The sequence below is a fragment of the Muntiacus reevesi genome, chromosome X (genome assembly GCF_963930625.1).
Source record: "Muntiacus reevesi chromosome X, mMunRee1.1, whole genome shotgun sequence".
Lineage (NCBI taxonomy): Eukaryota > Metazoa > Chordata > Mammalia > Artiodactyla > Cervidae > Muntiacus > Muntiacus reevesi.
The window spans coordinates 91,421,936-91,710,293 of NC_089271.1; the positions used below are offsets into that span (position 1 = coordinate 91,421,936).

The following is a 288,358-nucleotide window of genomic DNA, read 5'->3' on the forward strand; positions in this document are numbered from 1 at the left end:
CATCCCGTTCTGAGAGCGTTCCCTTACACCTAGAATGAACTATTTCTAGTACACCAAAGGGAAAGGTTTTTTAAAAAGCAGTTGCATTTCCTTGTTAAGAAGACCAATCACTGGGCTTCCATGGTGGCTTAGTGGTTAAGAATCCACTTGCCAATGCAAGAGATGAGGGTTTGTTCCCTGATCCAGGAAGATCCCACATGCCTTGGAGCAACTAAACCTGCGCACTATAACCACAATTGAGCTGTGCTCTACAGCTAGGTAACTGCAACTACTGAGCCTATGTGCCACAGCTACTGAAGTCTGAGAGCCCTAGAGCCCATGTTCCACAATAGAAGCCACCACAAAGAGAAGCCCGAACACCACAACTAGAGAGTAGCCCCTGATCGCTGAAACTAGAGAAAAGCCCACACAGAAGCAAAAACCCAACACAGCCAAAAATAAATAAAATCATATATATGTTGACTACTGGGCTGCAGCTCTCATTTTGGCCCAAATAAAACAATTCACAACTCTCAAGCTGTGCATCTATTTTTAGTTGATGTATATTAAAAAGACCAATTATTAACATCTTTGCTTTACTTGCAAACAAAACAGTTCTAGCTCATCTACCCCACAGCACATGTTAATTTTTGAGACTATAGACTATTAACTTTTAGCTCTGAAAACTTAGGCTTTATTTTCTTCCTCAGGCAGAGTAGAAAGTTCAGAGCCAGTGAATACAGTCACAGGAATGTCATTTCTTGCCATCTGTATTAGCTTCTTATTGTTACTGTAACATAGTACTACAAACTTGGTGGCTAAAAACAACACAAATTTATTATCTTACATTTTTAGATGTTAGAAATCTGTAATGGGCCCCAATAGGCTAAAATCAAGGTTTTGGCAGGACTGCATTCCTTTCTGTAGGTTCTAGTGTGCCTGGTGAATTTAAGGTTCTTTCTTCATCGTGAAAGAATTCAGAGACAAGCAGAGAGGTTAAGAGAATAAAGTGAAAGTTTATTTAAGGAAGGATAGGCTCTCAGGAGGGAGAGAGGTCAGACAGGTGAGGACCTGCTGCCTTGGGTTTCTTTGACAACCGGGAAATGAGGGGATTACAACTGAAGGGGTGAAATATTCACTGGGGAAGGAGGAGTTTGGGGGGTTTTGTCCTGGCTTTTCATCCCAGCTCCATTTCCCTGAAGGGAGGAGGGATTTTTTTTCCTTGTTTAGCTTAGATCAGAAATACATCTTATCTGCAAGGCTAATCTTATTGTAATAAGAGCATAAGGAGCAAAACTGTTCGATTCAGACTCAGGAGACTCCTGCCTTTCTCCACTTTTCGCTGTCTGCTACTGGAACTCTTATCACCCAAAACATGTGGTTTCCTGTCAGTCTGAAGATTCCTGCTTTCCTCTGTCTGCCTGTGGATCCTCACTGTTTACAAGATGTGTGATTTCCTGCCACCTGCCCCTGCCCTCATTTCTCTGCTCATACTTAGCTACCTGCCTGCTGTAACACTAGGAGAGAACCCATTTCCTTGCCTTTTACCAGCTTCTAGAGGCTACTGATATTTCTTGGCTCCTGGCCTTTTTTCTTCACCTACAAAGCCAGCAGTAGAGAGCTGTGTTCTCGTATCACATCACTCTGACCTCTTTTACCTCCCTCTTCCCCTTTTAAGGATCCTTGTGATTACATCATTACCATTTGCATAATCCAGACTAAGTCCAGTTCAGTCACTCAGTTGTGTCTGATTCTTTGCAATCCCATGCACTGCATCACCCCAGGACTCCCTGTCCATCACCAACTCCTGGAGCTTACTCAAACTCATGTCCATTGAGTCGGTGATGCCATCCAACCATCTCATCCTCTATCCTCCCCTTCTCTTCCCACCTTCAATCTTTCCCAGCATCAGAATCTTTTCAAATAAGGCCTTTAAACTAATCAGACTAGATCTGATAGAGTGCCTGATGATCTATGGACAGAGGTTCGTGACATCGTACAGGAGACAGGGATCAAGACCATCCCGAAGAAAAAGAGGAGGCCTTACCAATAGCTGTGAAAAGAGGAGAAGTGAAAACCAAAGGAGAAAAGGAAAGAAATACCCATTTGAATGCAGAGTTCCAAAGAATAGCAAGAAGAGATAAGAAAGCCTTTCTCAGTGATCAATGCAAAGAAATAGATGAAAACAATAGAAAAGGAAAGACTAGAGATCTCTTCAAGAAAATTAGAGATGCCAAGGGAACATTTCATGCAAAGATGGGCTCAGTAAAGAACAGAAATGGTATGGACTAACAGAAGCAGAAGATATTGAGAAGAGGTGACAAGAATTCACAGAAGAGCTACACAAAGAAGATCTTCATGACCCAGATAATCACAATGGTGTGATCCCTCATCTAGAGCCAGACATCCTGGAATGTGAAGTCAAGTAGGCCTTAGGAAACATCACTACAAACAAAGCTAGTGGAGGTGATGGAATTCCAGTTGAGCTATTTCAAATCATAAAAGATGATGCTGTGAAAGTGCTGCACTCAATATGTCAGCAAATTTGGAAAACTCAGCACTGACCACAGGACTGGAAAAGGTCCGTTTTCATTCCAATCCCAAAGAAAGCCAATGCCAAAGAATGCTTAAACTACCACACAATTGCACTCATCTCACTCGCTAGCAAAGTAATGCTCAAAATTCCCCAAGCCAGACTTCAGCAACTGTGTGAACTTCCAGATGTTTAAGCTGGTTTTAGGAAAGGCAGAGGAACCAGAGAGCAAGTTGCCAACATCTGCTGGATCATCACAAAAGCAAGAGAGTTCCAGAAAAACATCTATTTCTGCTTTATTGACTATGCCAAAGCCTGTGACTGTGTGGATCACAATAAACTGTGGAAAATTCTGAAAGAGATGGGAATACCAGACCACCTGACCTGCCTCTAGAGAAACCTGTATGCAGGTCACGAAGCAACAGCTAGAACTGGACATGGAACAACAGACTGGTTCCAAATAGGAAAATGTGTACATCAAGGCTGTCTATTGTCACCCTGCTTATTTAACTTATATGCAGAGTACATCATGAGAAACACTGGGCTGGAGGAAGCACAGGCTGGAATCAAGATTGCTGGGAGAAATATCAATAACCTCAGATATGCAGATGACACCACCCTTATGGCAGAAAGTGAAGAAGAACTAAAGAGCCTCTTGATGAAAGTGAAAGAGGAGAGGGGGAAAGTTGGCTTAAAACTCAACACTCAGAAAACTAAGATCATGGCATCTGGTCCCATCACTTCATGGCAAATAGATGGGGAAACAGTGGAAACAGTGACAGACTTTATTTTGGGGGTCTCCAAAATCACTGCAGATGGTGATTGCAGCCATGAAATTAAAAGACGCTTACTCCTTGGAAGGAAAGTTATGAGCAACCTAGACAGCATATTAAAAAGCAGAGACATTACTTTGTCAACAAAGGTCCATCTAGTCAAGGCTATGGTTTTTTCAGTGGTCATGTATGGATGTGAGAGTTGGACTATAAAGAGGACTGAGTGCTGAAGAATTGATGCTTTTGAACTGTGGTGTTGGAGATGACTCTTGAGAGTCCTTTGGACTGCAAGGAGATCCAACCAGTCCATCCTAGGGGAAATCAGTCCTGGGTGTTCATTGGAAGAATTGATGTTGAAGCTGAAACTCCAATATTTTGGCCACCTGATATGAAGAGCTGACTCATTTGAAAAGACCCTGATGTTGGGAAAGATTGAAGGCGGGAGGAGAAGGGGACAACAGAGGATGAGATGGTTGGATGGCATCACTGACTCAATGGACATAGGTTTGGGTAAACTCTGGGAGTTCGTGATAGACAGGGAGGTCTGGTGTGCTGCGGTTCATGGGGTCACAAAGAGTTGGACACAACTGAGTAACTGAACAGAACCGAACTGAACTGAAGCTAATCGAGACTAATCTTCCTATTTTAAGATCAACTGATTAGCAACCTTAATTCCACCTGCAAACTTAACTCCTCTTTTACATTTTCCATGTAAAATATTAACAGGTTCCAGTGATTAGAATGTGAATGTCTTGGGGGGAACATGATACCACCTACCACACCATCACTTGACAAGGTCTATTGAACACTTACTGTGCATAGAGAGTTTCATACTCTGCCTTAAGGAGTCATTTGGGTGCGGCAGGATTTATTTAGAAAAGATTAAATAAGGAAGGTTTCACAGGCTACAGGAGAGGTAAGAAAATAAGAGGAACTTCTGCTATGAAAATTAGAACACAGTGTAATGTGATTGTTGAGGTATTCATAGAAGACTTCCTGGAAGAAGCAGAACTTGCGTAATCAGTTTTAAAGAAAAGGCAAGACTGAAATATTGTTTAAATGACATTTAACCATTGAACTGAGTTCAACGAGTTGAACGTGTTATATACTGTTAAATTAATTAAACAAGCAGGCCATTAAACTGAGGTGGCTCTAATTCTTTCGTGACTTAGGTGAGCAAATCAAAACCTATACCTGTACATACTTCAATGTTAAGAAATAGAAACTTAAGGATAACCAGCCACAGACAATGAGGCTTTAAGCTGTGGCCAAATAATATCCTTTCTTTGCTTCCTTACCTCTTCTATATACGTCATTCCCTTAGTTCCTGTTGGTGGTGTGCTCCTAACCACTTCTGGTTTGGTGCTGCTCTACATAAATCATTTTTTTGCTCAAATAAACTCTTAATATTTTTAATATGCCTGTTTGTCTGTAAATAAAACACACTCTGAGTTCAGCTTTCCAATGCAACAGTTGTAAAAGTGAAAGTACTCACTGCTATTAAAGAGATGTCTCTGTAGCACTTACCAGCTTAAAAACAATGTTACAAGGTCACTTGGTGCTTACCACAGACCTCTGAGGGAAGTAGAGAGGACAAGAAAACACAAGGGCCTTGCCATAATTAAGTCCTCAGACCCGTTCCCAGGCCTAGGTCAGTTCCCCATCCTTGTAGCCACAGGAACACACCTGTTTTCTATTATTTTGCTATTGTCTTCCTAAACCTAGCTGCAGAATGATACATGGTTTCTTTACCTCCCCTACTTGTTTGCTGACATTGAAGTCAAGCATAGGGCTCATTTAATTTTAAGGTTTATCTGCTAACTACCCTGGAGAAACAGGGAATAAAGTTAACAGACTTAAGGGAGTGGCAAAGCTTCTATAATCTTACAAAGTTCATATAATTATGGCCTTTAAACTATAATTTCTGTTCCCCTTTTCAAAAGTAAAAGGAAGTACCATTGGGTTCAGGGCATCTGCTTATATTTTCTTATGGATCATCATCATCAGAGTAGTAAGCAACTATGGAGTGCATTGTTCTAAATGCTTTGTATATTTTAACTCATAATCTTACAACAAGCCATTTTATGGAAAAGTAAAATGAGGCAGACTTCAAACCCAGGTAGACTGGCTCTGGAGTCTGTGTTTCCAACCATTTTACCATACTGCTTCACTGTCTCTTTCTACTGCCACCCACCTTCTGCCTGTCAATGTAGGTTACTGCTTGGACAGTTGCTTCATGAGGAACCAGAGCACTTAAGTTATAGATGAACAAACTGAATCCTATAAAAGTTAGACTTTCCAAGGCAGCATTGGTTGTGACTGGGGAGTGGGGAGTTAAATCCAGTTCCATCACAACATGCTATCTTTTTAAAAATAATATTTATGTATTTATTTATTTTTGGTTGTGCTGGGTCTTTGTGGCTGCATGTGGACTTTTTCTAGTTGTGGTATATGGGCTTCTCATTTCAGTGGTTTCTCTTGTTGCAGAGCACAGGCTCTAGGTTGTGTGGACTCAATAGTTGTGGCTCTAGGGCTTAGTTGCCCCAAGGCGTATGGGATCTTCCTGGGCCAGGAATTGAACCTGTGTCCCTTGCATTGGAAGGCAGATTCTTAACCACAGCAGGGAAGTCCTATACCATGCTATCTTTATGTTCCCTTTGTGAAGTCTTGTTCTCATCCAACATAGTGAAAATAATTGATTTCAAATGATTCCATGTGCATCAACTCCTTTTACCATTATGGGATGTTTCATTTTTGCACACTTCAGTCAAGGCCAAATTAATACCATTAGACTCTAAGCTCTAAAAGAGAAGGATTCCAACACCATTCTCTATGGATTCGAATTAAAAACCTTTATAAACAGTAAAACAAATATAACAAAGTACCAATTTTCCCCATCATGACTACTTATTTTTTTTTCTTTTTGAAACACCAACAATCAAATTGTTAGAAGAATTCTTGAAAACATTTTTCTGGATGTCCCAAGTACATGTTTAAACTGTTAAGTAATTCAGCACTGACTGTTACATATTAATTCCTGGAAATTGTATACAATAGTTAGAACTGTAAAAGTAAGTTTAGGACAAGCAATGACAGAGACAAGTGATAAAAAAGAGAGCAAGCAAGTCAGAGAAGGGCTCTGTGTTTGCAGTTTACAAAATCCACCTACAATGGGTGGAATCAGTTGTCTACAGGAAATCCTTCAAAAAGACTGAAGCCTATTTACATCAATAGCATAACTATGGATAAGTTACTGATGACATTTGAACACTCCCTAGAGGTCTCCAGGAAGCAGCCAACTGTCACACTTAAGTAATGTCAGTCTATAAACCTGGGAAATGCAAACATTAAAATAATCTCGTGAAACAAAGAGGGAGGGAAAGCATTATAATATGTAGAACCAAAAGAAGGAAAAATATTCTTAGAGAATTTACAAGAAAGGGAATTTGATGCTAAAAAAGTTTTTAGTATGTTCAGCATTGCCTACGGAAGAGGGACTTCAGTTTTGGGTCATGAATGTTTTAGTTGGATTAGCTGATATAATCTTATTTTCAAAGGGCCCAACTGATCCTGCTGCTATAGCTTAATAATATTCCATTAAGATTTGTTCAGATTCTGTGCTCACCAACTTATCAATTGACTTCTTAGCACATTGGGAATGGAGTTCCTCCAGCATGGCCTATATAATCCCTTGGGTAGTATATAAATTATCATCTAAATTATGTCATTTTCCAGTGAATCACAAGATCTCAGGATTGGAGGATACTTCAAAGACATTTAATTAACTATCCATCTGCTGCTGAAATTCCTCCTATAATGGCAAGAGGGTCATTAATTTTTCCTTGAGCATCTCAAACAACAGGAAATTCACTATCTCTTTACTTCTTTGAACACCTGTGATAGGAAATTCTGTTTTATATTGAACAAAAGTGTATCATTTTAGAGGCTCCAGTCCTAGGTTGACTCCTTGTATCCAGATACAAAACAAACTAAGCCTCCAAAAACAAGAAACCATAGATAAGCTCATGTCCCTGACAAACCTCTCTTCCAGGCCAAACTCTCCATATTTTTAAAAGTTCCTAATATAGGGCAGTTTCAAATCATTGCAGCATCCTGGTCACCCTCCCCTGGACAGGCTTTAATTATTCTTTTAAGCTGTGGTCTTAGACAGGGTCAAGTGTATTTGTACAATTTGTGAAAGTTAAAATATCTTCATCACAAATAGCTAATATGAGTGTCTCTTTCCACTCCTTTTTCTCCTCTGTCACAATTCCCCTCCTGTCAGGCAATACTGGAGTGGCCATGTGAATTCTGGAATAGAGCAAAGGGGAAGTTGCATTGGTAATGTATTTAGTTTGGATTTAAGATAATTTACTTTATGTCATTCACTGATCTTTCGTGTAAGTTAACTGATTGTCTTAGTGTAGGAATGGCTTCCAGGAATACTCCTACCACTAACTGTGCTAATTTCACACAGCATTGCGACACTAGGTTGCAGGTGTGTTAGACAGCTAAAGAAAGTGTTATATTATTTTATCAGCTTTGTGGTATTGAAGAAATTTTACAACTTTTTAAAATATAAAATGTGGTATGCATTGAGCTGTACCCTTACAGTGGGGAAATTTTATGGTATGTAAATTATATCTCAAAAAAGTTGTTAAAATGTGCTGTAACTTCTTTTTTTATTTTAAAATAAATATTCACTTTTGTGCCTAAAGTGAAGTAAAATAAGAATATATAGCCAGGTATCTATAAAAAGCTACACCAAACATCATACCTAAGGGTGAAATGTTGAAAGAATCCCCTTTGAGACTGGGGACTAGACAAAGGAATTGATGTTACTACTTTTGTTCAACATTTTCTTAGAAGTTCTAGTGAGTAAGATAAGCTAGGGAAAAAAATACAGTGGACTTTTGAACAACATGGGAGTTAGGAATACCGACCCTCCACCCAGTTGAAAATCTGCATATAGTCAGCCCTCTGTTTAGGGTCTGTGGTACTTCCATATCTGTGGTTCTGCATCTTCAGATTCAACCAACTGGGGATCAAGTAGTACTGTAATATTTACTATTTAAAAAAACCATGTTTAAGTGGACTCATACAGTTCAAACCCATGTTGTTCAAGGGTCAACTCTAAAAGATTTAAAAATCAGAAAGAAAGAAGTAAAATTGTTATTATACCAAAAAATATGACTGTTTATAGAAAATGTGAAAGACTAAATACAGGGATATTATTAGAATTAACAAGTGCATTTAACAACATTGTTGGACACAAAAATCAATATGTCACAGTTTTATATAATAACCACAATGTCAACTAAAAGATATAATTTACATTCCTAGAAAAATGTAAAGTATTTAGCAATAAATGTAGCAAAAAGGTGCAAGAAAGAAGTTGAATCTAAAATTGACATTAAAGTACAAAAGACCAAAAAAACCCCCAAAAAACAAAAAAACAAACAAACCAAAAAAAAGTGCAAAAGACCAAGAATAGCCAAATCACTCTTGAAAAACAAGGTGGGGAATTTTGCCCTATCAAATGTCAAGACATATTATGAAGTCATAAAAATTCAGGCTGTGGTGTGGGGAAAACTAAATAGAGACTTCAAGAACAAATCCATCTGCATATAGATATTTAATGTATGATAGAACTGATATTTTAGATCAGTGAAGAAAGTGTACTTTTCAAAAATGGTGCTGGAACAGTTAGTTTTTCATATGGAAAAATAATTAATTGGACCCCTACTTCACACCATACACACACACACACACAAAAACAACTCCAGATGGATTCAAAGCACAAATGTGAAAAGCAAAAATATAAAACTTTTAGAAGAAAATATAAAAGAATACCTTAACAATCTCTGAGTAAGTGAAGGATTTCTAAAAGGATACATAAAATGTATATATCATAAAGGAAAAGATGGTAAATCAGACTATATCAAAATTAAGAACATCTACTTATCAGAAAATGCTATTAGGAGAGTGAAAACACATGCTATAAGCATAACCAATTAAGGATTGATATCCAATTATAAACAGAACTCTAAGAATCTTTAAGCCATAGAAAAACAAACCAACGGAAATACAGGCCAGAGGGCAAAGTGGCCAAGATGGCAGAGTAGGAATACTCTGAGCTCATCTCCTCCCATGGACACAAGAAAATTACAATTATTTACAGGGAAAGTATTGATGAGAAAAACAAAAGACTAGCAGAAAAGATCTTCTATTAATACAAATAAAGATATAAAGATAGAATCTTAATGAGATGGAACAAAATATGAAACATTAAGAAAAAAGAAAGAGAAGAAAAAATGAAGAAACAAGTTCATGTATCACCTTCCCAAGAGGGGCCGAAGACAGGTTGAACCTTTTGATTTCCACAACAGTCATGTGGTGTAAGGCGGCCAAACAAGGATGCAGAGCCAAGCACTGTGAATCCTACAGAAACAATGAAGAGCTCAGGGAATACAATATCTTTCCCACCACATCAAAACTCCTGAAATCAGTGACCACATCCTCTGTAACCACACAATAAAGACTTGGGAATTTACACAGAGAAAAAAGGAAGGAAGGAAGGAAAGAAAAGAAAAGAAAGGTCAAAAAGTAGAATAGGCAATTTCTCAAAGAAGAAAACTCAAATGGCCAACTTGAATTAAAAGATGCTCATCTGGGAGTTCCCTGGTGACTTAGTGGTTAGGATTCCAAGCTTTCAATGATGTGGCCTGGGTTCAACCCCTGTTCGGGGAACTGAGATACCACATATCATGGGAACTACATGTGCCAACATGTATGAATCTCAGAAACAATGTTGAGTGAAAGAAGCAAATCATAGGAGCATACATACATACAAACAGCTAGATTCCATTTATTTAAAAGTTCAAAAACAGAGAAAATCTAAACAATATGTTGTTTAGAAATGCATTTAGTTAGTAAAACTATAAAGAAAAACAGGGCAATGATTACTCCAAATTTCAGGATAGTAGTTACATCTGATTTGAGGGAGAAACTGGGGAAGAAGGGAGACTGTGATCACAGAGGGACACACAGAGGACTTTAAGATACTGGAAATGAATATTCAATTTTTTAAACCTGGGTACTGAATACATAGATATTCACTCCTTAAAATTATTTTTAAATTGCATATATATGTTTTGCACGTCCTTCTGCATATATTTCATCATTTTAGAAAAGGATAAATAACAGTGCCCAGAACTAAACACACAACTCTAGCTAATCCATCATACTAGAAGACAATCACCTCCCTTGTTTTAAATACTTTTTTTTGTTTAAATGCTGTAAAAATTGTAAAAATTTTGTAAAAAATGCTGTTTTTGTTTAGTAACTCAATCGTGTCCAACTCTTTCTGACACCATGGACTGTAGCCCAACAGCCTCCTCTGTCCATGGGATTTTTCCGGGCAAGAATATTGGAGTGGGTTGCCATTTCCTTCTCCAAGGGATCTTCCCAACCCAAGTGTCAAACCTGAGTCTCCACACCTCCTGCATTGGATGTGCATTCTTAACCCCTCAGCCACCAGAGAAGCTCATAAAACCCAGTATTTACTTATGAAAATTAGTTGCATTCATGGAGAAAAATTCAAACTTTATAAACTAGATGTTAAATGTTACTAGTTACTTCTTATTTGAGAAAAATTTATTAAACCAAAAAGGTCTCATTTTCACAATACCCCCTTACATAACAAATTATCAGACACATTTGTACATACAGGTGTACTATCTTATTAGAATATTTTTGTAAGTAACCTAAAATCTGATTTGACAAATCATAGAACTGAAAAGTATTGTACTGATTTTATTATACAGTCTTGACTCAACAGTGTCTTTCAGCTTTGTCTATCTATATAACATAAAAATTCCCAAATATTTTGAGACAAATATTTTGCTTCTATTTTCTTCTGAGCTGAGGTGTACATTTATACCTGATAAATTTTCTTTTATTCTATGTGGCCATTCTTTTCATTTGTCCTTCCAACCAGTCGAGAGCTCTCCAGAACCAGGTCATCTTCTAGGAGAACTGGTAAACTAAGTTTCTGAGCTAGCCAACCTGAGGTCCAAATTACAGCCAGCAGAGGCAACAACTCTTCTGAAAACCCACCTCAAAGCAGCTTCCTTAACATGCTTGTGTTCTGCCCTACTTTTCCAGAGGTCATCTGTTTATAGCTTTAGCCTAAACTCTTCCTTCTGAGAAACCTTAGCAAATGAATGTCTTATCAAGGAAGACATTGCCTCACATTAAGTCATGTTGGTAAGTTAATAGGAGAGAATATTCTCACCTAAGAAGATTGTTATTTCCTGAAGGGATAAAACTCCACCAGGGAAAACCCCTGTGGTACTTATAGGTAGGGCCAGTCTACCAAGGCTGATAACATAGTTCTGACCAGAGGAGGAATATAGAGTGCATTTATTAATTCCTGAAAGCTTTGTGGGTAGATGTACATCTTTCTGTAATCTGCAATCTTAAAGTTTCACAGACTCTGAGCTGTACAGAGGTGCTAACCCTGAAGAACCTCTCCAGAATCCAAGTTGCTGAATCTTCCTTGCTGCCTGCAGAGGCTCCAAACCACCTTTTGACAATGGGAAACTGGGTGGTTAATTATTGGTTTTCAGGTTTGTTTCTGGTAAGTGATTTTTCACTTTCTATAAATTACTCTTAGAGTAAGGAGATGTTACGTTTGTTAATATGTGTACAGTTACTGGAAAGGGAAAGATTCCATGACAATATTGAGCTCTTCAAGGTCAGTTATCACTGAAAGGTCCAATCCTAGGATTGCAAATATATGTTTAATATACTTTTCTGTGTATGATGTATTTCAGTATTTTAGAAACCAGTCCAACTCCAGAAATTGACTGATAAAGAGACAAGGCTATAAACCACAAGTATTTGGAATTTCAATCTGTTTTCTTTTTTTTTTTTATCCTCTTTTTCTTTTCCATTTCACTTCTAACTACTGCTATGGAGCACTCATTTCTCTCCATTCTTTCTATCCTGCTCACACCAAGAAATCATAAAATCATTGAATGTTTGAGGTAGAAGTGATCTTAGAGATCATGGCCTAGCACTGTCCACTAGAAATATAATGTGAAGTCACATATGTAATTTTAAAATTGTCTAATACCTATGTTTGGATGTAAGAGTTGGACTGTAAAGAGGGCTGAGCTTAGAAGAATTGATGCTTTTGAACTGTGGTATTAGAGAAGATTCTTGAGAGTCCCTTGGACTACAAGGAGATCCAACCAGTCCATTCTAGGGGAAATCGATCCTGGGTGTTCATTGGAAGGACTGATGTTGAAGCTGAAACTCCAGTATTTTGGCCACCTGATATGAAGAGCTGACTCATTTGAAAAGACCCTGATGTTGGGAAAGATTGAAGGCAGGAGGAGAAGGGGATGACAGAGGATGAGATGGTTGGATGGCATCACCGACTCAATGGACATGGGTTTGGGTAAACTCTGGGAGTTGGTGATGGACAGGGAGGCCTGGCATGCTGCGGTTCATGGGGTCACAAAGAGTCGGACATTACTGAGCGACTGAACTGAACTGAATACCTATGTTGAAAAAGGTAAGAAGAAAATGGTGAAATGAATGTCTAGTAATATATCTTGTTTAACCCAGTATATTTAAAATGTTATCCTTTAAACATGTAATCAATATAAAAATATTAATGAGATAATTTGTATTATTTTATTTTTACTGTTTTTGAAATCCAATGTGTATTTTATACTTACAGCACGTCTCAATTAAAACTAGACATATTTTGTGTACTTAGTTGCCGAATGTGGTTAGTGGCTATGGCTTTAGGTAGTGTAGAAAGAAACCAATTCTTTGATTTTACAAGGGAAAATAAGATCCAGATGTTACACAGTGAATTGATTGCAGAGCCATCACTCAAATCCAGCTCCCCAGTGTTCAAGCCAGAACTCCTTTACCACACTACATGTATAAAATCCCCTTCTCCTAACACACTCTCTAACTGAACTCTAGCTTCATTTCTGCTATTAACTGAGTGGCCAAGATAAAATTATTTATCTTCGTATTAATGAAAACTAGATTACATATAAATATGAGTGTTTCTAGCTCTAAAATCCTCTTTTTAAAATCCCTTTCTTAGGTGATGATGATTTAAGTAGCTTTCCACCTTGTACCAATCTCTCCAGAGGGCTCAGACTTCTTGTTATCTCTGACATGTACTCCTTTGCTATTTTTTAAATTAAAAATGAATTACCCCCAAAATACTTTTACTCCTCCTTCCTGTCAGGTCTTCTACTTGACTTTCTTTTCCATTCATAGTGGAGGAAATTATAGTCAAGGTGGGGAAGGGAGTGGAATTCCTTACAGATGTCACTGTATTTCATCATTCATCTTACCTGCAGTTGATTATTTGGCTGACACAGTGTTCTTTGCCTCTGTGTCCCTGTCAGATTCTGAAATATTTTTGCTCTCTCTAAATAAGGTTCTCTACCTTATCTTCTAAACTCTTGAATTATCTGTGGCTTTCACCTCTCTTTTTCCATTAGGGTCAAAGATCTCTGGAAGACACACAACTCTGGAAAGGGTGTGTGGGCAAAGAATGCAGAAAGAAATTGAGTGGAAAAGTCAGTCTGGTGATGACACAGCCAGAATTTATTGTGCTTGTACAATGCACCAATCATTGTATTAATCACTTCACATGTATTATCTCATGTAACATTCACAGCATTGCTGTGGTGTAGATATTGTTATTATCTTCATTTTATAAGTGAAGAAATTGAGGTTCAGAAAAGTTAAATCACAGATGTAAGATTACAGAGCTAGAAAGTGGTGGAGCTAGAATTTGAGCCCAGGGAGTTTGACTCCAACATTATGCTTCAAATCACTATGTTATGATGCTACAGGTGTGAGTGGTCCAGATCTAGGGAATCTGAATGGGCCATATTCTAGACTAAAGGCCCTCTACCCATAGGGCTGAGATGGTTCTGGACCATCCTAGGGCCACAGATATATATTAGAGGTATGTATTCCAGTGCCCCCAAAGTCCTGATCAATTACACTTTGTTCTCCAAAGCAATAGAGAGTAGATTCCAAATTTCTCTCTTTGCCAATGGAGACAGATCTTGGAACAAACAAAGTCTTAAGGGCTCAAATGAGTCCACAGCAATGATAGGTTAATTTGAAGAAAAGAATAACAACCTAAAAACAGGGAAGTGTATGTCAGGGTATAATTAAAGAGACAGGCCCATCTGGAATGGTTTATTCTCCTCAGATGGGTATTGTTATAGATGTTGAATTTATTTTTTGTTTCTTTAGAAATCCATTTATTCACTCATTGTCATCTTTTAGGAGCAATAGTTTGAATGCTCTAGTCCAGAAGTTGGCAAATGTTTTCTGTAAAAGGCTAGATTGTACATATTTTAGGCTTTGAGAGCCATATGTTCTCTGTCACAATTTCTTGACACTTCCACTGAGTCATAAAAGCAGTTATAAACAATACAGAAATAAGTAGGTGTGGCTAAGTTCCAATACCATTGTATTTATAGATACTGGAATTTGAATTTCATATAATTTTTGTGTGTCATGAGATATATTCTTCTTTCGATTTTTCCAACCATTTAAAAATGGGGAAAGGTATAAAAACCATTCTTTAGCCTGTAGGCTGTACAAAACAGGTGGTGAGCTAGATATGGCCTGTGAGCCTTGATTGGCTGACCTTGGTGATTAGCATCATTAGTGCATGTCTTGAAGTCCTGACTCACTCTGAGATTAAGTTTACTCATTTAAAATGAAAACAGATATAGGATTTCCCTGATGGTCCAGTGGTTAGGAATCTGCACTTTCACTGCAGGGGGCACAGGTTAGATCCCTGGTCAGGGAACTAAGATTCCACATGGCTCACAGTGCACGCCCTCTGCCAAAAAAAGAAAACATATAAACACAAAATAGCCAAATGGTGAAGCTATTCTTTACCCCTTATCTACTCCTTCCCATACCCAAATTTCACTTTGTTCCTTGCTTCATTTTTCTTCCTCTAGGCTGCTTGGTTGGTGCTGAATGTTTTCCTGTTCGTGCATGCCTTCCTGTCATTTGAGAAGGACACCAAGTACTACTACACAAGACAAATACTGGGGGTGAGTATCACAGTTGTGATGTTGGGAATCTCTCTGTTTTTTCTTGTCTCTGACCCTGGCTCCTTTGTGACCCAATGCCCTCATTTCCCCTAGAGTTAGGGTCGCCAGAAAAAACTTCAGGCTACGCAGGTAAATTTGAATTCCAGAAAAATAACAAATCTTTTTTATTTATTTTAGTTATTTATTTTTGGCTGTGCTGGGCTTTCACTGCTATGTGGGCCTTTTCTCTAGTTGTGTCGAGCCAGGGCTACTCTTTGTTGCAGTGCCCAGGCTTCTCACTATGATGGCTTCTCTTGTTGTGGAGCACGGGCTCTAGGGCATCTGGGCTTCAGTAGTTGTAGCTCCCAGGCTCTAGAGCACATGCTAAATCGTTGTGGCCACTTAGTTGCTCCGCCACACATGGGATCTTCCTGGACCAGGGATCGAACAGGTGTCCCTTGGGTTGCAAGGCGAATTCTTAACCAGTGGACCACCAGGGAAGCCCCAAATCTTTTTTTTTTAAATTTAGTATTTATTTATTTGGCTGTGTCAGGTGTTAGTTGTGGCATGAGAGATCTCTCCTTGTGGTGCTGTGATGCACAGACTCTCTAGTTGTAGCACCTGGGCTCAGTAGCTGTGGCGTGTGGGTTTAGTTGTTGCATGGCAGGTGGGATCCCAGTTCCCTCATCAGGGATTGAACCGGCGTCCCCCCTCCCCCATTGCAAAGTGGACTCTCAACCATTGGACCACCAGGCAAGTCCCAACAAGTATTTTTTTTGGGGGGTATCACTTATTCCAAATATTGCATGAGACAGGGGCATATCAGAAAATGATTCATATTTTAAAGTTCAAATTTAGCTCATCATCATGTATTTTTGTTTGCTAATCTGACAGCCTTATCCAGGATACACTCCCCAGCTCTAATAATGAAAACACACAATAAAGAAATGTTGAGTAATTTTCAAACTGGTTTCCATAGAAATTCAGGTGTCCCTGCAGAGTGTGAGGGGAAAGCTAACTGGACAGTGTCCCTACATCAACCAAAGCAGCATTTATCTGTCTTGTGGATTCCTGCTTATGATTTTAAGAAAGACTTTGGCTAAAAACAAATGAATGAACAACTTGAAAACCATTGCTGTGGACTGATCTCACAGAAAAATACCTATCAAACAAGAGGGATACTTGATGTGGCAAGTTTTGTGGAGTGGGTGGTGTTGCCAAATTCAGGGCCTGTAGAAAGATGGGGTCGAGTCAGAGTAACAGGATGGAGAAGCCTGGGGAAGGAGCAGATTATAAGGACAGGAGAGGAAGGGTGAGGTGGGTATGGCACATTGACGTGAAAGTGAACAAGAAGAAGCTTGGAAATGAGAATGGTTCACTCACAGGCTCGTCAATCTGGCCACTGTCTGGTTAAAGAAACAAATTTGACAGCTAACTCTTATCATTTATTCAGTAACATGTAGGGATTTGAAGAAGTCACTCTCATCTTGATGGTGCCTTTTTTCATTAGCTTTCCAGGAAGACTCATCCAGTGTGCATGTTTAAAGACAGCTTGTCCTTTTTAAAAATCCTTCTTGTCTCTTCATAATCAAATGATTTATGTTGAGATCACAACTCATTTGAATGTTCTGTTCAGACTTATTTCACCCTGCTGTTTTTCATTTTAAATGTTGCTCCTTGATCCTCCTTTGGAAAGTATAACTCCAAAGGAAGTGTTAAATTGTTTTAAAAATAGTTTTTTATTAAGAGAATGATGTAATAAATGTGACTAACTATGAAGAACAGAATTGCTTTATGATAAAAAAGTCAGCAGCAGAAAAATTAATCATGCTGATATCCTGTGGACATTTCATTTTGTAAAATCCTTTCTATAAAAAATTAACTATAAATTATACTGCTTTCAAGGAGATCAAATGATAGAGAAGTGTTAGAATAAAATGTGAAAATCACTCTCCCACCACTTTCCGTGGAGATAACCTTTGTTAATGGTTCAACTTGTGTGTCTCTAAAGACACACTGACGTATACTCACAAATGAATTAGACATATAGGTTTTGTTTTTGAGATAGGTAATATTTTTATTCACTTATTCCTTATAAACAGTAAAACTTGCTCTTTTTGGTGTACGCTTCTATGAGTTTTCATAAACACATTCAATAGGACACTTAAAAAAAATTAACCAAAGGAAAAAAAAAGGGATCACATTGTAGATATTGGCTGGAAATTTCTTCTTACACTTAGTGTATCTTAGATATCTCTCCATGTACGTACATAACCAGTAATGTGCTGGAACCAGCTCATGCCAGTATGCAGTTGCCAGTTGTGCATCTCTTCCCAACCCTACATTCAGTATTGTTTAACGACATAGGTTGATATCTTGAAATCTGCCATGGTGGGATTATTTACAACAGGTAAATTGACAAACACTGGAAATCAAGAATCTCCCTTCCCCTGAAAGCTGGTTGTGAAGCATTTACCAGCCTTATACCACTACATATAGATAACACTCATTCTTTGAAGAGAATAACAGTTCATGGCATTGAGGTACCATAATTTATTTAATCATTCCCAAGGGTATGTCTGAAATTTATTCTTCCTTTAGGAAAATACAGAGTTATTTTATTCAGAGGAATGAGTTTAAATCCATAGTCAATGAGGCATTAATGACAGCTGCAGTTGATTTAAAACATCAGTTAGTGTTAGTGTTGAAAAGTGAACATAAATTGGTGTATTTCAATGTGCTGCTATGGGGGGAAAAAAAGATTTGCTCTAAAAAGAATTCATCACATACAGATATCCTCAAAAGAATATGAAGCTGTGAAATTGTAGTCCTATATTTTTCAATTCACTTGTCAATTTTAGCTTTAAGGAACCTCTGTGACTCAAATAAGCAAGCGGTGGGAACTAATGTGGAGATGCAGGATCTTTGAGATGAACAGAGGAAATTTACTCAGAAACAGAACAGAACATCCCTACCAAAAACAGTTGGGGTGTGACTCAGCAGAGGGAGAAAACACAGGTCATGTGGAAGAGTCAGAAATGGAAAACAGTAGGGCAGCTCATGTTCACTGTACTGCCAGACATTGTAAGCCATTATGGATGTAGGCAGATCTTGAGCTGGCTTATTAAACCAATGTCACATTGTCTGGGTTTAGGGTATATGGAAAAATAGTCTTTGTGCCAAAAAGATTATTAGAAAAAGGTGGGTGGTGGTGGTGACTAGGTTGCTCAGTCATGCCCGACTCTTGCAACCCCATGCACTGTAGCCCACCAGGCTCCTCTGTCCATGGAATTTTCCAGGCAAAAATACTGGAGTGTGCTGCCATTTCCTACTCCAGGGGATCTTTCTGATCCAGAGTCAGTGACAAATTTTTTATTGTAAAAACCAATTGCATAACTAACCAATTGCATAACTTTTTCAATACTGTGGATTACTCTGTTAGTGAAGTCTACCTACCAACTCCCTTTCAGAATAATATTTTTAAACATAGTCAATAAAATATATGGGATTACAGTAGAAACCAATTATATTGAAATATAATTGAAATATACAATAAAACAAATTTGTGATAGAGTAATATATCTATCTGTTTCTTTAGTTGTTGTTGTTTGGTCTCTAAGTCATGTCTAACTCTTTGAGACTCCATGGACTGTAGCCTGCCAGGCTTCTCTGTCCAGGGGATTCTCCAAGCAAGAATACTGGACTGGGTTGCCATTTCCTTCTCCAAAAAAAGGCAAAGAAATAGTTAACTCTGCCTCATCTTCTTCCTTTTATCAAGTCATTGACAGGCACAAATGTAAGGCTGACCAGTCAGATGAAGTGCAACAAAAATTGTCTGGCTGCTGCCACCACCTTCGTTGTTGCTGTGAAATTGTCATACTACATTGTATGCAGTCACAAGTACATGGAGCTGACTCAGAGACCAGCTGTACAGTTGAGGAGAGAAATCGAAATTAGCTACCATGGAGTTGAACATATTCTGTCCAGTCTATACCTAATTAAGCCTGTTTCTGGGCTCAATATTTTGAAGCACTGATTCCTTGTCTCCTTTTCTAGCATTTTCTGCTATTAGACCAGATGTGGTCCACTGGAGAAAGGAATGGCAAACCACTTCAGTATTTTGGCTTTGAGAACCCTATGAACAGTATGAAAAGGCAAAAAGATAGGACACTGAAAGATGAACTCCCCAGGTCAGTAGGTGCCCAATATGCTACTGGAGATCAGTAGAGAAATAACCCCAGAAAGAATGAAGGGATGGAGCCAAAGCATAAACAACACCCAGTTGTGGATGTGACTGGTGATGGAAGCAAGGTCTGATGCTGTAAAGAGCAATATTGCATAGGAACCTGGAATGTTAGGTCCATGAATCAAGGCAAATTGGAAGTGATCAAACAGGAGATGGCAAGAGTGAGTGTCGACATTGTAGGAATCAGTGAACTGGATGGACTGGAATGGGTGAATTTATGTCAGATGATCATTATATCTACTACTGTGGGCAGGAATCCCTTGGAAGAAATGGAGTAGCCATCATGGTCAACAAAAGAGTCTGAAATGCAGTACTTGGATGCAATCTCAAAAACGACAGAATGGTCTCTGTTCATTTCCAAGGCAAACCATGCAATATCACAGTAATCCAAGTCTGTGCCCTGACCAGTAATGCTGAAAAAGCTGAAGTTGAATGGTTCTATGAAGACCTACAAGACCTTTTAGAAATAACACCCAAAAAGATGTCCTTTTCATTATAGGGAAGTGGAATGCAAAAGTAGGAAGTCAAGAAACACCTGGAGTAACAGGCAAATTTGGGCTTGGAGTACAGAGTGAAGCAGGACAAAGGCTAATAGAGTTTTGCCAAGAGAACGCACTGGTCATAGCAAACACCCTCTTCCAACAACACAAGAGAAGATGCTACACATGGACATCACCAGATGGCCAACACTGAAATCACTGATTATATTCTTTGCAACCAAAGATGGAGAAGTTCTATACAGTCAGCAAAGACAAGACCAGGAGCCGACTGTGGCTCAAATCATGAACTCCTTATTGCCAAATTCAGACTTAAATTGAAGAAAGTGGGGAAAACCACTAGACCATTCAGGTATGACCTAAATAAAATCCCTTATGACTATACATTGGGAGTGAGAAATAGATTTAAGGGACTAGATCTTATAGATGAGTACCTGATGAACTATGGATGGAGGTTTGTGACATTGTACAGGAAACAGGGAGCAACAGCATCCCCAAGAAAAAGAAATACAAAAAAGCAAAATGACTGTCTGAGGAGGCCTTACAAATAGCTGTGAAAAGAAGAAAAGCAAAAAGCAAAGGAGAAAAGGAAAGATATACCCATTTGAATGCAGAGTTCCAAAGAATAGCAAGGAGATAAGAAAGCCTTTCTCAGTGATCAGTTGCAAAGAAATAGAGGAAAACAATAGAATGGGGAAGACTAGAGATCTCTTCAAGAAAATTAGAGATACCAAGGGAACATTTCATACAAAGCTGGGCTCAATAAAGGACAGAAATGGTATGGACCTAACAGAAGCAGAAGATATTGAGATGAGGTGGCAAGAATACACAGAAAAACTGTACAAAAAAGATCTTCATGACCCAGATAATCACGATGGTGTGATCACTCACCTAGAGCCAGACATCCTGGAATGTGAAGTCAAGTGGGCCTTAGGAAGCATCACTACGAATAAAGCTAGTGGAGGTGATGGAATTCCAGTTGAGCTATTTCAAATCCTAAAAGATGATGTTGTGAAAGTGCTCCACTCAATATGCCAGCAAATTTGGAAAAGTCAGCAGTGGCCACAGGACTGGAAAAGGTCAGTTTTCAGTCCAATCCCAAAGAAAGCCAATGCCAAAGAATGCTCAAAGTACCGCACAATTATACTCATCTCACATGTTAGCAAAGTAATGCTCAAAATTCTCCAAGCCAGGCTTCAGCAATATGTGAACCATGAACTTCCAGATGTTCAAGCTGGTTTTAGGAAAGGCAGATGAACCAGAGAGCAAGTTGCCAACATCTGCAACTTGGGATCATCAAAAAAGCAAGAGAGTTCCAGAAAAATATCTATTTCTGCTTTATTGACTATGCCAAAGCCTTTGACTATGTAGATCACAATAAACTGTGGAAAATTCTGAAAGAGATGGGAATAGCAGACCACCTGACCTGTCTCTTGAGAAACCTGTATGCAGGTCAGGAAGCAACAGCTAGAACTGGACATGGATCAGCAGACTGGTTCCAAATAGGAAAATGAGTAGATCAAGGCTGTATATTGTCACCCTGCTTATTTAACTTATATGCAGAGTACATCATGATTAACACTGGGCTAGAGGAAGCACAAGCTGGAATCAAGATTGCCAGGAGATATATCAGTAACCTCAGATATGCAGATGCCACCACCCTTATGGCAAAATGTGGAGAAGAACTAAAGAGCCTCTTGATGAAAATGAAAGAGGAGAGTGAAAATGTTGGCTCAACATTCAGAAAACTAAGATCATGGCATCCAGACCCATCACTTCATGGCAAATAGATGGGGAAACAGTGGAAACAGTGGCTGACTTTATTTTGGGGGGCTCCAAAATCACTGCAGATGGTGACTGCAGCCATGAAATTAAAATATGCTTATTCCTTGGAAGGAAAGTTATGACCAACCTAGATAGCATATTACATAGCAGAGACATTACTTTGTCAACAAAGGTCCATCTAGTCAAGGCTATGGTTTTTCCAGTAGTCATGTATGGATGTGAGAGTTGCACTGTAAAGAAAGCTGAGCACCGAAGAATTGATGCTTTTTAATTGTTGTGTTGGAGAAGACTCTTGAGAGTCTCTTGGACTGCAAGGAGATCCAATCAGTCCATCCTAAAGGAGATCAGTCCTGGGTGTTCACTGGAAGGACTGATGCTGAAGCTGAAACTCCAATACTCTAGCCACCTCATGCGAAGAGTTGACTCATTTGGAAATACCTTGATGCTGGGAAAGATTGAGGGAAGGAGGAGAAGGGGACGACAGATGATGAGATGGTTGGATGGAATCACTGACTCAATGGACATGAGTTTGTGCAAACTCCAGGAGTTGGTGATAGACAGTGCGGCCTGGTGTGTCGCAGTCCATGGGGTCACAAAGAGTTGGACATGATTGAGTGACTGAACTGAACTGAATTGGTGTATGCTGCCTGACCACCCAAGGAAATAAGTTTGAAATTCTGTTCTTAGAAATTCTCCCTTATCAAATCTCTACCTAGGTTTAAAGATTTACTCTGAGGGGTTTTTTGTTTTGTTTTATTCAATTATTAAAGGGATCTTAAATATAAACAGTTATTTTTTTATTGTTTTTATTGCATGATTACTACATACTTATAACTGCAACATTAGAAAGTATAGAGAAAAGAAAAATAGTCAATATAATTATAACTCAAAATATCTAAGCTATATTTAAAATACAATATATATATATATTTTTTTCAAGATTGTTTTACAAATGATGAACTAAAATCATAATTGACCATATTAAGCAAAAATCCTCGTTGCAAAGTGTTACACTCAGAATTTATTTGTTAACTCAAATCATTAAATCCTGTTCTCTTTCATATTGATAAATGGGTAGTCAAACATTTCTTAACCACTGTCATGAGGATTTCTCAATTTGATATTTTCAGCAAATTTTCTGTCATTTGTAAACAGAGCGTTTGGACTCATTGTCCAGGTCTCAGACAAGTGGACCAGGCCCCTGCTCACCTGATAGATGAAGAGATGAAGCAGCTGATGGTTTCTTCTCTCTTCTGTTCTAGTCAGCGCTGGCGTGGGCCCGAGCCTCTGCTCTCTGCTTGAATTTTAACAGCATGCTGATCCTTCTTCCCGTGTGTCGAAATTTGCTGTCTTTCCTGAGAGGCACCTGCTCAGTGAGTCCTAACCACTTGTAGGTCATTTTTCACATTAAAGACAAAAGACTCTACATCTCAGTAGGCCAGCTCAACACCAAGCCCCTAGAAATGGAAGCCAGAGATCTCCTTTGGGAGATGAGGCATGGGGGTGAGCAAGAGTGGGTGGGTATTGGCATGCTTTATGTAAGACATGTTGGTTATATATTGAAACTGAAAGTGTTAGTTGTTCAGTTGTGCCCAACTCTTTGTGATTCCATAGACTGTAGGCTGCCAGACTTGGCTGTCCGTGGAATTCTCCAGGCAAGAATACTGGAGTGGGTAGCCATTTCTTTCTCCAGGGTATCTTCCCAACCCAGGGATTGAACCTGTGTCTCCTGCATTGCAGGCAGATTCTTTATCATCTGAGTAACCAGGGAAGCCCATATAGTGAACTTCATAAAGCTCCCTGGAGACACCTGACCATGATCATTTCACATTTGTAGCTTTATAGGAGTACCCTGAGAAAGCAACTGGATCACAACCTCTCCTTCCACAAACTGGTGGGATATATGATCTGCCTACACACAGGTAACTGGGGCAACGGATGAACCTGCAGTCTTCCAGACATTCAGAATATAGATTCATTCATCCATGTGTATAAACATTCAAAATGTATTTATTGAACACCTGGCACTATTTGTCAGGCACTATTTTAGACCTGCTGTCATGGAATTTACATTCTATTCCTTTGGGAGTAAATATAAAAAAGATCTTAATTCTCTCTGTAATTATTATTGGGCACTTTATGTGGACTCACCATTCTGCTTGGTATCACATGTAAGATTTTCCCTTTCTAGTGAGGAATACCTGCCATGATGTTTCTGAGACAACTTTCACATTCTTTTCCATCTTTCCATTTAGCTATTCACATCATTGCACACCTGTTTAACCTTGAACGATATAGCAGAAGCAGACAGGCCACAGATGGATCCCTTACTTCCATTCTCTCCAACCTTCCTCATCAGGAGAATGATTCATGGCTAAATCCCATCCAGTCCTCAAATACAGTGAGTTGATTCAAGGGAAAAGCATCTGGGACCTGGACATGAGCAGGAAGGTCATGGTGTCCTTGATGGACATTGTGTCTGGTTGAAATTTCTCCTTTCATAGACAGTGGTGTATGTGACATTCACCAGCATTGCTGGTCTCACTGGAGTGATCATCACAATGGCTCTAGTTCTAATGGTGACTTCAGCTATGGAATTTATCCGGAGGAGTTATTTTGAGGTCTTCTGGTATACACACCACATTTTTATCATCTACTTCATTGACTTAGGAATTCATGGTCTTGGGTAAGGTCTTCAAACTCCCATTTTTCATGCCCCCGTTCCTGATCTTGTGTAATTCTTTGCCACATACTGTCCTTTTTTTCTGCCTCAGTGGAATTGTCCGGGGTCAAACAGATGAGAGCATGGCTGAGAATCATCCTCACACATGTGCAGAGTTTTTTGAGAAGTGGGATGATCCTGCCTCCCACTGCAAGCCTCCCCAATTTGAAGGGCTCCCTGCTGAGGTAAGACCAGAACAAGGATAGTAGACTTTTGCTAGGAAATGTTACTGTCATTGTTGTTATTATCACTCTTCTTATAATCATTATTAGTTCAGCCTGGTGCTGACTCCTATGGAGTAGGTTATTCATCTTATGGCTGAATGCTTGTACTTTCTGTCCAGCATCTCCCAATTTCCCTCACCTTCCAGCTTTCCCTTACTACTTTGTTTTTGAGTTCAACTTTTTTCTTTTCAAATTGAAATATAATTGACTTACAGTATATATTAATTTCAAGTGTACAACTGAGTGATTTGGTATTTTTTTATATTACAAAATGATCAGTGTAATAAGTTGTCATCTGTCACCATAGAGAATTATTAAAATATTATTGACTATATTCTGCATGCTGCACATCTCTGTGATTTATTTATAAGTGAAAATCTGTACCTTTTAATCTCCTCACCTATGTTATGCATTTCCCCCCATGCCCCTTCTGGCATCACCAATCTCTTCTCTGTATCAGTGAATCTGTTTCTGTTTTGTTTGTTCATTTGTTTTGCTTTTTAGATCCCACATATGTGAAATCATGTGGTATTTGTCTTTCTCTGACTTATTTAACTTTGCATAATACCCTCAGGGCCCATCCATGTTGTTGCAAATGGCAAGATTTCACTTTTTTTGTGGTTGAGTAATAATATGTGTAATATATATACATACATATATATATATATATATATATACACACACACACACATATATATATATAACATCTATTATATATGTATATATAATCACATCTTTTTTATCTATTCATCTATCAATGGACACTTAGGTTGCTTCCATATCTTGATTATTCTAAATAATGATGCAGTAGATCTTTTCCAGTTAGTGTTTTTTGGTTACTTTGGAAAGATACAATTGACCCTTGAACAACAGAGGAGTTAGAAGTGACAATCCTCGGGAAGTAAAATATCTGTGTATAACTTTACATTTGGACCTTTGTATCCACAATTTGACTTTAGGAGACTCAACCAACCACAGATCTTGTAGTACGGTCAGTTCACTTCAGTTCAGTCACTCAGTTGTGTCCGACTCTTTGCAACCCCATGAATCACAGCACACCAGGCCTCCCTGTCCATCACCAACTCCCGGAGTTTACTCAAACATGTCCATAGAGTCGGTGATTTCATCCAATCATCTCATCCTCTGTCGTCCCCTTCTCCTTATGCCCCCAATCCCTCCCAGCATCAGGGTCTTTTCCAATGAGTCAACTCTTTGCATGAGGTGGCCAGAGTATTGGAGCATCAGCATCAGTCCTTCCAATGAACACCCAGGACTGATCTCCTTTAGGATGGACTGGCTGGATCTCCTTGCAGTCCAAGGGACTCTCAAGTGTCTTTTCCAACACCATAGTTCAAAAGCATCAATTTTTCGGTGCTCAGCTTTCTTCACAGCCCAACTCTCACATCCATACATGACCACTGGAAAAACCATAGCCTTGACTAGATGGACCTTTGTTGACAAAGTAATGTCTCTGCTATTTAATATGCTATCTAGGTTGGTCATAACTTTCCTTCCAAGGAGTAAGTGCCTTTTAATTTCATGGCTGCAATCACCATCTGTAGTGATTTTGGAGCCCCCAAAATAAAGTCTGACACAGTTTCCACTGTTTATGCATTTATTGAAAAATCTGCATATAAATGGACATGTGCAGTTCAAACTCATGTTGTTCAAGGGTCAACTGTACCCAGAAGTGGAGTTGCTAGCTCCTATGATAGTTCTGTTTTTAATTTTTTGAGGAACTGCCATACTGTTTTACTTAATGGCTGCACCAATTTATACTCCTTTCAACAGTGGGAAAGGATTCTCTTTCTTCCACATTCTTACAAACACTTGTTATTTGTTGTCTTTTAAATAATGGACATTGTGACAAGTGTGAGGTAATATCTCACTGTGGTTTTGATTTTAATTTCGCTGATAATTTAGTGACATTTTGTATCCTTTCATGTGTCTGTTAGCCATCTGTATGTCTTTTTAAAAAAATGTCTATTCACTGATAATGAGTGATGTTGACCATCTTTTCATGTGTTTGTTAGCCATCTGTATGTCTTCTTTGGAGAAATGTCTGTTTAGTTCTTTGGCACATTTTTTTTTTTATTGGGTCGTTTATTTTTCTGGAATTGAGCTGCAGGAGTTGCTTGTATGTTTTTGAGATTAATCCTTTTTCTGTTGCTTCGTTTGCTATTATTTTCTCCCATTCTGAAAGCTGTCTTTTCACCTAGCTTATAGGTTCCTTTGTTGTGCAAAAGCTTTTAAGTTTAATTAGGTCCCATTTGTTTATTTTTGCTTTTATTTCCAATATTCTGGGAGATACGTCATAGAGGATCCTGCTGTGATTTCTGTCAGAGAGTGTTTTGCCTATGTTTTCCTCTAGGAGTTTTATAGTTTCTGGTCTTACATTTAGATCTTTAATCCATTTTGAGTTTATTTTTGTGTATGGTGTTAGAAAGTGTTCTAGTTTCATTCTTTTACAAGTGGTTGACCAGTTTTCCCAGCACCACTTGTTAAAGAGGTTATCTTTTTCCCATTGTATATCCTTGCCTCCTTTGTCGAAGATAAGGTGTCCATAGGTTCGTGGATTTATCTCTGGGCTTTCTATTCTGTTCCATTGATCTATATTTCTGTCTTTGTGCCAGTACCATACTGTCTTGATGACTGTGGCTTTGTAGTAGAGTCTGATGTCAGGCAGGTTGATTCCTCCAGTTCCATTCTTCTTTCTCAAGATTGCTTTGGCTATTCGAGGTTTTTTGTATTTCCATACAAATTATGAAATTTTTTGTTCTAGTTCTGTGAAAAATACCATTGGTAGCTTGATAGGGATTGCATTGAATCTATAGATTGCTTTGGGTAGTATAGTCATTTTGACAATATTGATTCTTCCAATCCATGAACACGGTGTATTTCTCCATCTGTTGGTGTCCTCTTTGATTTCTTTCATCAGTGTTTTATAGTTTTCTATATATAGATCTTTCGTTTCTCATCACTCATTATCAGAGAAATGCAAATCAAAACCACAATGAGGTACCATTACATGCCAGTCAGGATGGCTGCTATCCAAAAGTCTACAAGCAATAAATGCTGGAGAGGGTGTGGAGAAAAGGGAACCCTCTTACACTGTTGGTGGGAATGCAAACTAGTGCAGCCACTATGGAGAACAGTGTGGAGATTTCTTTAAAAACTGGAAATAGAATTGCATTATGACCCAGCAATCCCACTCCTGGGCATACACACTGAGGAAACCAGATCTGAAAGATACACGTGCACCCCAATGTTCATCGCAGCACTGTTTATAATAACCAGGACATGGAAGCAACCTAGATGCCCATCAGCAGACGAATGGATAAGGAAGCTATGGTACATATACACAATGAACTATTACTCAGCCATTAAAAAGAATTTATTGGAATCAATTCTAATGAGATGGATGAAACTGGAGCCCATTATACAGAGTGAAGTAAGCCAGAAAGATAAACACCAATTCAGTATACTAACACATATATATATGGAATTTGAAAAGAAGGTAATGATAACCCTATATGCAAAACAGAAAAAGAGACACAGATGTACAGAACAGACTTTTGGACTCTGTGGGAGAAGGCGAGGGTGGGATGTTCTGAGAGAATAGCATCGAAACAAGTATACTATCAAGGGTGAAACAAATCACCACCCAAGGTTGGATGTATGAGACAAGTTCTCAGGGCTGGTGCACTGGGAAAATCCAGAGGGATGGGATGGGGAGGGAGGTGGGAGGGGGGATAAGGATGGGGAACACATGTAAATCCATGGCTGATTCATGTCAATGTATAACAAAAACCACTACAATATTGTAAAGTAATTAGCCTCCTACTAATAAAAATAAATGAAAAAATAAAAATAAAAAAATGTCTATTCAGGTCCTCTGCCCATTTTTAAATTGGGTTGTTTGTTTGATGTTGAGTTATATGGATTCTGTGCATAGTTTTGCTAGTAACCCTTTGTTGGATATATCATTTGCAGACATTCTATTCTGTAGGCTATCTTTTCATTTTGTTGATAGTTTCTTTCACTGTGTGAGTTTTCTTTTTGATATAGTCCTATTTGCTTATTTTTGCCTTTGCTTCTCTTGACTGAGGAGACACATTAAAAAAATATTGCATTACTAAGACTGATGTCAAAGAGCATGCTGCCTATTTTCTTCTAGGAATTTTATGGTTTAAAGGTTTACATTAAAATCTTTAATTCATCATCATTTGAGCTTATTTTTGTTTATAGTGTAAGAAAGTAGTCCAAGTTGATTCTTTTGCATGTAGCTGTTCAGTTTTCCCAACACCATTTATTGGAGAGGGTATCTTTTTCCCATAATATTTCCCCATAATCTTGCTTCCTCTGTCATAGATTAATTGATCATTTAACTGTGGATTTTTTTCTGGGCTCTCTATTCTGCTCCATTGACCTATATGTGTTTTTGTGCCAGTATCATACTGTTTTGATTACTGTAGCTTTGTAGTATAGCTTGAAACACAGGAGCTCTAGCTTTGCTCTTCTTTCTCAAGAATGTTTTGGTTATCTAGGATCTTTTGTGTTTCCACACATATTTTAGAATTATTTGTTCTAGTTCTGCAAAACATGCCATTAGTACTTTGGTAGAGATTGCACTGAATCTGTAGATTGCCTTGGACAGTATGGTCATTTTAGCAATAATAATTCTTCCAATCCATGAACACAGTATATCTTCCCATGTATTATATCCTCTTCAATTTCTTTCATCAATGTCTTATAGTTTTCCAAGTATAGATTTTTTTTACCTTTTTGGTTAGGTTTATTCCTAGGTGTTTTGTTCTTTTTGATGCCATTGTATGTGGGATTGCTTTCTTCATTTCTCTCTCTGATAGCTCATTTTTAGTGTATGGAAACACAGCATTTCTGTTGTGTTAACAGAATACATAATTAACATATTAATTAACATGTTGTTGTTTAGTCACTAAATTGTATCCGACGCTTTGCAACCTCATGGACTTTAGCCCACCAGGCTCCTCTGTCCATGGGATTTCCCAGGCAAGAATTCTGGAGTGGGTTGCCATTTCCTTCTCCAAGGGATTTTCCCAACCCAGGGATCAAACTCATGTATCTTGCATTGGCAGGCAGATTCTTTACCACTGATCCACCAGGGAAGCCTACATTTGTTAGTACTTCTAGAATAAGATCTATTTAGGTTGAACTGGATGAAACTGCCATTTTTGTGGGACAATTGCTCAACATCAGCAGTTTCATCCACTCTGACCTAATAAGACAGGAAAGTAAGATTGTGGTGTATTTTCCCTAACTCATTCTGCTGAGTGGTCCAGACTCAAAGTTTCCCAGGTCCCCAGCTACATTGCCTGTGACCTTTGTAAGAGCCACAGTGCTTTCTTTGGCTATTACAGTGCATCCTAAGGAGTGTCACTAGGAAAGGAAAAAAGAACTTCAAAAGTAAGAACAAAACTGAAAATGCCAGCCTGACTGCAGCACAAGGACATGTGTCCCAGACATGCAAGCCACAGGCTGGGCCCATAGGAGGTAGCTCTTAACTTGTTAATATGTATTATTGATATATTAATTTTGTATCCTGAAACTTTACTCAATTCATTTATTAGTTCCAATAGTTTCCTGGTGGTGGCCTCAGCGTTTTCTATATATATTACTTTGTTACCTACAAACAGTGACAGTTTTACTTCTTTCTTTCTAATTTGGATTCCTTTTATGTATTTTTCTTGTCTGCTGTGGTTAATACTTACAATACTATGTTGAATAACAGTGGCAAGAGTGGGCATCCTCATATTGTTCCTGATCTTAGAGAAAATACTTTCAGGTTTTCGCTAGTGTATATAATGTTGGCTGTGGCTTTGTCATCTATGGCATTTATTTTGTTGAGGTATGTTTCTTGTATGCCCACTTTTTTAAGAGTTTTTTTAAAATCATAAATGGATGTTGAATTTTACCAAAATTTTTAGGCATCTATTGATATGATCATATAATTTTTATTTTTCAATTTGTTAATGTGATGTATCACATTGATTGATTTGCAGATATTAAACCATTCTTGCATCCCTGGGATGAGTCCCACTTGATTATGATGTAAAATACTTTTAATGTATTATTGAATTCTGTTTGCTAGTATTTTATTGAGAATTTTCACATGTGTTCATCAGTGATATTGACCTGTAATTTTCTTTCGTAGTGTCTGGTTTTGGTATTAAGGTGGTGCAGGCCTTACAGAATGCATTCAGAATTATTCCTTCTTCTGTGATTTTTTGGAATAATTTGAGAAGGGTAGGTGTTACCTCTTCAGGTGTTTAGTAGAATTCACCTATGAAGCCATCTGGTCCTAGACTTCTGTTTGCTTGGAGTATTTTTCTTTTTTTTACTACTGATTTAATTTCATTGCTGATAATCAATCTGCTCATAATTTCTATTTCTTCCTGATTCATTCCTGAGAGATTGTATGTTTCTAGGAATTTATCCATTTCTTCTACTTTGTCCATTTTATTAACCTATAATAAGTTTTTCTTAGTAATCTCTTATGATCCTTTATATTTGTATGGTGTCAGCTGTAACTTTTCTTCTTTCATTTCTGATTTCATTTACTTGGGACCATTCTTTTTCCTGATGAGTATGGTTAAAAATTTATCTATTTTGTTTATCTGTTCAAAGAACCAGGCTTTAGCTTCATTGATATTTTCCTTTAGTCTCTATTACATTGGTAACTAGAAATAGAACTGCCATATGACCCAGCAATCCCACTTCTGGGCATACACACTGAGGAAACCAGATCTGAAAGAGACATTATGGTCTTTACTGATGCTGAGCTCTTTAAGCTTTTGCATGAATGTAAAACTCTCTCTTTCAAATCTGAATGATAGCTTTATCAGTTATTCTTGGTTGTAGGTTTTTTCCTTTCATCCGTTTGAATATATGGTGCTTCCTTCTTCTGGCCTGTAACGTTTCTGCTGAAAAGTTAGCTGCTAGTCTTATGGAAGTTCCCTTGTACATAACTAGTTCCTTTTCTCTTGCTCCTTTTCAGATTCTCTCCTTATCTTTAATTTTGCCATGTTAATTATAATGTGCCCTGGTGTGGACATCTTTGAGTTCATCTTGTTTGGGACTCTCTGTGCCTCCTGGACCTGGATGTCTGCTTCCTTCCTCAGGTTAAGAAAGTTTTCAGCTATTATTTCTTCAAATAAGCTATCTGCCCCCTTTTCTCTCTCTTCTTCTCTGAGATCCCTATAATAAAAATGCTAGCCTGCTTGACAAGGTCCCAGAAGTCTCTCAAGCTTTCCTCATTTTTAAAAATTGTTTTCTCTGTTTAGCTCCAGTGATTTCTACTAATCTGTCTTCCAGTGTGCTGATCTGTTTTTCTGCATCATCTAATATACTGTTAATTCGTTCTGGTGTATTTTTTAGTTCAGTTACTTTTAAAATTTTTTTAAATTTTATTTTATTTTTATTATTTATTTATATATTCATTTATATATTATATATTAAATAATATATATTATGATTATATAATTATTATAATATTATATTATAAATTATAATGTATTATAGTATATATAATATAATTATATTTAATATAATTTAATTATAATTATATATATTCTATATATTAATATTTATATATTTGCCTTATTTTTATTATTTTTATTTTATTATTTTATTATTATTTATATTTATTTTATTATTTTTTTTTTAGTTTTATTTTTTTAACTTTTTTATATTATTTTTTATTTTCCTGAGTTTGTTGAGCATCTTTATGATCATTACCTTTAACTCTTTATCAGGTATATTACTTATCTCTATTTTTTTTAGGTTTTGTCTTGTTCATTTGTCTGGGACATATTCCTCTGTCTCCTTATTTTGGCTAATTCTCTTTACTTATTTCTGTGTATTAGGTAGGTCAATTACATTTCCTGATCTTGAAGAAGTAGCCTTACGTTGGAGACATCCTTTGAGGCCCAGTAGCACACTCCTCTCTGATCATCAGAACTATATGCTGTATGCTGTATGGGCACCCCCTTTGTGAGTTGCATGGTCTCTTCTGTTGTGATGAGGCTGACTACTGTGGGCCTGTGGGCATACTGGTATGCATGATTGGCCTCTGGCCCAGTTGACTGCCAGGCCCTGCCACTTGGAATGGCTGCCAACCTACTGGGGGACTTGGTCCCCCATGTGGCTGCCTTCACAATCTGGGGGTTCTAGGGTTGGTGCCAGCCTGCTGTTGGGTGAGTCCATGTCCAAGTGTGACTACCTGTGCTGTTGGGGGGACATCAATGCTAGCCCACTGGTGGGTGGGCAAGCTCCCAGAACTAACAGCCTAGTGGCAGGACTCCAAAATGGCCCTCGCCAGCATCAGTGTCCTTGTGGAAGAACGAGCTTCCTCAAATAGCTGCCACCAGTGTCTATTTCCCAGACGTTGGGCTCCAGTGATCTCTTGCCTCTCCGAGAGACTCTACAAGAACAGTAGCCTTCCAAAAGTAAGCCCCATTGGCTTTTAAAGCTAAAAAAAAAATCCAGGGGTTCATCTTCCCGGTACAAGACCCTAGGCCAGAGAGCCCAATGTGGGGCTCAGACTTCTTTCTCCTTGAGGAGATCCTCTGCAGTTATAATCATTCTCCTGTTTGTGGGTTACTCACCTGGGTAAGTGACTATAACATGACTCCACCCCTCCTACTCATCTCATTTTGGTTATTTCTTTATATTTTTAGTTGTGGAAAATCTTTTCTGCTGGTCTTTAGGTCATTCTCATAGAGAGTTGCTCTGTAAATATTTATAATGTTGGTGTATCTGTGGGAGAGGTGAGCTAAGGGTCTTCCTAGTCCACCATCTTGGTCACAGTCTGCTGCCTCATGATTTCATAAAATGCCAAAAAGGACCCTCTGAAGGAAGATCTTCTCCTCAGTCCTTGGATGGGGAACCTGAAGCTCAGGGAGCTTAATGTCCTATTTTGCCATAGGTCACTGGCAGAGGACGCAGTGGAAGCCTCCTCAATTTAATTTTTAAAACATTCTTGAGGTTGGCTTTCTTTGTTGTTGTAAGAACATGCTTGGAAATTATTATTAAATAGCAGATGATCAATAAATTGGGTTCCAGGAATCTTAAGGTGTGCCTCAAGTTAATTACCATAGATATTATGTTCTACCTTTGCTTGTTCATAAAATGTTAGATTGAGGATGAAACAGAAAGGAAAGTTTGATTTGTGGTGTCTTAAAGTGCTCTGAGGATAATTAAAATCTTTAAATCACATATAGAATTAAGAGCAATAGCTCAGTCCTCATATAGAAAGGGAAAAATGTTTTTTTTAAGAATCCCCTAAAGTTGACATTTCAAATCAGTTGGAAGAAAAGATGCATTATTCAATAATTTTCTTTAGGATAGGATGGACATCTAAAAAAAAGCTGTCTCTGTATTTCACTTTACAGTAAAATATGGTCCAAGATACATTGATCAAGGATTTAAATGCTGAAAAAAAGAAAGATATCATAGAAGTACCCTAAGTCTTCATGGAAATTTTTTCTAATACTAGAGTGTTAGTAAAAATACTCTAAATAATATTTTTTAAAAGGTCAAAGTCAGAAAAGGAAAGATATTATATATTTTCTTAAAATTTATTTATTGTTTCCCTCTCTCTTATATATATATATATATATATATATATATATATATATATATATATATATGTATAATTTTTGGCAAAACCCCCATCATAAATAAAGACAGGTAACAAATTACCAAGTAGGAAATGTATTTACAATTCACAGACCATGAATTAATTTCCTAATATACAAATATAGAAATCAATAAGAGAAAGCCCAACCTGATTAAAAAAAAAGATGTAGAAAATATGAACAAAGTGATCACAGAAATAAACCTAACAGATTAGCAAAGATCAAAGATTTTGCTCACATGCTGTGTTAGTAATGCTCTTAAGCATTGCTGGTGAGCGTGTAAATCTATAAAGCTGCTTTTAAGTGTAATTTGACAGTATTTACCAAGCTTTAAGTTTCTACTTCCAGGAGTTTGTTCTAAAAGATGCTTGCATATGTGTTAAATTACGTGCATTAGATTATTCATTGTAGCATTGCTTGATAGAGTAAAAGATTGGAGATAAGTGCCCATCAGTAGACTATTTAAATTATAGGACTTTCCTACAATGGCATACTCTGTAGCCATTGAAAAGAAAAAGGTAGCTTTATAGATATGAATATGGAGCAGTCTCTAAGATGTTGTTATTGTTCAGTCGTTCAGTCATGTCCAACTCTTTGTGACCCCTTGGACTGCAGCATGCCAGGCTTCACTGTCCATCACCATCTCCCAGAGCTTGCTCAAACTCATGTCCATTGGGTCAGTGATGCCATCCAACCATCTTGTCCTCTGCCATCCCCTTCCCCTCCTGCCTTTAATCTTTCCCAGCATCATGGTCTTTTCCAATGAGTCGGCTCTTCACGTCAGGTAGCCAAAGTATTGGAGTTTCAGCTTCAGCATCAGTCCTTCCAATAAATATTCAGGATTGATTTCCTTTAGGATTGACTGGTTTGATCTCCTTGCAGTCCAAGGGACTCTCAAGAGTCTTCGCCAACACCTCAGTTCAAAAGCATCAATTCTTCAGTGCTCAGCCTTCTTTATGGTCCAACTCTCACATCCATACATGACTACTGGAAGATGTTAAATGAAAAAAAGGCAGTGCAGTGTGTATGGTCTGCTACCACTTGGACTTAATGAAATACTTTCACTTAAATGGATATTCTCCAAAAGGATTCACAAAATAATAATATTGATTGCCTTGGGGAGCTGAGGACAGGGCTGGAAGGAAGATTTACTTTTTATTGTATACTCTTTTGTACTTTTGAGTTGTATGACATATCCGTGTATTACCTACTTTAAAAATAATTTTAAAAGGACATACCTCGCATAGCTTAATAGCACATTTCATTTCTAAAGTCAGTGGAACTTGTAGGCTATGACCAGACACCGTTTATATTATTTGACCAATAGATAAGAGGTCCTTAAAGACAGAAAGCTATAAAGCTTGACTAGTCCCTTACTAGCTAAGGTAGTTAATCCCCTGTCTTATGTTGAGCATCAACTTCTATCCTTTTCCCATTACCTGAGACAAAGGTATATTTGGCCTATTTGGTTGTATACTTAGAACTTGGGGGTTGCTTTGATTAGGCATGTAACACTGCAAGGGAGAGAATATCAGTTTTACCATCTGTTTGAATGTATTGGTTTGCTTCTTTCAGGAACGCACACAAAAATACTCTCTCATAGTCTCCCCATTTAAAAATTATAACAATAATATTAACACATGCTTATTGTAGAAAATCTGGAAAATACAGAAAAAATATTTAGGAGAAAATAAAAATTTCACAGAATTTTGCCACCTAGAAGTAATAACTTTTTTTTCTTTAATCTATATCATGGATCCTTTCCTATACTGTCAAATATTCTTCTGAAACTTTTGTTGTTGTTGTTGCACTGCACTGCATGTAGAATCTTAGTTCTCCAACCAGGGGTTGAACCTATGCCGGTTTCAGCAGAAGCATGGAGTCCTTACCACGGGGACCAACAGGGAATTCCCCATAGCATTTGTTTTTAAAATGCCATATGGTATACCGTTTTGTCATTTTTCCCCCACCTAGTCATTTTTAATGACTTTGAGGGTATTACTTATTTGTAATTGTGCTAAGTAAAAATAAGTCAGACAGAAAAAGACAAATGCTGTATGATCTCATATGTGGACTCTATTGTTTTTTTAAAAACTTTATTGTGAAGTGAACACAGGTACAGAAAACCACACAAAATAAACGCATGGCTTAATGAGTCATCCTATGGCAAATAACTTTGTAACTACATCCCAAGTTAATAAAGAGAACTGTGCAAGCACTCCTCTCCCCCAAACTCTCTCCAGATTTTCATCTCCAATCTAAGCCCTCTCTTTCCCCTGAAATGAACATGTAGCCTGACTTTTATAGTTATCATTTTCTTTCTTTTTTTAAAAAAAATATTTATTTATTTTTGACCATGCTGGATCTTCACTGTGGCTCAGGTTTTTCTCTAGTCACAGCGAGCGGGGCTACCCTCTAGTTGTGGTGTGCACACATCCCATTGTGGTTCTTTCTCTTGTGGAACACAGGCTCTAGGGCACACGAGTTTCAGTAGCTGTGGTCCCCAGGCTCTAGAGCGCAGGCTCAGTAGTAGCCACTGGCTCACAGGGAAGTCCCGAGAGCTCTTTCTTGATGTGGTTGATACCCTCCCTGCTTTTATTTTAAAGAGAAAGGGAGATCTTCCCTCCTCCAACTTTTTTTTTTTTTTTTTTGTAATTTTATTTCTTTTTGGCCGTGCTGGGTCTTTGTCGCTGCTTGGGCTTGTCTCAAGTTGTGGCAAGTGGTGGCTCCTATCTCTAGTCGCGGTGCATGGGCTTTATTTTGGTGGCCTCTCTTGGTTTGGACCACGGGTTCTAGAGCACAGGCTCAATGGTTCTGAGACACGGACTTCGTTGCTCTTCACCTCGTGGGATCCTCTCGGATCAGGTTGAACCCCCATCTTCTGTGTTGGCAGGCAAATGCTTTACCATTGAACCACCAGGGAAACCCCAGTAATCATCTTCTTTATTATATATTAGCTGTAATATCATTTTTAAAAAAATATAAATTTCTATCTTTTAATTGGAGACTAATTACTTTACAATATTGTATTGATTTTGCCATACATTGACATGAATCCACCACGGGTGTATTCACCCATGGTGTATAAAGCCCATCCTGAATCCCCCTCCCACCTCCCTCCCCATCCCATCCCTCTGGGTCATCCCAGTGCACCAACCCCGAGCACCCTGTCTCACGCATTGAACCTGGACTGGTGATTCATTTCACATATGATAATATACATGTTTCAATGCCATTCTCCCAAATCATCCCACCCTCGCCCTCTCCCAGAGTCCAAAAGATTGTTCTATACATCTGTGTCTCTTTTGTTGTCTTGCATACAGGGTTATGGTTACCATCTTTCTAAATTCCATATATATGCGTTAGTATACTGTATTGGTGTTTTTTTTTTTTCCTGATTTACTTCACACTGTATAATAGGCTCCAGTTTCATCCACCTCATTAGAACTGATTCAAATGTACTCTTTTTAATGACAGAGTAATATTCCATTGTGTATATGTACCACAGCTTTCTTTTATATTTTTAATTAAAAAAAATTTTTTTTAATTAGTTGGAGGCTAATTACTTCACAACATTTCAGTGGGTTTTGTCATACATTGACATGAATCAGCCATGGAGTCACACGTATTCCCCATCCTGATCCCCCCTCCCACCACCCTCTCCACCCGATTCCCCTGGGTCTTCCCAGTGCACCAGGTCCGAGCACCTGTCTCATGCATCCCACCTGGGCTGGTGATCTGTTTCACCATAGATAATATACATGCTGTTCTCTCAAAACATCCCACCTTCACCTTCTCCCACAGAGTTCAAAAGTCTGTTCTATACTTCTGTGTCTCTTTTTCTGTTTTGTATATAGGGTTATCACTACCATCTTTCTAAATTCCATATATATGTGTTAGTATACTGTAATGGTCTTTATCTTTCTGGCTTACGTCACTCTGTATAATGGGCTCCAGTTTCATCCATCTCATTAGAACTGAGTCAAATGAATTCTTTTTAACGGCTGAGTAATATTCCATGGTGTATATGTACCACAGCTTCCTTATCCATTCGTCTGCTGATGGGTAGCTAGGTTGTTTCCATGTCCTGGCTGTTATAAACAGTGCTGGGATGAACATTGGGGTGCACGTGTCTATTTCAGATCTGGTTTCCTCAGTGTGTATGCCCAGAAGTGGTATTGCTGGGTCATATGGCAGTTCTATTTCCAGTTTTTTAAGAAATCTCCACACTGTTTTCCAAAGTGGCTGTACTAGTTTGCATTCCCACCAACAGTGTAAGAGGGTTCCCTTTTCTCCACACCCTCTCCAGCATTTATTGCTTGTAGACTTTTGGATAGCAGCTATCCTGACTGGCGTGTAATGGTACCTCATTGTGGTTTTGATTTGCATTTCTCTGATAATGAGTGATGTTGAGCACCTTTTCATGTGTTTGGTAGCCATCTGTATGTCTTCTTTGGAGAAATGTCTGTTTAGTTCTTTGGCACATTTTTTGATTGGGTCATTTATTTTTCTGGAATTGAGCTTCAGGAGTTGCTTGTATATTTTTGAGATTAATCCTTTGTCTGTTTCTTCATTTGCTATTATTTTCTCCCATTCTGAAAGCTGTCTTTTCACCTTACTTATAGTTTCCTTTGTTGTGCAAAAGCTTTTAAGTTTAATTAGGTCCCATTTGTGTACTTTTGCTTTTGTTTCCAATATTCTGGGAGATAGGTCATAGAGGATCTTGCTGTGATTTATGTCGGAGAGTGTTTTGCCTATGTTCTCCTCTAGGAGTTTTATAGTTTCTGGTCTTACATTTAGATCTTTAATCCATTTTGAGTTTATTTTTGTGTATGGTGTTAGAAAGTGTTCTAGTTTCATTCTTTTACAAGTGGTTGACCAGTTTTCCCAGCACCACTTGTTAAAGAGGTTGTCTTTTTTCCATTGTTTACTCTTGCCTCCTCTGTCCAAGATAAGGTGTCCATAGGTTCGTGGATTTATCTCTGGGCTTTCTATTCTGTTCCATTGATCTATATTTCTGTCTTTGTGTCAGTACCATACTGTCTTGATGACTGTGGCTTTGTAGTAGAGTCTGAAGTCAGGCAGGTTGATTCCTCCAGTTCCATTCTTCTTTCTCAAGATTGCTTTGGCTATTCGAGGTTTTTTGTATTTCCATACAAATGGTGAAATTATTTGTTCTAGTTCTGTGAAAAATACCATTGGTAGCTTTTAGGGATTGCATTGAATCTATAGATTGCTTTGGGTAGTATAGCCATTTTGACAATATTCATTCTTCCAATCCAGGAACATGGTATGTTTCTCCATCTGTTTGTGTCCTCTTTGATTTCTTTCATCAGTGTTTTATAGTTTTCTATGTATAGGTCTTTTGTTTCTTTAGGTAGATATACTCCTAAGTATTTTATTCTTTTTCTTGCAATAGTGAATGATATTGTTTCCTTAATTTCTCTTTCTGTTTTTTCATTGTTAGTATATAGGAATGCAAGGGATTTCTGTGTGTTAATTGTATATCCTGCAACTTTACTATATTCATTGATTAGCTCTAGTAATTTTCTGGTAGAGTCTTTAGGGTTTTCTATGTAGAGGATCATGTCATCTGCAAACAGTGAGAGTTTTACTTCTTCTTTTCCTATCTGGATTCCTTTTATTTCTTTTCCTGTTCTGATTGCTGTGGTCAAAACTTCAGAAACTATGTTGAATAGTAATGGTGAGAGTGGGCTCCCTTGTTTTGTTCCTGACTTTAGGGGAAATGCTTTCAATTTTTCAACATTGAAGATAATGTTTGCTGTGGGTTTGTCATATATAGTTTTTATTATGTTGACGTATGTTCTTTCTATTCCTGCTTTCTGGAGGGTATTTTTTTTTTTTATCATAAATGGATGTTGAATTTTGTCACAGGCTTTCTCTGCATTTATTGAGATAATCATATAGTTTTTATTTTTCAAATTGTTAATGTGGTGTATTATGTTAATTGATTTGCGAATATTGAAGAATCCTTGCATCAGTGGGATAAAGCCCACTTGGTATGATCTTTTTAATATGTTGTTGGTTTCTGTTTGCTAGGATTTTGTTAAGGATTTTTGCATCTATGTTCATCAGTGATATTGGTCTGTAGTTTTCTTTTTTTGTGGCATCTTTGTCTGGTTTTGGCATTAGGGTGATGGTGGCCTCATAGAATGAGTTTGGAAATTAACCTTCCTCTGTAATTTTCTGGAAGAGTTTGAGTAGGATAGGTGTTAGCTCTTCTCTAAATTTTGGTAGAATTCAACTGTGAAGCTGTCTGGTCCTGGGCTTTTGTTTGCTGGAAGATTTCTGATTATAGTTTCAATTTCCATGCTTGTGATGGGTCTGTTAAGATCTTCTATTTCTTCCTGGTTCAGTTTTAGAAAGTTATACTTTTCTAAGTATTTGTCCATTTCTTCCAAGTTGTCCATTTTATTGGCATAGAGCTACTAGTAGTAGTCTTTTATGACCCTTTGTATTTCAGTGTTGTCTGTTGTGATCTCTCCATTTTCATTTATAATTTTGTTGATTTGATTTTTCTCCCTTTGTTTCTTGATGCATCTGCTAATGGTTTGTCAATTTTATTTATCTTCTCAAAGAACCAGCTTTTGGCTTTGTTGATTTTTACTACGGTCTCTTTTGGGTTTTTTTGCATTTATTTCTGCCCTAATTTTTATGATTTCTTTCCTTCTACTAACCCTGGGGTTCTTCATTTCTTCCTTCTCTAGTTGCTTTAGGTGTAGTGTTAGGTTATTTATTTGTCTTTTTTCTTGTTTCTTGAGGTAAGCCTGTATTGCTATGAACCTTCCCCTTAACACTGCTTTTACTGAGTCCCATAGGTTTTGGGTTGTTGTGTTTTCATTTTCATTTGTTTCTATGCATATTTTTATTTCTTTTTTGATTTCTTCTGTGATTTGTTGGTTATTCAGCAGTGTGTTGTTCTTCCTCCATATATTGGAATTTTTAATAGTTTTTCTCGGGACTCTAGTTTTTAAAAAAAATGAAAAAAGAAGCTCATAGAATACAGAGAACAGACTGGTGGTTATCAGAGACAGGGGTTGGAGAGTAGGCTAAATGGGTGAAAGTAGTGAAAAGGTACAAACTTCCAGTTATGAAATAAGTTCTGAGGGCTTGATGTACATGGTGACTATAATTAATAATACTATACAGGATATTTGAAAGATACCAAGAAAGTGAATCTTAGACTTTTCTCATCACAGGAAAAAATTTTTTTGTAACCATGCATGGTGCAGAAGGTTAACTAGATGTACTGTGGTGATAATTTTGCAATATTTACAAATATTGAATCACTATGTAGTACACATAAAGCTAATATGTTATATGCCAATTATATTTCAATACAAAAATAAATAAAATAAAGACAAGACAGTTTGGTCTCCAAAAAATCTGTATAATATGCCATTTTTATAATTTTTCCCTTAATAAATAGTCATGACTACACTCATGCACTTTGTGCATGCCTTAATTATTCCTTTATGCTCCATTTCCTAGGAGTAAAATTCCTGTGTCAAAGAGAAGGAATGCTTTCAAGGCTGATGTGTTGCCAAATTTCTCTTTGGGAAGATGCTACTTATTTGTACTTCCCAGGTACACATGTGACTGATGCACATCTCTTTCTCTGCATCCCAGTTAACGGTTGGCATCATTGTTTAAAGCTGTTTTCCAATTTGAGAGGCTAATATGCTATTTTGTTTTAATATTAATTTTCTCTGATTACTTTCAAAGCTAACATTCCTCCCTACCATTGGTGACTAGCCACTTCTTAAATATATTTTTTCATGTCTTCTGAATCATCTGGGGATTTTTTCCCCCAAATAAGAGGTAGTATCAAATTGTAATATGCCCCTTCTCAGGTTTACTGGCCCTGTCTCTGCCCCCTTTTTCCCCCTAGAGATACCCAAGGAAGTATCTTGCCTGAAACAGCATAAGAAATCTCTTTCCACAGAGTTCCAATGTATTATGATTGAGCAATTGTGCAAAAAATAACATGACTTAGCATTGCTAGGAAATATATTTTTAGGAGCCCCTGTGGGTATGGAAGCAACCTGCTGCCTTTGAGAAGATCTGAGGGATAGAAAGGCTTTTTTTAAAGTAGACAAGATAAAAGGTGTATTAGTATGTTAGATGTTTTGAGTACCTGAGAAAAGAGGTGATGAATAAATACCAAGTTTTATATATTGCTGTTATCAATAGTGTGAGCCACACACTTTTTTGTTTGCCTTGTTTTTAATCATCTGCTTCTACTTCACATCAACCTTCTTTGTTGGCTTTTCAGGTTGGACACGTTGTCCTGGAAGAGAGTCTTAACTTTTTTTTTCAATCTTTACAACATTGCTTCTGTTTCATGTTTTGGTTTTTTGACTGAGAGGCATGCAGGATCTTTGCTCCTTGACCAGGGATCGAAACCATGCCTCCTGCATTGGAAGGTGAAGTCCCAACCACTGGACTGCCAGGGAAGTCCCAGCCTTAGATTCTTAAAATTAAACTTTAAATATAATTTAAAAATATATATTATTACCATGTAGTTTATTTTTGTGCTTTTCTCTTGTTTCCTGGTGAGACCTGTAAAATTTCAGAAAATGATCTGCTTTATGAGTAACAGGTTAATAAAACTGTTGTGGATTACTCCTTTCCATTTCCATCTTCAAGTTTTGGTGAAATTAGTGGCTTAATAATGATACACATCACTCAAAAATATTTATTTATTGAATGAAGGAATGAACTGCTACACAAATAAATCCTAGAGAAGAGATTAGTGTGTAACCTCACTTTTTATTGTCTTGTGTGTAGTCTTGGAAATGGATCCTTGCACCAGGCATTCTTTACATCTTTGAAAGGATCCTCCGATTTTACCGCTCTCAGCAGAAGGTTGTGATTACCAAGGTAAAGAATATGCACTTTCTTCTTGCTGTGCTAAGAGTTCTGTTCTTCCTGATTATAGAAATAAATTGCCATGTTGTCACCTTCACAGAAATAAAAAACTACTTGAGGGCAATATATTTGAGTTCCTCTAGTGCTGGACAGAACTGGAGAGGCTTGGCAGAAATCATCAGCATGGGTCTATGTCAGAAGTTGCTAACAGGCAGTATACACCATATCTCTGTAGCCTGTCAGGCTCCTCTGTCCATGGAATTCACCAGGCAAGAATACTGGAGTGGGTAGCCATTCCCTTCTCTAACACTTTGGCCACCTGATACGGAGAGCTGACTCACTGGAAAAGACCCTGATGCTGGGAAAAGATTGAGGGCAGGAGGAGAAGGGGATGACATAGGATGAGATGGTTGGATAGCATCACCGACTCAATGGACATTAGTTTGGGCACACTCTAGGAGATGGTGAAGGACAGAGAATCCTGGCATGTCCATGGGGTCGCAAAATGTCAGACATGACTGAGCAAATGAACTATAATAACAACAACAATCTAGCCCACAAATGTATTTTGTTTGGCCCATACACTGATTGTTTAGAAAGTCGAATTGGTCGCTAACATTTAGAAACCTGGATGGAGGCTTTCACATCAAAAAATGTCATTTCTTGTTGGTTTTCCAGCTTATCCAGTTATAGCACAGGGAATTGTATTCAATATTTTGTAACAAGATAGAATGGAATTTAATCTGAAAATAGTAGCTGAATCACTTTGCTGTACACCTGAAACTAACACAATATTGTAAATCAACTATGCTTCAATATAAAACTAGCATTTCTAGACTCTCTTGAAGAATCAAGCAACCTGATAATGCTGAATCTCTGCTCCATAGTGCAACCATTGTATGGACTTGGTAATTGCTGCCCCCTTCAGAAAGGATTTCTGTTTGCAATTTACTGTCATCAGCAACCCTCCAGCTTTACTCATTTATTAGCTTGCCCCTGTCACCATTTGAATTTGCCTCTTTTGACCTCTGTGCTTCATTCATAGGTTGTCATGCACCCATCCAAAGTTTTGGAATTACAGATGCACAAGCATGGCTTCAGCTTGGAAGTGGGACAGTATATTTTTGTTAATTGCCCCTCAATCTCTTACCTGGAGTGGCATCCCTTTACCCTGACCTCTGCTCCAGAGGAAGACTTCTTCTCCATTCATATCCGAGCAGTGGGGGACTGGACAGAAAATCTCATAAGGACTTTTGAACAACAGTATTCGTCAGTTTCCAGGTAGGTCGTTAAGAGCAGTAGAGATCCAGACCAGAACACAGACAGGCAGAAAAGAGAAGTAATTCCTCACTGAACCTTAAGTCTGGTAAAATGGAATATGATTAAAATAAACAAGCAACAGTGAGCCGTGGAACAGTTATGCCTCTGGGAGGACGTTTGAGGTTGCAGGTAGAGGTGAGACTTCACTTTTGCCCATTTTCTTTTGCCTTCTGCCAGGATCCAGGTGGATGGACCTTTTGGCACTGTCAGTGAGGATGTTTTCCAGTATGAAGTGGCTGTGTTGGTTGGAGCAGGAATTGGGGTTACACCCTTTGCTTCTATCTTGAAATCCATCTGGTACAAATTTCAGCATGCAGATCACAACCTCAAAACACAAAAGGTACACTCCCGAGTACCATTTTTCATCTGGTCTGAGTCTGATAGGCCCACGGTTTTCATGGGCTAAGCTCTTTACAATTAGTAAGAGAGTAACCTCTCCCTGGAGTTACGAGAGTGAGTGATCACTTCTCCTAGACAAGGCATCCGCTTCTGCAGACTTGCCATAACAACTGGGTCTTCATTGTCAACTGGAGCACCTGAACTGAAGCTGATGTTTGAGCTCTTTCCATAAGGGAAGTTGTCAGGACTCTGGACATTAATGCCACTTGAGGTCAGCAGCTCTGTAGAAGTGATTTTTTCCAGGTCACTCTTAGACTTGATCAACAAATATAGTATATATATATGCATAATCATGTCATCATAGTGCACATTGTAAGAGGCACTTAATAAGGCTATATTCTCTTTTGCTGATTCCAGATCTATTTCTACTGGATCTGCAGGGAGATGGGTGCTTTTGCTTGGTTCAATGACCTATTGGCTTCCCTGGAACAGGAGATGGAGGAATTAGGCAAAGTGGGTTTTCTAAACTACCGTCTCTTCCTCACCGGACGGGACAGCAGCTTTGTGAGTTCAAACAACACACTAATTCCCTAAGATGAAGGTCAGATAAAACATAATGCATGCTGAGCAGAAATAATCGTATCTTATGATTTTCTACCTGCTCTCACCTTCACACTCAAGTTTAAAAGTGGCTGAAGGAAGGGCAGCTATCAGGACCTGCTTTTTCTAACTTCCTATTTCTCCAACTCCAGGCTGGTCATGCAGCACTAAACTTTGATAAGGCCAATGACATCCTGACAGATCTGAAACAGAAAACCTTCTTTGGGAGACCTATGTGGGACAATGAGTTCTCTACAATAGCTACCGCTCACCCCAAGTAAGTGTTTCTCCTCTAGTTGGTTGCAGAATTTTGCAGAATTAGGTTTAGGAAAATTATTACAGCATGTTGAACACTCTTGGTAAAAGATCTCTGGGGCCAAAACTATTTGCACCAATCTTAGATTCTTGCTTAAAAGTGAGGAAATTTCATCTGAGATTTCAGCCAAATAGGGGTCTTGATCTCATAATTGATGAGAAGACATTTGTTGTCCCCACCTGCATTCGAACAGTGAGGCAAAGAAACTCAGTTCTGGCTGTATTACCAAATAAAAGAGAGAATTAGAACCACTCAAATGCACTGTTTTGGGTCAAAACAGTTCTGAAGAAAAATAACAAAGCTGGAGGCATAACTCTCCCAGACTTTAGATAATACTACAAAGCTACAGTAATCAAAACACCTTGGTATTGGCACAAACATATAGATCAATGGGACAGAACAGAGAGCCCAGAAATAAACCCACACACTTAGGGCCAGTTAATTTTTGACAAAGGAAGCAAGAATATACAATGGAAAAAAAAGACAGTCTTTTCAGCAAATGGTGTTGGGAAAGCTGGACAGCCTCAGGTAAATCAATGAAGTTAGAATGCTCCCTCATACTATACACAAAAATAAATTCAAAATGGCTTAAAGACTTAAATGTAAAACATGATACCATAAAAATCCTAGAAGAGAACCTAGGTAAAACATTCTTGGACATAAATCATAGTAATATTTTCTTAGATCAGGATCCCAAGGCAAAAGAAATAAAAGCAAAAATTAGAAAATAGGATCATATCAAACTTCAAAGCTTTTGCACAGCAAAGGAAACCATAAACAAAATGAAAAGACAACCTACAGACTGGGAGAAAATATTTCCAAGCAGTGCAACTGTCAAGGGCTTACTTTTCAAAATATACAGACAATTTATACAACTCAATATAAAAAAAACCTCTATTAAAAAATGGGCAGAAGATCTCAATAGCCATTTCTGCAGAGAAGGCATACAGGTGACCAACAAGCACATGAAAAGATTCTCAGCATTGCTAATTATTAGAGGAATGCAAATCAAAACTAAAAATGAAGTATCACTCCACACCAGTCAGAATGGCCATCATCAAAAGGTCTACAAGTAGCAAACGCTGGAGAGGGCATGAAGAAAAGTAAATCCTCTGACAGTAGTAGTGGGAATATAAATTAGTTAAGCCACTATGGAAAGCAGTATGGAGGTCTCTTTAAAAAACTAAAGTTGCCATATGATTCAGCAATCCCACTCTGTGGCATATATCCAGAGAAAAGTCTAATTTGCAAATATACATGCCATCCCAATGTTCATCTAACAGCACTATTCACAATAGTCAAGACATGAAAGCAACCTAAATATCTATTGACAGATGAATGGATAAAGAGGGTGTGATACACTTACTCACACACAATGGAATGCTACTCAGATAATGCCATTTGCAGCAACATGGAGGGACCTAGAGATTACCATACTAAGCAAAGTAAGTCAGACAAAGATATATCTCTTATATGTGGAATCTAAAAAATATGGTACAAATGAACTTATTTATAAAACAGAAATGGACTCAAAGACAGAAAACAAACTTATGGTTATCAAGGGGGAAAGAGGAAGGGGAGTAATAAATTGGGAGTATGGGATTAACAGGTACACACCACTATATATGGACTTCTCCAGTGGCTCAGTAGCAAAGAAATCACCTGCAAGGCAGGAGCCGCAGGAGACGTGGGTTCAATCCCTGGTCAGTAAGATCTCCTAGAGCAGGGCATGGCAACCCACTCCAGTGTTCTTACCTGGAGAATCCCATGGACAGAGGAGTCTGGCAGGCTACAGTCCATGGGGATACAAAGAGTCAGACATGGTTGGGCACAAAACTAAATAGCTGATGACCTGACCTCAGTTTTCTGAGGGGTTTTGAGACATGCTGGAACATGAAAATCAGTCATAAAATCAGTCATTCAGATGGGAAGGAGATTAAGCTGATTGTATTAGATAAAGTCCTGACACCTTCCAGTTCTGGAAACTTGAGCTAGAAAGAAAACCCTCTAATTTTCAGATTCCTCATCTGTAAATGGGGTTTATATTAGTAAGTGCCTGCTCTACTCACTTGCAGGATTGCCATGAATAATAAGCAAGACATTATATATAAGATGCCCTGTAAACTGGAAAGCAGCATATAAATGAAAGAGGCTCTGTTAATTATTGTGTCAGGTTGACCATAGTTGAGGCTGCATTAAGGAATGCTTATATTATGTGGGAAAAGAAGAAAGATGAGCCAGGGAAGAAGTAGGAGTGTGGAGAAGCAGTGTCACAGAAGCCAAGAGAGGATGTATTAGAGGAGTGTTGGCAACAGTGTTGGAGGAAGGCAGGGTCCAGCAAATGCTTATTTAGTTTAAGGATGATCTAACCATATTTATAGACAGATCAGGAGCCAGTAGATAGGAATAAAATAAACCTGCAAAATAAACATGCAAAACGGGTTTCTCCCACATTGTTTATGGGAATGTGAAACAGTGCACCACTTTGGGAAAACTCTGGCATTTCCTCAAAATGTTAAATTCCATCACCACATGACCCAGCATTTTGACTCCTAAGTATATACCTAAAAGAAATGAAAACATATGTCCACACACAAACTTGTGTATGAATGTATGTAAAGTAACCTAAAAGTGTGGAAACAAAAGTGTCCATCAACAGATGAATGGATAAACAAAATGTGATATATTCACACAAGGGAATATTATTCAGTTGTAAAAAGAAATGAAGTACTGTTATATGCTACAACATGGATGAACCTTGAAAATAGTATGGTAAGTGCAAGAAATCCAACACAGAAGGCCACATATCATATGATTCCAGATTAGGCAAATCTAGAGACAGGAAGTAGATTTGATTATCTAGGGCAGGGGTGGGGGCGGTTGGCAGAAAATGGCAAATGACTGCTAATGTGTATGGGTTTTTTGAGATGAAAATATTCTCAGATTTTGTACAACTTGGTGGTTATACTAAAAAGCACCACCTGCACACTCTAAAAGGGTGAATGTTATATCATGGGAATTACATTTCAAATAAAAGAGGGGAGAGAAAGATATGAAGGAAGGAAGGAGAGTGAGGCCCAGAGCCTAGTTAGAAAGAGTATCTTTGGCGAGAAGAATCACCACCTCTTCAATGTGAAAAAACACTGGATGGCTTTAATGGCAGTTGCTATGTGCCAGGCATTTTTCTAATTGCTTTACACATGTTGTTTCTGTTTAAACCTCCAAACAAGACTATGAGCTAGATACTATTTTTATCCCCATTTTACAGGGTTGGGGGGGGGGGGAATGGTGAAAGAGATATTAAGAAACTTGCCTAAAGTCATACAGCTGGGACAAATGTCAGAACAGGGATTAGAACCTAGACAGCCTGGCTTTAGAGTCTAGTAGTTCATAGTGCACTGCTCTTCATATCCTATGAGTGTGCTCAGTAGAATAGGCAAGGTTGAGTACTGAGACGGTTAAGGGCTGGGAGCATATTGGGGATTGCAAACAGAAAAGGTGAGATGAACATGAACATGAGACCGTCAATAACTTAATTTCTAAGTAAGGTTGTTGGGAGGAGAGGCATAGCAGAGGTAGAAAAAATTCCCACAAACCAACAGCAGCCTTTGCTAACTTCTAGTTCTGGCTACCATTCTATTCTTGCAGGTTGGCGGTGGGAGTCTTCCTATGTGGTCCTCAGACTTTGGCAAAGAGCCTGAGCAAATGCTGTCACCAGTACTCCAGCCTGGATCCTAGGAAGGTCCAATTCTACTTCAACAAAGAAAATTTCTGAGTTATAGGAATAAGGATAGTAATCTGCATTTAAATCTCTTCATCTTCAACAATTTATTTGATTTGGTCAGGTTGAGGCAACCACTTAAAGACAGTAACATGTTTCTTTCAAGCCTCGAGTTCCTGGCACTCTTTTTTGATTGGATTCAACTTGGTCATCACTGAGCTTCATGGACCTAAGAACTTCAGAAGTTATCATTAATTGTAAAGCCCATGGATTCTTTCTTTGAAAATCACTATAAATCCTTCTGGAATGCCCTAATTGCAGCAAGGCCTGATAGCAGATGCAGTTGACAGTTACATAATTTAACCTCGGGTGATTTTGTTGATTCCAAGTGTTAACCATATCCTGGACTCTGGGTCATTCTAGTCCTCCTACCCACCAAGAAAATTTCTAAGTAAGGTGATTTTTTTTTCAAATAAAAATTTATTAAAGAATTAATGACAAAATATAATAAACATAAATAGTAAAACAAATATAAAATTATCAAGAACTCAATCCCTATATAACAGTATGTACATTCTGTTAAACATGGTCTTATCCAGTGTGAATGGTAACTTATGCTTTCCTTATTTTTGCTTATCAAAAAATGAAAGATTTTCCTCTGTTTAATGAATAAATCTTTTGTTACTTTATCTAGGCTCTCCATTTAGGAAAGATAATCTTTAAAGTATGCTAATCGTAACTGAAATTGTATCGTAATTGAAAGCCAGCTATGTTGTCATTAACTTGCCTTGTTCTGTTGGAAATAATTGTGAAAACCTGAACTCCATCTTAGGATGATTATTTAGTCAACAAGGACTCTTTATTACCATTTTAATCAAGGGGAGTTATTAATGTCTTAAAAAGATAATTTAAAGTTTTGACAACATTTCTTTGGTTCCTATGTACCTATTAAGGAATTGTTCAGTAATATAAGCAAAATGCCTTTTCTTTCTCCTATCAAAATGCTCTTTTATTTCTTCCATCCACCTGGCTCTGGGGTGTCAGTAGTCACAGTGAACCAGTAGAAGGAAAGAAGACTGGAACTCTTAAAAGAGGAAAAATAACACACATTTTGTTGTGCTCAAAGACAATTCAAATCATAAGATTTACAAGAATGTTTCTACTGAATTAACATTAGCACACCTATCTCTCTACCACTGTGACCAAAAATGAATGATTGCTTCTAACTGTCCAGAAACCTACAAGACTTGAAGGATTAGAAAAACCGATTTTTTTCAGTCACTAGTCTGAACAAAATAAAGGAAGGTCATGAACTCATGGTAGCAAACTGTGTTTCATGTATTAACTGGACATCAAGAAAAAATACTAATGGACATTTCCTAGAGAATAGATTGGGATACCCCTGCTGTTACCAATTTCCTGGATTTTAGCTAATTTAAATTTAATAAGGGTTCAGGAACATGCACACTGCTGCCTTGATGATTTGGTTCCTGTTAGACAACTGCTGACCAAATTATAATTTGATCTCCAATGAGTCTGATTTGGAATCTTAGTGTTCCTTAAAATTTATTATAATGAGTTCCTAAGGAGAAAGGCTGTACTCTCGGTCTTGATGTCTCAATATGTTGACACTTCAAGACATGACTGCTGCTAAAATAAACATATCAAGGCCTAGAATGTTCATGGAAGCTGGCAGAAAAGGTAATGATAATAATAAATCCTACATACATCAACAGCTAAGCCCAAATTAGGGATGAAGAGGCTACCTAGAAAGCTTCTCAGCTGTTTTGAGCAAGTTTTTCTTCCTAGGTTGCAATTATCAAGTATCTTTCTCAGCAAACTTTTGTTGTAGTAAATGATTATATATGAGTAGAAAATTTCTCAATTTTAATGTCCCTCATAATTTTGATTATCTCTGCATTCTTTTGCTTGACATGTAAGCAATATGCTATTACATTCTCCACACCTATGGCAGGCTTTTAATTCACATGACCATAATCCTAACGCAGAGGCTAGGACTTTGAGAATATAAATAGACTTAAGAGTAGTTCCAGTGGAACTTTACTAATTATTAAGGCACCTCTTAACCTCTTGAGGTTGGCCTGATGGAGATAAATCATGTTTCTCCTTAATGCCACTAGGAGAGAGAATTCGAAAGAGCTGTAGGTTATAGCCAGTGGCACTGATTGTGTTCACACCCATCTGAAAGGAAGCAGGCAGGGTCAGACCTAATGGGCAATCTGACTGCTTATACATTTGGTCCTTTTGAAATAAATGAGAAAAATGTAAATGTAAAAATTTTAGAATTTCTATGTTTTAATTTCCCAGAATAAATTTGGTTACTGGGTAGAGCTGCAGATTAGTAATTATTTAGAAGGCAAGATGAAATGAATTGTTTGATTTCTGTTCAGGTTTATTTCATCTTGAACATGGGAAAAATTAGTGGCTTTCTAAACTTTTAAAGTTAACTACCCAGACTGAAGAGTTTTAGAACAAGAAAATGTCAACAGTCTCTTGTGTTGCTGACACATTAAAACCAGTGATCATACATTGTCCTTGTCTTAACTCTGAACTATGTATGTGAATAGACTTTAATTCATTTCAGTTCAGTCACCCAGTCTTGTCCGACTTTGTGACCCCATGGACTGCAGCATGCCAGGCCTCCCTGTCCATCACCAACTCCTGGAGTTTACTCAAATTCAGGCCCACTGAGTTGGTGATGCCATCCAACCATCTCATCCTCTGTTGTCCCCTTCCTGGTACTGACCAAAAAATGCATTTTGATATTTGGATTTTTCTAAACTAAATATGCTGCTCTTCTATGTAGGCTCTTTGCTTTGCTGGCCTTCTGACCATTTTACAGCTCTAAGCACATGCTATTTTCTGAGTAGACTCAGAAGCTCTAGCAAGTTCTCAAAGGTCAAATATTATTATTCTTGTTGGAAGCAAACTAAGCAAAAACTAAGTTCCAGAAAACCCTGCCTCTGAGAAATTCTCAAATATCATTAAGAAGAATAAATGGTTAACTTAAAAGGAAAAACAGCTATGCAACATTAAAGTACAATATTGCAGTAAGGGTAGAAAACATATGTGAGGTTTCACTCTTGGAGTTCAGCCTTTCAAAAGCAAAAAGGTTATGCATATCAATTTGCAGTATACTAAAATTGTGTTCAAAGTTTATTTCAAGTCACAGAAAATATACAAACTAAGACAACAGAATGATCTGATTTTGTTCTGAGAGAAGGTGATAGGAGTCCTCCACCTGGCACCAATTTGAGTCATTCAAGGGTTAGGATGCAGAAGTCATCTTTTTGCAACATTTCAACAAAGTTATAGAATTAATTTCCATATCTGTTGCCAGGTATTTTTGAAAACCTGTAAGGAAAAGTTGGGAGAAAGTCATTACAAGTGGAGACAAAGTTCTCTTCCCCAAACATCAGGAAGAAAAGAATTTAAAGGTAGGGGAAGGAGGCTATGCATAAGAACAAATCACCAGGGACAGATTCCTAAGGCATCTGCCTCCTGCTTCCCCAAAATAATCATCTCTTACAGTGGAGTTTCTCAACCTCAGCACTACTGACATCTGGGGCCAGATAACTGTTTTTTTTTTTAACTGTTTGTTATCAGAGGGTGTCCTGAGCATTACAGGAGGTTTAGCAGTATCTCTGGTCCCTACCCACTGAAAGCCAGTAGCACACCATACCCGCTAAAGCTGTGATAACCAAAAACGTCTCCAGACATTTCTAAGTAACATGTAGGGGGCAAAACCACCTCTGGCTGAGAACCACTGACCTAATGGTAATGGTACATAAGCCTGTCAATGATAGCAGAGCTGGATCACAACCAGTAAGGTATAGGATGGAGAGCCAACCTTGGCTACAGTATGCACCAATACCAGCAAATACACATTAAAACCTTCCCAGTGGAAAACTGCAAAGAACTACATGTACCACAAGTACATAATAGTGGAGATTTAAAAGAAATAAAAGGTGAATAAGGTCTGTAGTCTAGTTAAGAGTAATGTACCAATGTACATTTCTTCCTTTTGTGCTATAAACCGAAAAGGTATTGTGTACAATAGAGTCCCAAAATTTTATCATTGTGGGAAGCTAAGGGAAAGGTGTATGAGTCTCTCTGTACTATTTTCCCAACTTCCTGTGAATTTCTAATTATTTCAAAATAAAAGATAAAACAAACAAAAAACCCTGCTCTGTGGTTTATGTGCAAGGCTTTGAAATGAGGTACCTTATAAGCAAGAATACACAAGGAGAGAAATTTCAGAAATATTGTTTACATATACTATCCTAAAACATAATTTTCTCACATTCTAGGGGATACCTTTTCTGGCATAAATAGATTAGAAAAAGTAAAAGAGAGGAATAGTTTTTAAAAATCTATTCCTCTAACTATAATAGGCAGTCTATACTTTCACTAAAGAAAATAAAATGCCTTGGGTATCTGGACTAAAAGTTCTAGTCGCACTGTAAGTCTAGTGCCATCCATCTATGACAGCTTCAGTTCAGTCAATTTAATGTCTAGATACAGATATAATGCATATTTACAGTTTGAAAGTTTTAACAATATTACAAATATGGATTAAAATACAATATATTTTAGTAAAGACTGCTAGTTAGTGTAAAGAGACCACTGTTAAATGATAATATATGGACAGAAATTATTACAAAGAGGGAATAAAAAGAAATTCAAAATGTGAAATTCCAATTGATATTGGGACAATGTAACTTTTAAACTGTTTTTATAAAGCAAAATTGTTTATGAAATACAAGATGTTGGGGAAAATTTTTTTTAAAAATCCTATACATGTCATTAGGTTAGGTGACATGATTATGTTCCTTTCTATCTGATGAGCAAGAAAACCAAGGGCAGTAGTGTACAGCAACCTCTAAAATGTACGGGGACTGATGGTGATGGTGGACATTCACTACCTTAAATTATGTGCTATAACAGTTTAACCTCAAAATATTCAATGCAAAATAAGTACTTGAAACTAAAATGTTTATATATTTTATTGAAATTGTTTGTATTTTCATTTTGATGGGATAGTTGGGAATAAAATAATAATTGATTCTGGAAGAATACATACCAAACTATATTTAGCCGTTATGTCTTTGGAATGAGACTGAGAAACCAGAGCTTTTACCCTGAACTTTCTACATTTCTGTATTTGATTAATTTGGCTAAATTGATCATATGTCACTGTTGCCAATTTTAGGGAAAAAAAGGTTACAGGAGGTTACAATCAACAATTGAACAAATGCCTATCACCTTCCCCTACCATGACAGGGACTGAGTTACTGAAGAGTGAAGGGTCTAGTCAAGAGGGGTACAGGACTCGGGTAGTCTTTAGATCAAGAGACTCTTGTTGGTTAAGCTTGAAAAGTACATACCCCAAATGCACAAGGAGCTTGTCTGACTCAGGCACAGTAAAGTCTGCTCACCTTTAAGGAGCTCCAGTAGATTTCTGTATTTGTTCCTTTAAGATCAGGATACTCTGCCTCTGCTCAGGAGGCAGCATGGCGATCTGGTCTGCAGTTAGTTGAAGAACCTGCATGATCAAAGCAGCCTATGCAGAGGAAAAAAAAAAAACATAATGAGTTTTAATGATGGTGGCTAAAAAAATACCACCAGCTTCTGTCCAAGATGGAAGGACAGTTCACATATGGAAAACAGAAAGCCAAAAAAAAATTAAAAAGTCAAATCAAACCAAAGAAAAAACCAAAACCAGCTGGTGAGAAGAGGCAAAATGAAAAGCACAGGTACAATGCCTAACATTAGAAGATCCAAAGCAGACACCTTCATGAACCTCAAATTCTTACAGATGAAGATGGTATTGGTAACCCCTGGGAAGTCTACAGGTTTTAATCCTTTGAAAGGATTAAATCCTTTGAAAGGAGCTTTGAAAGTTGCTCCTTTTCACAAGCTTTGACCTCGCTACAATGGTCAAATATAGAAACAGAAAGATATGCTTGTGGGGAATCTGCTATCACCTTTAGGGATAAAGTATAAAAGGGAGGAAAAAAGGGATTTCGATTTCCAGGTCAATCAGGCCTGCAAACAAAATATCTATTGGCACATGAGTCTGAAAAATTAAGACAAGCTACCACTGATGTATAGCCATTTAAGAATTTTATCACCTGGCCCACAGATTTTCAGGTAACAAGATCATAAAGCATTCTAAGAATATAAGCATCACTTCCAAAGGAACTCTGAAGACCCAGGGCCTCCACATGGTGACTATGAAAAGAGGACTCCAAAAGATTTGTGCAAATGGAGGCAGCTGGACAACATTACTTACCTTCTCATGGTCCTGTGGAGTGACTTGGTTCTGGCCAGGACTAAACCCACCAGGCTGGCCTCCACCCTGAATGCTTCCTCCCTGCATGCCTGCTCCCTGCATGACTGGGACCTATGTGCACAGAGACAAGGAGAGATTTTTGGTACTTCTAATTTAGGTTACCAGAATCCAGTAATATTAGCAACGTGAAAAAATAGGATCAGCTGTGAAGCCATCTGGTCCTGGACTTTTGTTTGCTGGAAGATTTCTGATTATAGTCTCAATTTCCATGCTTGTGATGGGTCTGTTAAGATCTTCTATTTCTTCCTGGTTCAGTTTTAGAAAGTTATACTTTTCTAAGAATTTGTCCATTTCTTCCAAGTTGTCCACTTTATTGGCATAGAGCTACTGGTAGTAGTCGCTTATGATCCTCTGTATTTCTGTGTTGTCTGTTGTGATCTCTCCATTTTCATTTCTAATTTTGTTGATTTGATTTTTCTTGCTTTGGTTCTTGATGCGTCTGCTAATGGTTTGTCAATTTTTTTTATCTTCTCAAAGAACCAGCTTTTGGTTTTATTGATTTTTGCTATGGTCTCTTTTGTTTCTTTTGCATTTATTTCTGTCCTAATTTTTAAGATTTCTTTCCTTCTACTAACCCTGGGGTTTTTCATTTCTTCCTTCTCTAGTTGCTTTAGGTGTAGTGTTAGGTTATTTACTTGACTTTTTTCTTGTTTCTTGAGGTAAGCCTATATTGCTATGAACTTAGCACTGCTTTTACAGTGTCCCATAGGTATTGGGTTTTTGTGTTTTCATTTTTATTCGTTGCTATGCATATTTTGATTTCTTTTTTGATTTCTTCTATGATTTGTTGGTTATTCAGAAGTGTGTTATTTAGCCTCCATATGTTGGAAATTTTAATAGTTTTTTTTTTCCTGTAATTGAGATCTAACCTTACTGCATTGTGGTCAGAAAAGATGACTGGAATGATTTCAACTTTTTTTGAATTTACCCAAGACTAGATTTATGGCCCAGGATGTGATCTATTCTGGAGAAGGTTCCGTGTGCACTTGAGAAAAAGGTGAAGTTGATTGTTTTGGGGTGAAATGTCCTAGAGATATCAATTAGGTCGAGCTGGTCCATTGTGTCATTTAAAGTCTGTATTTCCTTGTTAATTTTCTGTTTAGTTGATCTATCCATAGGTGTGAGTGGGATATTAAAGTCTCCCACTATTACTGTGTTATTGTTAATTTCCCCTTTCATACTTGTTAGTATTTGCCTTACATATTGTGGTGCTCCTATGTTGGGTGCATATATATTTATAATTGCTATATCTTCTTCTTGGATTGATCCTTTGATCATTATGTAGTGTCCCTTGTCTCTTTTCACAGCCTTTATTTTAAAGTCTATTTTATCTGATATGAGTATTGCGACTCCTTCTTTCTTTTGGTCTCCGTTTGCATGAAATATTTTTTTCCAGCCCTTCACTTTCAGTCTGTATGTGTCCCTTGTTTTGAGGTGGGTCTCTTGTAGACATCATATATAGGGGTTTTTCTTTTGTATCCATTCAGCCAGTCTTTGTCTTTTGGTTGGGGCATTCAAAAGATTTACATTTAAGGTAATTATTGATAAGTATGGTCTCGTTGCCATTTACTTTGTTGTTTTGTGTTCGTGTTTATACACCCTTTCTGTGTTTCCTGTCTAGAGAAGATCCTTTAGCATTTGTTGAAGAGCTGGTTTGGTGGTGCTGAATTCTCTCAGCTTTTGCTTGTCTGTAAAGCTTTTGAATTCTCTGATGGCTTCACAGCTGAATTCTACCAAAAATTTAGAGAAGAGCTAACACCTACCTTATTCCAACTCTTCCAGAAAATTGCAGACAAAGGTAAACTTCCAAATTCATTCTATGAGGCCACCATCACCCTAATACCAAAACCAGACAAAGATGCCACAAAAAAAGAAAACTACAGGCCAATATCAGTGATGAACATAGATGCAAAAATCCTTAACAAAATTCTAGCAAACAGAATCCAACAACATATTAAAAAGGTCATACATCATGACCAAGTGGGCTTTATCCCAGGAATGCAGGGATTCTTTAATATCCACAAATCAATCAATGTAATACACCACATTAACAAATTGAAAGATAAAAACCATATGATTATCTCAATAGATGCAGAAAAATCCTTTGACAAAATTCAACACCCATTTATGATTAAAACTCTCCAGAAAGCAGGAATAGAAGGAACATACCTCAACATAATACAAGCTATATATGACAAAACCACAGCAAACATTATCCTCAATGGTGAAAAATTGAAAGCATTTCCCCTAAAGTCAGGAACAAGACAAGTGTGCCCACTCTCACCACTACTATTCAACATAGTTTTGGAAGTGTTGGCCACAGCAATCAGAGCAGAAAAAGAAATAAAAGGAATCCAGATAGGAAAAGAAGTAAAACTCTCACTGTTTGCAGATGACATGATCCTTTTCATAGAAAACCCTAAAGACTCTACCAGAAAATTACTAGAGCTAATCAATGAATATAGTAAAGTTGCAGGATATAAAATTAACACACAGAAATCCCTTGCATTCCTATACACTAACAATGAGAAAACAGAAAGGGAAATTAAGGAAACAATAACATTCACCATTGCAATGAAAAGAATAAAATACTTAGGAATATATCTACCTAAAGAAACAAAAGACTTATTTGGAGAAATATACCGTGTTCATGGACTGGAAGAATCAATATAGTGAAAATGACTATACTACCCAAAGCAACCTATAGATTCAATGCAACCCCTATCAAGCTACCAGTGGTATTTTTCACAGAACTAGAACAAATAATCTCACCATTTGTATGGAAATACAAAAAACCTCGAATAGCCAAAGCAATCTTGAGAAAGAAGAATGGAACTGGAGGAATCAACCTGCCTGACTTCAGGCTCTACTACAAAGCCACAGTCATCAAGACAGTATGGTACTGGCACAAAGATACAAATATAGATCAATGGAACAAAATAGAGCCCAGAGATTAATCCACATACCTCTGGACACCTTATCTTTGACAAAGGAGGCAAGAATATAAAATAGAGAAAAGACAACCTCTTTAGCAAGTGGTGCTGGGGAAACTGGTCAACCACTTGTAAAAGAATGAAAGTAGAATACTTTCTAACACCATACACAAAAATAAACTCAAAATGGATTAAAGATCTAAGTGTAAGACCAGAAACTATAAAACTCCTAGAGGAAAACATAGGCAAAACACTCTGACAGAAATCACAGCAATATCCTCTATGATCCACCTCCCAGAATATTGGAAATAAAAGCAAAAATAAACAAATGGGACCTAATTAAACTTAAAAGGTTTTGCACAACAAAGGAAACTATAAGCAAGGTGAAAAGACAGCCTTCAGAATGGGAGAAAATAAGAGCAAATGAAGAAACAGACAAAGGATTAATCTCAAAAATATACAAGCAACTCCTGCAGCTCAATTCCAGAAAAATAAATGACCCAGTCAAAAAATGGGCCAAAGAACTAAACAGACATTTCTCCAAAGAAGACATACAGATGGCTAACAAACACATGAAAAGATGCTCAACATCACTCATTATCAGAGAAATGCAAATAAAAACCACAATGAGGTACCATTTCACGCCAGTCAGGACGGCTGCTATCCAAAAGTCTATAAGCAATAAATGCTAGAGAGGGTGTGGAGAAAAGGGAACCCTCTTACACTGTTGGTGGGAATGCAAACTAGTACAGCCACTATGGAGAACATTGTGCAGATTCCTTAAAAAGCTGGAAACAGAACTGCCATATGGCCCAGCAATCCCACTCCTGGGCATACACACTAAGGAAACCAGATCTGAAAGAGACAGGCATACCCCAATGTTTACTGCAGCACTGTTTACAATTGCCAGGACATGGAAGCAACCTAGATGCCCATCAGCATCTAAGATAGCTGTGGTACATATACACAATGGAATATTACTCAGCTATTAAAAATAATACATTTGACTCAGTTCTAATGAGATGGATGAAACTGGAGCCCTTTATACAGAGTGAAGTAAGCCAGAATGATAAACATCAATACAGTATACTAACGCATATATATGGAATTTAGAAAGATGGTAATGATAACCCTATATGTAAGACAGAAAAAGAGTCACAGATGTATAGGACAGACTTTTGGACTCTGTGGGAGAAGGCCAGGGTGGGATGATCTGAGAGAATAGCATTGAAACATGTATATTATTAAAAAAAAAAAAAGTGCCAGTCCAGGTTTGATGCATGAGACAAGTGGTTCAGGGGTGGTGCACTAGGATGACCCAGAGGGATGGGGTGGGGAGGGAGGTGGGAGGGGGGAGGGGGGTTCAGGATGGGGAACACATGTAAATCCGTTGTATATTCATATCAGTGTATGACAAAAACACTACAATACTGTAAAGTAATTAGCCTCCAACTAATATAAATAAATGAAAAAAAATTTTTAAAAAAGGATCAGATTGTGGAGATGAGTAAAAAAGCCAAATAAATGACTCTGAAGATCAGTTCCTACTGTTAGCAACCGCAGAAAGTAGGGTTTAGCCAGAGATCAACTAGTAAGTTGACACATTTGCTTATGACAGCACCAGCATCATCAGCAAATACCACAAAGCATAACTGCTGCTGCTAAGTCACTTCAGTCGTATCCGACTCTGTGTGACCCCATAGACAGCAGCCCACCAGGCTCCTCTGTCCCTGGGATTCTCCAGGCAAGAATACTGGAGTGGGCTGCCATTTCCTTCTCCAATGCATGCATGCATGCTAAGTCTGTGTGTGATCCCACAGACGGCAGCCCACCAGGTTTCTCGGTCCAAAGGACTTTAGGCAAGAATACTGGAGTCGGTTGCCATTTCCTTTTCCACAAAGCACAAATGGATACTATTAAATCAAGCAAAATTCATCCACATAAGCACAGGGAAAACTGACAGCATCCGAGAAACTATCACTCAGTGGAAACAGAAATGAAAGCTGACGTATTGTAGAATAATGTATGCTGGCTCACTGGGGAGCTACATTCACAGGGATACTGTCTACTTCTAATTTAATCAAACGTGGTTTATCCCAAAGGGCCCTATCCCATAAGTAAGATAGAAACCATCATAATGGGAGAGGCAGAAAGGAGACAGGAAGGTCTCTGGGGAAAAGATTACTATCAGCCCTACATTTGTTTTTTATAACTTCCCTCAGAGAATACACAGCAGATGCTTCTGCTAAATACAGATCAAGAAACATGACTGACCTGAGTTAACCAAGTTCAGTTATATCATTCTTACTGGTACTTAAGATCTTCAATGGGTTCAATCTTTTGGAAAACAACCAGAACCCAAGGAAAAGGCCTCAGAGCACCTAGAATACTTGTTAAAAGGTCTCTATGCTGGAATTATGTCCACACTCAAAGCATTCACCCAGAACTTAGGTGGTGGTTGTTGATCAGTTGCTAAGTCGTCTCTTTGTGACGCTGTGAACCCATGACCTGCAGCATGCCAGGCTTCCCTGTCCTTCACTATCTCCTGGAGTTTGGTCAAACTCATGTCCATTGAGTCAGTGATTCCACCTAACCATCTCATCCTCTGCCACCCCTTCTCCTCTTGTCCTCAATCTTTCCTGTCATCAGGGTTTTTTCCAATGAATTGGCTGTTTGCAATCAGGTGGCCAAAGAATTGGAACTTCAGCTTCAGCATAAGTCCCTCTAATGAATATTCAGGGTTGATTTCCTTGAGGACTAACTGGTTTGATCTCTGTTCTCCAAGCGACTCTCAACAGTCTTCTTGAGCACAACTTGAAAGCATCAATTCTTCAGTGCCCAGCCTTCTTTATGGCCCAACTCTCACGTCCATACATGACTACTTGACTATATGGACCTTTGCTGGCAAAGTGATGTTTCTGCTTTTTGATATGCTGTCTAGGTTTGTCATATTTTTTCTTCCAAGGAGCAAGCGTCTTTTAATTCCATGGCTGTAGTCACCATCTGCAGTGATTTTGGAGCCCAAGAAAATAAAGTCTGTCGTTGTTTCCACTGTTTCCCCATCTATTTGCCATGAAGTGATGGCAGTGGATGCCGTGACCTTAGTTTTTTTAATGTTGAGTTTTATGCCAGCTTTTTCACTCTCCTCTTTCAACCTCATCAAGAGGCTCTTTAGTTCCTTTTCACTTTCTGCTATTACAGTAGTATCAGCTGCATATCTGAGGTAGCTGATATTTCTCCTGGAAATCTTGATTCCAGCTTGTGCTTCATCAAGCCTGGCATTTCACATGATGTACCCTGTTAAATAAGCAGGGTGACAATAAACAGCCTTGACGTAATCCTTTTCCAATTTGGAACGAGTCTGTTGTTCCATGTCTGGTTCCAACTATTGTTTCTTGTCCTGCATACAGGTTTCTCAGGGGACATGTAAGGTGGCCTGGTATTTCCACCTCTAAGAATTTTCCAGTTTGTTGTGATCCATAAAGTCAAAGGCTTTAGCATAGTCACTGTAGCAAAAGTACATTTTTTAAAATTCCCTTGGTTTTTCTATAATCCAATGGATGTTGGCAATTTGATCTCTGCTCTTATTAAACACAAACTGTTAATAAACATGATACCTGCTTCCCCAGCAGATGAAAAGCAGCAAAGCATAAAAGAAATGTGAATAAACCATTAGGAGCACATATAATAGCATTGTGAAGAACCAGGTGACAGTCTGACAGTGAAAGACACCAGAAAGCAAAGCAGGAAATAACTATGATTTCTATTATAGCATATATAATAATGAATGGGTACATTTAATGATGACCTTGAGTAATCAAAAATGATCAAAATCATTTTTTGCATCCTGTTTAAGAAAAGAAGAAAGCACAGTATCTTTTGTAAATGATTTTTCATTAAAATAGTTTAAAACCTTGGTTGAATAATTCTATTATCTGGAACATTCATTTGCATGCATTAACTCAGTTCCCGAAGACACTAGAGACATGAAGCATTAGAACAGCTTTGTACAGATTGCTAACATACTATCACTTTCAGTTCTTTATCAATACTGAATCCAGAGACCAGTCTGAACCTTAATGACCTGTTATGGACCTGAAATATCTATGAGAATAACATTTTTGAGGCTTCAGTTAATATTAATTTAAGGTACTGTAATGTTATCTAACCATTTAATAATGGCCATTTAAAGTTTCTAGAAGAACCTGTTCTAGGCAGACAAGTAATAATACAGGTAAGTGTGAATCTAGGTTTACTAAGACAGTCCCAGTTTAATGCTTTTGCCTCACAGTAATTACTGACAGCACCCTCAAATGTGTCTCTGTATAGACAATAAGTTATATAATTACCCTAGTAAAAGGAAGTCTTTATCAACAAGTTTCCAACTAGGTGGATGGAAGTTAATTTCAAAATTTGATTTAAAATTATGAATTAAGGATATACTATTAGGTTAAAAAACAAGGTGCAGAACAGTGAAAGGAGGAAAAAATAAGAATACATGTATATTCATATTTGCAAAAATAGTATGTATTCTGATTTGCTAGAATGATACATTATAACAAAATGTGATTATCTATAGGATATGGGGGTCACAGGAAGACAGGTATGGGGAGGAAGGGAGGTTCTTACTGTCTATCTTTTATACATGAGTGAATGTACTTTATATTATTTGTTTATAAGAAAACAAATTGAACAATTTTTAAAAGTTTTAAGATAGGTCTGTTAAGATCTTCTATTTCTTCCTGGTTCAGTTTTGGAAAGTTATACTTTTCTAAGAATTTGTCCATTTCTTCCAAGTTGTTCATTTTATTGGCATAGAGCTGCTGGTAGTAGTCTCTTATGATCCTTTGTATTTCAGAGTTGTCTGTTGTGATCTCTCCATTTTCATTTCTAATTTTGTTGATTTGGTTCTTCTCCCTTTGTTTCTTGATGAGTCTGGCTAATGGTCTGTCAATTTTATTTACCTTTTCAAAAAACCAGCTTTTGGCTTTGTTGATTTTTGCTATGATCTCTTTTGTTTCTTTTGCATTTATTTCTGCCCTAATTTTTAAGATTTCTTTCCTTCTACTAACTCTGGGGTTCTTCATTTCTATGGAGAACAGTGTGGAGATTTCTTAAAAAACTGGACATAGAACTGCCATATGACTCAGCAATCCCACTCCTGGGCATACACACTGAGGAAACCAGATCTGAAAGAGACACGTGTACCCCAATGTTCATCGCAGCACTGTTTATAATAGCCAGGACATGGAAGCAACCTAGATGCCCATCAGCAGATGAATGGATAAGGAAGCTATGGTACATATACACAATGGAATATTACTCAGCCATTAAAAAGAATTCAATGGAATCAGTTCTAATGAGATGGATGAAACTGGAGCCCATTAAACAGAGTGAAGTAAGCCAGAAAGATAAAGACCAATACAGTATACTAACGCATATATATGGAATTTAAAAAGATGGTAACGATAACCCTATATGCAAAACAGAAAAAGAGACACAGATGTACAGAACAGACTTTGGGACTCTGTGGGAGAAGGCAAGGGTGGGATGTTCTGAGAGAACAGCACTGAAACAAGTATACTATCAAGGGTGAAACAGATCTCCAGCCCAGGCTGGATGCATGAGACAAGTGCTCAGGGCTGGTGCACTGGGATGATCCAGAGGGATGGGATGGGGAGGGAGGTGGGAGGGGGGATTGGGATGGGGAACACATGTAAATCCATGGCTGATTCATGTCAGTGTATGGTAAAACCACTACAATACTGTAAAGTAATTAGCCTCCAACTAATAAAAATAAATGAAAATAAAATAAAAATAATAAAATTAAAAAAATAAAAGTTTTAAGATAAAATTTTTCTCTACCTCAAATCTAATTGGCTTTCCAGAATCTACTAATGAAAACTATGATAAATTTAACATTGCAGAGTAACAAGTCCAAGGACTAGAAGATAAAAGACCAAGAAATTACTGACAAACAGTCTTCCAGTCATTATTTTTGACATCTTTCTCAAAAGACTTCTCAATAGAATTATATAAGGACATCATGCAGTTATTTGTTATTTATCTCTCCACTAGAATGCAAGCTCTACAGGTGCAGGACTTTATTTTGTTCACCCTGCTCTATCTCCACTACCTATAGCTCTGTCTGATATACAGTAAGTGCTCAACAAATATTTGTTGAACAACTGAATGAAAGCATTAAAAACCCATTTTAATTATGAGGCTTACTGACCATAGAGGGCACAATAAAAATCAAGCCCCAAAACACATTTTTTTAAAAAAAGTACAACTTGAAAAACAGTAACCAAGTTTTTTCCTACACATACCAGAAAACAACATATGCACATTTCATATTAAAGAGGAGGGACAGATACACATATACACAATATACAATGTCCAGATAACAGAGACATAGTAGTATAGTAGGACACAACATAGGTTCTATTCCTTGCTCTACCACTTTTTTAGTTTTATGAATTTGGATAAGTCACCTGAATTCTTGGGTCTCAGTTTCCAAACCTATAAAATGAGAGAATTGAATGTGTGACATGTTCCATTTCACTCTGACCATACAATTCTCTCTCATACACACATACACATGCATGCCTGAGAGGGAGTAAGGCACAGAAGCATATAGGAGAGAAAAGAGAAACACAAGTACATAGAGGAAGGAGGAAGTCACACTGAAGAAATGTGAAGGTGGAAGAGCTAGAGGCAAACAAAAGTACTAGCAGAAAAAAAAACACAAAACAAAATAAGCAAACAAACTCAAGGAGAAGATACACATGTACTACCTGAAGGGTATAAAAGATGGAGATGACAACATATAGATAATCATAGCCCACCATAACACATAGCTGGAGAAAGCCAAATAAAGAGAAAGAAGAGAAAATTCAGTTGCACAGCTTTTAAGGTGAGCATTAGTAAATTGCCATTCACACTCCACTGTTCACTTTAGACTATGTGATGAAAGTAAATTAAAACAGATTTCTGCAAACCTAAGATTAGCTAAATGGCCACAAATAGCTCTTCATATGTTTGAATGCAGTAGTTCTTAGGGCTATACATTAGAATCATTTGGGGGAGGCTTTTCAAATTATCCATGCCTAGATTCTACTGATGTACACACTGTCCATTAAAATCAGGGGCTCTCATCAGCAGATGAATGGATAACAAAGCTGTGGTACATATACACCATGGAATATTACTCAGCCATTAAAAAGAATTCATTTGAATCAGTTCTAATGAGATGGATGAAACTGGAGCCCATTATACAGAGTGAAGTAAGCCAGAAAGATAAAGAACATTACAGCATACTAACACATATATATGGAATTTAGAAAGATGGTAATGATAACCCTATATGCAAAACAGAAAAAGAGACACAGATGTACAGAACAAACTTCTGGACTCTGTGGGAGAAGGTGAGGGTGGGATGTTTTGAAAGAACAGCATGTATATTATCTATGGTGAAACAGATCACCAGCCCAGGTGGGATGCATGAGACAAGTGCTCAGGCCTGGTACACTGGGAAGACCCAGAGGAATCGGGTGGAGAGGGAAGTGGGAGGGGGGATCGGGATGGGGAATACATGTAACTCTATGGCTGATTCATGTCAATGTATGACAAAACCCACTTTAATATTGTAAAGTAATTAGCCTCCAACTAATAAAAATAAATGAAAAAAAAATTAAAATCAGGGGCTCTATTCTGAATGGAATTTGAAATGGTGGGACAAGGTTATACTTATGGACTATACTCCTGGCAGTCAGAAAACCACCACAACCTAAGGAACAGAGAAACAAAAGGAAGGGAGATCCTAATCTTCCCCAACAAGCTCAGAAACCAGAAGGCAGTAATAATCAGCCTCAATAACCAATTCCTAAATAGATCAAGACCTCACATGGAAGTGAGAGTACTACACATACCTGTCTGGATCCCTGGGGTCCAACGGCCCCCATGTTAATTGGACTGGGACCTTGCATTCCACTAGGTATAGGGCCTCTTGGGCCTGGCACTGGGCCCCTTGTATCCATGCTTCTGGCCTCCATTCCTCTTACTTCCATTGCACGAGCCTCCATAGCGCGGGCCTCCATTGCACGGGCCTCCATTGCACGGGCCTCCATTGCACGGGCTTCTAATCCTCTAGCATCTAATCCTCTAGCCTCCATGGCTCGTGCTTCCATCCCTCGTGCATCTATGCCTCGGGGATCTCTTCCACCTATAAAAAAAAGTTGAAAAACTATTCGGTAGCTACCCACATTTACTGCAAGAAGAACCAATAATCAAAGAATGACAGAAATCTATTTTCTCCAGTCACATCTCCCCCAGCTACATGAGACTGCTTTCTCCTTTTCAATTTCTCAAATTTTCAGATAAACTTGAAAAATGTTTGCCAACTCTACTGCCCCAGCATTCTGAATCCCAGATTGGAGCCTAAGACAGAGCATTCATCATGAGTCCACAACTACCAGTCAGCTTTGTGACATGGTTTCCCCTCACCTCTGCCATCCAAGGGTGGACCCCTCTGATCTATCATGGGTCCTCTTGGCTCTGCCATTAGAGGTCTGGGCTCAGTTAATGGCCCTCCCCTCATCTCATGTGGGGGTGGGCCACGGCTGTCATGGCCAGGGACATGGTGCATGGGCGGACCCTGATGAGGTGGTCCCAGGTAACCTCTAGAGATGGAGAAAAAAATGTTAAATTTTAAAAGAGAACAAAACAACATGAAAAGTGTCAACCAGAAGATCAGTAAGTAAAAATTAGATAAAGAACTGATACAAACATCAGTCTACAAATTCTAAGAGAATAACACAAAACAGGTCAAAGACAAACTATAGAGATGTAAACCCATGTATTTCAGAATTTCATATTTGGTCAGGGAACTCAAATTAAGGAGGAATTAATGGATATCCAGTATATATAATGAATACACAGTATGGTGCTTAAGAACATGGGTTATTGTATGGGTTCAAATCTGGGCTTTATCACGTATTAGTTGTGTGATCTTCAGCACATTTGCTTAACTTCTTGATGCCTTGGTTTCTTCATCTGTAACATGGGACTGATATTAGTATCAACCTCAGGGTTAGTATCAACAACAGGGTTGTTGTGTAGATTTAATGGAATAATCTCAATGAAGTATTCAAAGCAGATTCAATGGCATAAACCCCATTAATATCATTATTATTATTCTATTATTAGTAGTTTTTCCCCAGTCCAATATGTCTGCTAGAATTTCTAATTCCTGAGGATGAAGTAGCAATGGTTAGTTCAAAATGACATACTTCAACTACAAATTCTGCCCAGCAAGTGCTTTGTTTTGGACAGTGGTCATGAATATTTATTTATCTTTTGAAATAGGCAAACAGGCACAAATGGTATAAGAAGACTGTTCTCAAAGCAAGGGAATATTCTAATTCTTCCAATCTTTTTCTTCTGTGTCAGGGCTTACCTAGGTTCTACCTCTCCAGTTACAGAAAGTAAAGTGCCTCCGCGTGGGTCATTTGGAGCATCTCCCAACAGACCTCGAGGCGTTGGGACGTTGGCAGGCAAGGGCCCACGCTGCATAGCTGCTCTGGGGTCTTGCATTGGCACTGACAGGGAAACAAACGGGGAGTTAACTGCTGTGAAGGACACATATGGCAACAAGGAATGACTCTACCACTGACAACGTAGTTCAGACACCGTAGAGTGGATGAAATCTCACCACAGCAGAGTCCTCTTGCAGCTCAAGAACAGAAGCAGGGTATAGGCAGAATCTGTGCCAGGTCAGAGGTATGGATGGAATTATATAAAGAGCAAACTGGGGAGCAACCTGCCAAGGCCTAGCACTGAAATCTGAAGAAGAAACTTGGGCCCTTGGTTTTGCTTAGAATCAATCTTAGTTCAAGGATCAGAGCCACAAAAGAGTTAGGGTCTTGGCATATGTGAACACTGCCATGGCTCTGTGAGAACTGGCTGTCTCCTTACAGACTGCTATTCCATCCAAGCCTCCTGACACCAGTAGGGAGGGAGTACAGCCTCAGACAGATGCCCATATCCTCCATGTTCTCTGCCCTGTGTGAAGACATCAATCTTAGGCCTGTGGCCTCAAGAGGGAGAAAAAAAAAAACACCAACCCCAAACACTACCCTTTTGGGTTCCAAACGTGAAGATGACTGCCGAGCAGTCCTTATCCTCTCAATGTCCCACCCTGAACATCACAAGCAAAAGGAAGCCCGCAGATACAATGGGTACCTTGAACTCGCTCAATTGATGCAGGCCCGGTGGGTCCCACGGGCGAGTGCTGTACAGTTCCTAAGTGAGCAGTAAGTTCAAAAGGAGAAAGAGCAGACACTTAAAATAGCTTGCACACACACATGCAGAAGCATACAGACACTGGAGATTTATACATAATACCAGTTAAAAAGCTAAGAGGTCATTAGCTTGCCCTGGGCCACAAAATCTTCCTAAACTATATGATCTGAAACTGTCCTGCTTTGATGAGACTGCTTCCTAAGGTAAAACCTGTGGGCCACTGATTTTATCTGGGCAGGAATAACCACCTACTTGTAATTTTCACCTCTGCTACTAGGATTCCCCTTAAATCTTATGATACTATGAAAAAAAAAAAAGAAACAAAATATAAAACAGATGCTTCTGAATCTCTAGTTAGGCAAAGGAGGCAAACATATTTTCACAAGCAAAAAATGGAAGAAATTGCAGTGAATCTGGAGGGCAAGATTTATTCTGGAAAAGCCCATAACAAAAGTGGAACAGTATTACTTCTGTCATACTTTAAGGCACAAAAATTCCTGCTATCAAACGGGAAATACAGTGAATGAACTTTAGATAAAGAAAGAGAATATCACTCCTCAAGAAGTACTCAGCCACTGTAAGTAAGTTTTTGATAAACACCACGACACCGGTAAAGACTAATAAGATGACAAGGGTACCAATGCTAAACTAAGGCAGCAGAAGGCAAGAAGTCTCTTCTTAAACATCTCACTGTCTCTTTTCACCTTTACAGATGTTAAAAAGAAGTATGAACTGCAGGAAAAGAATGACAAACTGGGTACAAATGAAAGATTCTTGCTTCTTCTGCTGGGTACTAAAGGAAAACTAGGAAGGAAAGTCTCATTTTATCTCTTCATGAAGACATCCTTCATATACCTTCAAAACTCAACTCATTTCCCTTTGTTAACTTTTGACCAGAAGGGTGAAGATAACTATATCAAGAGGGAAGATGTCTTATGGAAGTGTGTATTAAACAAAGTTTGGTTTATTCATGGCTGGGGGAGAGGCAAAGGTATGACTGGAACTCTAATCCCTTCTTTCTAAGTATTCAAAGCAGAAATACTTTGTGACACATACTACTGATAGTGGCAGAGCTGGGTAGGGCACAACAGCCCAAAAGCATGGGCTGCTCAGATGAGGTGTTTGGACGAAAGCTTGTTCCACTGTCAACAGCCTGACAAGATTATGCGTTGTCACTTCAGCCACCAATATCAGTATATAAACCACAGACAAGGAGTATAGTGCATAGACTTTTATCTTAGTATTTTGCTTAAAAAAAAAGGGGGGGTTTGGGGGAATTCCCTGGCAGTCCAGTGGTTAGGACTCAGTGCTTTTACTGAGATGGCCTGGGTTCAATCCCTGGTTGGGGAATTAAGATCCCCCGAGCCATTGGGCATAGCTAAAAAAAATTAAAAAATAATTCAAAAATGGGTTTTACTTATCGACCACACACTAATAAGTAATTTAAGCTTCCTTATACTTATCCAAAGCAGTTCTTTCTAATCACAAGGACACAATGAACAAGAATATGTGCTTAGTCACTCAATTGTGTTCAACTCTTTGCAGACCCCATGGACTGCAGCCCGCCAGCCTCCTCAGTCCATGGGGTTTCCCAGGCAAGAATACTGGAGTGGGTTGTCATTTCCTCCTCCAGGGGATCTTTCTGATCCAGGAATTGAACCCAGCTCTCTCTCTTTCTCTCTCTCTCTCTCTCTCTCTCTCTCGCATTGTAGGCAGATTCTTTACCATCTGAGCCACCAGGGAAGCCCATGAATTAGAATAGAAGACATTAAAAAGCATTTTTGGAAGTTAATAGAAGCAATGTGGACTGACAGAAAGAGGAGAGATTTTAGAGTCAGAGATTTTGGAATCTTAGTTCTGCAACTTATTAGCTGGAAGAGAAGACGAGTGCACCAAGCCCAGTTTACATTATTCAGATACCAGTATTTACTTACCTTGTCCCCTTCAGAAAGTAACTCAGAACTCTGAGCTTCTGGCTCTTCACCTGAAAACTGAAGTGCTGCCACCCCCACCTATCTTGCAAGGTTGTTTATGAAAACTAAAGTGTGCGGCCTATAGGATGCACTCAGTTTTATTGTTAGTTCTTTTTTTTTTTTCCCTCTCTCTCTTCCCGATGTTGGTTTCAAACAAATCACTGTAATCTTTTTCTTCAAACTTCAGTAACAGAGAGAAATAACGTGGTGATTTTGGAGTAGCTGTCACTGTGGTGGTATCCAGTGTTACTACCACAGTATAACATACACTTACCAAGCAGGAATCACAGACCTTTGATTCCCCACCCCCTAGTTTTCTCTGGGGTTTAAATTTAGTCTTCCATATATCTAGCCACATGTTACATGCTCATTACTAAAATTCCTTACTCAGATCTCCATAGAGGGAGAGGGAACATGTGAGTAGAAGCATTAAACTACCAGGAAAATGTGATATAAGTTAAACAGAAACAAAGAATTCATTTGCTTCATCATTAATTCTTGTAGAGTTGGGCTCTAAATCACTTGAGAGTGCTATCCAACAGAATTTTCTGCAATGATAGAAATGTTCTATATCTGCAATATCCAGTATGGTATCCTAGCCATATGCAGCTACTGAGCACTTAGAATGCAGCTAGTGTACATGAGGAACTGAGTTTTAGATTTTACTTAATTTCCCTTTAATCCAATTTAATTAATTTCATATTTGAATAGCCAAGTGTGGTTTCTGGCTGCCATACCAGTGCAGATATAGAACATTTCCAAGTCTAGTCCACATTAATTGGATATTAGTATTTATTTACCTTGTCCCCGCTCCATGGACACTGGTCCACTTCCTGGCATTCCAACCTGGGCCTGCATTCCTCCTAGAAGATAAAGGGCAGGAAAGAAAAACATAAAGACAGTAGTAGAAAAATTTGGACAATGGCTATCAACAAATTTCCCCTTTCTGCCCCATAAGCAGAAACCTACAAAGGAGGATCATGAACTACAACTAAACAATGAATTTATACAGAAGATGAGAGTTTGTTTAAGTTTGTTACTTAAGCTTCAGTGACAGAAAAGTGAGTTATGTGAGATTAAGTAAGATTAAGCGAGTTAAGATTAAGATTCTTAATCTCACTCATTACCAAAACCTTGGCAGGGGGTTCTGTAATACAGCATAATGGCACATACTTCCCCCCACAAGAGTTAGTACTGTTCCCAGGATACTTTGTATTATAAATGTGTGAGTATACTGTTTCAGTGGTGACAAAGATTTGTGGGGGCACAGCTGGCATTTTATGAGAAGCCAACAGGTATACTATTAATAGATGTCCTGCAAAATATGAGACAGTTCTATCAAATTGAGAATTACTCTATCCTGCAAAACTTTCAAATGTCTTGCTGAATAGTCACATAAATGAAAATCTTTTTACAATCGTCTGAACTTAGAACTTGTCTGTTTTATTTGTAAGCAAAGAGCTTCTTTGCCCTGTTTTTACACCAACACATACACACACTGAATTTTCCAAAAACGCAATTACTGATCATTATGGGTACTGTCTCTTGTTAATAACTTTACCAAGAGTTTTCATTTTCACCATTCAGAAAATCACATCATCAATGTCAATGGTCCTTGTGGTATCTGAATTGCCAAAACATACCTGGATCTATCTTTTACAGTATAGGTGCAAACATCTGTTATTTTTTGTTTTCTAGTGTACTTGTGCTCAAATACTTGCATATTTATAATATTTTTTATTATAAGTTAATTTCCTTTCACTTCCCCCTTATATTATAGTTAGGGTAACTATACCGCATTTTCTTGGAAACCATGTTAAGTATGCTATGTCATCTGTACATTCCATTTTAGGATAGTAAAGCATCACTGTAAGATATCTGTTACAAAAAGGAGTCACTGGGTCTAATAGTGTTGAGAATGACAGTTCTACTCTAACCAGCAGGGATATGATTGCTATACAAAGACTAAACATGTACCACAAGCACTTGTCTGGTCCTTCCCACACGGCAGCAATTTTCTTTTCCCCAAAACAATAATATTTGCCGCAAAAGGGGAGAAAAGACAGGCTGAACTATTTGCAGTTCTTTAATACTTATCTAAAATACCCAAGTACATGTCACATTCTCTTATCCAATTTAACATGTCAGGCACCAAACAGCCATGAATTGAGAACCTGAATCTGTGCTAGCCCTAAAAATGTTACTAAGTAATTGTCATTTTAGACAACTGATTTGATAAAATTAATATAGCCTCCAGGCTTGCTCATCTGTAGAGGGAACGAGTATCTTCTCAGAATGTGGTCCCCAGACGAGCAGCATCAGCATCACCAGGAATGTGTCAGAAGTGCAAAGCTCAGAGCCCTACCTCAGACCTGCTGATTTAGAAAGTTTGGGTGTGGAGACCAGTAATCTGTGTTTTAATAAGCCCTTCAGGTGAAGCTAATGCACATTAACATCTGAGGTCTAAATGATTTCAAAGTTCTCTTTTAGCCATAACATGCTATGATTTATTCAGACTACTCACCAAAACAATACAAAGATTCAGGATCTGAGGTAAACAGTGGCAGAAGGCATCATGAGCCTAATTTCTCATATTACACTATAACATAATGGCACCTTTATTTGTATGGGCTAGCTTCCCAGAAGTGGAATTGGTGGGTCAAAGTATGCATGAATTTTTAATGTGAGACTATTAAAAGGATGAAAAACTTCACATTTCCACTAGCAATGTATAGCATCACTCCCTCTACCAAGTGTCATCTCTGAAAACTTTTGCTTGTCTGCTAGGCTCAAGTATAGTGAAATCTTGTTATTTAATTTGCAATCCCCTGAAAAGAAATGAATGTTTTTATTGCCATCTGGATTTGCTCTTCTATGAAGTGCCTACTCATTTTCTTTGCTTACTTTTCTACTAGTTTGTTTCCCCTTCTCAGCAACTGCCAAAGAGCTTCGTACAGGGTATCCCAAAACTTGTAGGGAAGTTTTAATAACTTCAGAACTATAAATGCTACGAACTCATTAAAAAACTTGAAAATTCAACTACTTAAATTCCTTTTACACTTACTTTATGTTTCTAATACTCTAGAACTAGCAAAGTTCCTTTATTCTTTAATAAGGTGCTAAGGATATTCACTTTCCTTTAAATACTGCTTTCACTATTTCCCCACACACTTTTTAATGGAGTGTATTACTTTTTGTTGTATTTTTGATAATTTATAAATTTCTTTTTATTTCCTCTTTAATTCAAAGATTATCAAGAATATGCTCCTTAACTTTAAAAGGTTTTTTTCAGTTGCCTTTTAATTATTTATTCCTATCTTTATTGGCTTATAAGCAAAAAATGCAGCATGTAAAATCTCTACATATTAAAACTTTATACTTTTTATGGCTAAGTAGTCACTTTTTAATGGGGTGACTATATTTTCTAGTCAAAATACATAAGGCTCCCTCTCTACATTAAATCAAGCTTACTGGTTCCATTATTTTATTTCTAAACATCCTTAACTATGTTTTGTCTACAGATGACAATGATTTATATACTGTATGTTAACAGTTCATGACAATGTTAAGTACAGAAATGGAGAGACATTTTAATAGCAACTTGACACTGCTGTGACATACAAATGCATGATGTGCACTAGGCTCCTTGAACAGGGCATAGACCAGATTAGGTGTTTCTCAATTCATGTAAAAAGTTGCATGTCACAAGTTGCACACTTGCCATGTGTAGTAGGACCACATTACATACAACTTGTGATATTGTAAGGTAAGCTAAGTGAAAGTGAAGTCGCTCAGTCATGTCCGACTCTTTGCGACCCCATGGACTGTAGCCCACCAGGCTCCTCTGTCCATGGGATTCTCCAGGCAAGAATACTGGAGTGGGTTGCCATTTCCTTCTCCATAAGGTAAGCTAGGCACCTATAACACAAGAAAATATATAAAACATGGAATCTCTTTCAGTGAAAAGTAATTTAAGTTCAACGGTAACTCTATAGGATAAGGGAAAACTGTTGAGTTTGCAGAAACTTATTTAAAAATCCCTTCTCCCAGGAACATACCTCAACATAATAAAAGCCATATATGATAAACCCAAGCAAACATTATCCTGTTGATGAAAGATGATGAAAAACTGAAAGCATTTCCCCTAAAGTCAGGAACAAGACAAGGGCGCCCACTCTCACCACTACTATTTAACATAGTTTAGGAAGTTTTAGCCACAGTAATCAGAGAAGAAAAAGAAATAAAAAGAATCCAGATTGGAGAAGAAGAAGTAAAACTCTCACTGTCTGACACGATCCTCTACATAGAAAACCCTAAGGACTCCACCAGAAAATTACTAGGCTAATCAATGAATACAGTAAAGCAGCAGGATATAAAATTAACACACCGAAATCCCTTGCATTCCTATACACTAACAATGAGAAAACAGAAATTAAGGAAACTATTCCATTCACCATTGCAATGAAAAGAATAAAATACTTAGGAATATATCTACCTAAAGAAACAAAAAGACCTATTTTTAGAAAAATATAAAACACTGATGAAAGAAATCAAAGAGGACACAAATAAACGGAGAAATACACCATGTTCATGGACTGGAAGAATCAATATAGCAAAAATGAGTATACTACCCAAAGCAATCTATAGATTCAATGCAATCCCTGTCAAGCTACCAACGGTATTTTTCACAGAACTAGAACAAATAATTTCACAATTTGTATGGAAATATGAAAAACTTTGAATAGCCAAAGCAATCTTGAATAATGGAGAATGAAACTGGAGGACTCAACCTGCCTGACTTCAGATTATACTACAAAGCTACAGTTATCAAGACAATAGGTACTGGCACAAAGACAGAAATATAGATCAATGGAACAAAATAGAGAGCCCAGAGATAAATCCACGCACCTATGGGCACCTTATCTTTGACAAAGGAGGAAAGAATATACAATGGAGAAAAGATAATCTCTTTAACCAGTGATGCTGGGTAAACTGGTCAAGCACTTGTAAAAGAATGAAACTAGAACACTTTCTAACACCATACACAAAAATAAACTCAAAATGGATTAAAGATCTAAATGTAAGACCAGAAACTATAAAACTCCTAGAGGAAAACATAGGCAAAACACTCTCTGACATAAATCACAGCAGGATCCTCTATGACCCACCTCCAAGAGTAATGGAAATAAAAGCAAAAATAAACAAATGGGACCTAATTAAACTTAAAAGCTTTTGCACAACGAAGGAAACTATAAGCAAGGTGAAAAGGCAGCCTCCAAAATAGGAGAAAATAATAGCAAACGAAGCAATGACAAAGAATCTCAAAATTACATAAGCAGCTCCTGCAGCTCAATTTCAGAAAAATAAACGACCCAATCAAAAAATGGGCTAAAGAACTAAACAGACATTTCTCCAAAGAAGACATACAGATGGCTAACAAACACATGAAAAGATGCTCACCACCACTCATTACCAGAGAACTGCAAATCAAAACCACAAATAGGTACCATCTCACACCGGTCAGAATAGATGCTATCCAAAAGTCTACAAACAATAAACACTGGAGAGGGTGTGGAGAAAAGGGAACCCAATGTACCCCAATGTTCATCACAGCACTGTTTACAATAGCCAGGACATGGAAGCAACCTAGATGTCCATCGGCAGATGAATGAATAAGAAAGCTGTGGTACATATACACAATGGAATATTACTCAGCCATTAAAAACAATGCGTTTGAATCAGTCCTAATGAGGTGGATGAATCTGGAGTCTATTATACAGAGTGAAGTAGGTCAGAAAGAAAAACACCAATATAGTATACTGACGCATATATATGGAATTTAGAAGATGGTAATGATGACTCTGTATGTGAGACAGCAAAACAGATACAGATGTAAAGAACAATCTTTTGGACTTTGTGGGAGAAGGCGAGGGTGGGATGATTTGAGAGGGTAGTGTTGAAATGTACATATTATGTGGATTTCCCGTGGATTGCCCGTGAAGTGGATTGCCCATCCAGGTTCGATGCACGTGACAGGGTGCTCAGGACTGGTGCACTGGGATGACCCTGGGGGATGGGATGGGGAGGGAGGTGGGAGGGGCTTCTGGATGAGAAATACATGTGTACCTGTGGCTGATTCATGTCAGTGTATGGCAAAAACCACTACAATATTGTAAAGTAACTAGTCTCCAATTAAAATAAAAAAATAAAAAAAAAATCTCTTCTCCCATTCCCTGTCAACTTTGCTCTTTAGACTAGTTTCTCTATAAAGCAGAAAAATTTAAATTCAAATTATCACCTATTATTTGTGTTGCAGTCAATCTAACCCAGATTAGATAAAATAACAAGTGAGTTTGTTGCATAAAAAACTTTAAATACATGTCATATGTTCATAGAGGTGTTTCATATGAGGAATCACTATTCCACCCATAACATTTTTAGTTATGGTTGCTGAATGATGAAAAGCTGTAAGTGTAATATTAATTCCTATTTATACACAATTTTAGTGAACATATTAGTTTTCCCGCCCCCCCCATCCACTCCATGTACTTTTTAACCTAACCTAACAGTCTCTGGCTTTTAGTGGGAGAATTCAGTCCATTCATGTTTAGCAGAATGACTACATGAGACTTTATTCCTTCCACCTTATCTCTATGTCTATTATTACTTACTTCACAATGTCGTTTCCTTTTCTCTATATTTGTTGATCTGGTCTAGTTTCCATTCGTTTTATTTTTCCCCTCATTAACTTGGAATTTTATCATTCTTTGCCTTGCTCTCATAAACAGACATGTAAATTTGTATACAATAAATCAACTATTTCTTCCACCTAGGATATATACTGCCTAGCTATACATTAGTATCAAGATCTCCGTGCCACATCATTAATTTTGCTATATATTATGCCATTTGCTGTAACAAAACTCTAGCAAAACACCAAATTGGCAAAGACTCTAAATGAAAACATACCTCCAGGAGCTAAGGAACCAGGGCCAGGTCCTGTTACAGTGGCTGGTATCTGCCCTGGTGCTGCAACTCCAGCCTGCAGGGAAGCTTGCATCAGAGGAGGTGCGCCATTGACATGCATTCCACTCTGACCAAGAGAAAAACCAGAGTATGTATATGCCTCTGTGGAGACTCAACATGCAAAGTCTTCAAATGGACACCACCAAGTATTCTACCAAATACCCTTTTCTTACAGCATGTCTAATGCAACATTAGATTTATAACACTTTGAACAAAAGTTGCAATACATACAATGAGCCTGGTTACATAGAATACGAGTAAGAGAGACCATATTCTAAAAGTAAAGATACACAAGTCTTGTCTGTGCAGTGAGGTCATTTTGTTGTTCAGTGGCTCAGTTGTGTTCAACTCTTTGTGACCCCATGGATTATAGCACACCAGGCTTCCCTGTCCTTCCTCATTTCCCAGAGTGTGCTCAAACTCATGTCCATTGAGTTGGTGATGCCATCCAACCATCTCATTCTCTGTCATCCCCTTCTCCCGCCTTCAATCTTTCCCAGCATCAGGGTCTTTTCTAAAGAGTCAGCTCTTTGCATCAGGTGGCCAAAGTATTGGAGCTTTAGGATTAGTCCTTTCAATGAATATTCAGGATTGATTTCCTTTATGATTGACTAGTTTGATTTCTGGAGTCCAAGGGACTCTCAAGAAGTCTTTTCCAACACCACAGTTCCAAAGCTTCAATTCTTCGGTGCTCAGTTTTCTTTAGGGTCCAACTCTTGCATCCATATGTGACTACTGGAAAAACCATAACTTTGACTAGACTTTGTTGGCAAAGTAATGTCTATGCTTTTTAATATGCTACCTAGGTTTGTGATAACTTTTCTTCTGAGGCCATATACAGCACCTATTGTCAACTTCAAGACCAGGGCCTGGCAGTAAGAGTTTTTTTAAAGTGCCTTGAAGCCAAGAGGAAAGAATTTAGGACTTTTTCCTTTCAAAAATGGAACTGTTGGCAGTTTATATTTTTAAGGTGAAAAAGGTTTTTTTGACCATTCTTTTCTCATCACTTTCCTTAGATACAATTCTTGTTTGAGGGGAATGTAAAAAACAAAAAAACTTAATGCTACATTAAAGCTCCTGTAGGGAAAGGGAATGTTATGTTTTCATCTGTGTATTTCCAAGAGAACTGAGGAGTCCCTTGGAATAGAAAGAGCTCAATAAATAACAGAATAAAACTAAGATATATAAGTATTTTAAAAATCACATGGTCTCAGAGAACACACATGAAACTCCAGAACAGAAAAAAGAAAACTGTATAGTGAGGTGGTTAAGAGAAAACAGGCTATGAGGACAGATAGAACCAGATTCAGATCCTGAATTTGCCACTCAGATTGTTATTTTTGGAGCAATTAACCTCTCTGGATCTTAATTTACTTCCGCATTTACTTCCAGAGCATGGATTGGTAAATTATGACCCATGGGGCCAAATTTGGGTCACTGCTTGGTTTCATAAATAAAGTTTTACCAGAACACAATCATGCACATTTGTTTACACATTGCCTGTGGCTCATTTTATGCTTCAATGGCAGAGTTGGGTATCAAGACAGATCCCATGGCCTGTAAAGCTGCCCCCAAATTTACTATCTGGCCATTTAGAAGATGTTTGCTGACCCTTACCATAAACCTTTGTATGAGTCATCCAAGTTGTTTACCTCTGCCAATCTAACAGGTGAAAAATGGTAGCTTATTGTACTTCATTCACATTTGTCTTGTTTTGAAGTTGAACAGTTTTCACACATTTAATATATATCTGCATTTCTATCCTTATGAACAGTTCATGTCTACTACATAGTTTTCTACTGGGTTACAGGCAAGTTTCTTACTAATTTATTTGAGGTCTTTTTTGTTGTTGTTGTTTATTGTAAAAAATTCCAGATATATGTTATAGAGAGAGTAAAATAACCATACATCTTAGGAAACATATTCAGTCAGTTTAGTTCAGTTGCTCAGTCATGTCTGACTCTTTGCGACCTGATGGACTGCAGCAAGCCAGGATTCCCTGCCCATTACCAGCTCCAGGAGCTTGCTCAAACTCATGACCATTGAATCAGTGATGCCATCCCACCATCTCATCCTCTGTTGTTCCCTTTTCCTCCCGCCTTCAATCTTTCCCAGCATCAGGGTCTTTTCCAACGAGTCAATTCTTCACATCAGGTGGCCAAAATACTGGAGCCTTAGCTTCAGCATCAGTCCTTCCAATAGACATTCAGGAATGATTTCCTTTAGGATTGACTAGTTTGATATCCTTGCTGTCCAAGGGACTCTCAAGGGTCTTCTCCAACATCACAGTTCAAAAGTATCATTTCTTTGGCCCTCAGCTTTCTTTAGGGTCCCACTCTCACATCCATACACAACTACTGGGAAAACCATAGCTTTGACTAGAAGGACCTTTGTCAGGAAACTAACATCTCTGCTTTTCAAAATGCTGTCTAAGTTTGTCACAGCTTTCCTTCCAAGGCACAAGCATCTTTTAATTACATGGCTGCAGTCACCATCTGCAGTGATTCTACAGCCCAAGAAAATAAAATCCATCACTGTTTCCATTTTTTCCCCCATCTATTTGCCGTGAAGTGATGGGACTGGATGCCATGATCTTAGTTTTTTGAACAATGAATTTTAAGCCAGCTTTTTCCTCTCTCCTCTTTCACTTTCATCAAGAGGTTCTTTAGTTCCTCTTTGCTTTCTGCCTTAAGGGTGGTGTCATCTGCATATCTGAGATTATTGACATTTCTCCCTGCAATCTTAATTCCAGTTTCTGCTTCATCCAGCCCAAGGAAGCATATTATATATATACACACATATATATACAGATACACATATACATATATGTGTATACACACATATATATACAGATATACATATACATATATGTGTATACACACATATATATACAGATACACATATACATATATGTATACATATATCTCCAATAGGTCTCCCCCAGTTGCATCCTGTAATCTCTTAAGACAACCACTAAACAATTCTGATGGATGTTTTGAAATTTTATGTAAACCATTACATACTGAACATATTCTTTGCAACTCACTCAACGTGCTTTTGGGATATGTACAGACACATACATCCCATATTTTGGAAATATTTCCACATTTACTTATTTTCACTTCTGTATGTTATCTGTGTTGATAGCATGTATCCTAGTTCACCTTAACTGTTACATGAACTACATTCTGAAATGTAGTTCTGTGTTGATAGCATGTATCCTAGTTATCTGTGTTTTGAGTTATCTGTGTTGATAGCATGTACCCTAGTTCACCTTAACTGTTACATGAACTACATTCTGAAAGTTATTCATGGTGACACATGTATTTTATTGAACTGTCATAAAGTATTTCATTAAATAAATACACTTTTCTCTGTTCTTCCATTGTTATACATTTAGGATGAATTTTTCACTATTATAAAGCAGTGATAAACATTCTAGAACATGATTAACTTAAGTAGTCAGCCTGAAGTGCATCATGTGTGTGGCAAATACTTTTTTTCAATTTGTTGTTTGTCTCTGGTATTTACTTCTTTTTCTCCATACATAATTTTTCAGTTTTCAAATATATTGATTTTCATGGCTTCAAGGTTTTGTGTCACACTTGGAAAATTAGCTCCACTTTTTTCATCGGTAAGAATGGAGATAAGAGTGCCGACATCATACAATGCTCTAAGTATTAAATGAGATAATATCTATGGAAGAACGAAGTGCCAACCACAGTGCCATGCATGCATACATACAAAATTAGCTTATAAAAAAGGGCATAAAGCAAGGATCTTTGTTTTACAAACTTGGCACCAAATATGTCTTCATTCAGATGTCATGTACTATGCAACCTTGTTAACTGTTTTTATGTCTGGAAATTGAAATTATCATCTCTGGCTGCTGAACATTCTTCTTTCAATATACCCTTCTAAAATGAAAATTACATTCTCAAGGCAGATTTAAAAAAATGTTAAGGGATAAAGTCTTACCAAAGTCTGGGCCTGAGGTGCCTGAGGATTCTGCTGGTTCATCGACACACTGGATCCTGAGCCAGGTCCGGCACTGTGGACTGTCTGAGGGTTGCCTGCAATCAGCGTAGGGATATTTGTCTGGCGATGCAGAATTTTCTAAAAAGTGAGAAGACAAATCTATGTGCTGTCTGTTTCTTTCCTACTCATGGTTTACCTTAGCATTTCCATAAAAGAACCAGAAGCACTTACCAAGGCTATTTCTGGGTCCACAATTCTCATGACTACCTGTGCTTGTAGCAAAGCGTAAGCCAGTTGAGGGTTCTGAAGCAGCATGTTCCGTGCTTCTTGAGGACTATTCTGGACACAGAGCTGTGAAGATAAACAGATTCATCATTAGGTTTAATACTATTACTCAGAAATTGACAGTGATTTAGAACTATTCCCATCTGAGAAATGTAATATGCAAGAGGCTTTTAAAGCTATTACTGGGACTTTCCTGGGGGTCTCCTGGTTAAGAATCCTCCTGCCAATGCAGGAAACATTGGTTCCACACCTGGTCTGGGAAGATTCTACATGCCGCAGGGCAACTAAGCCTATGTGCCACAACTCCTGAGCCTGCATGCTCTAAAGCCCGTGGTCTGCAACATCAGAAGCTGGCGCACTGCAACTAGAATAGCCCCCGCTTGTCGCAACTAGAAAAAACCCATGCAGCAACGAAGACCCAGTACAGCCAAAAATAATTAATTACTTTTTAAGAAAGAAGCAATTATCAGTTTTTACATAGCACAGAAAATCTTGGGCAATGCAGGCCAGAATAGGGGGAGGTATTTCAAATACCATAATACCACCATTTAGGGAAAAAAGCCACATTTTAACATCTACAAATGATATCTATGGGCCACAAAAACCCAGCCAGATTGTGTAGTTGTATCTGTGCACAAAAAATAGAAAACTCTTTGTATGAAATATATAATACACTGTGTACATGTGGAATACTGAAGGTGTAAGAAATGTTGGTCAACAGGCACATCTACTATTTGAGCTCAGGATATCATTTCTATTAATTTATCAATGACTCCTTGAAGAGTTGATATGATAAAATATGATTTAATCATAACCTAATCCCTCTTCCCACCTTCATTTGTTTCATCAGCTCAAACATCTGCTCTGGTGGAAGGCTGGCAACTGCTTTGCTAATGGACTCAGGGGCATCCTCAGGACTGATGGTCTCTCCATAAGGTGACTCGATGACAGGGGCACCAGTTCCAAGGCCTGATTGGGAAGAAGGTATAAAAACGTTAAGGAGGTAAAATAAAGAGCTAAATCATTTCATGTATCTACTTTCCAAGGCTGCTGTAAGAACCTGTTGGTAAATTTAAATTTTCTGGAGCCTAGAAATAAGTGATTTGCAAGTATTTTATTTCTGTGAAGTAGTCACAGAGTGTATTTTCTGTTCTCAGATGAAAGTTGAGACCAAGATCATACAGGTGAACAGTGTTAACCTAAATTAGGGACTAGGCATATCCATTTCCTTTCACAAGTTGTTTCAGAAGCAAAAGGTTCAAACAGAAAAAAATTCTAATTTCAAAATGAAATTTCTGGATCTATTACCTTGTGAAAAAAGCAATGAGAATGCCTTGGTATCCCCACCAGTTACAGATCTGGCAACATAATTACAGGAGTGGCAAACACTAATGACAGTTAACATGACTTATGGCTTGGTAAGCCTGAAATTCATCTTCAACTGGAAATCAACTCCTTGGAGATGGAAGGGCTTAAGCCAATTTTACCTTATTTCTCAAAGATACACACATACTTCCCTAATGCAGGCACTTTAGGTGGGTCAAGTAAAAAGGCTGATAACTATTTCAACAGACACTAAAACACATCATTAAGTGAGAAATCTTCATTGTTGCATCTTTACTAACTCATGTTATATACAGCTTGGATTTATACGCACTCTTCAGCTCTTCTTTGTTCTTTTCGCTGGCAGCATTGTCCACTCGAAGTGCTCTCCCACTAAATTCACGCCCATTTAGGTTTCGCATGGCACTAAGTGCTGTCTCCTGGTCTTGGTATTCACAGAAGCCATAACCTTTTGGCTTTCCTGTCTCCCTATCATAAACCAACCTGGAAAGCAGAAGCAAGCGTCAGGTGCAAATGTTACATACACACAGGGTTCCTGCTACCATTACTGTTGTTTTAGTCGCTAAGTTGTGTCCAACTCTTTTGTGACCCCATGGACTGTAACTCACCAGGGTCCTCTGTCCATGGGATTTTCCAGACAAGAATACTGGAGTTGCTATTCCCTTCTCCAGGGGATCTTGCCAACCCAGGGATTGAACTCAAGTCTCCTGCATTGGCAGGAGGATTCTTTAGCACTGAGCCACCTGGGAAGCCCCTCCCACTACCACTGCCTTGTAATTTGATCTAGGTAAGACAAATAACCCCATTGCTCTGTCCCACTGAAATATTTTTTACACATCTTTTGTGGAAAAAAATGTATCTTAGTAAAAATGAATGTGAATCCTATGGTATGTGAAACTCAATGAAGCTGTTACAAACTAACAAAGAAGAAGAACCACATGTGAAAACTCACCAGTAAAAACCTTGCCATTATTACCAAGGGCCAAACCTGTGGTGATTTTTAAGAAACTTCCAGCAAGTAGTAAAAGGGTATCTCACCTGAAACTAACAACAGGTCCAACCTCAGAAAAGATGTCCTTTAACTGCTCTTCAGTAGCCTCATAAGGAATGTTCCCCACTAAAGAAGAAAATAGATAACATATCAAAATTCTGATTTTTGTAACCTAGATCTTTAGTGAAAGTATCTGTATATATCACTGACAATGTAACAACTGGTTCAGATACAATGTTCCTTCAATCCCAGTTCCCTGGTAGTCTCTTAGACAAGATTTTAACTCTGGCTGCTAATTTTAATTACAAGAGAAATAAACCACTGAGACTGGACACAAAAGGAGTAGGCACTCTTTAAGTATCAGTTCTCAGACTAGACTGACAAGTAGTAGATTTCCCTTAACTATGGTGAAAATAAATACTTAGGCATTGGTATTTATCTGAAGTTGTTTAAGTTTTACCATTAACTACTAAAATGTCAATATTATAATTTTTAAAGCTGGCGCACATGTCTTTATTTTCGCATATACATGCACTCAAAGGAGAATGACCATGAGTGTACTAGAGGATGTTTAAAAATTAATCTGTTGTAAAACAACTATAACAAAAAATATTGGGAACTGTTTCCTCACGTTTCTTCCAAAAGATGCTTTAAAATCACCACGCGTACTTTAAAAAAAAAAACAAACTTATTTCGGCTGAACAGATTACTCAGAATAGAATCGACCTTCTTTAAAATTTTTTCAACGAGGTTTTAATCGTTCGTTCATTCATTCATTCATTTAAAATCCACCTTAAGACGCCAGGTAGCCACCACTACTAAACACGAACTAAAATGTAGCCGGTAAAAAGCAGATGATGAAAAGCCCTTATGAGAGGGCGGGAAGTGAACACAAGGCTCTATACCCTCAGCACACAACCTGTATTCTAGGCTAGACGGTGAGAAGCAGCACAGGACAGTTGCCATGATCCCTCGCTTCTGGCTAATAATTGAAGCTCATGAAAAGAGAAACGCTTAGTAGTTTTTTGAAACACGGTAGTTTTTACTGAAAGACCTTGGGGGAAGGGATGCATCACTTTGCTCACGAGTCTATCAGGCTGGGGGCCCCACAGGATAGGCAGGTCGAGCTGTAAGCCCGACCTATGGCTCCCATGGCGATTCCCGAGGTGCAGGGAGGGGATTCCCCGCCGCTCCCTGTCTTTTTCCGTCCCTCCCCGATGCTTGGTTCCACCGAATTCCTCTCACCGAACACGGAACGTAGAGAACGATCCACCGCAGGGTCTCTTACAGTCAAACCCGCCATCGCTCCTTTCCTGCGGCTTCCGGTGCGCCAAAGAACACTTCTGTACGGCGCATGAGCCCAGCGAGGAACGGACGGCCCGTGAGCCGGAAGCGCCTGAGCCGGAGGCGTTTGGGCCGGACGGACGCAGGGTCCCTCCCCCGGCATTCTTCTGTCACAGTCGGCACGTATTACTTCCACTAGAGCACTCCCATTGCCCCCGCCCCCGGCCCTCTCTCCCCGTACCCAGCCTGAGAATAACTCCGTTCTGAGCTAGAGCTCGGCTAATTTGAAAGCTTTTAGTATATAGAATTTCTTATTATTCATTTTTTCCTTAGGCTAACGCAAGTAATTGTCGACCACAAAAATGACGGCGGCGGCGGCTTTACCGAGGGAAGTCATTTGATACGCAACTCTGGCACTTTAACTTTAGTTGCGCCCTGTTAGGGAAGGGAAACGCGTGGCCCCGCCCCAGCGGCGTGAGTTTTATTCTTTTGCAAAAGCTGTGAATGTTCGGACTGAGAAGAAAAGAGAGTCGAGGCATCCTAGAGAATGAGGGTTGCTCAGTGTCAAGGCGTCAATATAGCTGAGGATATGGAGAAGTAAAAGCAGAACAAATCCGCCTGCTTTCATGTAGCCTGTGGGCTCCATGTGCTTGGTGGTGAGGGGACGGGGCGACGGAAGATGTTGGCAGGCAGGGTATCAGAAAACATCGGAACTGGAAGTATCTTTGATCCCTGGTACGCAGCAAGCAGCTAAGGTATGATTTTAACTCGGGTTGCTTTGGCTCCAGAGGATAAATGTTTATGTGCTGTATCTACTGCTTTCAAGTATAACTCAGAATTTTTAATGGCGAAACTTAAAAAAAAAATCATTTTTGGGAAAGAACTTAGAGCATAGGGCCCGGTGATGGTGGATCAATGGCTCATAATAATGAACCAATGAAGAACAGGTTGAGGCACCATGGCTTGTTCTGCCTTCAGCCATTTGTGGAGAATGGACTATTGGTTCTGTCACTTCATCAACCACTCCTACTGGTTAAAAAGGAAGAGATGTGTACAAGGGATATTTCCTAAGCCTTTTTAAAAATATATATATTTGGGTTTCAGATACAGGCTAGATACCTATGACCCTGCGTCTCATTGCTATTGTCCATGATTGTCTTTTCCCTTCATTGCTTCACTCCCAGAGAGGAACATTTTGCCTCCAGTTTGTAGCAAAATGAAGACAGAAGGTGTTGTCTGATGCGGTTATAGGTATAACATCTCAGAGAGTCATGGAATAACATCCCCCTGTAAAAGGCAGCAACTTCTGGATAGACGTCTTTTCATGTAAAAGATTGAAAATAGCCCTTGTAGCATTACATAAGTTAAGAAAAATCCTCTAGGAGGCCTGCAAACATAAGGTAACTCGGGAAACTCAGAGAGCACCTGAATGTTTTCATTTTTAGTGTGTGTGATCACTTTGTTTTTTTTTTTTTTTTAATTTTTTTTTATTAGTTGGAGGCTAATTACTTCACAACAATTCGGTGGGTTTTGTCATACATTGATATGATTCAGCCATGGAATCCAGGGCCTAGCGAAATGAAGGTGGATATCACTGGATAGCACTTAAACTCCAACAGTATGCTGCTAGGTGAGCAGGGCTTGATTGAGCATGTGGATAATGGCATCAAGTTGGGATAAACAGGGTGATGATTAAAAAGTTACTATTTGTGAAGGGCCATATGTTGGGTTGGCCCGAAAGTTTGAGTTTTTCCGCAAGCTGTTATAGAAAAACCAAAACAAACTTTTGGGCCAATCCAATAGATTACAGAGCTTCTTTACATAGGTCTCACTTGATTCTCACAAAACCTGGGAGAAAGTTTTAGTGTGCTGTCTTTTTTCTTATTGTGATAAAACATGCATAACAAAATGTATAATTTTAACCATTTTAAGGTGTATTTAATTCAGTGGCATTACGAATAGTCACTTTGTGCAGCCATCATCACTACCATCTCCAGAACTTTCATATTTTCACAAACTGAAACTCCGTACTCAGCAAACACTTATTCCCCCTCTCCCTAGCCCCTGTTAACCACCATTCTGTCTCTATGAATTTGAATACATACCTCACATAAGTGAAATCATAACACTGCTGTTTTTATTTTGGTTATGGTTTATTTAACTTAGCATAATGTCTTCAAGGTTCATTTATGTTGTAGCATGTATCCGAATTTCCTTCCTTTTTAAGGCTAAATAATAGTCCATTGTGTGTATCTACCACATTTTGTTTATTCCTTCTTGCGTTCTTGAACACCCGAGTTGCTTCTAACCTTTTGACTATTGTGAGTAATGCTGCTGTCAACATGGGTGTGCAAATATCTGTCTGAGTTCCTGCTTTCAGTTCTTTGGATATATACGCAGAAGATGAATTGCTGGATTGTGTGGTAGTTGTATGTTTAATTTTTAAAAATAATGTTATTTATTTTTGGCTGTGCTGGGTCTTTGTTGCAGTGTGGTCTTTTCTCTAGTTGTGGGGAGCAGGGGCTACTCTCTAGTTGTGGTGTGTAGGCTTCTCATTGCAGTGGCTTCACTTGTGGCGTATGGGCTCTAGGGTGGGGCCTTCCATGTGGCCCTAGTGGTAAAGAACCTGCCTGCCAATGCACAGGCATAAGAGTCATGGGTTTGATCCCTGGATCAGGAAGATCCCCTGGAGAAGGGCATGGCAGCCCACTCCAGTATCCTTGCCTGGAGAATCCCATGGATAGAAGAGCTTGGTGGGCTACAGTCCATGTGGACTGGACAGTAAAGAATCTGCCTGCAATGCAGGAGACTGGGTTTGATCCCTGGGTCAGGAAGATCCCCTGGAGAAGGGAATGGCAAACCACTTCAGTATCCTTGCCTGGAAAATTCCATGGACAGGGGAGCTTGGCAGGTTACAGTCGATGGGATCGCACAGATTTGGATATGACTGAAAAAACAAACACTCACAGGCTCTCGGGCAGAGGCTCAACAGTTTTGGCACACAGGCTTTGCTGCTCCAATGCATGTGGGATCTTCCTGTATCAGGGATCGAACCCATATCTCCTGCATTGGAGGGCAAATTCTTTACCACTGAGCCCCCAGGGAAGCCCCTGTGTTTAACTCTTTGAGGAACCATCCTACTCTTTCCCACAGTGGCTGCAACATTTTACATTCCTGCCAGCATTACACAAGGGTTACTGTTTCATCCTCAGCAACATTGTTTTTTTTTTTTTTGAAAGATCAATTTTTTATTACATTGTGCATACAAACTTTATTTTTTTTGTTTCAGTGGGTTTTGTCATACATTGATATGATTCAGCCATAGAGTTACATGTATTCCCCATCCCGGTCCCCCCTCCCACCTCCCTCTCCACCCCCTTCCTCTGGGTCTTCCCAGCCCACCAGGCCTGAGCACTTGACTCATGCATCTCACCTGGGCTGGTGGTCTGTTTCACCACAGATAATATACATGCTGTTCTTTCAAAACATCCCACCCTCACCTTCTCCCACAGAGCTTAAAAGTCTGTTCTGTACTTCTACGTCTCTTCTTCTGCCCTGCATATAGGGCCATCGTTACCATCTTTCTAAATTCCGTATATATGTGTTAGTATACTGTAATGTTCTTTATCTTTGTGGCTTACTTCACTCTGTCTATTGGGCTCCAGTTTCATCCATCTCATTAGAACTGATTCAAATGAATTCTTTTTAACGGCTGAGTAATATTCCATGGTGTATATGTATCACAGCTTCCTTATCCATTCGTCTGCTGATGGGCATCTAGGTTGCTTCCATGTCCTGGCTGTTATAAACAGTGCTGGGATGAACATTGGGGTGCACGTGTCTCTTTCAGATGTGGTTTCCTTGCTGTGTATGCCCAGAAGTGGTATTGCTGGGTCATATGGAAGTTCTATTTCCAGTTTTTTAAGAAATCTCCACACTGTTTTCCATAGTGGCTGTACTAGTTTGCATTCCCACTAACAGTGTAAGAGGGTTCCCTTTTCCCCACACCCTCTCCAGCATTTATTGCTTGTAGACTTTTGGATAGCAGCCATCCTGACTGGCGTGTAATGGTACCTCATTGTGGTTTTGATTTGCATTTCTCTGATAATGAGTGATGTTGAGCACTTTTCATGTGTTTGTTAGCCATCTGTATGTCTTCTTTGGAGAAATGTCTGTTTAGTTCTTTGGCCCATTTTTTGATTGGGTCATTTATTTTTCTGGAATTGAGCTGCAGGAGTTGCTTGTATATTTTTGAGATTAATCCTTTGTCTGTTTCCTCATTTGCTGTTATTTATTTTCAAATTATATTTTATTGCTTTCATATCCATTCTCATTGCTCAATTGATATATATTTCTATTTGTGAAATTATTTCGAGCTCTAAGGTTTGAATGGATTATATCCTACTTTTCCTATTAAAATACTAAGTTACAAAAAATTACTTGTTTTGGTATATTATTGTCATGTTTTTAATATTGCTTCTTTCAATCCACAAACATGGTCCACCATTCCATCTGTTTATGTCTTGATTTCTTTCTTCAGCAGCTTGTAGTGTTCAGAGTACAGGTCTTTTGTCTCCTTATGTAGGCTCATTCCTAGGTTCTTTTTTTATGTGATGGTAAATGGAGTTGCTTCTTGAATTTCTCTTTCTGATCTTTTATTGTTAAGTGTATAGAAATGCAACAGATTTCCATGTATTAATTTTCTAACCTGTGACTTTGCCAAATTCATTGCTGAGTCCTAATATTTTTCTGATAGTATCTTTAGGATCTTCTATGTATATCATGTCATCTGCAAACAGTGACAGTTTAATTTCTTCTTTTCAAATTTGGATTCCCTTTGTTTCTTTTTCTCTGATTGCTGTAGCTAGGACTTTCAAAACTATGTTGAGTAAAGTGGTGAGAATGGGCATCCTTGTCTTATCCCTGATCTGAGAGGGAATGCTTTCAACTTTTCACCATATGATGCCAGCTGTAGGTTTGTCATATATGGCCATTATTATGCTGAGATAGGTACCCTCTATGCCCACTTTCTGGAGAGTTTCTTTTTTTTTTAAATCATAAATAGGTGCTGAATTTTGAATTTTGTCAAAAGGTTTTTCTGCATCTATTTAGATGATCATATGGTTTATATTCTTCAATATGTTGATGTGGTGTATCACATTGATTTGCAGATGTTGAAGTCCTTGCATCCCTGGGATGAATCCCTCTTGATCATCAGAGATATTTACTAATGACAGATTTATTCTTGGCGTTTCATTGTCTTATGACACTTTCAGTGTCTTATGACACTTTGTGTGATTTTTTTAATGTATTGTTGTATATGGATTGCTAGTATTTTGCTGAGGACTATTTGCATCTATGTTCATCAGTGATATTAGCCTGTAATTTTCTTTTTGTGTGTGTGATATCTTTGTCTGGTTTTGGTATTAGAGTGACGGTGGCCTCATAAAATGAGTTTAGAAGCTTCCTTCCTCTGTAACTTTTTGGAATAGTTTCAGAAACATAGGCAATCTACAGATTCAATGCAACGCCTATCAAATTACCAATGGCATTTTTTGCAGAATTGGAATTAAAAATCTCAATATTTAAAATGTATGGAGACCCAAGACTCCAAATAGCCAAAGCAATCTTTAAAAAGAAAAACAGAACTGGAGGAATCAGGCTCTCTCACTTCAGACTATATTACAAAGCTACGGTCATCAGAACAGTATAGTACTGGCACAAAAATAGAAACATACATCAGTGGAACAGTATAGAAAACCCAGAAATAAGCACAAGCACCTATGGTCAATTAATCTATGTTAAAGGAGGCAAGACTACACAATGTTGGAAAGACAGCCTCTTCAACAAAAGGTGCTGGGAAAACTGGACAGCCACCTCCCAGCATTGTATGTGTGTGTTAGTCACTCAGTTGTGTCCGCCTCTTTGCTATCTCCATTGACTGTAACCTTCCAGGCTCCTCTGTCCATGGGATTCACCAGGCAAGAATATTGGAGTGGAGTGGGTTGCTATTTCCTTCTTCATGGGATCTTCCTAACTCAGGGATCGAACCCGGGTCTCTCTCATTGCCTGCAGATTCTTTACCATCTGAGCCAGCAGGGTAGCCCAATAATCCTCTAGAGTTAACTGCAAACGTGCCGCCTACTCAGCGCACTTCCCCACCCTCAAGTCTCAGCCTGTGTTCACACTGTCTTCCCTCTCAGCTCCCACCAGCAGTCTCCATCATGCCTTCTGTGGATGCCAGGCAGCAGTGGGAACTTAACCTTGGCACCTAGGGTAGACCACTCAGGAGCAACATAGGACCTGGGACCAGATCGGAACTGCCCAAGTGAGGGATTAGATTCTAAGGAGGTTTGGAACCACACTTAAGACTTCCCATTCCACAACCCTGGTCGCAGACCCCCTGTTTTTTGTTAAATACAGTCAACCCTAATGAGTACAAAGTGATATTCCATTGTGGTTTTGATATGCATTTCCCTATTATATTGGAAAAACCTACCATTCTCCTCTCCTGTGTGTCTCTTTTACTTTAACATAGAACACTTTTATTACTTCCATGTTTTTCCCCACATGAAGCAATTCTCTGTGATACCAGGTGGGTGTCCTACAATTTAACTCAATTCTGACACTATCTACCTGGAGATAGCATCAAATTCATAGGTTGAAGGCTCAGTCCCACAAGACTGCCTTCCACGTCCACTTAAGATGCCAACTGTAAGTTCAGGTTATCACCTGTGCTTCTGACTAAGTGGCTATATAAATGAGAGGTTCCAGTGACTCCCTCCTTGGGTTCAATGACTCCCTCCTTGGGTTCAACTTATTAACTAGAGTGGCTCATAGAACTCCGGAGAACAGTTACTTACATTTACTGGTTTATTAAAGGATATAACAAAGGATACAGTTGAACATCCATATGAAGAGATACATAAGATGAGTTCTGTGAGGGTCCTGAGTGCAAGAGCTTCTGTCTCCGAAGAGCTGGGGTGCATCACCCTCCTGGTACTTGGATGTGTTCACCCACTGGGAAGCTCTTTGAACCCCTACTTCGGGGATTTTTATGGAGGCTTCATCACATAGGTATGATCAATTATTGCTCTATTAGTCTCTCTCCCCTCTCTGGAGGATAGGGAGGGAGTGGAGCCAAAAAGTCCAAGCTTCTGATGCTAGCTTGGTCATTCTGATAACCAGCCCCCATCTAGGAGCTCACCTGGAGTTGCCTCATTAGAACCAAAGATACTCCTAGTGCTCTTACCACTGGGGTGAAAGACCAAATATTAGCATAAGAGGTGCTCCTAGTGCTCTTAGGAAAGGGTTTAGGAGCTCTGTGCTAGAAACCAAGGATGTAACCAAATACATATGTTTTCTGTTATCTCACACCTAAGAAGTAATGAGCTTTTTGGCTGTTTGTATATCTTTGGAGAAATATCTATTTAATTCCTTTCCCCATTTTTTTATCTGGTTGTTTGGTTTTTTGTTGTTGTTGAGTTGTAGGGGTTTTAAAAAATATATTTTGGACCCTAATCCTTTATCAGGTATATGGCTTGCAAATATTTTCCCCATGCTGTGGGGTGCCTTTTTACTGTGTTTGATAGTGTCCTTTGATGCACCTAAGTTTTACATTTCGATGCAGGTCAACTTATCTTTTTTTTTATTTGTTGCCTGTACATTTGGTATCGTTTCCAAGAAAACTTTGCCAAATCAAGTGTCATGAACCCTTTCTTCTATGCTTTTTCTAAGAATTTTATAGATTTATCTCTTACATTTAAGTCTTTGGTCCAGTTCAAATTAATTTTTGTATCTGGTTTAAGGTAAGGATCCAACTTCATCCTTTAGCATGTGGTATACAGTATTCCCAGTGCCATTTGTTCAAGACTTCCCTTACCCCACTGAATGGTCCTGACACCCTTGTTGAAAATCATGTGACTATTGACCGTATATGTGAAGGTTTATTTCTGGACTCCCAATTCTATTCCATTGATCTATATGTCTGTTTTTGCTAGTACCACACTGTTTTGTTTATTGTAACTTTGTAGTAAGTTTCAAAATCAGGAAGTATGAGGCCACCAACTTTTTTTTTCAAGAGTTTTGTAACTATTCAAAATCGCTCGAGATACCATATAAGTTTTAGGATGGATATTTTTAAAAATTTCTGCCAAAATGTCATTGGGATTTTAATAGGGATTGCTTTTGGTGGCATCATAACAATATTGAATTTTCCAATTCATAAACATGGATGGCTTTCTATTTATTTGTGTATTCCTTAATTTCCTTCAGTAACATTTTATAATTTTCAGCATTTTGGTTAAGTTTATTCCTTCTGCTGCTGCTAAGTTGCTTCAGTTGTGTCTGACTCTGTGTGACCCCATAGATGGCAGCCCACCAGGCTCCCCGGTCCCTGGGATTCTCCAGGCAAGAACACGGGAGTGGGTTGCCATTTCCTTCTCCAATTCATTAAAAGTGAAAGTGAAGTCACTCAGTTGTGTCCGACTCTTAGCGACTCCATGGACTGCAGCCCACCAGGCTCCTCCATCCATGGGATTTTCCAGGCAAGAGTACTGGAGTGGGGTGCTGTTGCCTTCTCCAAGTTTATTCCTGAGTATTTTATTTTTTGATACATATGCATGTATATATATATTTGACATATAGCATTGTATTAATTTTGCGTGTACATCACAATGACTCCCTATTTGTATATATTGCAAAATGATCACCACAATAAGTCTAATTAACATACATCACCCCACATAATTACACTTGTGATGAGAACTATCTTTTAAAATTTATTTATTTTAATTGGAAGCTAATTACTTTACAATATTGTAGAGGTTTTTGCCATACATTGACATGAATCAGCCATGGGTGTACATCTGTTCCCCATCCTGAACCCCCCTCCCACCTCCCTCCCCATCCCATCCCTCAGGGTCATCCGAGTGCACCAGTACTGTGCACCATGTCTCATGCATCAAACCTGGACTGGTGATTCATTTCACATATGATAATATACATGTTTCAGTGCTACTCTATCAAATCATCCCACCCTAGCCTTCTCCCACAGAGTCCAAGTCTGTTCTATACATCTGTGTCTCTTTTGCTGTCTTGCATATAGGGTCATCATTACCATCTTTCTAAATTCCATATACATACGTTAGTATACTGTATTGGTGTTTTTCTTTCTGACCTACTTTACTCAGTATAATAGGCTCCAGTTTCATCCACCTCATTAGAACTGATTCAAATGTATTATTTTTAATGGCTGAGTAATATTCCATTGTATATATGTACAACAGCTTTCTTATCTATTCATCTGCTGGTGGACATCTAAGTTGCTTCCATGTCCTAGCTGTTGTAAACAGTGCTGTGATGAACATTGGGGTACACGTGTCTCTTTCAATTCTGGTTTCCTCGGTGTGTATGCCTAGGAATGGGATTGCTGGGTCATATGGAAGTTCTCTTTCTAGTTGTTAAGGAATCTCTGCACTGTTCTCCATAGTGGCTGTACTAGTTTGCATTCCCACCAACAGTGTAAGAGGGTTCCCTTTTCTCCACACCCTCTGCAGCGTTTATTGTTTGCAGACTTTTGGATAGCAGTCATTCTGACTGGCGTGAGATGGTACGTCATTGTGGTTTTGATTTGCAGTTCTCTGGTAATGAGTGATGTTGAGCATCTTTCCATGTGTTTGTATGTCATCTCTGGAGAAATGTCTGTTCAGTTCTTTGACCCATTTTTTGATTGGGTCATTTCTTTTTCTGGAATTGAGCTGCAAGAGCTGCTTGTGAGATTAATCCTTTGTCAGTTGCTTCATTTGCTATTATTTTCCCCCATTCTGAAGGCTGCCTTTTTACCTTCCTTATAGTTTCCTTCATTGTGCAAAAGCTTTTAAGTTTAATTAGGTCCCATTTGTTTTATTTTTGCTTTTATTTCCATTACTCTGGGAGGTGGATCATAGAGGATCCTGCTGTGATTTCTGTCAGAGTGTTTTGCCTATGTTCTCCTCTAGGAGTTTTATAGTTTCTGGTCTTTAATGGATCTTTAATCCATTTTGAGTTTATTTTTGTGTATGCTGTTAGAAAGTGTTCTAGTTTCATTATTTTACAAGTGGTTGACCAGTTTTCCCAGCATCACTTGCTAAAGAGATTGTCTTTTCTCCATTGTATATTCTTGTCTCCTTTGTCAAAGGTAAGGTGTTCATAGGTGCATGGATTTATCTCTGGGCTTTCTATTTTGTTCCATTGATCTATATTTCTGTCTTTGTACCAGTACCATACTGTCTTGATGACTGTGCCTGAAGTCAGGCAGGTTGATTCCCTCAGTTCCATTCTTCTTTCTCAAGATTGCTTTGGTTATTTGAGGTTTTTTGTATTTCCATACAAACTGTGAAATTATTTGTTCTAGTTCTGTGAAAAGTACCGTTGGTAGCTCAATGGGGAATGCATTGAATCTATAGATTACTTTGGGTACTATACTCATTTTTCACTATACTGATTTTTCCAATCCGTGAACATGGTATATTTCTCCATCTATTTGTGTCCTCTTCGATTTCTTTCATCAGTGTTTTATAGTTTTCTAAAAATAGGTCTTTTGTTTCTTTAGGTAGGTTTATTCCTAAGTATTTTATTCTTTTGTTGCGATGGTGAATGGAATAGTTTCCTTAATTTCTCTTTCTGTTTTCTCATTGTTAGTGTATAGGAATGCAAGGGATTTCTGTGTGTTAATTTTATATCCTGCAACTTTACTATATTCATTGATTAGCCCTAGTAATTTTCTGATGGAGTCTTTAGGGTTTTCTATGTAGAGGATCATGTCATCTGCAAACAGTGAGAGTTTTACTTCTTCTTTTCCCACCTGGATTCCTTTGTTTGTTTTTCTTCTCTGACTGCTGTGGCTAAAACTTCCTAAACTATGTTGAATAGTAGTGGTGAGAGTGGGTGCCCTTGTCTTGTTCCTGACTCTAGGGGAAATGCTTTCAATTTTTCACCATTGAGGATAATGTTTGCTGTGGGTTTAACATACATAGCTTTTATTATGTTGAGGTATGTTCCTTCTATTCCACCTTTCTTGAGGGTTTTATCATATATGGATGTTGAATTTTGTCAAAGGCTTTCTCTGCATCTATTGAGATAATCATATGATTTTTATCTTTCAATTTGTTAATGTGGTGTATTACATTGATTGATTTGCAAATATTAAAGAATCCTTGCATTCCTGGGATAAAGCCCACTTGGTCATGATGTATGATCTATTTAATATGTTGTTGGACTCTGTTTGCTAGAATTTTGTTAAGGATTTTTGCATCTATGTTCATCAGTGATATTTGCCTGTAGTTTTCTTTTTTTGTGGCATCTTTGTCTGGTTTTGGTATTAGGGTGATGGTGGCCTCATAGAATGAGTTTGGAAGTTTACCTTCCTCTGCAATTTTCTGGAAGAGTTTGAGTAAGATAGGTGTTAGCTCTTCTCTAAATTTTTGGTAGAATTCAGCTGTGAAGTCATCTGGTCCTGGGCTTTTGTTTGCTGGAAGATTTCTGGTTACAGTTTTAATTTCCATGCTTGTGATGAGTCTGTTAAGATTTTCTATTTCTTCCTGGTTCAGTTTTGGAAAGTTATACTTTTCTAAGAATTTGTACATTTCTTCCAAGTTGTCCATTTTATTGGCATACAGTTGCTGATAGTAGTCTCTTATGATCCTTTGTCTTTCTGTGTTGCCTGTTGTGATTTCTCCATTTTCATTTCTAATTTTGTTGATTTGATTCTTCTCCCTTTGAGTCTTGATGAGTCTGGCTAATGGTTTGTTCATTTATATTCTCAAAGAACCAACTTTTAGCATTGTTGATTTTTGCTATAGACTCTTTTGTTTCTTTTGCATTTATTTCTGCCCTAATTTTTGTGATTTATTTCCTTCTACTAACCCTGGGGTTCTTCATTTCTTCCTTTTCTAGTTGCTTTAGGTGTAGAGTTAGGTTATTTGATTTTTTTCTTGTTTCTTGAGATAAGCTTGTTTTGCTATGAACCTTCCCCTTAGCACTGCTTTTACTGAGTCCCATAGGTTTTGGGTTGTTGTGTTTTCATTTTCATTCATTTCTATGCATATTTTTATTTCTTTTTTGATTTCTTCTGTGATTTGTTGGTATTCAGAAGCACATTGTTTAGCCTCCATATGTTGGAATTTTTAATAGTTTTTTTTCCTGTAACTGACATCTAATCTTACTGCATTGTGATCAGAAAAGATGCTTGGAATGATTTAAATTTTTTTGAATTTACCAAGGCTAGATTTATGGCCCAGGATGTGATCTATCCTGGGAGAATGTGAACATTCTCCAGAATGTTCCATGTGCACTTGAGAAAAAGGTGAAATTCCTTGTTTTGGGGTGAAGTGTCCTATAGATATCAATTAGATCTAACTGGTCCATTGTGTCATTTAAAGTTTGTATTTCCTTGTTAATTTTCTGTTTAGTTGATCTATAGTTGTGAGTGCAGTATTAAAGTCTCCCACTATTATTGTGTTACTGTTAATTTCCCCTTTCATACTTGTTAGCATTTGCTTTACATATTGTGGTACTCCTATGTTGGGTGCATATATATATTTATAATTTTTTTTATATCTTCTTCTGGGATTGATCCTTTGATCATTATGTAGTGTCCTTCTTTGTCTCTTTTCACAGCCTTTATTTCAAAGTCTATTTTATCTGATTTGAGTATTGCAACTCCTGCTTTCTTTTGGTCCCCGTTTGCATGAAATATCTTTTTCCAGCCCTTCACTTTCAGTCTGTATGTGTACCTTGTTTTGAGGTGGGTCTCTTGTAGACAGCATATTTAGAGGTCTTGTTTTTGTATCCATTCAGCCAGTCTTTGTCTTTTGGTTAGGGCATTCAACCCATTTACATTTAAGGTAGTTATTGATAGGTGTGATCCCATTGCCATTTACTTTGTTGTTTTAGTTTTGAGTTTATACACCCTTTCTGTGTTTCCTGTCTAGAGAAGATCCTTTAGCATTTGTTGAAGAGCTGGTTTAGTGGTGCTGAATTCTCTCAGCTTTTGCTTGTCTGTAAAGCTTTTGATTTCTCCTTCATATTTGAATGAAATCCTTGCTGGGTACACTAATATGTGTTGTACGTTTTCCTCTTTCATCACTTTAAGTATGTCCTGCCATTCCCTTTTGGCCTGAAGAGTTTCTACTGAAAGATCAGCTGTTATCCTTATGGGAATCCCCTTGTGTGTTTTTTGTTGTTTTCCCATTGCTGCTTTTAATATTTGTTCTTTGTGTTTGATCATTGTTAATTTAATTAATATGTGTCTTGGGGTGTTTTGCCTTGGGTTTAATCTGTTTAGGACTCTGGGTTTCTTGGACTTGAGTGGCTATTTCCTTCCTCCTTTTAGGGAAATTTTCAACTATTATCCCCTCAAGTATTTTCTCATGGCCTTTCTTTTTGTCTTCTGGAACTTTTAAGATCTACTCTCTTAGCAACTTTCAAGTACACAGTGAAGTATTGCTAACTATATTCACCATGCTGTACATTACATCCCAGGTCTTATTTATTTTATACCTGAAAGTTTGTATCTTTTGACCACCTTCATCCTTTTCACCCACTCCCCAATCCTGGCCTCTGGCAATGACCAGTCTATTCTAACTGTGAGGAATTTTTTTTTTTTAATAAGACTTCACATATAAGAGACCTCACATGGTATTTCTCTGACTTAATTCACTTAACATAGTGCCCTCAACGTCAATCTATGTAGTCACAAATGGTAATATTTCCTTCTTTTTGTGACTGAATGGTGGCTCAAAGGTAAAAGAATTCACCTGTCAATGCAGGAGGTGTGGGTTTGATCCCTGGGTTTGGAAGATCCCTTGGAGAAGGAAATTGCAACCCACTCCAGTATTCTTGCCTGGAAAATGCCATGGGCAGAGGAGCCTGGCAGGCTATAGTCCATTGGGTCACAAAGAGTTGGGTACAACTTAGTGACTAAACAACAGAAATATTACATTGTATATGTGTATTATATTACAGTTTCTTTCTAGTCATCCATACATGGGCACATAGGTTGTTTCCATATCTTGGCTATTGTAAATAATGCTGCAGTCCACATTAGGTCACATAATTATTTTCAACTTAGTGTTTCTGTTTCCTTCAGATAAATACCCAGAATTGGAATTGCTAGATCATGTGGTAGTTCTATTTTTAATTTTTTGAAGACCCTGTATACTGTTTTCCATAGTGGCCATACCAATTTACATTTCCACCAACTGTGCACAACAATTCCCTTTTCTTCACTGCCTCACCAATACATGTTATCTCTTGCCTTTTTGTAAATAGCCGTTCTAACAGATGTGAGGTGATATTTCATTGTGGTTTTAATTTGCATTTCCCAGAAGATTAGTGGTGTTGAGCACCTTTTCATGTATCTGTTGACCATGTGTATGCCTTCAGAAAAAAGTCTATTCAGATCCTCTGCCTGTTTTTAAATCAGATTATTTGCTTTTTCCCCTTTGAGTATTATGAGCTCTTTATATATTTTGGATACTAACCCCTTATCAGACATATTATCTGCAAATATTAAATTAAACATTAAAATATTATCAGACATATTTCCCATGTGGTAGGTTGCCTTTTTCTTTTGTTGATGCTTTCCTTTGCTGTACAGAAGCTTTTTGGTTAGATGTAGTCCCACTTGTTTATTTTTTGTTTTGTTGCCTATACTTAGTCTTTTTGATACTATTATAAATGAAACTATTTTCTTAATTCCTTTTACAGATTGTTCATTATTGGTGTATAGAAATGCAACTGGTTTTTGTAGGTTATTTTGTATCCTGCAAATTTACTGAATTTGTTTATTCTAATGAGCTTTTTTTAGGGGAGGAATATTTAGAATGTTTTACATACAAGATCATGTGATCTGCATACAGATAATTTTACTTCTTCCTTTCCAATTTGGATGCCTTTTATTTAATTTTCTTGCCTAATTTCTGTGGCTAAAACTTCCTTTATGATAATGAACATTGCTTATCTGAGAATGTTTTAATTCCTCCCTCATTTCTGAAGGACAGTTTAGTCCTTCTATAATATAGAAGTCTCAGTTAACATTTATTCTTTCAGCCCTATAAATATGTTATGCCACTTCTGGACTCTGAGGTTTTTCACTTAGAAATTTGCTGATCATTTTATTGAGAATCACTTGCACATGAATCACTTTTTCTTGCTCCTTTCAGGATTCTCACTTTAGCTGTTGGCAGTTTGATTATAATGTATCCTGGTGTAAGCCTCTTCAGTTAATCTTACCCAGAGTTCATTGAGATTCTTGGGCTTGTGAATCCATATTTTTCCTCAAATTTTGGAAGGCTTCAGCCATTATTTCTTCAAATAACCTCTCTACTCCTTTTTTCTTTCAGTCTCTGGGACTGTCATAATGCATATGTTACTTGATGATGTCCCATAAGTCTTTTAATCTCTGTTGACTTTTTTTCATTCATTTTTGCCCCTCAGACTTGATAATTTCACATGATATCTTCAGTGTCACTGATTCTTTCTTCCTGTTTCAGTCTACTGTTGAGCCCCTTTAGTGGATATTTTTGTTGAAATCCTGTATTTTCAACTTTAGAATTTCTTTTTTGTTCCTTTTTATAATTTTAATCTCTTTGTTGATATTCTCATTTAAAAAATATATCCCTTTCCTGATTCCTTTGGTTCTTTGTATTTCCCTTAATTCTTTGGGCATATTTAGGATAATTGTTTTAGTCTTTAGTACTTCTGTGCCTGTGTTTTTTCAGGGACAGTTTCTGCCACTTTACTTTTTTCCTTTGAATGTGGCATTTTTTCCTATTTCTTTGTATGCTTTGTGATTTTTTAAATGGAAAATTAGTTTTTTTTTAAAAGCAGCCTTGCAGATAGACTTTGTGCTGGGAAGACATTTGCTAACTAACAAGGCTTTGAGCCTTGGAGGGCTTCCCAGGTGGTTCAGCAATAAAGACCCTGCCCATCAATGCAGGAAATGCAGGAGTCATGGGTTTGATCCCTGGTTCAAGAAGATTCCGTAGAGAAGGAGATGGCAACCCACTACAGTATTTTTGCCTAGAAAATCCCATGGGCAGAGGAGTCTGGTGGTCCATAAGGTTGCAAAGAGTTGGGCACGACTTAGCGACTGAGCATGTATGAATGCACTAAGCTTTGGAATCAGCCTCGTGTGAAGGCTTAAAGTCTTCTTGGGGGGTGCCTCCCGCCTTGGGGACTCGGCGGGCCGCGCGGGACCGGCGGGATCGCGGCCAGCCGGCCGTGGCGGGGCTGTACTCGCTGGGAGTGAGCGTCTTCTCCGACCAGGGCGGGAGGAAGTACATGGAAGACGTTACCCAGATCGTGGTGGAGCCCGAGCCGGCGGTCGAAGAAGAACCCTCGCTGCGGCGATCACCCTCGCGGCCGCCGCCTCCGCCGCGGTCACCGCCGCCCCCTGCCGGCGGCGAAGTGTCGGAGAGAGGCGGCGCGGCGGCCGCCCGGGAGGCTCTCGCGGCGCCGCCGGATGCCGGGGCCTCGCCGGCTCCTGGCCGCTGCTGCCACCGCCGCTCCTCGGTTGCCTTCTTTGCCGTGTGCGACGGGCACGGCGGGCGGGAGGCGGCGCAGTTCGCCCGCGAGCACCTGTGGGGTTTTATCAAGAAGCAGAGGGGCTTCACGTCGTCCGAGCCGGCGAAGGTGTGCGCTGCCATCCGCAAAGGCTTCCTCGCCTGTCATCTCGCCATGTGGAAGAAGCTGGCAGAATGGCTAAAGACGATGACAGGTCTTCCCAGCACGTCAGGGACAACTGCCAGTGTGGTCATCATCCGAGGCTTGAAGATGTATGTTGTTCACGTGGGCGACTCAGGGGTGGTTCTTGGAATTCAGGATGACCCCAAGGATGATTTTATCCGAGCTGTGGAGGTGACGCAGGACCATAAGCCAGAACTCCCCAAGGAGAGAGAGCGAATCAAAGGACTCGGCGGGAGCGTGATGAACAAGTCTGGGGTGAACCGTGTGGTTTGGAAACGACCTCGGCTCACTCACAACGGACCTGTGAGGAGGAGCACAGTCATTGACTAGATTCCCTTTCTGGCAGTAGCCAGAGCACTTGGTGATTTGTGAAGCTATGATTTCTTCAGTGGTGAGTTTGTGGTGTCACCTGAACCAGACACAAGTGTCCATACTCTTGACCCCCAGAAGCACAAGTATATTATCTTGGGAAGTGATGGACTTTGGAATATGATTCCACCTCAAGACGCCATCTCAATGTGCCAGGACCAAGAGGAGAAAAAATACCTGATGGTGAGAAGTAACTCAATTCAATATTATCACCTGCACATTGTTCTGGTACTTTCGTCAGGAGTCTTGAATATGAACTAAGTGTGTTCCCCTGGAATAGGTCTTTGCATTTGCCCTGGCTGGAAAAGAAGTAAAGTATAGTTTTCTGCAGCTCATTAGGGGAATGATGGATCCCTGAACTGTTTCCATTTTTTGGCTATTTTGAATGCCGCTGCTATTAACATTCATGGACAAGTTTCTGTGTGGGCATATTCTCAGTTCTCTCATATCGACCTGGGAATGAAATTGCTGGGTCATGTGGTAACTCTGTTACCTGTACTGCTTTATTCAATTGCAAACCTTGAAACAACCATCAGTGAGAAAATTATTTTCTTTCCTTCATGGCTTGCTTGAAAATTGATCTCTTCATTCTGAGCAATGACAAAGCAAGGAGATTTGGGAAAGTGTGATATTATTGAAGGCAAGGAAAGAGTGTGTTTTTGGAGCAGTAGCCTGCAATGTCAAATTCTACAAAGAAGTAGAGGCAGATGGATGAAAACAGGGTATTGGGTTTTACAGTTAGGATCTTCTAATATTAGTGATCTTCAAGGATGCAGAGTTTCAGTTGAAGTGATGGGGGCATTAGCTGACAGGTTGGAGTGACGATGAAAGAGTACTTTGTGAGGCTAGGAAATAAATGTAGTGAGTGTTCAGCAAGACAAGGGAATTGCCATTGTTACCTTGAAAAGACAGGATCTTGAAAGCAGTTTTATAGTTTTTACAAGAAAGATTGACAGAATAAGAGAAATAAGAGATGACGGTCCAGAGCACATGGAACTAACTGGAATCAACGGCTCCTTGGAAAAGATGATCTTTTCCTAAGATGAGAGGATTGGTGAAGCTAACTAAGGAGACAACATAAAAGAACTTGTGTTAAATTGCCTGCATTTATTCCATCAACTACCGTGTTAGGCACTCGGTACACAGGATGCAGAGGGTGAGCATGGACAATCTTGTGCCAAAATGCTTGTGAATCGAGCACTAAGCCGCTGGAGGCAGCAAATGCTTCGAGCAAATAATACTAGTGCCATAGTAATCTGCATCTCTCCGGGAGTGGACAGTCAGGGAAATTTCACCAATGAAGATGAGCTCTATCTGAACCTGACTGATAGCCCTTCCTATAACAGTCAAGAAACCTGCGTGATGACTCCTCCTCCATGTTCCACACCACCAGTCAAGTCCCTGGAGGAGGACCCATGGCCAGGACTGAACTCCAAGGACCATATACCTGCCCTTGTCCGTAGTAATGCCTTCTCAGAGAATTATTTAGAAGTCCCACCTGAGCTAGCTCGAGGGAATGTTCAGGCTGCAGTCATATCCTCAAAAGATCCAGAGCCACTGGAAGAAAATTGCACTAAAGCCCTGACTTTAAGGATACATAATTCTTTGAATAATAGCCTGTCCGTTGGCCTGGTGCCTACCAATTCAACAAACGCCATCACGGACCAAAAAAATGTGAAGATATCGACCCCAGGTCAAATGAAAGCCCAAGAAGTTGAAAGAACCCCTCCGACAAACTTCAAAAGGACATTAGAAGAATCCAACTCCGGCCCTCTTATGAAGAAGCACAGACGGAATGGTTTAAGTCATAGTGGTAGTGCTCAGCCTGCAAGCCTCCCCGCAACCTCCCAGCGCAAGAACTCTGTTAAACTTACCATGCGACGCAGACTCCGGGGCCAGAAGAAAATTGGAAATCCTTTACTTCACCAGCACAGAAAAACCGTTTGTGTTTGCTGAACTATGTCTGGAAATTTTTTCCAAACTTCTTAAGAGGGCTTTTTTGAATTTGGTGCCGATGTTGAACTTTTTTTAAGGGGACAAAATAAAAATAGTATGAGTTTGACTTTTTGGAATTCAACAATTTTAGCCTGGCCTTGTACTTGCTTGTATTATAAATGTGAATTTTGTAGATGTTAGGGTGTAAGTTGCTGTAAAATGTGTGTAAATTTGTATCCTTCACACAAACTCAGTCTCTTACTCTGATACACAGTAAATGTAACGACAGGGCTAAAGGTTTAAAGAAAGAATGAATCTATTAGATTTTAGAAATACATTAAAACTTTTAAAAATGACTATTAAGAAATTTGTATGTCACTTGTGATGAAAACTACACAACTTTTTAAAGTAAATTATTAAGCAAACTGGAAAAGTGATGTATTTTCATAGTGACCTGTGTCCCACTTAATGTTTCTTAGAGACAGCTAGTGTCTTTTTAAAATTATTTTTTATTTCTAATTTCATAATCCAGAACTAAATTTTTCATAGAAGCCGAAGTGTTGAACCATGCAAAAGTAGCTGGGTGTTAGTCTCCTTGTCCTAACTAAAATACTATGCAGTATCTCTTATTTCATTTAGTAGCATTTTTTCTAAAACATTAACCATCAGATTTGCTCACCAGATCTTTGAAGTAGAAGGAGGTATGTTTGCCTAAAGAGATGCCCTTTTCAGTCATCCCAGACATTCAGTGGCATTAATAAGTCTTAAAGTAGTTATATCCTCTTCTCGTGTTGGATAAAATATGTGAAGTTTTTCTTGCTATTTCAATAATGGATGGTGCTGCTAATTCCCAACATTTCTTAAATTATTTTATATATCGTACAGTTTTCATTGATTATATGGATATGTTTGTTCATCTAATAAATCAGTGAACTGTTACTGATGTTGCTGAATTATTGTTATTGGTTTGTTTTAATGATATATACTAACTTTGTGTTATGCCATGATCAAGCTTTAGAATAACAACTTAAACTGTATGTAATGTTCATTTTTGCACTCTTTAATTTTAACGGAGAGTACATCAACTCAGGCTAAATATCCAATAATAAGAATATGATTAGGTCAGTTATGGTTTATAAGTTATGGTTTGTAAGAATTTGATGAAATATTATGTAGCAATTGAAAGTGAATAAAACTATTATTTGAAAAAACTAAAAAAAAAAAAAGTCTTCTTGGACCTTTTCTAGGTATACATCTTGCTTTGGCAACTTTGTGTTCTTTTTCTTTTGTTTTTATTTGTGTGTGCTTTTTCCAATTCCCTTAAATACACATCTGTTTTTAAGTGTTTTAATTCCCAAAGACTCTCATTACTGCTTCTTCTGGGGACCATTGATGTTCTGTTGTGTTCCTCTACCTCTAGTCTCTTACCCCAGACTGTAGTACCTCTTCAACTTTCTTGAGGGATTTCCTGTGGCTTTTCCTAGTCTAATATCTGAGCTATACTGCTTTTCTCTTTCTAAACTCTTAAGACTAGTACCTCAAGCAGCCCCTAGACAGATTAGAACATTGCCAAAAAAGTCTGCCTTCCTTTTCCCAGTTAGAAGGAAGGAATTGACACTGGGTCACTGCATCCCCCAGACTGTGCTTCAGTGCACTACAGGGGAAGGGGAGGTGGTGTACAAGTAAGTGAAAATACTATGGAATTTCTTAGCATTCCCTATGTGGCTTTATCTTGATTAATCTTTTGCTTGGTTGCTATAGGCTGTTTTCCAGACTTCCAACAAAGTTATTTTATCCAATTTCTAGTTGGTTTTTAAAAAAATGTTAATGAGGGTGGGAGAAGGAGAGCCTGGAGCTTCCTAGTTTGCCAACTTGTAGATGTCACTAAAAAAAATATTCTGTTTTATAAACAGGGATACCAATGTTTAGACAGTGGCTTATACAAAATTCACAATTAATGAGAACAAAAGTGGGCTTTGATTCTCTTTCTTTTCTACAGTTTTGAGTTTTTTAAAAATAAACTTTATATTTTAGGATAATTTCATATTTATCAAAGAGTTACAAAAATAGTACAGAGAGTTTCCATATCCACCCACTCCCTACACTACACACAGTTACCCCTTTTATCAACATGTTGCGTTAGTATGGTACACTTGCTATAGTCAATGAACCTATATTGATGAGCTAAAATCCATACTTTAGTGTTTTCTTCAGTTTTTACTTATTGCCTTTTTCTGTTCTAGGATTCAATCCAGGACACCACATTACATTGTTCCCATATCTCCTTTGATTCCTGTTGACTGTGACAGTTTCTCAGAATTTCTTTGTTTTGATGACCTTGACAGTATTTAAGAGTACTACTCAGGTATTTTGTAGACTGTACCTCAATTGGGGTTTGTCTGATGTTTTCCTCATGATTAGACTGGAGTTATGGGTATTTGGTAGGAAGACCACAAATGTAAAATGTCATTTTCCTCATACCATATCAAAGCCTTTATCAGTTGACCAACCTTTGCCAGGTTTATCCTCTGTAAAGTTATTTCCCTCCCTTTCTGTACTTTATTCTTTGGAAGTTAGTCACTAAATCCAACTCACTTCAAGAAAGGTTGGGGAAGATTAAACTTCACTTCCTGGAGGCTGAGAATCTACATAAATTATTTTGCATTCTTCTATAAGGAAGAATTATTTATTTCATTTCTCAACTTGTTCCAGCTTTGATCATTAGAAACTCTTTCACATTGGTCCCTATGTCCCTTAGGCATGTCCCCATTTTTTTTTTGAGCACTTCCTTTCTTTCTGGTGCTATAGTTTACTCATTTTGTATGTTTCCCGCCACAGCCATGGGAGAACCAGCCATTTCACCAAGGAGAGCCAGTTCCTTTTAGTAAATTAAATTGTCTTCCAGAATATGAAAGTTCTAGATGACTGTAGTAGAACCAGTGGAAATCCATTTGGAGAGGTATGTATGTATGGGAGGTGGTTAACAAGAGCAAAAGAAAAAGGGAAAGCTGGAAGGGTCATAAGCCAATTCTCTCGAGTGATAGTTTACTGGAAACTTGGAGGCTATTTAGGAGCACAAACTAAGAGACACCTTAGGTTCTAATGCTAGCTCTACCACTTTCTAGCTGTGTGTCTGTGAATCTCAGTTTCCTCATCTGTAAATGTGGTTGTAATAACCTATGAGATCATTGGGATGATGATTAAGAGATTTGGAACACTGTATTTGCATAGTGCCTCACACATAGTAAGCATTTACATCTTCGCTATTGTTCTTAGTTTCAATTCTTGTCTGAACCAGCAACTATAATGTCATGAACAGCTGTGAGCTCTCACTTTTTAAATTTTATGCCTTTGTTATTCAGCTTTCCACTTATTATATTTCTTTTCTTAGGAATGATTTTGATGGGATCCAGTATATCTTCTCCTTTGAGATCTTCACCGAAAGGTGCTGGGAGCTGGCACACAAGATCCCACCCATGACAAGGTCATGAGGGAGAAAACCTGACAGGCAAGGTGGATCAGGTTTTCAGGGGTTTCGAAAAGGCCAGCTCACGAGATCTCACCTATGACAAGGTCACGAGGAGAAAGCCTGACAGGCAAGGCAGATCAGGTTTTCAGGAATTTCGAAAAGCTGCCCCTGGCGCTCACCTTAAAGATGATATCTGTCTTTCTGATGCCTGCCTCAATAGACTACTCCCTAATTTCTGTGACACAGGCAGAAGACCTTCCCCGATCTCTTCCCAAATAAGAATCAGTTTAGAACTTTAATCAATAAGTTTCCCAGGTGGTGGTATTTTATGAGATTATCCAGGGTGAAAGGAGTGTTTTAATTTAAACTCCTTTGCTGGTAGTTTGTTAGCCAAATGCATTTATGCCCTTGGTACTAATATGCATGACTGCTCATAATACCCTAATCATAAAACAGCATAAAGAACCTGATCATATAAAGGCCCGAATAGACATAGAGTCTTTTTGGGGGGTGAAGGAGTCCTATTAGAAAACAAGAAAAATTATTCTAAAGGTGGTTACTGGGTTAACATTTGCTTGCTGTGTTTTTACTCTTAATGTGCTAAGGTTGTGTTATGGAAACCATTGTTAAAAGATCTAGAAAAATAAGAGCTTAGCCCTAGTGTGGTAACAATGAGATGGTTGTTAATTGTCAGCCAGGAGTGCTAGGTAAAAAGCTGCCTCACCAAAGTCGCAGAGTCAATGTGGGATAAACTTCTTAGATAAACTTAACTGACAGCTTCTGCAGAAGGATTAATTTTTATGTTAACAAGGTTATACTTCTACTCTGTACTGTTGCCCTATGAGACTGCTACCTTTCAGTTAAGGTCACCATAGAAACAGAAAATAGGTTTATATTCACCTGACTTGCATAAAATGTTAATAGGCCCCAAGGCCAGAAGATAATGTACAAGACCCTCATAAACAAAGAAGTATGCAGAAAACACCTTGGTTTCTTGAAGGACAAGCTGACCTAATGTTAAACTATCTACCCCTTAGAAATGTACTAACTTAGGGTATAAAAGCTATGGTAAAAAATAAAGGATTGCCAGACTCTGCTGCACCCCCCGTCTGGTCACCCTCTCTCTCTTTCTCTTTCTCTCTCTCTCCCTCGCAGACTTGGCCCTATCAAGGCTGGTTTCATGTGTCTTCTCTCTCTCACTGACGCCGTTCATCCTGAGGGTACCCCCTGGATCATGCCGAAGCTGAACCCCGGCAGAGAGGCTGTGAGTGATGTCACTGCCCTGAACTGGAGAAGCACTGGGTGGGAGTTCTCTATGCAGGTGATGATTCTAGGGACCATGAGTTTGAAGTAGCAGCCTCTTCCCCAGACCCCTATTCAGGTTTGGTCCACTCTTGAGTCTTTATTTGTGTTATTCTTCAAGGCCATGAGAAAATTATGTTGTTCACATGTGATATATTTGTATTAAAGTGCAATGAACTCCAAATCTCTTTTTGTTAATAGAATACAAATTCTTTATCACCTTCCTAGGAAATTTAATGTCCCCTTGTCAGGTAAGCTCTTTAAAATGTAGGAAGAAATTGTCTTCCTTTTGATCATGCAATTCTTTTCCTGAAGACTCTTCCTGTTTCATTGTGGATGAAGTCTAAAGTCCTCCTACTGAATGTCAGCACCCCCTAATAGACTGCCACCTTTTTTATACCCATGAGCCTTCTCCCACGAATCTGATGCCTGACATGTTTTCTCATAACTTCCTTCACTAGACTGTCATTCAAATAACTTTTTAAACTCTGCCCAGAGTAATTTAAGGAGTGCTAATGCTTCCTGATGGCTCAGCAGTAAAGAATCTATCTGCCTACAATGCAAGAGCTGCAGGAGATGCAGATTCAATCCCTGGGTCAGGAAGATCCCCCAGAGGAGGAAATGGCAACCCACTCCAGTATTCTTGCCTGGAGAATTCCATGGACAGAGAAGCCCAAAGGCTAGAGTCCAAAGGAAAACAGAGTTGGACTTGGCTGAGCACAGCATAGCAAATGCCTTCCTATCTATTATCTTTTGAACACTACTGTGTGGTTATTACCTAAAATGCACTGCTCTTTGGTATGTGCATGGTATAAATACTTAAAGTATTCAAAGTTTTATGGTGTTTCTATATATCTTCTAAATATTTTGTTATTAATAATACTATCTTAGACCTAAGGAGCATGTTTGTAAGTTCCCCAGTCAATATAGTACTAAGTATCTGCTTATTGAGATAATGAGGAGGAAGATAAAGATAGGTCTTGAATATGAAAAGTGAAAGTGTTAGCTGCTCAGTCTTGTCTGACTCTTTGTAACCCTGTGGACATAGCTTGCTAGGCTCCTCAGTCCATAGGATTCTCCAGGCAAGAATAGTCAAGTGGGTATGCATTCTCTTCTCCAGGGGATCTTCCCTTCCCAGGGATCAAACCTGAGTCTCCTGCATTGTAGGCAGATTCTTTACCATCTGAGCCACCAGGGAAGCTCCATGATTATAGGAAATTAACTCCCAACTCTGTCCACAACTGGGTGTTCCCTCAAGGAGATTGCAATTTCTGAATCTTAGAGCTTGAAACCTTTATTTATGGTTGGCCATTTGGGACCTATAATATTAATATCAACCAGTGTCTAATCTTTCTGTAGAGATTGACTATTTTACATTACCATTCTTAGTTTATGCTGATGATGCCTTTGTCCATGACTGTGATTGGAATCCTCATACTGTAGTTGCTCTGAGGGAAAAATCTAGAGATAAATGGAGTAGCAGATTGGTGTCAACTATACTTGGAGGATAATGGAAAGGTGAGTGCAGGGGAAATACATCTTTTGACAACTCAGAATGACTTTCCACATATACTCCCAGGCAATGACTTTCAGAAAATATCCTTTTGTTCAAAAACAAAATAAGACCAACTGTACTGTTCACCTTTATCATCTCACTGTACGAAGTACTGTTCTTACATAAAATGATTTTACTCAAAGAATTTGAGTGTTACATGTAGATAGTTAAAATTGGGTAGAGGAGGGGATTGATTGGGTAAGCAGCCAAGGTCTGGAACTAGTACAGGAAGATAATCAAGTGGTTGAAGTAAAACTATGAGACTTAGGATTTTTAAAGCTGCTTAAAGATATGGAGTGCCTGCTCTAAAAGAAACTAGAGAGGAAAGTGAGGGGAGAAATGTTAAGTTGGAGTGAAAACTCATAAAAAATGAGTCATCCTTATTTCCTACAAAATAAAGAGGAAAAGAATTTATTTGTTTTTCCTTCTTTTCAATATACACAACTGGAAAAGAAGATTGGGAAAATCTTCATAGTCATTTTCCCTCTTGCGTTCTGTGACTATATCCCATTTTATAATACTGCTGCTGTTGCTCATTTATTTACATCTCTTGTAGCTGAAACTGTTGCCCATTGCTGACAGGTTAGGTCTTGGGCTAACCCATACCTCTGGCCAGTTTATTGCCTGCCACATGTTACACCAGAATGCTGGAGGTATTTTGCATGTCTACTGAAATGTGGAATCTTTCCTGGGGAAGAATATAGCTTTCTGGAAGTAGGGACATAAAAGAGAAGCAGCACTGTTAGAATCCTCAGCAAATTATTAATGACAAGTAGAAATATAAAGCTACTAGAGTTCCTGTGAGGGAAATGCTGGTTGTAGCCACCAGACCACAGAGGCAAAGATGGGCTAAACCTGTAGAAACTCATGGTGCCAGTCTCTACCAACAAGTGCATAGCAAAATGTGGAAGACACACATCTTGCATATTTAGCGAGTAAAATCCTATGCTGCCCATGTGGATCACATAGTCCAGGATATAAACCACCAGCTGTGTCCTCTATGCCTTCTAATTGACTAGAGGAGATGAATCCTGGGGCACAGTGTTCTGTGTGTGAGTGAGCTTCCATAGCTGATTCCCTTATTAGTTCTATTCAAGCTGTAACCCCTTGTCTCCCAGTGATATGTTTTAATTTTTTTTAGAAAAAAAAAAAACAGCTTTATTGAGCTATAATTCATGCTTACAGTGTACAACTCAGTAGTTTTGAGTATATTTACAGAGTTCTAGAATCATCACCAGTCAATTTTAGAATATTTTTGTCACCTCAAAAGAGAAACCCTATAACCTTTATCTATAATCACCCCAATTCCCTATTCCCTCAAGTCCTGGGCAACCACTAATGTATATTTTGTCCCTGCCCATTCTGGACATTTCATATAAATGGAATCATATATGTGGTCCTTTGTGACTAGCTTCTTTTACTTAGTTTAATGTTTTAAGGTTAATTCATGTAGTAGCATATATTAGTACTTCACTCCACATGCATGTGTGAGAGTGAGAGTATGTGCATGTGTGGGTGCATACACATAACAGCTATATTGAGATATGATTCATATAAAATACAGTTCACACATTTTAGATGAATGATTCAGTGGTATTTAGTATAATCACAGAGGTTTGCAATTATCATTAATTTTAGATAAATTTAGAGCACCTGTTTTCATTTCTTAGTGGGCACATACCTAGGGGTGGAATTGCTAGGTTATATGGTAATTCTGTTTAACTTTTTGAGAAAGTACCAAGCTTTCCAGAATGGCTGCACTATTTTAGAGTCCCACAAGCAATTTACAAAGGTTCCATTTTTTTCACATCCTCATCAACACTTGTTCTTTGGTATTTTTTTTTTTTTTTTTTTTTTGGAGTATGACCATCCTAGTGGGTATGAAGTAGTTACCTTCTTGTGGCTTTATTTTGCGTTTCTCTAATTATGCTGTTGAATTTCTTTTCATTTGTTTGCTGACCATTTGTATAACTTCTTTGGAAAATGCCTATTCAAGTCCTTTGTCCACTTTTTAAAAAATTAATTTATTTTTTTACTGAAGGATAATTGTTTTACAGAATTTTTTTTTCTGTCAAACCTCAACATGAATCAGACACAAGTATACATGTATCCCCTCTGTTTTGAACCTCCCTCTCATCTCCCTCCCCATCTGACCCCTCTAGGTTGATACGGAGCCCCTGTTTGAGTTTCCTGAGCCATACAGCAAATTCCCATTGGCTATTTTACATATGGTAATGTAAGTGTGGAAAATTCTGAAAGAGAAGGAACACCTGACCACCTGACCTGCCTCTTGAGAAACCTGTATGCAGGTCAGGAAGCAGCAATTAGAACTGGACGTGGAACAACAGACTGGTTCCCAATAGGAAAAGGAGTACGTCAAGGCTGTATATTGTCACCCTGCTTATTTAACTTATATGCACAGTACATCATGAGAAACGCTGGGCTGGATGAAGCATAAGCTGGAATCAAGATTGCCAGGAGAAATATCAATAACCTCAGATATGCAGATGACACCACCCTTATGGCAGAAAGTGAAGATGAACTAAAAAGCTTCTTGGTGAAAGTGAAAGAGGAGAGTGAAAAAGTTGACTTAAAGCTCAAACATTCAGAAAACTAAGATCATGGCATCTGGTCCCATCACTTCATGGGAAATAGATGGGGAGACTTGGAAACAGTGTCAGACTTTAATTTTTTGGGCTCCCAAATCACTGCAGATGGTGATTGCAGCCATGAAATTAAAAGACGCTTACTCCTTGGAAGGAAAATTATGACCAACCTAGATAGCATATTAAAAAGCAGAGACATTACTTTGCCAACAAAGGTCCATCTACTCAAGGCTTTGGTTTTTCCAGTGGTCATGTATGGATGTGAGAGTTGGACTGTGAAGAAAGCTGCGAACCAAAAAATTGATGCTTTTGAACTATGGTGTTGGAGAAGACTCTTAAGAGTCCCTTGGACTGCAAGGAGATCCAACCAGTCCATCCTTACGGAGATCAGTCTTAGGTGTTCATTGGAAGGACTGATACTGAAGCTGAAACTCCCATACTTTGGCCATCTCATGTGAAGAGTTGACTCATTGGAAAAGTCCCTGATGCTGAGAGGGATTGGGGGCAGGAGGAGAAGGGGAAGACAGAGGATGAGATGGTTGGATGGCATCACCGACTCGATGGGCATGAGTTTGAGTAAATTCCGGGAGTTGATGATGGACAGGGAGGCCTGGCGTGCTGCGATTCATGGGGTCGCAAAGAGTTGGACACGACCGAGTGACTGAACTGAATGTAAGTTTCCATGTTACTCTTTCCATACATTTCACCCTCTCCTCCTTCTCCCCATGTCCATAAGTCTATTCCCTATGTCTTTTTCTCCACTACTACTCTGTAGATAAACTCTTGAGTAACAATTTTCTAGACTCCGTATATACGCATTAGAATACAAAATTTATCTTTCTCTTTCTGACTCACTGCACTCTGTATAATGGGTTCTAGGTTCATCCATCTCATCAGAACTGACTCGACTGCATTCCTTTCTATGGCAGAGTAATATACCATTGTGTATATGTACCACAACTTCTTGATCCATTCATCTGTTGATGGGCATCTAGATTGCTTCCATGTTCTAGCTATTGTAAATAGTGCTGCAATGAACAATGGGACATGTGTCTTCTTTCAGTTTTGACTGCCTCAGTGTATATGCCTAGGAGTGGGATTGTTGTGTCATATGGTGGTTTTATTCCTAGCTTTCTAAGGAATCTCCATACCGTCTTCCATAGTGGCTGTATAAATTTACACTCCCACCAACAGTGCAAGAGTGTTCCCTTTTCTCCAGACCCTCTCCAGCATTTACTGTTTGTAGACTTTTTCATGATGGCCATTCTGACTAGTGTGAAGTCATATCTCATTGTAGTTTTGATTGGTATTTCTCTAATAATGAATGATGTTGAGCATCTTTTCACGTGTTTGTTAGTCATCTGTATGTCTTCTTTGGAGAAATGACTGTTTAGGTCCTTTTCCCACTTTTTGATTGGATTGTTTTTCTGGTATTGAGTTGTATGAGCTGCTTGAACATTTTGGAAATGAATCCTTTGTCAGTTGTTTCATTTACTATTATTTTCTTGCATCCTGAGGGTTGTCTTTACACCTTGCTTATAGTTTCCTTTACTGTGCAAAAGCTTTTAAATTTTAATCAGGTCCTACTTGTTTACTTTTTTTTTTAATTTCTGTTACTGTAGTAGATGGGTCATAGATTGATGTCATTGAGTGTTCTGCCTCTAAGAGTTTTATAGTTTCTGGTCTTACATTTATGTCTTTAATCCATTTTGAGTTTATCTTCATGTATGGTGTTAGGAAGTGTTCTAATTTCATTCTTTTACATGTAGCTGTCCAGTTTTCCCAGCACCATTTATTGAAGAGGCTGTCTTTGCCCCATTGTATATTCTTGCCTCCTTTGTCAAAAATAAGGTACCCATAGGTTCATGAATGTATTTCTTGGCTTTCTATCTTGTTTCATTGGCCTGTATTTCTTTTTTTGTGCCAGTACCATAATGTCTTGATGACTGTAGCTTTGTAGTCTAATCTGAAGTCAGGAAGGTTGATTCTTCCAGCTCCATTCTTTCTCAATACTGTTTAGGCTATTCGGGTTCTTTTGTGTTTCTATATGAATTGTGAAATTTTTTGTTCTAGTTCTGTGAAAAATGCCTTGGTAATTTGATAGGGATCACATTGAATCTGAGGATTGCATTTGGTAGTATAGTCATTTTCACAATATTGATACTTCCTATCCAGGAACATGGAATATCTCTCCATCTGTTTATGTTGTCTTTGATTTCTTTCATTAATGTCTTATAATTTTCTGTGTACAGTTCTTTTGTCTTTTTTAGGTAAGTTTATTCCTAGATATTTAATTCTTTTTGTTCCAATGGTGAATGGGATTGATTCCTTAATTTCTGTTTCTGAGTTTTCGTTGTTAGTATATAGAAATGCAAGTGATTTCTGTGTATTGATTTTGTATCCTGCAACTTTGCTAATTTCACTGATTAGCTCTAGTAATTTTATGATACTATCCTTAGGATTTTCTATGTACAGTATCATGTCATCTGCAACAGTGAGAGCTTTACTTCTTTTCTGATCTGAATTCCTTTCATTTTTTTTCCTTCTCTGATTGCTATACATAGGACTTCCAGAACTATGTTGAATAACAATGGTGAAAGTAGACACCCTTGTCGTGTTCCTGATCTTAGGGGGAATGCTTTCAGTTTTTCACCATTGAGAATAATGTGTGCTGTAGGCTTATCATATATGACCTTTACTGTGTTGAGGTAGTTTCTTCTATGCCCATTTTTTGAAGAGTTTTTTTTTTTATCATAAATGGGTGCTGAATTTTGTCAAAGGCTTTTTCTGCATCTATTGAGATGATCATATGATTTTTATCTTTCATTTTGTTAATATGGTGTATCACATTGATTGATTTGTGTATATTGAAGAATCCTTGCATCCCTGGAGTAAGAGCAACTTGATCATGGTATATGAACTTTTTGATGTGTTGCTGAATTTCGTTTGCCAAAATTTTGTTGAGGATTTTTGCATCTATGTTCATCAGTGATATTGGCCTATAGTTTTCTTTTTTTGTGTTGTCTTTGTCTGGTTTTGGTATCAGGGTGATGGTGGCCTCATAGAATGAATTTGTAAGTGTTCTTCCTCTTCAATTTTTTGAAAGAGTTTTAGAAGGATAGTCATTAGCTCTTCTCTCAATGTTTGATAGAATTCTCCTGCGAAGCCATCTGGTCCTGGGCTTTTGTTTTTTGGGAGATGTTTGACCACAGGTTCAATATCAGTGCTTATAACTGAGTTGTTCATAATTTGTATTTCTTACTGTTTTAGTCTTGGAAGATTGAACTTTTCTAAGAATCTGTTCATTTCTTCCAAGTTATCTATTTTATTGCCATATAGTTGTTCATAGTAGTGTCTTATAATCCTTTGTATTTCTGCCTTGTCTGTCATAACCTCTCCTTTTTCGTTCCTAATTTTGATGATGTGATTCTTCTCTCTTTTTTTCTTGATGAGTCTGACTAAGGGTTTCTCAATTTTATCTTCTCAAAGAACCATCTTTTAGTCTTATTAATCTTTACTATTGTTTCTTTCTTTTTCATTTATTTCTGCTTGGATCTTTATGATTTCTTTCCTTCTACTAATTTTGGAATTTCTTTGTTCTTCTTTTTCCAGTTGTTTTAGGTGTAAAGTTAGGTTGTCTATTTGATGCTTTTCTTGTTTTTTGAGGTAGGATTGTATTGCTATAAACTTCCCTCTTAGAACTGCTTTTGCTGTATCCCATAGGTTTTTTTGAGTTGTGTTTTCATTGTCATTTGTTTCTAGAAATTTTTTGATTTCCCTTTTGATTTCTTCAGTAACCTGTTGGTTATTTATAAACTTGTTGTTTAATCTCCATGTGTTTGTGTTTCTTACAGTTTTTTCTTGTAATTGATATCTAGTCTCATAGCAGTGTGGTCAGAGAAGATGCTTGATATGATTTTACTGAGGTTTGATTTGTGACCCAAAATATGGTCTATCATGGAGAATGTTCCATGTACACTTGAGACGAAGGTGTATTCTTCTGTATTTGGATGGAATTTCTTAAAGAAATCAATGAGGTCCATCTCATCTAATGTGCCATTTAACACTTGTGTTTCCTTATTAATTTTCTGTTTTGATGATCTGTCCATTGGTGTGAGTGGGGTGTTAAAGACTCCTACTATTATTGTGTTACTGTCAATTTCTCCTTTTATGTCTGTTAGTATTTGTCTTATGTATTGAGGTGCTCCTATGTTGGGTGCATAGATATTTACAATTGGTATGTCTTCCTCTTGGATTGATCCCTTGATCATTATGTAGTGTCCTTTCTGATCTCTTGTAATCTTTTTTTAAGGTCTGTTTTGTCTGATAGAGGATTGCTTCCCCAGCTGTCTTTTGCTTCCCATTTGCATGGAATATAGTTTTCCATCCTCTCACTTTCAATCTATATGTGTCTTGATGTCTGAAGAGGGGTTCTTGTAGACAGCATATATATGGGTCTTGTTTTTTATCCATTCAGCCAATCTGTGTCTTTTGGTTGGACCATTTAATCCATTTAGATTTAAAGTAATTACTGATATATATATGCACCGGCTGCGACAGACCGCGCAGAAGTGTGTCCATGAGGAGCTACCCCTCGCCCAAGGTCAGGGGTGGCGACCGAGAGTGCCAGGCAACAACAGCGCAGGAGCAACGCAGAGGAGCTTCCCAGTCGGAGGTCAGGGGCGGCGGCCAAGAGGAGCAACCCCACCTTCAAGGAGCAGCTGCTGCGAGGACACAGGAGGGCTGAGAGGAGCTACTCCACGTTCAAGGTCAGGAGGGGCGGCTGTGAGAAGATAATCCCTCGTTCAAGGTAAGGAGTAGCGGCTGCGCTTTGCTGGAGCAGCTGTGAAGAGATACCCCACATCCAAGGTAAGAGAAACCCAAGTAAGACAGTAGGTGTTGCAAGAGGGCATCAGAGGGGAGACACACTAAAATCATAATCACAGAAAACTGGCCACCTTGATCACAGGACCACAGTCTTGTCTAACTCAGTGAAACTAAGCAATGCCATGTGGGGTCACCCAAGATGGTCGGGTCATGGTGGAGAGGTCTGACAGAATGTGGTCCACTGGAGAAGGGAATGGCAAACCACTTCAGAATTCTTGCCTTGAGAACCTCAGGAACAGTAGGAAAAGGCAAATTGATAGGACACTGAAAGAGAAAATCCCCAGGTGCCTAATATGCTACTGGAGATCAGTGGAGAAATAACTCCAGAAAGAATGAAGGGATGGAGCCAAAGCAAAAACAGTACCCCGTTGTGGCTGTTACTGGTGATAGAATCAAGGTCTGATGCTGTAAAGAGCATTATTGCATAGGAATCTGGAATGTTAGGTCCATGAATCAAGGCAAATTGGAAGTGGTCAAATAGGAGATGACAAGGGTGAATGTCAGCATTCTAGGAATCAGCAAACTAAAATGGACAGGAGTGGGCGACTTTAACTCAGATGACCATTATATCTACTACTGTGGGCAGGAATCCCTTAGAAGAAATGGAGTAGCCATCATGGTCAACAAAAGAGTTTGAAATGCAGTACTTGGATGAAATCTCAAAAAAGACAGAATGATCTCTGTCCGTTCTCAAGGCAAACCATTCAATATCATAGTAATCCAAGCCTATGCCCCAGTCAGTAATGCTGAAAAGCTGAAGTTGAATGGTTCTATGAAGACCTACAAGACCTTTTAGAACTAACACCCAAAAAAGATGTCCTTCTCATTATAGGGGACTGGAATGCAAAAGTAGGGAGTCAAGAAACACCTGGAGTAACAGGCAAATTTGGGCTTGGAGTACAGAATGAAGCAGGGCAAAGGCTAATAGAGTTTTGCCAAGAGAATGCACTGGTCATAGCAAACACCCTCTTCCAACAACACAGCAGAAGACTCTACACATGGGCATCACCAGATGGTCAACACCAAAATCAGATTGATTATATTCTTTGCAACCAAAGATGGAGAAGCTCTATACAGTCAGCAAAACCAAGACTGGGAGCTGACTGTGGCTCAGATCATGAACTTCTTATTGCCAATTCAGAATTCAACTGAAAAAAGTAGGGAAAACCACTAGACCATTCAGGTATGACCTAAATCAAATCCCTTATGATTATACAGTGGAAGTGAGAAATAGATTTAAGGGACTAGATCTGATAGACAGAGAGCCTGATGAACTATGGACAGAGGTTCGTGACATTGTACAGGAGACAGGGATCAAAACCATCCCCCCAAAAAAAGAAATGCAAAAAGGCAAAGTGGTTGTCTGAGGAGGTCTTACAAATAGCTTTGAAAAGAAGAGAAGTGAAAAGCAAAGGAGAAAAGGAAAGATATTCCCATTTGAATGCAGAATTCCAAAGAATAGCCAAGAGAGATAAGAAAGCCTTCCTCAGCTATCAATGCAAAGAAATAGAGGAAAACAACAGAATGGGAAAGACTAGAGATCTCTTCAAGAAAATTAGAGATACCAAGGGAACATTTCACGCAAAGATGGGTTTGATAAAGGACAGAAATGGTATGGACCTCACAGAAGCAGAAGATATTAAGAAGAGGTGGCAAGAATACACAGAAGAACTGTAAAAAAAGATCTTCATGACCCAGATAATCACAATGGTGTGGTCACTCACCTGGAGCCAGTCATCCTGGAATGTGAAGTCAGGTGGGCCTTAGAAAGCATCACTACGAGCAAAGCTGGTGGAGGTGATGGAATTCCAGTTGAGCTGTTTCAAATCCTGAAAGATGATGCAGTGAAAGTGCTGCACTCAATATGCCAGCAAATTTGGGAAACTCAGCAGTGGCCACAGGACTGGAAAAGGTCAGTTTTCATTCCAATCTCTAAGAAAGGCAATCCCAAGGAATGCTCAGACTACCGCACAATTGCACTCATTCCACACGCTAGTCAAGTAATGCTCAAAATTCTCCAAGCCAAGCTTCAGCAATACGTGAACCGTGAACTTCCAGATGTTCAAGCTGGTTTTAGAAAAGGCAGAGGAACCAGAGATTGCCAACGTCAGCTGGATCATTAAAAAAATAAGAGAGTTCAAGAAAAACATCTACTTCTGCTTTATTGACTATGCCAAAGCCTTCGACTGTGTGGGTCACAATAAAATGTGGAAGATTCTGAAAGACATGAGAATACCAGACCACCTGACCTGCCTCTTGAGAAATCTGTATGCAGGTCAGGAAGCAACAGTTAGAACTGGACATGGAACAACAGACTGGTTCCCAATAGGAAAAGGAGTACGTCAAGGCTGTATATTGTCACCCTGCTTATTTAATTTATATGCAGAGTACAACATGAGAAACGCTGGGGTGGAAGAAGCACAAGCTGGAATCAAGATTGCCAGGAGAAATATCAATAACCTCAGATATGCAGATGACACCACCCTTATGGCAGAAAGTGAAGAAGAACTAAAGAGCCTCGTGGTGAAAGTGAAAGAGGAGAGTGAAAAAGTTGGCTTAAAGCTCAACATTCAGAAAACTAAGATCATGGCATCTGGTCCCATCACTTCATGGGAAATAGATGGGGAGACTTGGAAATAGTGTCAGACTTTAATTTTTTGGGCTCCCAAATCACTGCAGATGGTGATTGCAGCCATGAAATTAAAAGACGCTTACTCCTTGGAAGGAAAATTATGACCAACCTAGACAGCATATTAAAAAGCAGAGACATTACTTTGCCAACAAAGGTCCATCTACTCAAGGCTATGGCTTTTCCAGTGGTCATGTATGGATGTGAGAGTTGGACTGTGAAGAAAACTGAGCACAGAAAAATTGATGCTTTTGAGCTGTGGTGTTGGAGAAGACTCTTGAGAGTCCCTTGGACTGCAAGGAGATCCAACCAGTCCATCCTTATGGAGATCAGTCCTGGGTGTTCTTTGGAAGGACTGATATTGAAGCTGAAACTCCAATACTTTGGCCATCTCATGCGAAGAGTTGACTCATTGGAAAAGACCCTGATGCTGGGAGGGATTCGGAGCAGGAGAAGGGGATGACAGGGGATGAGATGTTTGGATGGCATCACCGACTCAATGGGCATGAGTTTGAGTAAATTCCGGGAGTTGGTGATGGACAGGGAGGCCTGGCGTGCTGCGATTCATGGGGTTGCAAAGAGTTGGACACAACTGAGTGACTGAACTGAACTGAACTGTACTGTGTAGCTATCCCTGCTTGCTTTTGGTTTTCATTTGCATGAAATATCTTTTTCCATGCCTTCTCTTTAATTGATATGTGTCCTTAAAGTTGAAGTCAGTCTCTTGTTGGCATCATATAGTTGGATCTTGGTTTATTCGTATTTTAAATTGTTATAGCCACTCTTTGTCTTCTGATTGGAGAGTTTAGTTTACATAGAGTAATTATTGATATGTATGGACATATCACATTTTTAATTGGTTTCTGGCTGTTTGTAGTTCTTTTATTCCTGTCTTCCTCTCTTCATCTTTTCTTTTGTGGTTTGATGGCTATTTCTAATTTTTTTATTGAGTCATACTTGACATATAGCATTGTGTAAATTTAAGATATACATTATATTGATTTAATACATTTATTTTGCAGATTAATTGCCATTGTACCATTAACTAACACTTCTGTTGCATCACATAGTTTTCATTTCTTCTATTATTGGGAACAATTAAGATTAGTTCCTTAGCAAATTTAATGTTTAATACAGATTTGTAGTCTTTAATCACTGAACTGTGTATAGGCCTCTAGAATTATTTATTTACTATTTGTAAGTATTTACTCTTATACAATATCTCTCCCAGTCTCCCACCCCATCCCCACTCCCTGCAAATCCATTTTACTTTCTGCTATTATGAGTTTGGGTTTTTTAGATTCCACATATAAGAGATATCATAGATTGTTTGTCTTTCGGTGTCTGACTTATCTCACTTAGTGTCATGTCCTTAAGGTTCATCCTTGTTGTTGCAAAGCACAGAATTTCCTTTTTCATGGCCGAGTAGTATTCCATTGCACATATATACATCATGCATACATACATATATTTGTGTGTGTGTATGTATGTATATACACACACACATGCATACACCACATCTTTATCCATTCATTCATTAATGGGCAGTTAATTTGTTTCCATATCTTGGCTATTGTAAATAATGGTTCAGTAAGCATAGGAGTTCAAATATCTCTTTGTTAACCTACTTTCATTCTTTTGACTGTATACTGAGAAGTGGAATTGCTGGATAATATTTTAGCTATATTTTTAGTTTTCTGAAAAATCTCCATACTATTCTCCAAAGTGGCTGAACCAACTTACAATCCCACCAGCATTGCACAAGGGTTGCTTTTCTCCATATCCTTTCCAACACTTGTTATCTCTTATCTTCTTGATGACCTGTAGTCTTACCGGTTTAAGGTGGTATCTCATTGTGGCTTTGTGATTTATTTTTCTTTGATGCTTAATAATGTTGAGTACCTTTTCATGTACCCATTGACATTTGGATTACTTCTTGGAAAAAAATATCCTATTTTGTTTTCATACCAATTTTAAAAATTGAGTTTTTTTAAATCATTGAGTGGTATGTGTTGTATAAGTTATTTATATATTTTTAATATTATTCCCTTATCTGATACATGGTTTGCAAATATTTTTTCCTATTCCATAAGTTGCTTTTTCATTTTGATTGTTTCTTTTGCTGTACAGAAGTTTTTAATTTAATTTTATTTTATTTTACTAATAATGTTAAGCATATTTATATACATTTATTGAATTTCCCCATCTCTGAAATGCCAGTTTTAATTCTTTATGCTTTTTTATCTTGGATTGTTTGTCATTTTTAGAAGCTTTTTAGTTTAATGTTGTCCCACTTGTTGGTTTTTGCTTTTGATGCTTGTGCTTTTAGTGCTACATTGAAAAAACTTTGCCAAGACCCATGTAAGGGAGCTTCTTCCCTATATTTTCTTCCAGTACTTTTATGTTTTTAGGTCTTATGTATAAGTCTTTGATCCATTTCAAGTCAGTTTTCATAAGTGGTGTAAAATAAGGTTCAGTTTTTTCAGTATTTCCTGTATTATTTTTCTGTATGTGGTTATACATTTTCCCCACACCATTTGATGAAGGGACTATCCTTTCCCTATTGGATGTTCCTGACTTCCTTATCAAATGTTAGTTGACTATATATGCAAAGGTTTAATTCTGAGCTCTTTTTTCTGTTCCATTGGTCTATGTGTCTGTTTTTATGCCAGTCCTGTACGTCAAGGCTGTATATTGTCACCCTGCTTATTTAACTTATGTGCAGAGTACATCATGAGAAACACGGGCTGGAAGAAGCACAAGCTGGAATCAAGATTGCCAGGAGAAATATCAATAACCTCAGATATGCAGATGATACCACCCTTATGTCAGAAAGTGAAGAAGAACTAAGGAGCCTCTTGATGAAAGTGAAAGAGGAGAGTGAAAAAGTTGGCTTAAAGCTCAACATTCAAAAAACTAAGATCAATGGCATCTGGTCCCATCACTTCCTGGCAAATAGTGGGGAAACAGTGGAAACAGTCTCAGACTTTATTTTTTGGGGCTCCAAAATCACTGCAGATGGTGATTGCAGCCATGAAATTAAAAGACACTTACTCCTTGGAAGGAAAGTTATGAACCACCTAGACAGCATATTAAAAAGCAGAGATGTTACTTTGCCAACAAAGGTCCATCTACTCAAGGCTATGGTTTTTCCAATGGTCATGTTTAGATGTGAGAGTTGGACTATAAAGAACTGGTGCCGAAGAATTGATGCTTTTGAACTGTGGTGTTGGAGAAGACTCTTGAGAGTCCCTTGGACTGCAGGGAGATTCAACCAGTCCATCCTAAAGGAGATCAGTCCTGTGTGTTCACTGGAAGGACTGATGTTGAAGCTGAAACTCCAATACTTTGGCCACCTGATGCAAAGAGCTGACTCATTTGAAAAGACCCTGATGCTGGTAAAGATTGAGGGCAGAAGGAGAAGGGGACAACAGAGGATGAGATGGCTGGATGGCATCACCGACTCAATGGACTTGGGTTTAGGTGTACTCTGGGAGTTGGTGATGGACAGGGAGGCGTGGAATGCTGCGGTTCATGGGGTTGCAAAGAGTCGGACATGACTGAGGACTGAACTGACTGAAATGACTATACAGTTTAGCAAAAGAGTTAAGACTATGCAATGGGCCAAGAAGAGATTTTTAAAACAAATGGTGCTGAAGTACCAAGTATGTATATATGGAGAAAAAAAAGAATCTAGATGCAAATTTCATACCCTTCATGAAAACAACTCAGAAATAGATTATAGACCTAAATGTAAAAGACAAAAGTATAAAACTTTGAAAATAGAACATAGGAGAAAATCTAGATGACTTTGGGTTTAGCAGTGGTTTTTTAGATGTAAAACCAAAGGCACGATCTATTAAAAAATGGATTGATAAGCTGAAATTAATGTTAAAATTTTCTGCTCTGTAAAAGTCTGTCAAGAAAATGAAAAGACAAACCACAGCCTGGGAGACAATATTTGTAGAAAATATACCCAATAAAAGACTTTTATCAAAGTATGCAAAGAACTCTTAAAACTCAACAGTAAGAAAAATAATACAATTAAAGCATGGCCAAGAGGCCTTAGCAGACCCCTTCTGTTCAGTTGCTCAGTTGTATCCTACTCTTTTTGACACCATGGACTGCAGCACGTCAGGCTTCCCTGTCCATCACTAGCTCCCAGAGCTTGCTCAAAATCATGTCTATCGAGTCAATGATTCCATCCAACCATTTCTTCTTCTGTTGTCCCTTTCTCCTCCTGCCTTCAGTCTTTCCCAGCATCTGGGTCTTTTCCAGTGAGTCAGTTCTTTGCATCAGGTAGCCAAAGTATTGGAGCTTCAGCTTTAGCATCAGTCCTTCCAATGAATATTCAGAGTTGATTTCCTTTAGGATTGAGTGGTTTGATCTTGCAATCCAGGGAACTCTCAAGAGTCTTCTCCAACACCACAGTTCAAAAGCATCAATTCTTTGCCCCTCAGCTTTCTTTATAGTCCAACTCTCAGATCCATACATGACTGCTGGAAAAACCATAGCTTTGACTAGATGGACCTTTGTAAGCAAAGTAATGTGTCTGCTTCTTAATATGCTGTCTAGGTTGGCCACAGCTACCAGAAGATATATAGATAGAAATTAAGCATATGAAAAATACTCCACGTGATGTATTATAAGGGGAATGAAAAAAAAAACGAGATACCACTATACACCCATTAGAATGGCCAAGATCCAGGACACTGACGACAATAAACGCTAGCGAAGATGTGGAGTAACAAAACTCTCATTCATTGCTGGTGGGAATGCAAAATGGTACAGCTACTTTAGAAGATAATTTGACAATTTCTTCCAAAAGTATAGCATACTCTTACCGTATGATATAGCAGTCATGCTCCTTGGTTTTTATCTGAAGCAATTGAAAACTTATGGCCACACAAAAATTTGCACATGGATGTTTATATCAGCTTTATTCTCTTTTTTCCAAAACAATTAACTTTTTTTGAAGTATAGTTGATTTACAATGTAGTATTAGTTTCAGATGTACATCAAAGTGATATATATGTGTGTGTGTATGTATATGTATATATACATGCACACACATATATGTTATTTTCTGATTCCTTTCCATTATAGGTTATTAGAAAATATTGAATTTAGTTCCTGTACCATACAGTAGGTCCTTGTCATTTTATATATAATAGTTGTTTTAGTCGCTGAATTATGTCTGACTCTTTAGTGATCCCATGGATTGTAGCCTTCCAGGCTCCTCTGTTCATGATATTTCCCAGACAAGAATACTGGAGTCAATTGCCATTTCTTTCTCCAGGGGATCTTCCCAACCCAGGGATTGAACTCGCATCTCCTGCATCTTCTGCATTGGTAGATGGATTCTTTACCACTGAGCCACCAGGGAGTGTACAATATTGTATACTATTATACACAATATATAATAGTATTAATCTGTTAATCCTGAAATCCTAATTTGTCCCTCCCTCTTCTTTTCCCCTTTGGTAACCAAAAGTTTGTTTTCTATGTCTGTGAGTCTATTTCTGTTTTGTAAATAAGTTCATTTGTATCATTTTTTAAACATTCCACATATCAGTGATATCATGTGATATTTGTCTTTCTCTATCTGACTTAACTTAGTATGATTATCTCTAGGTCCATCCAAATGGCATGTTTTATTCTTTTATATGGCTGAGTAAAATGCCATTTTATATATATATATATATATTATATATGTATGCATGCATGTGTACCACATCTTTTTACCCATTCATCTGTCAATGGACATTTAGGTTGTTGCCATGTCTTGGCTGTATATCAGCTTTATTTTTAATTGCTGAAATTTGGAAGCAATAATGATGTCCTTCTGTAGGAGAATGGATAAATAAGGTGTAGTACATTCAGACAATGGAATATCAGTAAATATTCCTAAAAAGTGCTATAAAAAGAAAAAAAAAGCTATCATGAAAAGTCATGGACGGTACTTAAATGCGTATTTGTGAAAGAAGTCCATCTGAAAAAGGTCACATACTATATGATTCCAACTTTATGGCATTCTAGAAAAGGCAAAACTGTGAAAACAGTGAAAAGATCAGTTGATGAGTTGTCAGGGATTAGGGACGTAGGAGGGTGAATGAGCAGTGTACAGAGGACTTTTAGGGCATTGAAGCAACTCTGTATTATTCTGTAATGGTAGATACATGACGTTATACATTTGTCTGAACGCATGGAATGTACATCAAATTTGAACTCTAATATAAACTATGGACTCTGAGTTATAATGATTTGTCCATGTAGGTTCATCAGTTGTAACAAATGTACCACTCTCATGGATGATGTTTTTAATTGGAGAGGCTATTCATGTGGCAGAAGCTGGGGGTAGTGATTGGCTATGAGGAACAAGGGGGACTTGGACCTAATGCTGCATGTGAACAGAGTGAGGGAAACAATGTGGATACCTGCACAGGTAGTACACCAGAGACAGGTTGCACCACTGGTCATGGACATGAGCTGAGAGCACTGGTGAGCCCCACTTGCCCCCCTCCTTTGGGTCAAGGGTTCCAATGTTGGGAGAGGGGAAAGCACACACTTAAGGGAACAGAGTCAGCTTGTGTCTAAACCTTTGAACTTCTGCTCCAGCACCTTGGGAGCAGACTCTGCCCCCAGTAGACTAGTGGTGTCACTGAGCAGAGCAGAAACCCTGCCTCATATGTGGCTCTGGCACTAGCACCTCCATCTCCAGCCCCACCTCATACCAAGGTAATAGCTCTCAGCACACGCTGAAGAAAGATGTGACTTTCATCCACATCACATTCAGCTCTCCCACCAAAGGCATTGTGCCTACACAGCCTGTATGGGGATGCTCCCACATAAGGACACTCCTTTAGGACCACAATAGGTAAGTGTTTCACTTAAACTCATAGAGTCAGAGAAAGTTAAGCAAAAGGAAAAGGCAGAGAAACTGGTTCCAATTGAAAGAGCAAGAGAAAATACCCATGAAAAAGCAAATAATGAAATAATTTACCAGATAAAGAATTCAAAGCAATTGTAATAAGAATGTTAACTGAATTATGGAAAAGAATAGATGAACACAGTGTGAATTTAAGGATCCAGTTAGAAATGAAGAATTCAGTAACTGAAATTAAAAAAATACCCTAAAAGGAATGAATAGCAAACTAAGTGATACACAAGAGCACATAGGTGATCTGAAAGTTAGAATAATGAAAATCACTGAACCAGAACATCAAACAGAAAAACAAGTTAAAAAAATGAGAACACTTTAAGAGCTCTTTTGAGATAGCATTAAGTATAACAACACTCACATTACTGGTGGAGAGAGAAGAGAGAGAAGGGAATTGAAAATGTAGTGCTGGGGAAAAAAACCTGCAACCTAGGATACTCTACTCATTTAGAATAGAAGGAGAAAGAACTTCACAGACACACAAAAACTAAAATAATTCAGCAATACTAAACGCACCCTAAAAGAAATGTTGAAGGGTCTTCTCTAAATGGAAAATAAGTAAGAATCTATAGGAAAGGGAAAGTCCCACTACAGAAAGCAAATATATAGTAAAAATTGAAGATCATTTAAAGAAGCCAGCATGTAGATTATAATACCAAGAAATGTAAAAGCAGCCATAGCTACAATTAATAGTAAAGGGATGAGCATGAAAATGTAAAATATGATGTCAGAAACACAGAATGTTGGAGAGGGAAGTAAAAAATGTAGATCTTTTAGGCTGTGTTTGAACTATAATGAATAACAGTTTAAAAGAAGTATGTATAGTAGTATATATGAACCCCATGGTAACCACAAATTAAAAACCTACAATAAGGGGAATTCCCTGGTGGTCCGGTGGTTAAAACTCCACGCTTCCACTGCAGGGAGCATGAGTTCAATCCCTGGCCAGGGAACCAAGATCCCACATGCCTTGGCACAGCCAAAAACAAAAACAACAACAAACCTACGATAGATACATAAAAACTAAAAGGAACACATGGCACTGAAGAAAATTATCACAGTAATGAATGTAGATATAGAACTTAAATCCTTTACAAAAATTAACTCAAAATGGGTAATAGACCTAAATAATTTGGTTCTGTTGTTTCTGGAATTGACTCTTTAATCTGATTAGATTTAAAGACACTGATGACTCTATTTTCACTAGTAAAGAGAACATTGATAGTCCATGATGGGAACTGTTTGTAGAGATACACAAAATATATACATGTGATCAAGCACTAGGGTTCCTAGGTGGTTCTAGTGGTAAAGAACCTGCTTGCTGACACAGGCAGCCCACTCCAGTATTCTTGCGTAGAGAATCCCATGAACAGAGGAGCCTGGCAGACTGCAGTCCGTAGAGTCACAAAGAGTTGGACATGACTGAAGTGACTTAGCATGCATGCACACAACCAAGCAGTTATAAGAAGCAAGAGGCTAAGTGACTCAGTGAATGATACTTTTCAACATTTTTTGAAAGTTAAGGAAGTAAATGATGTTGGTTGTTCCTAATGTTGCTGGACAAAGTGGTGTAAGAAAAGGATAAGCTCGGGGATTTGAATACCGAGTTTGAATGTCATGTAAATGTCACGTAAGAGCTTCTCTGTGTACCTTTGAGAACAATCTTGTCTCCTGTAGAAGTAGAGCTAAAATTGCTGAAAATCAAACACAGAACTTCACCTTGTAATTGACTGAGTTAAAACACAGATTTAACTCTCAGCCTTGCAGAGTGTCTACTGTTAAAAGTTAAGGTGCTGACTGGGAAATAATGAAATCCTGCAAACTTTGATGGAAATGTGTGGAAAGACTCTAATGAAGCTAGATACTTTGAGTCCCTAAATACTGATAAATCTTTGCCAGTGGAAGAGGTCTCTCCACCCCAAGTGGAAGCAGCACCCCCATTTTCAGTGGAATCAACTTCCTTACCCCCAGCCAAATTGACATCCTCAGCCCCAGGCAAAGTGTCTTCCCCAACTGTAGCAAAAGTGGCCTCCTTACCCCCATTGTCAGCAGCATCTCCATTCCCAGTTTACCCACCCCCAGTGGTATGGTCCTTTCTACTCATCTGGGGGATTAGCACAGCATTGCTTGAGGAAATGGTAATTACCTCCCTCCATGCAGTTGCCATGGAAGATAATTGTGAGACCCCTCAGGATCCATTTCCATCACCCTTCTCTGCTTCTAGACCTATAACTATACTCAGGTCCCAGCAGGCTTCTAAAGATGAGATACAAAGTATGGTCCATGAGGGAGAGCTTTACACTCCAAAGGAACTAATTGAGTTTTCTAATTTATAGAAGCAGAAACCTGGAGAGATTGAATGTATATTAAGAATGTAGGATAATGATGGAAGGAACATTAAGTTGGATCAGGCTAAATTTACTGATATGGGCTCATATTGGTTTGCAACCTTGGGAGTCCCTGGGTGAAATTTGAAACTGGCCTCCGTACTTGGAAGATAAGGAGAAACTACAGAAAGAGAGCACTCCAGATTGGTAGGTGACAGGAGTTTTGTTTTGTTTTTTTAGTTCGTGTTGTGTGGCATGCAGGATCTTAGTTCCTGGACAGAGATCAAACCAGTGACCTCTGTGTTGGGAGTGGGGAGTCTTCACCACTGGATGGCCAGGGAAGTCGCCAGGGGCAGTTTTAATAAGCAAGGGAACTTACATATGAGGCTTGTCTTGAGTAGTTGCAAGACAAGTAGATCACTGCACCTACTAGCCAGCATCTTTAAAGTTTATATAGAGGCCTTAACAGGGTTCAGTCATGTGCACAGTTCAGATTGTCTCAACAATATGTCACTCTCTTAAGGCTACATGGTTGAAACAGCTCCTAGTATGCAAATGGTGGGAAGAATGTACATTCCAAGAACAGGGGAAAATGTAAGCAGTCATCAATTGTCCAGGTCCAGCATGCAGGTCAACTGGAGGTCACATCCTGTTCAATAACCTCCTCTAATACTCCATCCCTGGTAACCAACTCTTACAAAACTATACATTGTCCTCTTCTGCAGTGTCTGAGCAATCAGCAAGGAGTTTTATTACCATGGAGGTGGCTTGACTGGCAGCTGTCTGGCTACATTGGAGGTAGATGCCACAGCAACAGTATAAGCATATACAAGAGAAAACACATATAAAGATAATGATTCTTAATATAAGTAACAGTTTTTTTTCCATCAAGAACTCCATGATCTAACCACTGATTTACTAAGTCTCCTAAGACTAGAGGTGGGATCACTCAGAGCATTCACTCACTTGTGTCCTCATGTGATTTAGTAAAGTTGATACATTAGTAGACTCATCAGGTATGAACATATAGCATTCTGTTTGGACAGTGGCATAGGTGCATCCTTGTGAGGCAATAATACTGTCCAAGACCATCCTACTTTAGAGCTTCCCTGGTAGCTCAGCAGTAAAGAATCTGCCTGCAGTGCAAGAGAGCCGGGTTAGATCCCTGAGTCAGGAAGATCCCCTGGAGCAGGGAATGGCTACCCATCCTACTTTAGAGGATGTTTTTTTCTCATTAGATACTTGTCAGTGTTCAGTAAGAAAAGGCTTATTGCCTGTCATTTAAGTCTTGTTGGGTGAATCTAGTAAGGGATTCTGTGTGCTATAAAGTCCTCCAGGCCAATGGAATAAAAGACAATGACTAAATGATCCTACCAGTGGAAAATGCGCCCATCCAGTGACTGGACACCATGGGACAAGGTCAGCAGAAGTCTAAGGTTAAAGACAGATATTTAGCAGGAATTTGTATGGGAAGATCTTTCCCATCTGTAGAATAATACTTGATGTCTGATATATAGACATTAATATGACTGCAGCTTTTGAAAGCTGACCTGCTTATACATACTGTACATGTTGTTAGGGGAGATAGTACTGTCAGACATGAGGACTCAGATGGGGGGGGTGGGGTATGTTGACTAGGACTTCCACCTTCTTCCCTTTCTCAATGGTGCATGTTCCATTCCAGTTACACTGTGCATCAATAGGCCTGACTTCCAGTAGGACGGTGGGATCCCAGTGGTGATTGAGTAGTTCTCCTTCATCTTGGTGAGATGATTTGGATTTTACAACCATTGCAAATTTCAATAGATAACACTTTGCCTAGGTGTGATGGGGCTTGGTGTTCTCAGCACATAGCATGTTGATCCATAATGAGAGTCGAAGCAATATGGGGCAACAGGCCCTACTGTTTGATCTTTCAAATAGAGTAAGGCCCGTGACACTACTTTAGTCTACTCAGCCAAGGTCATTTTACCTGTTAGTAATTTAATCTGCTGTTTACTATTCCATTTTTCCTTCCTGAAGTTTCCACCAGGGATTCCGTGGTGGCTCAGCTGGTAAAGAATCCGCCTGCAATGCGGGAGACCTGAGTTCAATCCCTGGGTTGGAAAGATCCCCTGGAGAAGCCATTCTGGCTGCCCACTCCAGTGGACTATATAGTCCATGGGATCACAAAATGTCAGACATGACTGGGTGACTTTCACTTTACTTTTTCCTTTCTACCAACCCTGCTGCTTGTGGGCCATAGGAAAGATGAAACCTCCACTAATGTCATATACTTTTGCCAGCCTTGCTACCATGATATTTGAAATGTGAACCCCCAGTCACTGTCTGTTCTATGAAGATATCTGTACATGGTACTCAGCTTCACTGATCTCCTAATGGTGGCAATCTAGCTTGCATGGCAACAATGGAAAGCTTGGGTTATGCCAAATGCACTGTATACCCAAGCCAAAGTGTATTTAGCACATTAACTGAGATAGAGGGGGCTAATATAATTAAATTGCCAATGCCTCACTGATGGGGGACTCTGGTGGATGGCCCCAGGCTCCTTTGGCAGTTGCCTTGGCTATTTTTAGAACAAACAGGACATGTTACTGCATTAACCAAGTCATTGTCTTACAAGGGCAATCTGGCATCCTTGGGTAATACACCTGAGTGCTAGAGTGGCCAGTCTTTCTATGCACCTGATCTACTGTGGCAGACAGTGAGGACTGCCTCAGGTGCTTGCAAGTAAAAAAGTGAAAGTTAAAGTCACTCAGTGGTGTCTGACTCTCTGCGAACCCATGGAGTGTACAGTCCATGGAATTATCCAGGCCAGAATACTGGAGTGAGTAGCCTTTCCCTTCTCCAGGGGATCTTCCCAACATAGGAATCAAACCAGGGTCTCCTGCATTGCAGGCAGATTCTTTACCAATTGAGCTTCTTGCAGGTGAACCTCAAAGTCTTTCTACATATCCTGATTCAATGAGGACTTATTTATGATTATTCATCCTTTGGCTTTCCATTGTCCAAGTCATAGGGTTAAACCCTTGAGAATAGCCCAACAACTTGTCAGTGCAAAGGACTAATAGCCAGGGCTCATCAGTGATCACCAGTGAAATCGAATTCAGCACATAGGCTCCTATGGTTCATTCCTGTTTCCATCCAGATGGTGTCAGTGTTGGACTGAAGAGCCATTGAAATGCACGTGGGTGGGTTACCCTGACTAGACCCATCTGTACACTAGGCATTAGGGGGAATTTCTTCTATTACCTCTCTACAGGCCCCAGGGGCTGCCATAGGAATAAGGGCAGGGGCATTTGGAGGATCTACATATTCCACAGGCCTAGTAACACTTGCATTTCCAGAGACAGTGGGCTGACAGACAGGGTGCTCCTCTGTTGCATACAGGAGTTTAAGCCATAATAGAGGTGAGTTGTTGGAACATATTCTCAACTCAGCTCTTCATAGGAAGAGAAGTTCTTACCATAATACACTGTTCATTAAAGCTGCCTTGTCATATCTGATTCTATGCACAGTTTGATTTTTTAAATTTTATTTGTTTAGTTTTTAGAAATTTATTTTCCACCAATCGAATTTCCATTGTAAGAGTTTGTGGAAGAACAGCTTAAGACTACTCCGTGGTTGTTCCTACCTATTTAGTGGTCCAAGCAGTGGGAGCTGCAGACCAGTTTTCAGTGGGGAACTACTGAATAGGTACAGAGGGCACCTGCACACCTTTGGACCAGTCTGCCACCTAGGTTCAATAGCAGTGAACTCCAGAACTAGAGAAGACCATTCACCCTGAAATTCCCTCTTGGTCACAGCCTTCTCAGCTGCCTCCTGCTCTTCCTTTTCTATCTCTCTTTTTTTTTCAGATTTAATTAAAAAAAATTTTTTTTTAATTTTTTCAATTATTTTTATTAGTTGGAGGCTAATTACTTCGCAACATTGCAGTGAGTTTTGTCATACATTGACATGAATCAGCCATGGAGTTACATGTATTCCCCATCCTGATCCCCCCTCCCACCTCCCCCCCACCCGATTCCCCTGGGTCCTCCCAGTGCACCTGGCCCGAGCACCTGTCTTATGCATCCCACCTGGGCCGGTGATCTGTTTCACTATAGATAATATACATGCTGTTCTCTCGAAACATCCCACCCTCGCCTTCTCCCACAGAGTCCAGAAGTCTGTTCTGTACTTCTGTGTCTCTTTTTCTGTTTTGCATATAGGGTTATCATTACCATCTTTCTAAATTCCATATATATGTGTTGGTATGCTGTAATGATCTTTATCTTTCTGGCTTACTTCACTCTGTATAATGGGCTCCAGTTTCATCCATCTCATTAGAACTGATTCAAATGAATTCTTTTTAACGGCTGAGTAATATTCCATGGTGTAAATGTACCACAGCTTCCTTATCCATTCATCTGCTGATGGGCATCTAGGCTGCTTCCATGTCCTGGCTATTATAAATAGTGCTGCGATGAACATTGGGGTGCACGTGTCTCTCTCAATCTGGTTTCCTCCGTATGTATGCCCAAGAGTGGTATTGCTGGGTCATATGGCAGTTCTATTTCCAGTTTTTTAAGAAATCTCCACACTCCTTTTCTATCTCTTCAGGATCTCTGTAGAAGTAGAGATCAGGCATGACCTCCCATGGGTGTTCACAAAAGATGGTACCACATATGTGTGGAACTTCCCAGGTGAGCATCTACCACAGCAGACCTACTGAGTGAGCTCCCTTTTTGCACAGAATGGCAGTGTCTACAGAATGCAGAAGAGAGTCTCTGTTACACAGGGCAATGGTGAGTGTGTGTGCTAGGTCACTTCAGTTGTGTCTGACTCTGCAACCCTATGGACTGTAGCCCACCAAGCTCCTCTATCCATGGATTTTCCCAGGCAAGAATACTGGAGTTGGTTGCCCTCCCCTCCTCCAGAGTATCTTCCTGACCCAGGGATCAAACTCACTTCTCTTATGTCTCTTGCATTGGCAGGTGAGTTCTGTACCAGGAGCGCCACCTGGGAAGCCGCCTGGGAACTTCCACTTTCAGCAATGATAGGCAGCTGAACATAAGAGGTCTTTGTAAAGGCTGGTGGTCAGCCCTGGGGTCAGTAACCACCAGAAGTCTCGGTTCCTGGAAGGCTACCTGCATCTGGTTAGTGAATGCTCCAGGAGTAAAGTGGCCAGCAGTAGGAGTGGCTCCAGTGGCAGCAGCAGACTTCAGCCCAGCTCACTGGCCAGTATTCCTGGAGAATGTGACATTGACATCAGCTGGGTTTTCAATGTCAGCAATGGCAGAAGCTGCCAACAGAAGCTTCTCCCATGTTCTCTTCAGATTTATGATGTAGATGCCATCACTATTCCTTTTATAGATGTACTGTTCCATTTGGAAGTCATAGTTGGTGCCACCTAAGTGGATTCCTGCTGCAAGGAATTTAAGGACATCCTGTTCTTTTATTTGCAGGACATCAAGGGCTCTGGACATTGTGAAAGTTTCCCTTTGTGGTGGGAATCCAGAACAATCCCTTATGGACCCCTTATGCACATTTTAAAATATGACTTTCCAAGCAAAGCCTTGGTAATATAACCAAGTTTCCAATTGTGTCCTGTTACAATAAAAACAGATTCTTACTGAACTTATGCAAATAAATATCTTGCCATAAAATAAGACTATTCACCAAGAGTTTCTGAATTCTGGAGAGATCAGGTGGGGAGAATAAGATAAATGTTTCATCTTTGTTTATAAAGATACATGTTAGCAAATTGCTGATAACTTGGGAAAAGAGGTAAACATTATCTTTTTTTTTTTTAAATAATTACTGGTTTTGAATGACAAAATATAAGATGCAAGGGCAATGCCTGTGACCTCTTGGCTGAACTTCTCTTCCATAAACACCTTGATAACCCCAGACTCGTGCTGCCTGAGCATTTTCTCACAACCTAACCACTGCAGAGTATAGTGCCCGAATACATGGGAAGCGTAAACAGAGGCCCTGTAAGCAATGGCATTGCGGGGGGGGGGGTCCACTTTCAATTAAGTCTTCCAGTTCACTGCTGCCAGTATTGCAACCACACTGGCTGTTCCAACTGTTCATGTCCTAAAACTCTTATGAACAAATAAGGTTGCAGACAAATGATGCCTGCATAGCCCTTAGAACTGCCTACATTGACTAACGCCCCTTGGCTCTACCCAGTCTGCCTGTGACACCTGTGTGGCAGGCACTGGGGGGTCCCCATATCCTAGGGTGGTGATTGAGGAAGGGCAGGGCCGGCCAAGCATGAAGAATAAACTGTCAATTTTGTTGGGCTCACACCAGAAATCCATGGATCTCGAGGACCTCTGTGACTGTTTTCTTCTTGATGTTCTTTTCAGCTTGCTTCCGTAGCCTCATGAGCTGCTGCTTTTTCCGATAATGGATCTTGGCCTTTCTCTTCTCCACCAGGGAGACTGTTACCACCTGGTAATTCCAGCCACCCTCAAGAGCCAGGCACCCTAGGTAGGCAGACTTCCGTGTAGGCTTCAGACACACAATCTTGAGGGCAGCAGAACCACCATTCACTTTTTCTTGTCATAGGGTGGTGGGATTCCAGCAAATATCTTGAAGTAGTCCAGAGTGGCCTGGCTTCGCTTGGTCTTGTGGGGAAGGATGCTCTGCATTGTCCGCCAGAAGATGTGACTGGGCACTCCAAAGTGGTAGGAACCATGGGAAGGGTTGGTGTTCATCTGTTTGCAGAGAAAGGCCAGATACTTCAACTTATTTCTGTGGAAATTGCCAGAAATGTTGGTGCCCTTACAATGCATGACCACAACCTTCAGGCCCAGAAGCACCTGCTTGACTGCAGTGGCTGCCAGGTGGCCCAGGAGATGGCCTCCACCATTGAGCACAAGGACCTGCCCCTCTGCCAGCTTTGGCAGCCACTTGGGAAAGCTAAAGATTATATTAAATGGAAAAACAAATCAATAGAACCAACAACATTTCAAACAAAAATTCGTAAAAGTTATAATCATCCTCATCAGTTCATTTAGTTCACTGTAATTAATTTTATTTTTTAAGGATAATTTTAAAATTTTGCTTATTTTTTACTGAAGGATAATTGCAGAATTTTGCTGTTTTCTGTCAAACGTCAACATGAATCAGCCATAGGTACACATATATCCCCTCCCTTTTGAACTTCTGCCCCATCTCCCTCCTCATCCCACCCCTCTAGGTTGATACAGAACCCCTGTTTGAGTTTCCTGAGCCATACAGCAAATTCCCGTTGGCTATGTATTTTACATAAAGTAATGTAAGTTTCCCTGTTACTCTTTCCATACATCTCACCCTCTCCTCCCTTCTCCCCATGTCCATAAGTCTATTCTCTATGTCTGTTTCTCCATTGCTGCCCTGTAAATAAATTCTTGAGTACCATTTTTCTAGATTCCATATATATGTGTTAGAATATAATATTTATGTTTCTGTTTCTGACTTACTTTTCTATGTATAATAGGTCCTTGGTTCATCCACCTCACTAGAACTGACTCAAATACATTCCTTTTTGTGGCTGAGTAATATTGCCTTGTGTATATATACCACAACTTCTTTATCCATTCATCTGTTGACAGACATCTAGGTTGCTTCCATGTTCTAGCTATTGTAAATAGTACTGAAATGAACAATGGGATATATGTGTCTCTTTCAATTTTGATTTCCTCAGAGTATATGCCTAGGAGTGGGATTGCTGTGTCATATAGTGGTTTTATTCCTAGTTTTTTAAGGAATCCCCATACTGTCTTCCATAGTGGCTGTATCAATTTACACTCCCACCAACAGTGCAAGAGCATTCCCTTTTCTCCAGCATTTACTGTTTGTAGACTTTTTGATGATGGCCATTCTGACCAGTGCGAAGTCATATCCCACTGTAGTTTTAATTTGCATTTCTCTAATAATGAGTGATGTTGAGTATCTTTTACCGTGTTTGTTATCATCTGTATGTCTTCTTTGGAGAAATGTCTGTTTAGGTCTTTTTCCCACTTTTTGATTGAGTTGTTTGTTTTTCTGGTATTGAGTTGTATGAGCTGCTTGAATATTTTGGAAATGAATCCTTTGTCAGTTGTTTCATTTGCTATTATTTTCTCCCATTCTGAGGGTTGTCTTTTCACCTTACTTATAGTTTCCTTTGCTGTGCAAAAACTTTTATGTTTAATCAGGTCCCACTTGTTTACTTTTGTTTTTATTTCCATTATTCTAGGAGTTGGGTTATAGAGGATCTTGCTTTGATTTATGTCGTTGAGTGTTCTGCCTATGTTTTCCTCTAAGAGTTTTATAGTTTCTGGTCTTACATTTATGTATTTAATCCATTTTGAGTTTATCTTCATGTATGGTGTTAGGAAGTGTTCTGATTTCATTCTCTTACATGTAGCTGTCCAGTTTTCCCAACACCATTTACTGAAGAGGCTGTCTTTGCCCCATTGTATATTCTTGCCTCCTTTGTAAAAAATAATGGTACCCATAGGTTCATGGGTGTCTTTCTGGACTTTCTACCTTGTTCCATTGGTCTATATTTCTGCCTTTGTGCCAGTACCATACTGTCTTGATGATTGTAGCTTTGTAGTATAATCAGAAGTCAGGAAAGTTGATTCCTCCAGCTCCATTCTTCTTTTTCAAGATTGCTTTGGCTGTTCAGGTTCTTTTGTGTTTCCATATGAATTGTGAATTTTTTTGTTCTAGTTCTGTGAAAAAGGCCATTGGTAATTTGATAGGGATCACATTGAATCTGAGGATTGCATTTGGTAGTATAGTCATTTTCACAATATCGATTCTTCCTACCCAGGAACATGAATAGCTCTCCATCTGTTTATGTCGTCATTGAATTCTTTCATTAGTGTCTTATAATTTTCTGTGTACAGTTCTTTTGTCTTTTTTAGGTAAGTTTATTCCTAGATATTTAATTCTTTTTGTTCCAATGGTGAATGGGACTGATTCCTTAATTTCTCTTTCTGAATTTTCATTCTTAGTATATAGAAATGCAGGTGATTTCTGTGTATTGATTTTATATCCTGCAACTTTGCAAAATTCACTGATTAGCTCTAGTAATTTTCTGATACTATCTGTAGGGTTTTCTATGTACAGTATCGTGTCATCTACAAACAGAGCTTTACTTCTTCTTTTCTGATCTGGATTCTTTCATTTCTTTTTCTTCTCTGATTACTATAGATAGGACTTCCAGAACTAGGTTGAATAATAGTGGTGAAAGTGGACACCCTTGTCGTGTTCCTGATCTTAGGGGGAATGCTTTCAGTTTTTAAACATTGAGAATAATGTGTGCTCTAGGTTGATCATATATGGCCTTTACTGTGTTGAGGTAGGTTCCTTCTATGCCCATTTTTTGAGGAGTTTTAATCATTAATAAGTGCTGAATTTTGTCAAAGGAGTTTTCTGCATCTATTGAGATGATAATATGGTTTTTATCTTTCAAATTGTTAATATAATCTGTCACATTGACTGATTTGTGTATATTGAAGAATCGTTGCATCCCTGGAATAAAATCAACTTGATCATGGTGTATGAGCTTTTTGATGTCTTGCTGAATTCTGTTTGCTAAAATTTTGTTGAGGAGTTTTGCATCTGTATTCATCAGTGATATTGGACTGTAGTTTTCTTTTTTTGTGTTGTCTTTGTCTGGTTTTGGTATCAGGGTGGTGGTCACCTCATAGAATGAATTTGGAAATGTTCCCTCCTCTGCAATTTTTTGAAAGAGTTTTAGAAGGATAGGCATTAGCTCTTGTCTAAATGTTTGGTAGAATTCTCCTGTGAAGCCATCTGGTCCTGGGCTTTTGTTTTTTGGGAGATGTTTTACCACAGCTTCAATTTCAGTGCTTGTAATTGGGTTGTTCATAATTACTATTTCTTCCTGGTTCAGTCTTGAAAGATTGAACTTTTCTAAGAATCTGTCCATTTCTTCCAAGTTATCTATTTTATTGCCATATAGTTGTTCATAGTAGTCTCTTATAATCCCTTGTATTTCTGCATTGTCTGTCATAACCTCTCCTTTTTCATTTCTAGTTTTTTTGATTTGATTCTTCTCTCTTTTTTTCTTGATGAGTCTGGCTAAGGATTTGTCAACTTTATCTTCTCAAAGAATCAGCTTTTAGTTTTATTAATCTTTATTATTGTTTCTTTCATTTCTTTTTCATTTATTTCTTCTCAGATCTTTATGATTTCTTTCCTTCTACTAATTTTGGGATTTCTTTGTTCTTCTTTTTCCAGTTGTTTTAGGTGTAAAGTTAGATTGTCTATTCAATGTTTTTCTTGTTTTTTGAAGTAGGATTGTATTGCTATAAACTTTCCTCTTAGAACTGCTTTTGCTGCATCCGATAGGTTTTGAGTTGTCGTGTTTTCATTGTCATTTGTTTCTAGACATTTTTTTATTTCCCTTTTGATTTACCTGTTGATTATTTAGAAACATGTTGTTTAATCTCCATGTGTTTGTGTATCTTACAGTTTTTTTCTTGTAATTGGTATCTAGTCTCATAGTGTTGTGGTCAGAGTAGAACCTTGACATGATTTCAACTTTCTTAAATTTACTGAGGTTTAATTTGTGACCCAAGATGTGGTCTATCCTGAAGAATGTTCCATGTGCACTTGAGAAGGTATATTCTTCTGCATTTGGATGGAATTTCCTGAAGATATCAATGAGGTCCATCTCATCTAATGTGTCATTTAACACTTGTGTTTTCTTATTAATTTTCTGTTTTGATGATCTGTTCATTGGTGTGAGTGGAGTGTTAAAGTCTCCTACTATTATTGTGTTACTGTCAATTTCTCCTTTTATGTCTGTTAGTATTTGTCTTATGTATTGAGGTGCTCCGATGTTGGGTGCATAGATATTTACAATTGGTATGTCTTCCTCTTGGATTGATCCCTTGGTCATTATGTAGTGTCTTTCCTGATCTCTTGTAATCTTTATTTTAAGGTCTATTTTGTCTGATATGAGTATTGCTTCCCCAGCTGTCTTTTGCTTCCCATTTGCATGGAATATAGTTTTCCATCCTCTCACGTTCAGTCTATATGTGTCTTGATGTCTGAAATAGAGTTCTTATAGACAACATATATATGGGTCTTGTTTTCGTATTCATTCAGCTAGTCTGTGTCTTTTGGTTGGAGCATTTAGTCCATTTACCTTTAATTATTGACATATATACATACATATATATATATATATATGTATATATATATTCCCATTGCTATTTTCTTAATTGTTTGGGGTTGATTTTATAGATCCTTTTTCTTGTCTTGTATTTCTTGAGTGTATAACTCCATTTAACATTTGTTGTAAAGCTGGTTTTGTGGTGCTGAATTCTCTTAACTTTTGCTTGTCTGAAAAGCTTTTTATTTCTCCATCAATTTTGAATGAAATCCTTGCTGGGTACAGTAATTTTGGTTGTAGATTTTTCGCTTTCAATGCTTTAAATATATCCTGTCATTCCCTTCTGGCCTGCAGAGTTTCTGCTGCAAGATCAGCTGTTAAGTATATGAGGTTTCCCTTATATATTACTTGTTTCTCCCTTGCTGCTTTTCATATTCTTTCTTTGTGTTTAGTCTTTGTTAGTTTGATTATTATGTGTCTTGATGTGTTTCTCCTTGGGTTTATCCTGTATGGGAGTCTTTGTGCTTCTTGGACTTGATTGACAATTTCCTTTTCCATGTTGGGGAAATTTTCAACTATAATCTCTTCAAAAATTTTCTCATACCCTTTCTTTTTCTCCTCTTCTCCTGGGACCCCTATATTTTGAATGTTGGTGCATTTGATATTGTCCCAGAGGTCTCTGACACTATCCTCAGCTCTTTTCATTCTTTTTACATTATCCTGCTCTTCAGCAGTTATTTCCACCATCTTATCTTCCAGCTCACCGATTCATTCTTCTGCTTCAGATATTCTGCTATTGATTCCTTCTAGAGTGCTGTTAATTTCAGTCATTGTGTTGTTTGTTTCTATATGTTTATTTTTAATTCTTCTAAATCTTTATTAATTGATTTTTGCATTTTCTCCATTTTGTTTTTGAGGTTTTTGATCATCTTTACAATCACTCTTCTGAATTGTTTTTCAAGGAGTTTGCCTATTTCCTCTTTTTTGGCTTTCTTCATTTCTAGTTTGTTCCTTCATTTGTATAGTATTTCTCTGCCTTTTCATTATTTTTTTAACTTATTGTGTTTGAGGTGTCCTTTTTCCAGGCTTCTAGGAAAGTTGAATTCGTTCCTTGAAGAAGGTTGAATTCTTTCTTCCTTTTGGTTTCTGCCCTCATAAGGTTGGTCCAGTTGTTTGTGTAAGCCTCACATAAACTTAGATTTGTGCTGAATTTTTGTTTGTTTGTTTGTTTTTCCTCTGATGGGCAAGGCTGTGTGAGGTGATAATCCTGTCTGTTGATGATTGGGTTTGTATTTTTGTTTTGTTCGTTGTTTAGATGAGGTGTCCTGCTCAGGGTGCTACTGGTCCTAGGGTGGTGCTGGGTCTTGTATGCTAGTGGTTTCCTTTGCGTGAGTTCTCACTATTTGATACTCCCTAGGGTTAGTTCTCTGGTAGTCTAGGTTCTTGGAGTCAGTGTTCCCACTCCTAAGGCTCAGGGCTTGATCTCCTCCAGGGAGTGTCTTGGCCTCATGCTCAACATAGGTTCCATCCATTCTTGCAGAGTGACCACTGTCTGGAGATGATGAGCCTGTCAATCTGGACTTCAGATCTGGTTCCTAACCCTTTAATTCTTGCAGATTCTCTTGATTAGGGCTCTAGTACTCCTGCAAGGCTCAGCTCCTGGTCCAAGATCTTCATCCATGGTTAGAATTCTGCCAAGAGTCAGACATGGCTTAGCAACTGAACTGAACTGAAGTCAGACTCCCAGATCATCCAGTGTAATTAATTCTTGTTGATCTTGATCTTTGGTTAGCAGTTTTATAAATTCATCAGTTTTTTTCTTCAGTTCAGTTCAGTCGTTCAATCGCGTCCGACTCTTTGCGACTATGAACTGCAGCAGTCCAGGCCTCCCTGTCCATCACCAACTCCCAGAGTTCACCCAAAATCATGTCCATTGAGTCGGTGATGTCATTCAACCATCTTATCCTTTGTCATCTCCTTCTCTTCCTGCCCTCCTTCCCAGCATCAAAGTCTTTTCAAATGAGTCAACTCTTTACAAAAAGTGGCTAAAGTATTGGAGTTTCAGCTTCAACATCAGTCCTTCCAAAGAACACCACCTTAAGGATGAACTGGTTGGATCTCCTTACAGTCCAAGGGACTCTCAAGAGTCTTCTTCAACACCACAGTTCAAAAGCATCAATTCTTTGGTGCTCAGCTTTCTTTATAGTCCAACTCACATCCATACATGACTACTGGAAAAACCATAGCCTTGACTAGACAGACCTTTGTTTGCAAACTAATGTCTCTGCTTTTAAATATGCTGTCTAGGTTGGTTATAACTTTCCTTCCAAGGAGTAAGTGTCTTTTAATTTCATGGCCACAATCACCATCTGCAGTGATTTTGGAGCCCAAAAAATTAAAGTCTGACACTGTTTCCAAGTCTCCCCATCTATTTCCCATGAAGTGATGGGACCAGATGCCATGATCTTAGTTTTCTGAGTGTTGAGCTTTAAGCCAACCTTTTCACTCTCCTCTTTCACTTTCATCAAGAGGCTTTTTAGTCTTTCCTCACTTTCTGCCATAAGGGTGGTGGCATCTGCATATCTGAGGTTATTGATATTTCTCCCGGCAATCTTGATTCCAGCTTGTGCTTCTTCCAGCCCTGCATTTCTCATAATGTATTCTGCATGTAAGTTAAATAAGCAGAATGACAATATACAGCCTTGATATACTCCTTTTCCTATTGGGAACCAGTCTGTTGTTCCATGTCCAGTTCTAACTGTTGCTTCCTGACCTGCATACAGATTTCTCAAGAGGCAGGTCAGGTGGTCTGGTATGCCCGTCTCCTTTAGAATTTTCCACAGTTTATTGTGATCCTACAGTCAAAGGCTTTGGCATAGTCAATAAAGCAGAAGTAGATGTTTTTCGGGAACTCTCTTGCTTTTTTGATGATCCAACGGCTGTTGGCATTTTGATCTCTGGTTCCTCTGCCTTTTCTAAATCCAGTTTGAACACCTGGAAGATCATGGTTCACATATTGCTGAAGCCTGGCTTGGAGAATTTTGAGCATTATTTTACTAGCATGAGAAATGAATGCAATTGTGAGGTAGTTTGAGCATTCTTTGGCATTGACTTTCTTTGGGATTGGAATGAAAACTGACATTTTCAGTCCTGTGGCCACTGTTGTGTTTTCCAAATTTGCTGGCATATTGAGTGAACACTTTTAACAGCATCATCTTTTAGGATTTGAAATGGCTCAACTGGAATTCCATCACCTCCACCAGCTTTGTTCGTAGTGATGCTTCCTAAGACCCACTTAGCTTCACATTCCAGGATGTCTGGCTCTAGGTGAGTAATCACACCATCATGATTATCTGGGTCATGAAGATCTTTTTTGTACAGTTCTGTGTATTCTTGCCACCTCTTCTTAATATCTTATGCTTCTGTTAGGTCCATATCATTTTTGTCCTTTATTGAGCCCATCTTTGCATGAAATCATCCCTTGGTATCTCTAATTTTCTTGAAGAGATCTCTAGTCTTTCCCATTCTATTGCTTTCCTCTATTTCTTTGCATTGATCACTGAGGAAGGCTTTCTTCTCTCTCCTTGCTTTTCTTTGGAACTCTGCATTCAGATGTGAATATCTTTGCCTTTCTCCTTTGCTTTTCACTTCTCTTCTTTTCACAGCTATTTGTAAGACCTCCTCAGACAGCCATTTTGCCTTTTTGTATTTCTTTTTTTGGGGGGATGATCTTGACCCCTGTCTCCTATACAATGTCACGAACCTCTGTCCATAGTTCATCAGGCACTCTATCAGATCTAGTCTCTTAAATCTATTTCTCACTTCCACTGTATAGTCATAAGGGATTTGATTTAGGTCATACCTGAATGGTCTAGTGGTTTCCCCCACTTTCTTCAATTTAAGTCTGAATTTGGCAATAATGAGTTCGTGATCTGAGCCACAGTTAGCTCCCGGTCTTGTTTTTGCTGACTGTATAGAGCTTCTCCATCTTTGGCTGCAAAGAATATAATCAGTCTGATTTTGGTGTTGACCATCTGGTGATGTCCATGTGTAGAGTCTTCTCTTGTGTTGTTGGAAGAGGGTGTTTGCTATGACCAATGCATTCTCTTGGCAAAACTCTATTAGCCTTTGCCCTGCTTCTTTCTGTACTCCAAGGCCCAATTTGCCTGTTACTCCAGGTATTTCTTGACTTTCTACTTTTGCATTCCAGTCTCCTATAATGAAACGGACATCTTTTTTGGGTGTTAGTTCTAAAAGTTCTTGTAGGTCTTCATAGAAGTTTTTTCTTTAGAGTTCTGTAAATTCTTACTCAGTTCAGTAATATAATCTTGTTTATCCGAAGCCCATACTTATCAGCCTTTTTCCATGAATTTTCTTCTATAGGAAACACTTTTGCAGAAATATCTTTACAAAAGCATCAGAGTGAAAAAAATAACTGTCTCTAAGTGGAAAAGACTTTAAAAATGCCAAGATTAAACATCTGATGATAGTTCATTATAATGCAATTGACAAGGGAATTTGGTTATTTCAATAACATCAGTTTTAAAATAACTATAATTATTGTTGAAGTAGGTCTTCAAGAGGACATGACCACTGGTTGACCTATGAGCTGAACCTGGGCAATTCAAGACTCCTCACCTCTTCCCCATCCTTGAAATATACATTCTGTTCACTGTTCCCACACTTGGAACTATTTTTAAGGATGCAACCTTGAAAGACCATTGTGTTGTTGAGGCCAGCCGAACTGTGTATATATCTGAACCTAGTTAATGTCTCTATATAAACTTTTAAGATTCTGGTGGACTGATGCAGAGATTTAGTCATCTTGTAGCTGCCCAAGACAAGCCTTGTATAAATGTTTCACTGCCTATTAGAACTTCTACTGATTTGATGTGGTCTAGCTCTTTCTTCCATGTTTCTTTGCCCTCTGTTTATGGCCCCCATAAACAGTTGGTGAGCTAGCCAGGAGACCTGAGAAGTGGATCTTGGGAAAGAGACATTTGTGAGGGAAAAGAGGTATCTTGAGTTGGTAACAACCTCTATATGACCAGGGGTGACCTAAATGTTAGTTGCTTGTAGACCACTGCTTGAGTACAGGGACTTCCCAAAAATGGCCAGCTGGTTTGACATGCTTGTTTGGAAACTGTATGTAGTCTATAGTGGTAAACAAAGAAAATAAGTGGTCTGGTCTCTACTGTGGTCAGTAGAGTAATTTAACATATAAAATAAGCCTAATTAGTTTAATATCTCTCTCTTATCAGGAGAGAGGACAAAGCTTTCATATTTTCCAGAGACCCTCCGGAAAACCTCAAAATTAGCTTGAAGTCAAAGATACTTCATTTAGAAATTGATTATTGGAAAGTCTGTCAAAAATATCAAAAGATTATAAAAGACTTGCTTAAATGAATTATAGGTCACTGTGAAACAGTATTTAGTTTATCTATTTAGCCAAAGTGACAATTAAGAACTTTGAAGGCAAAATCAGCAAGTTACATTGTTATCAAAAGTCTTAGCTCTTGGACTTCCCTGGTGACACAATGGATGAGAGTCTGCCTGCCAATGCAGGAGACATAGGTTTGATCCTTGGTCCGGGAAGATTATACCTTCTGCCGAGCAACTAAGCCTGTGTACCACAAGTACTGAGCCCACGTGCTGCAATTACTGGAGCCCTCAGCCTAGAGCCTGTGCCCTGCAACAAGAGAAGCCACCACAGTGAGAAACCCATGCACCCCAACGAAGAGGAGCCCACAGTCATCAAAACTAGAGAAAGCCCATGCAAAAACAAAAACAAACAAACAAACAAAAAAAACCAATGAAGACCCATCACAGCCAAAATAAATAGATAAACTTTAAAAAAAAACTTAGCTCTTTTAATAGACAGTTTTCTTAAGTAATGGAAGAACTGATATAGCCTATATGAAGCACAGAAAATTATTGTGATGAAACAGAGTCTTGTTTTCTAGACAGATTACTTAAAAGGTAAAAAAAAAAATACCTTTCATAATCTTATCAAGAACAAAGCAATAGTTCAAGGAAACTTCTTCTTCTTCAAGATAAAAGAAAATTAAGTTTTAGTTTTACTTACGTACACTATTGGTATTAAAGCTTTTTTCTTTAAGCCAATTAAATAGAGCTCTTTTATAAATTAATTTTGACAATACTATTCAGATGTAGAAATATATATATGTAAATATAGACATATAAAAGCATGCAGACAGATACAAATAGAGACCATATAGGTACCATTCCAAAATCTTAGCCATGAATCAAGTACAACAATAGAAAACTCACTAATTTACAAATAGTACATGCATGCTAAGTTGCTTCAATTGTTTCTGGCTCTTTGCAACCCTATGGACTGTAGCACACCAGGCTCCTCTGTCCATGGAATTTCCCAGGCAAGAATACTTGAGTCGGTTGTCATTTCCTACTCCAGGGAATCTTCATGACCCAGGGATTGAACCCATTTCTCCTGCATTGGCAGGCAGATTCTTTACTTCTAATACCACCTGGGAAGACCTTATAAATAATAGTTGAATTCAAATGTGTCTCTGGCAGACAAAACAAGTTAAGACTAGTCATTCAAATGGCCATTTTTCTAATATATGTAGAGAGAACTTTTAAGATTTGTATTTTCCCTTGACGAATAATCATATCCCTCTCATGGATCACAACCTTGTAATGGTGGAAGGGGCTTACTTAATTCAGTGAAGCTATGAGCTTGGGTGCAGGGCCACCCAAGACGGGTGGGTCATAATGGAGAGTTCTGACAAAATGTGATCCACTGGAGAAGGGAATGGCAAACCGTTCCAGTATTCTTGCCACAAGAACCCCCATGAACAGTATGAAAAGGCAAAAAGATATGACAATGGAAGATGAGGCAAATTGTTCAAACTATCCAACAATTGCACTCATTTCACAGTCTAGTAAGCTATGTTCAAAATCTTTCAACCTAGGTTTCAGCAGTACATGAACTGAGAACTTCCAGATGTACCAGCTGGGTTTAGAAAAGGCAGAGGAACCAGAGATCAAATTGCCAACAATTGTTGGATCATAGAGAAAGCAAGGGATTTCCAGAAAAATATCTACTTCTGGTTCATTGACTGCACAAAAACCTTTGATTGTGTGGATCACAACAAACTGGGAACATTCTTAAAGAGATGGGAATACCAGACCACCTTGCCTGTCTCCTGAGAAACCTGTATGCAGGTCAAGAAACAAGAGTTTGAACCTTATGTGGAACAACTGACTGGTTCCAAATTGGGAAAGGAGTTTGTCAACGATGTATATTGTCACCCTGTTTATTTAACTTATATGCAGAGTACATTATGTGAAATGCTGGACTGGCTGAATTGCAAGCTGGAATCTAGATTGCTGGGAGGAATATTAGCAACCTCATATATGCAGATGATATCACTCTAATGGCAGGAAGTGAAAAGGAACTAAAGAACCTCTTGATGAGGGTGAAAGAGGAGAGTGAAAAAGCTGGCTTAAAACTCAACATTCAAAAGACTGAGCTCATGGCATCCAGTCTCATCACTTCTTGGAAAATAGAGGAAAAAGTGGAAGCCATGACAGATTTTATTTTCTTGGGCTCCATTATCACTGCAGATGGTAACTGCAGCCATGAAATTAAAAGGCACTTGCTCCTTCGAAGGAAAGCTATAAACCTAAACAGTGTATTAAAAAGCAAAGACATCACTTTGCCGACAAAGGTCCATATAGTCAAAGCTATGGTTTTCCCAGTAGTCATATATGGATGTGAGAGTTGGACCCCTAAATGGGGCTGAGTGCCAAGGAATTGACACTTTCAAATTGTGGTGTTGAAGACTTGAGAGCCCCTTGGATTGCAAGATCAAGCTAGTTAATCCTAAAGTAAATCAACCCTGAATGTTCATTGGAAGGACTGATGCTGAAGCTGAAGCTCCAATACTTTGGCCACCTGATGCAAAGAGCCAATTCATTGGAAAAAACCCTGATGCTGGGAAAGATTGAGGGCAGGAGGAAAAGGGGGCAACAGCGGATGAGATGGTTGGATGGCATCACTGACTCAATGGACAGGAATTTGAGCAAACTCCAGGAGATAGTTGAAGGAAAGGGAAGCCTGGTGGCTGCCGTCTATGGGGTTGCAAAGAGTTGGACACAACTTAGCTACTGATCAACAACAACAATAATCATATAGAGGCTGTGGACCAGATTTTGGGCAAGGGAGCTTTTATAGCAGTGTCTCTTTTAAAAAGCCTCTTTCTGTCACCTTCCCCCCCCCCCCAGTCTCAAACAGTTGTGTGCAGTATTTTAGTTAGCTCTTGGGGTGTTTACATTTCAAAGACATTATGAGATTTACAATTACAATGGACAGAGAAAGAAAGCAAGATTTTCTCTTAGGAGTTTTGGGGTATATTTCTCTATTATCAGAAATCTGATAATTACTATCTGAATTTTTCATTTGATTTAGGGGTCTAATGGTGTAGGGTGTTTTGTTTGTTTCCTTGTCAATCACCACAACACGTCTCCCTTTGTTCTCACTTTCCGCGTCTTAGTGTCTCAGGCTTTGTATGTTATCTTAAGGTGTAAATTATGGGAGTAGGTCTAGTGAGGTCTTTACAACCTCCAGACATTCTTTTGATTCACTGTAAAAACTATTAGAGTATATAACTCCATGGCTAACACTAGCAACACTTTCTGCCCCCTTCTGATGCCTATGTCAGAAGCTTTCTCTATCTCCTTTATACTTTAATAAAACTGTATTACACAAAATTTCTGAGTGATCACGCCTCGTCTCTGGCCCCAGATTGAATTCTTCTCCTCCGGAGGCCAAGAATCCCAGCATCTTTGCATGTTCAACAACAACCTTTCATCTTGGGGGCTCATCCGGGATTCTTCAGGACAAAGTAAGGATGCTTGGAGCTCTAGTTCTTTGTTCTCCTAGCGAACACGTTTTCTGCTGTACTTTACTAACTCTACGGTGTGCTTGCATGAATGAATGAAACACCCTGCATGAAGCAAGTGAGGAGCCCTGCTCTGTGGTTCCATGGTGACCTCATACGGCTTATGGTAGAAACCTATCAGGGGTTTATACCGACCTGTCAATGCCAAGAGGCACCCAATGTCTCCTTCGGGGACTAACCAGAAATGAGCAAAGCATGTGGATCGAACTCTCCTTTCTCGGTCAAACTTTTTGGTCACTTTGACCAGTTCATAACTCCTTGGAATTATAAGTACTAACCTAATCTGTCGGATCATAGATTTTCAAGGGACTTGTGATCTATGCTGTTACTGTGTATTATGACTTAGGTCCCAAACTTGGAGTGGTAGTCAGGAAGCGCCTAGCCTCACTAGGCGTGGAAAGTTTGGAAGCTAGATGGAGCTCTAGCTCCAAGAGCCAGGATTAGCCAAAAGTTTTTTTCCAGAGACTGTCCTCAAGCAGGATAGATTATTGTTATATAATCTTAAGGAAAGAAGGACAAAAAAAGTTTGTCCTTTCTTCCTCCTTGAGAATTCCAGACCCCTCTCTCCTTGGAGACCCCTAGACTTCTTATCAACCTGCCTAGGAAATGACTCTCAGTATTGAGATGGTTTCCCACTCTACAGAATGGTAGAATGGGAATACTGATGAGAACCTCAAGGGAATAGAAATGGCAGCAGCACTTTTGCAAAGAAGGAAAAGTAGATGGAATCCTAGGGACCTTAGACCAGGGATTGGACCTGAGCCTGAGAAATGACACTAAAGTTGCATATTAGAAAAGACTGTATGTGGGATATATCACATCTCTCATATCCTATTTTTATCATAATCAAACTTTATCATTTTGAAGGTGAGAAACCAAGGAACAGTGATGTACATGAGTCATTTTTTAAGCACACATGATTAACCAAATTGAGCTTATATCTTTTTGATTCTCAGCCCAGGCCTGATCCTTTTGGACTACAGTGCCCCTAATGGAAATGTACCAAAGGAAGATGGGTCCTACTCAAGTGTGAAGAGTCAAGCAAAGGGTTAACTGGACTTAAGAGTGGATACCAAGCTACTTTTTCTTTTTTAAGTTTGATAGAAGCAAACAAACTGTTGGAAGAATTAGAAGATATTTCTGTGTTGAGAACTTGATTTTTATATGCTTTCAGTACTGAATCATTCTAGCATGGTGTAATAGAAAGGTGTTGGACTTAAGTACTTATTCCTTCCTTTATCATTAATGTGTTACTTAACTTCTCTGAGCCACAGTTTCTTCATCTGTAAAGCAGAGATAGTAACAGTGCCTAATTTATAGGGCTATTGTGAGGATTAAAAGAGATAATGCATGTAAAGTCAAAAATAGTAGCTCTAAAGAGTTCTCTGAGTCTAGTTAAAGCACTTTGGGCCATGTGTAGAATGGTGTATCTCCCTGTAGAGAAAGTATTTTCCCAAATATGAGTTTTAACACACACTGAAATGTGGTTTTGCTCATCCAGGAAAACCCAGGACCAAAAGGACTTCATCTTTATGACTCCCTTTTCCTCCTCATTATTATCTTAGACCCCAGAAGACAGGACTGGATTTCATAGGCAGCTCTATAATTCAGCATAAGAAAAACAAGGCTAGAAATTCCACCAGAGATGAGGACTTTGCTTGCCCTTGGGTGGGGTTTCTTAGCCTCCACACTATTGATGTTTTCACCTGGATACTTCTTTGTTGTTGGGGGGAGGTGTGGGCTGTGCTGTATACTGGGGGCTTTCCTGCTGGCTCAGACAGTAAAGAACCTGCCTGCAATGCAGAAGACCTGGGTTTGATCCGTGGGTTAGAAAGATCCCTTGGAGAAGGGAATGGCAACCCACTCCAGTGTATACTACAGGTTGTTTAGAAGCATCCCTGGCCTCTACCTATTAGATGCCAATGGCACCTCATTCCTTCCCCTAGTTGTGCTGGCCAAAAGTACCCCCAGATATTGCCAAATGTCCTGTGCGACAAGGGGCAACTTTGAGAACCTAAGGAGAAATGAATCTGCTAGCTGTTTAGCACACAAACATCCTATAGAATAAGCTAATGAAATCTTTAGGAATGATTGGTAATTTAAAGGGCAAGGAAGAATAAAGAAAAGAAGAATTCAGGCAGAGGAACACTCTGAATTTTGAAAGAGAACCTGTGTTACATTTCAGGTCTTACTGATACAGAGATTAATAAGACATAGGTTGTGCTCTCAAGGGGCTCACGTTTTAATAGGAAGGTCCACCACTTGAACAATGAGAATGCCATGGAGTGAGTGCTGTTTCCAAGATATATAGAAGGTGCTGTGGGGCAGTGGGAACCCAGAGGACAGGCACCCATATTAGTGGGATACAGGAAAGGCTTTCCAGAAGAGATCATATGTGAGCTGAAGAGTGAGAAAGAATTAGCCTGGCAAAGATAAAGGGAAGATGGAAGGGATGTAAGAGAATTTGGGGTTTGGTTGGAAGTGCAGATCATTTAGGTTGATTGGGAGAGGAGCACTCAAGAACAAGGAGTGGCGGAAGGGATGGCATGTAAGAAATAGGAAGCAGGAGGCTCAGGAGGGAAGGGATATATACATGGTTCAGTGGTAAAAGAATCCGCCTGTGAAGGCTGGAGTTGCAAGAGATCCCAGTTCAATCCCTGGGTACTGAAGATCCCCTGGAGAAGGATATGACAACCCACTCCAGTATTCTTGCCTGGAGAATCCCATGGAGAGAGGAGCCTGGAGGGCTACAGTCCAGAGGGTTGCAAAGAGTCGGACATGATTGAGCATGCACATACCATATATATGTGTGTATATATATATATATATATATATATATATATATATATATATATAATATACATATGTATACATATAATATATATAATTTTGATTGGTTCATGTTGTTGTACAGCAGAAACCAACACAAAACTGTAAAACAATTTTCCACCAACTAAAAATATAAGTAAAAATTTAGAAATAGCCAAGAGAGCCTACCCTTTAACAAAAACTTTGAGAATATAAAAATAAAACCAATTGAAAATTAAAAAAAAAAGATAGGAAGCAGATTATGAAAGTCCCTCTAAGCCACATGAAAGACAACTCTGAGAACTATCAAGAGCCATTGAGTTTCTCCATTATCCTGTTTGACTTTAAGGGAGATTACTTTAGCTGCAGGGTAGAAGATAGATTGAAAGTAGGATGACCAGTCAGGAGGTTATTATTGTAGTCCAAGTGAGAGATGATTATGACTTGAGTTAGGGTAGTGGCAGTGAGAAGGATTTCAAGATTTGTTTATGTGATGAGAACAATAGGATCTGGTGGTGAGTTAGGTATGGGGACAATTTCTGATTTGTGCTATTTGTATGCTATTCACTAGGATGGACAACACTGGGGACAGAAGAGGTTTGGAAGGAAAATGAAGTTTAATTTGGGAGAAGTTGAATTTGAAATAGTTGTGATCACTGAGATGGGGATATCTAGTAGACATTAAATATATGAGCCTGAAGATCAGGAGAAAATTTAGGGTAAAGATTCAGGATTGAGTGTCATCAGGAGAAACAAGCCATGGAAATGGATGAAATAGTCCAAGGAGAATGTGTACACTGAAAAGGGATGAGGGCTAAGGATATAACTAGGGCCTGGTTCTTCTCTTCATTTGTATCACATCCTTTGAGAAGCGTTCCTTCACTAACTTATGTAAAATATCACCTCATCAGTCTCTATTCCTTTACCCTGCTTTCATTTGGTAACACATTACAATTGCACATTATGTTACATACATGACCTGTTAGTTTTTAGGCTACTCTCAGATATTTACAATAGTATAATCAATAAGCATTACAAAGTTCAACCACTCAAAATTAAAAATTCTTCTCACATACAATTTAAAGCTTCTTCAGCCCCCAATCTCCAGTGCAGTTGACTGGAGATCCCACAGATCTTCAATGAAGAAAAGTGACTTAGTCTGTTCTTGCACTCTCCAGGCTCCTTCCTGCCCTACTTGCTCTGCTGCTTCACATTCCTCTAGTGTTGAGAGTCCCAGTAGGTAGTAAGAGATAGTCTTAAAGGGACAGTGAGGCTAAATTAAGTGGATCTTTGAGTGGATGTGGTGTAATCTGGCTATTGGTGCCCCAATACTGCCTTTTCTTGTAATGTATTTTTTTTTTTTTTTTTTTAATATTATTTTATTAGTTGGAGGCCAATCACTTTACAACATTTCAGTGGGTTTTGTCATACATTGACATGAATCAGCCATATAGTTACATGTATTCCCCATCCCGATCCCCCCTCCCACCTCCCTCCCCACCCGACTCCTCAGGGTCCTCCCAGTGCACCAGGCCCGAGCACCTGACTCATGTATCCCACCTGGGCTGGTGGTCCGTTTCACCATAGATAATATACATGCTGTTCTTTCAAAACATCCCACCCTCACGTTCTCCCCCAGAGTTCAAAAGTCTGTTCTGTATTTCTGTGTCTCTTTTTCTGTTTTGCATATAGGGTTATCGCCACCATCTATCTAAATTCCGTATATATGTGTTAGTATACTGTAATGTTCTTTATCTTTCTGACTTACTTCACTCTGTATAATGGGCTCCAGTTTCATCCATCTCATTAGAACTGATTCAAATGAATTCTTTTTAACGGCTGAGTAATATTCCATGGTGTATATGTACCACAGCTTCCTTATCCATTCATCTGCTGATGGGCATTTAGGTTGCTTCCATGTCCTGGCTATTATAAACAGTGCTGCGATGAACATTGGGGTGCACGTGTCTCTTTCAGATCTGGTTTCCTCAGTGTGTATGCCCAGAAGTGGTATTGCTGGGTCATATGGCAGTTCTATTTCCAGTTTTTTAAGAAATCTCCACACTGTTTTCCATAGTGGCTGTACTAGTTTGCATTCCCACCAACAGTGTAAGAGGGTTCCCTTTTCTCCACACCCTCTCCAGCATTTATTGCTTGTAGACTTTTGGATAGCAGCCATCCTGACTGGCGTGTAATGGTACCTCATTGTGGTTTTGATTTGCATTTCTCTGATGATGAGTGATGTTGAGCATCTTTTCATGTGTTTGTTAGCCATCTGTATGTCTTCTTTGGAGAAATGTCTGTTTAGTTCTTTGGCCCATTTTTTGATTGGGTCGTTTATTTTTCTGGAATTGAGCTTCAGGAGTTGCTTGTATATTTTTGAGATTAATCCTTTGTCTGTTTCCTCATTTGTTATTATTTTCTCCCAATCTGAGGGCTGTCTTTTCACCTTACTTATAGTTTCCTTTGTTGTGCAAAAGCTTTTAATTTTCATTAAGTCCCATTTGTTTATTTTTGCTTTTATTTCCAATATTCTGGGAGGTGGGTCATAGAAGATCTTGCTGTGATTTATGTCGGAGAGTGTTTTGCCTATGTTCTCCTCTAGGAGTTTTATAGTTTCTGGTCTTACATTTAGATCTTTAATCCATTTTGAGTTTATTTTTGTGTATGGTGTTAGGAAGTGTTCTAGTTTCATTCTTTTACAAGTGGTTAACCAGTTTTCCCAGCACCACTTGTTAAAGAGATTGTCTTTTTTCCATTGAAACATACCGTGTTCATGGATTGGAAGAATCAATATTGTCAAAATGGCTATTCTACCCAAAGCAATCTATAGATTCAATGCAATCCCTATCAAGCTACCAACGGTATTTTTCACAGAATTAGAACAAATAATTTCACAATTTGTATGGAAATACAAAAAACCTCGAATAGCCAAAGTAATCTTGAGAAAGAAGAATGGAACTGGAGGAATCAACCTGCCTGACTTCAGACTCTACTACAAAGCCACAGTCATCAAGACAGTATGGTACTGGCACAAAGACAGAAATATAGATCAATGGAACAGAATAGAAAGCCCAGAGATAAATCCACGAACCTATGGACAGCTTATCCTTGTAATGTATTTTTGTGGTTTCTTCAGAGACTCCTTCACTTCCCTTTCCCCTAGTGGACCTCCTCCCTGTGCCATTCCTGATGGGAGCAATGTACACTGACTGTCTTCCCCTATGGCTCTTGCTCACACAACTTTCTCCTCATGGGATCCTCATTCTTCTGCTGGAGTTGCCAGATACACTCTAAGGAAACTACCTGGCCCATAGAAAACATGGTCCCTTGGAAGTCTAGACCTCTCTCTTTGTCCTGCTATTGTGAACAAATTCAACCAGTTTTCTGCCTTCAGTTTTCTTCAGGTGAAAGTTAAGCACAAGCTTGCCTTATTCAAACACCATAGGGCATATGTTAAATTCTCCCACGAACTCTTCCTGCTTTAGTGGCTACATAGGCAGGCCTAAACATTTCTGTAGTGCAGCATGCCTTCAACCTGAGATTAAGATACCAGTTTCACCTCTTGAAAGGTTTAACTGAGACATTTTCCCTTGGTTTGAACAGAGCTTCCCTGGTTCAGGTAGTAAAGAATCTGCCAGCAATGGGGGAAATGTGGGTTTCATCCCTAGTTTGGGAAGATCCCCTGGAAAAGGAATGGCAATCCAGTCCAGTATTCTTGCCTGGAGAATCTCATGGACAGAGGAGTCTGGTGGGCTACAGTCCATGGAGTCGCAAACAGTCGGACAGGACTGAGTGATTAACATACTTATCAGGGGAACCATAATGCCTTCTACTCCCATGAATCCTCTTAAACATTCTCTTTCTCTTCCTCCAATTAATTTCTAGAGTTCTCCTGGATGTAAGGGAGGTAATTGGTGAGTAATAATAATTGAAATACCAATTTCGCTACCTCTTAGTACTTATTTGATGTGATTATTTATAACTGAGAAGCAACATAAAATACTAGTTAAGAACATAAACTCTGGAGCCATACTGTCTGGTTTCAAATCCCAACTTAACCATTTGACCTCTCTGTGCCTCAGTTTTTTTATTTGTAAAGTGGGAGTAGTAATGGTATCTATATCACAGGACTTTTTTGTGAGGACTAAATGTGTATGTGTGTGTCTTAGATTAATATCTTAGAATAGTAATTGGAATAATAGTAAGTGCTATGTGTGTTTGCTACTGTGCTACTATTTATTGTTCTTTGACTTAGAATGTAAGCTCCATGTGTGCAAGATCTTTGTATGTTTGTTTACTGCTGCATTTCCAGCCCCTAAAACCAGTGCATTTAATAAGCACTAGTAAATGTTAGTGCCCTCAGATTTCTCCTGAGTAAATGTGATGGTTAAGCCTTGAATGTTAAAGTGTGGGCAGACAAAGTGTGGTCTGAGAAGAGTAAGAAAGAGAGAGGAGAACCAGGAAGCTATGATATTCCAGAAATGGTAGGAGAGCAGGAGAGCTTCCCCTGCTCAGGTGGTAAAGAATCAGTCTACAATGTGGGACACCGGGGATTGATCCCCGAGTTGGCAAGATCCCCTGGAGGAGGGCATGGCTAGTATTCTTGCTTGGAGGATCCCATGGACATAGGAGCCTGATGGGCTACAGTCCATGGGGTTGCAAAGAGTCGAACATGACTGAGTGACTAACACTTTGTCACTTTCATAGGAGAAGAGACTTATATAAGTAAGAAGCGGGCAATAGCATCAAACATTGCTAGAGTGGCAAAGGAAAATAAAACACATATGGTCATTACATTTTGTAATAAGGTGCCCCTATCTTTTGCTTTCATAGCCTGGTAAATAATGGATTTCCTTCCTTCAGAAATGCTTTTATTAGAATGAATGACCACTCAGAATAAATCTTTGGATAGTTCTTAAAAGTTACAAACCCTCAAAGAATAAGCCAGTCCTGCATTTATTTATTTTGGCCATAATCACAAAGGATCCATTCTCAATAAAATTCAGAACAGTTAACCCTGACATTGACCCTCTTCTTGAATCAAACAGCAAAACCTGCTGTTAACACCTGTATTCAACTCCATGCCACTTCTCCTAAGAATGTCCTTCTCCCTTTTCCCTTCCCTCAACCCATCCTTTCTTTTCAAGAGTATAAGTAGTATATATAAAGAGCCCTTACAACTAATAATAAAAGACAAATAATCTAATTTAGAAATGGACAAAAGATTTAAATAAACAATTCTTCAAAAAAGATATATTAATGGCTATTAAATACATGAAAAGGTGCTCGACATCTTTAGATATTAGTAAATGCAAATCAAATCTACAATAATATATCCACCTCACATCCACTGGAATGTCTAATAAAAAAACCAATAAAAACCACTGTTACCAAGGATGTGGATAAATTAGGACTGTCATACATTGCTGGTGGGAATGTAAAATGCTGTAGCCACTTAGGAAAGCAGTCTGGCTATTTTTGAACTGTGGTTCTGGAGAAGACTCTTGAGAATCCCTTGGACAGCAAGGAGATCCAACCAGTCCATCCTAAAGGAAATCAGTACTGAATATTCATTGGAAGGACTGATGCTGAAGCTGAAACTCCAATACGTTGGCCACCTGATGCAAAGAACTGACTCCTTGGAAAAGACCCTGACACTGGGAAAGATTGAAGGCAGGAGGAGAATGGGATGACAGAAGATGAGATGGCTGGAAGGCATCACCGACTTAATGGACATGAGTTTGAATAAACTCTGGGAGCTGGTGATGGACAGGGAGGCCTGGCTTGCTGCAGTCCATGGAGTTGCAAAGAGTCGGACATGACTGAGTGACTGAACTGAACTGAACTGAACTGTGAGTGTCTGGGTTTGCTTACATTGGACCCCTCACAATATTTGGCATAAGAATTAGAGCACAGTATCCTTCGGGCAAATAAGGAGGCTCAAACAGAAATAGACAGCAGTTTTTAAGGCATAGAATCTGTGTAAATAGGCCACTGACTAACTGTTTTGGTTCATCATTTATATTTGTCCCTGTGTATTTGTAGCTGGTTCATGAGACTGTCTTAGAGTAAAGGAGTAAGATCCTCACATTCTCCTTAATGAAGTGGACCCTGGAGAGTAAGAAAGTGCACATATAGAAAGAAGTAAGAACACAAAATACTATTACTGAGGAATAAGAGGATTGGACTAAATATTTTCTGAATTCTCTACTGGATAAAGGTATTTCCAGCTCTGCCAAAGACCACCTGCAAAGAAGAAGCAGAGAAGTGCTTGGTTTGAGTTCCCCACAGGCCAGGATAGGGAGGTGAACACATTCAAAGCCCAGGGCTGAGCAACAGGCCCTGTGAGCTGAGTTGGCAAAGCTAGACAGAACAAAAGGATTTCCTTTTTGAAATGACTTCTTTACACTTCAGACTGTAGGCAGGATACTGAAGGACTAAAGCATAGAAAAAAAATATGGGTAGAGCCTGGAAGCTGAATTTTGCTGTTTTGTCTGTTAGAATTAAAATATTTTTTTCTTTCCCTTGTAAGGTTTTTCCAAAACATTTTATATCATCAATGCCATATTTGCTCATTATAAGAAAGTTGACAATTAAAATTTTTAAAATATAGTTCAGTTCAGTCACACAGTCTTGTCTGACTCTTTACGACCCCATGGACTGCAGCATGCCAGGCTTCCCTGGCCATCACCAACTCCTGGAGCTTACTCAAACTTATGTCCATTGAGTCAGTGATGCCATCCAACCATCTCATCCTCTGTTGTGCCCTTCTGCTCCTGCATTCAATCTTTCCCAGCATCAGGGGCTTTTCCAAGGAGTCAGTTCTTCACATCAGGTGGCCAAAGTATTGGAGTTTCAGCTTTAGCATCAGTCCTTCTAATGAATGTTCATGACTGATTTCCTTTAGGATGGACTAGTTGGATCTCCTTGCAGTCCAAGGGACTCTCAAGTGTCTTCTTCAACACCACAGTTCAAAAACATCAATTCTTCAGGGCTCAGCTTTTTTTATGGTCCAGCTCTCACATCCATACACGACTAGTGGAAAAACCATAGCTTTGACTTGATGTACTTTGTTGGCAAAGTAACGTCTCTGCTTTTTAATATGCTGTCTAGGTTGATCATAACTTTTCTTTCAAGGAGCAAGTGTCTTTTAATTTCATGGCTGCAGTCACCATCTGCAATGATTTTGGAGCCCCCCAAAATAAAGTCTGTCACAGTTTGCACTGTTTCCCCATCTATTTGCCATGAAGTGATGGGACCAGGTTCCATGATCTTGATTTTCTGAATGTTGAGCTTTAAGCCAACTTTTTCACTTTCCTCTTTCACTTTCATCAAGAGACTCTAGTTCTTCTTCCCTTTCTGCCATGATGTGCTCTGCATATAAGTTAAATAAGCATGGTGACAATATACAGCCTTAATGTACTCCTTTCCCAATTTGGAACCAGTCTGTTGTTCCATATCCAGTTCTAACTGTTGCTTCTTGACCTGAATACAGATTGCTCACGAGGCAGGTCAGGTGGTCTGGTATTCCCATCTCTTTTAAGAATTTTCCACAATTTGTTGTGATCCACACAGTCAAAGGCTTTGCCATAGTCAATAAAGCAGAAATAGATGTTTTTTTTGAACTCTCTTGCTTTTTTGATGATCCAATGGATGTTGGCAATTTTATCTCTGGTTCCTGTGCTTTTTCTAAATCCATCTTGAACACCTGGAAGTTCATGGTTCATATACTGTTGAAGCTTAGCTTGGAGAATTTTGAGCATTACTTTGCTAGTGTGTGAGATGAGTACAATTGTGCAGTAGTTTGAACATTCTTTGGCATTGCCTTTCTTTGGGATTGGAATGAAAACTGACCTTTCCCACTCCTTTGGCCACTGCTGAGTTTTCCCAATTTGCTGGCATATTGAATGCAGCCCTTTCACAGCATCATCTTTTAGGATTTGAAATAGCTCTACTGGAATTCCATCACTTTCACTAGTTTTGTTCGTAGTGCTGCTTCCTAAGGCCCACTTGACTTCACATTCCAGGATGTCTGGCTCTAGGTGAGTGATCACACCATTGTGATTATCTGGGTCGTGAAGATCTTTTCTGTACAGTTCTTCTGTGTATTCTTGCCACCTCTTCTTAATATCTTCTGCTTCTGTTAGGTCCATACCATTTCTGTCCTTTATTGTGCCCTCCCATTTTTGCATGAAAAGTTCCCTTGGTATCTCTGATTTTCTTGACGAGATCTCTAGTCTTTCCCATTCTATTGTTTTCCTCTATTTTTTTGCATTGATCACTGAGGAAGGCTTTCTTATCTCTCCTTGCTATTCTTTGGAACTCTGCATTCAGATGGGTATATCTTTCCTTGTCTCCTTTGCCTTTCACTTCTCTTCTTTTCATAGCTATTTGTAAGGCCTCCTCAGACAACCATTGTGCCTTTTTGTATTTCTTTTTTTGGGGGGATGGTCTTGATCCCTGTCTCCTGTACAGTGTCACGAACCTAGGTCCATATTTCTTCAGGCACTCTATCAGATTTAATCCCTTGAATCTATTTGTTACTTCCACTGAATAATCATAAAGGGATTTGATTTAGGTCTCACCTGATTGGTCTAGTGGTTTTCCCTACTTTGTTCAATTTAAGTATGAATTTGGCAATTAGAAGGTCATGATCTGAGCCACAGTCAGTTCCCAGTCTTGTTTTTGCTGACTGTATAGAGCTTCTCCATCTTTGGCTTCAAAGAATATAATCAATCTGATTTCGGTATTGACCATCTGGTGATGTCCATGTGTAGAGTCTTCTCTTATGTTGCTGGAAGAGGGTGTTTGCTATGACCAGTGTGTTCTCTTGGCAAAACTCTGTTAGCCTTTGTTCTGCTTCATTCTGTACTCCAAGGCCAAATTTGCCTCTTACTCCAGGTATTTCTTGACTTTCTACTTTTGTGTTCCAGTCACCTATAATGAAAAGGACATCTTTTGGGGGTTTTAGTTATAGAAGATCTTGTAGGTCTTCATAGAGCCATTCAATTTCAGCATTAGTGGTTGGGGCATAGACTTGGATTACTGTGATATTGAATGGTTTGCCTTGGAAATGAACAGAGATTATTCTGTCATTTTTGATACTACATCCAAGTAGTGCATTGCGGACTCATTTGTTGACTATGATGGCTACTCCATTTTTTTCTAAGGGAGTCTTGCCCACAGTAGTAGATATAATGGCCATCTGAGTTAAATTCCCCTGTTCTGGTCCATTTTAGTTTGCTGATTCCTAAAATGTGGATGTTCACTCTTGCCATCTCTTGTTTGACTACTTCCAATTTGCCTCAATTCATGAACCTAACATTCCAGGTTCCTATGCAATATTGCTCTTTGTAGCATCAGACTTTACTTCCATCACCAGTTACATCCACAACTGGGTTTTGTTTTTGCTTTGGCTCTGTTTCTTCATTCTTTCTGGAGTTATCTCTCCACTGATCTCTAGCAGCATATTGGGCACCTACTGACCTGGGGGGTTCATCTTTCAATATCCTATCTTTTTGCCTTTTCATACTGTTCATGGGGTTCTCAAGGCAAGAATATGAAAGTGGTTTGCCATTCCCTTCTCCAGTGGACCATGTTTTGTCAGAACTCTCCACCATGACCCATCCATCTTGTGTGGCTCTACATGGCATGGCTTATAGTTTCATTGAGTTAGACAAGACTGTGGATTAAAGATTTTTAATCTTATTGGATTAAAGATTTACTGAGCACGGTCCCGCCCATCAGAACAAGGCCCAGTTTCCCCCTCAGTCAGTTTCTCCTATCAGGAAGCTTCCATAAGCCTCTTATTCTTCTCCATCAGAGGGCAGACAGACTGAAAACCACAGTCACAGAAAAAATAGTGTAAAAGAATATTTAAAAAAGAATGTGTGTGTATATATATATATATATATGTATAATTGAATCATTTTGCTGTATAACAGGAATTAACACAATGTAAATCAACTATACTTCAATAGAAATAAGAAAAAAAGTTGAAAATACAAAAAAAGGAGGAAAGCCAAAACTTCATTTTGTTCTACCACCTAGAGACAGCCACTATTACTATTTTCCACATTTTTTTAGCCTTTTCTACTCATTTCCACTAATTCTTGTGATCATATCTTATATTAAAGTTGTATTATACTTTCAGGGCTTCCCTGGTGGCTCAGATGGTAATCTGCTTGCAATGCGGGAGACCTGGGTTTGATCCCTGGGTTGGGAAGATCCCCTGGAGGAGGGCATGGCAACCCACTCCAGTATTCTTGTCTGAAGAATCCCACAGACAGAGGAGCCTAGCAGGCTACAGTCCATGGGGTTGCAAAGAGTCAGACACCACTAAGCAAGTAAGCACAGCACATACTTTCAATTAATCCTAGAGTATAAACATTTTCCTGTCATTAGGAATTATGTGTAAATATAATTTTTATTGTTTATATAATATTCTGTGACTATACTATGTTACTTAACCTTTGAACCATAAGAATTTTTTTCAACATAATTAAGTTTTAAACAATTTTCACACATCAGAAAACAAATTCTATTCAAATTCTCACAGACTATAAACCAGGAGACGCTGGAATATATCCAGGGACATAGAACAAGATGCAAAGATTTCATGGTCTAAAGGTATTGAAATCATAGAGGGTCTGTTCTCTTATCACTGTGAACCATAAGGATTTTTTCTAGTATTTTATTATTCTAAGTAGTACTGGCATTAACATCATTCTGCAAAAAATTTGTGTACGTTTCTGTTTCCTTAGGAAGCATTTATTCATTCATTATATGCAAATATTAGTGCTTGGTGCAAAGTTTCTGCCTTGGGTGACATGTTGTCATCTCCTGAGATAAGGAGGAGGAGCAAATTTAAGAGAAAATGTGGTGGGTTCAGCTTCGGATGTGTTGAGTTTGAGAGATCCAAGTGGAAATGTCAAGAAAGGAGAGCTCAGTGAAGAGGTCTGGATAGAGGTATAAAATTACAGATGTGGTCATATAGATGGTAATTCATGCCAAATGAGTGAAAGATCATACAGGGAAAGAGTATAGGTAGCCTAGTCCTGAGAATATCCAGCTTTCAGAGGCTAGATAGCAGAAGTGGAATCTGCAAAATAGACCGAGGAGAGGGCAAAGTGTTTGGAGGCAAAGCAAGGGTGCGGCATCATAGATGCCACAGGAAGACTTTCAAGGAGGAAATGGTTAACAGTGTTAAATGTAGTGGGGAGGTCAAGCAAGATAAGCAGGGAAAATACCGCATTTATTTATTTAATATAGCTTTTCTGACACAGAGTTCATTGGTTGAGTATCTTGTTGAGCAGTTTCAGTGGAGTGTTGGGGGGAAGGAAGCCAAATTGCTGAGTAAGAAGGGAATAGAAATTGCCCATAAAGAGGAGCTAGAGAGTACCTAGTGTGTAGGGAGGATTTTTTTTTCAAGGTGACAGAGACTTGAACGTGTTTAATTGCTGATGACAGATGGAAGGGACTTGAGTCTGGTTAATAGCTGATGAGAAGAATTAGGGGGAGTAGGGAGAGTGGGGAGAGGAATCTATAATTACTGGGTAAATATAAACATTTTAATGTCTATTGATATATACTGCTCACATGCTTTCTAAAAGGGTTTTAAGCCAAAACACACTCCTCCTAGAAATTATGAGAGAGCTTGTTTTGTGGCCACTTTGTCTTCATTAAGTGTTATAAAAACAAACAAACAAACAAAAACCGTTGTTGAAGAGTTTCATTATGGTTCTAATTTACTCCATTTGGATTACTAGTGAGCTGGATATTTTAACCAGTTGTGTCTGTGTGTGAATTTAGTCTATGTCCTTTCCCCAAAACGTTTCTGTTTTGGACAGACACTTTTATTTGCCATAAAAAACTGAAAGTCAAAGGATCAGAATAGCATCGTATTTTTTCTTCCCAAATTATATGGTCAAGAGTCTTCGTCTTCTTAGAAGTACACAACAACTTGACAATTTGTCGCTCAGCTGAACGGAAGAGAGACATGATATATCATTTGAGAGAGGGACCACCTAGGAAACCCAGGTCTAGTCAGACTCCTATGTCAGTCGTCAAGCTCCTTTTCCTAACCTGGGACCGCATCCCTCCAGTGTCTTAAGGATTTGTTACTCAGAGCTCCCCTTCGGGTGGCCGGTGGCGCGGCTCCCTACCATGGAGCCCTGAGTGCTGTGCGGCCCCTTTAAGAGTCCAGCTCCTCCCCGCTCCAGGGAAAGTTGCAGCTTTTTCCGCCTCCAGGGAGTGTGAGAAGGGCCGGCTGCTGGAGCGGGGCTGCGGTCTTCCCGGAGCGGGAGACCCTTCCTTGAATCCGGCACTGGGACGTCTCGCCCTCTCGTGGCACCTGTTGCAGGTGACAGGTAGGTCCATGGCCCACGACCGTCCCTCCGCACTCGGTCCGGGACGCCTCCTGGGCCCCCAGCCCCTTTTCACTGCCTAAGCGCCCCCATCCCCATCTAGGGGACCTGCGCTCTTCCCTCCCCCCTCCCGGCCTCCCAGTCTCGCCTTGTCCGGAGCTGACCCTCTGTCCCTTGTCCCCGTCCGCCTGGGCGGACCGCACCCCCACGCTTTGACTCCCGTCAGCTGGGCGGTCCCTCCCCACCACTTTGCTTTCCCTTAGTCTCCCGGCCCTTTCCCCGGCCCATCCGTCGCCGCCGAGGGCTGTACCCCTCGGGGCTCTGCTTCCTCCAGTGTGGACGGCTTTTCCCGCCCTCGGGAGCCGGGGCCCCTCCCGGGAGCTGACCCTAGGGGCGGGAGTGGGGCCGAGCTTCTAGCGGGAACTGCGCCCTCCAAGGCGTAGAGTCACCTTTTCAGCGGTGTCTGGGCCCCGCATTGCTTCCGGACCTCGGCCCTCACGGCGTCCACTTCCCTGGCCTCCGCGGATCCACCGCAGGTAAAGGCTGGAGGCCGGTTGGCCCCTAGTCCTGCTTCAGTGAGCACCCTCTGCACTTGGGGCTGAGGACCCGGCTGTGTGCTCTGGAGCTGAACCGCTTTATCTTGCCACCCTTAGGCTTTCCTGGTGGCTCAGCAGTAAAGAATCCGCCTGCCAATGCAGGATCCCTCGGTCGGGAAGATCCCCCGGAGAAGGGAATGGCAACCCACTCCAGTATTCTTGTCTGAGAAATCCCATGGACAGAGGAGCCTGATGGGCTACAATCCATGGGGTCGCACAAGAGTCTGACACGACTTAGCCACTAAAGGACAATTACAGCGGTCAGCGAGATAGGCTTCTGAAAGAGGGTCCTCAGAGCCCTCAGAAGAGATATAGAACGTTTCCATCTCTGATAGTTTGTAAAGGGGTAGAAAAGATGTCCCTCCAACCCTTAACGTTGAGTTGAGTAAGATGGTTGGAATTTTGGGTGCTAAAATCATTGGGTTAGAATTTTGGTGACTAGAACAGGTGATGTTTCTAATTAACCAAACTATTCTTCCTGAAGTATCCTGCCTGCTTCTCCAAGAATCAGAGGACCTAGCATTCCAGAATACTGCTTTGGGCAGGGTTGATCCTAGACCTTGTACATTTGTGCCAGAAATTAGTCTTCAGTACATACTGTACCTCTTGGCTTCTTTTCTGCTTTCAGCTCCCCACCCCTCATAAGTCCATTAATTTTGAGGTGTTAATGGTCTTATATGTTTACCCGATGGACTGTGGAGAGAACAATGGTTAATGCAAAGAGTTGAGGCCCTAATGAAGTTTTTGGCTGTAGTTATAGTTGTTGGGTGTTTTATTTTTTTGCATATGTTGGGAATTCTAATATTAAAAGACCACCAACTTGGCTTGTGAGACTTTTCCTGGCAGGGGATGAACATTTCTGATAGCACAATTTCAGGTACCTCTCACTAGGTCAGAGCAGTGAAATGGAGTTTGGAGGCCTGTTCAGGGATAATTGGTCTGTAAGTGTATGTGACATTTCTGATTGATGCTTTCTGTGCTTTCCCCCTTAAAGCTGCTACTAATCAGGGTTGTTAGAATCCATTGAGCCAGGCACTGTGAGAAGTTCTTTATATAATTACCTCACATAATCCTAATGATAACTGTATTTGTGAGGTACCACAATTATAAGCCTGAAGGCTCAGGCTTCTCTGGTGGCTCAGCAGTAAAGAATCTGCCTGCCAGTGCAGGAGACACAGGTTCGATAGCTGGGTTGGGAAGATCTTGGGGGGAAGGAAATGGCAACCCACTCTAGTATTCTTGCCTGGGAAATCCCATGGACAGAGGAGCCTGGCAGCCTAATAGTCCGTGGAATGGCAAAAGAGTCAGATATGACTTAGTGACTCAACAACAACATAATGAAAGGGGGACTCCGAGAGTTTAAGTACCTTAACTCAAATCACCCAACTGATGAGGGCCAGAGCTGGGCCATCTGACTGCAGCTGAGCTGTATTCTTCTCCCCTATCACACCAACTCTGCTGTCTTAGATTTTAGGAACACTAAATAGCTCACAAATGAGGACTAAATGATGAAAACTTTCCCTTCCAAGCTGAAGCCTAAGTTTTGGTCCTTGATTCCACCTCAGAGGGACTGCAGAGACTTTGGAGCACTTACATCACTGGTGGCTCACCCATTTCACTTCCATTGTGGGAATGCTTGCCACATTGCCGCTATAAGCACATCCCCCCACCCTGCCCCGTGTACCCAGGTGAGTGAACCTCCAGGGCTGTCAGCTCAGAAGGAATTGTCCTGAAGTTAGAGAAGGTGACCCTTGATTCTAGGGATGTGTGCCTGGCTCAATTTTTTCATTTTCCGCTAAGTAGGGGAGAAATGAGGGTGTGGAAAGTGGTAAGGATTTCCCAACAGCCACGCCAGAACATCTGAGCCTGAGTGTGGACTTGTTTTATCATGGAATGGATGGACTACCTTAGGGAAGAACAGTCCGTGAGAAAATTTCCCTCTTATCCCATCTCTGGGTCTTTGCTTAAATTACTCTTTTTTTCTCTCTCTCTTCTCTCTCTCTCTCTCTCTTTTTTTCCCTGAAGCGATAACTTTATCACCCATACTCACTTCACTGGCATTAATTCCTATTCATCAAGATTTAGCTCTAAATTCACCTCCTTTGGGACAACCTTACTGAACACACAGTTCCTTCCCCTAAGCAGAATTGCCAGTTATTCTGTGTCCTAAAACTCTCTGTTAACACCCCAGGAAAATCCCTTAAAACCTCTCTCAGTTGATTTTCCTGGAAAAGGAAATAACAACTCATGATAGTATTCTTGCCTGGAAAATCCCATGGACAGAGGAGCCTGGCGAGCTACAGTCCATAGGGTCACACCATGATTAAGTGACTGAGTATGTGCTGACCACAGTTGGTTTTCCATCTCGAAGGTTGTAATCTAAGACAAGGTCTAGATCTTGGAGCTCCCTTTGTTTTGAGCACAAGAGGTTAATAAATATTTGTACAGGGACCTGGGGATTACCATCCCTTCAAGGACCTGAGGTCAGGTGATGATGGGATTGAAGTACAGAAGACACCTTTTTTTTTTTTCATTTATTTTTATTAGTTGGAAGCTAATTACTTTACAATATTATAGTGGTTTTTGTCATACATTGACATGAATCAGCCATGGATTTACATATATTCCCCATCCCGATCCCCCCTCCACCTCCCTCTCCACCCGATTCCTCTGGGTCTTCCCAGTGCACCAGGCCTGAGCACTTGTCTCATGCATCCAGCCTGGGCTGGTGATCTGTTTCACCATAGATAATATACATGTTTCGATGCTCTTCTCTCGAAACATCCCACCCTCGCCTTCTCCCACAGAGTCCAAAATTCTGTTCTATACATCTGTGTCTCTTTTTCTGTTTTGCATATAGGGTTATCATTACCATCTTTCTAAATTCCATATATATGCGTTAGTATACTGTATTGGTGTTTATCTTTCTGGCTTACTTCACTCTGTATAATGGGCCCCAGCTTCATCCATCTCATTAGAACTGATTCAAATGAATTCTTTTTAATGGCTGAGTAATATTCCATGGTGTATATGTACCACAGCTTCCTTATCCATTTGTCTGCTGATGGGCATCTAGGTTGCTTCCATGTCCTGGCTATTATAAACAGTGCTGCGATGAACATTGGGGAGCACGTGTCTCTTTCAGATCTGATTTCCTCAGTGTGTATGCCCAGGAGTGGGATTGCTGGGTCATATGGAAGTTCTATTTCCAGTTTTTTAAGAAATCTCCACACTGTTCTCCATAGCAGCTGTACTAGTTTGCATTCCCACCAACAGTGTAAGAGGGTTCCCTTTTCTCCACACCCTCTCCAGCATTTATTGCTTGTAGACTTTTGGATAGCAGCCATCCTGACTGGCATGTAATGGTACCTCATTGTGGTTTTGATTTGCATTTCTCTTGTAATTAGTGATGTTGAGCATCTTTTCATGTGTTTGTTAGTCATCTGTATGTTTTCTTTGGAGAAATGTCTGTTTAGTTCTTTGGCCCATTTTTTGATTGGGTCATTTATTTTTCTGGAATTGAGCTTCAGGAGTTGCTTGTATATTTTTGAGATTAATCCTTTGTCTGTTTCTTTGTTTGCTATTATTTTCTCCCAATCTGAGGGCTGTCTTTTCACCTTGCTTATACTTTCCTTTGTTATGCAAAAGCTTTTAAGTTTAATTAGGTCCCATTTGTTTATTTTTGCTTTTATTTCCAGTATTCTGGGAGGTGGGTCATAGAGGATCCTGCTGTGATTTATGTTGGAGAGTGTTTTGCCTATGTTCTCCTCTAGGAGTTTTATAGTTTCTGGTCTTACATTTAGGTCTTTAATCCATTTTGAGTTTATTTTTGTGTATGGTGTTAGAAAGTGTTCTAGTTTCATTCTTTTACAAGTGGTTGACCAGTTTTCCCAGCACCACTTGTTAAAGAGGTTGTGAAGACACCTTTTTGAGGCACTTGAATCTACAGCTAGAACTTTGCACTTAAATGTCACCTTAGTGAAGTCATCTCTAAACACCCTAATTAAACTTATTTAAATAAATTTTAAAGGTTTAAGTCCTTCCTTGAACATTTTGTTGATATATGCCCCTCCACTATCTTATTACTCTAATGTAATATTTTGTGTATTTTATTCATTTTTCTTTCTTGTTTTTCTTTTTCTTTTCTTGTTTTCTTTCTTATTCATTTTTCTTTTCTTCTCCCTCCATAATGTAAGTTCTATGTGGGCAGAGATTGCTATCTGTTTCATTCACTAGTGGACCCCAGCATCCATAACAGAGCCTGGCACATTGTAGGTGCTTGCTAGTATTTGTTAAATGAATTAATGAATAACATCACCATTGTAGGAATTGGCACTCTTTTATGTTCTCCTGGACCAGAAACTTAAGTGTCCCCAGTCTGCCCCAGGCCCAGTTCTCACACAATTCTGCTTTGAGATTGCATGCCTGATGACAACTTTGACCTGCTTGGAAGTACTTCCTCTCTCTTTTTTTAAGGCATGATTCTCTGGATGGAAACTTCTAAAGTTTAAAGTGGAAATGTAAAGATGCTGTGCTTCTTGTGGTCCGCACTAGGAAGAGGGGTGTGACTTGTCAGATGTCTTAAGGCATTTTTCCAGTTAGCTCAGTAAGAAGTTGGAGAAAGTTGCTGTGTGATAGGGAAGTGAATAGCTCAAAAGAATAAAAGATGCCTAACAAATTAAGCTTCTGGCCTCAAGTCACTCTTAGCCTTTTAGGCCTGATGTGTTTATTGGATTATTAACTTTATGAAAAAGCCATTGCTGATTACTGCTTGTGTGGTACTTGACAAGTTTTATACTAGGAGAATTATACCATGTGAGGAAACCACTATGTAACAGGAAAGAAAAGAAGTACTGTTCTATTTAAATGTTTTGAAACATTCAGAAAAAAAAATAAGGCTAGAATCTTTCCAAAGACAGCCTGGAAGGAGTTGGACTCTTGATACACTGGTAAATATGTGATTCTCCACCATTTAATGAATGATAACTTCCCTGAAACTGAAGTTTGTGCAAAAAACTTATGCCTAACCTCTTCTACTCAATTTATCTCTTCAACTTCTCAATATAGTGGAGTGACCCAGGGCTCAGTCCATGGACTTTTCTCTATCCAGAATCTTGCTAGAAGCATTCATCCAGCCCATTGGTTTTAAATACCATCTGTCGCTCCAAAATTTATGTCTCTATCCCAAGCCTTTCTTCTAAGCTGCAGCCTCATAGATCTAATGAGCTATTAAGCATTCCTACTTGGGTATCAAATAGGCATCTCAAATACTACATGGCCAAAACAACACTCTTTAAAAATTTTTTTATTGACATATAGCTGATTTACAATGTTGTGTTAATTTTTTCTGTACAACAAAGTAATTCAGGTATATATATATATGTATATATATATATGTATACATGCATATATATACATATATATATATATATATTTATACAGTTATATATATATGCACGCGCACACACACACACACACACATTATTTTTTGCCCTGCCACACAGCTTACGGGATCTTAGTTCCCAGACCACAGATTGAACCCATGCCCTTGGTATTGAAAGTGTGCAGTCCTAACCACTGGACCACCAGGGGATTCCCTATGCATTTTTTTAAACATTCTTTCCGCTATGGTTTATCATAGGATAATTGAATATAGTTTCTGCTATTTAGTAGGACCTTGTTGTTTATCTATCCTCTATATACTAGATTACATCACTACTTCCAAACTCCCAATCCATCCCTTCCCCAACATCCTCCCTCTTGGCAGCCACCAGTCTGTTCTCTATGTCTCTTGAGTCTATTTCCAAAACAGGACTTGAGTCCTCTCAAATCCCTAGCTCCTTTCCTTAACCCTCCCCTGTCTCAGTAAAATGACACCATCTTTCATTCAAACCAAGAACCTACAGTCACCCTTGATTCCTCTCATTCTCTCACCCCCTTCCTACACCCAATTCTTCAGCAAATCCTGTCCACCATGTTATTATATTCTGCCACATCTCCATCTCCTCTGCCTATCTCCCTAGTCCAAGCCACCACATACTGCAATAAGCATCTTTACACAGTGCTCAATGATGTATGTAGAGCTAGGTCAACACACAGGTATTTCTGCTGGACAGCTTTCTAGTAGGATAATTGTTGGGTCAAAGGACATACACATTTAAAAAATGTGAATAGGCATCAGAGAAGTGGCATCAAAGAGGATTTACACTCTCACCATTTGAGAGTGCTTTTCCTCATTCCCTTGCTGAGGATGGACAGTCTTTTTAATTTTTGCCATTCTGACAATGAAAAATAGTATCTAACTGATTTAACTTTCATTTATCTGGTCACTAGTATGGCTGAGTATCTTCATGTGTGTTAGCTACTTGTATTTTTCCTGAGACTTGCTCCTCAATATCCTTCCCACATTTCTCTTTTGGATTATATATTTCATTTATTTATAAGAACACTATTTTTTAGGGATATTTACCCATTGTCTGTTATACAGTGCAAGTCTTTTTTTCTCTTTAGTCTGCCATAGTCATAACTTTGTTCATGATGTGTACCCCTCTTGTAATCAGATAAAGCATACTATAAAACATTTAAAAACATGTTCATTAGATTTGGTAATTAGGATGTCAGTGATGATATTAATGCAGCAGGAGGAGAGAGGCAGATTGTAGAGGGTTGGGGGTAGCACTTAGAGGGACTGATAGGGAATATGGTATATGTTTGCAGAGGCTTGACTGATGGGAAGGAGTGTTTCCCATAGACAGTGGAGCACAGGGGAGAAGAGAATGTTAATTTTGTTTCTTTTTAAATATAGGAGAGAGATGAACCCATTTCAGAGCTTGATTGATGCCAGGTTGATTGATTTGGAGGATGCAGGAGGGTGGGGGCTTCAGCATGAAAGAGGTGAAAAGATGGGTCTTCAAGAAAGAGAGATAGCTCTTCCATTGAGACAGGAGGGAATGAGAGCAGGATTGTTGGAGCTGTGGAGAAGGAATGAGCTGTGGAAGGACAGGATTTTGGAGAAGATCTCAACTGATGAGAGTGGTGATTGGTTGGAACAGCATTTGAGAAGGATGAATAGAGGAGCCCCTTAGTGGCAAATCATCCAGATTGCCACATCATAGTGAGCCCAGAGAGGCTTGGATAACTTGAATTTGTCTCCTTCCAAGTCACAGAACTCTGTATTTATTCTCTCCAGAAGTACTCATCAGCCCAGGTGTTGGAACAAAGTGGAGACTATCTAGTTTGGGGGATATTTCTGGGTGGTTGTGGCAGAAATATAAGAGGGTAGGAAATTGGTCAGTGCTGCCAGAATAGTTGAAGTGACGGACCACTGTGGCTTTCATATCTGTGTCTATCTAAACCTAACTTGATGTTTCACAATTCAGTAAGAGATGGAAAATTTCCTTGACTTCTGCACTGTTTCTTGTTTGTACCTCTGTCAACTCAGGCATAAGATTAGCTTTAGTGGGACTTCCCTGGTGGTCCAGTGGCTAAGACTCCTCATTCCCAATGCAAGGGGGTCCAGGTTCGATCCCTGATCAAGAAACTGGATCCCACATGCCATAACGAAGACCCAGAACAGCCAAATAAATAAATAAATGTTTTTTTCTAATAGCTTTAGTTTTCAGTGTCTTTAAACTATTGCTTGTCACTTTTCAGAAAATATAGGTTTATTTGGGCTTCCCTGGTGGTTCAGTGTAAAGAATCTGCCTGCAGTGCAGGAGATGCAGGAGACTTGGGTTCGAACCCTGGATCAGAAAGACCCTCTGGAGGGCACAGCAACCCACTCCAGTATTCTTGCCTGGAGAACCCCAGGGACAGAGGAGCCTGGTGGGCTATAGCCCATAGGGTCACAAAGCATCAGACATGACTGAAGCAACTGAGCATGCATGCATGCATGGGTTTATTTACTCAGAGTCAACAATGTGCCAGTTTTTAGACTAAGTGCTTGAGATGGAGTATATAAGAAGGTAGATGATGCCCTTTTATGGGAGTAGAACTTATTTCAATCAGGGAGTAATTTTTTTTTTTTGAGTAAATGTTTTAAAAAGGAACATATTTTATAATCAGTGATTTCATATTTATTATCACTTTTAAATATAATTCAATTTATTGTATTTTGTGTGTCTTTGTAATTAGTAATAAACTCTTTCTAAAGAAAGGTAGATTATAAATTAATAAATGACTTATTGTATTTAAAAAAAAAAATAAATAAAAAACAACCTAATTCTGTTAAAAAAAAAAATAAAAAAATAAAAAAAAATAAAAAGGAACATATTTTATAATCAGTGATTTAATTGCAATTGTGATAAGTTTGTATGAAGTTTGTTTTTTTATAAATCAAATTTAAATTTATTTATTTTAATTTTTATTGGAGTAGAGTTAAATTACTGTGTTAGTTTCTATTTTACAGCAAAGTGACTCAGTTATACATATATCTACTTCTTTTAAGCTTCTTTTCCCATTGAGGTCATTACAGAGTATTGAGTAGAGTTCCCTGTGCTATACAGTAGGTCCTTATTTGATCAAAACTGTTTTGCATTTGCTAACGAAGTGTGAGAGTACTTCTTACATCTTCCCTTTTAAAATTGAATATTGTCTTTAAAATTTTGCTTAATCGATAGACAAACATAAAAAAAAAACTTTATTACTAGTAAGAGTGAAATTTTTTTTACATCTATTGGTCATTTGGCCTTCTTCAAGAATTCATGCTCTTTATTTATTGTACACCTCCCTCTTCTTATTTTTAGTAGATCTTTCTTTCCATGTTTAAAACCATTAGCTACCTTTCTCTCTCTCCTCCCTTATCTCTGGTACACTAAAATATACTTTACCCAGTTTCTCTGACCATTCCCTTTTGATCTACTTTAAACTTCTTTCTTGCCTGCTTTGGAAATGTTCGTGTGCTTAGGGATCTGACTACATTTTTATTACTTGACCCAATAAAAGATAACATAAAGATTCCATTCTCCTCTCCATATCCTATTTTCCACAGGCAACAATATTAAATTCATATCCTCTTTCAGACATTTTCCATGCCCATATGAAATATTTCTCTCCTCCCTCCCATTCATCTATTCATCCATCCTGTCTGCAGTTATATGTTACAAAATACAAATGGAATTAGCATACCTATGTTCTGGAATGTATTTTTTACTTAACATTTGTGGCATGCTTTCAGTGTTAGTATATGTAGAACTAGCTCTCTCTCTGTCTCTTTTCTTGGCTGCACTGTGTGTCATGTGGGTTCTTAGTTCCTTGACCAGGGATGGAACCCTTGCCCATTGTAGTGGAAGCATGGAATCTTAACAACTGGGCCATCAGGGAAGTCCCTTACCTCTTTCTTTTTAACAGTGAGATTGCATTCCATTATAGGTATGTGCCATAGTTTATTTAATCAGTTTCGTATTGATGTTTAAATTGTATAATTTTTTTTGCTGTTTTAAACACTGAGCATTCTTATGATATATATTTGTGCATATACTTGAATATCAGGAGGATAAGTTTTTCAAGATGGAATGGCTCCATTAAAAAATAGTCAGTGTTGCTAAAGATTCAGATGTCTAGGATAATAAAAACTGACTACTATCCATTGGATTTAGGAGGTTGTTGGTGACCTTAGAGCAATTTCAGGAGAGTGGGGGGTGGAATGCTAGACTTTGATGGGTTGGGAAATATTTGGGGATATGAGGAAGTGGAGGCAGTGGATATGGACAATTCCTTAGACAAATATATCTCTGAAGAGAAAAGAAAGGGTGGTAGTAGGGGAAGAATTGAAATCCAGAGAAGTTTTTTCTTTTTTCTTTTTAATTTAGGAAGACTTAGATGTCTTTAAAGGCTGATGGAAAGAGATAATTGATAGAGCAAAGTCCTTACCAAGTAAAGTCCTTATGCCAGATGGGAGAGGATCCCAGAATGGAATGGAGAGATTACCCTTAAACAAGAGGAAGGGCATTACAGTTTTGAAGGAAAAAAAGTGAAAAGATATAGTTAACAATAAGTTTATAGATTTGGTGGCAGGAGCTTGTCTGAAGGTGTTTATTTTTCCCTATGATGGAAGTGGAAAGGTAATCCTCTTAGAGCAAGGGGTTGAAGTGGAGCAGGGTTTGGGATGGAGTATTGAGGTGCTTGTGGAAAGTTTAAAATACTGTGATGAACAGGAGAGCAAGCTAGGACCACAGAATCATAGCTGGAGTGTCAGGCAGTGTTGAAGTGAGCTTGGCAACCGAGAATTCATATTGATCATAATCCACCATATTGTGACTTTTTTTTTTCTCTAGCAGATCTCAGTAGTCCCAGTGCAGCATAAAGCACAACAGTTGGGCTCTTCCAGGGTTGTGTTTTTATTAGATATTTGCAATGAAAATGGGTTATTGAGGATGATGACAAGAGTGCAGTTGAAACAATAGAATCCAAACTGTCTAGGAAAAGAAGTGAAGACAGGAAGGAGCTGACATAGTGGAAGTGAAAGGTCTCCGAGTACTACCTCCCCACCATGAGGTCTGAGAACTGGTGTAGGGCTGGGAGAGGTCATTGAATGAACAGGCCAGAAGGACAGGCCAACTGTAGCTAGAGTAGGGTATTTGAATTAATGATATCAAATGTAGAGAAGTCCTGGGTGATAAACTTTTAGGTGTGGCTAAATATGATCTATGGTATTTTTAATGCCAGCTCAGTCATTCAACAAACATTTATTGTGTGCATATTATGTACCAGACAGCACTCTTGTCACTGAAAGGCACAGAGATGAACAAAACAAAGTCCCCTTTCTCATACAGTTAATTGTCTAGTGAGGGAGAATATTCATTTTTATCAAGTAAAGGGCACCCTCATTGATATGCTGATTACTGATTGTGTAGTTCTGTTTAGAAATAATAGTAATACCAAATTCAAATGTTTATGTATGTGGGGCTAGGAAAGTCCATCTAGGCATAGTGCCTTGCTTTATTGTAAATTACATTAACTGAATAATGAAAATTAAATTATCTTCCCCCCTTGGAACTTTTAAAGGTACTTTATTTGCTATGTCACAGTTGAAGATAAAACAAATATATGCACATGAAATTTGAATATTTTGGCAGTTTTAATTTTTTTATACTTTAGTAGTTTTTATAGTATTTTTTTTAATATTAGGATATTGCTTCTAGCTGTTGACCAGATGTTGATAATACATGTACTAATCTTGTTCTAGGGATTTGATGTAATGTGTAATTATGATTAAGTGGTTTAGGAGGCAAAGAGAGCTTGTATGTTAATATTGTATTTTTATTTTATATTCTCCAATTTATACCTAATCTTCTGCTTATATATACTCATATATACATTATTAATTTTATATTTGAAGGAAATTAGCATTTATTTTATGTCTTATAGGCCTTAAATAACACCTTAAAATTGTCTGCCACATATATAGTTCAATTCAAGTTCAACTACAGGTTATTTCATTGTGTTTAAAGTTTCTGTGACCATGGCTAGATCACAGCATCCCTAAAATTAAAAAAGAAACCAAATGCATGAAATCACAGCTACGTGTGAACATGGGTTGGATTAGTCATGAACCATCATGATTTCTCATTTAAGGGAACTGCATGGGTGATTTTTAGGTGATGTGTCCTGCAAGAAAGAATCAGATGCTAGCTAGAGTTCAGTTTAGAAATCCCCACCATCTCTGACCCAAGCATGAGAAGAGGGTCTTCCCTGAGGGGCATGCTGGTTTATCAAAGCTGGTTGACTGAGGAAAGATAATGGAGTTTCACACCGTGATGGTGATAAAGCGTATTGAAAAATGACGTGTCGACTCTCTCTAGACTTAAAAAGTGTTTTATGCATATAAATGACCTAGGTTTTAAAGCATTCTGTTCTTTTTCGTGTGTGCTCAGTCATGTCTGACTCTTTGTGCCCCTTTGGACTGTAGCCCGCCAGACTCCTCTGTCCATGGAATTTTCCAGGCAAGATTACTGTATGTGTAGATTTGCTCCATTGGTGGTCTTGTGGGGGTCTGGACTCTAGCTGACCACTGGGAAGCCTCAGTTGCCCTTTTGTTTTGGAGCCTTGATTTTTACTCTATTTTGTCTCTGCTCTTGCTTTTCTACTTTTTGATACTGTTTTTTAAATTTCTGCTATCTTGTTCTGTATATCTTTATATTCCCTGGTGGCTCAGATGGTAAAGCATCTGCCTGCAATGCGGGAGACCTAGGTTCAATCTCTGGGTCGGGAAGATCTTCTGGAGAAGGAAATGGCAACCCTCTCCAGTACTCTTGCATGGAAAATTCCATGGACAGAGGAGCCTGGTAGGCTACAGTCCATGGGGTCGCGAAGAGTCAGACACGGCTGAGTGACTTCACTCACTTCACTATGTATCTTTATGAGTCACTTTAAATGCAGTCTGGGAAAGTGTATAAATATCTTTTAAACTTATCATTTCTAATTAATAACATTTGCTTAATGTGTATGCTTGTCAGCTACTTCCCTGCAGAGAGGTATGGTGATTTTCTATCTGGGCAAGAATACTGATTTGATTTCTCAAATTTCATAGTAAGCTGTCAAAACTGCAATTTGCTCATATATTTTCTAAAGCATATGGTTAATAATAATAAAATTAAACAGCTACCAAAATTGAATGCTTATTCTAGACCAGGCACTATGCTGTGCCCTTTACTCGTGAATGTACTTGAATCCTCATAACTTTAAGTGGCTCTTATTATTAATCACTTTTTGCAGATGGGGAAACAGATTCAGGGAGGTTGAATAACTGGCCCAAGGTTACACAGCTAAAAAGTAGTGAAGCTATGATTTGAACCGAGCTCCAGATCCACTCCTTGTAGGCACTTTTCTATGCCATACTGCTTTTAATTAGAAATCTAGCAAATCGGAACTCCTAGTCCTAGTAGAAGTGGCTGTTTTGTGTTACAGAACATTCACAGGTCTGGCAGATTTTACCTCAGTGTCAAATCTTCAGTATGGCCCCTTTCCATCTCTTCTATCACTGCCCTCTACTTTGGGCTCTCATTTTCTTCCCCCTGGGTTTATACTAGATCCTCCTCAAATCTATATTCTGCAAAACTGTCAGAGTGATCTAATGAGTCCTTGCCTTCCTGAAAAGTCTTCAGTCGTTCCCATTGTCCAAGGCTAATTATCCATGTCTCTGAGCATAGCATATCAAGCTCCTCCTTGGATCCCCATTTGCCTCTTCCACATCCTTCCTTACAACTTGCTGTACAATATCACTGCACTTCTTGCCTGTACCACATTGCTTTGTGCCTCTATGCTTATGTTTTTGCTTTTGTAAATGCTGTGCCCTCTACCTCATTAACCATCTGGTAGATATTTACAACCATTTCATGTGCTGCTGCTGTTTCATTCTAGTTCCCTTCCTCCAAGCTGGAATAGGTGCCCCAATTTGGCATTCTCATAATACCCTGTGTGTACATTTCTTTGATTACCATGTTCTTTTATGACTGTAAGTATTTCCTTCGATAGACTGTGTGTTCTTTATGGGCAGATACTCTGCATTGTTTTGTGAGCACAGCACTTAGCACATAGTTGGCCTTCCTAACTAGTCAGCAGTTCTCTAAACAGTGCAGAATACAGAGCTCCAGGTCAGGGAAAAAGTAGAATTTCGAAGGCCTAAAACCACACAGACATTCAGAGATAACTACCAGTACAGGAGAGGGAGATCTCACAGAATAATCTTTGGGGCCAGATACATTTACATCATTTAATCTAGGAGCCAGAAGGGACTTCAGGGGACGAGAGTGCGAGTCTGTATCCAAGAAAAATTAGAAAGATCTGAGAATCTAGACTTAGCACCTTTGCAATTTGAATCTACCTTAAATTTATCTGAGCAACTAGATATAGAAGACAAACACATTATTAAATGTTTAATAAACATTTAGATTTCTTTTCTTGGACAGACATCACCTTAAAATTGAAAGGGACGATTGATAAAATAACCAACACAGTGTCCTAATGTAAAACTTTTTGTTGACTGTAAACAATATTGCATGTCACTCAGCTGTTACCAACCAAGAGCATGTTCTCAGTTGGTGCCTTTGTGTATAGATGGCTGGATCCAAACAAGGGGATTTAGGGAAGCCCTGCATCCCTGGGAACTTTCTTTTCTACATGGAGTCTTTTGGGGGGCGAGGGTGAGTTTGGCAGGCTTACCACATAACATGCTCTGGCTTCATTTCTCCATGCTCTAAAATCCTCTGTCTTTTACCTTTAGATTTTAAAATAGTTCTTTTCCTCCAAAGTGGGCTGGATTTTACTAGGTATGCTTCACTCATGTTTTGGAAACCCGCACACATAATAGGTATTAATTCTGACTGTGCTAGATTGGTCTGCTTCAGATACGGTAATTGCCTTCGTCACAATTAGCTAATAGAGTCCACTGCGGAATGTACCTTATGGCAGCATGAACTTCATTCATTAAACTACCCTACTTGCATCTGGGCAACTGCATTATAGTCATCAGAATGATTTATTCTTTCCTAATTAACATATAACTATATGTAAGTAGAATCATGACAATACATGGCAATTAGTAGGAATTGTTTCTCTTCACCCTCCTTTAAGCAAATTGTTTCCCAACTTTTTGATCACTCTCCCTTACCAGCAAAATTTTTAATCACCTCTAATATACTCAAGGGGTTCCCTGGTGTCTCAGTGGTAAAGAATCTGCCTGCCAAGGAGGAGACCCGAGTTCAATCCCTGGGTGGAGACGATTCCCTGGAAAAAGAAATGGCAACCCACTCCACTATTCCTGCCTGGGAAATCTGAAGGACAGAGGAGCCTGGTGGGCTACAGTCCATAGGGTCATAAGAGTTGGATACCGCTTAGTGACTAAACAAACCACACCAATCGTTCCTTCCTGTTCATCTCTGTATTATATCCCTGTTTTCTCACAACCGCTGATCTGTTTTCTGTCACTATACATTATTTTTCATTTTCTACCAGTTTTATATAAATGAAATAATGTACTACTGTGTGTTCGTTTTTGTCTGATTTTTTTCAGTCAACATAATTAGTTTGCCATTCATCCATATTGCTGTGTGTGTGTCAGTAGTTCAGTGTGTTCTATTGTTGAGCAATGTTCCATTATGTGGATATACCTCAAGTAAGAAAAATCCATTCACCTTTTCATGGGCATTTGGGTTGTTTCCAGTTTTTGGCTATTATGAATAATGCTGTTATTATCATTCACATGCAAGTCTTTGCATGGACATATGCTCTTGCTTTTCTTGGGTTAATACCTAGAAGTGGAAAGTCTGGGTCATATGGGAGATATATATTTAACTTTTTGAGAAACTATTAAAATGTTTTCCAGCATGGTTGTATCATTTTATTAATACATTCCCACTGCAGTGTGTGAGAGTTCCAGTTTCTTCAAATTTTGGCCAGCATTTGTTACATTTTTAGTTTTAGTCATTCTAATAAGTGAGTAGTGGCATTTCGTTGTGATTTTAGTTTGCATCTCACTAAGAATTAATGATGTTGAACATCTTTTCAGATGCTTATTTGCTATTTATATGTCTTTGGTGATACATTTGCCTAAATTTTTGGTTCATTTAAAAGGTTTAGAGTTTTTTTGTCTCAAAAATCTTTATTTAAATAAAGATAAACATTAACACACATAAAGCATTGATTTTTCTTGGCTCTTGTGTCCCAATCCTGTGTTTCTTTTTTTTGGTAGGGGTGATTAGCAAGAACTACTTTTTGGTTTTTTTTTTTTAATTGGAGTATAATTGCTTTACAATGTTGTGTTAGTTTCTGCTCTACAACAGCATGAATCAGCTATAAGTATACATATATAGCCTCCCACTGGAGCCTCCCATCCCTCTAGGTCCTCACAGAGCACCAAGCTGAGCTCCCTGTGCTATACAGAAGCCTCACACTAGCTATCTATTTTACACAGGGTAGTGTATATATGTCAATACTACACTCTCAATTTGTCTCATCCTCTTACCCCACACCATGTCTGTTCTCTACATCTACATCTCTATTCCTGCCCTGCAAATAGGTTCATCAGTACTGTTTTCTAGATTCCATATATATGCATTAATATACGATATTTGTTTTACCCTTTATGACTAACTTCACTCTGTATGGCAGATGATAAGTTCATCCATATCATTACAAATGACACATTTCATTCCTTTTCATGACTGAGTAATATTCTATTGTATATACATACCACTTCTTTATCCATTCATCTGTTGTTGGACATCTAGGCAGATTTCATGTCCCAGCTATTATAAATAGTGCTGCCATGAACATTGGGGTACATGTTTCTTTTTGAATTATGGTTTTTTCAGGGTGTATTCCCAGTAGTGGGATTGCTGGGTCATATGATGGTTTTAATTTTAGTTTTTTAAGGAACCTCCACACTGTTCTCCACAGTGGTTATATCAATTTACATTTCTACCAACAGTACAAGAGGGTACCTTTTTCTCCACAGCCTCTCCAGCATTTATTGTTTGTAGATTTTTTGATGATGGCCGTTCTGACTGGTATGAGGTGATACCGCATTGTAGAGTGTAGAGTTTTGAGAGTACCTTACATGTTCTGGATACAAGTCATTATCAGATATACTGTTTACAAATATTTTCTTCCAGTATATATAGTTTTTTTTTTAATTTTCTTATTAGCATTTTTCAAAGAGCAGAGTTTTTAGTTTATGTCTTAGCAAGTTATGGATCACATTTTAGGTATTATATCTAAGAAATCTCTGCTTTTTTTGCATATGTCTACCCAGTTTACTCAGCACCATTTGTTGAAAAGACTGTCACTTCTCCACTGAATTCCCTTGCATATTTTTTTAAAAAAAATTTTGTTTTTGACTGTGCTGGGTCTTCATTGTTGCATACAGGCTTTCTCTAGTTGCGGTCAGTGAGGCCTACTCTTGCTGTGTGCAGGCTTCTCATTGTGGTGGCTGCTCTTGTGGTGCACAAGTTCTAGCCAGGTGGGCTTTAGTAGTTTTGGTGCTTTGGCTCAGTAGTTGTAGTACATGGGCCTAGTTGTTCCACAGCATGTGGGATCTTCCTGGACTAGGGATTGAACCCATGTCCCCTGCATTGGTAGGCAAATTCTTAACCACTGGATTACCAAGGAAGCCCCTCCCTTACATCTCTATCAGAAATTAAGGGACTATAAACATAAGGATTTATTTCTAGACTCTGTTCTCTTCCAGTGTCTACCTGTATGCTACTAAAACACTCCCTTGATTACTGTAGATTTATAATAAGTCTTGAAAACAGATTGTATAACTCTTCTAATTTGGTTCTGTGTATGTCTTGAACTTCACAATATGTTTTATAAATTGTTTTGCTTTAAGGAGTCAATTATATTTTTAAAGGTAACAAATAAGAAAATAATATTTTTTACCTGCATATTTTGGAGTAGGAAATGACAACCCACTGCAGTATTCTTGCCTGGAAAATTCCATGGGCAGAGGAGCCTGGTGGGCTACAGTCCATGGGATTGCAAAGAGTCGGACACGACTGAGTGACTAACACACACACACCCCCACATATTTACTATAGCATGTGTTCTTCATTACTTTTTATAGATCCATATTTCTATTATTTCTATCTGGTATTATTTACTTCTGCCTGAAGGACTTCCTTTAACATTTTTTTATAGTTGCAGATCTGATTGTGATTAATTCTTTAAATTTTTGCATTTTAAAAAAAGGTCTTTATTTCGCCTCTGTTTTTGAATGACATTTCACTGGGTTTAGAATTCTAGGTTGGCAGATATTTTCCTTTCAGTGTTTTAGAGATGTTCCACTGTCTTCTTGTTTGCATTGTTTCCAATGGTAAATTTGCTTTCATCATTATCTTTATTCTTCTGAGTATGGTATGTTGTTTCTCTCCTGACTCCCACCTGCTGGCTGCTTTTAAGAATTTCTCATTACCATCTCTCTAAATTCCATATACATGCGTTAGTATACTGTATTGGTGTTTATCTTTCTGGCTTACTTCACTCTGTATAATGGGCTCCAGCTTCATCCATCTCATTAGAACTGATTCAAATGAATTCTTTTTAATGGCTGAGTAATATTCCATGGTGTATATGTACCACAGCTTCCTTATCCATTTGTCTGCTGATGGGCATCTAGGTTGCTTCCATGTCCTGGCTATGATAGACAGTGCTGCGATGAACATTGGGGTGCACGTGTCTCTTTCAGATCTGGTTTCCTCAGTGTGTATGATAACCCTATATGCAAAACAGAAAAAGAGACACAGATGTGCAGAACAGAATTTTGAACTCTGTGGGAGAAGGCGAGGGTGGGATGTTTCGAGAGAAGAGCATTGAAACATGTATATTATCTAGAGTGAAACAGATCACCAGCCCAGGCTGGATGCATGAGACAAGTGCTCAGGCCTGGTGCACTGGGAAGACCCAGAGGAATCGGGTGGAGAGGGAGGTGGGAAGGGGGATCGGGATGGGGAATACATGTAAATCCATGGCTGATTCATGTAAATGTATGACAAAAACCACTACAATATTGTAAAGTAATTAGCCTCCAACTAATAAAAATAAATGGAAAAAAAAAGAATTTCTCATTATCTCTGATTTTTAAAAATTTGACTATGCTGTCCCATGTGGTGCAGTTTTCTTTCTGCTTCTTGTGAAATTCATTGAGCTTCTTGGATCTGTGAATTTGTACTGTTCATCAAATTTTAGGAAAAACTTGAGCCAGTATTTTTTCAAATATTTTTTCAGTGCCCCAATTTCTTTTGGTGACTCCAATGACATGCATATTAGGCAGTTGATAGTTGTTCCACTGCTCATTAATGCTCTGTTTTCTTCTGTGTTTTTTCTGTTTCATTTGAATAGTTGCTATTGCTGTCAACTTCAGTAATCTTTTCTGTTACAATATGTAATCTGCTATTAATCCAATTCTGTGTATTTTTCATCTCAGACATTTCTTTTATTAATTTATTTTAATTGGAGGCCAATTACTTTACAATATTGTGGTGGGTTTTGCCATACATCAACATGAAGACATTGTTTTTTGTCTCTAGGTTTGATTTGAGTATTTTTAAAAACACCTTTCATGTCTTTATTTAGCTTTTTAAAATATGGAATACAGTTGCAGTAACTTTTAATAACTTTGCTAATTCTAATATTTGTGTCCATTCTTTGTCAGCTTTTGATTAATTTTTCCCCTTATCATGGACTGTATTTTCTTGCTTTTTTGCCTGCCTATTTATTTTTTATTGGGTACTAGATGTTGTAAATTTTACCTTGTTTACCTGATATTTTTATATTAGTACAGATATGCTTGAGCTCTGTTCTTGGATGCACTTGAGTTACTTGAAGCAGATTAATTCTTTCAGGCTCTTCTGTTTAGATTTGTTAGGCAGTGCACAATCTAGGACTAATTATTTCCCATTATGTAGGCAAGACCCTTCTGAGTACTCTGCCCAGTGCCCTGTGAATCATGAAGTTTTCCAGTTTGACTGGTGGAACAGGCACTATTTCTGGTCATGTTTGAGTGACAGGCACTGTTCTTTTGAATCCCTTCAGCTAGGGTTCTTTCTCTGGCCTACGGTAATTTCCTCACAGGCATGCCACATTGTTGACCAGTCCTTTGCTGAATATGTGAGGGAGACCCTCTGTATACCCTCTGCATTTCTCTCTGTGGGACTCTCTCAGATACTCTGTCTGTCCTGTGAACTCCAGCCAGACTCTCATCTCTGTCACCACAACTCAGGGAGTTCACTAGGCCCTGCCTGTATTTGTCCTCCCTGCACCATGGCCTGGAAATTCTCTGAAGACAATGAACCTGGAGAGTCAGAGGGCTCACCCTGTTTGCTTCCTGTCTCCCAGGGATCACAGTCCTCCATTGCCTGATACTCATTGTCTTCAAAATTACCATTGTTTTATATATTTTATTCATTTGGGGAGGTGGAGGGGGTCCAGGCAGGGTAAAAATCCATTCTTGGCCAGAAATAGAAGGCCACTGACATTTTATAATCCCCAATTTTCATGAGCAATTATAATTTGTAGCCCCATGTCAGTTCTAATTTTTCAAAAAATATATACATCATCATGTTTCTTGACATAGCTATATCAGTTCTAAATATGTGTTCAAAAGTATACAGAATGACATGCAGCAGTGCAAATCTTTCTATATCACTCATCAGTTTCTCTGTGAAACATACTATCATTTGCTTAATGATAGCAGTTTAATTCAGGGTTTTTTGGTTAAGTTAATGTCCTTTGAAAGACACTGGTTCACTTTTTCATTTTCAGTGAGCTATAAACTTTACCAAAATTGTCCATTGCTCTTGGCCCAAACAGCAGAATGCTTTTGTCATATCACTTAAGCGGAACATGACTGATGATGGAATAGGATTTATATGCAAAACCACCACATAATTATTACTCATAGGTTTAGAGGAATAATTTAATGCTGGTTCAGTCTTTTTGCCCTTAAGCGTGGGTCAATTTTTCTGGAATTCTCTGTCATCTCTAAAGTTGTCAGCATAGTTTCTCACTGAAAAAAAAAGGCCTGAAACTTTAAATTTAAATGCAGTTTAACTCACAATTCATCTGTATTCTTTAATAGAAAATCAATGTCACTTTGTAAGACCCAGTTACATCTTAAAGAACAAATGCACATATAAAAAGTGACAAAAATAAAAATAGCTAAGCCTTAGAGTTTAGCATTCTCTCTGTTCACATTACTTTAAACACTGCATATTTTAAAAACTCATGAAGCTTTGTTATAAACCCAAGAGAGTAGGTACCATTTTCTTCCTTTTACCAGTGAAGAATTTGAGAGCTTCCCAGGTAGTGCTAGTGGTAAAGAACCTGCCTGCCAGTGCAGGAGACATAAGAGACCTGAGTTCGATCCCTGGGTTGGGAAGACCCCCTGGAGGAGGGCATGACAACCCACTCTAGTATTCTTGCCTAGAGAATCCCACGGACAGAGGAGCCTGGAGGGCTACATTCCATAGGTTCACACAGAGTCGGACACAACTGAAGCGACTTAGCACACACGCACTGTTTTCTTCCTTTGACCAATGAAGAAATTGAAGCCCTGAGAAGTTTAGTAGCTTACCCAAGGTCACACAGATAGTCATTAATGAACTTGGGATTCATATTCAGGCAGTTGGGTTCCAAAGGCAATGTTTTTGGCCTGACACCAGACTGCATCAGGAATATGAAAACACTTTGCTCTCAGGTCTAGTGCCACTCTTTAGTTTCTGTGTGTTTAAATTTAAGCATATAAATACAAATAGATTTCTGGGTGAAGACATTCAGCAAAGTTTATTGATCTCATATAGTGTATCAGACACCGTGCCAAGTAAGTTCTTGGGGGTACTAAGTCCAGATACAGTGCTTACCTTCAAGAAGTCCACATCTGGTAGAAGTTTCTAGTTTGAGAATAAGTATTACCATCTTCCCATTTACATGTGCCATGTGCATTGCATGTTTGAGAGAGGGAGGGGTACCGATGTGCCCAACAAATTAAACACAAAAATATCTGTTTTATTTGCTGGCCACTACACGGACATTATTTGTTGTTTTTCTAATTCACATCAGTTTCCGTTTTGGGAATACCACTAAGATTTTAAATCAAGCACTGTTCTTACAAGGAATTCTATGTCTTTGATGGTCTTTTTTTATATTTTGGTCATTGCCCAAGATCATATAACTAATAAAAAAATCTCTGCTCTATTTAGCTGGTCTTCAGAATTTAAGACAATTCAAGAGAGCTCTCCCACCCCTTCTTGAAAAATAGCTCTGTTAGCGTTGGTGTTAATGTTCTCTTAATCTACAGGAATAGGGTATAAAATAGATATATCTCTTTGGATAAATAATTCTTCATATGTTCATTATACCAAGATTATTGTGTTGTTTGTTTACACACACATCCTAAGTTTTTATCTGCTGTGCTATCAGTAATTGAGAGATGTATATTAACCTCCCATTTAAAAAAACTAATTTATTTATTTTAATTGGAGGCTAATTACAATATTGTGGTTAACTTCCCATTTTGATGGTAGATTTTTCAGTTCCCTCTTGCTTCCTGATAGGTCAGTGGTAAAGAATCTGCCTGCCAATGCAGGAGACATGGGTTCAATCCCTGGATTCAGAAGATCCCCCAGAGAAAGAAATGGCAATCCACTCCAGTATTCTTACCTGGAAAATCCCATGGACAGAGAAACCTGGCAGGCTATAGTCCATGGAGTTGCAAAAAAGTCAGACATGACTTAACGACTAAACAACAACAGCAACTTGATTTGTAGGTATTTGCATTACAATATTTTCCTGAATTTTGAGTAATAAGTATTTGTAATTTTATAACTCAGTGAACCATCTTTCCTAAAATATGTTCTTGTGGGCAGGAAGCCCATAAGACGTTTCATCTGAGTCTAGACACCCCATGACTAACGTGGAACAAACTGTCCATCAGAGCTCGGGTTTGGACACTCATATTGTCTGAGCTATGGTTCTTTTCAGTGTATAATCCTTACACTTTTGACTGGATAGTGTTAGTTGCTCAGCTGTGTTTGACTCTTTTTGACTCTGTGGACTGTAGCCACCAGTATACCTGTAATTGAATTTCAGTGAAGAACTAAAGTTTTCTTGGGCTTTGGTCTCTCCTTTAAATCCTAGTACTGTGTTTGTCAATTGGGAGAAAATGAAAGGTCACAGGTTTTCTGTGATGCAAATCTATCTGGCTTTCTTATTTGTGCCTCAGTATTTTTTGAATTATATTTTTCAAAATGTGATAGGCCATCTGCCATAAAAATATATCATTGCTTATAAAAGCATTTTTTAATGCCTTGTTTTCATTTATGAATTTCTAGGAAACATTCTACCCTATGGTATGGGCATGGTGGTGGTGGTGAGGCAGGGAGCAGGTTTCTTCTTTAAGATGTTAATGATAGGTCTAGTATAATTATGAAACTATGATTTCTTCTTTGGCATATGAGTTATTAAGTAGTATCTTTAAATTTCCAAAAAGTGTCAGGATTAAAGATTATCTTTTGTTGTTGACTTCATATTTAATTTCCTTGAGGTCAGGGATCATGGTCTGTATGAGAATGGGTTTCTTTGAAATCTACTGAGACTTGCATTATAACCTAGTACACGATCATTTGGTGGAGTGGGCAGTAAATGTTCCAATTGGATATAGAATTCTACATATGTTCATTAAATTAGACCTATTTTGTTCAACTTCTCTTATATTTAGTACTTTTTTATCTGCTTATACTGTTAATAATTGAAAGAAGTATGTTATTTCCCCTCTTTTTTTTTTTTTACAAATTCTATTTTATTTCTTGACTACACCTATCAGTATAGTACTAATTTACATAGATTACATCATATTTTCTTTTAAAATTGAGGTATAGTTAATATTAAAAGAAATGAACCCTAAATATTCATTGGAAAGACTGATGCTGAAGCTGAAGCTTCAGTACTTTGGCTACCTGATGCAAAGAGCCAACTCATTGGAAAAGACCCTGATGCTGGGAAAGACTGAAAACAAAAGGAGAAGAGGACGGCAGATGGTTACATGGTTAGAGAGCATCATCGACTCAGTGGACATGAATTTGAACAAACTCTAGGAGATAGTGGAGGACAGGGAAGCCTGGTATACTGCAGACCAGGGGATTGCACAGAGTTGGACACATCTCAGTGACTAAACAACAACAATAATAGTTAATATACATTATTATATGTTACATATAGTTATATGTAAGGTATACAATATAGTGATTTACAATTATTAAAGGTTAGACTCCATTTAGAAGTGACAGTGATAGAGTTAGTCACTCAGTCATGTCCAACTCTTTGAAACACCACAGACTATACCACCAGGCTCCCCTGTCCAAGGAATTCTCCAGGCAAGAATACTGGAGTGGGTAGCCATTCCCTTCTCAAAGGTGTCTTCCCAACCCAAGGATTGAACCCAGGTCTCCTGTATTGCAGGCAGAATATCATCTGAGCCACTAGGGAAGCCCAGACTTCTTTTACAGTTATTATAAAATATTGGCTATATTCCCTGTGTTGTATCCTTTTGACTTATTTTATATGATCTCCCATTTTGATGGTAATTTTTCATTCTCTCTCTAGTTGTACATAATCTTCTGTTATGTATTTGGAGGGATTTTCTGAGTGCATGTTAATAAAATATACTTGATTTTTTTTAACTCTGTGTAGTATTATCTTTTATAATGATTTTATTATTTTGAAATTTTATTTTTAGATATTAATAGAACTGTCTCAACTTTATTTTGGTTTTCATTTACCTGGTATATCTTTTTTCCATCTTTTTACTTTCAGTCTTTCATGATCTTTATGTTTTAGATGTGTCCCTTGTGAAATGGCACATACCATTTTTAAATTTTATGTAGTCTTTTAACCTCTGTATTTTAAAGTATGAGTTTTACTTATACATTTAAAAATGTTAATTGATATATTGGAGCTTTTTTTTTTACCATCTTTTGTTTTCTATTTATTTCATTTTTTAATGGTTTTTCTCCTTGCCTTTAAATTTTTTTCCCCTTTTTCTATTTTCCCATTACTGACTCTACAACATCACATCTCAAGTGAGCTGGCTAGTAACAGGGTTAACCCTGGAAACAGCAACCTATCATCTAAGGTGAGGTTGAGGATGGAATGTAGCTTTACCGAAAGTAGTCAGATTGGCAAGTGATAGGGCAGAGGAGACAAGAAGCTGATGGAGGTCATGGCTTATATATTCTCCTTGGGGATGAGAGGGCCTGTGAAAGAGGCTTAGCATCTTATAATTCAGTCAAGAACAAGAAATAGTGAAGTCAAGAAAATGTTGATACTTCCAGAACCTGTGTAGCTTTGCTGTGATGTTTATATGCTCTATTATCTTGTTAATAATTAGTTTAATTACTTTTTATTACCTTTGTCATGCTGATGGATTCTAAAAGCCCATCAAGCTCCTCTGTCCATAGGATTTCCCAGTCAAGAACACTGGAGTGGGGGGTTTCCCAGGTGGCTCAGTGGTAAAGAACCTACCTATCAATGCAGGAATACTGGATTGGGTTGCCGTTTCCTTCTCCAGGGGATCTTCCTGACCTAGGGATCAAACCTGGGCCTCCCGCATTGCAGACGGATTCTTTACCATCTGAGCCACCAAGGAAGCCACCAGCTGAACTAAATGCAAGCAAAAAGACTTACAGATGACAGTGAGGATACAGCTGAGGTTGGAGACCAGGAATTATTTAGGACCTGGGTAAAGGAGCAGACAAGGCAGACTATAGCCTTGGTACAGGTTTGGGATTTTGATGGACAGTTGCTGCAGTGGGATGAAGGTGCATGGATATGGAAGATACTGGTGAGAGTGGTTCAAATGTTGCACTATCTGGAGTCCGGGACGGATAGGGAAGGAAGATAGATCAATGGGAGGCGAGTAGACCAAGAGAAAATGGAGGGAGGGCTCAAGAGACTGTGGTCTTGATAAGGCTATAGATAGGTATAGTGGGGGTAAGCTGTAATTGAAAAGTAGGGATTCTGAATTTAAGATTTCAGAGGTGGGCAGTCCTGGTTGATCAACTCCATGAGTGAAAAATAAAGGGAAGATGTACAGTATTAGCAGTTCCATTTTGTTATCGTGCTATCTGATTACTCAATGACACTCTTACTTCCTTGGCTTTTACTACTAGTTGGCCTCATTATTGTGCCAGTGTGCTTGTCTCATCACAGAACTCGTCTGCCTCTCCATAAATATCAGATTTCTAATAAATTTGGTTTTACTTTCATTTCCAGTGTGTCTGTGCCATCCTTGGTTTTATTTTTTAATAAAAATTTATTTATTTTAATTGGAAACTAATTACTCTAAAATACTGTTTTGGTTTTGCCATACATTGACATGAATCCACCACGGTGTACATGTGTTCCCCATCCTGAGCCCCCCTCCCACCTCCCTACCCATCCCATCCCTCTGGGTCAGCCCAGTACACCAGCCCTGAGCACCCTGTATCATGCATTGAACCTGGACTGGCGATTTGTTTCACATATGATAATACACATGTTTCAATGCCATTCTCCCAAACCATCCCACCCTCACCCTCTCCCACAGAGTCCAAAAGACTGTTCTATACATCTGTGTCTCTTTTGCTGTCTTGCATACAGGGTTCTCGTTAACATCTTTCAAAATTTCATATATATGCATTCAATTCAGTTCATTCGCTCAGTCATGTCTGACTCTTTGCGACCCCATGAATCGCAGCACGCCAGGCCTCCCTGTCCATCACCAACTCCCAAAATTTACTCAAACTCATGTCCATCGAGGCGGTGAGGCCATCCAGCCATCTCATCCTCTGTCATCCCCTTCTCCTCCTGCCCCCAATCCCTCCCAGCATCAGGGTCTTTTCCAGGGAGACAACTCTTCGCATGAGGTGGCCAAAGTATTGGAGTTTCAGCTTCAGCATCAGTCCTTCCAATGAACACCCAGGACTGATCTCTTTTAGGATGGACTGGTTGGATCTCCTTGCAGTCCAAGGGACTCTCAAGAGTCTTCTCCAACACCACAGTTCAAAACCATCAATTTTTCAGCGTTCAGCTTTCTTCACAGTCCAACTCTCAAATTCATACATGACCACTGGAAAAACCATAGCCTTGAGTAGATGGAACTTTGTTGGCAAAGTAATGTCTCTGCTTTTTAATATGCTATCTAGGTTGGTCATAACTTTCCTTCCAAGCAGTAAGGGCCTTTTAATTTCATGGCTGCAATCACTATCTGCAGTGATTTTGGAGCCCCCCAAAATAAAGTCAGCCACTGTTTCCACTGTCTCCCCATCTATTTCCCATGAAGTGATGGGACCAGATGCCATTATCTTAGTTTTCTGAATGTTGAGCTTTAAGCCAACTTTTTCACTCTCCTCTTTCACTTTCATCAAGAGGCTCTTTAGTCTTTCCTCACTTTCTGCCATAAGGGTGGTGGCATCTGCATATCTGAGGTTATTGATATTTCTCCCTGCAATCTTGATTCCAGCTTGTGCTTCTTCCAGCCCAGTGTTTCTCATGATGTACTGTGCATATAAGTTAAATAAGCACTGTGACAATATACAGCCTTGACGTACTCCTTTTCCTATTGGGAACCAGTCTGTTGTTCCATGTCCAGTTCTAACTGTTGCTTCCTGACCTGCATATAGGTTTCTCAAGAGGCAGGTCAGGTGGTCTGGTATGCCCATCTCTTTAAGAATTTTCCACAGTTTATTGTGATCCACACAGTCAAAGGCTTTGGCATAGTCAATAAAGCAGAAATAAATGTTTTTCAGGAACTCTTTTGCTTTTTCGATGATCCAGCAGATGTTGGCAATTTGGTTTCTGGTTCCTCTGCCTTTTCTAAAGCCAGCTTGAACATCTGGAAGTTCACGGTTCACATATTGCTGAAGTTTGGCTTGGAAATTTTGAGCATTACTTTACTAGCATGTGAGATGAGTGCAATTGTGTGGTAGTTTGATTATTCTTTGGCATTGCCTTTCTTTGGAATTGGAATGAAAACTGACCTTTTCCAGTCCTGTGGCCACTGCTGAGTTTCCCAAATTTGCTGGCATATTGAGTGCAGTACTTTCTCAGCATCATCTTTTAGAATATGAAATAGCTTAACTGGAATTTCATCACCTCCACTAGCTTTGCTCGTAGTGATGCATTCTAAGGCCCACTTGACTTCACATTCCAGGATGTCTGGCTCTAGGTGAGTGATCACACCATCGTGATTATCTGGGTAGTGAAGATCTTTTTTGTATAGTTCTTCTGTGTATTCTTGCCACCTCTTCTTAATATCTTCTGCTTCTGTGAGGTCCATACCATTTGTCCTTTATTGAACTCATCTTTGCATGAAATGTTCCCTTGGTATTACTAGTTTTCTTGAAGTGACCTCTACTCTTTCCCATTCTGTTGTTTTCCTCTATTTCCTTGCATTGATCGCTGAGGAAGGCTTTCTTATCTCTCCTTGCTGTTCTTTGGAACTCTGCATTCAAATGGGAATATCTTTCCTTTTCTCCTTTGCTTCTCGCTTCTCTTCTTTTCACAGCTATTTGTATGGCCTCCTCAGACAACCATTTTGCCTTTTTGCATTTCTTCTCCATGGGGATGGTTTTGATCCCTGTCTCCTGTACAATGTCACGAACCTCCGTCCATAGTTCATCAGGCACTCTGTCTATCAGATCTAGTCCTTAAATCTATTTCTCACTTCCACTGTATAGTCTTAAGGGATTTGATTTAAGTCATACCTGAATGGTCTAGTGGTTTTTCCTACTTTCTTCAGTTTAAGTCTGGATTTGGCAATATGCAATTCATGATTTGAGCCACAGTCAGCTCCTGGTCTTGTTTTTGCTGACTGTATAGAGCTTCTCCATCTTTGGCTGCAAAGAATATAGTCAATCTGACTTCAGTGTTGACAGTCTGGTGATGTCCATGTGTAGAGTCTTTCTTGTGTTGTTGTTCAATTCCAGAGAAATAAACGACCCAATTAAAAAAGGGGCCAAAGAACTAAACAGACATTTCTCCAAAGAAGACATACAGATAGCTAACAAACACATGAAAAGGTGCTCAACATCACTCATTATTAGAGAAATGCAAATCAAAACCACAATGAGGTACCATTTCATGCCAGTCAGAATGGCTGCTATCCAAAAGTCTACAAAAAATAAATGCTGGAGAGGGTGTGTAGAAAAGGGAATCCTCTGACACTTTTGGTGGGAATGCAAACTAGTACAGCCACTATGGAGAACAGTGTGGAAATTCCTTAAAAAACTGGAAATAGAACTGCCATATGACCCAGCAGTCCCACTGCTGGGCATACACACCAAGGAAACCAGAATTGAAAGAGACACTTGTACCACAATGTTCATCACAGCACTGTTTATAATAGCCAGGACATAGAAGCAACCTAGATGCCCATTGGCAGACGAATCGATAAGAAAACTGTGGCACATTGGAAAACTGTGGCACAATGGAATATTACTCAGCCATTAAAAATAAACATTTGAATCAGTTCTAATGGGGTGGATGAAACTGGAGCCTATTATACAGAGTAAAGTAAGCCAGAAAGAAAAACACCAATACAGTATATTAACACATATGTTAACCATCTGTATATCTTCTTTGGAGAAATGTCTGTTTAGTTCTTTGGCCCATTTTTTGATTGGGTCGTTTATTTTTCTGGAATTTAGCTGCAGGAGTTGCTTGTATATTTTTGAGATTAATTCTTTGTCAGCTGCTTCAGTTGCTCTTATTTTTTCCCATGCTGAAGTCTGTCTTTTCACCTTGCTTATAGTTTCCTTCATTGTGCAAAAGCTTTTAGGTTTCATTAGGTCCCATTTGTTTATTTTTGCTTTTATTTTCAATATTCTTGGAGGTGGGTCATAGAGGATCCTGTCAGACAGTGTTTTGCCTATGTTTTCCTCTAGGAGTTTTATCGTTTCTGGTCTTATATTTAGATCTTTAATCCATTTTGAGTTTATTTTTGTGTATGGTGTTAGAAAGTGTTCTAGTTTCATTCTTTTACAAGTGGTTGACCAGTTTTCCCAGCTCCACTTGTTAAAGAGATTGCCTTTTCTCCATTGTATATTCTTGCCTCCTTTGTCAAATATAAGATGTCCATATGTGCGTGGATTTATCTCTGGGCTTTCTATTTTTTTTCCATTCATCTATATTTGTGTCTTTGTGCCAGTACCATACTGTCTTGATGACTGTGGCTTTGTAGTAGAGCCTGACGTCAGGCAGGTTGATGCCTCCAGTTCCATTCTTCTTTCTCAAGATTGCTTTGGCTATTTGAGTTTTTTTTTTTTTTTTTTTTTGGTATTTCCATACAAATTGTGAAATTATTTGTTCTAGCTCTGTGAAAAATACCGTTGGTAGCTTGATAGGGATTGCATTGAATCTATAGATTGCTTTGGGTAGTATACTCATTTTCACAATATTGATTCTTCCAACCCATGAGCAAGGTATATTTCTCCATCTATTTGTGTCCTCTTTGATTTCTTCTTTTTTATTCCTCTTTGATTTCTTTCACCAGTGTTTTATAGTTTTCTATATATAGGTCTTTTGTTTCTTTAGGTAGATATATTCCTAAGTATTTTATTCTTTTCTTTGCAATGGTGAATGGAATTTTTTCCTTAATTTTTCCTTCTGTTTTCTTATTGTTAGTGTATAGGAATGCAAGGGATTTCTGTGTGTTGATTTTATATCCTGCAACTTTACTATATTCATTGATTAGCTCTAGTAATTTTCTTGTGGAGTCTTTAGGGTTTTCTATGTATAGCATCATGTCATGTGCAAACAGTGAGTTTTACTTCTTCTTTTCCAATCTGGATTCCTTTTATTTCTTTTTCTTCTCTTATTGCTGTGCCCAAAACTTCCAAAACTATGTTTAATAGTAGTGATGAGAGTGGGTACTCTTGTCTTGTTGCTGACTTTAGGAGAAATGCTTTCAGTTTTTAACCATTGAGGAAAATGTTTGCTGTGGGTTTGCCATATATCACTTTTATTATGTTGAAGTATATTCCTTCTTATTTCTGCTTTCTGGAAGTTTGTTTTTTTTTTAATCATAAATGGATGTTGAATTTTGTCAAAGGCTTTCTCCGCATCTGTTGAGATAATCATATGGTTTTTATCTTTCAATTTGTTAATGTGATGTATTAACATTGATTGATTTGCAAATATTGAAGAATCCTTGCATCTCTGGGATAAAGCCCACTTGGTCATGATGTATGAGTTTTTTAATATGTTGTTGGATTCTGTTTGCTACAATTTTGTTAAGGGTTTTTGCATCTATGTTCATCAGTGATATTGGCCTGTAGTTTTCTTTTTTTGTGGCATCTTTTCAGGTTTTGGTATTAGGGTGATGGTGGCCTCATAGAATGAATTTGGCAGTTTACCTTCCTCTGCAATTTTCTGGAAGAGTTTGAGTAGGATAGGTGTTAGCTCTTCTCTAAATATTTGGTAGAATTCAGCTGTGAAGCCGTCTGGTCCTGGGCTTTTGTTTGTTGGAAGATTTCTGATTACAGTTTCAATTTCCTTGCTTGTGATGGGTCTGTTAAGATTTTCTTGGTCTTTAATTGCCAGTCAATTGGTGATACCTAGTTTATCCAGGAGCCACTGATTTTTTTGGCCAGTTCTTCAACCATAATCACACATATGGGAATTCATTTCCACAGTGCTTTTGATTGCTGTGTTCAATATTTTATAATTGTTTTGGCCATGGTCCTGCCTGGATAGAGCCAGTGGAGCACTAGCACTTGAATGCAGTTGCCTGGGCTTGAATCCTAGCAACTTCAATTACTCTCTCTTTATTCTTGGGTGAGTTAACCTAACCTCTCCTGAGTGCTTATCTGTAAAATGTGAATAATAATAGTACCTCATTCTTGCGGTTGTTGTGAGCAATAAATTAATGTATGTCAAGAACTTGTTGTCTGGCATGTAATAAATTCTCAATGAATGCAACTATTGGGGTTGATGATGACAGTGATGATGATCAACAGTAGTGGTGGCATATGCAACAACACAATGTGCCAAATACAGTGTTAGGTGCTGGACCAGATACATAGAAGAATATTGAAAAAAGTCCTTGTTCTCATGGAGAGTATATATTCTCCTTGGGGATAAAAATTAAGAATATTCCCTCAAGACTTCCTAACAAAGGGCCTATAAAAGAGACTTAGCATTTTATAGTTCAATAAAGACCAAGAAATAATGAAATCAAGAAAGTGTTGATATTTCCAGAACCTGTGTAGCTTTCGTATGTTGTTTGTGCTCAGTGTGCTCAGTCGTGTCAGACTCTTTGCGACCCCATGGACTGTAGCCCATCAGGCTCCTCTGCCCGTGGGATTCTCCAGGAAGGGATACTGGAGTGGGTTGCCATTACTTTGTTTGTACTCTCTATTGTCTTGTTGGTAATTAGTTTTAAAAAGTCAAAGCACATGTGTAACTTCAAGGGAGAGCAGCGAAGGTAAGTATGATCCTCAGTTCCTTTCTCATACTCAGTCCTTCCTGGGCTGTTTGACTCTCAATATGACTACAACAAAACTTCTTGCCTTACTTCTATACCTGTTTCTTCTCTTATAGCCCCTGTCACTGTTACAACTCTTACTAGCCAGGTGTTTAACTTTGACATGCATACTAGGCATCTTTCCCTTCACCTTCATTCTTTCCATTCAGTCAGTCACTCCATTCTGTCAATTCTACTTCTCAAACCTATTTGTGTTCTCTTGTCTTCCTGTTCTGGTTTAGGTCTGCCCTGCAGCAGATGCAGTGAGTACTTGTATTCCAAATGTGTGTTCCAAACACTGATGGGACTTTTAGCACATAATATTCAATTTTCTTGATACCTTTGAGAAGTAGTTCATTTTGTAGTTGAAAACCCAGAGGATGAGAGAGTACAGTGGCTTTGCCCAGTTGGTTAAAAGCATAGTTAAATAAACTTAGGTTGTCTTTTTGTCCAGTAATCTCTCTGTCTTCTTTAAATGTTTTCTTTCCTGAAATTTAAAAGTAAGACTTATCTGTAAAAAAAAAAATCAGAGCTATATAAAATAAAAAGTAAAAGTTGCCCCCCTCAATTCTGCTTCTCAAGAGGAACCAATGATAATGGGTTTTTTTCTAGATTTTTTTCTTTGCATATACAAATGTATAGATAGATACTTTAGCAAACAGATCATTCAAGTATAGTCCTAGAATGACTCTTATTTTTCACTCAGGATCTATGTTCATACAGATCTACCACATTTTAAAAATGGATACATAGTATGCCATCATATGGAAATATTGTTTTGTTTAATGATTTCTCTGTTAAAGAACTTGTTTTTGCTCTTACAAATAATATTTTAGTAACTTTCTTGTACATACACCTTGCATACACGTTTATGTGAATATTTCTATCAGCTAGATTCTTAGATGTGGTATTGCTTGCTTTTGGAGTATGCACATTTTACAATGTGTTATCTGTTATTGAATCTGAAGCTCCGATAATTTGGCCACCTGTTGCAAAGAACTGGCTCATTGGAAAAGACTCTGATGGTAGGAAAGATTGAAGGCAGGAGAAGGGGATGACAGAGGATGAGATGTTTGGATGGAATCACTGACTCGATGGACATGAGTTAGAGCAAACTCCTGAAGTTGGTGAAGGATAGGGAAGCCTGGCATGCTGCAGCCCATGGGGTTGTAAAGAGTCAGACTTGATTGAGCAACTGAACAACAATGTGTTACTGTACTTCAGTTTGTCTTTTGAACCTGCCTTTCATACTATAGCTAGAGTGATCTTTGTAAAACAAATTTGAGTATGTGATTTCCCAATATCAAAAACAAAGCAACAACAAAGGTGTTTGATGGATTTCTATTCTCTGTGTCATCAACTTAAAAATTCTTAATTTTTAAGAGTATTTGAGAATTACATAATCAGGTTTCCATCTATATTTCTTACCATTGTCCCCAACCAACAAGCATATACTCTGTTCTATAAGGCGAAATCCACCTGTTCTATAAAACCTTCCACATGTGTATAGTTCTCTCTCTTCTCTGTCTAGGCAAGATAGAACTAATTACTCCCTTCTCTAAGTTCCCATAACAGTTTATTATCCCTCTAAGTGTGCTTAGTACACTGTACTGTGTTTGTGTGTACATTTCTCCTCTACTACTCTGTGATCTTCTTCAGCACAGGAACTGTGCCTCACTCATCTTTGTATCTGTAGCACTTTGCACAATGCCTGTCAGAGTGGGTCCTCAACAAATGTGAGTGAAATAGGTGAAGATATTCTTGAGGTAGTGTTAGCAATAAGAACTTTGGGAGATAGAGTAGGTGATGGCTATTTTGAAGTGTAGTAGAAAGCTGACTGAATCCCCGACTCTGGTCAGGAAAGGTTTGGAAGGAAATAGGCTTCAACTGGCAGAGATCCCTGTGTGGTCTTCTCCACTACAGAGATCAGCTGTCTGATTATTTGGCTTAATAGATATGTGACTTGAGAACATTAAAAGTATTGAAAATTAGATAATTGAGGATCCACTTGGTGGAAGGAGAATTTGACTGAGCTGTTGTGTCCTCTTTCCAGACTAAGATGCTCATGTTGAAAGACCCAATTGTTTGCCAGAGTCATGAATAAATTTTTCTTCTTGAAAAATTAGAATTTTCATTTTCAGGGTAGGATTCACCAGGAAGTAGGAATGGTAAATTGGTCACATAGTTCTATGTTGTCTCTTTAGCCTAGCTCAAAGGGGAAATAGTAAATTATCTGTATAAAATTGGTTTTTATCTTATTTCAGGCAAATCTGGTGGCCTGGTAGCTTTGAAGAAAGAAGAATAGAAGGAAAAACTAGGACAAGTCATGTCGGAGATACTTGATCTCTCTTTTTTGTCTGAGGTGGAAAGGGATTTGATCCTCAGTGTTCTACAACGAGATGAGGAACTCCGAAAAGCAGATGAGAAAAGGATTAGGTAAGAGTCCCAGAAAAATCATGTTCCCAGGCCCTTAACCAGTGATACCTGGACTTTTCCTTATACTTCTTATCTGACTTTCAGAGGAACTTGTGTATGAGGTTTACAGCTCCTCACTGGGTCAGGTTGGGCTCTGTTGCTTTCACAGAACTAAATAGTCTTACTGTTTCCACCCCTCAACCCATCTCTATCCAGCCCATGCAGCCTCCGAATCACTTGTGCTTCTCTTTTGGGTATTGGCAGGCGACTGAAGAATGAGTTACTGGAGATAAAACGGAAAGGAGCCAAAAGGGGCAGCCAGCGCTATAGTGATCGGACCTGCGCCCGGTGCCAGGAGAGCCTGGGCCGTTTGACTCCCAAGACCAACACTTGTTGGGGTTGTAATCACCTGGTGTGTCGGGACTGCCGCGTTCAGGAAAGCAATGGTACCTGGAAGTGCAAGGTGTGCACCAAGGAAATGTGAGTGTTACTTAGAGTTGAGAGAAGAAAGGGGGCCCCAGTTGTGGTTAGCATTTCTCCCCTTGTCCTTTATTAGTTGAATATCAAGGGCCATTTTTTTTTCATTTATTTTTATTAGTTGGAGGCTAATTACTTTACAATATTGTAGTGGTTTTTGCCATACATTGACATGAATCAGCCATGGATTTACATATGTTCCCCATTCTGACCAAGGGCCATTTTTAAAAACTCCATCTCTTGTTTTCTTTTATTCCTTCCCAGAGAGCTGAAGAAGGCAACTGGAGACTGGTTTTATGACCAGAAAGTGAATCGCTTTGCTTACCACACGGGCAGTGAGATAATCAGAATGTCTCTGCGCCGCAAACCTGCAGGTACCAGACCTGTTGGGATATGGTTCCTTGAGGTGCTTGACCTCATTCATAGACCCTCTGGTGTGGAATCTTAGTGTATTCTTACTGGTTGTGTGTCTTCCTTCATTCCATGGGCTCAAACCATTTGTGGGCAACATAAAGACTGTGTTGCCATCCTTTCTGCAAGCATGCTGTGTTCCCCTCCCCTCACATCCTCTCCCCCATCATCACCCATATGCCATGCTTTTGTTTGTCTTGAAGTGAATAAAAGAGAGACAGTGGAACAGTCTCTCCTTCATCAGTCACAATTGGGTGATATCTGGCCAGGAAGAAAGATCATTCAGGAGCAACAGAAGGAGCCCAGGTAAGAACCAAGCAATCATTTAAAGATATGACTGCACATGCCTCTAATTATTTTGTTTTTTAACTTCTATTTATAAAATAATAGATGTTCATTGTAGGAAAATTTGGAAATTACAGAAAAGAGTAAACAAGGAAGAAAAAAATTCCTAATCCTGTAACCCACATATAAACATCAACATTTTGGTATATTTACTTTTTTTTTTATAAGAACAATTTGAAGACAAAATGCAAATAACACAAACTCATTATTAAATTTAACCAGTATAGAAAACAATAAAGAAAACAGCAAATCACCCAAAACCTTACTACCCCAGTATTCATATTATATGAAGTTATTTCAGTTATGTTTTTTGCATATATATAGATAAGAGGAATAGGTGGATGGATAGAACAAAAAACTTTTATAATATTGGATCATAATATATTAAAAGCTTTGGTTCATTTTACTTGAGTTTAATAGAATAAACACTGAAATAAAATACAGGAATCACTAATCTTCAGATGAATGTTTCTTTACTGTGAAGGATATTAGTCATTAATATCCATCTAAACTTAAGAAAAAATATTATGAAAACCTCTGAGCAGTTAGTCATTTTTGTATAGTATCTTTCTGGTAATAGCCTTATCAAGCTATAATTCAGACCATATAATTCACCCATTACTAGTGTACAATGAAGTAGATTTTACAGAGTTGTGCAACCATCACCTCAATTGATTTTAGAACTTTTTATTACCTTAAAAAGAAACTCTTGTACCCTTTAGCTATCACTGCCTCTCACCCACCTCCATATCATTCCCCATCCCTAAACAGTCTCTGATCTACTTTTAATTCTATGTTGGACATTTTATTTAAACAGAATCATAAAATATGTGGTCCTTTGTGACTGTTTTTTCTCACTTAACATAATGTTTTCAAGATTCATCCATGTTGAAGCATGTATCAGTACTTCATTTCTTTTTATTGCCAAATAATATTCCATTATATGTAAATACCCCCATTTGTTTATCCATTCATCTGTTGATAGATGTTTCGGTTTGTTCTACTTTTTGGACCAATGCTTTTATGAACATTTGTAATGAGTTTTTATGTGGACATGTTAGTCCCTCAGTCGTGTCTGACTCTGCAACCCCATGAACTGTAGCCTGCCAGGCTCCTCTGTCCATAGAATTCTCCAGGCAAGAATACTGGAGTGGGTAGCCATTCCCCCAGGGATTGAATCTGGGTCTTCTGAACTGCAGGCAGATTCTTTACTGTCTGAGTCACTATACTTTAATAAAAAAAAAATGAAAAATAATGAAATAAAATACTTAGGGAAAAATGGAATTGCTTTTTATATACTTCTTTTCTATAACCCAAGGGAGGGCTTACCAAGGGATAGAGATACCAAGGGAAACTTTCATGCAAAGATGGGCTCAATAAAGGACAGAAATGGTATGAACCTAACAGAAGCAGAAGATATTAAGAAGAGGTGGCAAGAATACACAGAAGGACTATACAAAAAAGTTCTTCATGACCCGGATAACCACAATGGTGTGATCACTCACCTAGAGCCAGACATCCTGGAATGCAAAGTCAAGTGGGCCTTGGGAAGCATCACTATGAACAAAGCTAGTGGAGGTGATGGAATTCCAGTTGAACTATTTCAAATCCTAAAAGATGATGCCAGCAAATTTGGAAAGCTCAGCAGCGGCCATAGGACTGGAAAAGGTCAGTTTTCATTCCACTCCCAAAGAAAGGCAATGCCAAAGAATGTTCAAACTACTGCACAATTGCACTAGCAAAGTAATGCTCACAATTCTCCAAACTAGACTTCAACAGTACGTGAACCAAGAACTTCCAGATGTTCAAGCTGGATTTAGAAAAGGCAGAGGAGCCAGAGATCAAATTGCCAACATTCGTTGGATCATGGAAAAAGAAAGAGAATTCCAGAAAATTATCTACTTCTGCTTTATTGGCTACGCCAAAGCCTTTGACTGTGTGGATCACAACAAACTGTGGAAAATTCTTAAAGAAGTGGGAATACCAGAGCACCTTACCTGCCTCCTGACAAATCTGTTTGCAGGTTAAGAAGCAACTGTTAGAATTGGATATGCAACAACAGACTGGTTCCAAATCAGTAAAGGTGTATGTCAAGGCTGTATATTGTCACCCTGCTTATTTAACTTATATGCAGAGTGCATCATGCGAAATGCCAGGCTGGATGAAGCACAAGCTGGAATCAAGAATGCTAGGAGAAATATCAATAACCTCAGATATGCAGATGATACCACCCTTATGGCAGAGATAGAAGAACTAAAGAGCCTCTTACTAAAAGTGAAAGAGGAGAAATTAAAAGCTGGCTTAAAACTCAACATTCAGAAAACTAAGATCAGGGCATCTGGTCCCATCACTTCATGGCAAGTAGATGGGGAAACAATGGAAACAGTGAGAGACTATTTTGAGGGGCTCCAAAATCACTGCAGGTGGTGACTGTAGCCATGAATTAAAAGATGCTTGCTCCTTGGAAGAAAAGCTGTGACCAACCTAGATAGCATATTAAAGAGCAGAGACATAACTTTGCTGACAAAGGTCCATCTAGTCAAAGCTATGGTTTTTCCAGTAGTCATGTGTGGATGTGAGAGTTGGATTTTAAAGATAGCTGAGCAGCGAAGAATTGTTTTTTTTTTTGAACTATGGTGTTGGAGAAGACTCTTGAGAGTCCCTTGGACTGCAAGGAGATCCAACCAGTCCATCCTAAAGGAAATCAGTCCTGAATATTCACTGGGAGGACTGATGCTGAAGCTGAAACTCCAGTACTTTGGCCACCTGATGTGAAGAACTGACTCATTTGAAAAACCCCTGTTGCTGGGAAAGATTGAAGGCAGGAGGAGAAGGGGACAACAGAGGATGAGATGGTTGGATGGCATCACTGACTCAATGGACACAGAATTTGTGCAAGCTCTAGGAGTTGGTGTTAGGGAATCCTGGAATGCTGCAATCCATGGGGTAGCAAAGAGTTGGACATGACTGAGCAGCTGAACTGAACTGAAGGGAGGGGCAAAAGATAACTTGGGGATACTGGGTTTCAGTCTCCTGAAATTCTCATAAGTGTCTTGTTGTTGTTCAGTCTCTCAGTCATGTCCTACTCCTTGCAACCCCATGGACTGCAGCATACCAGGCTTCCCTGTCTGGCTCACTCAGTCTTGAGTGTTTGGTCTCACTCAGTCTAGCTCTAGATGCATCCTCTGGTTTATACCAGTGCCCTGAGAGGTGACATCCCACACAAGGCTTGTCTGCCTTGGTTGGGGTGCCCCATTGATATCTGGGGTATAAATCTTGAGGATTTTTGTTTTCTTTATCTTACCCCAGGATTGCCTACTCACTCACTTAATCTGTACACATTGGAAGAAGTTTTGCCAAGCTAGATCTTTCTTCTGTTTTATTAGCCTTCACTTTTCAAACTTCATGTCTTGAGGCTTTATTCCTTTCCTCATTTGGTTGCTGCTGGCAAAGTTTTGAATTTTTATTTGTGTTTTCCCACCCTAACTTTCTCTCATCCAAAGAGAAATGAGATTTTATCATGTTTTTTATGATTGATGGAAAGCAATATAGAAATATATCAAATGAGTCCCCAGTAAGTTTACTTCTTCTGCCCCAGACAGTTCTTATTGTTATTAATAATTCTGGTGTATAGACTACCACACTGTCTCAATGTACAAATATGAGTTGGAGTCTTAAAATTTTAATTTCTTTTTACAACAGGATCATACTATATATACATTGTTGTTGTTCAGTTGCTAAGTCGTGTCCGACTCTTTGTGACCCGTGGACTGCAGCATGCCAGGCTCCTCTGTCCTTCACTATCTCCCAGAGTTTGCTCAAATTCATGTCCATTGAGTTAGTGATGCTGTCTAACCATCTCATCCTCTGACATCCCTTCCTCTTCCTGCCTTCAATCTTTCCCAGCATTAGAGTCTTTTCCAATGAGTCAGCTCTTCCCATCAGGTGGACAAAGTGTTGGAACTTCATCATCAGTTCTTCCAATGAATATTGAGGGTTGATTTCCTTTAGGATTGACTGGTTTGATCTCCTTGCTGTCCAAGGGACCTTCAGGAGTCTTCTCCAGCACTACAATTTGAAAGCATCAATTCTTTGATACTCATCTTTCTTAATTCCTTTCTTTGGACTTCTCTGGTAGCTCAGATGGTAAAGAATATGCCTGGACTGCAGGAGACCCGAGTTTGATCCTTGGGTCAGAAAGATCCCTTGTAGACGGGCATGGCAACCCACTCCAGTATGCTTGTCTAGACAATTCTATGAACAGAGGAGTCTGGTGGGCTACAGTCCATGGGGTCACAAAGAGTCAGACACGACTAAGTGACTAACACTCTGCTTACTATGCTTTCTTAATTCCTTCAGTATTTTCATTACCCCATTTTTGAACTTGGTGTCTATTAGACTGAAGAGATCTATTTCGCTGTTTGTTCCTTCAGGGGAGTTCTCTTGGTCTTTTAACTGGGAGTGGTTCCTCTGCTTCTTTATTTTGCTTATGTTTCTCTTACTCTGTGAGTTTAAGAGAAACAAATATCTACTTTAGTCTTGGAGGGCTGTTTATCCGCAGGAGTGTTCCTGCGTAGCATAGTGTGTTTAATATTTTTTTGGCATGAGGGCTGTTTTTGGTTTGGATGCTTGCTGTCTCTTTCCTCATTGCATGTTGGCTGTTATCCCCTTGACAGGGAGAGTGCAAGTGCGCTCCCAGGAAGGCAGGTACAGCAGTTGGCACCCTGTAGTGGGGCCCTTAGTGGTAGCAGCAGACTGTGCCCTCTTCTGGGGTCTGAGATGGCAGTGGTGGCTCTCACACACCCCTGGAGCTTTTGTAGGCAGTGCTTTGCCAATATAAGAGTATATGGTTGTGGAAAGAAGCTTCTATGGCGAGCCCACCCCTCTCCTAGCTCACCCCCCGCTAATGGCACCTTGCCTGTCTGGCGGGCCCAGTCTTCTTGTTAGTACCGTTATGTGGCACACCACACCCTAGCCCCCTCAGGCTATCTTCATGCAGTCCTCTCCCCAGCTCTGGCCTCTATAACCTGAGACTCAGCACCTAGCCCCCACCTGCCCCATCAGACCAGTATCTCAGGCTGGGGAATGCCATTGGCACTGTTTGTTCAGGTCCCTGTTCGCTTTGCCCTCTGCACACCTGTTACTGCACTCTGCTCTGAGGCTCTAAAGCTGCCCCTCTGTCCTGGCTGATCTCTCTCCAGTAAAGGAACTTTCCTGTGTGTGGAACCCTTTCCTCTTTCACAGTTCCCTCCCAGATCCCTCCCAGGGGCACAGGTCCCAGTCCTGATTCCTTTCTCTCTTCCTTTTTTCCTTTGTCCTGTCCAGTTATATGGAGATTTTTCTTTTGCCCTTTTGGAAGTCTGAGGTCTTCTTCCAGTAGATATTCAGTGAGGATATTCAGGGAAAATATTCAGTAGATATTCTGTGAGACTCGTTTCACATGTATTTTTTATATATTTGTGGGAGAAGGTGAATTCTACATTCTACTCCTCTGGCATCTTGACTCGATCCCCAACCATACCAATTTTTGATGAGGATGTAGAGCAACTGGCATTCTCCTACAGTGTTGCTAGGAATGTCCAATGGTGAAGCCACTTTGAAAAACAGTTTAGTAGTGTCTTAACCAGTTAAACGTGCACCTACCTTGTGAGTCAGCCTTTAAATTTCTAGATATTTACTCAAGAGAAACACAAGAATATGTCCATACAGAGACTTGTGCATGAATGTTCATAGTGGCTTTGTAATATCCAAAACCTAGAGATAACCCCAGTGTCTATCAGCAGGTGAAAGGATAAACTTTGCTTAATACTACTCAGCAATGGAAAGGAATGGATTACTGATACATGCAACAACATGGATGAATCTCGAAATAATCATGCTGAGTGAAAGAAGCCAAACAAAAAAGAAGACCTACTGTATGACTGTTTATATAAAATTCTAGAAAAATCAAGCTAAATGTTAATGACAGCAGATCAGCGCTTACTTGGAGACAGGTCTGAGGAGGGAGAGATGGACTATGAAGGGGCATGAGGAAACTTTGGGGAGTGATAGATATGTTCAGTAGCTTAATTGTGGTGATGGTTTCACAAATGCATACATATAGTTGATTCATGTCGATGTATGGCAAAAACCACAGTATTGTAAAGTAATTAGCCTCCAATTAAAATAAATAAAAAAACTAATCAAATCGAACACTTAAACACGTGCATTTTATTAATGTTAGTTATAGCCCAAGGTGCAAATGGAAAAAAATGACAGAAAAATATAGCATTGGCATCTTCTTCTTTTTTGTTCTCATATGGTGTGTCATTGAATATATGTACTATGACTTTATCCACACAGCCTTGGTTGGGTGACTTATCTGTTTTTAGGTGATGAGCCCCTCCCCTTCTTTTGTGGATAAAAATGGCTTTTATTTCCTGAACTTGATTAACACATCTGACATCACTGGTCAGAATGTAATTTCTGAAGCCCACTGCTTCTGGCTGTCTATGACTTCTTGTCTCATTGAACCCAGAAGACTTTCGTCTATCCTAAACATGAAAACAGATTAAGTGGCCATAAATGATCTTTTTCATAAAATTATGGAGCCTCACAAATAATCTAATTCAACTCCCTTATTTTTGCAGAAAAGAAAGCAGGATAAGTGATTTACCTTAGATCATACAGATAGTTAAAGCCCAGGACTCCCATCTCTAATTAATTTTTCTACTGCACAGATGTCAAATAATTGCTTTTTTGCCCTAGAGTGGTTTGTATCAGCTTTGGATCAGTACGTATTAATCTTTAGGAAAAAATACAAGCAGAAAACACTCTCCATAGACCACTATTAAACTGTCTCTCTGGGGAATGGTTCTGCTTTGGGTTCTTTGTTCTTTGGAGCAAAGAGGGAAAAAGAATGATTCTAAAGTGAAAATGAAATCAAGCTCCCTGTTGTGTTTTTGACTATAAAGCTAATATCTCTCTCAAGAAATGACACTGTTTCACCTCTGGCATGCCCTAGGATTTCAACCCCTGCTGTTTGTTTTCATAGAGCTATCTCAAATATCATGTTATGATAACTTGGAAAGTTTATTCTCTCCTGCCTAAGACATTATAGATTTTTGGCTATTTCATTCTGTGTTCTTTTCTCATTAATTCCTTCATTTGTTTGTCTATGAATGCCTACTATTTTCCAGGCACTGTTTTAGGCAATAGGATATACTGGTGAAGACAACAAAGTTCCTTGCTTGAGAAGTGTAGATTTGGGAGTGGGGGACACAGACAGTAAGTGAATGATCAAGTAAATATATGTCAGATGTTGACAAGTGCAATGGAGAAAAATAAAGTAGTCTAAAAGGGCGTACCAGGAAAGCGTGTATGTATGCAGTCAGTTTTATCTAGGCCAGTGCAAGGAAAGGCTTAATAATAAGATGACATTTGAGAGGAGACAAGCAAAGAGGACACAAACCCTGAGAGCATCTGGGGGAAAGAGATACTTTCTAGGCAGAGAAAGTATCAGGTAAAACAACCCTAAAGTGAGTTTGTGTTTGGCACTGTATGAGTCATCTGGAACTGGCAAGCAAGGGGAGAGGGTAGGGGATAAAGACAGAGGCTGGGTGAGAAGCAGATCATGTAAGATTTTGACACTTGTAAGGACTTTGTCTTTATTCCGAGTTAGAAGGAGGGCTCTGAATGATGTGATATTATTTTTTTAATTGGGGTAAAATTCATATAAGGTTAATCATTTTAACAGTTTTAAAGTATACAATTCAGTATCTTTTAGTACTTTCAGAATATTGTGCAGCCATCACCACTGTCAGATTTCAGAACATTTTCATCACTCCAAAAATAAACCCTGTACCCATTAAGCAGTCACTCCCTATTTCCATAACAACTAATCTGCTTTCTGTTTCTATGGATTTGCCTATTCTGGACATTTCCTATAAATGGAATCATACAGAATGTGGCCATTTGTGTCTGGCATTTCACTTTAGCATAATATTTTCAAGGTTCATCCATGTTGTAGCATGTGTAGAACTTCATTCCTTTTTGTTGTCAATAATATTTCATTATATGGCTGTACCACATTTCCTTTATTTGTTCATCTGTTGATAGACATTTGGACTGTTTCCACCTGTTGGCTATTGTGAATAATGCTGCTGTGAACATTTATATACAATTTTTTGTGTGTACACGTGCTCCCAGTCCTCTTGGGTAGATACCTATGAGTGGAATTGCTGGGTTGTGTGGTAATTCTATATTGGATATATCTATCTATCTATATATATATAGTTATATTATATAATATATTATATAATATATCTATATATATATACGTGTGTGTGTATATTTATTCCACATTGCGAGGCTTGTAGGATCTTAGTTCCACAACCAGGGATTGAACCTGGGCCCCTGGCAGTGGAAGTGTGGAGTCCTAACTACAGGACCACCAGAGAATTCCCTGGGTTTATATTTTTAAAGCTCATTTTAGCTGTTGTGTTGAGGATAGATTGTATGGGGACAAGGGCAGAAGTAGGGAGTTCAGTTAGGAGACTATTATAAGCATTCCTTGAGGTAAGGGGTCCAGGAATTGTGTCCTTCCGTTTAGAGATGAGGACTGTTGTTTTGAATGCCCAGGGTCATCCTTCATTAAACTGAAAAGAAATTCTGGTCTTCTTAATAATATCTTCAAAGCATACTACTTATTTATATACATACTTTAAGCCCCACTGAAGGCATTTAGTCAAGAATTCAGTCAACAAATAACTGAGTGCCCAGTCTATGTTGGTTTCTCTGCTAGGCATTGGGAACATAGCAATGAACAAAATATGTGATCACTGATCTCCTGGAACTTAGTCTAATAGAAGAGAAAGACACTAAACAAGTCATTTGTTTAAATTATTGGGCAAATTAAATAATTTGTATAAAAGACATAATAATTATGGATTTGATTACTACAAAGACATCAGGTTGCTTTAGGAGAACATAGGAAGGCTACTAATCCATATTTGGGGTTGGGGCATGGTCAGAGATGTGGAGGAATTGACATGTAAAGAGAGACAGGAAGAAGGAGTAGATTTAGCCAGGAGTTTCAAGTAAACAAGAAAAATGGCCACTGTGACCATCCTAGGCAGAGAGAAGAGGAAAGAAAGGTAGCTTTGTCATATTCAGGGAACCAAGAGAGCTTCATCATTCCATAATGTAAAGTATAAGGAGAGGTGGAGGGTGAAAAATGAGTCTGTAGATATGAGCAGGGGGTCAACTCATAAGGATTTTTTTGACATGCTAAAGAGTTTGAACTCAATCCCAAGGGCAATAGAGAACCTCTGAGCAGTTTTAAAAGTTTACTCAGCTCTTAGAAAGATCACTTAGGCTACCACTGTGAAGGAGTTGGAAGGAAGCCCAACACCCAGCAGGAGAGCCCACTTTCTTTTATGTGTTGGCTCTTGGTTTTTATTGTAGCATGTCATTTGAAGTGCCAAAGCTGAAAAGTGGAAAGAGTGCACTGGAAGCTGAGAGTGAGAGCCTGGATAGCTATATGGCTGACTCGGATACTATGTCCAGGTGAGATGTCCCCTGTCCCAGCCATTCTGCTCAACTGAGCTCCCGTTTTGTTCTCTAGAGCCAGGGTGTGGGGTTCCCCTGCCTTTAGTGTTCCTGACTTCTGTACTTGGTAAGGTGAATGAAATATTTTCTCTGTTGCTGCAAGTCTCCCACTAGCACTTCTCTGAGCACAGCCTTCTGGAACACACTAACTTCCACAGGCTGCTGCATCTTGGAGGAGTGTTCTTGGACCCTTGGACCAGCATCAGTGGATGCTGCTATCCCTTAGGCATGGGAGTGTGAGTGTTTGTACAAAGCTACTTATCTGATTGTCTGCTTTCCTTCAAAGTAAATCAGATGTGAAGTTTACCTTCCGCATTTGGTTACTGACCTTAAGCCAGTGGCTTTCCTTCCATAGAGCTTGGGTCCCTAGATGGACAGGGACGGGGGAAGAAGGTGATTTTATTACGGTTTCTGTATCTGCCCCCAGGAGAGACTCTCTGGATAAATCTGGCCTCTTTCCAGAATGGAAGAAGATGTCTGCCCCCAAACCTCAAGTAGAAAAGGTAAGCTTTAGTTATTGGTTGGTTGATATCTCTCTTTCTGTCTTTGTCTCTCTCTCTCTTTCTTCTTCCTTTTTCAGGAAGAATTTAAATTAAGAAATGAAGCAAACAAATTTTAGTTCAGATTCCTGTGGTAGCATTTTCTAAGATTTTGGTTGAAACGTGAGAAAATAGGTTTTAGAAAGACACTTAGAGAATGAACTTATGGTTGCCAGGAGGAAAGATGAAGAGAAGAGATAGTTAGGGAGTTTGGGATGGACACTGCTGTATTTAAAATGGATAACCAACAAAGGCCTACTGTATAACATGTGGAACTCTCCTCAATGTTATGTGGCAGCCTGGATGGGACGGGAATTTGGGATAGAATGGATACATATATATGTATGGCTGAGTCCCTTTATTGTTCACCTGAAACTATCACAACATTGTTAATCAGCTATATCCCAATACAAAATGAAAGTTTAAAAAGTTAGTGTAAACCACAAACAAAAAAATAGATTTTGTGCAACTTCCTAGGATTAAGTTAAAGCCCTAAGATTAAATTAATCTTTCTTTTAGGTTTGTCATAATTTAGTGAATATCTGAGTCTTCTTCCCTAGTCCACTCTTTCACCTACCCAACAGTCTTTTTCCATTATTTTGCCCTTATCTGTCCATAGGAAACTCAGCCTAGTGGTCAAAATGTGGTATCTGTGGACGAGGGTGAAATGATATTCAAGAAGAACACCAGAAAAATCCTCAGGCCTTCAGGTAGCTGGTTTTCCTTCATGGCCTTTTGAGATTGAAGTTGTGAGTACTTGGTGGGTTATTGCTATGGAGAAGAGTATGTTTATTTTGCTTTGGTTTTTGATTTTTCACTCAGAATATACTAAGTCTGTGATTGATCTTCGCCCGGAAGAAGTGGGGCATGAAAGTGGTGCCTTGGGAGACAGGAGCAAATCTGTCCCAGGCCTCAGTGTGGATATGGTAAGTACCCTTGTATTTCACCTGGTCACCATATTTTATACACACATACACACACACACACACACACACATATATAATTGACTTTGGGCCTCCCAGGTGGCACTAGTGGTAAAGAACCTGCCTGCTAATGCAGGAGACGTAAGAGACATGGGTTCAATCCCTAGGTCAGGAAGATCCCCTGGAGGAGGGCATAGCAACCCACTGCAGTATTCTTTTCTGGAGAATCCCATGGAGGATTCTGGGAGGAGTCTGGTGGACTACTGTCCATAGGGTCACAAAGAGTCAGACACGACTAAAGCAATTTAGCATGCATGCAAGTAAAGTTGACTTTACTACCTGATACTCTCAATTTACCTGTTTAATTCCTTAGGAAAAGGTAACGTGAATTTTGATTTCTCCCTCAATCCTAAAGTAAATCTGGTTGCTAAATTGCTTAAAGAAAGAGATTATATTTCATTATCTCTTTTGTTTTTTAAGCATTGCTTGATATATGGTTGGAGGCTCAAGTAAATACTTCAGTCAGTCAGTTCAGTCATTTAGTCATGTACAACTCTGCATGCCAGGCTTCCCTGTCCATCACCAACTCCTGGAGCTTGCTCAAACTCATGTCCATCGAGCCAGTGATGCTGTCCAATCACCTCATTCTCTGTCATCCCCTTCTCCTCCTGCCTTCAATCTTTCCCAAGCATCAGGGTCTTCTCGAATGAATCAGGTCTTCGCATCAGGTGGCCAAAGTATTGGAGTTTCAGCTTCAGCATCAGTCCTTCCAATGAATATCCAGGACTGATTTCCTTTAGGATGGACTGATTTGATCTCCTTGCAGTCCAAGAGACTCTCAAGAGTCTTCTCTAACACTCCAGTTCAAAAGCATAAATTCTTTGGTGTTCAGCTTTCTTTATGGTCCAACTCTCACATCCATACGTGACTACTGGAAAAACGATAGCTTTGACTAGACGGACCTTTGTCAGCAAAGTTATGTCTCTGCTTTTTAATATGCTGTCTAGGTTGCTCATAGCTTTTCTTCCAAGGAGCAAGCATCTTTTAATTTCATGGCTGTAGTCACTATCTGCAGTGATTTTGGATCCCAAGAAAGTAAAGTCTGTCACTGTTTCCCCATCTATTTGCCATGAAGTGATGGGACCAGTTGCCACGACCTTGGTTTTTTGAATGTTGAATTTTAAGCCAGCTGTTTCACTCTATTTCACTGTCATCAAGAGGCTGTTTAGGTTTTCTTCGCTTTCTGCCATAAGGGTGGTGTCATCTGCATATCTGAGGTTGTTGATACTTCTCCTAGGAATCTTGATTCCAGCTGGTGCTTTATCCAGCCTGGCATTTCGTATGATGTACTCTTCATTTAAGTTAAATAAGCAGAGTTACAATATACAGCCTTGATGTACTCCTTTCCCAATTTGGAACCAGTCTGTTGTTCCATGTCTTCTTCTAACTGTTGCTTCTTGACATGCATATGGGTTTCTCAGGAGGCAGGTCAGGTGGTCTGTTATTCCCATCTCTTTCAGAATGCTCCACAGTTTGTTGTGATCCACACAGTCAAAGGCTTTAGCATAGTAAATGAAGCAGACGTAGATGTTTTTCTGAAATTCCGTTACTTTTTAAGTGATCCAATGGATGTTGGCAATTTGATCTCTGGTTCCTCTGCCTTTTCTAAATCCACCTTGAACATCTGGAAGTTCTTGGTTCATGTACTGTTGACGCCTGGCTTGGAGAATTTTGAGCATTACTTTGCTAGTGTGTGACATGCATGTAAGTGTGCAGTAGTTTGAACATTCTTTGGCATTGCCTTTCTTAGGGATTGGAATGAAAGCTGACCTTTTCCAATCCTGTGACCACTTCTGAGTTTTCCAAATTTGCTGGCATATTGAGAGCAGCACTTTCATGGCATCATCTTTTAGGATTTGAAATAGCTCACCTGGAATTATGTCACCTCCATAGCTTTGTTCATATTGATGCTTCCTAAAGCCCACTTGACTTCGCATTCCAGGATGTCTGGCTCTAGGTGGGTGATCACACCATCATGGTTATTTAGGTCATTAAGGTCTTTTTTGTATAGTTCTGTGTATTCTTGCCACCTCTTCTTAATATCTTCTTCTTTTGCTAGGTCCCTACCATTTCTGTCCTTAATTTTGCCCATCTTTGCATGAAATGTTCCTCTGATATGTCTAATTTTGTTGAAGAGATCTCTAGTCTTGCTCATTCTATTGTTTTCCTCTGTTTCTTTGCATTGATCATGGAGGAAGAGTTTCTTATCTCTCCTTGTTGTTCTTTCCAACTCTAAATTCAGTTGGGTATCTTTCCTTGTCTCCTTTGCCTTTCACTTCTCTTCTTTCCTCAGCTATTTGTAAGGCCTCCTGAGACAACCATTTTGCCTTTTTGCATTTCTTTTTCTTGGGGATGATTTTGATCACAGCCCACTGTACAGTGTCATGAACCTCGGTTCCTAGTTCTTCAGGCAGTGTGTCTATCAGGTCTAATTCCTTGAATCTATTTGTCACTTCCACTGTATAATCATAAGGGATTTGTATTAGGTCAAACCTGAATGGTCTAGTGGTTTTCCCTACTTTCTTAAATTTAAGTTTGAATTTTGCAATGAGGAGTTCATGATCTGAGCCACAGTCAGTTCCCAGTCTTGATTTTGCTGATTCTATAAAGCTTCTCCATCTTTGGCTGCAAAGAATATAATGAATCTGATTTTAGTATTGACCATCCAGTGATGTCCATGTGTAGTGTCATTTCTTCTGTTGTTGGATGAAGGTGTTTGCTATGACCACTGCATTCTCTTGGAAAAATTCTGTTAGCCTTGCCCTGCTTCATTCTGTACTCCAAGGCCAAAGTTGCTTGTTACTCTAGATATCTCTTGACTTCCTACTTTTGCATTCCAGTCCACTATGAAGAAAATGACATCTTTTTTTGGTTTTAGTACTAGAAGGTCTTGTAGGTCTTCATAGAACCATTCAACTTCAGCTTCTTTGGCATTAGTGGTTGGAGCATAGACTTGGATTACTGTGATATTGAATGGTTTGCCTTTGTAACAGAGATTATTTTGTTGTTTTGAGACTGCTCCCAAGTACTACATTTCAGACTCTTGTTGACTGTGAGGACTACTCCATTTCTTCTAAGGGATCCTTGCCCACAGTAGTAGATATAATGGTCAACTGAATTAAATTCATCCATTCCAGTTCATTTAGTTCCCTGATTCCTAAAATGTCAATGTTCACTCCCATCTCTCCTGTTAGACTACTTCCAATTTACCTTGATGCATGGACCTAACATTCTAGGTTTCTATGCAATATAGTTCTTTACAACATCAAACTTTACTTTCATCACCAGTCACATCCACAACTGGGCGTTGTTTTCTCTTTGGCTCAGCCTCTTCATTATTTCTGGAGCTATTTCTCTCCTCTTCTCCAGTAGTATATTGGGCATCTACCAACCTGGGGAGTTAATCTTTCAGTGTCATATCTTTTTGCCTTTTCATACTGTTCATGGGATTCTCAAGGCAAGAATACTGAAGTGGTTTGCCATTCCCTTCTCCAGTGGATCACATTTTGTCAGAACTCTCCACCATGACCTGTTCATCTTGGGTGGCCCTACACTGCATGGCTCTAGTTTCATTGAGTTACATAAGTCTGTGATCCATGTGATCAGTTTGGTTAATTTTCTGTGATTGTGGTTTTCATTCTGTCTGCCCTCTGATGGATAAGGATAAGAGGCTTGTGGTAACTTCCAAATTGGTGGGACTAGCTGTGGGGGGAATCTGGGTCTTTCTCTGATGGGGAGGATCACGTTCAGTAAATCTTTAATCCAGTTTTCTGCTGATGAGTGGGGCTGTATTCCCTTCCTATAGTTTGGCCTCAGGACAAACTATGGTAGGGGTAATGGCGGTAATGGCGACCTCCTTCAAAAGGACTTAATGCCAGCATGTTCTGCGGCTCCCAAGTCTGTTGTATTCAGTGCCCCTGACCCTGCAGCAGGCCACTGTTGACCCACGCCTCCACTGGAGACTCCTGGACACTCTTTGATATAATTGTTCTCCAGTTTGTGGGTCATCTTCTCGGTGGCTCTATGGTGGGGCTAATGGCAATCTCCTCCAAGGGATTTATGCCACACTTAATAAAATGTAAAGAGATGGCTGGGTTGGGGCAGTCAAATTAGAAAGAGATATTGTTACTATTTTGTGATTTGAGAAGGATGGTTGGGATGTAGTTTGGGAGCCTGAAATAGGGAAACACAAAGATAGAGATAAGCATGTATGTGTGCACATGACACCTCAGAGCTTAGCAACAATTACGGCCCTACTAAAGGAAAGATATTCGTTTTTGAACTTTTTCTTATTTCTGTTAACTCTGATCTATATTTACCATTCCAGGAAGAGGAAGAAGAAGAAGAAGATATTGACCACCTGGTGAAGTTGCATCGCCAGAAGCTAGCCAGAAGCAGCATGAGAAGTGGTTCCTCCATGGTAAGTTCTGTTAGTTCTGTGGCTGTGGACATGTTGGAGTACCAGGAAAGATGGAAGTACTTCCCTAGAGCAAAGTCAGGATGTGGGGAAGTTCTGGTTATTCTTTCTAGGTAAGTGAGATGCATTTGTTTGTTCCTTTTCTCAAGTTAGACCATCGTTGCTTAGTGCACAGTTAGGTGACTTTCTGTCTCTGCCCTGGAAATTCTCATTTCAGGTAGTTAGGGCTAGAGATGTTCATCACAACTTTGTGAACAGTAACCCATAACTTCTACCCTAAAAAGGTACCCAGGCCACAAAGTGAGAAAGAGCAGGTGTCCTCATCCAGAGCACACCCCAAGTCTCACATTCAAGGGCAGTGAATGCCATGAGAAGGGTCTTGGCAGGGTTAACTGGCATCAGGATATGATTAAGGGAAAACTATACCAATCAGAGTCATAAAGTTAAAGGGACATTTAAGAATTAAGGCCTAGTTCTGCCATTAAGTATGAAGATTGATGTTTAGGGGAAACAGAGTCAGAAAGCAGGGTGATTAGATGATCACACTCACACAGGAAGAGAACGGTAGGCTTGCAGAGTTGATTATTAGCTGAGAGGAATGTGGCTTTTCACCTCTGGTGGGGTTTCCCCCCCAAATCTGACACAATCACTTTTCTCTATAGGTCTTGAGAGGGATAAGGTGGATAAAAGAAACCCACAGATAATTAACGCCCCTTGTTTTAATTGGTAACTGATCCCTTCTAACATTGTAACATACATAATATACACCAAAATCAGACTCACTACCTCTACTCGTTGCCCACCTTCTGGGGCAGTTGAAAATTAACAATAAAAATGTATAAAAAGAGAATAAGAAGAGCAGCTCAGAGCCTAGGTGAGCTGATTGATAAACCTGAGCAGTTGTAAGAAGTTGTGAGTGTGCTCTTAGCTGTCTCTTACATTCTGGGTACAAGACCATTGGCAGTACTGGTTAGTTGCAGGGGCTTTTGTTTTGTTTGTGACTATGACTTTCTCATGAGTGAAAATGTGAGCAATGTGGCAGGGACAGTGTGCCTTCACCAGATGTTTATAGGTCCTTTATCTTGTTTATTTCTTCCAGTGTAACTGGAATACAGCACTGTGTAAGATTTACTGCATAATGATTTGACTTACATACATCGTGAAATGGTTACCACGATAAGTTTGGGAACATCCATCATCTTATATAGATACAAAATTAAAGAAATAGAGTTTTTTCCTTGTGATGAGAACTCTTAGTATTTGCTGTCTTAACCACTTAAATACATATAACACACAGCAGTGTTAATTATATATGTGTGTGTGTGTGTTTATCATGTTGTGCATTATATCCCTAGTACTTATTTATCTTATAACTGGGAGTTTGTACCTTTTGACTACTTTCATATAATTCCCCCTCCCCTGACCCCTTGCCTCTTATAACAACAAATCTGCTACCTTTTTCTATGAGTTTTGTGTTTGAAGTATAATTGACCTATAACACTATGTTAGTTCCTGTTACACAACATAATGATTTCTGTAAATTTAAAAATGCTCACCATGATAAGTCTAGTTACCACCTGTTATGTGGGTGCTTTTATCTTCAGAGTACGATTGGCAGCATGATGAGCATCTATAGTGAAGCTGGTGATTTCGGGAACATCTTTGTGACTGGAAAGATTGCCTTTTCTCTGAAGTACGAACAGCAAACACAGGCTCTGGTCATTCACGTGAAAGAGTGCCAACAGTTGGCCTATGCTGATGAAGCCAAGAAGCGCTCAAACCCGTGAGTGTTTCCGGACCCTGCACAGTGCTTGGAGATGATCAGACCCCAGTATCTCTTTGGGTACCCTTGAACCAAAGCTCTTACTTCCTGGGCAGACAGGGAGGTGTGATTGAGAGTGGTTAGGGGAGATGTGGGAAAGGGGCCAGGATTGGGAAAATCCAAGAATGGTGTGTATAAGAGGGTGTGATATTTTCATTTCATCATGGCATATGTGTATGGAGGGCAGGTAAGTGAGAAGCAGATTTCCAAAAAGACAGCCAATGACTCAGTATTCTCCTTGGCTTCTAGATATGTGAAGGCTTATCTTCTGCCAGACAAATCCCGCCAAGGAAAAAGAAAAACCAGCATCAAGCGGGACACTATTAATCCGTTATATGATGAGATCCTCAGAGTAAGTATCTAGAGTCTGAGAAGATAGGAGAACTTGTTCTGTCTTGTGTGCTGAGCTGTAGCAATTCCTCTACTATATGGCGGTCAACGTGGTTTTCAGTGGCCATGTCTGTGTTTGAGGATACACTGTGGGCATCTGTTCACATCCTGACCTCTCAGCAAACAAAGCTGATTTGATATTCTTGGATTCTGGTGAAGTTGGAGGGCCACGTGATCACAAATCTCATTTTAAGGGGTCATTTGTGATCAGGAGTCTCCCTGGCAGTTCTTTTGCATATTGCAGTGTTCTTTCACCCACTGAAGGAAAAATTTATATCCCAGGTCTTCCTGTGGAATATGGTAGGTTTTTGTGAAATGGGATAATGTAGGCTTTGAGGGATGAAACTCAAAGTGCTTAGGGACAAGTGATTTTATCAGGACTATGAACTTTGAGTATGCTTGCTCAGATTTTGGAATAATCTTTTTCTGAGGAAGTACTGTGAACTAATCATCTTGGGTGTCTCCTTTCCTTTCACAGTATGAAATCCCAGAATCTCTCCTGGCCCAGAGGACTTTGCAATTCTCGGTGTGGCATCACGGTCGTTTTGGCAGAAACACTTTTCTTGGAGAGGCAGAGGTCCAGATGGATTCCTGGAAGCTTGATAAGAAACTAGATCATTGTCTCCCTTTACATGGAAAGGTAGTCTCCTTTAAGAACTCCCTACAGAGTTTGTATTTGCATCTGAGGTAGAGTTGTCTGCAGTGACTTCTTCAGGAACAGTTTTGAATGTAGTCTGTGGAGTTCTCGCGCCCCCTGCCGGGGTTTCCTAGTTTAACAGTAATTTCAGATGCTCTGGGATGGCAAGTGTCAGCAATCCCTTCTGTTAACAAGCCAGGTGAATAATGAAGCCGTGGTTCCCCTTTGAAGTCTTTCATATATCTGTGTGTCAAGCTTTGCCTCCTAATCTTCCAGAGTCTGGGTGTATCCTAACATCCTGACTTGTGCCTTTTCTCCAAGCTAACCTTTTGGATGTATCCTAGTCTGTGCTGGTTTTCCAAACTACCCTTTTCACTACAGAAATGGGAAGTAAACCAATTCATGGAGCACCACTTCCCATACAAGCCAGGGAAAGTATTACTTTGGAGATAGAATCCCAGGGGAGAGTGTAGCAGAGTGTGTAATATTACCTGGGATCTGAGTGTGGACCTGGATTTGAATCCAGCCACTGTGATTTGACAGCTAAGGAAATTACCTAACTTAAAAACTAACTTAGGTAAATCACCTAACTTCAGTGGGCCTTAGTTTCTTCATCTATAAAGTGGAAATGATAATAATATTCTCTTCAGTAGGATTGTATACAGAGTACCAATCAGCGCCTGGCACATAAAAGATGTTCAGTAGGTTACTGTCATTCTGGTTAAGTTGAAATTGCTAAAACAGAGTTAGGAATTCTTGATTATCAGAAATTTTCAGTGGCAAGGTTCTTCTGTAAAACTTTTTAAAATTAGCATTTTCAATGCTAAAAACAGTTCATGGTAGATAGAATAACTTGGGAAAGATAGACATAGAAGTAGTAGTAGTGACTGCTACTAAAAAGGGAAACTGAGGTGGGAGGACTTAGTTTTCTCTATATGCCCTTTTATAACATTTAAAAATTTTACCATGTCTACACATATATTGCTTATAAAGAACATTAAGAATAAAAGGATTTATGTGTATATGGTTCAAAATTAAAACAATATCAGTTCAGTTCAGTTCAGTCACTCAGTTGTGTCCGACTCTTTATGACCCCATGAACCGCAGCACGCCAGGCCTCCCTGTCCATCACCAACTCCCGGAGTCCACCCAAACCCATGTCCATTGAGTCAGTGATGCCATTCAACCGTCTCATACTCTGTCGTCCCGTTCTCCTCCTGCCCTCAATATTTCCCAGCATCAGGGTCTTTTCCAATGAGTCAACTCTTCGCATCAGGTGGACAGAGTATTGGAGTTTCAGCTTCAACATCAGTCCTTCCAATGAACACCCAGGACTGATCTCCTTTAGGATGGACTGGTTGGATTTCCTTGCAGTCCAAGGGACTCTCAAGTGTCTTCTCCAACACCACAGTTCAAAAACATCAATTCTTTGGCGCTCAGCTTTCTTTATAGTCCAACTCTCACATCCATACATAACCACTGGAAAAACCGTAGCCTTGACTAGACGGACCTTTGTTGACAAAGTAATGTCTCTGCTTTTTAATATGCTGTCTAGGTTGCTCATAACGTTCCTTCCAAGAAATAAGCATCTCTTTATTTCATTGCTGCAGTCACTATCTGCAGTGATTTTGGAGCCCCCCAAAATAAAGTCAGCCACTGTTTCTACTGTTTCCCATCTATCTCCCATGAAGTGATGGGACCAGATGCCATGATCTTAGTTTTCTGAATGTTGAGCTTTAAGCCGACTTTTTCACTCTCCTCTTTCACTTTCATCAAGAGGCTCTTTAGTTCGTCACTTTCTGCCATAAGGGTGGTGTCATCTGCATATCTGAGGTTATTGATATTTCTCCCAGTAATCTTGATTCCAGCTTGTGCTTCCTCCAGCCCAGCGTTTCTCATGATGTACTGTGCATATAAGTTAAATAAGTAGGGTGACAATATACAGCCTTGATGTACTCCTTTTCTTATTTGGAACCAGTCTGTTGTTCCATGTCCAGTTCTAACTGTTGCTTCCTGACCTGCATACAGATTTCTCAAGAGGCAGGTCAGGTGGTCTGGTATGTCCGTCTCCTTCAGAATTTTCCACAGTTTATTGTGATCCCACAGTCAAAGGCTTTGGCATAGTCAATAAAGCAGAAGTATATGTTTTTCTGAAACTCTCTTGCTTTTTCGATGATCCAGCAGATGTTGGCAATTTGGTCTCTAGTTCCTCTGCCTTTTCTAAATCCAGTCTGAACATCTGGAAGTTCATGGTTCACGTATTGCTGAAGCCTGGCTTGGAAAATTTTAAGCATTACTTTACTAGCGTGTGAGATGAGTGCAATTGTGCAGTAGTTTGAGCATTCTTTGGGATTGCCTTTCTTAGGGATTGGAATGAAAACTGCCCTTTTCCAGTCCTGTGGCCACTGCTGAGTTTTCCAAATTTGCTGGCATATTGAATGCAGCACTTTCACTGCATCATCTTTCAGGATTTGAAATAGCTCAACTGGAATTCCATCACCTCCACTAGATTGTTCATAGTGATGCTTCCTAAGGCCCACTTAACTTCACATTTCAGGATGTCTGGCTCTAGGTGAGTGATCACACCATCGTGATTATCTGGGTCGTGAAGATCTTTTTTTGTACAGTTCTTCTGTGTATTCTTGCCACCTCTTCTTAATATCTTCTGCTTCTGTGAGGTCCATACCATTTCTGTCCTTTATTGAGCCCATCTTTGCATGAAATGTTCCCATGGTATCTCTTTTTCTTGAAGAGATTGCTAGTCTTTCCCATTCTGTTGTTTTCCTCTATTTCTTTGCATTGATCGCTAAGGAAGGCTTTCTTATCTCTCCTTGCTATTCTTTGGAACTCTGCAGTCAAACGGGTATATCTTTCCTTTTCTCCTTTGATTTTCACTTCCCTTCTTTTCACAGCTATTTGTAAGGCCTCCTCAGACAGCCGTTTTGGTTTTTTGCATTTCTTTTCCATGGGGATGGTCTTGATCCCTATCTCCTGTAAAATGTCACGAACCTCTGTCCATAGTTCATCAGGCACTCTATCAGATCTAGTCCCTTAAATCTATTTCTCACTTCCACTGTATAGTCAGAAGGGATTTGATTTAGGTCATACCTGAATAGTCTAGTAGTTTTCTCCACTTTATTTAATTTCAGTCTGAATTTGGCAATAAGGAGTTCGTGATCTGAGCCACAGTCAGCTCCCGGTCTTATTTTTGCTGACTCTATAGAGCTTCTCCATCTTTGGCTTCAAAGAATATAATCAATCTGATTTTGGTGTTGACAATCTGGTGATGTCCATGTGTAGAGTCCTCTCTTGTGTTGTTGGAAGAGGGTGTTTGCTATGACCAGTGCGTTCTCTTGGCAGAACTCTATTAGCCTTTGCCCTGCTTCGTTCTGTACTCCAAGGCCAAATTTGCCTGTTAGTCCAGGTTTTTCTTGATTTCCTACTTTTGCATTCCAGTCCCCTATAATGAAAAGGACATCTCTTTTGGGTGTTAGTTCTAGAAGGTCTTGTAGGTCTTCACAGAACTGTTTAACTTCAGCTTCTTCAGCGTTACTGTTCAGGGCATAGACTTGGATTACTGTGATATTGAATGGTTTGCCTTGGAAACGAACAGAGATCATTCTGTTGTTTTTGAGATTGCATAAAACAATATAGAAGTATATAAAAAGAAAAGTAGGTTAGCAGTGTTATCGACTGCTTGAATATCTTTATATAAATTTTGTATTAAGCAGGACAGATATATAAATATGGATTTACGTTTTTTCCTTTTTACACAAATGAGCTCTTCTCATTGTGTGTATATATATCTTGATTTTTTTCATTTAACACTTTGTCATTTATCATGGACATTTTTTATGCCATCATTACAGGTTTATCTCATTTTAATTGCTGGATGGTATTCTTCATGTGGGCTTCCTTGGTGACTCAGATGGTAAAGAATGTGCCTGCAGTGCAGGATACTTGATTTTAATCCCTGGGTCCAGAAGATCCCCCGGAGAAGGGAATGGCTACCTACTCCAGTATTCTTGCCTGCAGAATCGCAGGAACAGATGAATCCGGTGGGCTACAGTCCATGGGATTTTAAAGAGTCAGAGACAACTGAATGACTAAGCACACATAACACATTCTTCATGTACCTGTATTATATTTTCAGTTCCCCCACTGATGGGCATTTAATTTTTTTGCCTCTTTTTTCTCTGTTAAAACTATGGTATGCTATATCTAATCCTTCTTTTGTGAGTGTAACTGTAGGAGAAATTTCTGGTGGTGGAATTGCTGAGTCAAAGAAATGAACATTTGGTATTTTGAAGCTACTGCCCTCCAAAAATATAGTAACAACATTAAAAATCTCCCTTTTAAGTACTAATAAAAATAGGAAAGCCATTATAATAAAACTATAGCATATTATTAGAAATTTAGAATTTCTTAAGCATTTCGCATATAAGTCATTCTCTCAACGGCCTACAGTTGATACAATTATAATGGAAATGTCATTGTAAACCATCATGAAGTACTGCCAACAAAGAATGCCTTCCATCAAAAGAAAAACCTGCACTGAAATGGAACTGTTTGCTCTTTGAAATTATTTTGAGCCAGAATGAAAATATACTCTTGAAACAAATATGCCAATTATGCCAATTTCCAGCTAAGGTTAAACCCTAATTTTTAAGAGTCCAGTGAAGCCCACAATCTAGATACAAATTGTATAGATATTTTATAAACAACAAAAAGACCACTCTAGTATTGCATATTTATTTTAACTGAAAACATTCTCCATTTATTGTCTCTGATTTTTCTTTTTTTTTCCTTGCCCTAGTGATCCGTTTGCTTCCATTCAGTTTTCTCTTCCTGGCATCCACCTCCCTATTCTTCTATGTCTCATTCATCCATTACACTGCCGTGCATTCTTGGTATATGGTACATTTTTCCAGATTGATGGGGATTATGCCTTCCTTGTATTGCTATACTCAGAGCTGAGGCCCTATGTTAGAGGAACCCCCATGAACACAGGCAGTGAAAGAGCACCTCTGATCTGCACCAGCTCATGCTCTGGATTCTAAGGCATAAGGAACACAGCCATGGCAAGAGAGCCAGCAGAGTGAAACCATCCTGCTGCTCATGGCCACTTGCTGCTCATTCATGACACCCACTCATTCCCTCTTGCATTCTCTCAGGAAATATTTGTAGAGCACCTATATATGCCAGGTACATTGCTAAGTGTCCGGCATGCTAGGATGAACAATGATAAAAAATACTTGATTCCTGTCCTCCTGTCCTGTCTACTAGTGGTAGAGAGAGTTATTAACCAAAAGTAACATAAAATTAAAATTGTGGCATATTCAAATCCTATTAACAGAGTTTCACCGAGCCCTCAAATATCTGCAAGCTCTCTTTTAAAAAAAAGACTTCCAATCTTTGAAAATCATACAAGTGATACTTGCCATTCTCATTAAAAAGACACTATAGATATAGAGAGAGTAAAAAGTGAAAGCCATTTTTCCTTTCCCATTCTACTCCCCTCTTTAGAAGATACAAGTGTTAAGATTGTCAGTATCTTTCTGGGTTTTTCTATGCAGTGTAGCATAGTGGTTAAAAGCATGGATACTGAATTGGAGTCTGTCTGAATGGAGTCTGTCTGAATTTGAATCCTGGCTCTGCCAATTACTATGTGACCTTGGGCAAGTTAATTAACTTCTCTGTTCCTCTGTTCCATAATCTGTAAAGTGGGGGTAATTGTACTCATGTCATAGGGAGTATCTTGGGGATTAAACAAAATGATATACTTAAAATACTATAACAGTACCTGGCAGATATAGTAAGTACTGTATGAGTGATAATTAAAATAATCATTATTAACATATATATATATTCACATATACAAGTAAGAATATGTTTTAATATAAGTGGCATACTTTTTCTGCATCTTGCTTTGTTGACTTAACAGTACATCTTAGATATATTGCCCTGTTAGCATGTAGAGATTCACTACATCCTTTTTGAGGGTCACGTGCCATATGCCATACAAGGGCATTAAAATCACTCATTTAACCTTTCCTATATTGATTGACATTTAGATTGTTTCCACTTTGGGGCTATCACTAACAATGTTGGTAGCAAGATTCTTCATCATGGTGTCGGTCCCCTTTCAGTTTGTATGGCAGCCTTACTTGAAGACCTTTAAGGGTATTTGGAATCTAGTAACAGTATCCCCAGTGTAGGAAAACAGTCAGCATCACAGAAGACTCTTTGTTAGTTCTTCTGCAGCTCCTTCTGAAGAAACCGCCTAGAATCCTGTGGCTGCCATGGCCTAGGGATCCTGGATGGTATTCATAAGGAGGAGGATACTTTTATTCTGTGAAGCTCTTCTTGCAGGTAATTTTAGAATTGCCTCAGTGAGAGGTCTCAACAGTCTGAATAGCCCAGCATGACCTGTTGGTTTTCCCTGTGTTTCAGATCAGTGCTGAGTCCCCAACTAACTTGCTAACACACAAAGGCGAGTTGGTGGTTTCATTGAAATATATCCCAGCCTCCAAACTCCCCATTGGAAGTGACCGGAAAAAGAGTAAGTTTTCTTTGGGGCCTTGGATTTAACTCTTAGTTTTCTGTACTTGATCTGTGCAAGGTTGGTGCTGGCTAGTGGCTAGCACTATTAGAGAGACCAGATTATGATTCACACTGGATCGTCTTCTAAGGGAGATTTCTGTAGTAAGCAAGCCATTTCTGTTTTTCAACCAGAAGGGAATGCCTTCAAGTTGAAATTATTTTTTTTGTTTTGTCTTTTTTTGATGCCATTAAACTAACTTGGTCTTGGTCCAGTTCTGGAAGACTACTAAGAAGTCAGAACAGGACAGAAACTTCAGGACTGAGAGAAGGTGGTTGGAAAGGGTGGTGTATAAGTATAAGGGGCAGGAAGTTGAAGGCTGAGGAAGAGTAAGTCAACACACCAGGCACTGTACTAGTGACTGTGGATATGTAGGTGAATGAGACATGATTTTTGCCCTCCCTTGAACAGCTTATTTTAGAAAGAATGACAGTCATCTGCTCAAAGAACATAGATACAGGAGTGATGAATTCTGTCTGGTTGTATTTTGGAGAGTTTTAAAGAGGAAGTAATGATGGTATTTTACTTAAGACTTTACCAGGCAGAAAAGGAAGAAGATGGGGTGAGAAGAGCACTTTCTAAGAAGAGGAGCTAGCAGGTGCAAATGTTGGAAAAAAGCATGGTAAATGTGAGGTGGTGTGTGACTGTGAGGCAGTTAACTTCTTAGTTAAGTGGGGCTGGAGTTCTGGTATATAGATGTGGGAGTGGAGATGGAATTGTTGATGGGGTTGGAGCCTGGCTATAAAGGGCCATGCGTGTAATGGTAAGAAGTTGAACTTGATGCTTTGGTAACACAAGAAAATCAAGAAATTTTAAGAAAAATTTCTCAAAAAGTTACTTGCAGCAAGGTCTAATCTGTAGGATTTGGGGAAGTCAATGAGATTTCCAAAGAGGCTGTGCAGGATGACTAGAGAAGAGAGGCAAGAAGAGAACCGTGGGGAACAATTTAAAGTGTGAAGAGGGAGAAGAGAAGCCAGTGAGGTAGAGGCTTATCAGAAGAGAGCCATACTGGGAGAGAGCTTGATGAAGGGAGCAAGGGTTGTCAACAGTATTGAAATACCACTGGCCTGTCAGGCCCAATGAGAAGACACAACTCCTTGGCATTAGATTACATTTTCAGTGGAACTCAGTGGAAGCAGAAGCCAGATTTCACTAGAAACTAGGCTGAGTGAATGAGGCAAAGAAGTAGAAGTGATGCATGTGGACTCTATTTTCTAGGAAAATTGATGGTGAGAGAAAAGAGCACAACGGAGGAGAGCTTGAAAAGGAGATAGGGTGAAGGGAAATATTCTTTCAAAAGAATTTTTTAAAAGCATAAGTGAGATTAGCATCTATTTAGACTGAAAGGAATGGAACTAGTAGAGAACAAGATATTAAAATGTGAGCTGGGGGTTGAAATTGATGATGCCTGATGAGTCTTGTTGCCATGGGAATGGAATCCGGAACAGAAGTGGAGGAGTTCCCTTTTGTCAATCATTCAACAAATATCAGGCAACTTTATTTCTTTATGCCTCAATCTTCTCACATGTAAATTGAGGACGATAGTCTATATCTCATATAATTGTTTTGAGGAATAAATGCTTAATGTAGAATATGGCACATAGTCAGTTTTCAGTAAGTCTTTATTGCTACTTTTGTTATGACTTGAGTGCCTGTTGCTCACTGTCAGGCACTGTGCTGGGTACTGCAAATACAAGGCAGGTGTGGTCCACTTTTTGTGGAGCTGGCTGTCTTCAGGAACCAGGAGAGAAAGTGCTACGTAGATAAAGCTCGTCAAGATAAAGGTGTCAAGAACTCACTTGCTTTGACTGATATCCCTTCCAGGTAAAGGTGGGGAAGGGGGAGAGCTCCAGGTGTGGATCAAAGAAGCCAAGAACCTGACAGCTGCCAAATTGGGAGGGACTTCAGACAGCTTTGTAAAGGGGTGAGTCCATGGACCAGCACCAAATTAACCGGTTTCAGGACATGAGAGCTCAGAGAGGAATCCAGCTAAACCTTTCTCTGTGGATATTATCCCTGTATGTCCTGCCACCTCCAGCAGCCAACTTTGTTCTTGAAATTAGGTAATGGCCCAGCCTCCAGTACTGTGTTGGCACTGATCAGAGCTCAGTTTGGACTGGGCTGCAGTGCTGATTTCCAAAAAGGAGAGTGGTGGACAGTTAGATCTGACTTTTCCTTTGTTATAGATTTGTGCTCTTAATCCTGAATAAAAATATGCATTCCTTGACTGTCAAGATGGGGACTCAGGGCTTTGTTACCCACAGTATTTAAGCAATGCCAGCTTTCCCTAAGTTACAGTTCATCCCCACTGACTTCAGTTCTCTAGCAAATTTGAAATCATGTTTGGCAATGCCTATGTTTATTACAATGCCAATACTTTGGCCACCTGATGTGAACAGCCAGCTCATTGGAAAAGACCTTGATGGTAAAGATTGAAGGCAGGAGAAGAGGGTGATAGAGGAAGAGATGGTTAGATAGCATCACCGATTCAATGCAGATGAATTTGAGTGAACTCTGGGAGATAGTGAAGGACAGGGAAGCCTGTCATGCTGCAGTCCACGGGGTCACAGAGTCGGACATGACTTGGCAACTGAACAACAAGAAGTGCTTATTACTGTTTTTTTTTGTTTGTTTTACTAAAGAGGACTTTGCCCAGTTGAGGTGGAACAAGATATTCAAAACCCATTTTTGGTGGAGTATAGACAACAGCTCCCTAATAACATTGTGTTAATTTTCTCTCCAGGTTAAAGGCATTGAATCAGGTGAATGATCTAGTGGAGGTGGTAGGAACTGTGCTTCCTCAGATTCAAAGGAGGGAATATGTGTTCTTGGATCCGAGTTTTGACTCACCTTCCTGGGCTAGGCCTGTGGGAGAGGAAAGGGGAATTTAGAGAGATATTGCCAGCTTTGAGTAGGTTGTTGACTCCTCCACACTGTCTGCCAGATACCTCCTTCCCATGAGGAACAAGGCCAGTAAGCGTAAAACTCCTGTGGTGAAGAAGACCCTGAATCCCCACTATAACCATACATTTGTCTACAATGGTGTGAGGCTGGAAGATCTCCAACACATGTGCCTGGAACTGACTGTGTGGGACCGGGAGCCCCTGGCCAGCAATGACTTCCTGGGTGGGGTCAGGCTGAGTGTCGGCACAGGTGAGAGCTTCTCCCCTCACCCTCACTGTCTTCAGGGGCTCTTATATATTTCAATCTGAATAGACCCATCCCTCTCCCTGCATGGGCTTCCCTGGTGGCTCAGATAGTAAAGAATCTGCCCATAAGGCAGGAGACATTAGTTCAATTCCCGGGTCGGAAAGATCCCCTGGAGGAGGGCATGGCAACCCACTCCAGTATTCTTGCCTGGAGAATCCCCATGGACAGAGGAGCCTGGTGGGCTATAGTCCATGGGGTCACAAAGAGTCAGACATGACTGAGCCACTTTCGCTGCATAGCTCCTCTGTGTCAAGAGTTGTCTTCTTTCCTTTCAGTGAACATCCGGACAGGATTTACTGAGTGCCTCTTATGTGCAGGGCTGGAGGCAGGCCAAGCTCATGCACTGTCAGGTGTACAGATAAATGGTACTCCGAATGCCCAGGAATGCCATCAGCTTCCCACCAAAAACATCCCCAAATGTCCCTGTATCTGTTCCTCTGATTTCGACCTTCCATCCTGTTATATAAAAGAAGGGGTCCTTCTAGCAAAGGCCAAGCTCTGTCCAAGTGTTCTAGATCACAACACCCTCACCTTATCAATGAACTTTCTTCTGGAATCTCCTGTCTGTCCTGTCTGATCAGTTTTATTCTCTCTACCTCTCTATTGGAGGTGAAAGTTGATGTGCTCTGGTATTTCTAGTCTTAATAAACAGAAACAAACCTTCTCTTGAGTCCATGTCCCCCCTCTAATCTCTGAAAAAGAGTCGTCCCCATGTCCTCATGTCTCCTTTAGTCTTCAGTCCACTGTGATCCCACTTCTGTCCCACCACTCCACTGAGCAACAGCTTGTGTCAAAATTTTGTTTTCATCATTCTAGAATTTTCATGCTATTTAACATAGCTGATCACTCCCTTTTTCTTGAAATAACTTAGCTTCTGTTGACACCACACTTTTCTTTGGGGCATCCTCATTCTCTTGCCAAATTTGGAATATTGGTGGTTCTCAAGGCTTAGTCTTGAATATTCTTTTCTATCTCTACAGTCTACATTCCTGTGGCTGTGACTATTACTTGTATATTGTTAATTCATACAAAGTATTTAACACAAAGAATCTAGAATGATGTTCTTACAAATGTAAGCTGGTTCATGTCAGTCCCCTGCTTAAAACCCTTCAGGGGCTCCTACTGCCCTTAGAAAACAACCCAAAGTTCTCATCATGCCAAGAGGCCCCTGTGTGATCTGGACCCTCTGTTCATTTATTATCTGTCCTGTAACACTGCTTGCTCACTGTGCTCTAGACATGGTGACTAGCTTTCTGTTCTCCAAATATACCAAGCTTCTCCCCACTTTATAACCTCTGCAATTAGTGTTCCATCTGTCTGGAAGGGCTGCTTCCTTTCTGTCCTTCAGCTCCTGACTCAAATATCTCCTTCTCAGAGGGGCCCAAAGACCACTTCATCTGAGACCCTGATCTAGACACTAAATCACTCTGTTTATTTGCTTTATGATGCTTACCTCACTCTTGTTGGTTTACTTCTGTATTTTCTATCTTCTCTATTCAAACATAAGTTGCCTGAAGGCAGAACATTTTCTGTGTTGTTCACACTGTACCTCCAGAGTCTGGAAGAGTACTTAGTACACAGTAGCCACTTGATAAATGTTTCCTGAATGAATGAATGTACAAGAGAGTAGAAGTGAGGCCCCATATAATCCAAACTTCAAGCCTGGAGTCTACAGCTAGAAAATAAAAGTGTTCAGCCCTCTTTCTTTCTGCCTCCCTCTCACCCTCTCTGTCTCCTTTCCTCCCTCCTTCCTTCCTCTCTCCCTCTTTCTTCCTTTCTTCCTCCCTTCCTTGCATTCCCCTCCTCTCCCTTTCCATCATAAGTCAACTTGGCAGTAACAGAATGACCCTAGCTGTAATAGCCTTAGAATAAGAGGTCTCGAGCTACTGTGTGCCATTTGGAGCCCTGTTTTATCAACTTGAAGTCTCTTGATGGAATCTCAGGAGCAGAGAAATATGGCAGTGCAGAGTCAACAGGGAGCTGTTCCCAGAACACTGTCCCCATTAGCCCATCTTCATAGCACACTGTCTTTTATGGGCTGTTGCCCTTAATGCATAACCCATCTTCTCCGGTGGGCTGAGGAATGGGATCTCTGTTCAATCTCCTCTGGTGTTTTTCCTCAGGGATCAGTAACGGGGAAGTGGTGGACTGGATGGACTCGACAGGGGAAGAAGTGAGCCTGTGGCAGAAGATGCGACAGTACCCAGGGTCTTGGGCCGAAGGGACTCTGCAACTCCGTTCCTCAATGGCCAAGCAGAAGCTGGGCTTGTGAGCCCTGTCCTCTGCAGGTCCATTCCTGTCCAGGGCAAGTCAGAGGAAGCGAAGAAACCAAGGGCGAAGATTTATAATTTGTGTGTGTGATGTGTGTGTGTGTGTATAAATGTGTATTTCTACAGATCTCATTATACTAGAGTGATGTAGACTTGCCCTTGTTAAAGGAGGCTCAAGAATAATAGTCTCTTAAAAATATTTTTATTTGTGCATTAACTACTATATATTTCCAGAGTCCGTGATTCTTTTATCTTTATGAGATTTAATTAATTTATCTTTTAAAACAACTTTTTAATCGCCTGTCTTGCTATCCTGGTTCCTCCTTCCATTGGAAGCCCTGGCTGCCTTTGGCACTTGTACTGGTCTGTGTTTCAGGGTGTGCCTGGTCTGAGGCCAAGGCTCTGGGAAGCAGGGGTGGTTTACTAAAGACAGAAGAAGATTGGAGAGAGGTGACTTGGTCCCTTCTTTCTCCTCCACTTTATGCTTTTCACTCCATTTCTACCTTGACACATTTCTGGAACTTGGCTTTTAACTCTTGTTGGAGCAGTTTCCACCTTGCTTGGGTCTAATAGTTTTCCTGGAAATGCTAAGAAGATGTCTAAGTTGCTTCCAGTTCTGAACACCTTCCCTAGACCTCTGCAGGACCCTTATAATAGAGTCGCATTAGAAGAGCACTTTAGTTAGATAATGGCCTTTGGACTAAGTCACAGGCATGCCCAGTACAGGCTTCTCAGTGGTCCCAGAGGACCAGCAATGGAGCATCTCTCAGCCCGTGCTGATTCTTTGCAGTTTAAACTGATATAGCAGTCATTAGAAAGCTCATAATGAAAGAAAAGACATACCATATACCACATACCACATATCGCTCCCACATACCACATCTTTCATAGCATTTGTGTCCGCTGTGTGTTACAGTCTACACACTTTGACTGTGTGGATCACAACAAACTGGAAAATTCTTAAAGAGATGGGAATACCAGACCACCTGACCTGCCTCTTGAGATATCTGTATGCAAGTCAAGAAGCAACAGTTAGAACTAGACATGCAACAACAGATTGGTTCCAAATTGGGAAAGGAGTACGTCAAGGCTGTATATTGTCACCCTGTTTATTTAACATTTATGCAGAGTACATCATGAGAAATGCTGGGCTGGATGAAGCACAAGCTGGAATCAAGATTGCCAGGAGAAATATAAATAACCTCAGATATGCAGATGACACCACCCTTATGGCAGAAAGCAAAGAATAACTAAAGAGCCTCATGATGAAAGTGAAAGAGGAGAGTGAAAAAGTTGGCTTAAAACTCAACATTCAGAAAACTAAGATCATGGCAGCTGGTCCCATCACTTCATGGCAAATAGATGGGGAAACAGTGGGAACAGTGACAAACTTTATATTTTGGGGGGCTCCAAAATCACTGCAGATGGTGACTGCAGCCATGAAATTAAAAGACGCTTGCTCTTTGGAAGAAAAGTTATGACCAACCTAGACAGCATATTAAGAAGCAGAAATATTACTTTGATGACAAATGTCTATATAGTCAAAGCTATGGCTTTCCCAGTAGTCATGTATGGATGTGAGAGTTGGACTATAAAGAAAACTGAGCAATGAGGAATTGATGCTTTTGAACTGTGGTGTCGGAGGAGACTCTTGAGAGTCCCTTGGACTGCAAGGAGATCCAACCAGTCCATCCTAAAGGAAATCAGTCCTGAATATTCATTGGAAGGACTGATGCTGAAGCTAAAGTTCTAGTACTTTGGCCACATGATGCGAAGAACAGACTCATTGGAAAAGACCCTGATGATGGGAAAGTTTGAAGGCAGGAGGAGAAGAGGATGACAGAGGATGAGATGGCTGGATGGCATCACCGACTCGATGTACATGAGTTTGCACAAGCTCCAGGAGTTAGTGATGGACAGGGAAGCCTGGCATGCTGCAGTCTATGGTGTTACAAAGAGTCAGACACAACTGATCAACTGAACTGAACTGTCCTATTAGCCTGAATTGCCAGCTATGGTCTAAACCAGTCCAGTGTTTTCTCTAGGCTGGGTGCTGTTAGTGTCCAAGAGAGTGTGTTCAGAGAACACAACTTTTCTGACCTCCTTCTTGAAGTGGTTTCAGTTCCTATATTTTTTCTCTTGTTTCCCAAAGTTGACCTAGATGTAACCTGGGTATGGTGGGTTGAAACCTTCCTAAGAAGGGTCTATTGACCTAAGATTCATTTTCTGAAACCCACTGTCCCAAACTGACCTTTTAATTCTCACAATTGTACCTTCCCAAAGTCATCTGTAAAGGGAGTCTATATCGGAGAAGTTCCTTTCAGTAGAGTCAGCTGCCAGCTGCCTGCCCTATGAGGCTGCGGGATTCAGGGTGGATACTGTGGTTTCTGTTGTATGTATGAAGTGAACAAAATAGTATTGGTGTGGATTAATATTGTACTGCAAAGCATAACTTGGGATTCTGGACTGTCACTTGCTCCTTTGTTCTCCACCCCCCTCCCCGAAATGTCTGTGTGCTTCAATAAAATTTTCTTCCTTGTCAAGTGTTTGCATTCCTTAGTTCTCTAGACACTTTTGTCTCTGATGTCCTGACTTTGTTGTTGCTTTTCACATGGTTTGAAGGATAAGAACCAAAGTGACAAATGCCCTTCCCTAAGCATCATTTGCTGACTCAAAGAAAATTTCCCTCTCCCTGCATTACTGCCTGATACCTCCTCTGAGGTCTGATGCATTGATCTGTATGTTTGGTATATAAGGAGAGAATGAGAACCCACCTTAGAAGTGCCAATGCTTGTCTTTCTCTAAAGTATCAAAAAAACTCCTCCTTTAGATTTGTAGCCACTCCCCCACCCCACCTCTGCAGCTTCAGGAAGGAGAGAAAAGTACACAGGGTAGGAAAGACATCCTCTGCTGTTTCTTTCTGGATCTTTTACTTTCTCTAGGAGGGAGGGCTTTTTCTATTACTCCTACTTCCACTATTTAGTTTTGGGAGATAAATAACCCAGATGCCTAGTGACCCATCTCAAAAATAACGCTCTTGGTTTCCAGGTAAAGCCCAAGTGATTATTGATCTCTTATACAAAAGGGCATGAAAATATATTGAATGCCTCTTGGGTACAAAGCTTTCTGCTAGGCATATGTTATTTCCTTAATTTCTCCAAGTCCTTATTGAAAGGTTGATGCTATGAGCCATGAACCACGCTACGATTTTTGGCCTTGGAAGAGAGGAATTCGATCTGGGGCCAGTGATGAAGCTTGATTGCTCAGAGATTTTTGTGTAATAAAGTTTTATTAAAGTATAAAACAGACAGGGAAAGTTTCTGACATAGACATCAGAAGGGGACAGAAAGAGCGCCCCCTTGCTAGTTTTTAACAAGGAGTTAAATACCTATCCAATTCAGTTCAGTTCAGTCGCTCAGTCATGTCCGACTCTTTGCGACCCCATGAATCGCAGCACGCCAGGCCTCCCTGTCCATCACCAACTCCCGGAGTTTACTCAAACTCATGCCCATCGAGTCGGTGATGCCATCCAGCCATCTCATCCTCTGTTTTCCCCTTCTCCTGCCCCCAATCCCTCTCAGCATTAGGGTCTTTTCCAATGAGTCAACTCTTCGCATGAGGTGGCCAAAGTATTGGAGTTTCAGCTTCAGCATCAATCCTTCCAATGAACACCCAGGACTGATCTCCTTTAGGATGGACTGGTTGGATCTCCTTGCAGTCCAAGGAACTGTCAAGAGTCTTCCCCAATACCACAGTTCAAAAGCATCAGTTTTTCCACACTCAGCTTTCTTCACAGTCCAACTCTCAGATCCATATATGACCACTGGAAAAACCTATTAGCAAGCTGCAAAACCGAGAGAGTTGGACCAGGCCCCTCACCCACAATGTGCATTTTGAGATAGCATTGGCACAAGGTGAGTCATCCACGACCATAAAACAGTTGACAGGAATCTTGAAGAAAGGCAGTTCAGTTCAGTCGCTCAGTAGTGTCTGCCTCTTTGCATCCCCATGGACTGCAGCCTGCCAGTCTTCCCTGTCCATCACCAACTCCCAGAACTTGCTCAAACTCCTGTCCATCGAGTTGATGATGCCATCCAGCCATCTCATCCTCTGTTGTTCCCTTCTCCTCCTGCCTTCAAACTTTCCCAGCATCAGGGTCTTTTCCAATGAGTCCATTCTTCACGTCAGGTGGCCAAAGTATTGGAACTTCAGCTTCAGTCCTTCCAATGAATATTCAGGACTGATTTCCTTTAGTATTGACTGGTTGGATCTCCTTGCAGTCCAAGGGATTCTCAAGAGTCTTCTCCAACACCACAGTTCAAAAGCATCAATTCATTGGTGCTCAGCCTTCTTTACGGTTCAACTCTCACATCCATACGTGATTACTAGAAAATCCATAGCTTGACTAGATTTCCAAGCAAATACATAGTTCATTAACATAGCTTAAGGAAAATATCTCCATGAGAAAAGTGCATTGGTTATCTCAAGGTTTGAGATAAAGTTAAGTTCAAGTGGAACCAGGTGTCACCATGACAACATATTAGAAGAGAGAAGAAAAAAAGCTCTGCCACTTGGCCTCCCTACTGGAGGCTCTTCTGGCCTCCCTACTGAGGCTATTAAGACTCTCATTATGAAGTAGGAAAACTTCCCTTTGCACAGGTGAGGAAAGTCAGCCCACTCTCAGGCATTAGAGTGGGGATGTGAAGCAAGGTCTGACTCTGCTGGAACATGCTGCCTCCTGTGAAGATGATATGCATGTCAGGGGCCAAGATTTGAAGGAAGGGATGGTTCTTCTGAAATATCTCAAAGAAAGGAGTTATGCTCACAGGGCAGAACAACCAAATGCTTTGATGTTACCTAGTCAGCAGACTGATGGAATAGCTTGTGTGTGTGTGTGTGTGTGTGTGTGTGTGTGTGTGTGTGTGTGTGTAGGCCCTAGAGGGTTGGGTCTAGTAACCCCTTTGGATCTAGCTGGCGATCTGACTCCACTGTGTTTCCTTTCCCTATTTTAGTGAGTTAGAATTTCCTGACTAATAATCCAAAGGAAGTAACAGTAAAATTTCAGTGAAAGAAAACAAGATTAATTTGTATTGACTATGCAATAAAATTCTGAAAGAGATGGGAATACCAGACCACCTGACCTGCCTCTTGAGAAACCTGTATGCAGGTCAGGAAGCAACAGTTAGAACTGAACATCGAGCAACAGACTGGTTCCAAATAGGAAAAGGAGTACGTCAAGGCTGTATATTGTCACCCTGCTTATTTAACTTATACGCACAGTACATCATGAGAAACACTGGGCTGGAAGAAGCACAAGCTGCAATCAAGATTGCCTGGAGAAATATCAATAACCTCAGATATGCAGATGACACCACCCTTATGGCAGAAAGTGAAGAAGAGCTAAAGAGCCTCTTGATGAAAGTGAAAGAAGAGAGTGAAAAAGTTGGGTTAAAGCTTAACATTCAGAGAACTAAGATCATGGCATCTGGTCCCATCACCTCATGGGAAATAGATGGGGAGACAGTGTCAGACTTTATTTTTGGGAGCTCCAAAATCACTGCAGGTGGTGACTGCAGCCATGAAATTAAAAGACGCTTACTCCTTGGAAGGAAAGTTATGACCAACCTAGATAGCACACTAAAAAGCAGAGACATTACTTTGCCAAGAAAGGTCTGTCTGGTCAAGGCTATGGTTTTTCCAGTGGTCATGTATGGATCTGAGAGTTGGACTGTGAAGAAAGTTGAGCACCGAAAAATTGATGCTTTTGAACTGTGGTGTTGGAGAAGACTCTTGAGAGCCCCTTGGACTGCAAGGAGATCCAACCAGTCCATCCTAAAGGAGATCAGTCCTGGGTGTCCACTGGAAGGACTGATGTTGAAGCTGAAACTCCAATACTTTGGCCACCTCATGCGAAGAATTGACTCATTGGAAAAGACCCTAATGCTGAGAGGGATTGGGGGCAGGAGGAGAAGGGGAAGACAGAGGATGAGATGGCTGGATGGAGTCATCAACTCGATGGGCATGAGTTTGAGTAAACTCCGGGAGTTGGTGATGGATGGGGAGGCCTGGCGTGCTGCGATTCATGGGGTCGCAAAGAGTGAGACACAACTGAGTGACTGAACTGACTGACTGATGCAATAAAATGAAACAAAACAAAAGCTCCTGAATTTTTTTAAGCTAGAGGAACATTTATATAGAGAGTTAGGCCCAGGTGGAAAACTGCTTGAGAGGCCATAGGCCTCCTTGCGTTTTTACTCAGGCCTTTGACCCTCTGGCATGCCCTGGCTTGCCACATAGAGCATGAGTGATAAAGACAAGGAAGGCGTTCATTTTACCTGATGTGCAATCTTTGCCTTTGCAGCCACAGACCCTGTCTGACCGGAGATTTCCCACATTGACTCACTATATTTTGCCTTCTGCCCATAACTCGCTTCCTGCCTTTCAGAGCTCCTGTATTTCCCTGTAGGGAAAAGGGACCTTTGTGCTCCAAGTTTGATCATTCCCTGTTTGTCCTATTCCACCTAGAAATTGCCTTTTAATTTTTCATTTTTTAAAATGATTTTCACTAACCGACACAGTGGAATAGCATCTCTGACTCACCACTGCACGGATAGGTCCTGGACATTCAATTTCCATTCCATCATTCTGCTTGAGACAGTGAGTTTTCTTGGGCCGAGAGCTTTTCTTTTCCCTCTTTCCTCCTGGGGAAACTCTGAGTTTTCCATCTGAGTGGAATTACAAAACTTCTCCTTGCTTAGAGTTTTCAGCTGTCTTTAAATGAAAAGTAGAGAAGCAGAAACAGTATAATATCCTGTTTAGCTCTGGAGCTAGGCCATTTCGGTTTAAATCCCGGCTGTGCCACTTGTGAGCTCAGTGATGTTTGGCAAGTTGCCTAACCTCTCTGTGCTTCCACATCTCAGCTGAGTGACCTTAGGCAAGTTGCCTAACATCTCTGTGCTTCCACCTCTGAGCTGTATGATTTTAGGCAAGTTGCTTATCCACTCTGTGCTTTCATTTTTGAACTGTGTTGTCTTAGTCATGTTGTCTGACCTCTCTGCTTCCACATCTGACCTGTGTGATCTTAGGCAAGTTGCCTGACCTCTCTGTGCTTCCACTTTTGCATTGTGTGATGATAGACAAGTTTCCTGACCACTCTTTGCTTAACTTCTGAGCTGTGTGATTTAAGTAAAGTTGCCTCACCTATCTGTGCTTCCACAACTGAGCTGTACAATCTTAGGCAAGTTGCCTAACCTCCCTGTGCATCCATATCTGAGCTGTTTCATCTTAGGCATCTTGCTTTACCTCTCTGTGCTTCCATTTGTGAGCCATGTGATCGTAGGCAAGTTGTCAGGCATCTCTGTGTTCCAAATATGAGCTGTGTGATCTTAGGCAAGTTGTCTAACCTCTCTGTGCTTCCACATCTGAGCTATGTGATCTTTGGCAAGTTGCGTAACCTACCTGGACTTCCACTTAAAAACTGTGTGATCTTAGGCAAGTTGCCTAACCTCTCTGTGCTTCCATATCTAAGCTGTGTGACCTTAGGCAAGTTGCCTAAATCTCTGCTTCCATATCTCAGCTGTGTGGTTTTATGCAAGCTGCTTAACCCATCTTTGCTTCCACTTAAGAGCTGTGTGATCTTAGGCATATTGCCTGACCTCTCTGGACTTCTACATCTGAGCTGTGTCATCTTAGGCAAGTTCCCTGACTTCTCTATGCTTAACTTCTGAGCTGTGTGATTTTAGGGGGGTTGCCTAACCTCTCTGTGCTTCCATATCTCAGCTGTAATGATCTTAGGTAAGTTGTATAACCTATCTGTGATGGCATAAGTGAGCTGTGTGATCTTAGGCAAGTTGCCTGATCTCTCTGTGCTTCCACTTTTGAGCTGTTTGGTCTTAGCAAGTAGCCTGACATCTCTGTGCTTGCACTTCTGAGCTGTGTAATCTTAGGCAAGTTGCCTGACTTGTCTGTGCTTCCACTTAATGAGCTGGGTGAGGTTAGGCAAGTTGCCTAACTTCTCTGTGCTTCCACTTCAAAGCTCTGTACTTAGGCAAGTTGCCTGACCTCTCTGTGCTTCCACTTCTGAGCTGTGTGATGTTCGGAAAGTTGCCTGACCTCTCTGCTTCCATTTTGAGCTGTGTGTTCCAAGGCAAGTTGCCTGACCTCTCTGTGCTCCATATCTGAGCTCTGTTCAGTTCAGTTCAGTCACTCAGTCCTGTTCCACTCTTTGAGACCCTGTGGGCTGCAGCACGCCAGGCTTCCCTATCCATCATCATCTTCTGGAGCTTGCTCAAATCATGTCCACTGAGTCAGTGATGCCATCCAGCCATCTCATCCTCTGTCATCCCTTTCTCCTCCTGCCTTCAAACTTTCCCAGCATCAGGGTCTTTTCCAATGAGTCAGTTCTTCCCATCAGGTGGCCTAAGTATTGGAGCTTCAGCTTCAGCATCAGTCCTTCCAATGAATATTCAGGACTGATTTCCTTTAGGATGGACTGGCTGGATCTCCTTGCAGTCCAAGGGAGTCTCAAGAGTATTCTCCAACACCACAGTTCAAAAGCATCAATTCTTCAGTGCTCATGGTCCAATTCTCACATCCAAACATGGCTACTGGAAAAACCATAGCTTTGACTAGATGGAGCTTTGTCAGCAAAGTAATATATCTCCTTTTTAATAAGCTGTCTAGCTTTGTCATAGTTTTTCTTCCAAAGAGCAAGCGTGTTTTAATTTCATGGATGCATGCACCATCTGCAGTGATTTTGGAGCACAAGAAAATAAAGTCTGTCACGGTTTCCATTGTTTCCCCATCTATTTGCCATGAAGTGATGGGACCGGATGCCATGATCTTAGTTTTGTGAATGTTGAGTTTTAAGTCAACTTTTTCACTCTCTTGTTTCACTTTCATCAAGAGGCTCTTTAGTTCTTCTTCACTTTCTGCCATAAGGGTGGTGTCTGCATATCTGAGGTTATTGATATTTCTCCCAGTAATCCTGATTCCAGCTTGTGCTTCATCCAGCCTTGCATTTCACATGATGTACTCTGCATAGATGTTAAATAAGCAGGGTGACAATACACAGCCTTGTTGTACTCCTCTCCCAATTTGGTATCAGTCTGTTGTTCCATGTCCGGTTCTAACTGTTGCTTCTTGGCCTGCATATAGATTTCTCAGGTGGCAGGTAAGGTGCTGTTGTATCCCCATCTCTTTAAGAATGTTCCACAGTTTGTTGTGATACACACAGTCAAAGGCTTTGGTGTAGTCATTAACACAGAAGTAGGTGTTTTTCTGGAACCCTCTTGCTTTTTCTATGATCCAACAGATGTTGGCAATTTCATCTTGCAATGGTTCCTCTGCCTTTTGTAAGTCCAACTTGAACATCTGGAAGTTCTCAGTTCACATACTGTTGAAGCCTAGCTTGGAGAATTTTGAGCATTACTTTGCTAGCGTGTGAGATGAGTGCAAATGTGTGGTAGTATGGACATTCTTTGGCATTGCCTTTCTTTGGGATTGGAATGGAAACTGACCTTTTCCAGTCCTGTGGCCACTGCTGGGTTTTCCAAATTTGCTGGCATATTGAATACAACACTTCAACAGCATCAATTTTAGGATTTGAAATAGCTCAGCTTGAATTTCATCACCTCTGCTGGCGTTGTTCGTAGTGATGCTTCCTAAGGCCCACTTAACTTCACATTCCAGGATGTCTGGCTCTAGGTGAGTGATCACACCATCATGGTTATCTGGGTCATTAAAATCTTTTTTATATCATTCTTCTGTGTATTCTGGCCATCTCTTCTTAATATCTTCTGCTTCTGTTAGGTCCATACCATTTCTGTCCTTAATTTTGCCCATCTTTGCATGAAATATTCCCTTTGTATCTCTATTTTTACTGAAGAGATCTCTAGTCTTTCCCATTCTATTGGTTTCCTCTATTTCTTTGCATTGGTCACTGAGGAAGGCTTTCTTAGCTCTCCTTGGTATTCTTTGGAATTATGCATTCAGATGGGTATATCTTTCCTTTTCTCTTTGCCTTTAGCTTCTCTTCATTTCTTATCTATTTGTAAGGCCTCCTCAGACAACCATTTTGCCTTTTTGCATTTCATTTTTTGGGGGGTTGTCTTGATGACCACCTCCTGTACAATGTCACGATCCTCTGTCCATAGTTCTTTAGTCACTCTATCAGATCTAATCCCTGGAATCTATTGGTCACTTCCAGTGTATCATCATAAGGGATTTGATTTAGGTCATACCTGAATGGTTTAGTGGTTTCCCCTACTTTCTTCAACTTTAGTCTGAATTTGGCAATAAGGAGTTCTTTATCTGAGCAACAGTCACATCCTGGGCTTTTTTTTTTTTTTTTTTGTGACGGTATAGAGCTTACATCTTCAGCTACAAAGAATATAATCAATCTGATTTCAGTATTGACCATCTGGTGATGTCTATGTGTAGAGTCAGGTTTTGGGGGCCTCGAAGAGGATGTTTGCTATGACCAGTGCATTCTCTTGACAAAACTTTGTCAGGCTTTGTCCTACTTCACTTTGTACTCCATGGCCAGAGTTGCCTGTTACACCAGGTATCTCTTGACTTCCTACTTTTGCATTCCAGTCTGCTGTGATGAAAGAAACTCGTTTTTGTTTTTGTTTTTTTTTCTATTAGTTCTAGAAGGTCTTGTAGGTTATCACAGAACTGTTCAACCTCAGCTTCTTCAGCATTAGTGGTTGTGGCATAGACTTGGATTACTATGATATCAAGTGGATTGCCGTGGAAATGAACAGAGATCATTCTGTCATTTCTGAGATTGTGCCCATCTTAGGAATGTCGCATATCCGCTCTGTGCCTGAACTTCTGAACTGTGAGATCTTAGGCTAGTTGCCAATCTTTCTGTGCTTCCACTTCAAGCTGTGTGATCTTAGGCAAGTTGCTTGACTTCTGTGTGCTTCATTTTGTGGCTGTATGATCTTAAGAAAGTTGCCTGAAATCTCTGTGCTTTCACTTTTGAGCTGTGTGATATTTGGTAAATTGCCTGACCTCTCTGTTCTTCCATATCTAAGCTCTGTGACATTAGGCAAGTTCCCTAACATCTCCATGCTTCTCTTTCTGACCTGTGTGATCTTAGGCAAGTTCCCTGATCTCTCTTTGCTTTCAGTAAGAGCTGTGTGACTTTAGCAAGTTGCCTAACCTCTCTGTGCTTCCACTTCTGAACTGTATGATCTTAGTCAAGAAGTCTGACCTCTGTGTGCTTCCAAACATGAGCTGTGTGTTCTTAGGCAAGTTGCCGAACATCTCTATGTGTCCACTTTTCAGCTGTGTGATTTTGGGCAAGATGCCTGACCTCTCTGTGCCTCCAAATCTGAGCTGTGAGATCTTAGGCAAGTTGCCTAACCTCTCAGTGCTTCCATATATGAGATGTCTGATCTTAGGCAAGCTGCCTGACCTCCCTGTGCTTCCATATTTGAGCTGTGTGATGTTAGGCAAGTTGCCAAAACTCTCTGTGCTTCGGTATGTGAGCTGCATCTTAGTCAGGATGTCTGACCTCTGTGCTTCCACTTCTGAGCTGTGTGATTAGGTAAGCTGCCTAACACCTCTGTGCTTCCTCTTGTGAACTGTGTAATTTTAGGCAAGTTGCCTAAACTCTCTGTGCTTCCCCAGAAGCTCTTTGATCTTAAGCAAGTTGCCTGATGTCTTTGCTTCCATATCTGAGCTGCATGATCTTAGGTAACTTGCTTAACCACTCTGTGCTTCCACTTCTGGGGTGTGATCTTTGGTAAGTTTCCTGACTTTTCTGTGCTTGCACTAATGAGCTGTGTAATCTTAGGCAAGTTGCCTAAATTTTCTGTTTCCACTTCTGTGCTCTGTGTTCTTAGGCAAGTTGGGTAATCTCTCTGTGCTTCCAATTCTGAGCTGTGTGACCTTAGGCAAGGTGCCTGACATCTCTTTGCTTTAACCTCTGAGCTGTTTGACCTTAGGCATGTAGCCTGACCTCTCTGTGCTTCCACCTCTGAGCTGTGTGATTTTAGGCAAGTTGCCTAACCTCTGTGCTTACACTTCGGCACTGTGGGAACTAAGCAATTTGCCTAAACTCCCTGTGCCTTCATATCTGAGCTGTGTGACGTTTCACAAGTTGCCCATTCTCTCTGTGCTTCCACTAGTGAACTGTGTGATTTTGTTAAGTTGCCTGACCTCTCTGTGCTTCCACTTCTGAGCTGTGAAATATTAGGCAAGTTGCCTAACCTCTCAGTGCCTCCCTGTCTGAGATGTGTGATCTTAGGCAAATTCCCTAATGTATTGGTGCTTCCATGTATGAGCTGTGTGATCTTAGGCAAGCTGCCTGACCTCTCTTTGCCCCCGTATTTGAGCTGTGTGATTTTAGGCAAGTTGCCTAACCTCTCTGTGCTCTCATATCTGAGCTATGTGATCTTAGGCATGTTGCCTAACCTCTCTGTTCTTCCACATTTGAACTGTATGATCTTAAGCAAGTTGCCGAACCTCTTGTGCTTCCACATGTGAGTTGTGTGAACTTAGGGAAGTTTCATAACCTGTCTGTGCTTCCATATATCAGTTGTGTAACCTTAGGCAAGTTGCATACCCTCTCTCTGCTTCCATATGTGACCTGTGTGATCTTAGGCAAATTTTGCAGCATCTCTGTGCTTCCACTTCTGAGCTATGTATCTTATCAAAGGTTCATGACCTCTCTGTGCTTTCACATCTGAGCTGTGAGATCTTAGACAAGTTGTGTATTCTGTCTGTGCTTCCATTTATGAGCTGTGTGATCTTAGGTAAACTGCCTGACATCTCTGTGCTTCCATCTTTGAGCTGTGTGACCTTAGGTAAGTTGCCTTACCTCTCTGTGCTTCAACTTCTCTACTACATGATGTTAGGCAAGTTACCTAAACTCTCTGTGCTTCCACATCTAAGCTGTGTGATCTTAGGCAAGTTGCCTAACATCTCTTTGCTTCCACTTCTGAGCTCTGTGATTGTAGTAAGTTGCTGAACTTTTCTATACTTCCATATCTGAGTTGTGTCATCTTAGGCAAGTTGCATAACCTCTCTGTGGTTCCACTTCTGAGCAGTGTGATCTTAGGCAAGCTGCCTGAGCTCTCTGAACTTCCACATCTTTGTTGTTTTATCTTAGGCAATTTGTGTGAAAACTCTGAGCTTCCACGTCTGAACTGTGTGGTCTTAAGCAAGTTGCCTAACCTCCTTGTGCTTCCACTTCTGAGCTCTGTGATTTTCCACAAGTTGTGTAACCTCACTATGTTTACACTTCTGAGCTGTGTGATCTTGGCAAGTTGCCTGACCTCACTGTACTTCCATATATGAGCTGTGTGTCCTTAGTAAATGTGCCTGACCTCTCTGTGTTTCCACTTTTGAGCTGTGTGGTTATAGGCAAGTTGCCTGACTTCTCTGTGCTTCCGTTTCAGAGGTCTGTGATCTTAGACAAGTTGCCTAACCTCTCTATGCTTCTACTTCTGAGCTGTGTGATCTTAGGCCACCTCATAATCTCTCTGTGCTTCCACTTCTGATCTGTGTCATTCTAGGCAAGTTGCCTGAACTCTCTGTGCTTCCATATCTGAGCTGTGTTCAGTTAATTTGAGTCACTCAGTCATGTGCGACTCTGAGACCCTGTGGACTTTAGCATGCCAGACTTCCCTGTCCTATTACTGCATGGCAAACAGATGGGGATAATGGTAACAGTGACAGGCTTTATTTTCTTGGACTCCAAAGTCACTGCAGACGGTGACTGCAGCAATGAAATTAAAAGTAGCTTTCTCCTTGGAAGAAAAGCTATGACAAACCTAAACAGTGTATTAAAAAGCAGAGCCATCATTTTGTTGACAAAGGTCCATATGGTCAAAGCTATGCTTTTTCCATTAGTCATGTATGGATGTGAAAGTTGGCTGAGAGCCAAAGAATCGATGCTTTCAAATGGTGGTGCTGGAGACTTTTAAGAATTCCTTGGACAGTAAGGACAACAAACCAATCTGTCCTGAAGGAAATCAACCCTGACTATTCATTGGAAGGACTCATGCTGAAGCTCCAATACTTTGGCCACCTGATGCATAGTGCTGACTCATTGGAAAAGACCTTGATGCTGGGAAAGATTGAAGGCAGGAGGAGGAGACAACACAGTATGAGATGGTTGGATGTCATCACCAACTAATGGACATGAGTTTGAAGAACCTCCAGAAGATAGTGAAGGACAGGGAAACATGGCATGCTGCAGTCTATGGGGTCACAAGTAGTTGGACACAATGGAAGGACTGAACAACAGTAAACATTTCTATTACAAATCGATAAACTTTACCAGGGAAATTAGTTGTATGTTTTTCCAAATTTGTAAATTTCTGTTTAATTTGCTTATGGGATGTTTTTGCCATGCAATTTTTAATGAAATCAAGTATTCCCATGGTTTTCCCTTATTGCTTCTGGATTTGAAGTCATCTTTTGAAAATTCTTCTTGAGTACTAGTTCATAGAGGAATTTCCTGTGGTTGTACATTTGTGGGCAGGAGAGAAAGAAGGGGATCATATTAAGGTGTCAGATGTAAGAGGAACCCTGAAAAGAAGTGACCATCATGTGAGAAATCTGGGAAAACAATTTCACTAAGTCAAGAGAATTATGCATTTGGACCAGATCTCAGTCCAGTGTTTGTCTTGATAGCTCAGTGTCTACTCTTTTATACACACACACACACACACACACACACACATATGAAGTGAAGTGAAGTTGCTCAGTCGTGTATATAATTAATTTTATATACTTTGTATAACTGCTTGGGGTTTCCTGGTGGCTCAGATGGTAAAGAATCTACCTGCAGTGCAGGAGACCTGGGTTCAATCCCTGGATCAGGAAGATACTGTGGAGAAAGAAATGGCAACACTCTTCTTGCCTGGAGAATTCTATGGACAGAGGAGACTGGTGGGCTACAGTCCATGTGCAAAGAGTTGGACATGACTGAGCAACTCACACACACACATACAACTGCTTTTTTATTTTTTGTTTTCTTTTCTTCCTTTTCTTTTTTTTCCAGCATGTTTGTTTGTTTAGTTTTTTGCTTTACTCCCCAGTTGGCACTGTGTTTCAGTTTTGTTTTCCAGTTTGTGTTTAAGTTAGTTTTGTTTTTAATCGGTCAGTATCACATTTGGTTTACTTTGCTGGCCAGACCACTCTTTTGTATTTTCTTTTCTTTGGCCTCCTGTGGTTCAGTTTGTGTGTATGCGTGTGTGTGTTTGTGTACCATTGTTTTTGTTGTTAGTCTATTTGATTTTTTATTTGATTTTGTATTTACTGTTTGTCTGGGTTCACCTTTGTTTCTTGTTATGTTTTGCTTTTTGTTTTGTGTGTTTATTTTAACCCCCTTTAATGCCATAACAAATTACTTGTGGAATCTCAGTTCCCTGGCCAGAGATCAGACCTGAGACTTTAGAATGGGAGCACTGAGTTCAGGACCCTAGACTGCCAGAGAACTCCTATCATCAGGGAGTATTAATTTGTGAGAACTCCCATGAATGCCTCCACCTGTGTATAGGACCTGGCATCACCCAACTGCTGGCAGCACCCAGTGCAGGATGCCTCACCAAAGCAAAGAGTAAGACAAAAAAAAAAAAAAAAAAAAAAAAAACTCAGTCATCAGCAGACAGGATTGTCACAAACACCCTAAAACATACCACCTCACATAACCCTGCCCATCAAGAAAGAAAAAAAAAAAAATTCACCTCCTCCCACCAGAATGCAGGAACAAGTTACTCAAATCACAAAGCCTACAGAAACCACTTGACCAAACTTATGCACTGAGGGCATAAACCAAAAGGAAGAAGGAACATGACCCTATAGTCTGGGAAAAGGAGGCATCAAACACAGTAAATTACAAAAAAAAAAAAAAAAAAAAAGGCAGAGAAATATTGTGAAAATGAAGAGCCAAGGTAGAAAATATCAAGACCAAGTAAACAGAAAGGAAATAAGCAAACTACCTGAAAAATAATTCAGAGTAATGATAGTAAAGATGATCTGAAAAGCTTGAAAACAGAATGCAGAAAATATGAGAATCAACACATTTGAATATTTATAAAGTCAGTCACATATATACTCTTATGTTTAATGATTTATACAAATCACATGTCCAGTCTTACTCCCATATTTACATACTCATGTACAAACATCTCTATGTTCTCTCACACACACATACCAGCTGCCACTCATACACATGCTTACAAATTCACTAAAACAAGTTTATGCTCATATGAAGACACTTTCACACATTTACTAACAGAAACATCTTCAATTCTCACACACATGTAGACACATATATGCTACCACAAATGCATATATTCTCTCATTCACATGAATATGTTCACAAAGTTAGTCACATATAAGACACACTCATATGTCTCACATGAACACACACATTTTTTAAAAATTTAAATTTATATTTATTTTAAAAGATAATTTGCCACTTGTAACTTATTTCCAATCAAATGACCAATTACTAGTATCAAAAGCAGTAAGAAGACTTCTATTGTACATCCACCATGGCCCATTAGTACTTCATTTTTTTAAATTTATTTATCTATTTTTTGGAGGCTAATTACTTTACAATATTGTATTGGTTTTGTCATACATTGACATGAATCTACCATGGGTATACATGTATTCCCCATCCTGAACCCCCCTCCCACCTCCCTCCCCATCCCATCCCTCTGGGTCATCCCAGTGCACCAGCCCCGAGCACCCTGTATCATGCATCAAACCTGGACTGGTGATTCGTTTCACATATGATAAGACTGTGGACTTGATAAGGTTGTAGATAGGTATAGTGGGGGTAAGCTGTAATTGAAAAGCAGGGATTCTTGAATTTAAGATTTCAGAGGTGGGTAGTCCTGGTTGGTCAACTCCATGAGTGAAAAATAAAGGGAAAATGTACAGTATTAGCAGTTCCATTTTGTTATCATGCTATCTTTGATTCCTCAATGACACTCTTACTTCCTTGGCTTTTACTACTAGTTGGTCTCATTATTGTGCCAGTGTGCTTGTCTCATCACAGAACTCGTCTGCCTCTCCAAAAATATCAGATTTCTAATAAACTTGGTTTTGCTTTCATTTCCAGTGTGTCTGTGCCATCCTTGGTCTTTATTTTTTTTAATATAAATTTATTTATTTTAATTGGAGGCTAATTACTTTACAATATTGTATTGGTTTTGCCATACATTGACATGAATTTGCCATGGGTGCACATGTGTTCCCCATCCTGAACCCCCCTCCCACCTCCCTCCTCCTCCCATCCCTCAGGGTCATCCTAGTGCACCAGCCCTGAGCACCCTGTATTATGCATTGAACCTGGGCTGGTGATTCACTTCACATATGATAATACACGTTTTCAATGCCATTTTCCCAAACCATCCCACCCTCACCCTCTCCCACAGAGTCCAAAAGACTGTTCTATACATCTGTGTCTCTTTTGCTGTCTCGCATACAGGGTTATCGTTACCATCTTTCTAAATTCCATATATACGTGTTAGTATACTGTATTGGTGTTTTTCTTTCTGGCTTACTTCACTCTGTATAACAGGCTCCAGTTTCATCCACCTCATTAGAACTGATTCAAATGTATTCTTTTTAATGGCTGAGTAACATTCCATTGTGTATATGTACCACAGCTTTCTTATCCATTCATCTCCTGATGGACATCTAGGTTTACTTCCATGTCCTGGCTATTATAAACAGTGCTGCGATGAACACTGGGGTACATGTGTCTCTTTCAATTTTGGTTTCCTCGGTGTGTATGCCCAGGAGTGGGATTGCTGGGTCATATGGCAGTTCTATTTCCAGTTTTTTAGGTGAACACACACATTCTTGCACATTGACTCCTGAACACACTAAGACATGCTTTTCATTTCCCTTTCAGCATACTCACATGTATGGACACACTTGCACATTTTTCATAGACAAACATGCTGGTACATTCACACAAAAGATCTAATACACTCACATTCACTCACACGCGAATAAGCTTGCACACTGACATACTTGTATATTCACTGAAACAAATATGCTCATATATACACTTGTAAATCACTCAGACATCAAGTTCACATATTCGCATGAATGAACATGCACACATGTACATGTATATTAACTCAGTTACATACAAGAACATGCTTACACACTGGCAGACACAGTGACCTACTCTCACAATCATTTGCACACAGACACACTCACATACATTCACACTCACACATGTATTCACATACATAAACACTATGATATTCTCTTACACACAAAGACACAGTAAATCATGCATTCATTCCCACTTGCACATGAACGTACACCTACAGACAGACAATCACTCCCCAGGAATACACTCATGTATTTAATCACACATAGGAGCACACTCTTACATTCATTCACACAAATGAGCATGATCACATTAACATGATTAGATGTGCAAGTATGCACACACATTCCTTCACACATATGTACATTCATAACCAATCACAGGATACTCACACAGTCATGCAAACTAAGATGTTGACATTAAACTGGCGTGAACGTGCTCACATAAAACTGCTTCTATATTCATTCACGCATGAGTGTTCATAAGTTAATCCACACGTGAATGCCATCACATAGTCACATACATGAACGTACACATGATCACATATTTCAGTACAATCACACATATACTTAGATGTTCATTCATACATCTGCATATTCACACATTCGCTTAATGAACATAGTCATATTTTAACATGATCAAACACAGGAAAACCTCAAATTTAGTTACACAAAGGAAAATTTCACATAAGTGTACCTAATTATTTTCAGTCACACATATAAACCTGCTCAGACACTCATGAACAGAGGATAACTTAAACAGATAAGCAAGATCAAAGAAATATATTGATATATTCAGTCAAATGAGCTTGTTCACAAATTAATTCAAGCACAAAGGCACGCCCACATATACTCACAACTTCACTTAAAATTTACATCATGCTCACATACACGACCTTGCTTACACATTCAGTTGCACAAAGGAAAAATAATTATACATTAATACCTTCGCACACACCAACTTGCTCATGCCATAATTTATACACATGAACATGCTCACATTTATGTACTTGCTCACACACTAAGATATGAATGAACACACAAATTCATGTATTCACAAATACAAACTATAACACTAACAGATTAAAATGCTCAAAACACAAACATCTCCACACTTTTCATTTTCATAGGTTCATGCTCACACACACAAGCATACTCAGACATTCACTCACACATGAACCTACTTAAACATGAACATTCTCAGACACACATATGTGCTCAGCTGTTATGTCACTGACAGCTGTAGACCTCCACTTTCACTCACATCCCACATAAACATGCACTTTCTCATGGACTTACATACAGAAAAATTATACACTCACCCATACTCAGTCCCTACATCCATTCACACACACTGACATGGACATGTTCTCACATTTATTTTTAAAACCACGTGCTAACACAAATAAGTCATGTATGACAAGTTCACAAACATGAACACTCTGACATACTCACATAGTCTGCATGCTCATAAACACACATACATGTGCATTTACACATTCATACACACCCCAAAAACACTTATGTACATACATGGGCATAATCACACATTCACATTTAGCCAAGATCATATTCACTCAATCTCTCACAAACAAACACACAAATACACATTCACTCACAGTTGCACATAGGCACTCTGACATTATCACTTCCACATTAGGAGCATACTTTAGGTCATACACAAACATAATCACATTCACTCACAGAAAAGAACACATAGTTTACCATGCACCTACACACACAAGCATGCTTATATATTCACTAACACACACATGTGTTCCTAAAATCATTTAAACTTTCATTTCAATAATATACACACATAGTTATGTCTGTGTGTATATTGACAGTCCTATTTGTACATTTACTCAAACACAAATGTAGAAAAACACAAATACAAAGGATACATTCATTCATAGTCATGAACATACATGATATGCTTACATTTTCATTTGAACACAGAAACATCATCTGATGTATATATTCACACAGTCATTTGCAGACACACAGGAACATGTGCATATATACACACAGTGAACCTGATCACAGACTCACAAATACACTCTGCAACAGTCATGTACATGTATATGATCACCATTCACACATACGTGCATGCATTGATTCAGAAATAGATGTACACATTAACAACTCACATGAATCAACATGGTTACACATTCACTCAGAGGTAAACATGCTACCATCATGCACTTGCTTGCAAATCCACTCATACACATGAACACACAGAAACACACAAAAGCACATTAACACTGACATATGAACAGGCTCAATTCACTGTTATACACAAATACGCTCACATACATCCACAAGTTACACATTCACTCAGTTGAACATGCTTACAGATTTACTCCCATTCATAGACACACTGACACATGGACAAATTCATACAAATGTTCTCAAGTTAAAATAGTTATGCATTTGTTCACACACTCGAATATTCCTCATGTACACTGTCATTCATAAATTTACTTACATACATGAGCATATTCCTCCTTAAGTTGTTTGCAAGCGAACATGTACATTCAATCACACATACAAATATGGTTACAAACTCCTTCACACATGTAGACACCCTTACACATAATAAGGGTGTCTTGCACACGCATACATTATGCTGCCCTCACATCAGGACCCAGTGTTCTCAAAGCAGCCCTCTTTTAGCAGACTGTAACCCATTTACCGCATGAACTGTTGTGTGGGCTCCAAAATATTAATGACCCTGACTGACTCTGATTGACACAGGTGCCCACACCTCCCTAATCCCAGAAAGTACTCATATTTTAAAGCAGGCATCCTCTTGTGCTTTATGGAGGGAAATTGCCAGCCCCTCAGTGAGGTGTTTGCTAACAGTTGTGATGGTGTGTGACACAGAGTCACGGCCAGGTTCAATGATGAGGATGACATCAATACAGTGCCAAAGCCGAGTTTCTATGGGAGTTGCTGGTACAGAGCAGGCACCTAGTTCCAGACGGCAAATCCTATGTACAATCACAGAGCTATTCATGTACCCCACAGGCAACTGAGAAAAGGTGTACTATTGATCCGCAATGGGGAAGGCAAATTGTAGTTGACCATCCTATGACATAATTAGCAAAGGGAACATGTTAGCCCATTCTAGGACTTCGAACCATTCACTAGTATTATCCTTCACTAAGATATGACATTCATAATATTAACACCCAGTAGAGGGGCTCTAATGCAGAGAGCAGACTTGTTTACCTCTTTGTAGACTATAGACAACATCTATCCATTAGTAGTGGCTTTAAGCACAGGCCATATCAGGGAACTGAAGATGGGAATTCATATCCTTTCATTAAGTCATCTATGACAGGCCATAATCCTTCTTACACAGGTAGAGAAATGTTAACTCATTCCCACTGGCCAATGCTCACCAGCAGCATAAAAGCCTTAGGCTTGTTTCTTGAGGTTACCTGCTACCTGAGAAAGTTCATTCCAAAATGGGAAAAGAGATGGTCTCAGAGAGAACAATTAGGGCAGAAGCATCTTTTAGAAAAACTAAGTCAATTTTAAAACCTCAGTAGAGAATTAGCCCTTCAATTAATTCTCCTCCTAGTTTGTTCAATGTCTGGTCTATAAGTGAAACTTGAAAGCTTAGAAAAGATTGCTGTTATAAGCCATGAATGACGCCAGGATTTGTGACCTCCAGAGGAGTGGAATTCGATCTGGGGCCAGTGATGAGGCTTGATTGCTCAGAGCTTTTTGTGAAATCAAGTTTTATTAAATTTTTAAAGACATAGAGAAAGCTTCTGACATATACATCAGAATGAGACAGAAAGAGTGCCCCCTTGCTAGTTTTTAACAAGGAGCTATATCCCTATTAGCAAGCTGCTAATTAGAGAAAGGGAAATGCCTCACAAAACTGAGAGTTGCACCAGGCCTTTCATCCACAACATGCATTTTGACATAGCATTGGCACAAGGTGAGTCATCCCAGCCATAAAACAATTGAAATGAATCTTGAAGAAAGGCAGATTTCCAAGCAAATATGTAGTTCGTTAACACAGCTTAAGAAAACATTTCCACAAGAAAAACACAATGGTTAGCTCAAGGTTTGAGATAAAGTTAAGTTCAGGTGGGACCAAGTGTCGCCATGCCATGGCAACACAGGATTAGAAGAGGAAAGAAAAAAAAGACATCTGCCAGTTGTACTTTATTTCCTCCCGCATCTTGGGGACCTCTGGCCTCCCTATCGAGGTTATTAACACTCATAAACTAGTCCCAGTTTGGTGAAAGGAAAGCTCCTAGTACCCCAACCTCCCATGTTGGTAAAGGAGGTCCAACATTTGATCCTGGCAGACTCTCAAAGGACATTAGCATCCATCAACCGGGGTTGAAGGAATGGGCTTCTCCTCAGACCACAGATATCATGCAGAGTAGTGATTAGCCAAATCTTGAGGGGGCTGAATTCAGTCGTGAGACCACCAAGTTGTTTCTTGGGGTGGGGGTCAGCTTCTTTACAGGCAGTAATGTCTAATGCTCAGACAATTCAAAAGGACATAGCTGCCCTGGATTTAGCGGAAGCTCATGAATGACAAACTTAGAGTCCAGTGCTGCCTGTTAAGTGTACATTCAATACCCTACCTGGCCTAATTCAAAATCACTGTCCATAGAGTGATTGCCCCCTTCCTTGGCAAAATGATCCACTTAACACCAGGTCCCCTTTTAAACATGAACTCTGAAATGAAAAAGAGAAGTTGGTTGTATTGGACCCCAAGGGATAAGGAGCCATGACATATTAGATGATCTCTGATAAATCTGTATAGCAATTGATATAGTTACTAAAGTTATATTCCACCCTGGTCTGGCTTTTCCTTCAGTGACAGCCTGACCTTCGATGTCTGCCCTTGACCTTTGACAGTACCAAGGACCAGACACCACATCAAGACCCAGTGGTCTCAAAGCAGGCCTCTTCTGGCAGGCAGTTGACCTCTTACCATATAAACTGTAGTGTTGGCTCAAAAATATTAACAACATTGCCTGGCTCTGATTTACACAGGTGCCCACATCTTCTGAAACCCAGGGAGCACTCATATTTTAAAGCAGGGGTCCTCAACCTCCAGGTTCTAATACCTGATGATCTGAGGTGAAGCTGATGTAATAAAAATAGGAATAAAGTACACAATAAATGTAATGCACTTGAATCATCCTGAAACCATCCCTCCTACCACCCCAGCCCATGGGAAAATTATCTTCCACAAAACCCATCTATGGTGCCAAAAAGGCTGGGGGCTGCTGCATTAAAGGGATTCCCCCAGGAGATGACTAACTTGGGAGGAGCATTAATTGAAGGGATAATTTGCTACTGAGCTTTTAAAATTGGCTTTATTTTGCTAAAGAATGCCTCTGCCTTGGTTGTTCTGAGTCTCCTTTTCCCAGTTTTGAAATGGATTTCCTCAGTCAGCAGATAACCTCATAAAATAAGCCTAATGTGTTTATGCTACTGGTAGGCTCTGGCTGGCCAGTGAGAATGAATTAACCTTCCTTTACCCATGTGAGAGGTACTGACTAAAAGTAAAGCACCCAAGGATTATGGCCTGTCATAGCCAAGTTAGTAAAAGGATATGGATCCCCAACTTTCAGTTTCCTGCTATGGCATGTCCTCAAAGCCACTAGTAACAGGTAGGGGCTGTCTATGGACTAGAGAGAGTTAAAGAAGGCTGCTTCCTGTATTAGAGCCCCTCTACTAGGTATTGACATTATGAATTTCATATCTTAATGAATGACATTCAGATAATATTGGTAAATGGTTCAGAGTCCAAGACTGGGCTAACATGTTCTCTTTGTTAAATATGTCATAGGATAATTGGTCACAATTTGCCTTCCCCCTTTGAGGATTAACAGTACAATTTTTTCCCAGTTGCCTGTTTGGTACATGAATTCCTCTGTGATTGTATTTGGATTTGCAGTCTGGACCTAGATGCATGTTCTGTACTGGCATCTCCTGCAGAAACTCAGCTCTGGCATTGTATTGATGTCATCCTCATCCCTGGGCCTGGCCAAGACTCTATGTCACACACCATCACTACTGTGAGTAAACACCTTACTGAGGGCATGGGCAATTGCCCTCCATAAGGTACAAGGCACCTCCTATTTTGTTAAATACCTGGGCTATAATTGAATCTCAAAAGGGTAACCTAGTCCAAGTTTGGTAAAAGGTCCTAGGGCCCCACCCTCCCATGTTGGTAAAGAAGATCCAACATTTTGTAGGAATGTTTGGACTCTGGTGCCAGCCTCCAACATTTGCTGGTACCTGTGTATGGAGTCACCCTCAGGACTTCCACTTATCTGTGGGGACCCAAGCAACAACAGGCACTAAATAAACTAAAAAAGGCTATTGTTCTAGCTTTACAACTAGTGCTCTGAGGACAGGCCTTACAGGTAAAAGTTTGGGTGACCCTAAAATTCACTCTGGGAGCCACTGGACCAAATCTCCATGGGCTTTAGCAACGTGCAGACTCAGTGCGAAGGTATTGGCCAATGGAGAGGCAACTTCCAGAGTTACACTGAGCCCTTATCGAAACTCAAGTCTCTTCTGCAGAGCCAGTTATGCTATGGATTGAGATTTCTATTGTGCCCTGGAGAATAGCAGAAGCTCCTACTATACCAACAGAAGTCTCTATTAAAATGGTAATATATCTATTGGATTGAGCTCAACCTCGCTCTGCTAAAGAATTGCAGCCCCATGAGAATATAGCTACATTCTCTGACACTGAAGTTAATTTGTATAACCTCCAGGCTTTTTTTTTAATGTATATAATCACATGTGTATAATACTGAACATTTTATACTTTTAATTTAATTTTTGCTTTAGTTATTTTTTAGTGAACTCCAGTTGATTTACAATATAGCATTAATTTTAGGTGTACATGCAGTGATTCAGATTTTACAATCCTTGGGACTGCCATACAAATTATACAGTCAACCCAAAGTTCCCACTTCATGGTAAAGCAGAAGAACAACAGGCATTGTAATCATTGCTCGGTTTTTTTTTAACCTATCCTGTCATCCTCCAGCAGCAGGTATCATGAAAGACATAAAGAACTTTTAAATCAAGGGCTAGTAGGAGAACTTGGAGAGCAGTGGTCCTTCAAATGGTCTAGAATACTGCCCATGGTTTAGATTATATTAAATTCATGTCCATATGGCATAACTCCATCACATTTAACTTCACAACTAATGACAAGGACCCCACAGAGATATTTCTGTGTCTACTGGTATAACATTCCTACCAGACACAACCCAATTATTGGTTTTCACAGACATGGGAGCCCAGGCATTGCCATGTACAGAAAAGAAACATTCACCTGGTACTTTCATCTTTCCTTTCTCCCTCATAGAAAACCCAGAGCTTAGCCACATCCTTCATGATCCTGATGAGAACCTGACATGGACTAATGGTTGTGAAACCATCCTGAGCCTGTGTTCATCATCATCCAGTATAAGCCAAACAAACTACCCACCACTTTCTCAACAGAGTTGACCTTATCCACCATCCATGTACTTTGATTCATTGAAGAGGTGGACCTAAACCTTTCCCAGACCAGGTAACACCATGTGAACAATACCCAGGGACAGTCAGATCCTCTACTTCTGGCTACAGGTGACCTCACACTTTAAGCCCTATGCTGTTATCATGCCTTTTCTTAGCTGAGAAGTTCCTACCTTTGCCAGTGTTGACTCTATGTCTGTTGGTGGTCGACCCAGCCCTAGTAATCTAATTACAACTTGACATAATCTGTCTGGAAACTAATACACATGGAATTAATAGGGAGTCTTACAACAGAGGTCTGATTGGGAACAATGGGAACCATAATGTTGGCTATTCACATTTGTCAGTCCTACTAAATAACCACAGACACCAACACTGAAGCTAGCAACCTTCTTCTGTTTCTTGTACTATTCAGTTCAGTTCAGTTTGGTCACTCAATCATGTCAAACTCTTTGTGACCCCATGGACTGCATCATGCCAGGCTTCCCTGTCCACCACCAACTCCCAGAGCTTGCTCAGACTCATGTCTATTGAGTTGGTGATGTGTCTGTCATCCCCTTCTCCTCTTGCCTTCAATCTTTCCCAGCATCAGGGTCTTTTCTAATGACTCAGTTCTTCGCTTAAGGTGGCCAAAGTACTGGAGCTTCAGCTTTAGCATCAAACCTTCCAGTGAATATTCAGGAATGATTTCCTTTAGGATTGACGGTTAGCTCTCCTTGCAGTCCAAGGGACTCTCAAGAGTCTTCTCCAATATCACAGTTCAAAAGCATCAATTCTTTGGTGCTCAGATTTCTTTATGGTCCAACTCTAACATCTATACATGACTACTGAAAAAACCAAAGCTCTGACTAGATGGACCTTTGTTGGCAAAGTAATGTCTCTGCTTTTTAATATGCTGTCTATGTTGGTCTTCTACTATTAGCAAAACCCATTTTCACTAAGGCAGACTCTTTAACCTTCTAAACCCTCAGGGCCAACTTTGACCTCAAGTCAGATGAGGCCCACTGTTTTTAAGTAGTGCCATTAACTACATAGAGCCACTGTGTCTTGAGTCTTATGTAAAGAATGCCCAGAGATAATATGCACCCAATATTAAAATCGGGATACTTGTGATGGTGCAATCATATTAAAAATGCCATAATGCAGAGCCATACCAACAAATTCTATGCAATTACAATTAGATAAAATTAGAGGTCTTACTAATCCCTGGTATAATGTGGAATGTAAACCTTGCCAGAAATGTTTATCTTTACATCTATTGGTTACTTTTCTTATTAGTTATAATGTTTTTTTTTTCTCTCTCTCTAGTACAAGTCCCATTTATTGAACCTTGCACTAAAAAAAAATTCCACTAAGTGACTAAGGGCAACACACCATGAATTTCCTCCCTGATTAAGATTTTATATTTTATAGACATACACACACAGTATATATACAGGGAAAGGAATATATACAACAAAATACCACGGAGAAGTCATGACTGAAGACTCAGGAAATACATCCAGTTTGGGAATTCTTTCCTAATGTGTCTTCCAATACCAACTTCAAGGTTACATCACACTCAATGGGAGTTGTCTCTTCAACAACTGCAACATTTACTGCCCACTGGAAACAATCATAACTTTTGAGTATGTCAGCAAAAAAAATTCTCATGAAAACATATTTGATCCCATTGAGAAATATAACCACTCTCTCTATGGGAGTTTTTCCATCCAAACTGACAGCTACTTGTTTACAACTATTATAAAATTCATCAGGCTTACCAAACCATCTTTAACAAGGGTTTGGAAAGAACTTCAGGGAAATTGAAGCCCGATGTTACTCTTCTGGGGGATATTAAATCAAAACCATCATGTCTACAGAATAATAATGATAAGCCCAGTAGCAAAGCTAACCTTGGGGGAAATCTTTTGGTATAGTCACATGATTACCTCCCAAGTAGCCACCTCTGAGGCGATTAAAGCTACAGAAGCATCTGCCAAAGAAAAATTCCCCCAGAATGGAAGCAATGGAACAGATAGTCCCACACTGAAATAAAGGAACATTGTGATATACAGGGACATAATTGGGCCAAATATATAATATAGTTGATTTGTACTTTTTAAATAACTTGACCCTCCTGCCTATTTGTTACTGGTAGTTGGCAGGAAACTCAGGCAGTAATCACACCAGTCTGAACAAAAAGGCACATATAATCGCTTACTAAAACAAGACTGCATCTTTCCTTAGTCACAGTAATAACATAAGATGGCAGATTTAACCACATTCTGGACTTTCTTCTGCCAACCTGATTTTAGAGCCCACGGCATATATCTCTCCCTTGACAAGCTCCCCCATAAATTTCATTTATTAAAATGAGCTTATTCCCCTCACCATCAATATCCAGATGCTAATCTATGTAAGTATGTGGGCACTGGTAGACTGAGTCTGTAACCAGTTTATCTGACTCAGGTTCCTAATGCAAGGTGAATAACATGCAATCTTGTTTGACTGTAACACCATATGCTTCTATTCACATCACCTCAAATTGTAGTAAACTGTAAATGCTCCAGCTTTTGTAAAAACAAAACTTTGTGTGCACCAGGACCCAGAGACCCCACAGAGACTAAGTCAGACCTGCCTTTGAGTGTTTGAGTATCTCATGCAGAGGCACAGGTCAGCAGCGGCCTGCCACAGGGGCAGGGGCTCTGGGTGCAGCAGACCTGGGTCACATAGCATGTGGCATAAGCCCTCTTGGAGGAGGTTGCCATTAACCCCACCTTAGAGCTGCTGAGCAGACGACCCACAACTGCAGAACAATTATACCAAATAAATTCTTGCACTGTTAAGAAAGTTGTAGCTCAGACAGTAAAGAATTTGCCTGCCAGTGCAAGAGACCCAGGTTCTATCCCTAGGTCAGTAAGATTCCCTGGAGAAGGAAATGGCAACGCACTCCAGTATTCTTACCTGGAAAATTCCATAGGCAGAGGACCCTAGTGGGCTATATTCCATGGTGTCACAAAGAGTCAGACACGACAGAGCCTGAACTGATGATGATGATGAGGACCCACAACAGATTTCCCAACCTGGGATCTGGCAAAGGGACTGAGAACTCCCAGGGAATTTGACTTTGGAGGCCAGTGGGATTTGATTACAGAACTTACACAGAACTGGGGAAACAGACTCTTGGAGGGCACACACACACACACACACACACACACACACAACTTGGGTGCACCAGGACCCAGGAGAAAGGGGCAGTGACCCACAAGAGACTGACCCAGACTTGCCTGTGAGTGTCCAGGAGTTCCTGGCAGAGGCGTGGGTCAACAGTGGCCTGCTGCAGGGTCAGGGGCACTGAATACAACAGTGCGTGCACAAGACCTTTCAAAGGAGGTCACCATTATTTTCATTACCCCCACCATAGTTTGGTCTTAGGTCAAACAACAGGGAGGGAACACAGCCCTGCCCATCAACAGAAAATTGGATTAAGATTTACTGAGAATGGCCCTGCACATCAGAACAAGACCCAGTTTTACCAAGTCAGTCTCTCCCATCAGGAACCTTCCATAAGCCTCTTATCCTTATCCAACAGAGGGCAGACAGAATGAAAATCACAATCAAAATTGTGATTTGAAAATCACAATCAAAATTGTGATTTGAAAATCAAAATCACAATTAGTTTTTGATTAGAAAACTAATCAAACTGATCACATGGACCACAGCCTTGTCAAACTCAATGAAACTAGAAGCCATGCAATGTAGGGTCATCCAAGATGGATGGGTCATGGTGGAGAATTCTGACAAAATGTGGTCCACTGGAAAAGGGAATGGCAAACCACTTCAGTATTCTTGCCTTGAGAACCCCATGAACAGTATGAAAAGGCAAAAAGATAAGATGCTGAAAGATGAACTCCCCAGGTTGGTAGGTGCCAAATATGCTACTGAAAGAGTGCAAAAATAACTCCAGAAAGAATGAAGAGACAGAACCAAAGTGAAAACAATGCCCAGTTGTGGATGTGACTGGTGATGGAAGTAAGTTTGACGCTGTAAAGAACAATATTGCATAGGAATCTGGAATGTTAGGTCCATGAATCAAGGTAAATTGGAAGTGGTCAAACAGGAGATGGCAAGTGTGAACATTGACATTTTAGGAATCAGTGAACTAAAATGGACTGAAATGGGAGAACTCAATTCAGATGACTGTTATATCTACTACTGTGGGAAAGAATCCCCTAGAAGAAATGGAGTAGCCCTCATAGTCAATGAAAGAGTCCAAAATGTAGTTCTTGGGTGCAATCTCAAAAATGACAGAATGATATCTGTTCATTTCCAAGGCAAACCATAATAATCCAAGTCTATCTTTTAGTGTGGCATTCAGCATCTTTTAGTTGGAGCATGTGAGATATTTTTAGTTGCTGAATGTGGGATCTTTGTTGCAGCATGTGGGATTTTCTTGTGGCATGTGGGATCTTTAGTTGTACCATGTGGGATTGTTGTTGCAGCATGTGGGGTAGTTTTAATTGTGGCAGTCAGGCTCTTTGTTTTGTCATGTGGGATCTTTTTTTGTTGTGATACGTGGGATCTTTGTTGCAACATGGGATCTTTTAGTTGCAGCATGCAGGATCTTTTAGCCGTGGTATGTGTGATTTTTCTTGTGGCATGTGGAATCTTTGTTGTAGCATGTGGCATCTTTAGTGGTGGCATGCATGATCTTTTTAATAGTGCTATGCAGGATCTTTGTTGAGGCATGTGGGATATCTTTTATTTGTGGCATGTGGGATCATTTTGTTGGGGCTACAGCAAAGGAGAAGGAAAGTTTGCTACCCTTGCTTGAAAGGGATACATGTGAGAAGCAACCAGGAAGCATTATTCACAATTCTTCCATTGTGGGTGGCCTGGAACTATGCTTTTCCACAACTCTTTAGAAAGTCGACCTGAACCTGCCCTGTGGGCTCCTTTCTGGATGATTGCCCCATGATCTACCTGCTACTGCATTCCATGATCCATCTGCAGTGACCAGCCTACACACACTACACTGGAATTCTTATCCCCAAAGGCTCTAGGCTGCCCCCCAGAAAGTGGGAATCAACTGTGGAGTAGTTAAGAAACTATGTCATCAGTACTCGCTGTCACTATTGGCTAAACACTCCCTTGGCTTCCACTCTATAGATTAATTGATGATTCCCAGCCTCAGAGTGAATGCTGGGAGGGGCCAGGCACCAGGGGCAACCCAGTGCACCTCAGGCCAGGATACAGACAATTAACCAAAGTTCCCTCCTCAGGTGCTAGAACAATAAGTTAGGGTGGGAACAGATGGCTGAGGTTGAGAGAGACAATAGAATAGGCACCAGACAAAGCACAATCCAGGCACCTTTGGCAGTTTCAGCCCAGGTTGCCTTCACCTTAAACTAAAAAAACATTTAGTTAGCAAAGGAGAAGCGAGTTAAAGCTGTCCAGGGTCATGGTTGGGCCATCCTGTTGTGACAACTAAAGTTCTGTTTATCTCCCATCCACCCCACTAATGAAGGAGGGATCCCCTACCCTAAGTAGTGTGAGATGGCCAAGCATGCAACACTGGAGAGATGGACAGCCAGCTGTTTGTGAGTCTCATGGACTAACAGCTGGCCAGGGGGTGGGATGGGGTGGCAACAGGGAATGCCAAGCAAGGCAATGGGGATGTGGGACTTAAGAAGAGAGTTAACCTGTGGGGACCATGGGAAATAAATATTGTAGTAACAAGAGGATGGGTCACACCTATGTTCCCACATGAGGAGATGATTGTCCTATTGGAATATTGCACTGGTTGGCAGGGAAGTAAAACTTGGTGGCTGGAGGAATGGGTGGGGTGCAGCTAGTCTAGTTGACAAGAGAGAATCAGCTGAGTAGGGTAGTCTTCCCACAAGGAAGGGGACATTGCAGGTGAGAGCAGGAGAAAGCACAGTTGGGCCAGTGGGGTAATATGAGTCTCAAATGCATTAAGGCAGCATTGAAAATTTGAGGTCTTAATATACAGATGGGAATCTTATATAAAGAGGTCTACAGATGAAAAACAATCCCTTTCAAAATGGCAGTGACCTTCTTTGCAGAAAAAAAAAGCTGGTCCTAGAACTCATGTGCAATTACAAGAGACCAGGAATAGCTAAAACAATATTGAAAAAGAAAATTGGAAGACTCCACTACCCTGTGTCAGCATGTACCATGGCAACAGTAATCAAGACTGTGTTGTACTGACATAATGAAAGACATACAGATCAATGGAATGGAACAGGGAGTCTGGAAATAAACCAGATATCTAGCCTCAATTGATTTTTCACTGGGATATCAGATCATTAAGTGGTGAGAAGTGGGAATCTTTTCCCCGAAATGGTATGAGGACAGCAGGATATGCATATGCAATGGAATAAAGTTGGACTCTTACATTATGCCAAATACAGACATTAAATGGATAAAGAATTACCTGTAAGAGCTAAAACCATAAAACTCTTAGAACAAATACGAGGGTATATTAGATTGCTGGGCTTGCTATCACAAAATACCACAGACCGATGGCTTAAACAGCACAAATTTATTTGCTGACAGCTTTGGAAACTAGAAATCCAAGAACAAGGTGTGAGCAGGTTTGGTTTCTTGTGAGGGCTCTCCTGGCTTGCAGATGGCAGGCGAGCTTCTCCCTGCATCCTTACATGATCATTCCTCTAGTGTATACCCATCTCTGGTGTGTCTTCCTGTCACCAAGTATGCTTTTGTCTAGGATACCAGTCAGACTCATTAGAGTCTAACCATATGACCTCTGCTGACCTTAAGGTCCTGTCAACAAAAATAACCACATTTTGAGATAATGGGACTTAGGCATTAAACATGTGGGACTATGGGGGATCCATAATTCAGTCCTCAGAAGGGGTAAATCTTCATAACTTTCATCTGGCAATGGATTTGTAAATATGATGATAAAAGCATCAGTAACAAAAGAAGAAACAGATACACTGAATTCCATAAAAATCAAAAATATTTCTGTATCAAACAACATTAACAAGACAGAGAAAGCACAGCCTAGAAAATAGGATAAGAATCTTGTGGCATGCATATATCTAATAAAGGTCTAGTATCCAGAACACATGAAAAACATTTACAACTCTACAAGTAGCCAAGAAATCTGAATGAGAAATGAGCATAGAATGTGAATACAAATTTTTCCAAACAAGATATACAAATGTGACATAAGTACGTGAAAATAAGCTTAACATCATTAGTCATTAGGGAAATACAAGGAAAAACCACCACATGATGTCACAGTACATTAAAAAAGATGAGTAAGTAGAATTTTTTAAGTGAAAAATGAAACGTATTTATGAGGATGTAGAGGCATTGGGATCCCTGTACATTACTGTTGGGGAATGCCAAAGAATGTTCAAACTACCACACAATTGCACTCATTTCACATGCTGGCAAGGTAATGGTCAAAATCCTTCAACCTAGGTTTCAACAGTATGTGAACTGAGAAATTTCAGATTTACAAGCTGGATTTACAAAAGGCAGAGGAATCAGAGATTAAACTGCCAACATCCATTGGATCATAGAACAAATTCCAGAAAAACATCTACTTATGCTCCACTGACTATGTTAAGCCTTTCCTCGTGTGGATCACAAAAACTATGGAAAATTCTTAAGGAGACAGGAATACCGGACCATCTTACTTGCCTCCTGAAAAACCTATATGTAGGTCAGGAAGCATCAGTTAGAACTGGACATGGACCAACAGACTGGTTCCAAATTGGCAAAGGAGTACATCAAGTCTGTATATTGTCACCCTGCTTATTTAACTTATATGCAGAATACATCATGGGAAATGCTGTGCTGGATGAAGGACAAGCTGGAATCAAGACTGCCGAGAGAAATATCAATAACCTCAGATATGCAGATGACACAAACTTTATGGCATAAAGCAAAAGGGAGTTAAAGAGCCCCTTGATGAAGGTGAAAGGTGAGAGTGAAAAAGCTGATTAAAAACTCAACATTCAAAAAAACTAAGATCATAGCATTTGGTCCCATCACTTAATGGCAAATAGATGGGGAAACAATGGAAACAGTGACAGATTTATTTTCTTGGGCTCCAAAATCACTGCAGATGGTGATTGTAGCCATGAAATTAAAAGATGTTTGCTCCTTGGAAGAAAAGCTATAACAAACCTAGACAGTGAATTAAAAACCTGAGACATTACTTTGATGAAGTGAAGTGAAGTTGCCCAGTTGTGTCCGACTCTTTGCGACCCCATGGACTGTAGCCTACCAGGTCCCTCCCTCCACGGGATTCTCCAGGCAAGAATACTGGAGTGGGTTGCCATTTCCTTCTCTCAATTGAGGGTAGATATCTGGGTTTATTTCCAGACTTTGAGGACAAAAGTTCATATAGTCAAAATTTTACCAGTAGTCATGTATAGATGTGAGAGTTGGACCATAAAGAAGGCTGAGCACCAAAGAATTGATGCATTCGAACTGTGGTGTTGGAGAACACTCTTGAGATTCCCTTGGACTGCAAGGAAATCAAACCAGTCGATGCAGAGGAAATCAACCCTGAATGTACACTGGAAGGACTGATGCTGAAACTGAAGCTCCCATACTTTGGCCACCTGATGCTAAGAGCCAACTCATTGGAATAGACTCTGATGCTGGGAAAGATAGAAGGCAGGAGGAGAAGGGGACAACAGAGGACAATATGGTTGGATGGCATCACCAATTCTATGGACATGAGTTTGAGCAAACTCCGAGAGATGGTGAAGGAAAGGGAAGCCTGGAGTGCTGCAGCCCATGGGATTGCAAAAAGTCAGGCACAACTGAGAGGCAGAACAACTGGACAACAGCAAGTAGCTGTAGAAAAGAGTCTGAAAGCTGAAAGAGTTAAAAACCTTATGGTTGGCTCATCAATTCCACTGTTAACTATATAAGCCAAAGAATAAGAAGTATTTGTTCAAACAAAAGGTAACAAAAAGTTCTATGCCCATGTTCATAGCAGCCCTAACCGAAATGGGAACCCAAATGGGAAACATCCCAAGGATCCATCAACTTGTCCTCAACTTGTTTCACATTCATGAACAAAAGTGATCCTGTCACTTTTTGCGGCATAGCATTAAGCCACAAAAAGGAACAAGAGAGGCCAGACACAAAAGGTTACATGTTGTAGGATTTTATTTCTCTCAGCTATCTAGAAAAGGTAAGTTCATAGAGGTAAACAGAAGGTTAGTAGTTATCAAGGCCTGGTTGCAGTGAGGGGGAAATGGTAAAGGACTGATTACTGGCATGGGGTTTCCTTTAGGAGTGATGATTTATTTGGGGACAACAGAGAGAATGGCTGAAAAGCATTGTGAATGTACTAAATGCCCGTGACATTCACCACAATAGTGCAATAATATTTTTTAAACATAAAAAGTGCTTGTTGGCTTAAGACTTCTGCAAATAGATTGGGAATTGACTTCAACAAATGCTGGGCTTCCTCTGTGGCTCAGCTGGTAAAGAATCCACCCGCAATGCGGGAGACCTGGGTTTGATCCCTGGATTTGGAAGATCCACTGGAGAAGGGAATGGCTACCTACTTCAGTATTCTAGCCCAGAGAATGCCATGGACTGTGTAGTCCATGGGGTCGCAAACAGTCGGACATGACTGAGTGACTTTCACTTTTCAACAAATGCTAAAATGCATCCTTTAGGAAAACTTTTTGAACATAATACCAGGGAACAACATAGAGGAATACTTGAAGGTACAACTGAATTTTTAAAAGATGCCCCTATAGTGTTAAGGGAGATACTGAAGATAGCCAATAGATTTATTTGCCTTAAGAATCTTATTATTGTGGTGTTTCAGTGCTCCAGATCAAAGAAGCCATTCTCCTAAAATATCCCATAGTAGGCATAGGCACTTGGACATGTGGTTCATAAAGTTAAATTGAGTCTTTGTCACTTGGAAATGGGCTTGACAGCTTGGGACCCAATGGACAATCCCCGTTGAAAATACTGAATATGAGTTAGGTGAAACAAAACAAGGCTGATGATAAGGGGTGAAATCTATAATGCATAAGTTCTATGTAGGGAAGCGTTGATTATCTTCACTGTGTCTCCTACTAAAGGCCATAACTCCCAAATACCATCATCTGGGGGATGGAGTGGGTAAACATTTAAATATATGAATTTGGAAGGGGGTGTCACTGTTTAGTGTAGAGCAAGTGATTAGCCCAGTCATGAAAAGAAGTCTCTCTTCATTTGTTGGAGCCTTGAAGTGAATTGGGGAGCCCTGATGAATCCCTTTTCAGCTCCTATTTTTACTCTTCCACTCTCCATTCTCCATTCTCGAGGCGTCCATGTTAACTTGTATGATCTTTTCTAAGTAGCTTTAGCAACATTAAAACCTCCAAATTCTCCTTCTGTCTCTCACAGGAGGTTTAAACATTTGCTCCTATGTGATCTATACACTTTATCTTTTTTTGCTTAATACATATATATGTGTGTGTGTGTGTGTATATATATGTATGTATATTATTGACATATAGTTGACTTACAAAGTTTCAGGTGCACAGCAAGGTGATTCAGTTATACCTATACACATATATTATTTTTCAGTTTATTTTCCACTATAGGTATTTCAAGAGATTGACAAAGGAACTACAGTTCTCAGTGTTATATAGTAAAACTTTGTTGGTTGTTGCGCATCTTTTTTTAAAATTAGAAATCTAGCATTCTATTCATACTAAGTCAAACAAGTGGAATCAATCTGTCATAAATTTTTTAGATAGGCAAACATTAATAAGTTTTCTAAAATATATATTATACATACTAGTGAGTAACTATTATTCACTTAATACCATTGTACCATGATTGGGTAACAGAAAAGTAATAGAATTCTATATCACCAAAGCTACCATTTAATATAAAACCCTGTAATCACTTTTTAAAATCCTGACACATATCAGAATTATCTTAGAATTTTTTGAAAAAATGCCAAGGTATTGCTTTTATTCTCCAAAGCTACAGATATGTTGCTAATGAGCAGCCATGCTTAAAATCAACTGGACCATAATGATGATCTTTTAGTTTTTATCTAGTTTGTTTCATTTTTTTCTACTTCCTATTTGGTGCTCCTGTTTAGTTTATTTTATGTTTTCCAATTTCTCCTTCTCTTTCTTTTGATGTTCTTTCTCAAGCCTTTATTAACTTTTTAAAATAAGTGTATCTCTGATGACCTGAGCTGACACAAGGTGGCAACTGGGGGCCACACACAGCTTCTCATACCCCAGGGTGCCGCCCTATAGGGACATTGTGGTTTTGTTTTTGCAATGGTGCAATGTAAAGGAAGGGACTCTCATGGGCTCAAAGTATGACCTGGGGCTGGAAGGCTTCCCTGCAGTCTCAAAGCTTTGATCACTCATTGGACGGCAGTCATGCCAATCCTTGCCTCCTGGCAAATGAGCTTAGAGCTGGCGTTGGAGGAAGTGGTCCCCGGTTGACCCTTCCAGCTCTACCTACTGCCGCCAGCCCATCAGGGTCTTTCCCGCCTGTCCAGCCATCTCAGCCTCGGCCTGGTGGGCTGGGTCTGTGGGCTGCCCTCTTGAAGTTCCTGTTGTGGGGCCTACACCAGCAACTCGCAGACTCCTGTTCCCTGTGCAGCCATCGTCTCTGGCGTCCCCACCCCCACCCTGCGGTCGCACTGCCAACAGCGTCTCCTCGGCGCGACACTCAGCCCGGCGGCCGCCATCTTCCCCGCAGACGTCACTGCAGGCCCATCACTGTCTGGCACGTCTGTCCTGCCATGTCTGCCACAGAGGAGCACGACTGGATCCCAGGTGGCCAGGATAGAGCTGGTGGCGGGGCGGGCCGCGACCCCAGTCTCCTTGGGGTCCAGGCATCCGCTTGGGAGGGGATGGAAGGAGTCGAGGAGGCCACGGCTCTTCTGGCCTCCTTGGAGGTCTCCAGAGCCCTTCCCGGGGAGCAGGGTTGGCCACAGGCCACAGTGGAAGAGAAATGTGATAGAGAGCCGTTAGAGGAGGAGGAGATGGAGGAAGGTGTAGAGGAGATGGAGGAGGAAGAGGAAGAGGGTGAGGCTGATTTCGAGTTGGAGGACGTGGAGGAGGAAGAGCACCTGACGGGAGACGTCGAGGAAGAGGACACAGAAGAGGAGGACGAGAATGAGCAGGAGGGTGCGGCAGTGGTTACAGGCCTTGGGTTCTCAGCGGAGAGTTTTGGGCCCCTGTTCTGGAGTCAGGTCGACTCCTTTCTACGCAATTTACATAACAACAAACATGTCCTCTTCCGGCCTCACGCTGCTGAGTGCCTGATGGCCAGGGGCCGCTCCCAGCCGCTCCCGGACCCTGGAGAAGGTCCCGTGCCTCCTCAGGAGCAGGAAGACCTGGGAGAGGGAGGCAGAGTCTTGCAGGGTGAGTACCCAGTGGAGGGCGCTCCACCCTGGGAGGTGCGGGATCCTGCGGAGGGGTTGCATCCTAGAAGGCAGGGGAACCGACGGTGGAGGCCGAGATCTGGGCGAGGGAGTCCTGACTGCTGCCTCTGAGACTGGTAGGTTGAGGCCTGTTGTCCCGGAGGGGCCGAGGCGGGCAAGTGGTGGCTAAGCCTTCAGGCCCTTGTGGGGCCATTGAGCTCAAAGGCAGGTCTCTGGCAGTCAAGCAGACGGTCAAAACTCTCAAAAACCTCCGGGCACAATTTGCACAAGGGGAAGGCCAATTCTATAGACCTTCATGGTCTCGAGAAAAAGCATGCTGCCTTCAACCGACCTAGAGGCAAACAAGTGGCATCCCTCCCTTTTGGTCAACGGCTTTAAAAAATGTGAATATTCTCGATAGGAGGATCTCAGAAAATGATGACATAGCACAGGGGCACTTTCCAGTGACTGAGGAATCTGTGAGTGTCCCCATAGAATTTTTTTTTATAGCCTTACTTGAATGTGGGCTGTTTATTATTTTTTTTCATTTATTTTTATTAGTTGGAGGCGACTTGCTTTACAATATTGTAGTGGTTTTTGCCATACATTGACATGAATCAGCCATTTGTCTTTAAATCAAAAGAACATTTTTTCCGTTGAGGTTCCGACAGACACATACAAAATGGTATCAGTATCAAATGATTCGGATCCCTTCTCCAAAGGGGCCAGAAATAATCAGATCTGTGTGAGATCTACTGGAAATAGGGGAAAAATGTTTGTGAAAATTGTCAAGCAGCAGACACGGGGGTAGGGGATAGAAATGTATCAAACAGTAGAAACATGCCCAGCTATTATTTGTTTTTTCTTTTATTAAACATAGTTCTCTTCTCTCGGGCCTAGACTCTGCTGCTGATTTTAAATTGGAATATTTTCCCTGCCAACTTTTGACGCCAAAGTCTGCATCATTCTGCCCTAATGATGAGGGTGAGAATCAGTATGAAAATGCTGATGAAGAGGAAGAGGATGGAAATGAAAAACCTGAAGGACCCTAAATGGATATGGTCTCAGCAAGGAGCAGCTCTGGATAATACAGGTATTATTGTATAGGCTTTAGTATGACATAACCATTCCTGATGCATACCTGTTATAAACAGCTTTATATTTTTAAATTTTTCTTCTGTAAAGTAAATAAGAAAATTGTTGAAACTTAATTTTCGAAAAACAGTTTATTGTTAATAATGTATTCTAGATAATATAGGAGGCAGTATGTTCTGAAATGTATTTCATTTGTAGCCACGAGACCTTTGTCCTGTACCTTTAAGTCTACTACAGATAGGAAATTTATCAGACCTGGAAATGGAGACCAATGCTTCTTTAGAGAATCGTCACTAGAAGCAGCAGCTAAAGTGACTAGGCCATGCATTAGCTGTGTCATTATCACCTGGCCACAGAATTGTAGCCTCTTGTACTGACAATGACTTTGAGAAAGTGATTCCTTACAAAGTAGTAAGACGTTAAGGGTTTCAAGAGAACTGCATTTTGGGATTAATTCACAAATATTAGGTCAATTTAGATTTTTTATTCAAAAGAAAAGAAAATTAATCTTAGTAAGATTATTGGTTATCACTGAGTTGGTAATTAAATATTTGTTTCTATTTCCTCTATTCATTCATCTTTTAGTCTCTCTCTCTCACCTTTCTTAGTTTTCATGCATGTGGATGTTTGATAAAGCCTCGTTCTGATTTTACACAGGTGGAAACTGAAAGTCTGGAAATATAAGGGATTTATGATTTGTGTAAGGGAACACCAGTTTGTAAGGTGGAATGACTTATTTAAATCACGGTGTGGCCTTTCAAGGAAAAAGCAAGCACTTATAGTGGTGGGCAAGAGGGAAATAAGGTTTGCATGATGAAATGACGTGCACCCTGATCACCAACGGTCTGGGTTACAAGAAGAAAACATTTTGTTTTCTCCTTGTTGAGAAAATAGATGTACATAGTATTGATTCATATTTAGAAAGTCACTGGTGCATGTTATTGAGGTACAATTGTTAACTGGCTCTTATTTCATCCTACAGTGGGAAGGTATAGAAAGAAGCAGACGGCAAAAGAAAAGATGCATTTGTTCTTCATGGATATTCTTGTTTTCATTAGCCTGAAATACTAATTTTGTTTCAAAGTTTCAACGCCCCAAAATGATACTAACTTCTGACATCTGACTTTACTTTTACGTTTTACAGATAATTTCGTATTATTGTTCACATTGGAAATAAAAGTTTGTTTGAAATTAATAAGCTGTAGTTTTGTGTGTTTTTTTCACATGAATAACACTGACTCAAATCTATCATTGTTCTATTTATTTTGGCCCACCTTACTGTCACTGAAAGGGATTTCTTTCGCTATTTGTCAAGCCTGTTTTAAATCCTTTTATTGCAACCCCAAATAAATTAAAATATAAGGTTGTAAATAATTTGTGTGATGGTGCCCTAGCCTCTACTATATTTTATTGAAAGAAACTGATGGATGACCTAGCTTGCCTGGACCAGCAGCATCAGCATCACCTGGGAACTTGTTTGCAATGCACATTCTCAGACCCTGCTCCAGACCTACCGAGTTGGAAATTCTGAAAGTAGACTGCTAGCCATCAGGGTTTTACAGTCCTCCAGTTGCTACTAAAGCACACTGAAGTTTCAGAACCACTGCTTTAGAGCAGTGGGGGAAAGGTTTACTACATCTACTGTGGGATCATCCTTAATTCACTGACTTGGTATTGCAGGTAAACAAAACAGGGTGGTAAGATCTGGACTTAGGAAGACACTAGAACTCTCAGGGGTTTGAGACAGACAGCACTCTGGGAGGGGTGTGTTAGTATCCTAAGGTTGCCATAACAAATTACCACAAACCAGATGGCTTAAAACAACACAAATAAATTCTCTCACAGTTCTGGAAGCCAGAAATCTGAGGCCAATATATAGGAAAGGGTGGTCCCTTCCAGAGGCTCTGAAGGAGAATCTGTTTCATGCCTCTCTCCTAGTTTCTGGTGGTTGCTGTCAATCGTTTTCACTGCCTCCTTGTAAATGCATGAATCCAGTCTCCATCTTCACATAGTGTTTTCCCCTGTCTGTTTCTGTGTCCTTTCTCTTCTCATAAGGGTACCAGTCATGCTGAATTAAGGACCCACCCTAATCCAATATGACCTCATCTTAACTCTTACACCTGCAAATATCCTAGTTCCAAATAAAGTCACATTTACAGGTTCAAGGGGTAAAAGTTCAACATATCTTTTCAGGGGGACAAAATACAGCTTATACCAAGGGGCAAAGATTCAGGGGTGGAAGTGACAAATAGATAAAACCTACTTCTGAAAGGATAAAGGCATTATGATACCATACATATATGAAGTTTAAAAACATGCAACAGTTCTTATATTGATTATAGGTTCATATATTTGTAGCAAAAGGTATACATAGGAGTGACGCATACATATGTAGCATGCAGACAGGTGTGTGTGAAAACAATAAACTAGGACAGTGGTTAAATCTTATTCAATAGAGGGAGAATTCAACTGGGGTGAGGTGTAATGGGTTTAAACTTTATTTGTAATCTTTTGTTTTTATGATGAGCGATGGTTGCATGGGTGCAGTAATCTCTGTACCTTTGTCTAGGTCTGAAATCACTCCTCATCTAAAGAAACTTGCAAGGAGAAATGGGCCTAATATCTGGAACTTATTGAAGGAAAAATGTAAAGTGGTATTTGAGCAGAGTAGAGGATCAGAGAAGGAGAGTACCAGGGGTTTGAGGGTAGAAGGCCTTATTTCTATATTTAGTTAAGGCCACTTGAATACTCGCTAGTTAGCAGCAATACCTTTTCCTATTTTCTGTGCTAGTTCATCTCATATCCTTGAGTATATTAACATTATTTATTACTGTTTCTCCCCGACTCCCTAAAATTTGAACTTCTGAATAGTTGAGAACTTAAAAGCTTCTATTGTCTCTTCTAAAGCATTGTGGTTTCTTCTTCATAGGTGCTTGATAAAGGTTTGTTAAAGTGAAGTTAGTATAAGGTATCCACAACCCTTTTCCATGACTCTGCGTTGTCCTTTAAGAATGTATTATCACATAGTAGTAACACAGAGTATTCCTTATGGCTAGAACAAAGAAAAAAGGCACAAGACCTTTTTTCATTGTTGTTTAATGAAATTACAGTCCAAGTAGAAATTTATCCATGTAGTGTCACTTGAAAGGCTTCCGATTGGTTCTGTTTGGTTCATGCCATGCTAGAAGCGTGTGTGTGTGTTTGTGTGTGTGTGTGCACATGTGTGTGTATTTCTGTGTTTATATAGTTAATGTAATGTAATTCAATCGTGTCCAATTCTTTGCGACCCGCTGGACTGTAGGCCTCCAGGCTCCTCTGTCCGTAGGAGTGTCTCACTGGAATGGGTTAGCATTTCCTCTTCCAGGGGATCTTCCCGACCAAGGGATTGAACCCGCGCCTCACAGGTCTCCTGCATTGCAGGCAATTGTTTAACACTGAGCCACCCATGTGTAACCGTAGTTAATATGAAAGGCCCTTATGCAGGCTTAAGAATTTTTGGAGGTTCACTTTAAACAAAAAAACACCTCTTTTTGAGATAAGCCTTTTTTGGTGCATACTCTTAAGTTCATGTCCCTGCCTCTCGTTATGGTCCAGGTACCTAGGACCCTGAATTTACTCCCTAAGTGGCCCCATATCCCCAGCCCCAAGAGGCATGTGTGTTCCTCTTCACCGAGTCTGTGCTTCTAAGGGTTGAGTGGCACTGTCAGTGCTTTACTCTCAGAACTGAGAGGAAGCTAAGAGGTGGTAGCTTTGTATACAGGCAACAGGACAAGTGGTCCACATTATCCACATAGATGTACGTGATGCCTCTCATGGTGAGGGAGGAAGCTCAGCCTTGCTTCACGAAGGTTGGAAGCTCTAACATATTGGGCTTCTCTGGGTCTCTGAGAGGTGGTCCCTAAATCAGGTCAGGGAAACACCCTCCATTTTCTGTTACTCTGGGTGTTTGTGGGTTTCCTATTTTCACATGTATTGAATATATTCTCACTGAGTCCTTCAACCTTGAAAATTTTGGGCTTCTTTAGGATAAGACCTGTCTTGTATCTATCTGTCTCGCCCAGGAAAGCTTAGGGTGCTTTGATATTTTCCTTGGTTATGGCTCATCTTCTGAAAGGATGTGATCCAAAACTCTCCTTTATTCCACTACCTGGGAGATTACCACTGGGAGAAAAAGAAAGGGGTATGGTGGGTGCCAGAGATGGAAACGATTTTCTGTTACCACTTAGGGATATTTTAATGATATTAAAGTTACTGATGAAGAGTCATTGTATTCTAAGCCCCCTATTTTCAGATGCTTATAACTCCAAGGAATACAAATGAGCACACATTTATAACCCTAACATGGCAGGACTCTTAGAAATGATGTTTTGTGAAATGTGGTATTATTAAGTCCTCTGTGATATGAATCACATAATATTATAGCATAGGTTTTGAGGCATGAAATTTACATTTCTTAGAAGTCTAAGCAATGGTTTATGTGGGCATAGATGAGGAATTGATATCATCACCAAATCCATGAAGAAAATCAGTTTAAAACTATTCTGAGAGGCACTTAAAAGTTGGCTCTTTTTCTCTCCCTCTCATTCAATTTGTTATTTATTCTAGCGCTTTTATTTCCATTTCCCACCATATTTTAGTCCCCATCCGTTCCTTGTAAATTATTAACTATTTAGTACATACAGGAGATAATACAGCATACATGTAAGGTATATCATAATAATATAAAAACCTGTATACCCATCAGCAAGCTTGAAAATTAGAACATAACCAATGCTTTTGAATCCTACCTGTGCCTTCCCTGATTCACCTTCTCATTCCTTCCCAGAGGCAACAACTATCCTGAACTTTATTAATAATTCACTTATTTATACATTCACTGCATGGAAATGTTCCTTCAAATTACATTATTTCTTGTCCATTTTGGACTGTATGCAAATATAATTATACTAGATGTATTACTTGTCTTTCTCCTCTCCCCCTGTGTTTGTGAGATTTATGTATACAGATGTGTACAACTTATAAATCAGTTTCCATTGCTGTAATGTTATCCATCATATGAAAACCCCATAATGTGTCTAGTTCCTGTTTGTGGACATATGGGCTCTTTTCGTTTTCATCTTTTTGCAAATTATTGTGCGGTGAACTTTCTCATTCATATCCCCTGTTGCCCATCCATGAGAGTTTCTCTAGATTCTCGGTTGAGGGCAATTTTATACACCATGCCCCCCAACCAAGGAACATTTGATAATGTCAGGAAACATTTTTGGTTGTCATAACTGAGGATGTGCTCCAGGCATCTAGTGGGTAGAGGCCAGAGACACTGCTAAGCATCCTACAATGGACAGGACAGTCCACAATGCAGAATTATCTGTTCCAAAATGTCAACAGTTGAGAAGCCCTGATCTCCAGTACATTCATAGACATGAAAGTCCTGGGTCGTATTGTGTGCCCAAGTTCTGTTGCAGGGAAAAGCCAATTCTGACCCCATGTTGAAACTGTTACTTTGACTTGCTTTTCATTGCTTTTGTTATTATAGTCATACATAATGGCTGCCTCAGAGAATCCTGCCCCTCTGCCTAACTGGTAAACTAAACTGCTAAACTAAACTAAACTAAACTTGTTCAAGACCCTATCCACATGTGGATGACTGAAAGGAAGAAGTTAAACATTTCCTTCCTGAGGCCTGCCATTCTAAGGGATATTTGCAACATTTATGGGCTTTTCACTTTGTTTCCTCACCTCCTCCCACCTGATCTATAAAGGAACCTTGTATCCAGACCCTGATAAGATGGTTATTTTGAGACATTAGTCTGCCATCAGATAGGTCAGATGGCTTTCCAGATAAAATTGTATTCCTTGCCTCAACATCTTATCTCGGATTCATTGGCCCATCGTGCAGGGAGCAGAGCAAACTTGGGCTTGGGAACAGTTCAACTGTACCTGTTGTTGTTTAGTCGTTAAGTCATGTCCAACTCTTTTGTGACCCCCATATACTGTAGCCTGCAAGGCTCCCCTGATCATGGAATTTCCCAGGCAAGAATACTGGAGTGGGTTGCCATTTCCTTCTACAGGGGATCTTCCTGACCCAGGGATCAAACTTGCATCTCCTGCATTGGCAGGTGGATTCTTTATTGCTGAGCCAGCAGGGAAGCCCCTCAATTTACTAGGTAATCTCAATTACCTTTCAAAATGGTTGTACCAGTTTATATTCCCAATAGCAGAAAATGAGAATTCTACGTGCTCCACATTCTTGCCTACTTAGGGTATAATTACTGTCATTATCTTTTTTAAGTCGTAAGTTTTATTTGTTTATTTTTTTAATTTTAATTTGACTGCATTGGGTCTTCGTTGTGGCATGTGGGATCTTTGTTTCAGTGCATGTTGTGGCCCATGGGCTCAGTAGTTGCAGCTCTCTAGTTGTGAGAGGTGGGCTTAGCTGCTCAGCAGCATGTGGGACCTTGATTCCCTTTGTGCATGTATGATTAGTCACTAAGTTGTGTCTGACTCTTTGAGACCCATTGGACTGTAGTCCGCCAGGCTCCTAAATCCCCAAATACTGGGATTCTCCAGGCAATAATACTGGAGTGGGTTGCCATGCCCTCCTCCAGGAGATCTTCCTGACCCAGGAATCGAAGCTTCATCTCCTGTGTCTCCTGCTTTGAAGGAGGATTCTTTTTACCCACTAGCTGTCGGGAAAGCCCCTTAGTTCCCTGACCAGTGACCAAACCTGCCTTTCCTGCATTGCCAGGCAGGTTCTTAACCATCAACAACCAGGGAAGTCCCAACAATATATACTATATGAGGCCATTTATAAGGGCCTCCCTGGTGGCTTAGATGATAAAGAATCTGCTTGCAGTGCGGGAGACCCAGGTTCAATCTCTGTGTCAGGCTGTCCTCTGGAGAAGGGAATGGCTACCCACTCCAGCATTCTTGGGACTTCCTTAGTGGCTCAGATGGTAAAGAATCTGCCTGCAATGCAGGAGATCTGGGTTTGATCCCTGGGTCAGGAAGAACCACTGGAGAAGGGAATGGCAACCTCACTCCAGTATTCTTGCCTGGAGAATTTACAAAATTAAAAACCGGCATGCATAAATAGATGATAAGAGTATACAAAACAACTGGGGGTATGAAGAAAAAGAATGAGAGACTTTTGGAAGGTGGTCATTTTTATTTAACTCAGGTATTTACAATTTAAATAACTATTTTCCTGAATAATACCACATAACTAGCATAATCAGGAGGGTGGGAAGCGAGGAAGCCACTGGACTAACTCTGTTTCTGCTGAGACCATCACAGATTTTGGCTGCGAGACCACACTGACTCCTTCTCCAGTCAAAGTAGATGTCTCATGCCTTGACTTTTGATACCCACAAAGCTAGGAACTGTACCCTGCGACCTCTATTGTCACTGATGCAAAAGAAGTGAAATTTTATGAGGCCACGCTCACTAACAGAAAACGGAAACCACAGAAGAAGCATGGACTATACCTGACTTCTTCCAAGTCTCATGGGTGCTTCTTATCTACTTGGAAGAAGCTTCTATTCATGGAATCCAGGCCATCCAGGCAGGAGTTCAGGAAAGGTAGACTTGGTTTTCAACCTCTATCAAGCCTTAGCTGGTGTAATTGGGCCTGGGATGGAGTCAGGTGAGCTAATCTATGACATTTGCCACAGGATGTAAAACTGAAGATGGAGATGCCAGTTAGGAGGCTATTGTAGTAGTCCACCTGAGAGATGACGGTGTCTTGAATCAGAGTGACAAAAGCAAAGGTGTTAGGAGGAAGTGGTTGGATTTACATTTTACTCAGAAAGCAGGACTCGCCTGTACATTATAGCAGGGTTGAGGGAAAGATATAAAAGTCTGAGGATTAATACTTCCTTTCACTCCTCTCCTAGACATCCAGTTTTCTTTGCAAACCCTCAAGCCTGGTTTTGGAGCCCCTCTGATGTATATCACCATATCATGTGTTTGGGAATTCCTTGTTTCATCATCTGCATTTCTGCCACGCAGTCATTTTCCCAGGGGTCGATGTATGTGTGGCTGTGCATGGCACAGTGGCTGTCATTGTGCTCTCTCAATAAATACTGTTATAATGTTGAATGAAAGAATACTGGATCACCTTGAGTTCATCAGCTCAGTGATAGTGAATTTCTCTGTATTGAGGGGTCCTATGACTCCTTGCTTATTTCCAGTGTTGCCAGATGGGGCTACATCTTCCAGTGTGCATTGTGAACACGTTTTAGTAGTCAAAAACTGAGAGCCAAAGCCAAGTAAGGGGCATGCAACTGAGGCTTATTCCAGCCAATTCACATTATGTTCAACTAAATTTCCCTTTTGCTCTCTATGAGAGTGATTGCCCTAAGCCCACTTATCGCTCATTATAGTAAATCAGAACCACAGAGAAAATTCTTTTTCTTTTGTCCTGCGCTCCATTGTGAAGAAGACCACGTCCACATGAATATCTAGACAAAGCTGCTGACAGAAAGGTAAAAATGCTGAAGCTGCTGCTATAGGAAATACTTGACAGTCTCATTGAAAAGGAAGGCAGAAACATTAACTTGATATGGACTAAGAGCTTTGAATAATGTTATATGTGAAACCATTTAAATTCTGTGATGACAATAAAACACTAAGTCTAGTCATTCAAAATTATAAAGTAAGGCAATAAGCTGGTTCCATGTAACTTAAGGGTTTCCCACCCCTACTGGGTAAGCCAGAAACTACACTTCAGGTCTCCCAAAGAAAAGCCATCATGAACAATCAGTTGCTTTGTACATTGCCACTTCTAAATTAACAGGATAGCAGCATATTTAAAATGAATTTATTGTGATTCAGTGAGTGTAGTAGTTTGTATATACATTAAGCCCCTACATATGAATGAGTTTCATTCTGAGAGTGCTTTCAGAAGTCCAATTTATTTGTTAAGTTCAACAAAGTTAACCTAGATACACAATTAACACAATCGGCTATATAGTACTGTATTGTAATAGATTTATAATACTTTTCACATGACTAATACATAAACAAACAGAAACTAATGAAAACATTTTTAATCTTAGAGTACAGTACCTTGAAAAGTGTACTAGTACAGTATAACAGGGGCTGGCATCGAATGAACAGGCAAGAAGAGTTACTGACTGGAGGAGGGAAAGGAAGTGGGAGATGGTATGGCTGGAAGATTGTCAGCCATAGGAGATGGAGGGAAAGCTGCAATTTCACTTATGCTTGACACTGATGGAATGCATGTTTGCATCTTTGAAAGCTCACAACTTGAAGATTCGCACTTGGGAACTTACCATATTCCCTGGGGCTCTAAAGCCTTCCTGGAGCCTGTGTCAGAAAGGGCCTTTTCTGATCTCCTGAATTCCAGGAGCTTCTGACTGAGGCAGACACATTTGGAACACATCCTAGGCTCTAACTCCCCCTGGACTGCATTTTCCAACCCTTCTGCACACCAGACACTCCCCCCAGTCAGAGTTACAAAACTCATCTCAGGAACTATGGAGAAGGTCAGGTGGCTCCCACGACCTATGTTTTTACTTCGAATTGGCTTCAGTGATCCATATTTTCCCTTCTCATATGTCCTATTAACTGGCCAGAAGAAAAGGCCCACCTAACTCCAGAATATCTTCCATATTTTTGTATTGTATATTTGATTGTATATTGTATATTGATTGTATATTTGGCAAAAATAATTTAGGTGCTTTCCATGAATTAACTCATTGTATCCTACACGGAAGTCTTATTACTATCTTACTCTAGAGATGAAGAAACTGAGGCAAAGCAAAGCTCTGTAAGTTGCTTAAGGTTCCACAGCTAGTGAGTGGCGCAGGTGAAATTCAAACCCAGCCAGTCTCGCTTCAGAGTCTAAGCTCTGACTTCTACTACATCATTTCCCGTCCTGGACGGAAAATGTGAAGAATAATACCTATCTTAGAAAGCTGAAGTGAGAATTAAATGATTACTATTAATTCTGTGGAGGAGGGTGGCCATTTTCTGATCAGTGGGCTGGGACAGAGAGTATACTTTGTAATTAAGATCCACACATAATCCTCAGGCCAAAATAAGCATCTTTGTTTATTTGTAATAAATTTAAAGTGAAGTTCTACATAAGCAAGGTGTCACATTAATTCATTTCATTGGAAAGAAGCTCTCTGATCTCCGAATATGTTTACATCAAGTGGAACACAAGCAGGTTCACTCTACTTCAATGACTAGACTAAAGTCTTTGACTGTGTGGCTCACAACAAACTGTGGAAAACTCTTAAAGAGATGGGAATATCAGACCACCTTACATACCTCCTGATAAATCTGTATGCAGGTCAAGAAGCAACAGTTAGAACCGGACATGGAACAATGGACCGGTTCCAAATCGGGAAAGGAGTATGTCAAGGCTGTAAATTGTCACCTTGCTTATTTAACTTAAGTGCAGAGTACATCATGTGAAATGCGGGGCCGGATGAAGATCAAGCTGGAATCAAAATTGCTGGGAGAAATATCAATAACCTCAGATATGCAGATGACGCCACACTTAATGGCAAAATGCAAAGTGGAACTGAAGAGCCTCTTGATGAAAGTGAAAGAGGAGAGTGAAAAAGTTGGCTTAAAACTCAACACTCAAAAAACTAAGATTGTGGCATTTGGTCTCATCATTTCTCGGCAGATAGATGGGAAAACAATAGAAGCAGTGACAAACTTTATTTTCTTGGGCTCCAGAATCACTGCAGATGGTGACTGCAGCCATGAAATTAGAAGATGCTTGCTTCTTGGAAGAAAAGCTATGACAAACCTAGACAAACCTAGCATATTAAAAAACAGACATTACTTTGCTGACAAAGTAGTGGTTTATAATCACAGCTATGGTTTTTCCAATAGTCATGTATGGAATGTGGGAGTTGGACCATAAAGAAAGCTGAGCACCGAAGAATTGATGGTTTTGAACTGGTGCTGGAGAAGACTCTTGAGAGTCCCTCGGACTGCCAAGAGATCAAACGAGTCAATCCTAAAGGAAATCAGTCCTGAATATTCACTGGAAGGACTGATGCTGAAGCTGAATCTCCAATACTTTGGCCAACTGATGTGAAGAACTGATTCATTGCAAAAGAACCTGATGCCGGGAAATATTGAAGGCAGGAGGAGAAGGGGACGACAGAAGATGAGATGGTTGGATGGTATCACCGACTCGATGGACGTGAGTTTGAGTAAGCTCTGGGAGTTTGTGACGGACAGGGAAGCCTGGCATTTTGCAGTCCGTGGGGTCGCCAAGAGTCAGACATGACTGAGCTACTGAACTGAACTGAGGGTCACTCTGACTTCATTTTCATAGCTGACTCCTAAATTGGATGTGCAGGTCCACACTGAAGCTTTTCCAGCCTTAACAACTCCTGGAAAAGTTTATACACTTGAATACCTTTGCACCCAGTTCCAAATGCCCCTTGCCTTACTTCAGTTATGTCAGTTTTGACAAACAGAGCCTTGGTGGGTGGTTGTCTGCTAAAGCACGTTGACCCATTTTGTTCCAACTCAACTCAGTATATTTCATGTGGAAGAAATAAAGGCTAGGGGAGTCAGTTCACTGTAATGAGCTGTGTTCTTATAAACAACATCAGGAGCATGGATGCTGACAGAAGAGCTGAGTTGGGATCTTATCTTGTTTTATGCAAACTGATGCTGCCCAGAAAATGCTGGTTTCCATGTTAGCCCAGGCTATAAAGTCAAGGTATTAAATGAATGTGACATGTCCACATCCTGAAGAGTGAACTAGTGAATGGCTCATTTCTTTAAAATCCCATATTACCTCAAAACAAACCAGTTGCTCAAGTTAGTCATGATCATAAGCTAAGAAAAAAATAAATATTTCAAACAACATTCTCTCTTGGGTTTGACATTTCTAAAAAGGAGAAAGGTCCACCAAGGAAGCAAAGTGGTTTCTCACTGATTAAGAACACCTAGGCAACACTCATTGGAATTGGTCAACTGTTACCTGATTTTCTCCCACTTCTTCTATGCCAATTACCTAAAATGACTTCTCTAATTTGTCTTCTAGGACCTGATTTTCTCCCACTTCTTCTATGCCAATTACCTAAAATGACTTCTCTAATTTGTCTTCTAGGATGTAAGGTGTTAAAATTGCTTTTTAGTATAACTTACACAAACCATGATTATATTTATTTGTTAAAGAGGTGTAGGGATTCAGAGAATAAATCATTGTGGGCAAAAAAAATTTATTTTTATTTTATTTTTAAAAATAATTTCATATATTTATCTACTTTTGGCTGGGCTGGGTCACTGTTGCTGCGTGTGCTTTTTCTTTAGGTGCAGCAAGCAGGGGCTGTGCTGTCGTTGTGGTGTGTGGGCTTCTCCTTGCGGTGTCTTCTCTTGTTGCAGAGCATGGACTCTAGGGCGCTTGGGCTTCATTAGTTGCATCATGTGGGCTCAGCAGTTGCCACTCCCGGGCTCTAGAGCACAGGCTCAGTAGTTGTGGCACGTGGGTTTAGTTGCTTCGAGGCATGTGGGATCTTCCCAGATCAGGGATCAAACCTGTGTCTCCTGCACTGGCAGATGGATTCTTTACCACTGAGCCGTGAGGAAAGCCCCAAGAATTTTTTTAATGAGAAGAAATATGAGGATCATGCAGTTACTGATGCAAAAAAAGTGAACTTAGACACTTTCAAGTGAAGTAAGACACACATACAGATTTTAATGAAAGGTACTATGTAACCAGGGCATAAACAGAACCACACAGTACATGCAGTTAGAGCCCTCATAGTTTGCTTTGGGGAGAGGAGCATAAGGTATTGGCTTTTTCAAAAGGATGGGATTTTGGCAAAGGAAGAAAAACTAAGTGTCTGCAAGACAGCCTTGCTCAGTGAAAGGCCAGTAGCTTCATTAGGTTGGAACTGAGCGTCCACGACAGGAAGGGCAGAGAGGAGCAAGCCAGATGGATAGGTTGTAGAAACATAGGAAATGTTGAGCAAAACGCGTGAAATTCTCCCTTAGCCCAGTCACGTTGACAGATAAAATTAACCATCATAATTCCTGTGGAGAATACTCACCCTGTACATCGCCCATGAGATGACATACTTACAGGATGATGACCTTCCACGTATAACAATTTGAGGAACTCCTAGGTGTCAGGTTGCTCTAACAAACAGATTTGTTAACAAATGTATTTTCTTAATTGAGAATGAAATGGATAACATGTTTATAAAATAGTCTTTCATGATAAGTTTGAGAAAAAGGTATTCTAAAGGCCAGTGTCTAGAGGCCCATCCTTTTGTCTCAATTTATTCTGCTCCTGCCCAAGGTCAAGATTGATTATCTCTAGGTTGGATCATTAACAGACTCATTCTCTCTGATTTTCTGCACTTTCACTATGATGTGTCTAGGAGTGAATTTTTGTTTTTTATCCTGCCTAGAACTCATTGGGCTTTTAGAATCTGTGCGTTTCACTTGCTCTGAAAAATCCTTGGCCATCATTTTCTTCCCCACTCCTCTCTCCTGTCTTTCTGGGATTTGAATTAAACAAATATTAGACCTCCTCACTCTACTCTTTGTGTCTCTTATCCTACTTTTTTTCATATTAATTTATTTCTCCAGGCAGAATTCTGGATGATTTATTCTAATCTATCTTCCAATTCAATAATTGTCTTAGGTTTATTTTTCTTGACAGCATTTTTCACGATCTAATGGTTACGCCAATGTTATTTGCTTATTTATTTTTTGCTGAGCTTCGTGGCTTGTGGGATCTTCCTTCCTCAACCAGGGATTGAAAACAAGCCACTGAAGTGCACAGTGAAATCATGAGTCCTAATGGCTGGAGACCAAGAGAATTCCCTCTCTGCTGTTTTTTATGATTTTCTGTTCCCTGAAGATATTTTAAAACATACTTTTAAATTTTTTGAAATATAGGCCATAGTGATTATAGTCTACTTTTCATTCTGGCTGTTACTTACAATATATATATTTTTTCCTTATGTGCCTACATAAGGTACAGGGCTTGAAGTTCCTTGGATCACTGCAGTGATGTATATCTAGGCTGCAATTTATTCCAGCGCTTGTTACCTCTGGTTCACTATTACCTGAAAGGGGTAGTCACTTATTTTCAGCTTAAAGTGGTGGCAGAGCTCATCAGACCTACTCATTGGAGCTGTGGGATTCAACTTTCATTTTCTTTTCCCATGAGGCCACCAAAACCACAGATCAGTTCCATAATTCTTTCTTCTGGATTCAGCTAATGCCCTCAGGAAAAAGTGGCTCTGAGTGCTGGGCTTTCCTATTTGGGTTCTTGTCTTCTTCAAGATTTTAGTCTCATAGTTTCTTAGTGCTTGACAAAGATACTTTCTTTATACATTTCACCCAGTAATTTTTAGTTGTCCTCATTGGGATGGTTAGTCCAAATTGCTAAGCCTGCCAGTACTGTAAGCAGAGGTGTTCACCATCCTCTTAACTACTCTCCTTGTCACCAATCTCTCTTTCTTCCAGTTTCTCCTCTAGAAAGTAACTGAAAGTTTCTTCCTGATGGTGTTATTTTCCTGCACAAATCCTCCAAGAGCTTGCTGCTAGATGTAAATTAGAAATCAAATCCCTCAGTTTGGACAATCAGATCTAAAATGCTCTTTCTGAGAAATACTGTATAGCGCAGGGAACTCTACTCAATACACTGTGGTGACCTAAATGGAAAGGAATTCTAAAATAGAGGGGATAACTGATTCACTTTGTTATACAGCAGAAGCAGATATAACATTGTAAAGCAACTATACTCCAATAAAAGTCAACTTAAAAATAAAAGAAGAGATGTGGATGGAAAATGGAGTATGTGGAGTGGATTATGGAGAGAAAACATGAAGAAAAGTTAATGAGAAGCCAGTTAATGAGAAGTCTGAAATTTTTAAAGTAAGAAAATGATGTGATTTAATTTGGGCTTAGACATGGCACTTTATTGGCAGTATAGAAGTTGTGTAGGTGTCATAAATAGAATGTCTGCATCCCCCCCAAATCTATATGCTGAAATCTTAATTCCCAAGGTAATGGTATTAGAAGGTGGAGTGTATGGGAGGTGCCTAGGTCATAAGGGTGGAGTCCTCATGAATGTGATTAGTGCCTTATTTAAGAGGGTCCAGAGAGATACTCCGCCCCTTCTGCCAAGTGAGGACATAGTGAAAAGTTGGCATTTAAGATTCAGGAAGTGGACTTCAGGAGACGCCAAATCTGCTGGTGCCTTGGTCTTGGATAAACCAGCTTCTAGGGCTGTGAAAAATAAATGTTTGCTGTTTATAAAATAAAACTTTCTTTCTTAGCTTCACTTATTCACTGAGTAGGTATTTTCTGTGCACTGAATGTGTGGCCCTGACTAGGCCAGATGCTACCTATTCTTTTGCTTCTTACTTCATTTACCTTTTGCCTTACCTCCCAATCCACCTTATACTTTAGCAAAACTGAAATACTCATTGTCATGTGACAGAGCTGGATCAGATAACAGAAGGGCTAACTCCTAGGTCAGTGATATTTCCTCCACCTCATAATACCATATTCAAGTTTAAGTCATAATACCATATTCATGTTTAAGTCCATTCAATCTAGATACCTATGTACATTCTAATAAATGACCAAGACAAAAACTCATAAAGTACAAAGTGACTTTCTCATATTCTTTACTGTCTTTTGGAATCTTTCTCATATGTATCTGGGATGTAAGCTCTGGAAATAAATTCATTTTTGCCATCAAGCTTTTGGTAATTTCCATAGTCACAAGCAGGGCTTCCTTGGTGGCCCAGTGGTAAAGAACCCACCTGCTAATGGAGGAGACATGGGTTCGATTCTTGGGCTGGAAAGATCCCCTGAAGTAGGAAATGGCAACCCACTCCAGTATTTTGCCTGGGAAATCTTAGGGACAGAGAAGCCTGGTGGACTACAGTGGGGTCCCAAGAGTCAGACACGACTTAGTAAGTAAACTAAAACAGTAAAACTGTGAGGTTTTCGTGTCTACATGTTGGGGCCAGGATGCTGGAGCATTAGAGTGGCCTGCTCTCCAGGGGCTAACTGCTTTGAAGATCTGATACAATGACATTTGCCTTCTTTTCCCCTTCTATGATGCCAGCCAAGAAGCCTCACGTCAACTTTGCAGCCCTTAGCTATGGGAGGGGAGCACTCCGGGAACCCAATTTCTGTCCTGATGACCCTCCAGAGCCCTATCATAAAACACATTGACTGAACCTTTTCTACCCTTTCCAGAAAGGAGGCACTCGGGTTCCCTGGAAGCCCAAGGATCTCAGAACAATCCCCAATCAACTATCTTCTGAGCCCTCAAAGCTCTCTAGATCTTTCAGAATTCAACATGGAC

The 288,358-nt window shown here is 39.5% G+C and overlaps 4 protein-coding genes, 1 non-coding gene and 2 pseudogenes across 10 annotated transcripts; 4 read left to right on the forward strand and 3 right to left on the reverse strand.

Annotated features, from left to right (window-relative positions):
* Positions 1–11,863: 11,863 nt before the first annotated feature.
* Positions 11,864–49,782, forward strand: NOX1 (NADPH oxidase 1). 3 transcript variants are annotated; one of them, XM_065915607.1, is made up of 13 exons: positions 11,864–11,926; positions 15,315–15,410; positions 23,180–23,290; positions 23,755–23,839; positions 24,173–24,318; positions 24,422–24,603; positions 24,692–24,824; positions 43,352–43,444; positions 44,478–44,713; positions 44,930–45,092; positions 45,509–45,655; positions 45,844–45,968; positions 49,656–49,782. In XM_065915607.1, the coding sequence occupies exons 1-13, from the start codon at positions 11,882–11,884 to the stop codon at positions 49,780–49,782; spliced, it is 1,689 nt and encodes a 562-aa protein (XP_065771679.1). In that variant the 5' UTR covers positions 11,864–11,881. The 3 variants fall into 3 exon arrangements, with proteins under 3 accessions (XP_065771679.1, XP_065771678.1, XP_065771677.1); XM_065915606.1 differs by lacking the exon at positions 45,509–45,655 and having other exon boundaries at positions 11,882–11,926; XM_065915605.1 differs by lacking the exon at positions 23,180–23,290 and having other exon boundaries at positions 11,882–11,926.
* On the forward strand, positions 15,085–15,157 carry TRNAE-UUC (transfer RNA glutamic acid (anticodon UUC)). The gene has a single exon. It is a non-coding gene; the product is annotated as a tRNA-Glu (tRNA).
* A 470-nt stretch (positions 49,783–50,252) lies between the features above and the next one.
* Positions 50,253–86,312, reverse strand: CSTF2 (cleavage stimulation factor subunit 2). The gene is made up of 14 exons (XM_065915907.1): positions 86,182–86,312; positions 84,984–85,062; positions 84,259–84,428; positions 83,434–83,570; positions 82,548–82,667; positions 82,317–82,454; positions 78,282–78,405; positions 72,113–72,175; positions 68,495–68,636; positions 67,543–67,718; positions 66,969–67,261; positions 56,045–56,155; positions 55,188–55,312; positions 50,253–53,103 (listed from the first exon to the last, which is right to left on the reverse strand). Exons 1-13 carry the CDS (start codon positions 86,237–86,239, stop codon positions 55,190–55,192), a joined length of 1,734 nt encoding a protein of 577 aa, XP_065771979.1. The 5' UTR covers positions 86,240–86,312; the 3' UTR covers positions 50,253–53,103; positions 55,188–55,189.
* A 124-nt stretch (positions 86,313–86,436) lies between these two features.
* Positions 86,437–235,429, forward strand: SYTL4 (synaptotagmin like 4). 4 transcript variants are annotated; one of them, XM_065915860.1, is made up of 17 exons: positions 86,437–86,975; positions 201,055–201,226; positions 201,470–201,685; positions 201,947–202,056; positions 202,297–202,399; positions 211,883–211,984; positions 212,454–212,529; positions 213,185–213,275; positions 213,388–213,491; positions 217,876–217,968; positions 219,570–219,748; positions 220,037–220,139; positions 220,656–220,817; positions 227,268–227,376; positions 229,240–229,339; positions 230,360–230,568; positions 232,749–235,429. In XM_065915860.1, exons 2-17 carry the CDS (start codon positions 201,117–201,119, stop codon positions 232,895–232,897), a joined length of 2,016 nt encoding a protein of 671 aa, XP_065771932.1. In that variant the 5' UTR covers positions 86,437–86,975; positions 201,055–201,116; the 3' UTR covers positions 232,898–235,429. The 4 variants fall into 4 exon arrangements, with proteins under 4 accessions (XP_065771932.1, XP_065771933.1, XP_065771934.1 ...); XM_065915861.1 differs by lacking the exon at positions 86,437–86,975 and adding an exon at positions 87,750–87,850; XM_065915862.1 differs by lacking the exon at positions 86,437–86,975 and adding an exon at positions 114,716–114,856.
* Positions 86,865–106,461, forward strand: LOC136154573 (protein phosphatase 1D-like). The gene is given in 3 exon segments (XM_065916801.1): positions 86,865–86,955; positions 102,401–103,500; positions 104,473–106,461. Coding segments are annotated over 3 exon segments (1,992 nt in total). The 3' UTR covers positions 105,274–106,461.
* On the reverse strand, positions 134,581–136,472 carry LOC136153735 (small ribosomal subunit protein uS2-like; annotated as a pseudogene).
* LOC136154258 (large ribosomal subunit protein uL13 pseudogene) lies at positions 137,259–137,674 on the reverse strand (annotated as a pseudogene).
* Positions 235,430–288,358: the final 52,929 nt, after the last annotated feature.

What these genes read in the sequence shown, in the direction of transcription:
- NOX1 (XM_065915607.1), top strand. Translation starts at nt 11,882, where the DNA reads ATGGGAAACTGGGTGGTTAATTATTGGTTTTCAGGTTTGTTTCTG. An exon ending in CCGGACGGGACAGCAGCTTT is followed by an intron (nt 45,656 to 45,843) that starts GTGAGTTCAAAC and finishes CTCCAACTCCAG; the next exon opens with GCTGGTCATGCAGCACTAAA. An exon ending in ATAGCTACCGCTCACCCCAA is followed by an intron (nt 45,969 to 49,655) that starts GTAAGTGTTTCT and finishes CTATTCTTGCAG; the next exon opens with GTTGGCGGTGGGAGTCTTCC.
- CSTF2 (XM_065915907.1), bottom strand. Translation starts at nt 86,239, where the DNA reads ATGGCGGGTTTGACTGTAAGAGACCCTGCGGTGGATCGTTCTCTACGT. An exon ending in GAACAAAGAAGAGCTGAAGA is followed by an intron (nt 83,571 to 84,258) that starts GTGCGTATAAAT and finishes CTTCCCAATCAG; the next exon opens with GCCTTGGAACTGGTGCCCCT. An exon ending in TGGACCCAGAAATAGCCTTG is followed by an intron (nt 82,455 to 82,547) that starts GTAAGTGCTTCT and finishes CTCACTTTTTAG; the next exon opens with AAAATTCTGCATCGCCAGAC.
- SYTL4 (XM_065915860.1), top strand. Translation starts at nt 201,117, where the DNA reads ATGTCGGAGATACTTGATCTCTCTTTTTTGTCTGAGGTGGAAAGGGAT. An exon ending in GCAGATGAGAAAAGGATTAG is followed by an intron (nt 201,227 to 201,469) that starts GTAAGAGTCCCA and finishes GGGTATTGGCAG; the next exon opens with GCGACTGAAGAATGAGTTAC. An exon ending in GTCTCCCTTTACATGGAAAG is followed by an intron (nt 220,818 to 227,267) that starts GTAGTCTCCTTT and finishes CCTGTGTTTCAG; the next exon opens with ATCAGTGCTGAGTCCCCAAC.